Source organism: Styela clava, chromosome 2 (assembly GCF_964204865.1).
Source record: "Styela clava chromosome 2, kaStyClav1.hap1.2, whole genome shotgun sequence".
NCBI classification, from domain to species: domain Eukaryota; kingdom Metazoa; phylum Chordata; class Ascidiacea; order Stolidobranchia; family Styelidae; genus Styela; species Styela clava.
Genome location: NC_135251.1, coordinates 19,703,522 through 19,922,752, shown reverse-complemented (window position 1 = coordinate 19,922,752; position 219,231 = coordinate 19,703,522). Strand labels below are relative to the sequence as shown.

The 219,231-nt window shown below is 33.9% G+C and overlaps 19 protein-coding genes across 28 annotated transcripts; 6 read left to right on the top strand and 13 right to left on the bottom strand.

The window, feature by feature from the left end:
• Nucleotides 1–1,477: 1,477 nt before the first annotated feature.
• Nucleotides 1,478–7,643, top strand: LOC120335863 (uncharacterized). Its single transcript, XM_078109924.1, has 8 exons — nt 1,478–1,668; nt 2,967–3,155; nt 3,339–3,501; nt 4,575–4,759; nt 5,463–5,645; nt 5,964–6,126; nt 6,254–6,353; nt 6,876–7,643. Exons 1-8 carry the CDS (start codon nt 1,507–1,509, stop codon nt 6,925–6,927), a joined length of 1,197 nt encoding a protein of 398 aa, XP_077966050.1. The 5' UTR covers nt 1,478–1,506; the 3' UTR covers nt 6,928–7,643.
• A 231-nt stretch (nt 7,644–7,874) lies between these two features.
• On the bottom strand, nt 7,875–11,476 carry LOC120335878 (left-right determination factor 2-like). Its single transcript, XM_039403499.2, has 4 exons — nt 10,912–11,476; nt 9,184–9,493; nt 8,682–8,924; nt 7,875–8,409 (listed from the first exon to the last, which is right to left on the bottom strand). The coding sequence occupies exons 1-4, from the start codon at nt 11,381–11,383 to the stop codon at nt 8,079–8,081; spliced, it is 1,356 nt and encodes a 451-aa protein (XP_039259433.2). The 5' UTR covers nt 11,384–11,476; the 3' UTR covers nt 7,875–8,078.
• Nucleotides 11,477–18,994: 7,518 nt separating this feature from the next.
• On the bottom strand, nt 18,995–27,260 carry LOC120335877 (uncharacterized). Its single transcript, XM_039403498.2, has 3 exons — nt 27,067–27,260; nt 23,263–23,770; nt 18,995–20,324 (listed from the first exon to the last, which is right to left on the bottom strand). The coding sequence occupies exons 2-3, from the start codon at nt 23,562–23,564 to the stop codon at nt 19,265–19,267; spliced, it is 1,362 nt and encodes a 453-aa protein (XP_039259432.2). The 5' UTR covers nt 23,565–23,770; nt 27,067–27,260; the 3' UTR covers nt 18,995–19,264.
• A 5,796-nt stretch (nt 27,261–33,056) lies between these two features.
• Nucleotides 33,057–34,956, top strand: LOC120335930 (uncharacterized). The gene is made up of 2 exons (XM_039403558.2): nt 33,057–33,340; nt 34,036–34,956. Exons 1-2 carry the CDS (start codon nt 33,173–33,175, stop codon nt 34,429–34,431), a joined length of 564 nt encoding a protein of 187 aa, XP_039259492.2. The 5' UTR covers nt 33,057–33,172; the 3' UTR covers nt 34,432–34,956.
• A 392-nt stretch (nt 34,957–35,348) lies between these two features.
• On the bottom strand, nt 35,349–36,980 carry LOC120335871 (prolyl 4-hydroxylase subunit alpha-2-like). Its single transcript, XM_039403492.2, has one exon. The coding sequence runs from the start codon at nt 36,814–36,816 to the stop codon at nt 35,356–35,358; it is 1,461 nt and encodes a 486-aa protein (XP_039259426.2). The 5' UTR covers nt 36,817–36,980; the 3' UTR covers nt 35,349–35,355.
• A 2,083-nt stretch (nt 36,981–39,063) lies between these two features.
• LOC120335853 (basement membrane-specific heparan sulfate proteoglycan core protein-like) lies at nt 39,064–103,776 on the bottom strand. 2 transcript variants are annotated; one of them, XM_039403469.2, is made up of 66 exons: nt 103,510–103,776; nt 95,854–96,046; nt 94,600–94,665; nt 85,857–85,966; nt 83,290–83,351; nt 82,860–83,044; nt 82,695–82,762; nt 82,255–82,456; nt 81,768–81,890; nt 81,523–81,654; nt 81,116–81,305; nt 80,843–80,940; nt 80,567–80,697; nt 79,989–80,207; nt 79,250–79,438; nt 78,812–78,930; nt 78,167–78,293; nt 77,556–77,927; nt 76,872–77,234; nt 76,381–76,499; nt 75,862–75,973; nt 75,026–75,139; nt 74,720–74,931; nt 74,236–74,359; nt 73,538–73,681; nt 72,793–72,969; nt 71,933–72,109; nt 71,086–71,319; nt 70,703–70,816; nt 70,118–70,242; nt 68,315–68,469; nt 67,892–67,982; nt 67,226–67,437; nt 66,705–66,802; nt 65,996–66,176; nt 61,903–62,028; nt 61,030–61,179; nt 60,767–60,918; nt 60,093–60,222; nt 59,457–59,611; nt 58,731–58,865; nt 57,767–57,893; nt 57,193–57,324; nt 56,330–56,458; nt 55,917–56,057; nt 55,165–55,320; nt 54,594–54,719; nt 54,217–54,338; nt 53,848–53,998; nt 53,220–53,356; nt 52,794–52,917; nt 51,494–51,612; nt 51,197–51,335; nt 49,278–49,396; nt 48,792–48,936; nt 48,130–48,308; nt 47,424–47,694; nt 46,600–46,845; nt 46,160–46,318; nt 45,585–45,649; nt 45,011–45,221; nt 44,080–44,327; nt 43,549–43,747; nt 42,953–43,095; nt 42,097–42,340; nt 39,064–41,165 (listed from the first exon to the last, which is right to left on the bottom strand). In XM_039403469.2, the coding sequence occupies exons 1-66, from the start codon at nt 103,582–103,584 to the stop codon at nt 40,927–40,929; spliced, it is 10,332 nt and encodes a 3,443-aa protein (XP_039259403.2). In that variant the 5' UTR covers nt 103,585–103,776; the 3' UTR covers nt 39,064–40,926. The 2 variants fall into 2 exon arrangements, with proteins under 2 accessions (XP_039259403.2, XP_039259404.2); XM_039403470.2 differs by having other exon boundaries at nt 95,881–96,046.
• A 5,832-nt stretch (nt 103,777–109,608) lies between these two features.
• Nucleotides 109,609–116,597, bottom strand: LOC120335856 (uncharacterized). Of its 2 annotated transcripts, none has more exons than XM_039403473.2 (9): nt 116,153–116,597; nt 115,468–115,531; nt 115,214–115,330; nt 114,337–114,522; nt 113,986–114,042; nt 113,436–113,537; nt 113,147–113,266; nt 112,366–112,414; nt 109,609–112,279 (listed from the first exon to the last, which is right to left on the bottom strand). In XM_039403473.2, the coding sequence occupies exons 1-9, from the start codon at nt 116,275–116,277 to the stop codon at nt 110,820–110,822; spliced, it is 2,280 nt and encodes a 759-aa protein (XP_039259407.2). In that variant the 5' UTR covers nt 116,278–116,597; the 3' UTR covers nt 109,609–110,819. The 2 variants fall into 2 exon arrangements, with proteins under 2 accessions (XP_039259407.2, XP_039259406.2); XM_039403472.2 differs by having other exon boundaries at nt 114,337–114,531; nt 116,153–116,596.
• Nucleotides 116,598–119,884: 3,287 nt separating this feature from the next.
• LOC120335882 (putative MFS-type transporter C09D4.1) lies at nt 119,885–120,940 on the top strand. The gene is made up of 2 exons (XM_039403502.2): nt 119,885–120,163; nt 120,336–120,940. Exons 1-2 carry the CDS (start codon nt 119,902–119,904, stop codon nt 120,752–120,754), a joined length of 681 nt encoding a protein of 226 aa, XP_039259436.2. The 5' UTR covers nt 119,885–119,901; the 3' UTR covers nt 120,755–120,940.
• Nucleotides 120,941–121,771: 831 nt separating this feature from the next.
• Nucleotides 121,772–124,277, top strand: LOC120335875 (choline/ethanolamine transporter FLVCR2-like). Its single transcript, XM_039403496.2, has 3 exons — nt 121,772–122,190; nt 122,407–123,068; nt 123,455–124,277. Exons 1-3 carry the CDS (start codon nt 121,871–121,873, stop codon nt 123,856–123,858), a joined length of 1,386 nt encoding a protein of 461 aa, XP_039259430.2. The 5' UTR covers nt 121,772–121,870; the 3' UTR covers nt 123,859–124,277.
• Nucleotides 124,278–134,328: 10,051 nt separating this feature from the next.
• Nucleotides 134,329–149,381, top strand: LOC120335858 (ATP-binding cassette subfamily G member 4-like). Its single transcript, XM_039403476.2, has 15 exons — nt 134,329–134,612; nt 135,158–135,278; nt 138,844–138,961; nt 139,202–139,334; nt 139,807–140,009; nt 140,559–140,682; nt 141,330–141,444; nt 142,227–142,330; nt 143,162–143,314; nt 143,553–143,657; nt 143,914–144,082; nt 144,602–144,702; nt 145,206–145,364; nt 145,684–145,876; nt 147,575–149,381. Exons 1-15 carry the CDS (start codon nt 134,388–134,390, stop codon nt 147,733–147,735), a joined length of 2,184 nt encoding a protein of 727 aa, XP_039259410.2. The 5' UTR covers nt 134,329–134,387; the 3' UTR covers nt 147,736–149,381.
• A 9,502-nt stretch (nt 149,382–158,883) lies between these two features.
• LOC144414802 (uncharacterized) lies at nt 158,884–161,478 on the bottom strand. 2 transcript variants are annotated; one of them, XM_078109703.1, is made up of 6 exons: nt 161,200–161,472; nt 160,525–160,612; nt 160,261–160,309; nt 160,079–160,192; nt 159,829–160,003; nt 158,884–159,369 (listed from the first exon to the last, which is right to left on the bottom strand). In XM_078109703.1, exons 1-6 carry the CDS (start codon nt 161,415–161,417, stop codon nt 159,126–159,128), a joined length of 888 nt encoding a protein of 295 aa, XP_077965829.1. In that variant the 5' UTR covers nt 161,418–161,472; the 3' UTR covers nt 158,884–159,125. The 2 variants fall into 2 exon arrangements, with proteins under 2 accessions (XP_077965829.1, XP_077965830.1); XM_078109704.1 differs by having other exon boundaries at nt 159,233–159,369; nt 159,801–160,003; nt 161,200–161,478.
• A 2,628-nt stretch (nt 161,479–164,106) lies between these two features.
• Nucleotides 164,107–166,551, bottom strand: LOC120335912 (uncharacterized). The gene is made up of 7 exons (XM_039403532.2): nt 166,445–166,551; nt 166,109–166,268; nt 165,945–166,033; nt 165,801–165,861; nt 165,165–165,287; nt 164,893–165,054; nt 164,107–164,449 (listed from the first exon to the last, which is right to left on the bottom strand). Exons 1-7 carry the CDS (start codon nt 166,472–166,474, stop codon nt 164,205–164,207), a joined length of 870 nt encoding a protein of 289 aa, XP_039259466.2. The 5' UTR covers nt 166,475–166,551; the 3' UTR covers nt 164,107–164,204.
• Nucleotides 166,549–173,849, bottom strand: LOC120335953 (uncharacterized). Its single transcript, XM_078109708.1, has 7 exons — nt 173,719–173,849; nt 169,746–169,965; nt 169,057–169,133; nt 168,767–168,827; nt 168,535–168,651; nt 168,271–168,435; nt 166,549–168,090 (listed from the first exon to the last, which is right to left on the bottom strand). Exons 2-7 carry the CDS (start codon nt 169,867–169,869, stop codon nt 167,849–167,851), a joined length of 786 nt encoding a protein of 261 aa, XP_077965834.1. The 5' UTR covers nt 169,870–169,965; nt 173,719–173,849; the 3' UTR covers nt 166,549–167,848.
• A 246-nt stretch (nt 173,850–174,095) lies between these two features.
• Nucleotides 174,096–176,573, bottom strand: LOC120335934 (uncharacterized). 5 transcript variants are annotated; one of them, XR_013470819.1, is made up of 6 exons: nt 176,301–176,572; nt 175,590–175,677; nt 175,326–175,374; nt 175,144–175,257; nt 174,867–175,070; nt 174,103–174,238 (listed from the first exon to the last, which is right to left on the bottom strand). XR_013470819.1 is itself a non-coding variant. In XM_078109709.1 (6 exons), the coding sequence occupies exons 1-5, from the start codon at nt 176,516–176,518 to the stop codon at nt 174,882–174,884; spliced, it is 618 nt and encodes a 205-aa protein (XP_077965835.1). In that variant the 5' UTR covers nt 176,519–176,573; the 3' UTR covers nt 174,103–174,238; nt 174,867–174,881. The 5 variants fall into 5 exon arrangements, 4 of the variants coding, with proteins under 4 accessions (XP_077965836.1, XP_077965837.1, XP_039259496.2 ...); XM_078109709.1 differs by having other exon boundaries at nt 174,867–175,030; nt 176,301–176,573; XM_078109710.1 differs by having other exon boundaries at nt 174,096–175,070.
• Nucleotides 176,574–178,345: 1,772 nt separating this feature from the next.
• Nucleotides 178,346–181,420, bottom strand: LOC120335913 (uncharacterized). The gene is made up of 6 exons (XM_078109702.1): nt 181,192–181,420; nt 181,028–181,116; nt 180,884–180,944; nt 180,254–180,376; nt 179,981–180,142; nt 178,346–179,537 (listed from the first exon to the last, which is right to left on the bottom strand). The coding sequence occupies exons 1-6, from the start codon at nt 181,403–181,405 to the stop codon at nt 179,293–179,295; spliced, it is 894 nt and encodes a 297-aa protein (XP_077965828.1). The 5' UTR covers nt 181,406–181,420; the 3' UTR covers nt 178,346–179,292.
• Nucleotides 181,421–181,501: 81 nt separating this feature from the next.
• Nucleotides 181,502–188,906, bottom strand: LOC120335914 (uncharacterized). 3 transcript variants are annotated; one of them, XM_078109706.1, is made up of 8 exons: nt 188,662–188,906; nt 188,303–188,433; nt 184,330–184,549; nt 183,641–183,717; nt 183,359–183,419; nt 183,105–183,242; nt 182,862–183,026; nt 181,502–182,680 (listed from the first exon to the last, which is right to left on the bottom strand). In XM_078109706.1, the coding sequence occupies exons 3-8, from the start codon at nt 184,451–184,453 to the stop codon at nt 182,439–182,441; spliced, it is 807 nt and encodes a 268-aa protein (XP_077965832.1). In that variant the 5' UTR covers nt 184,454–184,549; nt 188,303–188,433; nt 188,662–188,906; the 3' UTR covers nt 181,502–182,438. The 3 variants fall into 3 exon arrangements, with proteins under 3 accessions (XP_077965832.1, XP_077965831.1, XP_077965833.1); XM_078109705.1 differs by having other exon boundaries at nt 188,685–188,906; XM_078109707.1 differs by having other exon boundaries at nt 181,503–182,680; nt 183,126–183,242; nt 188,685–188,899.
• A 3,174-nt stretch (nt 188,907–192,080) lies between these two features.
• LOC120335901 (soluble calcium-activated nucleotidase 1-like) lies at nt 192,081–196,988 on the bottom strand. Its single transcript, XM_078120043.1, has 8 exons — nt 196,798–196,988; nt 195,670–195,808; nt 194,996–195,144; nt 194,814–194,925; nt 194,609–194,654; nt 193,796–193,868; nt 192,647–192,817; nt 192,081–192,377 (listed from the first exon to the last, which is right to left on the bottom strand). Exons 1-8 carry the CDS (start codon nt 196,892–196,894, stop codon nt 192,178–192,180), a joined length of 987 nt encoding a protein of 328 aa, XP_077976169.1. The 5' UTR covers nt 196,895–196,988; the 3' UTR covers nt 192,081–192,177.
• Nucleotides 196,989–206,249: 9,261 nt separating this feature from the next.
• Nucleotides 206,250–209,214, top strand: LOC120335954 (uncharacterized). Its single transcript, XM_078110175.1, has 5 exons — nt 206,250–206,395; nt 206,816–206,964; nt 207,867–207,897; nt 208,251–208,379; nt 208,593–209,214. Exons 1-5 carry the CDS (start codon nt 206,308–206,310, stop codon nt 208,625–208,627), a joined length of 432 nt encoding a protein of 143 aa, XP_077966301.1. The 5' UTR covers nt 206,250–206,307; the 3' UTR covers nt 208,628–209,214.
• A 1,585-nt stretch (nt 209,215–210,799) lies between these two features.
• Nucleotides 210,800–216,491, bottom strand: LOC120335897 (soluble calcium-activated nucleotidase 1-like). Its single transcript, XM_039403518.2, has 8 exons — nt 216,344–216,491; nt 216,066–216,204; nt 215,473–215,621; nt 215,179–215,312; nt 214,555–214,627; nt 214,019–214,189; nt 213,390–213,709; nt 210,800–211,919 (listed from the first exon to the last, which is right to left on the bottom strand). The coding sequence occupies exons 1-7, from the start codon at nt 216,444–216,446 to the stop codon at nt 213,504–213,506; spliced, it is 975 nt and encodes a 324-aa protein (XP_039259452.2). The 5' UTR covers nt 216,447–216,491; the 3' UTR covers nt 210,800–211,919; nt 213,390–213,503.
• Between the last annotated feature and the right edge of the window lie 2,740 nt (nt 216,492–219,231).

Here is a 219,231-nt window from a genome sequence, read left to right as displayed (position 1 = left end):
ATTTCGGTCTTTGTCTATTCAATCATTCAAATGTGGCTGATCCCACCATCGTTAAAACAAGTTTACATCAAAAAGAAAGAGACAGTTTTGTAAATTTGTGCGTAGTAAATCCCATCATTAGTATTATATTGTTTGCATACGAAACTTAAAAATGATTCGAAACTGTCTTTTTTAAAAATTTGACTACCCCTTTTACTGTGTCATGAATGAAAGGAAGAATCAAAGGACTGAGTGTCGACTGGTAAAATAATCTTGTCTCGTTCATGAAGGTCATGTTTTCTGTTACTTATTAATATAGTCTGATAAATTAAATTGAGCAACATGCATATTAACAACGAATTTGTGTCATAACGTGCTCATATTTTTATCTTCGCGCTTGACAGGTATATGTTTTTGCTATAACTGCCTGGTACATACTAATAATATTTGTATAACCGTGAATCAAGCGTAAAAATGTAATATCGACAAACATCTTGGTAGAAATAGAGATATTACAAGGTTTAGAAATCGGACTGATAGGTGGTAAATTATATATATTTTATTTATAAATTTTAAAGAAAGCGTAGTTATATATGTATATTTATGTTTGGTTACATGTATAATAATTGAACCTATCATATTGATAATATATTTATTCGGAGTTAGAAGCACCTCTTTGAACGAACCTGTTTGTAGATTGAAATTGAATTGTCCCTATCTCCCAGAAACGTCATACGCAATAGCAACTTGCGTACAGTATAGTCACTAGTGTTTCGTTCCAATAAATTCCTAATTTTGAGATAATTTTGCGCTGAAAGATAAAACAAAAAAAATTAGGGTCATTGGTGTAGGAAAAATCGAAATAGACATTAAAAAAAGGAACAATTAATCAAATTTCTAAAAAATCATCTCGATGCGCATTATTCACCCTTTGTGATATTTCTGAAACACATCGAGTTGAACGCAGTTATTAGGTATAACGCTCAACAGTGCGCGAAAAACAGGTTTGTAATGCTTCACTTGCCTTGTCCAACTTAGTTTTTTTTTTTCTATACAAACGATGGGAAACGGATCTTAGCGAAACGCGACTAAAGATAGCAGGGTCAACGATTTGCGGGTAGGCAGTCATTACGCCCATAGTATGTTAATTATAGAAACTAAAAAAGATATATCTTGTATACGGCTTGCAACTCTACAGATTGTACCTAGATATTCTTTACTGTTTTTCTAACACTAAAATTTTTACAAATATTTAGGTATTCCAGCAGAGAATTTATTAGTTCAAAACCAACAAATGGAGATACATTTAAAAACAAAACATCACCTTGTTTAGCATATTTCGAAAATCAAATACCGGTATTCACAAGTTGACTCTAGCTTTTATATAGTATCAGAAAATATCAGGAAGCTTCTTTTCCATCCGCCCACAGATTCGTGAACGATATTTACTTACATTAAAAAGGAATGCATTTAATTTTTTACTCAAACTTACAGCTAGATTTCGGAACTTAAGATAAAATTAGAAGCATGTTAGCTAAATTTTTACTGGCGATGCTGTTGTACTGCAACATTGAAATATGTTTGGGTCAAATTACTTCTGATGGATGTGGCACCACGAAAACTTGTTTCCAAAATCCATCAGGATGTCAACCATCCGAAACTACATGTCACTTCTATTCATGGAAAAAGGTATTACTAAATGTTTACACAATTTTTTCAATCTAAATATAATATTATTACTTTATAAACCCTCGAATTGACCGAAAATTTAGGCTAGAATTTTAATTTTTTATTAAAATTTGTTTGAATAATCAATAATTCATAGGAACAGAAGTTTAGAATAGTGACAATTCTGTTGCAAAGTTCCCACTAGATGAGGTATATCAGGCCTTCAAATAGGTAGTTCAGGGTTGCGAGTTTGCGAAAAGCGCGTTCAAAATTTTTTCTGTTATATCACCTTGCTTTCAACTCGGCTACTGTGTGTGTGAGTGTCCATTTTCATATTACTTTGCATAGGGAAAAAGCGTAAAACCTAACATAAAAATTCTCACTTTTTTATTGTCGTCAGTGATTGTCAGGCCATCGGATACATGGTTACGACATGTCGTAATTTAGTATGTTTTCATTTTATTCGATCATGGCATTTTATTATTCTCTATTGTTCAATCGCCCTCGTTCTTTAACTATAGTAACATTATTATCGTATTACAGTATATGCTAATTCCAAAAAACACCCTTTTCCAATTTCAAAGATCCTAAAATCAATTGGGCAGTCTATTATGAAAACGCACCCACCGTGGCGCGAGAGCTATAATTGGCAGATGGGAGTCCATCGTCCGCGACAATATTTTACCGAAAAATTGGCACAGATAATTTGATATATGTTGCTTCATTTACTGCGTACAAATTTGATGATTATGGGAATAGCTGAAATATAAATTTCGGAATTTTTTTTCATAATGTATATAAATGATAAAAATCTTTGAAACGAAATAATTATCGATGACGCTCCTTTTCACACAAAAAATATTCTAGGGGCAAAATGATTCTTACACGAAGTCAAAACAAAAATATATGAACCAACGAAATATGCCGAATTTGAATAAACGCTACAATGGAACTAACAATTGAATTATAGTTTTGCTTTTATACAAAATACCTAAAAATGATATTGTATCTGGAAAATCCTAAAGAATAGGCCTACATTAATATATCAAAAATGCCTGGGCAGAGATAGCCTTGTAACTTTACCTCCATAATAATCCACATATAACATTGCAGTATACCCTTTCTTATTGAATTTATCTTCACGATACTATATTTTAAAACATTTGCATAAAATTTCATAAACCTGATATAGCGCACCAATAAATAGGTTTACTCCAATATATTTTGAAGTATTTCAAGGTTAATCTGTTCGTGCCTTCAAAAAGACCCTAATGCATATTTGAAAATAAATTTAAAATATATATGGTTTATATTCTTAGTCTGATACGGGCGACACTTACCAATTTGAAATGAGTGGAGGCACTGGTGGTGGACTACAATACATTGCTCTGGCTTTGGGCACTATCCCAAAAATGCAGGATGCTGATCTTTATTACTGTGATGGTACTGCTGTAAGATCCGGAGTTCTACAAGAGCGGCACAACCCTCCTGCGTATTTGGAAATGACGGTAAGAGGATATCATCAGACAGTTTAGTTCTTCTGTTTATCATCCCGAAAATAATTATATCATTTCAGATTCGGCTGCATCAAAATTTTTATTTTTTAATTTTGCTTCCTGAAACAGACCAAGTCTAGTAATCTTTTATAAATGAAAGAGCTTTGTGTCATACTGATCACAACTATTATTTAGGGAGGGCTGGTATCTGACAAAGCTTCCACAACAAATGGGGTGGCGCAATGTGTTTTCACGAGACCTGCATCTGTGACTAAGACAATAAGCAATGGAGTCTCTAAAGACTTTGATATCACCAAAGAGGAATATTACCTGCTAGGAGCAATTGGACCCATGAATGGTATGTATGTGACTGAGGGAGTCAGTTAGGCTCCATAGAAAACTAAACGTGGCTTTCTAAGTTTTCTTACAAAAATACAGAATGAACATTCAATTTTCCTGCAATCCAAGGAATAGTAGGTAGTACATCCTTTACAATGTCATACCACGGACTTGTGTAGAGGGATGCTTCCACATATGAAACTTAAGACCACACGCTAAACTCGAGAATCTAATTTTTTTTTGTATATTTGTCAAAGATTTCATTCTACTCACGATGCAAAGATATCACACATAGCAAATGCGAAAAACCTGGTTTTGAAGCAATGCTTCCAAATCATGCGAAACACCTCCTTGCTCTTATTAATCTGGTTTTGGGTCTGGTTACAAGTTTTTTAAAACTGTTGTGGGCATAATTACCTCAGTATATTTTGGGTGTTCTAAAACCAGTTCATTTTACATTTTTCATATATCCTGGCAGGAAGAATGAATCTACGTCATAATAGACTTTAGGAAAGGAATCATCAAACTAAATTTTGTTTGTGGGTAATGAAAGACATGTTCGAACACCGGTTTTTAAGATATTTTCCCCAATTATTTTACGCCCCTAGTCTACTACCTCTGGCCTGTATCATTCGTGATCAGTCTCTCAGTATTACACTAACGGTATAATATTCAATGACGCCATCGATCAAATTTTCGGTTTCTATGTTATTATGTTATAGTATAACTATAGAACATCTGTCGATCATGACACCATGAGAGGTTTATTTCTGTTATAGTTTGTAAAGGGAAAATGTAGCGGGTCTTGCAAATTCAGAATATTCTAGGTCATATTGTACTGGAAGCGACGATCAATGACATCGCGAAAGTAATGCGATATGTAGCGTGCTTCAACGTCATCAAAGTGGTTTGATCTTCTAGCAAGGCAGCAACCACACCTATGCGAGTTATAAAACCCGCGTATAATTACGTACATGGGATCAGCAGTAATTCCATTGTTTACAAGTCCAGTCGGCTCTTCTGTATGGTTTAAAGTTTACTTTCAGATAAAGGTAAATGTGTCAATAAATGCTGTTTTGTTTCTAACTACAGGAACAGAAATCAAAAGACATGATACGTGGAAGACTGTTACTGCTCAAACGTATCAATTTGGAACTGCCTCTTCCTCCCCCATTACTGACACAGATTGTGATAGTGATACTGCAAAAACATGTTTCAAAGATCCAAAAGACTGTACTGCAGGCAATTCGGGGTGTCATTACTATTCGTGGAAGAAGGTATCCAATTCACACTCACGGTTATCAAATATAAATGACCAATATTATAAACGAGAATATCGGTCAGAGACCGAACACTTATCGATCGAAAGTTAGGGATCCCAAAACAGCGCTCTTATTCCATAGTGACACCTTGTGTCACATTACTAATTAATTAATAACTCGCTAGTTATACGACATAATTCTTCCAAAATCAATAGGCTTCTGGTCCGACATATGATGAATGCACATGCAAACACACATGCACATACACATCTGGAGCAGATTCAATCTCGTTTTCGTGAGATATCGCGTACATCAGATAGACAGACAGACATACAGACAGACAAATACCTATCAACATACTTACCGATTAAAATCGATAAGTAATAATACAATAATACATACATAAAATTATTCACATGGCTGTATACTGAATGAAAGTAAACTAAATGAATGTCACTACACAAAACTTCAAAGTTAAAGACAAATCCCAGGAAGGCCACTGGAATGTTTAAAATAAATAAAAGTAGTAGCTTTTTAGCAACAACAACACTCTTCAACCACTGGAAAGTTCAAAGCAATTGGTCTAAGAAGAAGAAGATGAATACTAGCAACAACGTACTAACAAAATGATCCATATGTACACTTAGTTTCCGAGGATGACCTCTTGTGTACTCGTCATTACTTTTTTGATGTAAACCTATATCACTGTATATTCTAGTTGAGCGACGGTACTTGGGACATTGAAATGAGTGGCGGAACTACAACCGGTCAGTATGTGGCATTTGCACTCGGAACAACTAATGCAATGCAGGACGCAGATCTTTACTATTGTGATGGTATGCAGATCAGATCAGGTGCAATTCAACAACTCCATAAACCCCCAGCATATTTGGAAATGAATGTATGTACTTTATAATTAAAAAATTATCATATTTAAATAAATTGATCTTAGGATACTCGCACTCGTTTACACATACACACCCAAACGTACTCATAAGAATGATTAATTTTCAAGTCAGAAGTTTGTAAAGAGCAACAGCTCTTTTCGATGAATGTTTCATGAACAATGACATAGACTCAAAAATCTCCAAATCATATTACAATTACATTTTATGCTAAAAAGGATTTTTTTTATCCCAATAAAAACTATTTATTTTTTTATCAATAATATCTAAAAAAGCGTATTCACTTAAATACGCTTGATTCATTTTCATTTTAGAACGGCCTCACAACCAAGTTCGCTACTACGATCAATGGAGTGACGCAATGCGTTTTGAACCGACCCGCTTCTGTTACCAAAGAAATTAGCAACGGAGTCCAGAAGAACTTCAACCTTGCGGCAGAAAACTATTATCTTCTCGCTGCAGTTGGGAAAATGAATGGTACGTTTTGAAAGAGTATAAATTAAAATTATATATATTGTTAAACTAAATGAAAGTCGTGGATTGTGAGTTGGAATAACTTAAAACACAACGAAAAAATGATTGTACAATTTTGTTTTCTACACAGGAGCTCAAATACAAAAGCACACTTGGAGAGCAATTTCTGATAGTAAAATTGTACCTTCTTCTGGAAAACCGTTGTCAGCAATACAACCAACAATACTCGGGTATGAATTTTCTTTTTCTCATAAGCTTAGGATAATTCTCAATTTGACAACAGAGCTCAGATATGTGATCGCTAAGGTTCAATTAGTAACCACAGTAGTCTATGTGACCTAACCAGAAGTTCGCTATCTCGTCATTCAAAAGCATTAAACCAAAATTGCAACTCAAGTCCCACAGCAGTAGAAATTCACATACGTAATTCGGAGTTGGGCAGTTAGCATCAGCTTTGTCAGTAAGATGTCGCATTGGTCTACTCAAACTTAATGTCACGTGATGGCGAAATATGACCTTTGCTCCAAATACTTGATTATAGGGTACAATTTTGTATTAAAAATAATATTTGTTTAATTTAAACTCAGAAAATATCATGACCTGAAAGATTTCCCGCAACTTGATGGAAAATAGTTATATACATACTGTGTATGAATTGAAATATGAACTGTTTAAAGAATTAGTTATTTAAATCACACAAGGAAATATGTACGACTTTGGTGGTTATTTAACTTATTTTTACTTTCATTTAGATTGATTGCGCTTCTGGTCATGAAATCATCTACCGTTTTTGTCGACAATTGAGGACGTTCACGAATTGACATTTTTATTTTATCTAAAAAGTATTATTTAAATCATAGGAATTTATACAAAACGCATTTGTGATTAATAATATAGCAGACAGACTATTTCCTTTACTAATGTTCGAATTGTATTGTTTGAATTGGTGTTTACACATTTGACAGAACCCAGGAATTTACTTGTAAATACCAGTAAATATCAAGATTTACGTACGGCTTGTTGATATATTATCCTTTTCAAATACCCCTGACTAATTTGTCGTTGACTGAAAAGCCTTTTTAGACGCAATTATTTTTTATTTTTAATATCTTCCACTCCATTTTCTCGAAAGTTCATTCACCAATGTATTCAACATTATCAGCTGTATCTTGTAACTCATTCAGTTTGGGTTTCAAAAGCATCAATTATTTAACTATACGTACAATATGCCTAAAATGTACAGTATTGTATTTTAGATTGCTGAACTTGACGCATTTTGTTTTGTACACGTTGGCTTGCTATGAAATTGAAAAAAATGTTTTCAATGAGCATCCATCAACATAGAATAGTTTTCCACAAACAGGTTTTTATGGTGTAATTTAATATAACAGCATTTCCATGTGAGCTAATCAATATTTGTTCTTGTTTATTTTAGTTATTCTCCTTTCGAATAATTGACTGCTTTTCGAAAGGAATTTAATTCACTAAATAAAAAAATGTTTTGTTTAATTTGTGATTCGTATTTCTGAGATCCCATTCGTGAAACTAATTCAAATCTCAAAGTAAATTTAAGGATCAAAGTCGATAACCATAGGAGCATACTTGACTATCCGTTCTGCAAAGTATAGATGATCCAGAATGTAGAAAAATATTGCTAATTTGACATTTAGAAATGAATATTCCGCGGCATATATATTTCAGTCTAGCTTTGTTACTCTACAAAAAGTATTTTGAAAGCAAAAAATAGACAATTCATCTGTAGCATTTTTTATTACGAAATAAAAAGAACATGATCCGGAATGCAAAAATATAGTTATGATAAACAAATATATAAAGTAAACGAAAAATATCAAAAAAAATCATAAAACATAATATATACGAGAGACGACAAATGAAAGGCTTAGTTTGACACATTAAAACAGGTGCAAACAATTTAGTTCATTTTGCAAGAAATTTTAGGCAAAGAAAACACTGTCTAGGGAACATCCACAACGTTTAACAATCATATTTGGAAATTCAGACACTTCTACTTGTGTAATATCACCACGTTTTACCATATACATAACGGGCAAAGGCGCACTTTCTTGTACCGAGCAAGACCTTGGCACACCCTTTCTGTCTCTTCGCAAACTAGATCCACATCTTCCATCACATTTAAATGCTTCGTAACCAGATGGTTCCAAGATCCAATATTGAGTCCAGTCCATTTCTCTGAAGTTGATGTAATAGTCGTCGCGACAACATTTACGTTTCTTAGGATTGGAGTTTTGTTTGCATATTCTTGACCTGTATATAGGAAATACAATCATTTTACATTATTTGTCGACAAAAGACGGCAACGGCAAAATTATCTCAAAGTGGCCGGACATCTCATTATATATATAATGTACTTTTCTCTCCACTAATGTAACATTAATTGTTTCAGATATACGGAAACATATTCATTCACAGATATATAAAAGTATCAAACAAAACTAATATGCTAATTTCATATTTTGTGTCATCCATTCATTATTATTATTCGCTATAGGTTTTTGTTATACGTTACTTCAACGTACCCTCCAGTTTCTGCTTCCTCTGTGAAGACGACTAATTCAGGTCTGTATGAAGACGATCGATCAACTTTTTGTCCAGTGAATCTGACTAAACTAGCTATATTTGCTGCATGTCTGCCTGGTTTTGTTCCTTCAATCCACATTTCCAGAGTCATAGACATGATTTTAGTAGGATGCAATTGCCACTCATGCACCGCATCTGTTACGTCAAAGGCTTGCCATCCAGAACCGTTCACATGAATTTTTCTGAAAGTAAGTAAGATGACAAATGTTTAAAATATAGGCAAAAGAAAACAAAATGTTATGCAACATTGTGAGCTACGTTTACATGAGTATATGTTCTGTTCATGTTAAAAAAAAACTATATATGTTGAATTATGGAACTCTTCTCGAATATTCATCATGACCAGTAACTATTAATACTATTATCAAATAAATTCAATCATGAATTTATCTATACTACCCAGATGCTGTTTCAAATTTATTTAATTTCTTTTCAAATTACCTCGAATCCACTAAAGTGCTTGTTTGTGTTCCGTCTGGATGTTTGAGGCTATGATAAATTGATACTCTTGCGTGTCTCACAGGTTTCTGGTATCGTCCGGGGTGATTTCGAAGAAACGTTGATGGATGAGCGTTTCTATAAAGACGGTCTGCAGACGAATCAGTGGGTAAATTTCCGCTCAAATTTGGAAGTTTTTTGAATAGTCTCAATTCAGCCATAGTAACAACAGTGCCGGTAGGAATTCGACCTTCCATTTCAAATTCGAGTTTTTCTCTGTATGGATCAGTGTAAACAATGTCGCCTTGGATTCCTGTGATGGCAAAAAAATATACAAAAATTAAATTGAAAGAAACAATATCAAAATGAAATGTAAATGAAATTTCTATAATATTGAACGAAGAATGTTTTTCGAGATATCGAAAGAAAGTTTATATACTCCTATAGTAGCCGTTGAAAAGTAGGGCTATGAAACTCTTCATTTCCTTGTTCAGAAGACAAAAAATTTATAATCCATACTTCTAATTAAATGTATATATATATATATCATTATTTTTATATCATTGTTTTATCATCTGTTGTTAACATTGTAAATGATTTATATTGATAATTAAAAACGCATTTCATCATGGTTTATGATTTTTTGTTATAGTTAGAGAGTATAATAACAATAAAGTCCGTACAATATGCATAAAGAAATCTTTGTTCTATTGTTATTTGCTAATTGTTTCTTTTTGTTCGAGAACAGGAGACATTTCCGACTACTGTTTTCTAATTGTAACAAATAATAAAGCGCATTGTTTCTTAGTCATTAGTAACAATACACGGTATCGTGACAACTACTCATTCGTAAATTATGACAAATACATAATTGCTGCGATGTTATGGGATGCAACCATGCACAGAAATATGATTATTACTTTCGTTTTTTTAGGGCAGCAGTTATGGCTAATTATTTTATATGCATGCGCCAATTAAATGTATGTAGATTCGACAAATGCGTCTGGAATATTCAAAACGTAATACTGTAAAACATGGTACTTGGTGAAATGTTCACTTTGATAAGGACGAAGAAGGAAGAATACTGAAGATTTCATTTAGGAGAGACGAAATACACACTTTAGTCTAGACAGCGTTTCAAATGTTTACAAACATATCAAATCACTCTTTTATGTCAAACGGCTAAAAAGTCGACCGCCCTCGATATATTGATCCTACTTAAACCTACAACTGTGTACTGCGGTATTTTCGCTTTTAAATAGTTTGTCCTAACAGTTAGTTGATCTAAGTGGCCCTCCCAATTTCTTCAAGTCAATAAACATCGCTGTCTGCGTCCTATTAAACACGTTGTCAATACACAAAAAACATGAAAAGCTACTTTTGAATTCGTATTTTTTGTTATTATCAACAACTACTTTCTGAGAAATAGGTTTTTATACAAGTTACTACCATGACCACAATTATATTTGGGCCTTACACTAATTAATTCAACATATTTTTTTAATAATTATCCTGATGTAAATTTCGGACCGAAAGTATATAGTCATACGTATTTAACATCAGTAGTGAAGTCTATCGTATATAATTTCACTTTCTATATTCGCAATAAAATAATGAACAAAATGAAATTAAAAATATTCCAGATATATTTCATCAAATAGGTTGTAAATGCCAATTTTCTTATTAAATGAAAAACATAAATGAAATGCAGAACATTTTTAGCATCCTTACCTGGATTTTGATGTACTGAGTGAAATACTCCAGCCAATGACGGCCCAGTTGATCTTTTCCTTCTTGCATGCTGGATATCATGCCTTAATCTCAATTTCTCATATTTCGAACGAATGTGATGAGGAACTTCTATATTCTCCAAATCTTTAGATGAAAATATAGGAAGGCTGTCAAGCCCCATATGTTGTAACATTGCTGATTTCAAATCTTTCATATTTTCTTCAAACAGCTCGCTGTCGTGATTCATAACTTGCGCCTTTTTTACCATAGCCATTCCTTCTATTCTAACTAACAGCAAAGTTTGGAAAATTGACAAAATGAAGGCGATTTTACACATCTGGAATCTTCCACTCGGCACGTGCAACATTAGCAAGTTCGATCTCTGTGACAGTCTTTTGCAAACGTAATTTTCTGGTGCAGTTGACCAAAAATGCTTGAAATCAAAATGTTTTCTTGCTACGCAAATGTTCATTGTTGGAATTCAACAAAAGGGATCCTTCCAATCTTTTTAGTATATCACAAAATAATATCATTCTAGGAATGCGGAGAGTTTTATATCTCTCCCGTCGCCATTTTTTCTTTATTGCGAACCCAGTGATTAGCAGGCGTAGAAAAAAAACAATTATCATTTCCAGACGAATATGTTTTCCAAAAGCAATCGAAAAAACAGTTATGTCTGACGTTATTCGGTCACACTTTCTCTCCTTATCAAATTAGCTTGTATCTGTAGATGTTATGTCTGCGTTACATGCTACAGACAAGTAAAGATAACGACGATTGTTTGGTGCGATTATTGTCATTGATGTGAGGCTATACGTATATTGGCAAAAATATAAAGCTTTAGTAGGCCCATCTAAAGTTAACAATAACGTTGCATTGATAAGAAATGACAGATAATTCGGACACGCCTTCATGACTCCTATCGCACTTGCTTGTTTTGAAAACTATTTATTTTATGACGCACAAGCAGAATTCGACATCTATTACGTCAAAGGCTTGCCACCTAGAACCGTTCACATGGACAGCAACTAGAAAGCTATTGACTTGCCCCAATAGGTGCTACAACAAAAAACTCACATTTAGCAAAGATTTGAGTGCCAAGCCAGGTAACAAATACAACTTATATGGCCAGAATGACGGCAGGGTATACGTGATCAACAACTTCACAGGAAAGATATATATATAATTCATGTGGGATATCTATCGTAAACTTAAGTATCATAGTGAGGAAGCCTATGAAATGTAGACCCAGTCGGTGTAAACACTAGGCCTGAACCCAGGGCAATCCGACACAAGCTAAGGCTAATCTAACACGTAGGTGAAACAAATACAATGAAAAAAGATTCAAAGTAAGTGGTCCAGTAATCCAAGAGAAAAGCGATTTTTTCATAACGACGGGAGGAAGAACATACTAACAACATAATAACAAAACGTTCTATGGGTGTCCAATTTACAGTCTACGTCTACGCCTCCAGAACGACAATACAGTTACCAGTTTCAGAGCTCTAGTCTAGTGCATTGGGTATAATAACCATTTTGTCATGTCGACGTTGATTGTTGATTAAGTCAGATTATCACGTAAAAATATTTTCAGTATTCCGCAATTAGGATTTGCAGAAATTTTTTTTTATAAACGCAGATTTTTTTTTGAATTATAAACATTGAATCATACATAATTTTGTCAACCTTGTTTAGATGCTACATGGCATGACAAGACCGCGGTTGTTAGAGCGGTGAGTTTCCTGCTAGTAGATTGAGCGCTAACGTTCGCCGTACAACTATACGGACTATATTTGAGCATGCGATTTTTTTTTATACCTGTTTATGTTAAGCAATACTGAAGCAAACGTATTTGCAAATCCGTTTCACTTTAATCGAGATAAAGGAAGTCGTTCACGATGTCTTGTCTGAAAGTTCAGGCTATATTTTTCCGACAGCCTGAGTTTTTGACAGCATTTTTACGCCCGTGAAGCTGTGTACTGTAATGTATGTTAAATAGGAGCCGGAAATTGATATTTGTCTGTAAACATAGGTATCGAAAGGCCCTGGATAGATATAATATCCCCATAATTCACCAACGGCCATATTCATGGTAGACACAGATGTAACTCGGGCACATATCCTGTGGCTGTGGCAATACCTGTCTACCCAATCAGTGACTGTAATTATTCATTTCACCTTCAATTCTCACTGAATCAAAATGTCATTGATCGACAGAATAAAACAAAATATTCGGGCCAAACTACTCAAATAAAAATGAGAAAACTCAAACAATATCGGAAATATTTTTTTTAGTCTACTCGAACATTCCACATGTATAAATCTAAGCAATATAGTTGGGGTCAATGTTTATCGATTTGAGCAATTTATCAGATGTTGTCAGTTCACTTCGGCCATTGACTAATTTCCAAATTGGAAGGAGCAGTAGTTCAGAGTCGAAGAATTGATTGTTGTAAACTGCTTGTCTGAGGAAGTCTGACTCTGGTCGGACGAAACGTTACAGAAATACATTTGTGTTAGTGTGCAGCTGGACTCTTTAATTGAATAGAATAGTCATGTTTATTCCAGCTACAGTATCCTTGCAGTATACGCATACGGATCCACTAGCATAAAGGCATAGAGAAAAGATAGGAAGTTAGTCCCGCGCAACCCAAATTTATGTTATTGTATTCGTGGGACTTCTGTATCCATAATGGATCCTTCTAACTCTGGACTCGACAACGATTGCAAGAAAGAAATATACAAATACCACAAGAAAGAATTCAACAACTTGAGAAAAATTACACTGAAAGAAGCCCGACTCCATCACCACAAGCTAAACCTAGAGCAATTTGTTGTAACTGGAAAATGTCCGAAAGGACTCGAATTCACTCCGAAAACTTGTGCCACCCCACTGAAAAACTTGACCAAATGGCAAAATTTACATAAAGAATTTTCAAAACAATTGACGAAGCAAGCTCTTAAGGAATGTCGTTCAAGTTTAAATGAGATAACTAATACCAGGTTAGAAATAGAAAATAAACTAAGAGCAAAAATGAAAGCAGATATCTGGAATGCCATCCGACTTATGATAGATATTTCTAGAACAAATCTAACGGCAAAACTTAAAAGAACAAGAATGAGAAAAATGAGGAATACAGTCATAACAAACGGAAAACCAACTAAATCAATCGCTTGAGAAAATACTTTTTTGATCCATTCTCCAGTCAAACCATCAGCGAAGTAGCTGAAACATATCCGAAATCCTTACGTGTTCCAAGTAAGGATGCCAAGTATGAGTACTTACAAGTATTCGATTCTTATCCGATTCCTAAATTTTCGATTCCGATTCTCGATTCCGAATCTCGATTCCTCGACATATTACCGAAAAAATATACCCACCCAAGCAATACCATATGAAATCAAGCAAGACAGCGATGTTCAAATTCTGGACGGACAAGAAGGCCGAAACTAAGTAGTATGGGTATCCAATCTGCCACATGAGACAAAACCGCACAAAAAAAACGAATCCCTCAGATCCCACAGAGATTTTTAAAATAAATAAACGTTAAAGCCTACTAGCGATATTTATAATATATATATTATATATAGTGAAATTTGCGGTGTCGTAGCAACTCAACATAGCAGTGAAGCAGTTTATACATATATATATATGTGAAGAAATTGCCACAAAACGTTACACATTGTTTGCAATCCAAGTTTCAAACTCGAGAATCGATTCCGGTGCATCGGAATCGATTCTAGTCGATTCCGCGAAGAATCGAATCCGGACTCGATTCCGCCATCCCTAGTTCCAAGTAGATGGACACCGCCTACTGGGAGAAATTCTGACTTAGATCACTTAACTAACACTCTAAAACGGGAAATCCAGAAAACGACATCAAAGAAACGTACATTTTCCAATCTCAAAAAAGACGAAGTCGAGGCCTTGAGGGAACTAGAACAAAGAGCAGCAAGGGATATCATCATAGTACCTGCGGACAAAGGCGGGGGAACTTGCATACTCTCCCGAACTGACTACATCACAGAAGGTATGCGGCATCTATCGGATAACTTGGTATACAAGTGCATTCCAAAAACATATCTATACAAATTGGAAACAAAGTAACTAAATTATGTCATAATATGAGGGAAGCCGACATTATTGATGACATACTATTCAAAGGGATAACTCCAAAAAGACCTAAACCAGGTCGTTTAATCACCCCAGTCGGCCAATCATATCAACAAACGGAACTGCAACGGAAAAATTGTCAGCTTTCATAGATTACAAATTAACTAACCTCATGTGCAAAGAGGTAATACCATCATATGTCAGAGAAAGTATGGATTTTCTGAATATTCTGAAAAAAATTGACAATATTCCGCCAGGATCTTATTTAGTAACCATGGACGTGACTTCCTTGTATACAAATATTCCACATAAAGATGGCATCTTAGCGGTGGAGAAGTATCTCAGTAAATATACCACAGAAAAACGGGAAAATTCCATATATTAAAGAAGCAGTTAATATGGTTCTTGATAATAATAATTTTGTATTTGACGGAAAGCATTATCTCCAAATCAATGGGACAGCGATGGGAACTAAGATGGCTCCCAAATATGCAAACATATTCATGGCAGACTTAGAGTCTGAGATTCTAGAAACAGCCAAGATTAGGCCACAATACTACTATAGATACATCGATGACTGTTTTCTGATCTGGACACACGGCGAAACCGAGCTTATATCTTTTATAAACCATGCGAATTCAATACACCCTTCTATCAAGTTCACATTCGAATACTCAACGGAAAACATTACATTTTTAGACGTAAAAGTCCATATCATGGACAACAAATTGGAAACGGAAATTTACACTAAAGACACGGACTCTCACCAATATCTTTTACCCTTCTCATGCCACCCCAAACATATTACTGCAAACATTCCAAAGGGACTTTTCATAAGAATAAGAAGATCGTGCTCAAATGTCGAATTTTTTGACAAGCACGCAGGAATTATGAAACGCTATCTCATGCAACGAAATTACGAAGAGACTTCTATTGACAAAACAATAAAATTGTTAAAAGAAATGAACAGAGATTACCTTTTAACACCGAAAAGTATAAAACAAGGTCAGCAACTATTGCCATTTATTACAAACTACCACCCAAACAACCGCACTTTAGAAAAATATTTTCGGACTACCAATATATTTTTGACAACAATGCACGGCTAAAAGAGATTTTCCCTCAACCTCCGAAAATTGCATATAGAAAGTGCCCTACATTACGCGATAGACGGGTTAGAGCTAAACTACAACCAGTAATATCACAGAAAGTACAATCTGGTTTTTATAAATGTAATAGAAAAGCATGCACCACCTGTAAATATTCCGAAGAAACAAAAATAAGTACCGGGAACGTGACGGGAGTCCATATAAACATTAACGAAAGAATAAGTTGTAAATCAAAAAATGTTATTTATCTAATAAACTGTAAGAAATGTGGGATGCAGTATATCGGTGAGACCGGAAGGTCGTTAAAATATCGTATAACAGAACATCTGAGAAGTATTACGAAAAGGAAATATGATTTAGTAGTGGGAGAACACTTCAACAAACTGGGACATTCAATAAGTGACTTTTCAGTAACTGGAATAAAAAAACTATTCAGAGGCCAGGGCTATCGCCAAACAGTAGAAGCATACTACATCAACAAATTCGGAACATTGGAACCACGAGGACTCAATTCACGGGAGAAATAGACTGTAGACTCATCTAAGAATTATTATTTAATAATAATTTTCATTTCAACGTCATATAATATTTAAATTTAACAATCACTCTTTTTCTTAAGTTTATATTATTACTCGCCCCTTGATTGGCGTTTTATTTTACTATTATTTTCAAGTGTCCCAGGTTTAATTTTAATTATAATTCAAAACCTTGGAGTTATGTGCTTGCGATAGTTTTTTAATTTTTATTTGTATTTTGTCCTACTCGAAATATGCTAGATGGTTAATTCATTCATTTATTATCATGAATTATTATTATATTTCAACGCTATTTAAGATCAAAATTCAGCAATAACTTTTAGCCTTTTTTAATTTTGAAATTGGTCCTCACCAGACTAAGCCTTGATTTATGTTTAAATGTTGGTTTACTTCCTCGTGGTTCTCTAAGTGCCCATAATTTCAATTACATTTAGTTACCCATCATTTTCGTAAATGCAATAATAAATTTTTTTTTTTTTTCAATCACATCTGAAATGAGCTCCACTGATATTTGTGGTTCTAATCTTCCCATCATTACTTCTACGGTTAAATGCAAATTAAATGTTTATGCATTGTTACGTCATACTTGATTTGATATTTCAAATTCATTTACCAAATTTATTTCTTGCCATTGTTGTAAACTGCTTGTCTGAGGAAGTCTGACTCTGGTCGGACGAAACGTTACAGAAATACATTTAAGTTAGTGTGCAGCTGGACTCTTTAATTGAATAGAATAGTCATGTTTATTCCAGCTACAGTATCCTTGCAGTATACGCATACGGATCCACTATCATAAAGGCATAGAGAAAAGATAGGAAGTTAGTCTCGCGCAACCCAACTCAAATTTAACAGCTCGATTGTTTGAAAATCAAATGATTTATTTAACCTCCTGAAGTATGCGCACCAAGATGGCGCACAACCTGAACTCAGGTTGTGTACCAGGTTAGGGTTCAGGTTGTGCGACATCTTGGTGCGCATACTTCAGGAGTGGTGACCGTACATTTGAACCCATGTGTCTATCCGCCGGTTCAAATTATATGCAGGTGCTAAAACCCATGGGTTAGGGTTAGTATGGGTTCAAATATCCGTAAAACGAAAAAAAATTCCACAGGTGCAATAGTATCCAGGTGCAATTGTCATGGGTTCAAATGTACGTGGGTTCAAATGTAATGGAACCTTCAGGAGTACCGATTTATTTCTATAGGTAGGTTATGCGTTCGCCCAACTTCTTCTTTCAAGATATATCTGTTAGACGAACAAGAATTACGTATTAACCGACATATTCCAGGCATAAGCATCTTTGCTATTTTGTATTTTCCAAGGTTCATATTGTTGTTTTGGTATCTCTGCAGACGGTTATTAAGATGGGTGATTTCGTGATGTCTTTGGACGCGTTCAGACAGGCCATGCAGAGACCATGGGTTCACACTCATGTTAGATCAGTGAAATATACACCAGTCTGGCACCATTACTTAGCGTGTATGAGAAGTGCCATCATTTGTAATTAATAAAACAACAACACAAGGTCAAATTGAACTGAAATTTCAATAATCGGCAAATATCTTTCCATAATGCTGGTATTTTGATACTTTAACTGGTTGCAGGGTTATACGTGTTAGTCTACAAAAATGTACAGAATTTATGTGCTCATTGCTAAAAATAACCGTAAGTACTTACAGAAGCAGATTTGTTTTGAATTCAGAATACCGAACTTACGTGTTCATTCCTGAAATAACCAAAAGTGCCTGCAAATAGCAGATTTTGGTGCGATTCTGTATGTTCCATCCATAGCTTTATGCCAAAGCCAATACGGAGAGGCCAAGGTCTCAGCTTACGCTTAAATTTACAGATTAGATTTATGCGAAACTTATTGTATATCTATCTAGATTCTAGATAATCGGACAAAAAATTCTTGTGTTGGTTTTCGACGTCAATTCTGTAACAGCCTGCGGTATTCAATTTGTCTGTCGTCTTATAGGTTTACTGACAACAAATTATTTGCAGCCAGATGTGAACAATTCTAAGATATAACTTAGGTCGAAGTATAGTCTGAACACTTACAAATTAAATACATCACTACGGCAAACGAGCTGCCTCAGAATAACCCACCAATGATTTATTGTTAATTGGCAAAATTGCACGCTCGTTATGAATCGGAATCATGTGAGTTGTAAATCATTTGCTCGGGAAACCGAATGCTCGGGAAGTTCAAATGTTACGTGGCCGACTAAAACCATTTCATATCACGGCGATTGTACCAGTACAATCAGTACGAAGGAAATTGAGGGACTGGGATCCACCGCCTTGATTTTTATAGTAAGTCAAACGTTGGCTTAATATATTTTCGTTGCTGTCCAGCTTTGTCAATATTATGATAATGAACATAAAAACATGATTCGTAGCATATATATAAATGATTGAAAATAGGTAGCACAGTTCTTACAAATACACACACTGTTTAACAGTAAGTAAAAAATTAGGTATTGTTAAAATACGTTCAGTTACAGAACGAGAGTTTTCTAGGACTGTAGCGCTAGTAGCGAAATAAAATATTTAATTTATATATTTATCGAATATATCAACAATGTTCAGTATTACACAATTGAGTCAAATTGTCTGGATGGTCTTTGGGACGTGATATCGTTTCTGTTCGAAGTAGTAAAAGAACCTCTGGGCCTCCTTTTCTTTTTATGTTTGCAGAAAGGACATAAAGTATGGCACCAATTATGGAAGCATCCAGTACAACATATCATGTTGATAAGCATATTACTTCCGTACAAAAACGTTGCCAACAAGCCACCTCGGTAAAATACTGCAGTTATGATTGTAACACTAATACTTGTAACGACACATGTTATTGCCAGTAAAAGACAACGCTTTATCAAAGCTCTCAGGCGATCGTGAACATACTTTGCTCGCTTTTTACTTTGAGAATCAGAACGTCCAATTTTTCTTCCATTTAATGGCGTGTTTGGATTACTGCCGTTCGCACTCAAGCTCGTACTAGGTGATCGAATAACGATGCCTCCACTTTCATTTGAAAACGTTTTCCGCAAGCTGTTGCGCAAGAGCGAATTCTTTTTCATCTGCGGGTCGTCTCCCGAATTAGAATTCGGCAAAGGTACGCTAGAACGGCTCACAAAACTTCCGTTATGTCCTCTCACAAATAATGAAGAAGTTTGGAGTTTATGCCTCCACATGGGATAAATAAACAAACCCATAAGGCTTATGTGAACAATTGAGCTTGTGATAGAAGCAAGAGTTATTTGGATCGTCCACAATCTTTTTTGTGGATTTACACATAACAAGTTTTCCTCATTAGAAATCGAAGAATTTGATTCTTCTTCGGAATACAGTACTCCTATTACTGTCATAGTGCATTGGGCAGCAAAGCAAATAATGATAACGGCAAATACGCTCCAGCTACAGAAACGCAAGGCTTTGTTGTATAGATACTTCAACGACGGGTTTGAATAAAACAGTTTTTGTCGAAGCCACAAGAATGCATAGACCGCAAACATTCCAAAACAGTATGTGACCTTCTGTACTGCCAATCGAAGGATGCATGATTTATGAGATGCCGGTGCCAACAGGGCAATCACGTTAACAATCAAATGTGTTGTTCCCACTGATGTTGCAAACAAACAAACTTGTCTGGAAAATGAAATTTAAATTAGAGTTTTGAATTTAACATACACAAAACTGAAAACTCCATGAGCACGTTTGTAGTTCTTCCGCCCAGAAGTTACTAAACAATGAATGAATGTTTTTTGTCAGCGGTATTACAAGATCCATAAAAATTATATTAAATGTGGGAGTCTAGATGTTGTAGTATAGTTTGGGAAAACAGACAAATCTATTTTTTTTTCGGGTAAACGAGAGGCGTCATTAAATGGGCCTTGCAATGATTGGTGTATTTCCATCTATTAAATACCGTTTAAAAAGTGGGAAATCTCTTTGAGATATTTACGTTTAGTCATTCAGAGAGTTTCTCAAAAACAACTTAATCTCAATTTTAGTTTAGAAAGATTGTTCTAAACCTTCAATTCATCTAAATTGAACCTTGTCTGTTGACAAAATGTTTCAATTTACGGAGCAGATGGTAAATGGTAGCGGTAATTAATTTGATGTATAATCATGATTTAATTTTAACTGACAGAAAAATTTACGGTTGGTTGATAATTTTTTTATTCTACGATAGAACCTACGATGCAACGCTCGGAACAGGCGCGATCTACACACGCTCCAATCACAGTGATATGCTGTATCTCTTTCTCAAATCTAATCACTCGCGGACCCATCAAGCGCCATGTTTGCTTATGAATTATAGGTAACCTGCTTGAGTGCTCAGTATGATACACTATTGGCACTATCTGCACTGTTTTGTATATATTTTGTCTAGTAGGGCATAATATATAATGCCATACTTGTTATCAATGGGTCCCACTTTTTAATTCTAAAATGGAAATTAATTTGGTACATATATATCAGTTCTCCCCAGCTATATATAATTAATACGCATTATTAATTTTAAACAACGGTGTACGCCTGATTTAAGGAGAAAGTAATACCTTTGATAGAGATGTATAATGTTATAATGCCATACTTGAAATATCTTTGGGTCCCGCTTTTTAATTCTAAAATGAAAATGAATTTGGTACACAAATATACCAGTTCTCCCCAGTTATAATTAATACACATTATTAATTTAAAACCACCGTGTATACCTGATTTAAAGAGAAAGTAAATACTTTTGATAGAGATGTATGTGAAATGAATTTAACCACTACACTTTGTTGATATACCATCTTAAAACCAAGTTTTCTCAGAATATTTAATTATTTCACGTTTCATAGTAGAAGCGATGAAATCCTGCACACTAAAATACGACATTTTGATTATCACCACCTATGAGATTATCACACGGATAACAAGTCCCGCGTTAACATTTTACCTACCGACACCTTAGTCGTAGGAATAGATCTAAGTACAGCTGCTAGAGAGTCAGTGGACGTTAGCATTGTTTTAATCAGCATTTTTTTCGATTGGCATATTCATATGAATAAACTTGGGAAAAAAACTTTTATTTCTTTTTTATATACGTCTATGTCGAATTCCGGGGAAGATTTGTTCTCAATTCCTCAAAAATGCAAGACAAATTTTTGAGCTGAATAGGAAAATGTCCACATGTATTTCAAAACAGGGGCTTACGGTAAATATCAATTTCTCGTCGTCTTGTTATAAGCTCATCGCCAAGTAATCACTTACTTTTTATTCGCTTGTGATTTATATTTATTTCTGAATAAATCTTTTGTATTTATAGATTACTTTAGAGATTTGGGTATTAATATCAAACCAAGCTTCACATATAAATTTTAGAATTTACATGGAATTGACAATAATATGATATGTTTGATTTTCAGAAAAAATTATTTTATATCCTTGGAAATTGTTTTAGGCATGATTGACTATGATAAGACAGTGTCTTAGCTATTATACAGGGTGTTTGAATATCCCGGTTAAGAGTTGTCTATATATATATCCCATTTGTTTTCGACTCGCGTTCAAGTACTCTCTTTTTGAGGACTCTTGAAATTTCCAATCTTACATTTGGTTTAAGATACAGATTGACATCCGGAAAAAAATGAAAAATAAAGTATGAAACGGACCTATAGATTTATGGATTACTTATACGAAAATGAAGAAAATGATTTAACAATTGAGCTTTTGTTTGTGTATAATTGTCCCCAATAGTTAGGTCACTTCGCCCAAAAATTATGTTCTCGAGAATATGTTAAATATGACCTAGGCTCTGTTTTCACACTCACACACACACTGTCAACACTTTGGATTTTAGGATTTAAGATGGGTCATTTCATGACAATGTTTCTGGTTTACAATTCATGGTGATTTTACAGTTTTCAAAGTAATGACAAATTAATGTCATTGTGAACTTTGAGTTTAGACAAAATCCAATAAAATATTTATGATTTATTCAATAAAAATTTGCCGACAGACGCATTAAAATCAGCGGAATTTATTTTGGTGATATAATCCTTTTATCTGGAGAACCACAGCAATCGATCTGCTTTTTTCATATCTCAGAATCAAATTTAATATGATAATATCATGAAAATTTGGCCTTCTGTGTAGTCAAGATAGTAATCGTATTCTATAGATTTTTAAACCACGAACCAATAAATACCTTTTTTATAGATTGAAATAATTTTTATTTGTATATTCAGTGTGTTTATACTTTTTAGTCATACAAGAATTATTGAAATTGTTATGATTGTATTATGTGTTTATTTAAATGTATTTGGCTGATTTAAATGATCTTATCTCATTTATATCGGTCTAGGTAAATATTTGGTAAATATAGTACAGTCAGTCTACTGTGTTATTTCATTCCATATTTTTGTGTATACACTATACAGATTCAAATCTGGAATACATTTCTGTTGCTCGATCAACCAGATAAGGTAAAGAGAAAGCGAGTGATTATCAATGTTGGAATATTCAATTTTCATACTTGGTAGGAATTAATATTATTTACTTATCTATAATTTTGTATAAATATTGACATACAAACCTCAGCCTTTTGGCGTGCATTTGCGATGTTGATGAAGATGCATCTCTAAGCTTCCATTCTGAGTAAAGCATGGCAACAAGTAAATACATTCCAATTGTAGCCTGTACTGTTACAAGTGCCCCAAATACAGGCTGCTTGTTGAGTTCCGTCGTTGTCCGTGATATAGCATTAGTCTGTATCATTATTGTGCTCAGATCCGTATTTCGGACATTGTTTGTTGAAACGGTCGGATATGCACTGAAACCACTCATCTGGTTTGAAATTGCAACTCGTCTGATTCCAGGTTCCGATTGGGACATCATTTAACTCATCCCCCAAATTAGATTAATCTTGAGAGACGGAGGAATTTCTCAAATCATCTTTGCCTTGCAAAATCAAAGTTTATCTTGATCGTGTAAAGGTCACGTTATCTTGTTATCAAATATGAAATATCGATTTCAACCCCGATGATTAATGGTGCAACATTTCTTTCGAGTTAATGGCACTTGTTGTTTGTTCTAATACTCAACTTGAGATCAAAATGAAATAGGCGGTTAGGAGTATGAATATAACAATATATTTCAGCCATTCGTATGAACGGATCCTAGTTTAAAGGCAAAGTTTGAGCAAAAATTACTCAATGGTTCATATCCATATGTATCGAATACGTTATTCGAGGCTTTGACAAAGCTTATGTTACCAATAATAAGTAGTAATAATATTTCAAACAGGTAAACCAGACAGAAAAATAGAACCAATAAAAATTGATGATACCGTTACTAACACTTAATCAGCCCCGTCTTGTAGCATGTTTTACAATTTGAATGCATTCACAGCATTGTACTTTTGGAAATAGTAGTACCAGAACATATGTTATTTAACAAAAAAAAAAACCTAACTTCTAAACATTTATTTCATAGAAAAGTTTTTTATAAACGCTGCTGTGGCAGATGAAAGTTGTTTGCAAAATCGGCTTATTCGGGCTCATATTTTTGTTTGCGATGGGTATAACTGTTCTATGGTAACCTGGTCGATGTGCCCTTTATTCTCCAAGCTTGACATAGTACTTTGCGCCCAATCGCTAGGTTTACCACAAGCTATTCACTATTATTTGAAGTTGATCAAATACAAAGTTATAATGAACGTTTGTTCACGTTTAGACTACATGTAATATAATCTTTCGAATTTCAGTATTAAAAAGATTAGTCAATATTTTACTACAATCCCGGTGAAAAAAAAAAGAAATCAACGCAACCTATTTACTACAAAATGAACTGCGTTATAGTGAACTTCGTTTATAAAGCATGTGCAATACAAAGAAATCAAAATTGAAAGTCGTTGAAAAAGTCTCATTTATGATGGCACGATGTTTAGTCAGACTTGGTGAAATTATTCATCTCTGTAACTCATTTCAATTTCATTATTTATTTCATTGTGAATTCTACCACTTCAATTTTATATTCCGCATCGAATATCACAGGGGTCATAGAGTCACACACATAGATTTCAAGAAACATGTCGAATTCAAATTATCCTACATATTAGTTGTTATATCATACTTATGTCAACAAACGAAGCACCTATCTGCGGTTAATGTGCAAGCTGTACACTTCCTCCGTTCTATTTAATTTCAATGAGTGAAATCATTGAAACCAAACTCTTTCAAGCTCATTATTTTGTCGAAACAAGAGCAAGTTCAGCGTTATACAGATATGAGGACAAGACATCTGCTGACTGAGCCTAATTTCACTTCGAAAGTCATGTTTTAAAGACCTAAATTACATGAAATGACGTGCGTTTGGGTGAAGAGATTATCACCCTCTCGTACATGAATTGGTTCATTTACCAAATTCAGACTGCAGAGTGGATTTAGACCGATATAGATTACAATTTGATCGTTGACATTACCAGGCGACAGTTTGATTCGCCACTCTATGACTATAATTTTATCATTGAAAAGGAATCTGATTTTAAAAAGTAGGGGCTATTTCGATTCTGATTTCTCTTGTAATCACATCATTACTTGACAGACATAAAAGACAGCCAAGTAAATGACAGCTGACTTTTCTAACCTTATTCAATGATTGTACACTTATATGATGTTGTGGGATGTATTCTTGTGTCTGAATACAGCGAACCAAACCAAAACTATGACCATCCATACAATTATAATTAACTTAATTTAGTTGATAACATTTTAGCTAGTAAATATTTGCATTAATTGTTCTATATAATCCATGGTCCACACAGCCTATTGAAACACGCACCTTCTCTATACACATCTATACAAACAAATTCAGTTTAGATTGTAATTCGAATATATCTCAACAGTATAACTTTTTTAGAATGAGGCAGGTTATTATCAAGTCTAAATATTGCATAACATAACTAAATCTAGAATCAATACACAACGTCTAAAAATCTAGGTTTCACTATATTTTAAAACAAACTAACAAACATAATTTCCGGTAAATCTACTATTTAATATGCATTCACCATCATGGGAAGAAGTTGGAACATTTCTTGTCACTTTCCCAGATTGTGGGGTCGTCCTAAAACCTAGCTTAACTCATGGGTATGGTATTGTTACAATTTTGACATGCCCCCCCCCCCCTCTCTCTCTCTCTGTCAAGCACTTTATACTAAACTACAAGACTCTTTGAACTTTGTGTTATACTTAGCTACCCGCCGCCTGCCTACACATCCATGAGGCTGATAAGGGTAATCCCGACGTCTGGACGTCAATGATTTATTATATCACTTTAGTACCTAAATCAAATGTCAGATCATGCTTGGTGTATCTATCGCCCATAGTCAAACTAGTATGTTCGGCGATCGATGACAACGTCTTCACCAACAGAACTAAAAGAGCTACTGTTTGCATTGAGTTAATTAAAAAAAATAGTGAAAGTCACTTGCCTTCGCTATGTTATTTAATTTCGCGTCTAGATAATGATCAGGATTTAAACAACGTATCATATTTATTCGACGAACGTATAATAAAATAAATTTTACGATTTACCAATATTACACAAAAAATTATATCACCGATTTATCTACAATCAAGCTATCGGTTTTGATTATCGAAATTGTGTGCGAAAAAACAGCAAACACGTTTAACATCGTTCAATCAGCCAGGTTGCGGAAGCAGATAATGCGGTCTTGAGTGTACAAATATCATCCCTGTTATCAGTCTGTGTATCCAATCGATGCTGTATTGTGTAAAGGTTTTGATAAAATAATATCGAACTGATTTCAGTTGAAATTAATTGATATTAATGCTTCATTGACCGAATTTGACGAATGGGGTCCCTGGACCATATGCTCAATCATCGGATTGTGGCTAGGTCGGTACGGCATGTACAATTTTCAATATTTTAGCAAAGCATATGGATCGTGTTATTCAGTTGCAAGATTCTAAAGAATATTGGTAATACTACAGCAAATACAATGTAAATTTTCAACTCAGCAACGATAAAGTTCCTGTCTGGGGAGGTATTCCGCCGTCGGTTGGAAAAGTGGCTTTAGGGGATTAAACACCGTTTAGAATTCAATTCTAATTCTTTCAAAGTTCACCATATAGAGATTTCTACAGTGACGTTTTCTCCGCGGCCCCTCCAATTTTAATAATTGCGTTAACGAGTCCAGTGATACAGAATCTGAGATTTTGGATATTTTTTAGCACCTAATATATTAATTATCATAAAATTAAAAAATATAATCGTGCTCAAAGAAATACGCCTATACGAAAAAGCAGGCATCGGCGGAACGTGACAATAAACACAATCACTCACATATATACAAAACAATAAAATAGCATAATACCTAAATGGGTATGGGTTTTACTTCTTAGAACTTTTCTAATCCTTAATTGTTTGCTTGAAGAATCAGCCACCCAGAGAGATCATCACTATGCTTCACCTGTTCAAAGTCAAAGTCAATCCTGAGAATGATTACATACCACAATATTTGTTCTATTTGCCAAGGAACCTGTAATTAATTGATTGAGACGTATATTTTTTTTTGTTTTTAGCTTTTGGGAACTAATAAAAATGGGTTAGCAAATTATGAAATCGCATTGTAGCTCTTATAACATATTATGACTCAGCAGACATTGTCTTATGCTTGTGCCTAGTTCTATAAATTTGACGCCATTTTACATTCATTTATTCTTACAGATCTGCTGTAACAAGAAGCAAATTCTGAGAGACTGGAATTACCATAATGTAATCGCGTGGTGACGAGCCAGCGTTATACTTCTCGTTCAAAAATACATCGTTGTATTCGTTGTTTTGATTCCTAATTTTGAGAAACTAGGCCCCAATCGGCCCTCATATTAAACCCGATCTCAGTTAAACTATGGGTCTAATGATCTGACCGTACTAATGGCGTGTGGTATGTTTGCAACTATCTTAAATATGCAATTTATCCCCAGAAAATATGGTGTGAGCTACACTGAAAAAAGTATCAAATACTCTGCCGATGATATAAAATCATGTGTCAATGAAATGGCGGACATAGACATACACATAATTCAATAACACGATCAAGCTTCCATTAAGATCGTGCTGTTTTCAAAAACCTTGCAAGGTATGTAGGAAATGACTTCTTCCATATGCTTTCTATCGTCATATTTATTGAACAATTTCCTGTAATGATGCTGTTTAAACTGGTCTTTCAATCACATAAAATCACTTAGCGTTTTAAATCCTGATTTATATAGTATCTACGATCCTTAAGATAAAAATATCAACTACCTTTTATCCCCGAATATGCTGCATAATAAATATCGGAACAGTTTTCCTTTATTTTTCTGTTGTGCTTACAATTAGATGCTTTTCATATGTTACAAGAACACGCTTCGACTATATCTTTTTTTAGATAAACCTTCATAATAGTATGGAAAATATCAAGACTGGCATGACACAGGTTCAAACTGAATCGTGTTGCAACAATAGCACAGCAATTGACCTTTTTGGTGCCTGATACAACTGTCAACTACAATGGCGGGTATATACAAAACGTGAGAATCATCAGCCGAAATCTAATTCAAACCTTGGGGAAAAAATTCGTGATACCCTAAACAGCGCTTATTCCAAACATCGCCTTTGAACATTTTTGAAACCAATTGAATAGTCCTGGTTTTCCGCTCAATAATTTAGACTAGATACCAATTTTCCTCATTTAGAAGGACATCGTCAATGTACATGCACGCACAATAGTTACTAATTGTGATTGAAAGATCCTGAACATGCGTCTCTCGGAGCCCTGCCAAATTATAGCCATTTGCGCTAATCTTCGGCAACTTAAGCAGGCTTAATGTTTCCATCCCCCTACGCATTTTCACGTCACACGAATGCTGCATCGGTGACATGAAAGCAACGTTGTTTATTTCGAATGGTTTGAGAAGTCTGCTTGTAATTTACTTGGATGTGTTTCTGTCCTAAAGCAATCACATTGTGCAAGTCTTAATTTAGTGATTTAGGATAAAAAGGATGCAGTCTCAATCGAATTAAAATATTCAAATTGAAATTCGGGTTGCTATTTCGGTAATTGATGGAATTCGGATACACACACTTGGGGTTTTAAAAACTTGTCGCTGGAGATATCAAAACGGATTGAGGCTGTGAATAAGGTGTTACAACTGCAATAGGAATATCCGGTGTGAGCGTGTGTTGTGAGCTTTCACAATGATTATAAAACTGAACATTGTAGAGAACCATCAGCAGCGGCACATAGCGTTCATCTAATTCTTTCCATGCTGTGTCATTGAAATAAAAACATTTTGTGGAACGCCCTTATAATCTTCTACAAACTATACCATTGTACGAAATAAGTGCCCGCATTCCATTTTTTTACGTTCACGTATCATACAAAAGTGGAAAATTTATCCGACTATATCATATAGCACGTCATTAATCCGTTTCCCATTGGGAATTCAACCTTCAGTAGCATTGAACAGGCGTGAAGAGTTAAATTTATCATATAGGTCACGAAAGGTTCAGCTTTACATACTTACATATACAGGAGAATATAGACACTCGATATTTTTTTTCAACAAACGATTTTTGCCGAGTTTTGTATTATTTCATATTACTTTCACGGCAGACAGTGCGTGGTCGGTAAATACATTTGGATATATTCCCGAGAAAAGATCGCTTTTTATCTTCAAATCCAACAATTTGATCGAATTTATCCAAATACATTTTCAAATCTCGATATTACGTATTACTCTGCGATGCGATCCCCTATCCTTTTATGCTAGAGTGTGAATATAATGTTCCATCAATACTCCATACTCAATACTTGTTGTACTAATATTCAGATAGTTTTAATTCAACCAAATCGAAAGTTTTTTATTGGATGTAAACGCTTGAAGATATTTTCAAAAATCAGATTCACGAAATTTATTTTAATCGAGGCTTATCTGAAGATTGAGAGATATTTGTTGGCGTCTGCTAGGTCACAGTTTTAATGCTGTAATTAGTTTAGTATATACATACCGTATACATTAATTTTCTATGTCGGAACTTTTCAAGCAACCAAATCAATATAAATCAGTTGTTTTATTAGTAAAATTGTTATGTATCCTAGTTTCGTAATTAAGCAGATGAGCTGCATCGTGTGTGGATTCACTGTCATATAGACAAGAGGATTTCGAAAATTTGCGCATAAATCCCAGATCGACTAGAATGGTGCTGTATCGCCACCAAACGTGCGTTTTATGAAGCAAATCTTTTATGCCATATGCTTGGGCGAATATGGATGCATAAAGTCGCTTCTTCTAAATGCGTGATTCTCAATACAACACTTTCAGACATAATTCCGCAAATCATATCCATGTTCGTTGATATATTACTCAGAATAAGATTCACTCGTAACTGGCCATCCCTTGTGTATATATATTATATATATACATATTTATTCGTCGTGCTTAGGATTATTAAGTTAAGAATTTAGAGGGGAAACTTACCGCGACATATCATTTAGGATAATAATTGGGCATATTGCAATTAATTAACCCGTATGACCAAAAGCAAGTTGAAATGCAGATATCCATTGATCATGTGGAGAATGTCTACCAAGAAAGTATTCATTTACATAACATTTGCGTTCTAGATAGGATCAGTTTGTCAAAGACTTCGATTTAGGAATTCATTTATATAGTATGTTCAGGTAATGTAAAAATATAAATATATAATTTCAACTCAATAGTAAGAAAATATTCTGAGCTAAGCCACACGTACTCGTTTATAATGGAAAGAAAATAAGTCGAGAGCGAATTCGGGAGAGATTACTGAAATGTTATAAAGCTCTCAGAAATGTAACTACCACCAGACATGATTCAAATCGAATATATATATGTTAAATATAGTCTTCTGAATCAAAGTTCAACTTATTTATCTGTCTTTGATTCCCGTAAGGGTTGTCACAATAGTGATACCACTGTCGCGTTCTTTGAAAGGTTTCTAAAATAAGTCTATGTTATTCTTTCGAATAAAAGTAGCTCTACCTCAGCCAAAGATAACAAATGTTATTTTGAAACACAAAAAAGAGACAATGTTTTGTCGTAGTTCAGTGACGACATATTTAAGTCACCTATCTGAATAAACGGGTCTTCGTAATATGAATGTTGTTTGACGAAAAAGGAGGTTAGTTGAATGTAACGTTGTTGTCATGGCAGAGTTATTACGGTCAAGTTAGCGATTGGTGTCTGATTTTAATCTTTGTATATTTCTATCAGGTAAATGCACGAGATGGAATAATTCTCTTGCCGCGTATTTCAGTGAAGTTTTATGTGAGGTTGCGAATATTTAATTTAGAAATCACAGAAATCAGAAATTCATATTGGTCCCCACTTCAATGGTGCGATTGTTCGAACATCTATGAATATGATTGGTTTAGTGGATTTCCTAAAAATTGAGAAAATAATATTGGGATAATCACATTTTTTTTTCTACATATATATATATATATAAATACAGAGTGTTCCAAAAGTAAGTATACGCTTTCAATTTTGATTTGCTTTTCAGGTAATCATCATAGATCGTTCATTTCCTCAAAAAACATAGTGTGGATAAGTAGTAAAATTCAGGTATTGTTTGCATTTTTCATCAACCCACAGAATGACAAGGAGATTAACCCACGAAATGAGGTGCAAAATTGCTGTTTGGTAAGAAGCATATATATCAGTAAGGCCAACTCAGTGCCTCTTTAACAGGAAATTTGGAATTAATCCAACTGTTTTCTTCAGAGCGTCAGCTCCTTGGTCTTCCTGATTTTTGTGCTTAAACTACAGATCCAGTTTTCATAAATTTACGATGAATTGCTTAAATTATTCGTCGTGTAGGAGCTGAATTAATTCCAAACTCTCTGTTGAAGCGGCGCTGAGTTTGTCTTACTGATATGTATGCTTCTTGTCAGCAATTTTGCATATCGTTCTTTGGGTTAATCTCCTTGTCATTCTGTGGGTTGATGAAAAATGCAAACAATAGTTAAATTTTCTACTTATCCATACTACGTTTTCTGAAGAAATGAACGCTCTATGATGAGTACCTTGAAAGCAAATAAAAATTAAAAAGTGTATACTTACTTTTGAGACACCCTGTATATATATATATATGTACTTATCTTCAATATGCTTTGGGTAAATCAATTTATAATGTAACCCAGAAACGCGGTTTCGACGCGGGAGATGTGATATCAATATAATATGACAACATAGTATATCAATATGGATTTCTGAACAAAGATAGCAATTGATAAATCCTTGAAGTTGAGAAGTTAGTTGTAATGATTACGTTCCTGGGCAAATGAAATTCGCGAACGGTCACAACTAATCAATTCCAGATAATCTGCAAAACTGCAATGTCTGCAGAATCACTAGAAAGTAAATTTGTGCACGTTTTTGAAGATAACTAAAATGAATCAAAGCATAACGAAGTTTTCTAGTCGCGATGCCATATGCAATCAGAACTGCAAAATGCTTGTAGCAAGTAATATAGAAGATAGAATTGAAATAATAAGGCATACATACAAGAATCTCAAATACATATTTATGTGGATTAGTCTTCAAAACAAAAAGATCATCGTTCGGCGAGATCAAATCGTCCGTGTATTTCCTTGTCACGTTGCAACAGTCGGATCGAGAAATGTCTTTTATTCTTCAGCACGTAAGCACACATAAACAAGAATCAAACCATGCCCTAAACCACAATTCGGGTAGTATATAAATCTTTTTAGTTTGTCGACAAGATCAGACTTTTAATATTATTGTAGGTTATGTACTATTGAAATCATTGTATCGAATTTTCATTGTTCCTTTAGTTTTGTTTAACAAAGACCTAAGCGACGACCTAAACGTGGTTGTTCGCCGTCGTCCGTTCGTAGTTACACAAAAGCTTGAAGAAAAGTGCGTTATTTCTCTGAAGTGGTTTGGATTGGCCTTATTAATCGAGTGTCATCCGTCTTTATCCATTTTAAACTGATGTCAGTCGGAACCACCATCGGATAATATCTTTTCAGTCAAAGATTGTAAAACAGGCAGGGTCCGTGTTAGTTAAATATTTGAGTTCGTTTCGGTACAAACAAACCATGATCCGACTAAGTAAGCGCCGAGGAGTCCGAGTACTCAAAAAAACAGTAAGTTTAATTGTATTTCAGAGAAATTCATAGCATAAAATGGCAATGGACAAATACCACCTGACATGGACAGGAATAGTGTAGAAATAGTTTCAGTGAGGTTCAAAATTTTTAGTGATACTATATCAATAGGGCAACAACGCTTCACATTCGTATGGACAATCGATTTACTTTACAGTGTTAACAGTGTACTTAAAAGTGCTGGGAAGCGAAAACCGAAAACCTGAACCAAATTAGATTACACACAAGTTATTTTTCAATAATTCAGTTGCCCTAAATCTGTGGAGCAATGTACGCTTCTAACAAAGTTGTTAAGCCTTCGACTAGCGTTTTAGAAAGAACTAAACGATTCGAAAGTTTGTCGCATCCGGCGCAGCAGTCCGATGATCAAAAATCGGAGGGTGACCCTGAAGAAGATAGTGACGGGGAAGGCTTAGATTTTGCCGAACTTGTTAGGGTGAGTACTCTTATATAGAATAAAACAGGGTTTCTCGAGCGTTTTGTGCCGCGAACCCTTGTTTGTGAATCTTTTTTCTGAAGGACCCCCACCCTATTTCTTATCAATTTCTGTGTCTCTAACCAAAAAGAAAGAATAATGTTTTCTTTGACTAAAAAAACTCATGGAAATCTGAATCAATACACAGGCTAACGGAAATTCCATACGATTATGATCTATTTGTATATGTTTCAGACTCTTTTCATATCGTTGCGAACCCCATGTGCAGTCATCACGGACCCACAGGGATCCGCGCACCCCAGTTTGGGAGACCCTGGAATAGACAATATAGCAGAATACAAATATAAAAAGTGTATGTTTAATAAATCTTTGACAAATCAAGTCAACCGCATCCTGATTCTTTTGTCAGTTACGCAAACGTTCGTTTCACAAAACATTTCCAAAAATGTTTTTAAGTATAAATTATGCGATTCATTGAATTTTTACATAATTTTCTGTCCTTAATCAATTGTATAAACTCATAAATACGTTTTAAAAAGGTCCCCTCCGTCTTTTTTGGCACATTTATCAGCTTATAGATAATCGTGGTCGTCTTTCATATTATTGTTAATAAAAATTTATTATTGTATTTCATTTATATTTCTTCCTGCACTGACAATTTGTTATATTATAATATTCTGTAACTCTATTTATAGAACATAACGTCTGAGAGTCAAGCCACAACTGGAGTTAGCGATTCAGATGCTTTACAAGAAGCTTTTAAAATATTAGACTGTGATGAAGATGGTTTTATATCAGTGGCAGATTTAAGAACGGCACTTAAGATGTTCAAAGAAGACGAAGATGAAGATGTTGCAGGAAAGGATTCTGAAAATGAAGAAGAAGAGGAAGATGATGAAGCCGAATTGAAAGAAATGATTGCTGAAGCAGATTTTGATGACGATGGTCAAATAAGTTTTGATGACTTTTTGAAAGTTTTGACAAAACCGGAAGTGCCGGAAGAACCAGAACCAATACCAGAAAATGATGAACAATTTAAAGAAAAAGACAGAAAGAAACGAAAAAAGGGTCACAGAAAGAACGCCAAATAAAATAGCTTAACAATTTTTACGACTTTACTTACTGATAAACTTTCAATGGGAGAACTTATAGATTTTCCTAACCTTCCTGAATAGGGTGCTTTATTGTTTCTAGTTTTAAGGTCCTACAAAAATCTGGACATCAGTTCAATATTAAAAAATGACATTTGGCTACAAAACAACGATGAAATTCTGGTGCGAAATATTGTTGAAAAGATTGAGTACAAGTTTTATATAATTTGTATGCCGTAAATTTAACTTAGTAGCAAATCATTAACAAATTATTAAAAAAAATAATTTAGTCCGGGGAACAAGAACAGCAATCATTACAGCAGGCAGAAATATGCATAATGATATCTAGGTGAATGATATCTTTCTATGGTATTCCATAAAATCCGAAAACATAGAATTTGACAGCGATTACAAGCTTCAAATGCGACTCTTTTAAATCGTTATCAACACATTTTGCCCTGTGTGTGATATGATATTTAAAGTATTAGGCAACATAATGTACAACGACTATGGTATATCAGAAATATTTCATTCTATGGTATTATAAATAAATTTGAGAAAGAGTGAGACTATATTTTAATAATATAATAGAAATGCTTTTAAAATCACGTGTTGTAGGATATTATGAGGAATGAGCTGATCACAGTGGTATTTCTTCAGCGTGCAGTCTGAAAGTACACAGCAAGAAAAAACTATAAAATCTATAATAAGTAGATTTGAATCGGTTTTCAATTGAAATATTATCTATATATTTATATTATACAAATTACAAGGTGGCGTAACAGGATTTCCTAACAACTCGTTAGTAGGTCGAAAAGTTCGTGATAAATTTGAACAAGCTGCAAACAAATAACATAAAAAATCTACACATTATCGTACACTTTATCATTCTACAAAAAATAGCAGGATTATTTTGATTTTTCATCAGTCTCCTCTCCAATCATCATAATATTTAGGATTTCTGGACATGCCATTTTCTTTTTCATGAAACCATTTAACTGCGATCCATTTTGATCCTATTAATGTCGGGCATCCCGCATGAAGGCCGTATATATTTGCTTCACCGTCGGGAAGAAGATTATACCAAAAAATTGCGCTTCCTTTTATCGGTTTTGCATATACTTTAGGGTACTTGAAAGCAGTATATCCACCTTCCGGAATGTCTGAAAGATACAAAAGAAATGAGGCGATTCTATTTCCGTCATATTTTTCACCCTCTGAACCCCGCACAAAATTGTCATAGTGAAAAAGAAATTGACCCCCTACGCCATAATGAGATACTTGGAAGACATCAGCTTTTGTCCCGCCAAGTCCAATGATAGTTCGAACTCTTTTAGACAGAGACTTGACTATCGCATCGTCCTTAGTGCCGTTGTCTGTCTTGTATGTTTCATTTTCCAACAACCACGCTACATGCCCCACTCTTGGTGAAGTAATATTAATATTTTTATCCTCTGGTATGTTTTCACGACCGGCGTATCCCCACTGGAGTATAGATTTACTAATTTTGATGACTGAGTCAATTTCGAAATCCCTTGCAACGTCGTAGAAACGTATTATTCTTGGGCTGTAATTTAGTATTTCGGTCTTCACCGGCTGGAAAACAAACCAATAGTTCTTATTTTGAGTCCACAAATAGCATTTCTTCGGTTTCTGAACAATTTCTTCGTTGCACAGTTCTCTGTACAATAGAGATGTACCATCTGTTAAACTTGGTTTGTCGGAGTTAGATGAACAATTCACGTATTTTCGTGGAAATAACGACGAAAATTTTTTGGTGTTCACCCCAATCGCGTATAGCCTTGACAAAGACTCTGCATTCCATTTTTTACACTGTTCGTCGCGACCTACAGCATGCGCAGCTTCCGCAATGTTGGCACAGTCAGTGGCAGAAAGGGTCTTGCCAGCAAGTTTACCGCGAATGTTCCCGTCAGCAAGATCACGAGTATCAAGTTTGTAAGTGTGCTCCAGTCGAAGGAGTGCTTGTCGTGCAGCTACCCTGTCCTGGTGCTTGGGAAATACTTTCATGGCTTTGGTGACATTGCCGTATAGTTTTGTCGCCAAAAACATAGGTACTTTTGACATATTTTCGAGTTCTCTCCAGTCGTATTTATAACGATTCATCAGTTGCAACTGCCTGACAGGGTGCTCGAAATAATGTTCAAAATTTTCGTATATTTCTTTTGCCTCTAGCTGTATTTGTTCTATGTTTTGCTTAAGTTCTACCAGAGCCTTTTGAGCTGAAATCGTTTGGCCGTGTAGTCTTTCTAGCATCAAATTCTCATATTTCAGCATTGCTTTATAAGTCGAAATAGAACTCGACCATTTTACACCTAGAGTCAAGTTAACAAATCCAAGTATAATGAAAATGCGAATCCTTGACATAGCAACTTCTATCGCAGTTTGACACAAAATTCTACACTTCCTTAGCTGATATCGGTTAGTGGTCTACGAGTTACTGCCTCAGGGCAGCCTATTATATAGATATATATTGCATTTATCTATGAGATATAATTTCGTCGGATCAATGCAATCTGAAATATTGAAAATATAATTATATGATTTACAGGTTGATAACAAATATTGATTATGTTTATGAATTTTAGAAATCCTAGGAATGACGTTTTTGTACCGCATTTTCCACTTAAGCACAAGTATTTAAAAAGACAAATGTTGAGTGTAATAATTTAAACGGCTTAGCCGAAAATCAATACATAATACGCCTTCTGATTGGAAAACGTATGGAAAATATGCTACCAGTATTGACCACGCAATTACCTCCTAATTACACAACATAAGTGTTAAAGGTTTTGTTGTGCATAAATATTGACTTCTTCCTTGCGGAGAAGATGATCGAAAATCGTCTGTGTTTGTATACATCAAAATTAGGGTCGCTTGGCGATCAACAAATAAAGAAATATTACCACGCTTTCAACAATTCGCATTACGAATGCTCGCGGTTTCCAGTATTGGTGAAGCTGATGCTTAAATATGTTTAATACTTGGGGTTTCTGCAGAGAATTTGTCATTTCATATGCAAAAAGGGAAATTTGTTATTTGTAACAGTAACAATATATAATATCACCTGTATTTACTTTTTATAACTAATAAGAAGAACAAGCCCGCCTGAAGACTAAACTTTTTAATCGTACTGTGCTCAGCTCAAAAACGCATATATATATATATAAAATAATAATATCTTTAGATAATATCTTTTTTGGTGGTTTATTGCACTGTGTCCTTCAAAACTTTTGATATCCAATTAAATTTTACCATATCCTTCGACATGCGATCAAATTCACGTCGCAAAAAACGCTTCCTCCAATCTGCGCAGCTGGCCAAGAATCCCCACGCAGTAATTTCGTTCTGCCGCGCACTGCATAAGTATTGACAATTATGTGTTCGTTCAAAATGTTGTGTTCTTTTCTATTTTTTCTAATTTTCCGCGCAGACCGTATTTTTTGGAGCTCAGATGGCTTTCTATTCCGCGCTACTAAACAAGCTCTCAGAGTTAACGTTGGTCGCAAAGTGAATTGATCTGTGATTGATCATCCTATCTTGACTTCACTTCCTGCAATGTACCTATCGATAAGCTACACTACTTACGTGCACCTTGCCACTCACGTGAATTTATGGACGCTTATCTTTCTGTATTTAAATATGAAGTATATATATAGCGTATGGAATTTCAGCGTACCGGAATGTACGGTAACAAGTATTTAAATTCCTCAAACGGTGAAGTCTAGCAGAGCAGTAGTCAATACAAACAATTTGATAATCACACAGCTGATAAAAACTTGCAGTTTGCGGCTTTTAACGATCAGAAGAACTGGTGTGAGACGATGTTACCGATTCTAATGTGTTCGGCAGTTCTCCATTCACATCTTTGACTTGCAACGAATTGAACACTCGACTCGAATACGTGTCGAAATAAATTAAAGTGTACTTCAGTATTGTTTTCCGTTTAGTTATAAACCCAAAGCAAAACTCGGCGGTTTGTCGCATCGTGGGTTCGCATCCCGTGGGATACAATTATATGCGAGAGAATTGCCGGACGCAGGGTTGTTCTCGTTACCGCTGATCTCTACCACCAAGGACATGCATCTAAAACAAACAACTAGCTAACTAATTCCATTCCCGACATAAACAGGTAACCGGACGAGAGACCGTGGTCCACCATACAATTGAGCAGTCTTATCGGCTTCATCTCTCCAGGGACAAATATGTAAATATTATCTCATCCCATCTTTCGTTTACGATGCTACGGCGACCGGTATTACCGCGGCGTTTAGGCTGGCAAATAAAACTTAAATAATCCACTACCGAGCAAAGATAGCATAATAATGTAGGAATTCAGTGATAGATAATATCGTCCAATTTGTTAGTCATGTATGCGGCTTTTCAATCTAATCGACATGAGTTTACACAGACAGCAATTCTATGCTAAACATAGATAGTGACAAAATACGAACAACGATGTAAATTGAGAAACAGTAATATCCCGACATTTTTGACCTTGGCGAAGCTCCTGGCAATTTTTAAGTGACCGGTAAGCTACGGATGCTTTTGCTTGGGAAATTGAACATACTATGAACTTTAAGGCGTAATTTAAAGTATAAAACAGCGTACAACCCCTTTTTCAAATATTTTAATTTAGAGATTACTTGAAACATTATCAAAGAACAAAACTGACAAAGCAAAAATGGCAAAAACTTGATCATTGATTTAGATATTCCAATGGAATAAATTTGAGAAGGTATACAGATTTTCAATATGCATTAACAACGCGTGTACATGCATATTTTAAAAATATGTTTCATGCATACATGCCCTACAATTGTTTTGTATGTATGTTTTGTTTTGTTCACGATCGATATAACATTTGAATGGGAATATATAGAGGCAATGAGATAATTTTATGCTGATTAAAGGCTAAAAATTAGAATCTAAAAATTATCATCGAGTTATGTTCGATAATCGGATAATAATAAATCGAAGATAATTTTTAATTGGGAGTAAAAAGAGCACACGACAAAATAAAAGAATTCATACAATGTTGGAAATATTGATATTTTCTGAAAATATAAAAAATATTTGCAAGTGTGGGATCGTGGATTATGAATTGGATAGCCAATTCCCACAAATCAAATTTAAAAATTCTACTAGCATCAATCAGAAAATCAATTGGATTGGATTACTCAATTGGATTTGTAAAGAAGTAAAATATAGAGGGGTGTCAGAGTGAATGAGATGACTAAACTACTAGATAATAAGTCTGTCGCAACGAGTGTATCAAACCAGAATCGAAAAAACACAACATTAGCATTGTTACAGCCAGTTACAACGAGGACTGCATACCAAAAAGAAAAGTAAAATGGGAATAAAGAAAGGACATTATTCATGATCAAACGAAAAGACACATTTGGCTATCATTATTACTAGTTATTTAATACTCATATTTTGCGATGACAAAATTAACTCATTAGGTATAACTTTCAAATATTTCATAGGAATAAGCGGTACTCCTGAAGTATGAGCACCAAGATGTCGCATAACCTGAACCCTAACTTGGTACACAACCTGAGTTCAGGATGTGCGCCATTTTGGTGCGCATACTTCAGGAGGTCCTAGTAGGCTTTGTTTGATTTAATAAAAGTAGTTTCAACACAATCAAGCATTCTATTATGAGATCAAGAACTGTGCAAATATGATAACAAAATTAAGAAAGCATGCTGTAAAATAGGATATATATTTACCTAAAATATATGTAATCGAAAGAACTTATTAAAACAAACAAACAAATAGTTATAAAAATAAGGATGGGTCTGGCAATAATAGCTCATGCGCAATGATTGAAATCGCTGCATTAGTTACAACTATGTAGGATGATAAAAGGATGTCATATAATGATGATATTGTGATGTCACAAAACACTATAAGGCCAATCTATCTATATCTTTAACTTTGAGGTATTGTTATACTACAGCTTAGGCAAAATAGTTACAATGTACAAAAAGGCACTTGAGGAACCAAAGACCAATTTGAAGTTACCCCAAAACTATATTAATTGAGATTCCATAATGTAGACATGATTAATATATTGTTAAGGCATATATTTTGGATGTTATCTGGTAAAAAAACTTTTGTTACAACCCAGGCAAAAAATTAAAGCTCATGGAAACATGGTAAAAAAGAGTAAATTTACATGGAAATCAATGTTTCTAGATAGTTGTGGGCAATTACAATCGGGCAAGAATTAATGGAGAAAAACTAAATTGAAAGCCTGAGTACAATTGTTTTTTTATATATCAATGTAGCATAAGTGAGACAATGATGCTAACATCAGATATGGTTGGCCCTTACGAGGCCACATTTAAATTAGCGATACAAAATGTACATTTTTTATGTGTTGTAATATTCAATGCTTAAACAGTTGATAAAAATCATATCGATCAAAATCAGTGTTCTCTTTTACAGATGTCAAATTCAATTACTTCAGTGTAAGCCAGCAGTCCTGTGTTTATCTGGACGACACTTCGAAATTCCCTTTACAGCTTTTCTACCCTCACCAGGCCCAAATTGCAAAGGTAACACTTCAGAATTGTCGAAATATGCCTCACCCAGTCGGTTTGATTTTTCTGCATCAAGTGATATGATCTTTACATCTTTTATGCAGCCTTTGAATCCTTGTCTGTATCGATCTCCAGTAGACATTGGAACGTCATCCGTACCACCTGTAATTACAAAAAAGGCATATAACAATATTTACAATAAATGTGTATTTGTTGATAAATATAAAGGATTTACATATATATCCTGGGGAGATGAAAGCCGATAAGACGCCTCAGTTATATGACGATCAACAGCCTCTTGTCCGGTTACCATTGCATGTTGCATATGGGATTAGTTAGATAGTTATTTGTTTTCAGATGCATGGACTTGATGGTTGTGGAAGCCGTAACCGACCTGTAGTTACGTGCAGCACCCTAAGGTGGCCAAGAGTCCAGCAATCATCTCACACACATGTGCCCCACAATATTCCTAACACTTACCATAATGCGCCACACCGCCGAGCTGGTATGCAGACGGTAAATATGCAATATCTTGTTATAGTCGAAGATATATGCAATAACTGCGTCAGACTAATTTGGATCAGAACCGAAATAATATAAAAAAGAAATAGTGGCTTAAATATCTCACCAATAACTGTTATTGTACTGAGTGCTAATAAATATATGGCCACTCTAGAATAAGCATGTAGCATGTAATGTTTTAAACAATTATAACTAACTATATCAGATCTGCATATTTCCTAAGTAGCTTTTCACATTTATATTTAAAATTTGCAACTCCACTATGCTCTCTGATTTCACATTTGCCTTTTTCTGCGACATGGGTAGAAAATGTTTTCGAGTCATGCTTTGTACATAACATGGTTTTCTCATGAATAAATACACTGGTCCACCTCCGTGATATTCAAAATGTATACATCATAAAAAAAAGTGCATTTCTATCTATTAGTCCCATTGTTTAAATTAAAAAGGATTTTTAGTTTTCAAATCATTAACAGCAATCAATTGACAAAATAAGATATGGTAAAACATCATACTCTCAGCATATAATGCCTTTCGTCGTCACCTAAATAACATGATAAACTATATTTACCTATATACAAATCCCCAAGGTCCATATTTTCAGAAAGGTCCCCTTCTGCTTGTACTGCAACTGGCCATTGTAAGTCATCTATCCACATTAAAGCCAAGGATGCTCTTCTGGTTACTGTAACATTGTGCCACTGACCATCTGCTAGTGGAAATGAGCCTTGGGCCTTAACTTGACTAGATCCAAGTTGAAACATATATTCTATACGAGCATCTCTTATTCCAAGTTGAATGAAATCTCCACCACTCTATGACACAAAATTTTTTTTTACAAGTGTTTCAAACAGAATTATTCCCTTTGTAGTCATAAAAGAAAGGATTGTTGAAACCATAGTTATCACACTAGCGTAATTGTTTAAACCATAGAGAGCTCCTTTTTCTTACTTTGTTATATCTCTTTGGTCATGTGTGGGCGAGTGTGTATGTGGATTAATTTAATCCTTTCAGGTGAGTGAACATGTACCACTTCTTTAGGAAAAACTTTCAAACTTGATTCGCTTGGTATGCTATAATAAACCTTATTTGAGGTTTTGTTTGTTTCCTTATTCGATAATCAATTTTTATTTTCTTATTTTTATCAATTATCTTATCGTCTTTTATGCTGATTATGGGGTCAAAATAAACTTATACCCACACTAAATACTTGCAATAAAATCCTGAAATATGGGTAGTTTTTATTTGGAAATGTCATTACTTTGGTCATTTCAAAATTTTCAAACTGATCAATTGAATATTATGAAGGTAATAGGGTATGCCACATTTTACCACACAATACTAAATAAAGTATATTAGAAGAAATATTTATGACATTTCTTCGCAATATTTTGGACAACTTGATACGACTTGATATATGTACTTACCCTTCCTTGCAGCAATAATAAACCATCTGGATCTTTGGTTTTAAAATGAAGACTTATTTGTTCTGCAACTCCATCATGTGAGAATGTTTCTCCCGAGTAAGATATAAATGAATTTCCATTGAATTTTGCGGATGTACCAGAAACTACAAAAATAATTTTAACTTAATCATTGATAATCGCAGAAACGTAAAAATTTGAAAATCTTAATACTATTAGGCGGGGTTTCTTAACTAGGAATGCATGCACAGCTGAGGTGCCTGTGAACCATTCCTGGAGGTAGAGGGAAAAGCCTAATCATGAAGTTTTGTAAAAATTCATGTTGACAGAGACAGGGCATGGTGCAAGAACAACAAAAAAGTCGCAAAGTTTTACTTGTGTACTACTATAATTCAAATTTAGAATTGCGTTATTTAAGTGTCAGATACGCAGGAAGAATCAAAAATATTGCAATGGTTTTGTTATTTACATACAAAAACTTTACATACAATAAACTTACATACAAAATATTATTTTTCTGCAATGGGATGCAAGATTCATTTGATGATTACAAAAAAAGCAGATATGAGTAAGAAATTCTTATGAACTTATCAACATACATCCTGTTGGAATTCCAGAGTCAATGAATAAAGGGCCTAAGACATCTTCTTCTTCCTCAACGTGTGTAGTGGAAGTAGATATTGCAGTGGTCGGAGATTCTGTAACCTCTTCTGTAGTAGTAGCAGGTTCTTCACAACTTTCTACATTCTTAGAACTGACGGCAGCATGAAGGCTGGTATGTTTCCCATCTATTATGACCTGTTAGTAAGCAGATACTAAAATTGTTGACACATAGTCAAATATTAATTATGCTAAAGATTAAAGACATAATAAAAATATTTTACATAATTTTATGATTTACCAAAAATGAATTAAAATTAAACAGAAATTTCATTGTCATCGCATAGGGATTGCTGGTTTATAGTTCATCATTAGCCCAGCCAGGGTTGGACAATTGAAAGCCATGCCATATTATATATGATTGTTTCCAGTCCTTCAAACATGATAGCTTAATGGAGACTTTTTTCAGAATTTTTGGAGAAAAAAAGGTGAAGTACGTCATGTGGACCCCGAATGAAAAATACACTCACCCGTTCAATGCATCCTTCAAGACCCTCAGTGACTCCAACTTGTTCTGGAATTCGGTCCCAAAAATTAACTCCTCCGATGAATAGCGGACCAGTTAGTTCAGCTCTGCGTCCCCCTTTGGGTGATTGACCTTCTGCTACTACAACATCATCTACTTTCAAAATACCTTTGCGATTTGCTCGATTAGCATGTATTTTATGCCATTTGCCAACACTAAGCCCTGTTCCAGGAGAGCTTAATGTTGCAAGACCTACATTTTGAAATTGAAAATAAACATTTCACATTATATAATTTAGTCATTTGAAATATTTGATAAGAATGCAATGTTGTTCAAAATTCAATTTTATTAAAATATTATGGCTAAACATTTAGACAATTAAAATTACTGTTGGGTGGTGATTTACAGAAACTGATTTTCTGTTACAACAATTTATAAACATTTCCTCATAAAAATAATATAATGTATTTAACAGAATATTTCGAAAAACTGAGCTAATTATTAAATTCAGATTCAGATATTTTATTTCTATCATGCAAGAATCACTTTAAAAATTAAAGCACGAAAAACTGTCAAAAGTTTATAATGGCAATAAAAAATGTAATATAATATACTAGTGAGATTTTCATAGCAATCGATAAGGGGACGCAAAAAACTGTGACAGCCATTGGGCCAGCGACACCTGTTGGCTGATTTTTAGAGGGAATGAGGTAAAAATTATAGAATTAAATCACTAAAAATTAACAGAAAAACAAAAAAATAAAAAATAAATCATCAAAGATGCATGTCTTGTACATCAGAAACACCAAAGACTAAATCTATGCAACATTCACATGGCATGACTTTAAGATTTTGAAACTAATAAACTAATAATATTTATATAACCAATTAAATTGAATAAAAGACAGTAACAACAGTAAACATACAAAACAAACCTGAACCACAATTATATCTGAATTCGAGAGATCCATTTCTCATTGCCAGAGAAACAAAAATATCGCTGTCTGAAATGTCCCTTTTTTTGTCATTCAATGCTCCACCATTGTACAAAATAAGCCCATCATCAAGAGTTCGAACTTTGACCCTGAGCATGACGTCAAACTGTTTTAGGTTATCATGGGTAGCACCAAGTTCCATGTATGATCCCTGGTAAATAATAAGATGATAAGAGAGGTAAAAAGAAGATCATGGAAGATTCAATGATATTAGGCATTTTTTCAGTAAGGCAATTATCGCATGAACTTGGTTTCTAAGGTACGCTACATATAAAGGCAAGTATATTGCACTTAATATTATTCTGTTTACTAAAACACACATTTTCTAATATAAAATTTTCTTTATGATCAAAATGAAGAAAAAAAAGTTTTGAAAAAAAATTTGACTTCAGTCACACATGACAATAAGAGTTTATGATACAAGTTATCTTGAAGCTAGCTCAAATAAATATCATTTCAGAATGGTTTTATTTGATAGTAACTGTTATTGTAAAATAGTCATCATAATGTTTACCTTGGAAAATGAAGTAGCTTCGGGGATGACATTTCCACCATTCAATGTATCATCTGGCAAGTCATCTAAAATGTAATATACATAGAAATATGGTCATGAACGATAAGCGTAATATTATTAGAACATAAACATAGCATATAATCACTGAGTAAAAATGTACAGTTAAAAAGAGAGAAAAAAAAATCAGTGTACGTTATTGGTGGTACTTTTTGTGTCATAGGATAGAATTTACAGATTTATCCCAGGGTAGAAGAAAGCAAAAAAGACGACTTAATCATATGGTATTTAATCATTGCATCAAGCCTTATTTTGAAGTTTTATTTATTCTATTCTCTTTAAATAGACTGGTGTAAACTTATATGTTTTTCTCATTTTGGACTAACTGAAGCTCTATTCATATAAAATGAATTACAATTTTAAAAAAAAATACTGTGGACATCACATTTCATATACATATGTATCATATTTTAGGAAATCTTCACACAATTATATTCATATAGTGAACTATGCGATGAGGCTTTCTTTCATAATTCAAAAAGCAAGTACTTTCCCAAATGTTGAAATTATCAAAGTACCTGTCTCAGGTGCATCGCTTGGATTCTCATTTTCATTATTTAACGGTTCTAAAACTTCATTTTGGCATTTTGGTCCCCCATATCCAGGTAGGCATTCACACCTGTATCCCAGTTCTCGCTCGTAGTCAGGTGTACAAGATCCATATGCTCCACATGCATCTGTTTACAGAAAATATTATTTCGATGCAATTATGAAGACATAAACCACTGATAAAATAAGCTTGAAAAGATTTTTTGTGAATAACACAGAATTTGAAAGTTCATCTAATCCTAAATAAATATGTATTGAAATGTATAACAAACTAAACAGATCATATTTATATTCAAATAGTATGTTCAATGCTACAATTTATTCAGACTAATTGTTTGCAAAATTTCATGCAAAACACTTCGACTTTCAATGCTGAATAAAAAGAAATTTAATGCAAATATGACTATACCTATATCACCACAAATTTCTTCTTTTCTAAACTGGCATTCTGGCCCAACAAAATCTTTAGAACAAGCGCATGCATATCCTTTAATAGTAGAGTGAGTTTCTGTGCAGACAGAATCATACTGACAAGGAGATTCTTCAGGTCCAGCACCACATGTCTTACAACGTAGAATGCCAACTTGCTCTTCAATGAGTTCTGATGCTCCCATATCAACATTATTATCTCCAATAATCAATTGACTTATGCAGCCTATAATAAATAAGTTTCTGAATAAGATAGGGCTTTTAATTCCAACCTGAAAAAAATTAAAAATTAAATATCGACATGAATATAATAGGATTCTATATTTATTTTTAAGATTGGCTAATGTGGGAAATTTATTTTGGTCGGCAAGATTGCTTGGCCGTTAAGTCGTTTGATTCAACTGAGTTGGCATTGCAGATACACATTTCAGGTTGAAATCCCATGTCCCCCACGTCCCCCACGTCCCCCAGGGTGTAATAAATTGGGTAGAAAATGGCGAACTTTCGGTCTGTCAAATGAATAGTAACTCCCTACATATCATTAGATTTTAGTGTCTGCTTATATGGTGGTGAGGAGCAAAAGAGGTAAATAGGTGTTGTATGGAAATAGATAGTGAATACGTGCCATCAAACCATCTGGTAACACATATAGCGTCTACAGCTGATAGTAATAATGTTGTACATAACTTAACACATTTTGAACATCACATAACACATTTGTATTACTAACAAACATTTGAACATTACTAACAAACATTGAGTTTGAAATGTTATGACACAAGTTGAAAAAGCAAAAAAAGGTACCATAAAATCCAACATCGACTCCCAAAAATTGAAGATGATCAGGAAGAGTTTGACCATCTCTTGGATAACCTCCAACATAGAGAGGTTGATCAAGATCTAAAGCTTGGAAGCTTCCTTCAGAAGTTCCATATACAGGTTCATCCTTGTCTAAGATGAGTTGTCCTTCATTACCATGTCTAGATATAGTGACGGTGTGCCATTCTGACATTTGTACCACATCTCGACTGACAATGACAGCATCACCAGAGCCAACATTGTAACGGAATTCAACCTTTTTAAATGTATTAAAATATATCTTTTAAACATTCAATATTTTAAAATATTTAAAATAATGAACTACTACTGCTGGATGTAATACAATATGTATAGTACACACAAAATGAGAAAAAAAATTCAATATTCTTAGGATATTGGTAGCTGCTTATAAAAGTATGTTCTTGGTAGAGGAAATCAATCAAACCTTGGTTATTGATCTAGTCTAATGCTTAGATTTAAGCTAAAATGACATAGAAATAGTAAAAGTATATTTTAAATGAAAAAAAAACATGGAAGTCCACTTAAAATGCGTGTAACAGATGAAAAGTCAACTTGCACTGATGTGCAAAATAACCAATTATCCTATATGCACAATATCATACTCCTAACCATGCACTCAATTCACAAAATTAACTAAAATTAACTAACTAAAATTTAAAGTTTGATTTACCTTTCCTTTAATCAAAACTAAACTCATATAATCTCCTCCAGAACCGAATGAATAAAGAAGTAATCCATCTCCCGAGTTAGGCCGGAAAGAAATAGTTATTCTCAAAATTTGATAAAACTCTTCATTTCCAGTGAGACTCAGATATGAGGTTGGTGATTGTGTGAAGTAAGGTATGTATGCTGGAAATAGGAATATACAAAATATGCTGTAATATTCATAAATTACAACTGAATTATTTTGTAATAAATACATTGATTACTTAATTTAATTTCGTTGAAACTTTTTGTGAGGGTTACGCAAAAATCAAGTAACACAAGCGTGACATAACACCGAAGAATTGTAAACAAGGGAAAGGCGAATATTGCTATAGAAAGGGTGATAATATTTCCTGAATAGCAGTGTGTATTGTAGGAAGATAAGTACAATGAGGTGCTATCAATTTTGCATATCAGTGATTGAGAATAAAGTAAAAAAATGGGTCCAGCAAAGAGCAGTTAATCATGAAGAAGCTAGCTAATTCCACTGAGAACAAGTTGTAAAGCAAAGTTTACCAAGTTTCAAAATATTATAAACAATTTGAATATACAATGAAATCAAATAAAAAAAAATTAATTCACCAAGCAAGAATTTCCACTTCATCAACGAATAACAAAACGTCTTACCATGTACTTTTACTTCAATAGATTTTTCTAGAGTATTTCCCTCAGGATCGGATGAGCAAATGTATGTTCCACCGTCGGTTGAAGATACTTTATCAATCTGTATGACATTACCAGCCACAACAGCAGATTTAGGAAGTTCTCTACCCTGAAATTTAGTAAGTAGAATTAAAAATATAAAATTCCTTTCAAGTCCATGCTTCCGAAAACAAACAATACAGTAAATCTAATCCCAAACCCGACTTGGAATGGTAACCGGACGAGAGGCCGTGGTTCGCCATATGGATAAGCCGTCTTATCGGCTTTCCTCTCCCCCGGGATAAATATGTAAATCCTATCCTACTAAAATTGTATAACAACAAAGATTTCCAAATAATAACTAATTGATCTGGCAATGATATTAAGAGACTTCAATATTATGAGACATTGATATTTTCAGGATATGTATTGTAAGAAACGAATGGTAATGTTATTTCCTTTTTCACTTACCTGTCTCGTCCATGTTACTGGCAGATCAGTGCCGGTAACAACACATGATATAGCAAGTGCTTCACCAGACCTTGTTTCAAAAACTTCAATCTCAGGGATAATACTCAAAGACAGCGGTTCTAAAGGAGAAATAGTAAGAAGGAATTTCACAAAACAGAATATTATATGTGTAAAAAAATACGAATATATATTAAAACTACGCCTTCTTGAGTTGTACAATGGAATGAAGCAATTCTGTTACTCATCAGGAAATATTGGGGATCAGAATAGTTTACCCATTGTTCGAGATGTATGAACTTAGTGGTGGAGAAAGCTGTAACCGACCAGCTCCTATGTATGAATAGCCAAATCAAGTCAAGTATTTTTTCCAACCAGTAAGAAAGGTAAGTTTTACACAAAATACGAAAAGAAAATCACACATTTCAACTAGGGAAGGGAAGCTGTGAGAAACCAAAGCTGGTTATCAAGCAGCGACACCCAAGGATCTAATATCTAACTAAAAAGATCGAGAAGTTCAGTTACTGTTTTGTCGAGAGTATAGCTTTTATACTGTATAGAAAATTAGTTACCTAACATATTCAGGGATAGACAAATATTTGAAATTATATTAAAAAGTCATCAGACCATAAAATTGTTGAGGTATTCCCCACTTCAGCTACAATGCTTGAAATAATAATTTGGGGAAATATTTAAGGTGACCTGGGTTAGTAGATATAGCCAGTAGTGGGATTCAGCTGGTTCGCACCAGTTCTATAGAACCATCTCACAGAATTTTATGAGATCAGCGAACCGGTTAGCATTACTGAAAAAAAACATGACTTTTTGTGACAGAACCGGCTGAAAATATGACATTTGTGTGATGGAACCGGCTGACAAAAATTTTGAATCCCACCACTGGATATAGCCACATGTTTGCAATGGTGGAGTGTTGGACAAGATGATGAGAATTCCAGCAATCCCATCGCACATAATTTTCCCCTATAAAGTAGGGGTCTGCAACCTGTGGCCCAAGGAGTATATTAATCTGGCCCGCAGCGCTTCACTGAATTATAGCGACAAAACGGCGGTTTTGATGATGAATTTGTTTTATAATCCAAGCTCAAGGAGTTGATTATATTCTTTTCATAACAGTATTGATATACCCTAACAATTTAATGAAAAGCCTACAATTTGATTATAATTAGACAAATGGCAAAACACGGAAAATGCTGAGTGCAGAGCGTTCAATGGTGCAGAAAATACTCGAATAAAGCTTTTTAAGATGCAATGCAATGAGAAAATAAAATCCATATTCTATTCGAGAGATGTATCACTGCTTGATTTTTATAAAAGTATCTTCTTGGAGGTAATCTTTATTCAAATTTTAAAATCCTAAGAAAAAATTCACTTCAATGCCTGAAAGTATGTATGTGTGCAAACAGTTATTTTTAAAAATGAACATCACAAAGAACAAGCTGAGAATTCGTATTAGTGATGCCCATTGTATAAAAAATATTTCAATCCTGGCTTCATCCGGGGTGTCTCCTGGTGTCGCTATCAAGCGTGATGCAACAACAACTGTCACTCACATTAAATGTCATTTGTAATTTTTTTCTGTTGATTATGACGACTGACTTGAGTTCACGAGCGCTGTTTAAAATCTGAAATTTCAACTTCTGATTTGTGTGAGAAAATTGTGATTTATCAGCCATCCGTTCGGTTTTTAACTTTCTAAAAATATGTGCTTCTTCCCGCCAAGAAGTGCAAAAAGTTTGCCGACCCTCGCCCCAAAGGATTCAAATCTGTGAACACACGCTGGGTACAATGCCAAGCATATTTATAATGCATAATACGCTAACTGCCGTAGTTCAAAAAGTATGATGTGACACATAGGAAAAATAGTTCAACTGACAAATTCACAAAACAAAAATATTTCAAACCTTGTACAACAATATTTATATCATCTGTTGAAGTACCAGCTACATTAGATGCAATGCATGAATATTTTCCTGCATCAAACGATGTTGCGGAATCAATGGAATACATGCCATCAACAACGGTCAAAAGCTCTAACCCATCCTGTAAATTCATTATTAAAGTTTTTTTTTGATCATTGTCAAAATATGGTCAATAATTTAGATTGAATATATTCTTTTTTCCAGCAATAATGCAACAATAGTTAGGTAATGATTAATCCACTCAACCAGCAAAGTTATTTAAAAATGTAGTTATTGTACCTTTGTTATTGTGACTTCAGGCTTGGGACTACCAAGAGCATCACATGATAAATAAAAAGTATCTCCAACTCTGATTTCATCTGGATTTTTTGATACTGTTAGAATTGCTGTTGGATACTCTGAATATATACAAAACAGAATTTGTCAGAATGTTAGTGAAGCCATTTTTATCAGTGAGTATAGAAAATAAAATATACGGCTAAAAATATAAACAAGAATAAAATAATATCTATCCACAAATTACTGAGTATATTAGTTAACTTTTTGTTAGATGACAGTCTACTTCTTCAGACAAAATAAAATATAACTTGATTTAACAGCTGTTTGGAAAGAGATCACTTTTTTTTTATTCATCACTTTAAAACTATTCTGTTGATGCATCTTTGTGTCAACGGCCACATACAGATCAAAATAAGGAAGTAGACAAGGAGATAGGGTCCGCAGTCAATACACAATATTGTTATACCCCCTAGATAAATATGGCTATGAAAAATAATACTTAACAATGTAGTATAAGAAAGTATTGTTATTTGTTCCTCATAGCCAATGTTCTCTCTAATTTTTTGTAGTTTTTTTGTAGTTGTTGTAGTGCGCAGAAATTTTGAAACCAATGAAGAAATTTTGGCGTTCTAACCGGGTAATAAGTGGGCCAACAACAAACTTTCTCAACCTGCCAACCGAGCACATCGTTACATTACATCGAAATACGTCTGTGCGCAGTAAATCTATGCGTATGCGCAGCCTCTGAAAGCTGTGTGCGCGCGCACACCTTATAGGGAAAAACTGCTCATAGCTGTATTTTTTCAGAGGGTACGAGGATATTGTGTATTGAACTGCAGAACCTTCTTGTATTTTCTATCTTAGATATTTTTATAGACAGATATTTAAATATTTTTATCTAGTATTAAGACTTCCATATTCTCACTCAAATAAGTATCATTTTCTGACCATAATTTTAAGCGAATAGGATTTACATATTTATCCCAGAGAGAGGAAAGTCGATAAGACAGCTTGATCGTATAGCGGAGCACGACCTTCCAACCGGTTACCAGTCCATGTTGGGTCTGGGGTTAGCCAGTTATTTGTTTCAGATGCATGGACTTGGTGGTGCAGGAAGCCAAAACCGACCAGAGGTCATGTGAACCACCCTGCGGCGCGATGAGTCCAGCAATCCTCTCGCACATAATAATCCCCTACAGGATTCGAGTCTGCCGAGAATAATAGAACCCAAAAAATGTCTATAGGAATATACAATAAAATAGTTTTACAACTAAAACAAATAATTTATTCATCAAAATACCTTGCACAACTACAGTAACTGATTTAGTTGAAGTTCCAGCTGCGTTCGAAGCAGTACAAACATATTTTCCAGCATCTGTTACATGAGCATTAACAATTCGAAGTAAACCATTGGCTTGAGAACCCTGAAATCACATATTTAGGCATAATAAAATTGGAGATTTACATTTGTGTACTGCTATTCAACTGTTCATAACCATCACCACACCTAATTGTGAGACGAAGTCTTATAATATCAATGTTTCCTTTTAATATAATTTGGATATAAATAATAGCCTACTCCCCCACTTTTCTTCATTGAAAAGTAAAATATGTAACTAAATATTATTAATCAATTGTTTAGGATTACAATAAAACACAATTTTAGGATCTTGTATTTGCTTCTTTTATTACAACAGCTTAAAGTAAGGAAAATTTAAGTATATACCCGTGTTTTATTAACTGTTCCATCTGATTTTGACCAAGTCAAATCATCAAGCTTGTTGCCAGATGCACAATCAAGTTTAATAAGATCACCAGTGTTTACAGTTATTTTGGGTGATTCCACATCCACCATCGGAGATTCTAGTAAAGTATATAATTGTTTTAATTGTCATTTAGTAAACCAATTAATGCACAGAGGCTAGAGAGGATGATAATACCCATTTTTGTAAGAATTTGTACTTCTCATGAATTGCATACCATATGCATGGTGCATAAGTCATTCTTTGCTAAAAAAAACTGTCACAGGATCACAAAGTACACATTGTAATAATGGGTTTATGTAAGGCACAAAACAGATTATTGAAAATAATTTTGATATGCTTCGTGAGTGAATAAATATTAAACCAACTATAACCTAATATGTTGGTTTTAAAATAAAAGTCCATTTCTTTGAATAACATTATACAAAAATATACTATTCCAAATATTCCATCAAGATAGTGTAAATATAACAGGGTTTTATGACTGTTACTCAAGTGTTACTGTTACTAAACAATCTATGATTAAGTCTCTTCCATCTAAAAACCTAAAGAATTTCTGAAATATTCCTTCATTTTATCAAATCAACTCACCTAAAGGTAAAAGAGTAACTTCAGCAGTACCAGTTCCTGCAGCATTGGACCCAGTACAAGTATAAGCACCAGAATCTGTGTTTGGATCAAAAGATATAACGTGAAGAACATCTCCCGAAGCGACTATATTTTCAGATATTTGACCCGTAACCTGGAAAAAAAAAAAATTGGATAAAGAAAGTGTTTTGATGATTGTGGCACCTTTTCCTTTTAAAGAGCGACATATAAAATATTGCCCAATGCACGCACTGCCTCCAATACCATTTTTAAAGAATATTCCAAATCCACTTTTTGACCATCCCTGATACACTTTTTAAAACCATATATAATTCACATAAACAAGAATTAGCTAGCTATTCTGTTGATTACCTTGCTAAATTTATACGAGATAGGATGGCTTCCTTCACAATCAGAACATGTAATAACTTGAGATTGTCCTGTTGCCACATAAATTACAGCTCCTGGTGGTGATATCTCCAACTTAGGGGCAACTTAAGAGAAAAATCAGCCGGTTAAGTCACACAGTCTATTTATCGAATACCATTACTAAATTTAAAAATCCTATTCTATAAATACTGATAGAAGCAAATCAACAAGTATGCAGTCGATCCATCACTTTACACAAAAATTTAAACACATTGATGTATATGAATCTTATAAAATTATGAGGCAAAATTAAAATTACAAAAATGAAACTGTTTCTTGGATTTGTCATATGAAAAAAAAAATCATAAATAAACAAATACCCAGGATTTCTAAAGTCGACTCAGCGGTACTAATTCCACCATCATTTGAAGCAGTACAGACATAGAGACCAGCACTATCTTCTGTTGTTTTTGCTATAGTTAAAACTCCATTTTCTTGTGTGCTTCCTGTAAATGCAAACATTTCAGTTTGCTCTAGTAAATAGATTAAAAAAAACTCACATTTATGCCACAGTTGATAAATTAACTACAAATTCTATTTTTTGTGCTGAGAAACTATGATTAAAACTTCCAATGAACAAATGTACACAAAAAAAATCATTTTTTCTCAACATGCTATATATTGACCACACACATGTCGGAAGAAATTCAATACACAAACGCTCTAATTATTAGACAGTTTTAAAATTAACATTGACATGATAGGGCACAGATACAAGTCCATGCTTCCGAAAAACAGTCAACTGGCTAACTAATCCCATACACAACACACAACATGATCTGGTAATCAAACAAAAATGCTGTGGTTCACCATATGATTAAGCCGTCTGATCAACTTATGTAAATCATATCATATCCTATACAGTAAGAGACAAAATAAATGTCACAAAACCTGATGGAAGTTGACCATCTTTTTTAGTCCATTCCAATTGGGGTGTTGGGTGACCACTTGCTCCACATCTTAATTGTACTTTTGTTGATAATTTACCAGAAACAATTGTTTTTTCCACAGATGCAAATGGAGTGATGACAGTTTCCTTTTCGCCAACTAAAATTTGATTAAGACTCTTAGTATTCTTGTTTTTATTTATGATATTTCACTAGCATTGAAATATCTTTAGTTATATTAATACCTTTTTGATATAAAAAATTTTAACAAATAAATAATCATCAAAAAGGTTTTTAATTTGTCAGGAAACAAGATGACCAAGAAGAAACAAGGGTAATAAATTTACATGCATTTATGAAATCAACCAAATAATTATATTGGACTAAAATACAAACCCTGTGTGTTTATAAAGTCCCATTATAGTTGATATGAAGTCAGTACTCAATTATATCTCAACCAGTTTTTCGTTTTTGTTTTTTATCAGTTTATATTTACATTTTTGTTATCATACATATTTACATACTTGTTTAAATACATCTATAGAGGCCAACATACTCTACATGGGGTCAATTAATTCCTTTTGCAAAAATTCCTAGACTATATGAACAACTTGTATTACTAATTACAAAACTAAATTCAGTTTGAATAAAGAAGTTCAAAATGATGTTTCAGCCTCCTATCAACAACAACATTAATCAAAATTATGATATGTAATCAAAAGTAAAAATTGAAACATATAGATTTGAATGACTAACCTGTTACTGTTACTTTTTGTTGAGCATCTCCTGCAGCACTTGCAGCAATACACATATAAGTTGCAGAATCAGTAATATCATTTGCACGAACACGAATTTCATTTGAATGTCGCTTGTAGTGAGTGAGAATGATTTGTTGACCTGGTTGGTTACAAAAGTGTTATTGTGTTGAAAATTAAGAATTAAATTATGTGTGTGTGTGTGGTGTGTTTCAACAACCTCAAGAGGATTCATTGTATACTAAAACTTCATCGAAAAAATATTTTAGCATGTAGTAGGGATTTATACATTAGTTTAATTGACAGTGAGACAGTTGCAATGTATGCAAGGCAATGTATCATATTATATGAAATAGAAATTGATCAAAGAAATGTTCTAATAGATCAAAATTATCCTGCATAATTAAATCTTACCAAACAGATAGACTTTCTTCCATGCAACATTTGGTACTGGTATGCCATCAGCATTACATCTTAATAATACTGAACTTTCTCTCCCTAAATATACATTCGATGTTGGTTCAATAGAAATTGTTGGTTTTTCTGAATAAAATTTGAACTATAAAATGTTTTGCTGTTTCATTTACTTCAAACATGGATCAAGCCATACAGTAAGGCATAAAAAGATACTGTAGTTAAAATTATTTTTTCTTTTCTAAAAACCAGACCTAATTATTGAAAAATGTTGTTTGTGCATAAAACATAATTGTATTAATTAATTGGAAACATTGAAAGATTGTTGTTAATAATTATTTCAATAAGAAATAATTTTTAGTCCATCAATTATGTTCATTTTCAAGACTAGATCTATAACAGTGTGCTAATATAAATAGGAATTTATCTTTTTTAAATGTTAATAAAAGTTTTGTCCCTATTGTGTTATCAAAATTATGCATCTTGGAGTCATTTCTTTTCTGAACTAAATAAAACATATACATGAAGTATCTTGTCAGCATTTGTGATAAAATTGTGTTCTAATCACTAAAATTAAAATGAAAAAAAAACCTCAATCGTTTCGATGAGAAATCAGTGAATGCAAATAAAAATTTCAATGCGAATTTGAACAAAGATACTTTGAGAAACACAGCAGCAAACAAATTTGATGAGGAAAACAAAAAAAAAGTTTAATACAATATACAATCGAAAAAATTCAAAAGTGTGCCAATTGTAATAGAGGCTTCTTGACTATTTCACATTTAATTGGAGCCATGTTAATAAAACCAATAAACATCTTTAACAAATTTGCTAATGAATTTCTGTTATAATGTAGTACTCACGAATAACACTAAGTAAAGTTGCAACTTCTCTAAATCCGACAACATTTCTAGCAATACAGACATAACTTCCTCCATCTTCTTGAGTAACATTAGTGAATGTTATGACTCCACCATCACCCAGACTGGTGCGTTCTATAAACAAAAGAGTATATAAACTGAATAATCTCAAAGGTATAAGAGATAAAATTACCTACACAAAGTCATAGTATTTTATATTCTAATTTAAGTACAAGTATATTAGGTGTATTTATTTGTTTGGTTGCTTTATTTTTATCAGCTTTATGTATATTCCAAATATACAAATGCCAATGAGAAAACCAAAGCAACAACATAAAATTATTCAGTCTGGGGCATGCCTTGCTGAACAGCAAATCTTATAAGATGTTTTGTGTAGTTCCAGCTCTCATTTAATATCAGCATCTTTTTTTATCGTGCGGGTGTTTTCTTGGTTTGCACATAAGTTTGAAAGAATAAGAAATTACATGGTTGAAAAAGAATAAAATAAAAATCAGCAACGGGGATTTCACAGACTAATTCGTAGAAAAAATAATTCTGTGAATTATTTGAAATTTACTTGTAAATGGTTTTCTGTCAGTTCTACTCCAGGTCACTTCCACTGGATGTCCAGCCGTGGGTCTGCATGTAAAACTGGCTGACTGACCAATCTCTACTCGTTGCTGATTTCTTGGTAAAATCTCAACCTATAAAAAAATGAAAATTTTTGTTCGCACAGCTAATGATACGAATTATATAATTTGAATGTACAGGGTGTTCATGAAGTATCATTACAATTTCAATTTTGTTATGAAATCAGTTCTCAATATATCTTAAGCCGATTTTTATTCCTGGACATTTAATTTTTTCTTTATTCATAACACCTAACACCTATAGGGGGTCAACAAACTATATATGATACTGATAAATTCCCTTTGCAATTCGAAAGGACTTTATAACAGAATTCATTTCATAACCGTTTATAGTGTGTTATGTACACTTACGTACATAAAAAAACATACCGGTACATAAAAAATTACAACAATATATTTTACTTGTTCCGTCATAGATTTAGATTAGGACATTTTATTTCCATCATGCAAGAATCAATGCACGAAGAAGTGTCAAAAGTGTATGATGGCATTAAAATAAAATATGTAATTATACACATAATAAATAATGTAAAAAATTCATAGCAATTAATGAGGGGGCGCCCGAAGAACTGTTACAGTCATCGGGTCAGCAACACTTGTTGGCTGATTTTTGAGAGGGAAAGAACCAAAAAATTATACAAATTTAATCCTTCAAAAGTAACAGAGAAATATAATCAAAAAATATCATTTGAATAATAAATGCTCATTAATATGAAAAAGAAGAAGAAGAATATGGCTCTGTGCCAATAGCAAGCTCAAGCTGGAGATCATAACTACGGTACATTGGATGCAGATTATAAAGGACTACTTTATATGACTTCACATGATGATAAATCATATACTTGTGCTTGATAATCCACAATTACTACTTTAATGTTAAAGCTACATTACCTTTGGAAGACTTTTGTCTTCTACTGTAATCGACATCTCACTCCTTGTTGTGCCTCCAGAATTTGTCGCAATGCACATGTATTTTCCAGCATTAGAAATTGTAACATTGCGGAAATATAGTTTGTTACCAATGACCTAAATATTAAAATGATGATAATTAGACGAGAGGGATAAAATGAGCCAGTTACACACAAATAAGACATTCATCTTTTTTTATATTACAACTCATTGGAATTAACATGGGTAGTTAAGATGCATCATGTCTCAACTCATTTTGACCAATTTTAAAAATGTTGTATGATATCGTGTTCTAATTTCATGACATCAGCTCGGCGGTTGGCCGATTTCTTGCCATCGAAGAGAGATTCATGTAACTGCTGGTTGATTACAGCTTCCTCTGCCATCAAGCTCATGCATCTAATAACTGGTTAAACCCCCATTTTCCAATCATGTACTATAACAGTCGTTTGCCATATGAATAGGCTGTCTTATAGAGTTTCTTTTCCGACAGGACAAATATGAAAATCTTATTCCATATTTACTCAATTGACTTCTTAAATAGGATAGCAACTTTGAATCAGCAAAAAGTTTAAAGTTGAATTGTAGCAAGCATTATGTTCTTCCCAAAATGTGAAAACAAACACAAAAGACTAGTTAAATTAATGGTATTACATACTTTGTACTAATACAAATTGTTATAATCATCCTACACAAAATCCAACTTACTCTGGCATTAGGTGGAAGTCTTCGACCATCTGACCTGGCCCATGTTACAGTAGGTACAGGATCACCTTTTGGTACACATGTAACTGATGTATCTGCTCCAACATAGACTGTCAATGATTCTGGGTCAGTTTTGCAGATGGGTTTCTCTACAATAGCTGAACAAAATATGTAACAAGAGAATTATACATAAATCAGTACATAGTTTGAATTCGTCTTGTCATCGAAAATAGCAATCAAAATCTGTAAATGCATAAAAACAATGTCAACTTGTACTGCTTATTGCTAAAATGACAAATATAAAATACAAATACAATAATATCTATTTATTGAACAACAAGCAATGGTTAGGATTCCATTTAATTAATCTGTCAATTAAATTTTGTGCAAAATTGGTAACAAAATATTAATATGATGTAAAGTACAATTTTATGCTATTCGTATCATTGCCCCCCAGTCATGTACCGAAAGCATCTGTTTATTCGATAATCATATAGGTCTGCATATATTGTTTTCTTGGTTTGACAAAACGAAACACTCTCTATTCATGTTTCAAAATTGTCATGACCTAGCAATCTGAATTAGTTCCATATCAATGTTCTGTGTAATAATACTTTGTAACAGTGGTTCAATACTTACTGGAAGAAGTAACATTAACTGTAATTGTGCCAAAATCTTCTCCAAATACATTTCTTGCAGTACAAACATAGGTGTCACGATTGCTTACTTGAACATTGATGATCTGAAGTGTTCCTCCTCTGGGTTCAGCCTAGATTTGAAAATGTAATATTTATCAGGAAACTTGTACAAGTGCATCACAATTCAGTGTTTGTGAATCAATCATAAATTAAAAACCCAACCCAAGGTTTATGATTCAACTGATTTTTGTGAGTTAGTATATATAGTAACTTATGGGTTAGGCCATAATTTTATTCTGATTTTCCTTTTTTTAGTTCTATTACGAATTCGGGGACTGTCTGTGTTAGCCGAGTGAATAAGCTTCCATCTTTTCTACACAAATTGATGTAAAGTAGGCATACAAAATTAGTTACCCATATATTGGTGCACATACTTCTGGAGGCCCATTAAAATTTTCCATACTTTAAGATGGCTGAAGCCTCTATTTTGTTTGGCAAGACCCAATTTTTTTACTAAAAACTTTTACTTTTTTATTAAATATGGCAGCATTTCATTGCGTCATGCTTGTCTGCTGATTTATTTTGCAAGACTGTTGCTCAGCTAAGACCTTGTCATACAAATGAACATTTATTTAAGCATTGCATGGGAAATTCTTTAATTTTTACAGTACTCACATTTCCTGGTAGTCCAGGCCTACCCAATCTTCTCCAAGAAAACAATGGTCTAGGACGACCAGTAGCTGTGCATCTCATGTCAATGTTTTCTCCTTCTTTTGCATACACTTGTTCAGGTGTAATCACTGTGACCACTGGTGGCCCTCCAACAGCTATAAGAGAGTTAAAAAAATTACCCACATTTCCCAAATTCAGAATTTATTATGGTCAAATAAAATTTGGTTTTATCCTACAATATTGCATCTACTATCTGGAATCAGTACCTGTAACATCCAATAATGCTGTTGCTTCAGCAAATCCTTGTGGGTTTGATGCTCTGCAATAGAATACTGCTGAATTGTCCATAGATACAGATGGTATGTATAATTCTCCATTGACCACTTCAGCCTTTTCAGGCATTTTCTCGCCAGCAGCTGAATTGATAATGTAAAAATGGTAGAATATTCAATTCTGTGATAAGGAATGTTTAGTTACTTCTCTATTACATGAATTTTCCTTATTTCAGTTAAATATATTCTGTTACCTAAGTAATGTACCAGGAAAAATATCTATAAACAAACAGGCCACAAAAAATATCTACATAAAATTGCAGCTGTTGAACCAATTTATTTTGAATAAATATATTGCATTTTAGAGGAGTATAATATGGTCATATGCATTTTGACAGATAAATATTATTAAAAAAGAATACCTAAGTAATGCATCAGAAAAAGTATCTATAAACAAACAGACCACAACAAATATCTTTATAAAATTGCAGCTGTTGAACCAATTTATATTAAATAAAAAATATAGCATTTTAAAGGAGTATATATATGGTCATAAGCATTTTAACAGAGAAATATTAATAAAAAAGGATACCTAAGTAATGTACCAAAAAAAAGTATCTTTAAAAAACAGGCCACAACAAATACATATATAAATTGCATCTGTTAAACCAATTTATAATAAATAAAAATATAGCATTTTAGAGGAGCATATATATGGTCATATGCATTTTGACAGAAATATATCAAAATAAAAAACTATTCTTTGCACAACAACACCTTTATACAGTAATAAAAATATAAAATTAAAATATTACACTACTATGGCAATATACTGAAAAAGGAAAGCCTAAAAATAAAATTACTCACATGGCCTCCATTCAATGCTAATTGGTGGCGTTCCATCAGCAGTGCATCTAAAGTGAGCTTCATCTCCTTCTCGTATAACTTGTCTTGCTGGCTCAATTGTAACAGAGGGCCGGACTGCACTTGAATCTAATTTAATATCATGGAACGATATTGATTTGGTTCATTAATAAGTTGGTTTAATTATATAAATAAAAGATTGAAACATGATGTCATCTGAACACACATGCAATTGAAGAGTCATGCACTACCATTTTCCAGAAATAGTTTATTCTGTTTGGTTTCTAATCACCAATGGAAAATCTTATCTATTCCAGCATAATCTGAATAAAGTTTATAAGGTGATTCTCAAACACCTATCCCTCTTGTTAAATTTTACATTAAACTGTTGTTTTGTAATTCCGATCACTTCTGTACTAAAATATATAGATTGCAAAAACCCAATGTTGTTTCAAATTCAGGTAACTATAAATAATATTTCTTTAAATCTCAGCAATAGATCTAAAATATCTATCCCTTACACTGCCAACTCACATCTACCTACATCTGTATATTTTTTTTGCACTTTTTCAAAATTCTGACTGAATTCTCTGAATGCCATCATATCCTAGTATCTAGGTTGTGTTGCTGTGAACAATTTGTCAGAAATAATAAAACTGGTGGATGTTCATTAATAGTCTAATTACTTCAAATTTTCTAAAATCATAAAAAACACTCAAGGTATTCCAAATATTCAATCAACATATAGCTAAACTGTAATACAAATATTATCTGGTGTAAGCTCGGTGTATTGCAACCCACTAAGCAAAAGAAAAAACAAGTTAAGTTTTGTCAAACTTTATTTCTTGAATAATACATAAAGTGAGTTGCATATGCAACAGTTGAATAATCATTTATCATTTGTAATCGAAAAATTGTTACATATAATAGTGTGTTATGAATATCTATATTTACCGGTAATAAAAACATCAACTTCAATCTAAGTATTGCAAAAATCTCAAAGTTAAATGCTTGTTTAATAATTCCGCGACATTACATTCAATTACAAATGAGCAACTTATTTATGAACTAAAATACTTTTTTTAATTCTAACTTTTGTAATGTTTTTACGCCTCTAATGAAGTTGCACTTAAATTATTATGTTTTGTATACATGAATGTGTAAATAAAATAAAAAGCCAAAAAAAAATTCAAAACTATAAAGCGAAATGAGGATAAGCGAAAATAAGGAAATAAAATACAATTGGTATTGCATGGCAGTGATTAATTAGCAATAATTGAAGCGCTATTATTATATAAAAAATATTGAATTAATCCGCAGTAGCATTCCTTTCATAATGTGAGCGCAGACAAATTAATTTTTATAAGCGAGCAAGCATAAGCTGATTTTATTGCTATGAAATTATAATTTTCTTTCACCATTTTGTTTCACTAAATCTTGCCCACAATTTAGTGAATCTATTTTTATTATAATGAATCATTTATATTGTTTCAAATTGAAAAAATCATAAAATGAATCAAGGTACATCAATCCAGCAACAAAACAAAGAAAATATCTGAGTTTTTGAATCATATTCTCTTACACAAAATAAGAATCAAACAAAGAAAAATGAATATTTTTTCTGGAATTTCAAATTCAGATTTGAAGGAATTTTTTTAATAATTGATTCTCTAAAACTTTCAGCCAGATTTATTTATAAATATTTTATAGCATTTACAATCAAAAAGGGACATTAATTTGAATAAGTGTTCTTGTTTGTCTTATTTGACCTATAAAATGAATATACAACTATAGATTTGAAATTAATTTATCTTGGTTTCGTATTCGTTTCACAAAAATTGATCGCAGTAAGTGATTGCTTAGGATGAAAATCAAGTATGTAAATTGAATATTAAGCTACTGTGCTAATACGTTTGAGGCAATTTTGTAGTGAACTAATTATGTGTTCATATAAATGTTCTGTGTGCAGAATATCATAAATGTAAACAAATGTGTAAATGAACTGTAGCGCATTTTAGTTTTACAAGTGTGACACAGAATTTGTAACTTTTGCTGTTATTTTTTTAGCAATTTAGAACAAAATCAAAATTATTTTGTATAATGTTCATAACATTTGTAAATTAGGACACCGAGCAAAACACCAGATGAAGGCCAACACAGCATATTCAGAACTATATCTGATTTATTTTATCATTATAGATTGCCTAAAGCTTGTTTAAATCACAACTTGTTACCACCATTAATTCGTAAAACAAAGCACTGATCTTATACCAGAGTCAACTAATCAATAACCTGATCTCTCAAATGAAAAGCCAAATTGAAAGTAAAATTTACATAATGATCTGGAAACTCTAATCTCAAATACTCGAGCAATATGCACATGCATTCATGCAAATATCAAAATGTTATGAATGTAACATGCGTATCACTATCATTAACAAAAAAACTGGAAAATTATTTTTTGAACTGGTGTAGATATTTGATAGATACAGATTTGTAGATAAATGTGTGAATGATCTATTCACAGATTTATGCTGTTATTATTTAATATTATCGTATATATAAAATATGGTTCCTGAAAATGCTAACCATAAGGTTTAATTTCTTATTGAAATAAAATTGCATTTGAGTAGTCTGTGTGTTTCTACAATTCAGTGTGGCATGAATTACATATTTTAATTTAATTTTTATAAATTGCATGCAGAAAAGAGATTGGCAGAAAATAATTAGTACATGCTGCAAAGCATAATTGAAATTGTGAAAAGATTAATTAATTGTGTGGGCACCAAGCTGCGTGCAAAATTTTGTTAGTACGCAAATATTCAAAAAAAGAAAACAGGAAACGATAATATGCTGAAAATACACAAAATTAATGTCCAAAACAGCATTTAGACTGCCTATTTTGAAAGAAAATCATCCTCATGTATGTACATTCCTGGTTTTTGGAGGTTAGGATATTGAAATGCACATATTTTTTAATGAAAAATGCATTATCACAGAAAAATTTGTAAACAAACTGAAATATTCAAGCACTAGATTTTGGACTATACATTTATCATTTATCGGAGACACCTTTATACAAAATATATTTCAGTCAAGTATATTATACATAAACTTGAATAGCATTTTTGGCAATCAAGAATGTTTAGATTGAAAATCTAGTAAGATAATGACAAAAAGTATTAAAATATTCCATCCCATTTTTTTACCACTTATTCAACAGAGCATTTAATGAAATAATGTGTAATTAGCAATTTGCCATTTTATCACACATTGTTAATAAAAACATGGTGCAAATGTGACATTCCAATTATCATGTGTTATGGCACATGCAATAGGCTACATTAAAAAATTTAATGAAATGGTGTAATGCAGTTAAATATACAATCGGTTTTCATAACTAGTTCAGCAGTCTATAAAATGAGCCACTTTTGAAAGTCATTTTGTCAAAGTCAAATATTTTACAATAAACTGGAAACATAGTGCACATTGAAATTGATTTCACTGGTAACTGAAAATTTATTGGTAGTGCAGAACTTGAATAATTTTATTATTAAAGTAGATATTGAAATCAAGGTGAACCATTCATAAAGTTTCTTCACCGATGCAAAACTATCTAAAGTGAATGTAGCATAAAAAATGAGGACATGATATTGGATAACACCAAAGGTCCTAAAACATACAAAAGACAAGAAGAACTTGGCACAAGAAGTGAACAGATTGTGTAAGCAAACGAATATGCATTTGAGTCTTTCGTCCTACATACTTTGGTTACAGATAAAAAACAATTCTTTAGAGCTTATCAAGGATTACCATAAAAGAAAATAGATGAAAAAACAAAAACTTCCAGGACATAAAATTGAGCTTCGAGACTCGACATACAATTTTCAAATAAAAAAGGAAAATTAAAAAGCCTCTTAATTAAATGTTATATTTTAAAATGTTGTTATTTGTTAATCTCTGACTCAAATGTATAAACATTTGCCAATGAAAACATAAAGAAAATTTTCTATCCAAGAAGACAAAAACAAGTTCAAGTTCAGAGATATGATGTAAACCCACACATAAGTGATCACATTCCACATTCTGAACTAACCTCGCTCTACAAACAACGTTGCTTTTTTATCATCGATCTCATACATGTTTGAACCGGTACATACATATGTACCAGTGTCTTCTTCTGTAAGATCTGTGATGTGTAATATGCCATTGAAATCAGTTGCCCTGTCTGGCAGTCTTCCACCTTGTTTTGACCAGTAAACAATATAGGCATTCATCTGAAAAAAAATTGTTCAAATCAAGCACTTGAAATGCAGACTATTTATTTAAACTTTAACTTAAAGATGGGATTCAAAATTTTAAGAAAGGGTTTTCTTTTGTATCTACCTCACTAACAACAGTTTCCCTTATTTCACAAAATTCTGACAAAGTGATGGCTTTAATAAAACAAGATTCACGGATTAGCTGATTATCATGAAATTCCATAAATCTGCTATCAGGATCACATGAAAACCTTCTAAATCTCCCCACTGGTTGTGACTAATTCTGTTTGACTCTCGATCAATATAATCTGATTTATGAGATTACAAAAGTTGAGTCTTCATGTGATATACCTTCATGGAAAAATAGGTAAGCAAATTTCGCTTTATTTTACGTTACATTGAAATTTAACAAAAATCCACATTCAAAATAACTGCCTAATTGAAATAGAATAGTCCTATAATTTGAATCTTTCAGTATAATTTTAAAAACAACAATGCAAGATGAATAGTAAAAAACGTAAAAAATGAAAGTAAAAAAAGTACCTCGCTTTGTGCTGTGCACACAAAAGTGACTTGGCTACCAGTAGGAAGGCTACGTCTTGTTGGTTCCTCAACTTTGACTTCCATCTTGGGTCGTTTCCCTGCAAAAACATACATTTCTTTTATTATAGGAAGGTATTGTTCAAAGTGATGTAGCAAAACTGGACTTCTAAATTAAAGGTCAATCCCAACCCACCCTAAGGATTCAGGGTTCACATATTCATCTTGTGGAATAGGAAAGACAGCTTAATCATATGGCGAACCACGGCCTCCCGTCTCGTTACCAGTTCATGTCAGTAAGGGATTGGTTAGCCAGTCATTTTATTTCATGCATGGAATTGATGGTGGAGGAAGTCGTACCGACCAGTTGTTATGTGAACCACCCTGCGACAGCGAGTAGTCCAGCCCTTCTCTTGCACATAATTTATCCCACATGGTATTCAAACCTGCAAATCCCCATATGGTAATCAGAGGTGTGGTGGCGAGTGACTTCCTAATGCTAAGACGATGCGTCACATACTTACTGGCAATGGTCAGAACAGCAGAGTCCACTCCAACACCGACTTGATTCTGTGCAATACATTCATAAGTACCGGCATCGTTTCTTGCAATGTTTGGTATTGTCAGAGTATAGTCTCTGTTATCAACAACTGCAGAATTAGGAATTGGACGTCCTGCAGCTGTCCCTGTACGATGCCATGTTACATTATAGATGGTGGTTGATTTCACATCACACCTGTAAAGCACATAATATTGACTCGGTTTAATTCCAATTGTGGAGTCATTTAATAACAAAATTTATTTCCAAATCATGGCTATTCTTACAAATAAAAATAATATTCCTGCAAAATTAGTTTTCATCAGATCCTTACAGAAATATTGTAGGTCAAAACCAAATGTTACTTATCAACACAGACGATATTTTAACAAATATGTTGCACAAGACTCGGTACAAGAAGTCAATAAGACTTTGAGAGCAGGGACACTTAAATAACTTTGATGGTGAAATAACAAAATATGATGATATAAAAGGAAGGAAGGGGATGACAAAATGCCCATAATTTTTTAATAAACAAATGCAGGGAAGCTGCAAGTACGATACGCAAACCACTAAACTATTACATACACTACACAAATGCATATCTATGCAGATAACATCTCCTCTTCTTAACTAATTTTTTTCAAATTACCTTAAAGTGGCAGATTTTCCTTCACCAACATTTAACGTAGATGGTGTCACAGTAACAATTGGTGGAGACTGAATGATTCCTCCAGTTGAACCTATGATGCAATACATATATAAAGTTGAAAAATTTGGAAAAAAGTTAATTCTCGTGAAATAGAGGATAAGATTGCTCTTAATCTCAATACTATTTAATAATGATTAAAATACAGCCCTTGTAAAATAAAACCGTAACACAGCATGAGAAAGAGAAGAAAATTGAAAACTTAGTTCCAAATCTTCAAATATTTAGTACCAGTCATGATTTTGTTAAGTTTTGGTGCTAGCTAGCAGTTATCCAATTACGTACTAAATAAAAATAGCATATGAATGGCAGGAAATTTTTACACATTTACAGGTATTTTAAAGTATAGAGCAAATAAGCTTGTACCTCCGGTTTTCTTTGTACATTTTCCCCCTGGATTTCTAGGGTTTCCTTCATACCCTTCAGCGCAATTTTCACACCTTGTACCCTCATAACCTTTCTCACATGCAGTACATAAGAGATTTCTGGTCTCTGGGACATATTCACAGGTCCTAGAAAAGCTGAAATTAAACAACGATTTTATAGATTGAACTTTCGAGAAAAATAATGAAAATATGCATTCTAAAATAATATAAATACTATTCTGATTTAAGAATTTTCCACTCAAATTTCAATTGCATGAAATAGGCTTTTGATTTTTCACATTGCTTGAGTGAATAGAAAATCAAGCATATCACATGAAAACATAAAAAAGAGAGCAATGATCAATCAAGATCAATCAAGATCAACATGGACAGGAAGTAGTATCAAATCTTTTACAGTACCGGTAGTCTGACCACCAGATCAATGATATGTGATCATGGAACCACGGCACACATTTTTTAATTTAATTGACGTCAACGCCTGCAACTTTGAAGTAAAAAACAAATCCCAGATACTTTTGAACAATAAGCTTCAACCACTGGAAATGTCAAAGCATTTGGTCCAGAAGTTGAAGAGAAAAGTGTTTTTTATTGCAACAATAACATACTAACAAAACGACCCATTTTGTGTCCAATTATTTTACTCAGATTGTAATCTTAATAGTGAATAACAAATAATGTGCCATATTGGAGTACATTTGGCATACATCATTTAGACCAGGGGTGGCCAACCTATGGCGCATGCGCCAAACGTGGCGCATTGCATGATTGGAGGTGGCGCATTGCATCTTTAACAGGAAAATAAATGAAGTTCAAATATTGATACTAAAGGCCTGTTGTCACAATATTACGCCTAACTTTACTTCTTAATCGTACCTTTTTCTCTTCGTTATTAAAAACAGCTTTATTGCGTAATGCTCATAAGACAGAATGCGTTTTTCTCCTACTTTCAGGAAGGCTGTAGTTTTTATTTGAAGCATGGCGTCACAATGATTCCCTGTTTCGTAATCAATCGTAATCTGTTTATCGTAAATTGCTCGAATTTTTGCGTGGATACGAGAATTTTCGTTGAGTTAACTATATATATGAGGCTGTCATTGAAATTTATTCATTCAGTGTTTAATTCAGTGATTCGGTAATTCTCTAAATGAGTGGTTTTCTGTAAACTTAATTGGTAAAGTTTCTTCTTGTGTGTGTAAAGGCGTGTATTAAAGGTTGATTTTTGTTTGTAAACATTTGCAGTTGTGTACTTTTCAAGACTTAAGCTTTGCTTTTATATATTTTGTTACCCTACACAGTGCGAAAGAAAATGAACAAAAGAAAGGCGGAAACTGATAGTAAGCGTGAATTTAATGAACAATGGGAAAATGAGTTGTTATTCATTGCAAGTCCGTCAAGAAAACCGTTGTGCATTGTTTGTGAAAAAACTCTTTCAAAAATAGAACTCCAAGAATAAAAAAACTGGCGAAAGTAAAACAGCAGCAAAAGTCTCATAAAGGCGGTACTTAAATAAAATTGATCAGTTTTATTTATTATACTTCCTTGCTTAATTTCTATTCATGTGAAGTTGTAAATTGTAAAAACTACATATATGTGTGTATATATGTGTGTGTATTATAAATTTATATAATTTCAACAAGAAGCGGACATTAGGCGTGGGAATACAAGAGATTTACGGCGCATCTGAAACATTATGTTTAAAACGTGGCGCATGGTATGTGAAAGGTTGGCCACCCCTGATTTAGACATTACTCGTGATGAAGGTAAAATAGCCAATATGACGCACCTGTTTTCTTCTGTATTAGGACATGCACAAGGTGAACAATACATATCAATTGGATTATCTGACATTGTGAAGAAACCAGGTGCGCATGAATCACAACTTGGTCCAACAGTGTTGTCTTGGCATTCCTGTACAAATGAAACAAAATGATTTAATAATAAAACTTTAAATTCAAATAAATTTTTTTCCATAGTATTGGTAATAACTCAAAAGAAAAAGACCAATAATTATTGTATTTTCCTAATCACCCAAGAAAGGTAAGCACCGCACCTCTAATTACTCTGCGTGGGTTCGCAGGTTCGAATCCCATGCAGGGATGGTTATGTGCGAGAGGATTGCTGAACTCCTCGCCGTCGTTGGGTGGTTCACGTAACCGCTGGTCGGTTACGACTTCCTCCACCACCAAGTCCATGCTTCCGAAAACAAACAATACAGTAAAACTAATCCCATACCCCACTTGGAATGGTAACCGGACGAGAGGCCGTGGTTCGTCATATGGATAAGCCGTCTTATCGGCTTTCCTCTCCCCCGGGATAAATATGTAAATCCTAAATCCTAAATCCAATGTATATCCAGAAGTATACTTACCAAACAGTCTCCTGTTTCCGAGTCACATTTATCTGAATGTCCATTGCATTGACATGGTTTGCATAAACCAAGGTAATATCCACCAGCAGATCGAGTGTACCCTTCAGAACAGTCCTGAAAATATAAGTTGAAGAATTAAATGAATTGGTCAGCCAAATGTTGCTAAGTCTACAAGATTTTAAACATTTTACAAAGCTCAAACTTGGTTCAAAGAATGTGGCTAATGCATAATCACTAGGATATTTGAAGAGATGTGTTCGGATAAGACTCAAATTATAATTATTAAAACTGGTTAACATTCGCTCTCTCAAATTAAGGACATGAGCAAAATAGAATAACATTGGCTATATAAGTTGGATTTTTATTATTCATAAAGAACTCACTTCACATGACAATCCTCCATATCCATCAGGGCAAGTACAATGTTCGACTTCATATGCAAAGTCAGTTCCATCTAATTCTTCACCAGAAGCAGTTTCCATGAAAATATAACTGATAGTGGATTCTGATATTGATGTAGAATAACTGGCTCTTATTAGTAAATATTCTAAATCAGCCAAAGCCATGAGCAAATGTTCTCTTGTTGCTGGTTGTCCATCAGCCCTTCGCCAGTTTTGCTGAACAATATTAAGATAATGTTATATAAGGAAGTGGGAGAAAACATACTAGACATCTGATAAATAACATATTCTTGTCTGGGTCAATATTGCCACACCAGTATAACAAGCTGGCTCAGTGGGCGTGGCGCATTGTGCCCAAGCGTTAGTATTACGCTTGCCACTGCACCTCTGATTGCCCTGCGTGCGTACGCAGGTTCGAATCTCATACGAGGATAGGTATGTGCGAGAGTATTGCTGGACTCCTCGACACCGTAGGGGGGTTCACATAACCACTGGTCGGTCGCGGCTTCCTCCACCATCATGCCCCATAATCCCATACCAGACATGCATTGGTAACCAGATGTGAGGCCATGGTTTGCCATATGATTGAGCCATCTATTCGTTTTTATATATATCACTAGAACATAATCAAATTGTAATATAATTGGCTAAACATGATGGAGCTCGTATCTCAATAGTAATTTGATATGTGTTTGAGTGAAATAGATTTGAAGTAAATTTTTGCATATGCGTTATTACCTTAAAATCCCATCTGCGCAGTGTTATAATGAAAATTTATAAATACAACTAACAATAAGTGAAATTTATATCTAAATATTGTTTTGCAAACCTCTCTAAATCTAACAGTTCTTCGAGTCATTTGTCGAGGTTCGACTTCACCACCAGATGTTGCAACAAGCATAATGTCGTTTCCAACAATAATGACATCAGCTTCTGATGTTGGTGCTCCGGAGGAAAGAGGAGTATATGAAACCGTGTAATTGAGTTCTCCGCCATAAGAAACAACCTGAAATGAATATATTCACTAACAGAATAAACTAATGTGGGGCAAAACTTGTAAACTAAAGGAAAGTTATGCTGTGAGTAAACGTTAGAGGCAAATTATGATATATTCCAATAGTAATATAAACATTTAATTCAATCACAAATATCTTGAAATTTTCTCAAATTTTTTTTTTTGAATAACGATACCCTATATTAGTGGTACCCAACCCTTTTGTAAGTGACCCAAACCTGAAAAAAAAATAAAGTTCTAAAATATTGTGACCCAAGGATATGCTCAAATACTACAACATGTAGTGCTTTCATGTGTGCAAAATTGAATTGCTTATATAAAACTATGATTTTTATCTAATCATCTATCTTTTATCAGTAATTAAGTGAGAAAACTGCACTTGTTTGACATCAGCGACTTTTTGAAGTCAAGGCATGGCTTTACTTGAGCAAAATAGATGCTGCCAAATTTTTACACTGTGATAGTTCCTAAGTATACAATTAATTGCATAACACTTCAATACCAATGATAAAAAAAGATTTTTTAAATTTTTAAATTTTTTTTAGTTTTCTGTTAACAAGCAAGCAACCTAAGATGACTTTCAAGTGACTTTCAACTTTGGTTCATGACGCATCAGTTGGGAAGCAATGCTCTATATCATAAATATTTTCTCGCAATTGCAAATATAAATAAACCTTATTTCCCAAGAATTGAGAAGGCAATTCCCAATAGTAAGTATCAGAAGGAAGATTGTTCATTCTTTGTCTTGTAAGAACCTCTCCTCTAGATCGGACTTGAATATTTTCTGTAAATCGTTGACTCCTTCTTGCATTAGTTAGTGCAAAATTATCAGTATTGAAGTCTGCAGTAACCTAAAACATAAAAATGTTAAATGTATTAATAATTTTTTTTAAATCAATAAAATATTTGTTTGTAAGTACTCATTATTTGTTTTGTTTTTATATGATATCATCACAGAAATTAGAAAAATCAAAAGGTACAATGAGCCCCAGTTTCTTATGGATAAATATTATAGATCTTATACTGAAGTTCATAACAAGTCTTCATCATGAATTAGTTAACATTTCTGCTAGAGCAAATGATATATGTCAAAACTTGCATATAAACTATACACAAGGATTAATGTATATAGTAGATTTTGTACTTTGTGCGTTAAGTAAAATATCCGAAATAATCCAAAAACGACATCATTCTTAATCTGTGTTAGTCAAAATTGACATTTGCATGACCCAAACATTAACAGAGCTATAGTCCACACGATAACTAAAAGAAAAAATTTCTCAAAGCAAAATGATAGTTGTACAAAGACTGATAAATTGAAATGATCAAAGTGTCACCATCTTTACACTGAATTGTATTAAAAAAATAGGAAGAGTATTTTTGAGTTAGAACTAAGAATTGACAACTTAAAACACTTACCACATCTCTGATATAACGAGCAGATTCACATTGTTTAGTGACTCCCATACAGAAACAAGGAAGGCATCCTCCGTTAGTGTTTTCAACACTGAAGTAAAAATAACTAGGCTTGCAGACATCACATTTCAGACCCGATACACTGACCTGTTGTATAATATATTAATATGATGTTTTGAAGGATTATTTAGCACAAAGCACAGGAAGCGAATACAAAAAATTAAAAGGTATAATGTACCAGTTAGTAATTTTTAACTGACCATGCATAGATTATAGATGGCAGAAATTTTAAAAATCACAATATTTTGAGCAGAAAACTATTTAATTAAAATAATAAAATACGGTAGTATGGAGTTCCAAAATTATGCTGAAAGTGAGAGAATTGTAATATAAATTCACTAGCTTCCTGATATTGGATCTACACTAATTGCAAAAGGCCTACCTACCTTATGCTAAGCACAATGGATAAGATGGACAATGAAAGAATTTGCCTATCCAGTCCCTAAACTCGAGACTGAAACCATAATCAGGCTTCAGTGATAGTTAATAATCACACATGCATAAAACAAACAGATATGACTTGAATATCCAAAAAAATACATAAAATCACATAAAAAGAAAAAGAATTTTATCATTATATTCTACAATCATCATATTATCACAAATTCATGCTAGCTGTAATGACCAACTACTTTTATTACTTTGCAATCGCATTGTCCATCAGAATCACATGTACCATCAACAGAACCATTTGGATCACATTGGCATGAAGTTCCTGTTTTCTTGCATCCTCGAAGTTCATCAATTTCAAATCCACTTGAGCATCTGAAATCAAATCACAGTATAGGATTTAGAGTATGCATGTTTATCATCAAAGAGAGGGAACCATATTATGTATAATCATATGGCAAACCACAGCCTGTCATTCTTTCAGGTATTCCTAATTCTTAGCATGACACACTGAGCCTTAACTAATCTAAATATAAACTACGGTAATCTTTTTTAAGCATGATGATTTGACTCAATATTACTAGTGAATTGATTAAGAAATATTCTTGAAGTGTTTAACTATATGAAAACATTTACCTCCCCAACTTGATACAGACATTTCTTACTGTTAAAAAATAACTTTTTCAAAGATTGCAAAGGAGAAAAGTGATCCAAAAATGACCAAATTCATCATACTTATCACAGTTTCGACCCTCATATCCTGGTGGACATTCATCACAAGTTGGCAATCCATCAATATCGAGAATGCATGATGCCACTCTGATTCTGTCTGAGCGAGAAGGCAACATGGGGCAAGGACAAGGCCTACAAGCACCAACTCTGGGATCACCATAAAATCCTTCCACACATCGATCACATTGGTCACCTGCTGTATTGTCTCTGCAATCCTAAAATAAAAATGATCAGCAAAATAAAGCATTTGATTGATCATCATCAAGTTTTTTACCTTCAAATATTGTGTATGAAAATATGTCAGCTTACAAGGCATTGTCCTGTTTTTGTATCGCATCTGTCACTATGTCCATTACATGAACATCTAACACAAGTTCCAAGGTAAGGTCCATCACTTGATCTGTAGTATCCTGGTGCGCAATCCTGAAAGTGCAATTATTGTCAGATTAATTTACTCTTTATAATAAAACAAGTTTTTGTATTTAAATGAGTGCAGCCTGATGATGATTACTCGACAACATTTGGAGCATATATATATTTGCCTGACTAATAAAAATATAAAATTACTGTGTAGAAAACTGCCTATCCAAATGTGTCTAATCATGATTATATAAAACATCATAGAAGTAATCTTGTGAAAGTGTGACTAAACAATGAAGCAGATTCTATACACTACTAAAAAGATGCAATACCCGGGATCCACATTTTCCAAACGGGCAGGAATTCTTTTCTATTTGCTGTAGTATTATGACTATTCTATAGTTCTTTATTATTAATATAAAGCAGGTGGGTGAGTTGCAGATAACACTAGCTAAGGATTCAACAGAGATTGAATGGGAAGTATCAAATAAGAAGGAATAAAGAGTTCCAAAATAGGGGAAGGGATGAGTTTAATGAAAACGGTTGGGAACCACTGACCTAGACAATAAGGTTGTATGTTGGATATAAGCTCTATCCATTATGTTGGATATAAGCTCTATCCAGTTAAATAGAACCACCATCAAACTCTTTCTTTATTGGTTTCATTTTTTGCCCATGTATGTTGGAGTATACTAATTTTGAGATTTGACTAATTTTGAGAAATAATAGTACAAAAGTAAAATATTTATTAGGAATATGTAACAAAATTTCAGTAAATTTATTACCTCACAGGATAAACCTTCATACCCAGGAGGACAAGAACAATATTCAACTTCAACTGCTCTGCGACCTCCTGTGTTTCTGTCGGCTGAGGCTTCGAGTGAAATGTCATAAACACTAAATAAACCAATTAAATAAATGAAAATTAAATACATTATTAAGTATTTTAATTTGGTTAACTTTATTTTGAGAAATTTCTCCATTTCGTCAAATGTCATTTTAGGTTTAAAGGCACATTTTAATCATTAAAAATATGAAAAATTAATTGAAAATTTAAAATTCATGTCATAACGTTTTTTAGTATAACCAATTCCATGTCTTAAATATGATCATATATTGGGTTTATCAAAATTAAAATTAGTTTTACAAAAGAATTATATTTGTCGAAGTACAATAATTACCTTCACACATCTTCTTGATTTTAACACTCAATTAACCAGTAATATTGTATATATGTCAAACACAACCAAAATTTATCAATAGTCAAAAAAATCATAAGTTTCCCATTTCATATCCAAACTTACGATGTATATAGCATATCTGTAGAATATGTTGCACGAACAAGAATGCTCTCAATATCAGCTAATGCCATCATTAAATGTTCACGAGTAGCAGGAGTGTTGTCAGTATTCACCCAATAATCCTTGGAAACGGAATTTGTTTTATAAAATAAATACTGCTAAATATTGAAAGTGTTTTAAATAATGAACCAATGCTTAACAGCTTACATATTACAACCGTCAAATAAGATATTATTTTGAAAATTTTTATTAATCTTATACGGGCCTGATACTGAACCAATAAAACTCGATGAAAATAAAATGGCAGCGTCCATTTATATGCATAAAAAATAATCAAAACACCATTCATTATACAAATACGATTTTTGTTTAAAACAATTTTTCTATACAAAGGAGACAGCCTGAAATATTCTAAAGTACCAATGGAAAGATTCTAACGCAATAGTACATTCATTTATGTATTTAATAAACTAATATAATATCCCAGTAAATACCTCTGTTAGCTTGACATCATATGAAGCCGGTCGTCCTGGTGATGGATGTACATTGCTTCTATATTCTAAAGTCAAGTCGTTCCCGATAATTTTCACATCTCCAATTCTAGTAATAGGTCTTGCACCCTCATTTTGATCATACTCAATTGTGTACCGAAAGTGGCCTCCATAGGCTGAAATTTTGTTACCGGAAAACACTGCAGGAAGTACCCAGTAGTAAACATCTCGTGGTTGTAGACTTAAATTTGCCCGAACAGAACCTCTGCCTAAAGATCGTGTCATTTCCACTATATCTTGAAGTCTACGTGTGGAACCAGCATTGGTCAAAAGAAAGCGGTCATTCTCCCCATACTCGGGTACGACCTAAAAAAATGGAATTTAATCAAATATTTCATCATTTCATAAATTTGGATAGGCCAAACTTGTATGATTTCCAAAGCCATTTTCTTTCAAGCCATATCTGTATGGCTGCCTTGCTAAGTAGCCATTTCAGAGCAGAAGTATGAGGAAAAGAGGGAAAAGGCCAAATATCATTTATATTTTCTGATAAATCTGAATAAAGACCATGTTTCGCTAAAATCTGTATGTGTACTGTATAGCATTTCTCTATACTATATTCAAATATAGTATAAAATAATACCACTTTCTACATTGTTGAAACTAGTTTAAAAAGAGAAAAATTACCTTATATCTGGACCAGTTTGAACCAGTACATTGTCGAGTGATGCCCATACAAAAGCATTCTGTACATCCATATGGATTACTCTGTTCAAGATGAAAAGTTCCTGGTTTACATGTACCGCATCTTTCCCCCTCAACATTTCTTTTGCACTCACACTCTGTGCCTAATGTGAGTCCAGCTGTTCCTGCTGAATCACATCTTAAAGAGCCAATTAGAAGACAAACGCCATCGTAAGCCTCATAACCAGGTGCACACTCGGAACAATCATCCCCTGTGTATCCTACATCACATGGCACTTTTTCATCAGTTATAATTTTTTCACATTTTCCAACAAATGGACCGACGGTGATTCTCTCATATCCGGGGGCACAATACTGCAAGGTAAAGAAATTGGAAACATGATTAAAAAATGGTATTATTGAAATTTATCTAAGCACAGTTAAATGAACACACTCAGGTTCATAAACAGTAACAACAACATAAAAAAAATAGATTTTAAGTGTTGTTATGCAAAGTAGAATGCAATGAATAAATCTGATTTGGCGTAAACAATCCATTCTTAGTGACCATACTAGTGGCTTCAAAGAAAATGAAATAAAAAAATACAACCAACCTGGCAAGATAATCCCTCATAACCTTCTGGGCAAATGCATTTTTCAACATCATAAGCCATCACGCCTGTAGAACTCCCACCTGGTGTTGCGGACTGTTGAGCAACACTCAGGCGGACATCACCGATCCTGTGATAAGAGTGAGAAATAACAATATTATAATTGCACTGCTAGTTACCATGGACTTGTAGGTTTATTTCCCATAGGTGGTTCGAATTCCAAGGATGTCACGGGCTCAGGTTCTTTAGCGAAATTGCTATAGCTATTGACTTTGAAAGTCATTTTCTGAAAGAGTATAATGTAATTGCCTATTTTGCCTTTCTTGATGTTAAAAGTAAAACAATATCAACATTCACATTACCTTATTAAATTTGTGTTATAGCCAGTATTGAATGTTTATTTTTTGGTTTGTATGTGTATGTTTTTTTATTATGAAATATGAAAAACCATCAATTTTACTATGAAGAGTAGGGGCCCAGCCATCAGATTTCTAATTGGGCCCGCCATTCCCTCCACAGGCCCTGTAACCTGTAGTTACCTATTACTTTTAACAAGATAAGTTCATGTGACTAAATTCAGTCTCCTTGATCTCAATGAAAATAAAATAAATCTTACCAAAGAGTTACCAAAAAGCCAAATTAACATACCCTGTGCTAAGCATACTGTTGTCATAAACAGTTCTTAACAAAAGTTTATCAACATTGTTCAAAACTCCTAACATGTCTTCACGATTTGCAACATCACCACCTGGTGTTGTCCAACCATCCTGAAATGCAAAAACATTGAGTAACATTATAATATTGTAAAGTAAGGAATAGTTATTGCCATTTCGGACTCAAACAGTGAAATGGAAGATATGCCAAATGATGAAACTGCCATATAAGGATGGGATTTACATATTTATCTCGGGGGAGAGGAAATCCGATAAGACGGCTTAATCATATGGCGAACCACGGCCTCTCGTCCGGTTACCAGTCCAGGTCGGGTATGGGATCAGTTAGCCAGGTGTTTGTTTTCGGAAACATGGACTTGATAAAAGCTCGGAAATTCCTCATAATTAGATTCTTGCATTTTTTTAAACATACCTCCGTTAGGCTGACATTCCTTGTATGCTTGGATTTTGGTTCTGGGTGTTTTCCTTTGTCGTGATAGACAAGAGTTTTACCATTGGCACCCTCAATGATAACATCACTATAATTTGTTGGCTTAGGTTCAAAGTTATAACTGTTATTGTAGCTGAATGAAAATGTCAGTGTTCCACCATAACTGTTGATCTGTTAGAAAGTTGATACCCAATTTTACATGAAAGAAAAACATTAACAAGAGTGGTGTTGGTCTCAATAGGTACATGGGTTAACATATCCAAAAAGAATATCATTAAAACATATTAAAACTATATATAGTGATCTATATATATCTGAAAAATAAATATACAGGTATAATAAATTTCCAATATCTCAACTATACAATTTTCAACCTATTAATTGTGGCTGTATTATCTACATTTAATTTATTTTTTCAACCAATTAGATCTCTCAGATTCGATCCCCATGAACACCACCTTCAGATGTTATGAAATTTCTTTCAAAACTCTTTCAAAAAATAGTGTCCCTTCTTTTATAAGTGGTTGATTGTTGGGTCTTGTTCAGAGAGACCTTTATGCACCAAAATATGTCTCAAACGCATTAAAATATAGTAAAATTAGAATAAAATATCCATTCTGAGAGAATCTACATTAATAGCATGATAACTTAGTCAGACAAATTTGCATACAGCTGAACAGAAAAGCTGTTTGCATCATCTAAACTAAATAAACTGATTTACCTTTGCTCCCAAAAATTGAGCTGGTAAGCTCCAATAATGAGCTGCAGCAAGAAATCTTTTTGACAGGTCGATAAGTTGAAGCTCTCTAGCAGCTGGTTTGACAACAATTTGATTTCTATTAATTGGTTCGGAAGCTGGTGTTGGATCAGCCCCCTCCGACTCAGCAGGTTTGATTTCAATGTATCCGACGTCTTCTGGAGATTCGAATGTTATACCGATCTAAGTAAAAAATAAAAATTATTTGATTTTGACGCAAAAATTTAATTTTTCATGATTCATTGTCAAGGAAAATGTGTTGAAATTAAGCAACCTAGCTGTAGTTCAAAAATGCTTGCTCTTTAATGAAGCCCATATTAGTGATATTTGTCACATGAAAAATGTTCATCTTATTTTCTTGAAAAACTTGTGACATTTAATACTGCAGATCTAAACGCAAAAACTATACTTTTGTTTGGCTTGCCACGAAACTTGCCATCAATTCTGAATCCACAAGTTTACAAATAGTATCTCCAATTACGCAACCATCTCATACTCGCTTTTTATTTTGTGTTAGTAAAAACGTTTTTCACTACCAGTACCTCGTCATATTCCCTTTTCAGTGGTTCACATTCATTGGTAACTCCGAAACAATAACAAGGTCTGCATGAATCTTCTTCCATTCCATATTGTCCAGGTGGACAAGGTGGTTGGTCATCAGGTTCTCCAGCATCTTGATATGAGAAAAATGAACTCAACATTTTGCATAGCATTTTTACATGGCAGAAAACAGATTGATTCGAATTTTCATATGTTTGATAAGAGAATTTTGTCTATCCATAAATATATATTGCATGTATATTACATTTGTTACTCACCAATAACTGTTAACACAGCATCTGGTACAGCAAATATACTTCCTTTTGAATTTATGGCTTCACAAGTGTAAGCACCCTGATCAATTCGCCAAGCTTGCCTAAAAACAAGTCAAACAATAAGTCAGACTAAAAATAAAAAGCTGAAAAATCAAAAGCAAACTGATTTTTATATTTCAAATAGAAAGCAAATAAAAAAAATCATTTTCATTGCAATTATAACAATTCTATATAAAAACAATATTAGAATAGTCAAATCATTTAAGGCTTCCTCACTTGATAGTTAATTCACCCTTTCCATTCACTGAAGTCATGCTGATCCGGGGTGGAGTCCCCACATTACCCCAGTTTAACCTCCAAGACACAATAGGGGTTGGTATCCCATAGGCTTCACATTCCAGAATAACCAAATCGCCCTCTTTAACAGTAACGTTTTTTCGTGGACCAGTAATAATAATAGGAGCCGCTGGAAAAGAAAAATAGAAAATATTTATAACTTCTATTTTTTCTATATGCCAAATCAGTTGCAAAGTTGCTTGTTTCAAAAGAAGTGCTTCTATTTATATTTAGTCCTTCGCGCGATACGACAACCATACCAATTCCGAATTCGAATGCCATTCATTTACTGACTAATTAAAACAATATGTATTACTTCATTCTATCATCAATTATAAGTGCCTTACCGCATCCATCTTCGTCGGAACCGTCTCGGCAATCGGTTTCTCCATCGCATTGATAACTTGCCGGAACGCACATAGAATCAGAAGAACATTCGAATTCAATTCCACGGCAGTTCGAACCAGGTGCAGCAGTGGCTAAAAATGTATGCATTTAATTTAGGTATATATGTGATCGCACAGCAGAAAATCTTTTTAATTCAAGACTTTATTATAATGTATTCCAAAAATAAGTTGTTAAATCAACTTACGACAACCCAATTCGTCATACCCGTCACCGCAATCATCGTCACCGTCACATCTCCACATCTTTTGGGCACATATGCCGGTGCCGACACAGAGAAATTCAGTTGGATCGCATTTGCCTGAATCGGCTGTAAAAATAGTGATTTATTATAAATATTTATGAACGAAGTATTTACATGTATAATTTTTATAAAAAGTTACTGCCAATTGCTGAATTTAACAATGAAGAATGATTCATATTTTAATTGAAAAGGTACTAACATTCCAAGGTTACATGTTATTTTCGAAATCAGTTATAAAATGGCTTGCAACTCTTCAGAAGAAAACAAGAATGTATTTCAAGAATGTACGATAGAGCTAATCTTAGAGATCCATCTTTCTGCCTTCGCATAGCTTATTTGTCACTCGTTACAATGGTTACCTATGTGCTACTTTTGGTTTGAGATAAAATCTCTAATTCTGTTCCTAACAGTCAGGTTATCAAAGTATTACCGTTGCCGCAACTAGGTGGTTCGTCGCTTCCATCTGTGCAATCATTTGTGCCATCGCAAATTCGTCTTCGATCGATACACTGGCCGTTACGGCAAGTTGCTTCTGTGCCGCGACAATTGAATGGGCGACTGGTCGGACGAACAACAACAGTACCGTCTCCATCTATCCCGTCGCCATGGTCAGGGGGCGTAGGTTCCGTTCTCTGTATTTAAAAAAGATTTCAATATTTTTGAGCAATTGCCACTAACTCCCCGCACACAATCATATGTCTAATTGCCTCCTCCAGATACACGGTATAAAATACCAAGCAGGTATCAATTTGAAAATATGTATTCCGTTTTTTAATTTAATAAGTCATTTACATTTGCTAAGGTGCATTAGACAAAGTTTGAAATCGAATAAAAGTGAGCAGATTGAACGATAATTATAACATGCATTACCGATTGTTGTGTCGTTGTTGGGGCCTTAGACGTTGTTGTTGCCGTGGTTTCAACTTGACTAGCGGGTCCTGTAAAAATTGAAAGTTTGGCGTCACGTATATTTTACACAACTGCATTAACTTGGATGTTCGAAATCTGAAAAAATCTAATGTAAAAATAACATACTGCATTCCGCTCTTGTCCGATCTCTTCCAACTTCCCTGATTGTAAAATCCTCTTCAGTGACAGCTAAGTCTCCAATTTGTCCGGATTTTAGTAAGTCCCGCATTGCCTTTTCTAAGCTTTCAGGTGAATTGGAAGAGCAAGCTCCAACGTCAATTAAGACATCGACGAAGCCGTTTGGACGTTGCCTAGACAAAGTAACATGTTCAAGAATTTCTTCAATTATGACCTAATCACAATATTCAACAGTATTTGATGGATATTATACCAATAGACAATCACAACAACCTCTTTCTGCGCATGTGCAATCGACTGACATAAGCCCAATTGTGTCACAGGTAATGACGAGTAAATAAATAAGCCGAAAACTGTTCAAATTAGAACAAGCTGATGTGACTATGCATGGAAATGTGTATGAAATGTTTTCACTCACGTGAACATAAGCGGAGTAGCTTCATGGTATCCTGGTAATACACTGGATAGATATTCTTCAACCTGAAAAAAAAATAAACAAAGTTATTTTGTGTTATTACCACCTTTATTTTTCATTCCAAGCTTCCTATCGGTTTTAATTTGACCACGGCACAAATTTAATGACTTTGTCGATTACGAGAACAACAGGTGAAGCGGATGTCTAAACTCTGTTGACTATTTGCTCAAGTCTCGAAAACAATGGAAGAGGAGGGATCATCTTTCGCGATTAGGGGGCTTAATTCAGTGGAAAATTGTTGCCATCGTTAATAATGTGGGTCGGTCATCAGACGGATAGAGGGTAAATCAGAAGCTTTCCTCAGTAGGGAGAAATATTGCTAAGAAAACAAAAAAATAATCTTGCAATTGCAAATATATTGTTTCGAGTTTTATTATGATGGGTTGTAGGATGGCCTACATACCGCGTAGGTCGAATATCATAAGTGTACAAAATTAAAATAACAGAGTAATACATTAATAGTATTATATAGAAGTATATACCAGCATGCATGGTGGTGACAGGATCAAACAGGAACGCTTTTACAAGAAAGCAATATATTTGTTAAACACTTGAACCATGTAACCGGTAAATATTGTTTTATTATTTAAGTGATGGTGTGTGTTCTAGCTTTTTACTCAGGAAAGGGGAACATTTGACTCTGATTACGATGGGAGTGACAGTTCCTAAAAGCATGTTAATTTGTCGCTCATCTTTGAGATTTGGTATGTCGTCTAGCAATGAAAAAATTTCAGTCATATAATTATCATAAACCAAAAATAAGGGTTGAAATCACAACTTCTTTTAACAGTGTTCGTGGGTGTTGAGGGTTTTCTGTTTTTTATTTGTTGTCATCCACGCGCGGTTATTCATGTAAAGATAGTTTGATCGGATGTATTGGTAAAATATCTCTTTAATCTGAAAACCCAAACAAACATTGTCTTTTCACTAAAAAACAAATCTTGGATTACCGAAGGCTATTTTCTCAACCACGTCAACTATTTGCTATTGTCTGTAAGAATCTTCTGTGAACAAACTCGCAATGTCTGATACATTCTTTAGATTCAATTATCGAATGATAATTTTCAGAGACTCAAATTTTATGTGGAATACAAAAACCAAAAATTACTATGCTGCAACACCATGCTGGGCTTATTTTATCTTTTAAACGCTTATTCTTTCAAGTTGTTTCATTAGTTGGCATTCTACACCCTGCCCTCAATCAGGGGGAGTGGAAAAACAATACATAAAATGCCTTTCAAATATTTATCTATAATGCGGGAAAATTGAATAATTTTTGTAGTTGATAATATACCGTAACAAGTAGGTTTTATCGGGTGTATTGACCTAACTTATCTATAAATATTGATAAAAATGAGTAGAAAATAATATGCCTGAAATAGATATCCTGCACTCAGCATGATGATAAAAAAATCTGAAAATGATTGCCTAACAAATGGCAAACGCGAGTAATATTTACCGGCGACAGCTGACCAAACATTTGAGACACTATAAAGTTGATAATCTGGAAATAAAGGGGTTTGGCTTGGCTCGCTACCCCAAATAAAGTGTTTACCAAGTACCGTAATTATAGAGATTAGTAAGGCACACTTAAATATTTTTTGCAATATATTTAACTTTGACGACGTGTTCACCTAAACCATTGTGTGGCTTCAAATATGGACTTAGAGCCAAGTTTTTAGTGAAACACGGTGACTTGACTTTAATAATTGTATATCACAAAGCATTTACCGACTTTTCCACAAATTAGTGAAAAGGCTCTTTATATTTGCATAAAGCTATAAATCGTCTGCGACAAAATGTGAAAACAGACACTATATATTTAGGCATCAATGAAGATATGCTTAATCATCTTAGCAATAACAAGTAAAAGTATATTCAGCAAAAAACAAATAGCATTTTTGCTATTTGTAACTTAAAACCTCATAGCAATTACGAATCCAACGCAAAACTAAATTACTTTAGCCCGGGGCGAGTATACGGAAAAATATGAGATTTTACAATTTGATAGGCTACTACTACTATGCTACTCCGTTATTAAACCGTAAATTCAGTTCATTTGCTGGGTAATTCATGATTTGTTAGGTAAACATGCCTTTCAGGCCGAAGCTTGATCATACTTGATTCACCCTTCAAAATCTATCACATGTGTGGCCCATGGTTAAGACCAGTTTTATTTAATATTTTAACGCTGAGATTTCACAATCGCTAGCATTCAGTATGCTACTAGCCACAGCGGTCAGTTACCGTTGAAAAATTTAAACTTTAGAAAATTTCGAAGTATTTTAACCTTCGCTACAATTTCGGCGGAATGTCGGCTCAAGGGAAAATTGATTCTCATTGAGTGATCGTGCAGCTTTTATCGCGGTTAAAACGCAAATCCGATCCCAGTTTGCGCAAAATTCTCTCTCGAAATACTCTCGATATTTACCTTTTAACAATTTGAGTTTGCTTCATCGCATATTTTCACAGTGCTAAATATTTTTCGTAAAATGAAAAATTACACTTACCCCGAACATAATTTTGTCGGATAAGGAATGAAAAGTCTCTGTTGTGTAGTCTTGAAGTTCAATGGTGTACTCAATGGAATCGAGAAAATTTACCTTCGATCTGTACCACACTGTAAAAGAAAATGCAAATAGTAAAAAAACTTTTCAATATAATAGTATTTATTCAACGGAATCCTCCGGCGCGTGACAAAGTAAAAGGCATTAATCACAAATTTTGGGCAAATTATAAAATTTCTCCTATATTTGCGAATTTACCATATATCAACGAGGCACGCGAATTACACCGGTATTTTGATAGGCATTCTGATGGATTAGAATAAATGCGATCTGTGGGATTATAAGTATTTTCTGCGGCTGAACATTGCACAAGACAATACAGCATTGAGGAAAGTGAGAATAATACTTTGTAAAAACAAAGTCTGTACTCTCATAATACACCATAAAGAACGTTCCAGTATAACCAACGCCTATATAATTGTTACTTTTATGGCCCCAAGTTAAACACATGTGTGGGCGGATTTTATATGCTCGAAAAAGACCCAATTCCTAAATACTTTGCACGAAACGAGAAACCCAGAATAAAGCTTAACAGCCGTAAGCGGGCCACTCAATTAATCGAATATGGGTAATGTTATTGGACGTTGTCGCTTTTTAGACAGTGAGACAATAAAACCCCAAACCAGACGAATTCAACCGGAAGACATACAACACGGAAATGAGGAGTTACAAAATTATATTATTCCCTGTTTCCTCCTAAATTAAACAAGGCCTAACGGTATGTCGAAATACAAATAAAACTTTACAAATCGTTCGTTTAAAATCAACATTCAAAAATGCTGAAATTTCTAACGCTTCTAATTATACTTAATAATCGATTACTCAAATATTAGTCTTTGTAGTTGTTGAAAATGCCTTCACTCAAGCATACTCACTCACTCACGCACGTATTTATTTATATTCAATGATTAAGAATTTCAGTGGTTATCAATGTTTCACTGGGTGAGTATCTTTCACTTCTGATTGAGTGGACCTTGCTTTGATCAACATTCATTCACAAAAAATGATTCTTCGTAGCGCTCGTGGTAGCGCTCCTTCCCAAATCAGATCAGTCTTTACTTCCCGTCTCGTGAGACAGTCGACTGAATAACTCATGACTTTTGAACTTCTTGCTTGAAGACAATGGTCGCTCTTATGTCAACAGCCAATAGGACAAATCCATTAATGACTCAAATTTTTTTTCGCTAGGACAAGTATGATACAATCTTTTATATACGTTTTGTATTTGTTTCGTGTCTATCTTGAACAAAGTATAAACTATCTTAAACAAAGTGTATAAAATAGTGTGTCATGGCGTCTTGAGTTTTTAAGGACTTGGTCACAAAACGCTTCTACTCTCATTAAAAATCTTGAGCGAACATTGAGATTTATTATGATTACATCATCGTTTGAAAATTTAGTTTGCCTACACGACACAGATAGAAAATTATTAGTCTATTTATCATAACGAATAAATACAAGCAGGCGCGATTACAGAGTATGGAAGAGACCATTTTCAAACAAATTCTATATCTTAAATATGGCCCATGGATGAAACACACTTATGGATCTTGATTAATGGACTAGGTTTGTAGGTCGAAAGGTTTTGATATAGTTTGATAACAAAAATTTCATAATAACGAGCAGCAATTCGTAACGTTTATCAACAATTTCGAGTAAATGTTTCACAGATTGTGTCGTTGTTTCGGAGTGGCAATGCGTGCAAAATTTGAATCACATTCCCAATTTCACTGTCGATATTGTGTAATAGAACATTTGGTTTTAAAAATCTGAAACAAGGAGTTTCCTATAGACTGTATTGAGGGTGACTTTTCCACGACGGGACTTGTTCGATTGACATGGTTTTCAAGATAGTTATATATTGATTTAGTTTTTTTCTTGTGCTCTGTGATATCTAGACAGCAAAAGTATCAATAACATGTTTATTGAAATACTTCTTTGGTGACTTCTATACAGTAATCTGGCCTATTTATAGTTTTAAATACTGGACCAATAACAATTAAATGATCTCAAAATAAGACCTAATAAATTTATCCTCCCTTGGGAATGACCTCGTATTAATTTCGTCGCCTGAAGACGCGACAGATTTTTGTTCCCATGGTCAATCATGCGTGAGACAATGACAAATAAGACTGCGTGATTACGTTCATGATTTTAATGCTAGTCCGAGCGTAAATGACACTGTAGAGTAGCTTATTTATGACGTCATGAGTTCACATGATATCAAAGAAGTACGCCTTAAAAAAGCGTCAAGCCGAAGGATAGACGTAACATTCGGTTAGTTGTGAAGGAAACCAAAGTACAAGAGATTTCTAGAAATACCACCTCAATGTAAAAAACGTAAAATAAAATTCCATTCTTTGTAATTGTACTTGATCTGACTATTGACTTACTGAGTATGGACACAAGATGGATAGCATGGTGAAGTAACTTCCATATTTGCCCATAATAAGTCGATGGTTCAAATAAAATTCTATTAGCACAATCTTTCAAAACGCCAGTAAACACGTCGGTAACATCCTGTAGCCCTATAAAATTTATGGCAGCTCTCAATTTATATTTAGATGATGTTCAATTAATGATGAGTCTGAATATGCCTTTTGAAATGTACTATAAAATGTAATCACCAGAATTAAAATGCGAAAAATGAGTTGTTGCGCAAATAGACTCATCATAAGGAAAGAAGGCTTTAACCGCAGATTTTTCTCTTTATGTGAAGATATAAGATGTTAGGACAACCACCTATTGATGATTAAGAACCCAAAGGTAATATAAAACCGTCTCCATTGTATAAATGGTGAAGTTTATTCCCAATTAGTAATTAAAATTAAATTAATTTGGTATAATTAATTCCTCCTAATACTCAAACCTAAGCAAATCTGTAGGAAAGTGAAAACTTACGAAGGCAACAAGGTTGGAATAATAAGAACCTTCCAGTCCATGGTTTGAGTTAGGTGGTTGAAAAATTTGGCCTTGCAAAGAGTGCAATCAATATAGTCATATCAAAAAGATCATAAAACTCAATTTTACTGCAACCAACAACACGATCTAATAGCCAACAGGCTCTCCTTAAAACCCAAATGTTAAATAGTACGGATCCATCGTATTCTGCCCAGAATCAAACAAACATGAAATTCGTCATTACAAATTAAAGATAACTAATCCCTACATAACTTCCCAATTAGACGCGGGGATTACACGGTTTAATATTAGTCTTGTTTTCTTCGACTTACGTTGTGGCGGCTTTTGTCATATTAAATTATAAAAAATTGTAAGTTGTATTTCCAAAACAGCCGAAGCGCAAGATTTGGGCGCTTATCTTATCTGTGATCAAATATCATGGTTGATAATCAGGATAATAATACTATTGAATGCGATTTCAGAGACATTATAATTAAATGGCTAAACTCTGAATAAAACCTATTGCCGCAAGCAGAATGAGAATATACTAAATGAAGCCAAAAGTTACAGGTGACAAGTAAGGACGAGTTTCTCAATCAAATGTGCTTCCAACTGTATTTGTGTATTTGTAAATTGAAAATAAAATCTTATTGTTGGAAATTACACCAATCTTATCCATGTATTTCTGTATCTAATTTCAAAGTCTTTTTGGCACTTATTTGAATGAATCCAATTCTGAATTTCCATATTTCGTGAAATAAAACAGTGGAGGTAGCTCTAACGATTTTCTTGAATAATATAAAGCACTTCAATGACAATATCCATGTTCCCAATATCCGATCATTTCCAGAAAACTTTTCTCAATTATGTCGTCATCGGTTATAAAACAACATTAACCAGGTGCAAAAATAAATTGGTAGGATGTGCTTCTTTGAATACGAAAAGTGTACACTTCACCCCTACAACCCCAAAAGATTATTGTAACGATACGATGTAATTTGGGGGCTAAATACTTTTGTGGTTCAATTGAATTGAAAAGTTAAATGAAATAGATACTTTATATATAAACTTGTGTGTGTATAATCCCCAACCAGTACTACTGAAACCGTATTACACTGGAAATTGGCGTCGGAATATACCAGCCTTGATTATTTACTGTGAATCACTCGGAAGCGAATTGAGTACTAGGTTGCGACCTCTTTACAAGTCCTTACTTGGACATATTTTTCAAATTGGGTCGGTTTTTCATCTCTAGATCAAAACATAACCCGTATTGTACGCGATTGCAGGTATTTGAATGAGAGATCTTCCAAATACCGAAACATTCGATCAGACTAAAAATTTATCGTGGAAATGTGAAACAGCCCAGTCAGCAAACTCAAACAAATCTTGAATATAAACGCAAACCCCAAATATGACATAAACACAATGGTCTGTGTTGTATAACTTTAACCGTCCAAAGTTCTAAAGTGTCGTCTTCGTAAGTCGACGATTGACACATCCTCAAATCTTCAAATAAGGAAATCGGCGATTTGTAAGCTACTGTGATAAAATGAGGTATACTTGAGCCACTATTGACTGGCGTAATATGGGTAGCGGTTCATGTGAGATCGCGACAATGGCAAAATTTGGGGGAGGAAATGATAGCGTGTTTATAGAACCTATTACAACAATGGATTTGGTCACACGGTGTCGCAGATTCAAGATTTGAAATTTTGAAAACTAGGCGAAAAGTACAACAGTTATGTCACATTGACTCATTGAAAATGCAACATTTGTACACATTACGTCACATTAATTGATAGCGACGTTTCTTTTAAAATTGCGAGTTAAATATTTCTTCTATTTTAAACATACATTACAGCTACTGGTGAAGAAATTGGCCGGGTTTGTGTATTTGCGGACATTTTCGGTGTCAAGTAATCCCACTTCGTGGGTTGACACAAAATTTAAATTTGTATCCTAGTTTTCTGAAGAACCGTGCTTCAGATCAGTATGTAGTACAAATTGGTTTTCGTACAGTGATTTTTTAACAGAACGTATTATCCTCGTTGAATCTTTAAGTGGGAAATAATCTATGTTTATCAGAATCATTGTATGTCCATTTCAACTTGTCAAGATTCAGAATACGGGCTGGTTACTACGGTGGAAGTTTGAGTTCACTAAGTACCGTTTCTTGTGTAGTAATATCTTATGATATGCCTCAGTAAATATTGTTTGAGTATATACCGAAATCCTTTTTGTGTCATGTTTACATAAAACAAGTTGATTTGTTCAGTTACAAGTGATGTCATTAGTGCGTTTATTTAGTTTATAAAATTATTCATATCAATGTTTATCCTTTCCGTCGCGGTTGAAACATCATCTCACAAGGACTCACGTTGTTTTAGCGGATCCAATTTTGTAAGACTTTTTTACCCTACATGTTCAATAACGACGGCCTTATGCGGAAGTCTGCTTCACTATTTACTGTCCCAGAATTTACTAATGACACGAAACACTTTTGAGTACGAGAAACCTGCTGAGGTTTCATTGGCTTACTTAATACCACCAATGCGTATGTGTATGCATGGGATATTATTTGGGATCCATGTAATGATTGTAATTTATAATTGTGTATACTACCTTCATTGATGTAAAATGCATTAGGCATTCCAAACTAAGCTTGGATTGCGGATGAAATTTGGTTGAGAGACAGATTAGAATTCACAGCTGGAAAGTGGGTAAATGCAAGTTCTTTCTGTTTTCATTTAATTCAACAAGATACGATAGTATTTCAATAATAATAATATTCTCGTATTCGTATAATGTGATAAATTACGCCCCAAAATAACTGAAGAATACAGTTAATTTTTTGGTTACCAATTGTATTTTTCTGTCGCTCAAGAATTAAAATAAATACAGAAATAAAAAACCAAGAAGGAATGTAACATCCCTTTGGAAGGGATGCATTTGTTAATGTTTCCGTCATTTAAAAGCAATTTCAAAATCGCAATATCTCCCAGTTTCGAAGAGGTAATCAGGTTTATGGGATTTAATTTTAGCACAAAGCGCAGGCCTATTTAACATATAATTTTGAACAATTAAGTTCTCGTGGTAAATTGATTTTAGTGGCTTTCTCAGATGTCGCGAAAATTATCCGATTATTCATCCTACTTATGAACAAGTAATTATAGAGTTGATCTTTAATATATCCTGTATTTTTTATTTTCAAGTATGAAGACTATTCTCCCAAATCAGCATATAGATTGGAGTTGTCAAGTTACAGGTTCAACTAATACGTGATCGATGTACTACTATGGTTTTTATTTTGTTTAATTTAGTTATGTATGCCCATTCCGCTGAATTTGTGATGACAGGGAGAGAAGACAGGGCGGCCTCTTTATTTTAGAGTTGTCACAATAATCATTTAATGCTATTATGAACACTTAATATTGAAGAAATAGCAGAAATCCCAAAATTGACCAGCTTGAATTCCATTTTTGTAATAGTTTCACGTGCTTTGGAATTTTCAATCTTTTCTGAAAGCGTCTATCAAGATGTAAGTAATCCTACAACAAAAGTCTACGATTTTGCATATATATGTAAGCTAAACTTCACTTCTGTGTTCTCCTATTTTCATTATAACTACGAAATTTATACTATGTTTGTTCAAGTGTGCGGTAATGTAGTACTTTGCATGCACAGAGGAGCACGAAATACGAATCAGAGCTTTACTGAAATTTTATATTTATTCAGTATCATTTCGAAAGTTACAGGATTGTACTGTAAGCAAGCTCACAAGACTGTAGGGCGTAGGCTATTATGGCAAAGTCCAAATCATTGTCCTTTTTAGTTGGCGGTGTGGTTTGTCTTTCATTTTTATATAAGCACATTTTAGGATTCTATTTTTAAATTCTTTCTGCTTTATATTTAGGACTAAACTTTTTCCACTGTTGATTGACATTTGGTTATGGGTGAGAAAACTGCAATTTGTAAACATTTGCGAAACATCAATAGTCTTTTATAAAAGCTTAGTAATTTGGCACCAATCAGACAAAGTACATATTTCGACCCTAAGTACATAAATGAAAACACAAAAGCAAGAAGTAATTATAGAGTTGTAGCTGCAAAGAGTGTAGGTGTAGGTAACAATGATTTCGTTGTACTTTGTATGTTGTATTGATAAAATTGTTTGCGCTTGAACATTGTTGAATCTTAAATAAATTTCTTCCAAGTTCGTTTTGAAAATTAAATTATGGGAATTTTTTTTAAAATGGGTTTATATGATGCAAGATCTACGAAAACGTTAACGGATTGCATATAGATTATCAGTTGACATAATGGAAAACTGGCATCGAATAAATAAAGAAAACACACACACACAAATGTTGAAAACATAGAAATCACGAAACAATTATACAAATATTTTTAATACGCAATATTTGTAAGCGGTATCGCTATATTGAGAAGAAAAAGATAACTCCAAAAACGATATAAATTCTCAATAGTTGCTAATTAATTTAGGCTAACTCACTTTCAAACTCATATTCAGTTTTATGTTTGCCTACATCAAATCGTGAAACCGTATAGCCTACCAACTAAGGTAAATTTACACCATATTTTTGAAGATGTTATTCCCGCATTTCAATTGAATAATCAGGGTAATAAATCAGTTAAATAATTGTTTGATAACTCAAATGTTTGATTTAGGAATCCACACTACCTTTTACCCACAAAGGCATATAGAGAAAACGTATCTTGAATTTATTCTCAAATTCTACCGCTGCATTCCTACGACGGATTTCCGAGAAGGGAGTTGAAGTTACAGAAATCATGTCGGCGTAAAATGGGTGTGGCGGAATGCAGACGGACATGGGAAAATGGAAGCATGCGCATATCAATTTTTTATAACGCTAACTGCCTTTGGTACCGGTAGATTTACAGCTTAATGAGAATTATCGGCATTTACAAATACCTAAGCAAAACAGTGCCGCATCAAGTATGTGCCCTCGTAGGGCCACCCAGAGACCGTGTGTTTCTTTTATGGCACATGCTTGATTTTGTGTAAGTATACGATATTTTTCGACTGAGTGAAAGTTGTAACCATAATACGCTCAATTAAACATTTTGATCTTTACAACGCTCTCCGGTAAATCTTCAATTGAGCGTAAAGTTTTGCATAAATCAATTATTTCTACCAATGTGAAAAGTCTTGGGCATATGTGATAATACCAAATATTTACTACGGTTTTCTATATATTGAACAGGGTAAAATTCAGGTAAAACTACAAAATTTTGTTCAAGTCACATGCAACACTCATTTTTCCAAATAGCAACAAAATTTCATATATGGTACACGCTTGATCGGTAATTATGACTAATAAACTCATATTTAGGTTAAACTAACCATAAAAAACAATCTCTTTTGTCAGACAATATCATTAGCGTTCGTAGTTAGCAATAAAATCTAGAATGAATAAAATCCTATTCAAAGCTTAGCTTTCATCTTGCGATTTATTATTGTACAATCTTACTGTGAATTTAAGTTTGCACCAAAATAGTGTGATATTAACGTAATTTCAACCATTCATTTTGTTCAACAATAGAATTAGCGGAAACGGTCAAAAATACAAGACAAAACTTATGAAATGGCAAAGTTATTTCACTTTACAACTTCAAAGTAACTACAAAAATATTCCGGAAATATTCTTACCGGTATTTAAAAACCCTAAAATCTTCAGTCTTGCAACGTAGTTAGTTACTTTTATCTATTTTTTAATTTGACAATATGTAACTGACTCACCCCATTCAATTATTTTCACAATGGCAACATCTGGCCCAGTTTCATCAGGTGGTGTAGGTTCTATACCTAAAATACATATTATATTTGTAAAATTCCATAAAATATACGTGTAGCCCTCCTACGCGAACTGGCGATGGGAGGAAAGTTTATTTTATTAAAAAATATGGCGAAAAGTGTTCGAAACATTGCCAGGAATGTCATTGCCATTTTGCAGCAAGGTTAGTTTTAAATAGTCTATTCCCATTTGACCTCATACAATAGGATTTGTAATAAAATCACATCTGCTAGACGTTGCAAGTTTCCTGTAAAGCTATTTATATATGCAATCTAAATACTCAATTTGCAACCACGTGTTGATGGACTTCAATGCAGTTGAATTATAAATGTGAACTAAAACTAGTTAGGCAATGGTGTGTGAATGCATATGGAGCTACAAAAGAAAATACTACAATGCTACCAATTAACATTAGCACTACGCTTTCTGATCCATATGGAAGCAGGGCAAGCAAGCAGCAAGCATTAACATAAAACATTATTGAAATTGCAATGGTTCCTCCAGGCTGGGCCTAGACCAAAATCTACATTTAGATGTGACAAGATTATTGAAATAAAAAATAAAGCTGAATTATATGAGTGACGTGTTAAAAACTAATCACAAATTAAATTACATGCATGTAGTGCTTTGTGCATATTGTCTGAAAGAGCTTATTTGCAAAATTTACAGCACCTGACTCTTCGTTGATCAAGCATGTTCATCCTCTTTATATAGGATACCACTCATACGCGGGAAAAACTTGTAACAGACGACATACCTTTTGTATAACCTTCGCTATCCAAATGATTAATATTGGGAGAATATAAGGCCAACCGCCATTCAATAAGGAAATTGGGAAGTGTGTGTGTTGGGGTCAGTTGAGTACCTACAGCCAAGTCTTATAAGGCATTTATCGGTGGAAAATTGAACATTAGAACCATTTACTGCCTAAGGAGGAGTGCTGTCGTGATAAAAATACAAATACATACGTCTAGTTGATACCTTTGTAGAACATTTGGTTTTGTAATAATAACGTTATACTGGGGTTGAGAAGACTTGGCCACGGCCAGTTGAGGTTTTCTCGTCTTCTTTCCGACGGAAAGAATTCGATATAATATCGTTCATTGTCTTCGTAATTTCAACATCTAATGGTCGCTAACACATCGAAGTTTTCAAATTGATTATAAATTAAAAGCCATGCACATGAGCATGCGTGCTACCTTCGCCATTCCCGCTTGCCATCTCACCGTCAAAAACGTCTTCCCCACTGCCATCAAAATCTTCGTCGTCGGTAGGAAAATTCAATTGCCTACGAACTCTTTTCATTCTTGGAGAAAAGTCGAGATCGTACAGATTCCAAATACTTCTTTTTGAACGATATGATAAAATTGATTGCCTGATCACTTCCCGATCCTAAAAATGAATATCATGCATTATGTCTACAATATTATATATAGATGGCACAAACACAATCTCCTAATAGAAGAATATTTATTTGTAACAAATAACTTTATATCGCATTAATTAACATTTTTTATTTTAAATTCTGCGATTCGTACATTATATTTAGAGCATAACAACTTCCAAAACATTTGACGATTGCCAGTGGTCAACCACATGTGCCGTCCGTTTATCGACATCTCATATCATGGCACCAGTTTGGTGATTGGGGTTCTTGAATAGGCATATTTATGAGAACGGTTGCCAAACTGTACCGTAAGCAAATTCCCTAAAATTAGCTTTTATTAAGGAAATTTCCTTCTCGTTAGGTCACATGCACTCACTACTTGGTGACTTTGTTATTGGCATAAATGAACCCTAATATCCAGAATCATCGAGTAAAGGCACAAGTTTAAATATAAAATATGATTAAATAATATCTGTCATTGGAGGCAATAGGCCAACCAAGCTGCCAAAGTAGCGACCTTAGTTTTATTTATACCCATTTGAACCTAATTGCAAACAGATCAAAATGCAGTTCACCCTACATATCACAATAAACAAAAACGAAAATTTTATTGCTTCCATCGTGTAAATCTTACGAGAAATTATCAAGGGATGTGTTGAAATGGCATGGCATCTAAGGTTATGAATCATGAGATTTGCATTATGTGATGGCCAGGGATATCAAATAGAAGAACGTAAAATAATTGTTAAATATCATACAATTTTATTTGTTTTTCGAAAAGGGTTACTTGTACGACTTTTAGTAAATGACTCATTGTCTAGCCACAAACAGATTGGTAAGTCTTGATCTCAACTGGGCTTTTAATCGTCTGAATGAATCACAATCTGTCCTTTCAACATAACTTCATTACCATGCCGAACAAAACTATATGGCAGGAATTGATAAAGCTCATGGATAATACAGCAAAGAGCTCAAAACACTGGAAATATTATTAATATACTTCCAAAAAAATAACTTTTATGTAGCGAAGGAACAAAATATTTACGAACGATATATATTAACACAATCTCGTTTAGTAAGTCGTTCCTTTACAAAGTGTAAACCAGGATCGAATTTCTGGAGAAATTTATGACTAAAAATTGGAAATAAAATGTCCCATTTGGAACGCCAGACATGAAAATTCAGTATATTGGAGAGATTTGGATACAACCCAGCGATGGAACCCAAAATAGGGGAATATCAGCAGATTTTGGACAGCAAAGCAACTTTCCCCATCTAATAAACTATGAATTGCGGAAATAATACTGTTTCGAAAGTATAATATTATTGGGAAATATAAACATAGGTTATCTGGGATCAATTATACGTGTTGATGATATCAATTTACAATTTTATTTGAAGTAGAAGTAAAAGTAATCCAAATGAGAGAGAGAACGAGCATTGCGACAGTTATCGACCTAATATGTCTATTTTCCTATATAGGTACATTTTAGATTTGTAATATCTCTGTGGACTAATGTACTTCCAAATGATGTCCCAACTACGAATTTTATTTAACCCAAAACCGGACAAAAGTCTAAGTTCACTGTTTTGGGTCACAAACTTGACCAACAAATGCGGATTTTTCAATTAAAAGATAAAAATGATAGCCTTGATCCAATGTATTCAATACAGACATACAAATACGAAGTGAACACACCATAGATCCGCAGAAACCTACATCCGAAATTAATGTTGTTCCCGAAAACATATCCCATTACACAAATTAGAACGAAGGGACAATTGAGTGTCATCCTCAACCTAATATAATTTGAGTCTTTATATTTGAGTTTTCGATCCATTGGTATTGAAACAAGAAAATGATTAACAAAACAAATTGAAAATATTATAAAACGTACCCTAGGAGTATCAAATGTGCAAATAAACGTAAATGAAATATAGAGATTATTTGAAGAAAGATGGATCAAAGTTTAAAAATGTTTTGCAATGAGAAGATTGTTTAACCTCTTTCTGTTACGCAATTTTTATGATGATTGTTAGGCAATTTTTGCATTTACTTTCACCTCTTAGAATAAAAATCGCCATTAATTTTAATCACTGTTAATCTAGAGTCTAGACTTTACCGAGGTGTGGGTACCACAAAGAAATTGAGAATTTCTCGTTCCACCTGCTGGCTATTTAGTGAAAACTTCGGCGAATCTTTCAAATTGTGAATTCTTCTTACGGGTCCAAGCGTCAAGATTGTCATTGTTATGGGCGAACTACGATTCCGCGACAACATTTTATCTACCAATTTTAAATTTCACAATTTCGTTGGGTCAAGGTTGTGATATTCATCATTTAGCTTATATCTTAGATATATCTACTCATTATACTTGATGGTTCGGTGTTTCAACCAAACTTAACAAGACTATTATCACACCCAATCTCCGCTATTTTTTGATAAAAATCTAACATTAGTCTCGCTGTTTGTCCGTACAATGCATAAGCTGAACCGAACAAGATGAAAATATTGATTTTTTTTCTGATACAAATCGCTAGTCAAATCCTAATTCTTAAGGAGAAACATGTTAATCGACGCCCAAACAGAATTTTGCAAGTCGTTTGTACGACTCTGCGAACATATCTAAACAATACTAAAATGATTCATGACATTTCACTATGATAATGTAATATTGGTTTTGGAAAATTGGTCATAAAAATTTACTTGGCTGTGCTAATATGCCAGGGATTGTAATAATGTAAAGTCGCAAAAGAATTTAAAATGTTATTCAGGTCCTTAACTCCCATCAAAATATCAAAACCGTCGACATAACGCGAAACATTCTCCATATCAGAAAATCACAAATATCCACATAGAGTGTAGACAAGGGGTGTGCAACATTTTTGTCGGTGTGCCAAATAATCAATTTCAGATATCCAGCGGGGCCACATAAAAAAATTGGACCTCCAGAAGTATGTGCACCAAGATGGCGCACAACCTGAACATAGTATGTGTAGCAGGTTAGGGTTCAGGTTGTGCGCCATCTTGGTGCGCATACTTCGGGAGCGCAAAAACTTTAGTTTTTCCATGTACACACCGATCTATAGTAAAAAAGGCACCGGGCAAAACGGCAAAAGATTAAACGCAGCGATAAGAGCGAAAGCAAAAAAAAACTTGTATTTTTACCCATTTCACCCATTTTTTGCCTTTTTAAACATAAACCGTCTGATTATGATTTTATGCTTGATGGGGAAAATACGAGTGTCGACAAGGGCCACAATAAATGGCTTGGTAGCCCGCGGGCCGCCTATTGCCCACCCCCAGTGTAAACAAATGTTAAGAATTTTCCACGGTCGGAAAATTAATAATCAGTATCATTATCTCCGATTGTCGATATAACAAGTTCAATTTAACAAATTAATAATGAGCTAACCTCATCTGAGTATAGAGATCAACTGCGGAGTTAAATAATTACCTGGAAATTAATTAAAGTATCTAATTATTAGCTGACGACATCTATATTAACCACCGATTATAGGATTGTTTGTACCTCGATGACACAGCCGTGATCCATTAGACAGAGCCTAATGATAATAGGTAAATGGAAATGAACCGTCCATTACCGACAGATCTCGTTCGTATTGGTAAGGATGGTTCGAAAATTCATAATCTCTTTATGATTGAGGCGCATTATCAGATGGAAACCGACGATGTCCGCGTCGACTGAAGTGCATGCATTTAAGAAATAATAAGTCGAATTCTACAATTATAAATCTTAACCAGATGTACGACGGAAACGAATATACCACAGCCAGTGGAATATTCAGAATTAAATTCATTGAGTATAGTATCAACCTTTGGTGATGATCTTTTTCATAATGAAATTTCAATTTGTGCTTCATTCTAAAAAGATCTATTTAAAATAACATTCGTATACCACGAGGAGAGCCTATTACGCTATATTCTGCACTCGTATTCAGCCATAAAAAATACGAGGCCGACGACGGATATGCTCGTTGTAATCGTTCAAATAAAGATCAATAGGCGTAATTAATTGAATACTACTTTACTAGGTCAGTGCGAATAAATTAGCATTACTGAAGGCAATAAATCCATAATACGTGGTGAGTGATCGAAACTGTAAACGATATACTCAGTATAATGCAAAATTATGTAACCTTGTATCCCATTTTTAACAAAGTTATTCAAATCATAATTTGGTGTCAATCTATATCAAGTCTGCAATAATATGATTTTTGTTAAGATATTTCGGTACCCAAATGGTATCACACCCTATTTTAGATAAATATCCTACGCGTCGCGATGTTAGCCTCATAAATATAACAATAGAGTCGCGGCATAGTTGAAACAAAATTACACACCAGGCCGATTCTAAAAGACGTCACACTTGTGGACGACGTTTCCGATTATATTTGAAGAGGTAAACCTTTGATTATATGGTTCGCCAATGACAAGATGTTCATTTTGCTAACTGTCTGGAGACACGGGAGATAGATTCTTATTTTCACAAAGTTGGCTTCCAAATTAGTACCAACAATTTTGCGATTATTTGAGGCAGTTTGTTCAAGTTATACAGTATATCCATCGTGATTAGGAATACGTTGAAAGCAGTTTGTATTGTTTATTGCCCTTCCAGAAACTTCCGAAAGCGGCGTGTTCGGGAATGTGGGAAAACGGCAACATATCTGACCAGCCTCCGAACCTCCAAAATAAACATGCAAACCTGCAAGCCAAATATTGAGTTTCTGACAAAAAGTTTTGATTCTTTAATCTTTATCATGTTTAATTATAATGAATGTACTCATTTCATCATGTATTTTATATATCTACATCGAATGCTCGTATTTTAGTTATCTTTTGTGGAGTACTGCATGATATTTTGTTTCGGAGTTTTTTGAATTTGGGGATGGTCATTGCTCTGCTGAGACTCTTATCAGCAGCGAGTGGAAGCTGGTGATAATTGTTCAACAAATGTTCTCAATACATAATTATATTAGAACGAATGAATCACTAATTTTAAGCAATATTTCGAAGCAAAACTTAGTGTTCTGTTGGTAACGCGTTGGCATTGCAATCAACTTTTTTTAATAAAATAAAATTTCACCTGTATTTATTGGTACTTGAAAAAGAGTTTTTCATTTTTATTTATTAACATATGCAGCAGAAAATGCAACCTCTTGTGTTTCTGTATTACGGTGTATTACAAAATCTGATTCAAGAATCATGATTAAATGAATAAATATATAAAATTTTATTGAATATAAAAGTAGCGGATGGTTTGCATCAATAAATCGACAGAGTTGCAAGATGTAAATGTAAGCATTCCTATGCGCAACGTTGCATGGATTAGACTCAGATAAGCATGTTGATAAGGGATATAAGCCTATTAGTTACAGCAAGATGGGTTCAAAAAGTTAGTATATTTTAAACTGTGAACTCATGCAGGCTAATTAAAGAATTTCTGCTTCGTGAAATACGCCCAAAGTGAGCTGTGAATGGAAGAGGCATACACGAACTGATCATTCGAAAAATGTCTTTTGTCGACTTGTGTGGTCAAATATATCCGGTAGTGCAAGCGTTCCTAGCATCCTACATTGATACCGTTTCCAATTTAGACTCATCGTTTTAATGGCTGTAATGAACAATTTGAAAGCGCAATTTTGCGGGAATATTCGCACGAAATGTGACATGGTTATTTTATATTGTAAGTAAACCACATTGGTTTCGCACATTCTTTGTACATAAGCAGATCAATAAAAATAATCAAAATTAGAGCCTAGAAAGGAAAAGTACTAGATTATATATCATACAATAATAGCATGCTTCTGCTTCAGCTCTTCAATGACCTACATATAAAATCCCACAGGACCCGGCATTTAAACGCGCAAATACAGTTGCTGATGGTGATTTAAAACCAGAGGCGTTGTGAGATGGCATTATAATTATCACTAACTGCATCATGCAATATTGTATTTTTATATTGCAATTCCATATTTTGCATTACGTAGATACAAAATATCTGAAACTAACAGTGGATAATTAATTTCATAGTTGGTCAATTTAAATTACCTTGCGCCATCCATAACGACGCATGAAACCAAGTAGACAAACTATGAAATATTTGAATAGAACGGAGCGTAATCACGAAAAGAGATCTAAATAACGATTTTGTTCAAATCAAAACATAACTGAATCCTATTTCCCAACACACCCAATGGTGCCATACTGTCGGTGATCATTTTTTGTAAATCCAATCGAAAGCGCAAGCTGATTTTCACATTTATGGAGAACGTTACAGAATGATTTCAGTATACCCTGTGTGATGGTTTTCATTTGCCAAGTGTGAGTTAGTGGGTGGCCGATCAAATTATTTTTTGTTCGGCAGTTCCGGTTCATGTCCTGGTCGGTTTGCATTGTTACATATGCTAGAGCAAGACTATAGAAATGAAATTCTAACATTTTCTATTTCAATCATCAAATTGTCACCGTATTTGTGTTATGCGAAGCGGGAGTCGGGTTTGAAGTATATAATCGAAATTATTTGCCGTATCGACAGGGAAGTCAAAGATATACTCCTGAAAGAAAACTCCTTCCACGAATCTAAAACCGTGAGAAAATGCCATTACGTCCATTTGTTGTGAAAATTGCATTTACCTCCTGGAATTTATTACTGCAATCGCTAATGATTTAGAAACTAAGATTGAAAATTTTAAAGAATCCACCGACAATAGAATAGATGGCTCTTTTACAAGACAAACCGTATAAATTAAATTAAAAAATACCAATCATATTTCAACATATGTGACTATTTTGATACAACTTTGATGCAGATAGGCGTTCAAAAATAGAAAAAATCATAAAACACAAGAGCCAAATATTTACATGACGTTTGTTTTTTACTTAAGACTTCAAGCGTTACCGAAACACGAATCTCAATCCCGCACAAAGTTCGGGTGGTCGGTCACTCGCACAAAATATAACCCCGTGACCGATCATAGGTTACATTTTATAACTGTTTGAACAACAGCTTTGATCATATACACACATTAAACAAGGTCGTCGTCCGAGACTGAAGACTTTATGTCCAGGGTCATGTCATGTATGTTGTTATATCATTTGTTTGTTTATATACGTAATGCTAGAAATCGTCAAAGTTTAAAAATAAAACATACGAGCGAAGAAATTCTTGGTTGCACTGTTCAATGAACGGACACATAGGTAAAGCTGAAATCCAACATGATTTGATTTGTAATCCTTTATAGACACAATACATCAGAGGCCATTGCCCATAGAGTACGAGATCCAAAGGCACTTGAAATCGGCTAACATTTGTTATCGCAAATGCAATTTAGGAACCTGAATCCAAATGTGTTGAAAGGGTTCTTATATGGGAAGTCAAAGTCCAGTCTTTTGTAATAGAGATTGCAGCCGATTAAATTAAATTACTCAGAACAGTCTACTCACCAAATTCAAGTCTTGTGTGGCGAGGCATGTGGCAATTGCCAATGTGGCAAAAACGCCAAGCCATAACATATCCATTTCGGATAAATCCTCTTGGTAATTGCTTCTTAGATTTCTCTTATATCCTTATTGTTGATTATAAAAAGGTCTATCGTAAGCAGATTTCTCTTAATCACAAAACATACAAGCGAACTTTATATTTTGAGTCCCTCTTGGCGATACTCCTAACTTAATTACGTTATCTGGTTATTTAAAACTAAATATATAATATAAAATTCAAGCTGACAAAATTGAGTCTTCGACTAGCGTTTATATCGTGTTTTACTCCCGAGAACGCCCGGAGAATTATCTTCCATTCGCCGGGATTTATGGTAGTGTGCTTGCTGCGATGTAACCAACACAGGACTGTGTAAATCAAATTAAAGATAACATCGTTAAGCGATCTTAATTAAGCCTTAACCGTTGAGGAACTCGCCAATTAATTTCGGAAAATGTCTGGGAATTAGTGCCGATGGATTTATAAAACACTACGCTACTTTTAGCCTCAAACTACGAAACCTATCCCAACTGAAAATTCACTAAAGCAGAACTCTAGCTTATTTGTAGTGAAATGAATAGCTTGGAAGAAGAATATTTTTGTACGGCGTTACAACGGGAATTGTACTTTGCAACTTGGTCGACTATGCTAAAGTTACAGCTGATGAGATAATAGCGAAGGCTATTTTGGAGCGCTGACTCATACTCTACGAATTTAGTCTGTCGTGTTGCACAAGAGCTACATTTCTACTGAACTGGCTTCGAGAATTGCCACAAAAGCACCATGTTGGCGACCGTATTACTAGCTTTATACAATAGAGGTCAACAACGTACTAATCCTGCTTTAACAATGTCGTAAACTGCCACCGTCGACGACAACTCACGAAGTGTGACCAAATATACGGTGCCAAGCATTTTCTTCGTCGCGTCGCCGTTTTTTCTTCTTCGAGGCGCGGCTACGTTAACCTGGTTTATTTAGTCGCGTTTGCCCCGTCGTTTATATTTGCAATGTAAACGTCCGATGAGAACGTACTTTATCGTCCGCCGGTAACAGATCAGACGGTACGTTTCCGTTCCGCAACTCCGTCGCCGCCGTCTTATGAATAGGCTGAGATTTAGCTCCCTGATGGGCGACGGCGTGTACTGGGTCAATATAAATCCCATTTCGTCCGACCTTGAAATATCTAGTATATTGCGATTATACTACTGTTATTTAAAGAAGAATTTATGAGAAATTCTATACTTTTCCGGGATGAACCACAAATAAGTAAGAGTTTTCAAACAAAATTTGAAAATATTTGAATGTGATAACTGTCAAAATTGCTTCGTTAATTATTTTTAAAAAAAAATGTCCATTCGTAGAGTCTTTACCCACATCTGGACAAAGATAGTTCAAGACTGATTATTCTTAAATTAGCTGGTAAATATCAGAGGTAGTTACCAATTCTCCACGCAGATCAAAATACAAATAATTGATTCTTTTCAGGCGATAAGCTATATTCATTCACCACATTATTCGAATGCAATAATTTTCATGAAATTAACCAAAAACGAGATTTTACAAACCATGACACTTGGTATTTTTGCTAGCTTAATCAGTACATCGAGTTTGATAGAAAATCCACATAATTTGGCACTGATGTACGATTGAGGCAGCCAATTGTCGGTAAAAATGAATGGAAAGTTTCAGTATATATATATATATATATATATATATACTTGAAGCAGATCTATAAGGAAGCGTAAAGTGACCTAAAACGAAATATAGTTAGGACAATCGCTTGTATTACTGCTTTAGTTATAACAATTGTTGTAGAGTCTAATGCAATTATTTGTGTAAAAGTTCGTCTCAAATGTATCTGAATCTGAACTTTGAAACCGAAATTAATCATCGCAGTATCCCATCATATCTTGCTCGCCTATTTTATGCTCAGTTGTCTCGAATGTAAGTGTATCTTTGCTCTAAATGAATCATCATAGTTTACCATCATATATAAAACCTTGTGTGTATAAGATGATATGGCTAACAAGCGGGTCTTTCTATGACATTTGGCTGACGTTAGGCTGTCGTATTGAAGCTCTGAGGATAAAAAATAAAATCGAAAATGTTTAATTATTTCAACTTCAATATTGTACACCAGTGGTTCCCAAACTTCTTTGTACTGTGACGCCCTCCGAAAAATATACTTATGTTGCGACTCCCCATGAAAACGTCATATGACCTTTCAATAAAAGAACTTTTTTGCAATGAGTTTCATTTAAACCAGGGGTGGCCAACCTATGGCGCATGCGCCAAACGTGGCGCATTGCATGATTAGAGGTGGCGCATTGCATCTTTAACCCTTTTCATGCCAAAATTGTTAATTGCACTTGGCTTCTCCACGCCAAGCCGTTTTTTGCGATTTACATGGTGACTTTTGATTGTACCTAAAATCTATTCTCCTTACTCCACGCCGCCCACTTACGGCTTGTTGGAATTAGAAACAACAGGCGATTATCGACGTTAGCTTTTGGACGGACTTTATGACATTCATTCTAGACTTTCAGCAAAAGTTAGTAAAATTTACTATTTTTTCCCTACTGAAGTAAAAAGTTCAGAACTTCTGGAAAAATAGAAAATCGTCATTTATCAGCTTGAAACATAGATTTTCCATTGCCCAGACTCCCCAAATATCTCCCAATAACCATTGAACAACCAGTTGAATTGCCCAAGCCAAAAAAATTTATTATAAATCAACCCACAACATGCTGAAAATGACCCCTAAATACCACCTTTTTCATCCAAACTTCAAATGACCGTTGTCAACAAAAGCGAAGCGTAAAATCGCTTGCTGTGACGCAAGTACTAATCTCGAAGAAGCCTGGAGTAAAATCACGCGACGCTAGGCCAAAAAGCTTCTTAATCGTATCTTTTTCTCTTCGTCGTTAAAAACAGATTTATTGCGTAATGCTCATAAGACAGAATGCGTTTTTCTCCTACTTTCAAAAAGGCTGTAGTTTTTACTTGAAGCATGGCGTCACAATGGTTCCTTGTTTCGTAATCAATCGTAATCTGTTTATCGTAAATTGCTCGAATTTTTGCGTTTGCGTTTTATTATACTTCCTTGCTTAATTTCTATTCATGTGAAGTTGTAAAAACTACATATATGTGTGTATATATGTATGTGTATTATAAATTAATATAATTTCAACAAGAAGTGGACATTAGGCGTGGGAATACAAGAGAATGAAGAGATTTACGGCGCATCTGAAACATTATGTTTAAAACGTGGCGCATGGTATGTGAAAGGTTGACCACCCCTGATTTAAACGGACAAGAAAAACTTGACGAAAGTCAGTAAAATCTCATTTAATGTGCATGTACTTGCGTCTTTTTACAATTGTTATATGTTATTGAACCTTGGGGTGAATTGTGACAGCTGCACACATTTTTCCAAAATTTACTCAAAATCGATATTTTTTCTTTATTACGCCATGGTAGAAAAGCTTGTTTCACATAAATACGAAGAAGGGGTGAGAGTACGCAACCAAGGAAAGATAATCTTTATCCAAAAAATTCCAAAAACTCGGTAAATTTTAGGAAATATAATTATTTTTTATATCGATTCCGTTTAACAAAATGGCAACGAAAAGCCGGAATGTGTTGTTTGTAGCAAGGATTTGGCCAGTGAAACCATGTTACCTAACAAAAACGAAGGAGCCTTTTTACTCGGAACTTCAACGATACTAAGTACAAGTAGCTTCCATCATACTTGCGAAAATTCTCGACTTTTCTCGTGCAGTATCATTTTTACGCTTGTACATTTATTTCTGCAGTGCAATTTTATAATTAGACTTTTGCTACGCACCGCAAAACAGGTATAATTCCGCAAGAGAAGAAAGTTTTACGACCGCCGAGCAAAATTGTAACGACGCACTTTGAAAACCACGGTTGTACACGAACCTATGTCAGAAGTAGTATCGTTCGAAATGATATCACAGCGGGATCTTTCGCTACTGGATCGTGTTATCGTGACTTATTTGCATTCTCACGCGATCGGAGTTTATTTTTTATCTTTGCATGTGTATGATACTGAGCGTACATGAAATACAAACATGAATATTTGCCAGTTAGTACTCCAGCTGAGTCAATCATCAATATTTTAGGTTTTCCAAACAGAAGACTTTAACTAGGCCTTCGACACTAAATTGTGATGCACAACTACAAATTATAAATCTTACGAAATCAAACTAATAGAAATATATATTTTGTAACCCGAAAATGATTCATTGGATTACTAAAGATGCCGAGTTCTTTCTCACAACACAAATACGAACAATCTAGCTACGCTTGCTGCTTTATGGCAATATTGGGAACGGAAATACTGTAATCGGAAGGTCTGCACTCAACATACTTAATATATATAGATGATTACAAATTTACCCCTATCCTAAAAAATACAGTAGTTTTTCTTTGATCAACAATGGCGATAATACTAACACCACCTAATGCATATTCACATTAGACTTTATGGTGCTATACGGTAGCTCAGCATTCCAGCCTAAAATCTGTACGCCGAAGCATTGGTATTAACTATTAAGTCCCTACGAAGTGTGTGACTAGTCCTTAGATGATTTGGCTCATTGACTATAGATGCAAGCATTTCAGATTTTCTGCAGACTAGTCAAAAGTACGGGGATTACAAAAGAAATAGGAGGCATTTAGTTTTGCCTAACCTCAACTAATAGACTTATCTTCATTTATGCAGTGATCCACCTTATCCAAGAGGGATGGGCATTTCGAATCGAATAGTGAATTATTCGAATCGGTTCAGAGCAAAATTCCGAATCGCCGTCATCTTATTTTTTCCTTACCGCCAATGGTCGACGTGAATTCCTTAATTTTTTCTTATTGTAGCCATATTTTTTCAATGTAATTCTGACATACGACTATTTTTTGTAGTGAGTAATTGATAAAACGTGTTTCTTATTGTGTGTGAACGCTCAGCAATCTGTCTGAGTGGTGTATTCTACGTTTCCAGTAATTCATTCGTTGAAAGGGCCAATTACAACAATAAAAAAAACGCATACAATTCTATATCTCTCAAGTATTCGAGATTCGATTCGAAAAAACTATTCGATTCTGAAATCATCAGGTATTCGAAAATGCCAGCCCTATTGATTACACACTAGAAACCGAACGTTACTCCAAACCAGCAGATACTCAACCGCCACTTGCATTCATCTTTTTCTGGATCCATAATTCCCGGTACATCGGGCTCGCGGAACTAGCAAAAAGAGTTATGCGAATATGCTCAACTGCGGACTTGTTCAGCCGGCAGCAAAAAAATGAAAAGATGAAACACCTAGCCAATGATATCCAAGTACCACTCACTTCTACTGTTGATTATCCCTGTATCTCGTATATCCCGCAACGAGACATCAGACAGGGAAAATTTTCCGATTCGCTGTTCATAGGTTATATAATACGTCCATGTCTTAGAAAAGTGCTACTAAGAGCAAAACTGAAACCGAAATTAAAAGCAACCAACCAAATGATATTTGAAAAATGTAACATAAAAACAAGTGGGACAAGAAATTCCTGAGACATCGCATAAAAATCTGCAAGCCTACTGGGATCTCTGAAAGTCAAAAGTGCATCAACCGGTAAACTATTTTCTTTCAAACTTTTCGAGGGCATCATATGAAACGCGACAAATATATATATATATATATCTGATAACCTGCAAAAATATTAATCGCAGTAGGCTACTTTGAAGAAAGATAATTGAGGTTCCTTAGACCATGCATGTCCAACCTTTTTGATGTCGCGGGCCACTTTGTCATGGGGAAATTTATTGCGGGCCGCAAACGTTTTCACCAACCTAAATACCAACTCAATTCCGATTTACGTTAGAATTTGAGCGCCGCTAAATCAAACGCCTGGATTGCACAACAATTTTGCGGATTTCTGAACACAAGATGCACACAAAAACCATGGAATTCAACTCAACTTTCGTGCAAAATGCACATACATTGGCGTACATTTTTTTTCAACTAATGCGAAACTTGTTTTTGATTGTCCTTGCTCAACTGTTTAATATCAACGGGTAGTTTTGATACCGCACAATGTAACTAACTGGCTTGTCAAATTTTCGTTCGTCGGCGTAGGCTACTGCTATGCTTCGATTTCACAAGTTTCAAATTATAAGACCTCATGCTCGAAAAGTTTCTTCTGCATATTATGCATACATCGTTGTCTTACCACTCTTCCCGATCCTTTTAATATTTCCGATTTTCATCCTCAAGCTTCATTTTTTTTTTGTTCCAGACGTACCGTTGGATTTGATATTGTGGTTCAACAACAATCGATAAAACACAGTACCGGTATCTGACTTGAACTGTTGATGACTTCGCAATGGCTAGAAAACTCATTGTGTCGCCACAGATGTTGCACGCTTGAGTGGCCCTTCGTAAAGTCATGTTCTGTGGTGCTTAACAACGCTTTTCTTATGGCGAAGTCGCGTGAAATTATAGCCTAAATTCTAATCCGTATCCATATGAAAACTCCAAGTGGGCCGCACAAATTATTCCTGTGAGCCGCATGACCCGCGGGCTGGACATCCCTGCCTGTGCCTTAGACCAATTTAATTGACGGCACAGACTTTCTTCGATAAATCCAACAAAAATATTTACTATTTCTGGTATATGTTATATGAAATATACTAACTGTATTGCAATTCAAAAACACGAGAACCAAAGGTACAGTAACGTCTATGCAATTTGTTTGGCGAACTTGGCAGCTTAATCATTGGACATATATATATTCAAATTGAATTTCTTCTAAATCATGGTAGATTTTAGAGAAGAAACGAAATATCTATAAGACGATTGCAACAACACACCTTCTTAACATATCATTCTCCGAAGCATCTCGACTTTAGAATATGAAGAATTAGAATTATGAATCTCCTGACACGACTTGATAATAAATGAAAAAAATAATATATTTTGTGCCTTCTGATTATTGTCAAAGCGGGTTCCTAATGTTTCGACGTAATGAACCGGGTGAGGCATAACGCAAGAAAAGTATGACAAATGACAACTAGCCAAGCATTTTTTAGTCTTTTTGTTAACCTGGCATTTTGTTTAGGTATATACAAGGAAAGTTCATCTAGTGTTGCTTAATTCGTTGTGTGAGGTACATACTTATTTTCATTAGTAGGCTACAATACTGCTCTCGGGAAGTTGATATCATAATTTTGCTTTGTAGTACGATAGTTTTTATATCCACTTTTTCAATCATCGTCGCGATCTTCACTGTTTGACCTACTCGCATAAGTGTTGAAGATGAATGCATCTCTATCAGTCATTCTCGCAGACTGTACGTTCTCATAACTTGGAGTTGCTGGAGAAACCGGGGAGAGTGAACTTTGAGCGCCGTGCGATGAAATATCTTTCAACTCCAGGCTCATACGAGGATCAAATGTTAAGGGAACATTGTAGTAATGCCGTTTCTGACGTTTACTTCTCAAAGATTTTGCAGCTTCGTTTATCCCGCTGTCACTAGATACAGAGGTGTAACAAGCTCTATCAAAAACGGGCGTTGCTGATGACTCTGTGCTTATTGTCGAGAAGTCACCATCACTTGAAGTATTATATAATCGAGTTTGTGATGTTGACACACCGATCCCAACGTCATTTCCGAGTCCACAAGTCTGTTTTGAAGTTGACGACTCTTGACCCGTTAATCCAGAATCATTTGCACACCAGTCAGGTGCATTCGAGTCGTGAAAGACAGCATCATCCATGGTGCTGGCTACATGGCTCAATTTGTGCGCCATAATGGAGGAATGATGTGGGTGAGAGTTAGTGTAGCTTTTTGGTTCAAACAATTCAGACGACGACTGTGTTTCCAACTGTCTTTCAGATTTTCTCTTGATTCCTTCTTTAGATCGCCGTACTACTGAATATCCAGATAGGCTCCTTTCAGTTTGTTTTGGCCTACAAGAAGCTACAATCATTTTGTTTGTTGTTTTGTCAGCAGATGACTGGTCGTCAATGGCATACATTGGTTCATTACTGTTGTTAACATTACTTTCTGGACCTAGTCTGTGTCCACCTGATTGAAGACTAGATAATGACATGCTGATGGAACTTGTGTCAGACTGTTTCGATATATCACAGCCTTCCTGCAGTGATTCTTTTGCTTTTGTAGTGCCATCTTGAATATCCACATGGGTTGATGGTAATACATCACTGGGGACACTTCCTCTGTTTGGTTCCATTTCTAATGTTTCCATAGATCTGTTGAGAGCTTGAACATACCGATCGTGATTTGCAATAACAAATGTTGGCATTTCAATTCTATTTCTTCTCTCCAAGGTATGGGTTCTCCCAACTCTAGACGTAACTCTAGATCTACCATAAGCCGTGGGAATCAAAACATAGTGATTCTGAGCCCTCAACATCGGTCGCCTACGCATCCTATTCCTACTTTGTTGGTGATATCCGGGATACAAAAAGTTTCTATCTCGCGTCGCCTGTCCGCTTCTTCGAGTGCGAGAATTGTTTCTAGTTGGTAGATTAGTCCTAGTTGAAATATTCCCTGTTGTCGCGGTTCTCTGGTCAGTTCCTTGGCTTATAAACGTGGTTTCAGCTGTTCTAGTTTGTTGCCCATTTCTTTGCGTCCCCGACGGGATAGTTTCACCGCGACGTGATTGTCTTCTGTTCGATTCACGATGCCCTCGACCACTTTCTAGAAAAATTAGCAAAAAAATCGACATTTTATGTAGTTTCCAACTCCGATTTGTTCTGCTTCAAAATAAAGGATTCATAACTCACCAATTAAAGTCGAGTTATCGCCATGTCCAGATGTTGCTCTCTGATGCCACTGGTGGAAAGAAATGGACAAGAATTTTTAAAGCTTTTGCGTGCTGCGTGTCTGAGTTTCAATGATCGAGACTAAGGAGAATTTAATGATGGAGACTATTGTATTGAAAGTGGTGCAGCATGTCATAATGTAATATACAGGTGACCGTACATTTGAACCCATGTACATTTGAACCCATGCGTATATCCACGGGTTCAATCTATATGCGGGTGCTAAAACCCATGGGTTAGGGTTAGTATGGGTTTAAAACAAAAGTATCCGTGAAACAAAAAAAAGTCCATAGGTGCAACAGCATACAGGTGAAATTGTCATGGGTTCAAATGTACGTGAGTTCAAATGTAATGGAACCTAATATACAACGTCTTATAATAGATATAAGGCACGGACCAACTCTAAATGTCCGTCAAGTAAATAAGAAATAAAAAGATATATTATAAACGTTAGTAAAATATATTGACCTCACCAATGAGCATATATACATATATATGCTCATTGATCTAACTAATCAAATATTATCAATTCATAATTATGCTTACAATTACCGGCGTATGTGAATGTAGTTGCAACTCTTAGGTATTTTTGCCATACCCCTTATTACCAGCGACAGTTGTTAACTCTCGCATTTTTAGAGGGCATAGTAAGACATGTAATATAATTGAAACATACGTTCATTAGTAATATTGTCGAAAGATCCAATAAACATATCAAACAAAAGTGGGAAACGTCTCTTACGCGACTGAATCTTGAATTGGATGAATAGAATTTACTGCTAACAACGTAAAGATCCATGATGCAAAAAATAATCTCCAAAATGGTCGCTGTGAGTAGTGCACAAACACAAATGAATAGATTCTAGAAAACAACGACAAATATTGTGAGTAAATTAACAGGGAATTATACGCTTATTATGTATTCAAAATTCGGCCATTTATTACAATATTTATAGATCAAGCTTTTCAGTTATCGACCAATGCATTTTTTTCTGATAGTTATTATAATGTAAATAAAGTTGAACTCTTACTATGTTCAAACTATATACCGTTTTCATTCCCATAATACAACCAGCCGAGAGAGTAATGGAGCACAATACTGATAGCGATACCCATACTAGATGGCAACACACCTGAAAATTTTGTGAATGAATAGGATTAAGTAAAAATGAATACAGCCTTTTTATATAACCAATTTGCTGTATGTACATTGGTGTATATCTTTTACTTCATGTTTTATCGATAGCAAAACGCAATATGTTATAGCTAAGTGAATCTTTGTCGTAGTTCGTAAATTATTTACTTGTCATATTTGGTTGATTTATTTTAGTTGACTTAATAACAGGCGTAAAAGTATATTTTTTTTCAAATGGAAATATGGCTAAATGTTTCTGTAAACTGAATTTTCAAACAAAACTAAACGATAGCACGAAATACACAAAATAAGATTTTTTTCATCCGGCATCTCATATCAAATGATAATATGTAACTGTGAATATGATCACAAATCTTCAGCAATCCTGATATAAATCAAGATGTCCATGATTGTTTTATAATATTGAGGGGTGGCAATATGCTTACGTATTCTTTCATTCTGTGTAACATCATAAATCCTCCAGAAAATCCACAGATCAAAAACTAAAAATAACATGACATGGTAAAAAAAATTTACATATCTCGCTCTTGAACCACGACTCTAAGTAATCATGTAAAGTGAGAACATTTCGAATATTCAAAATTGTTGAGATTGGTGAAATTGTTGAGATTGCATACGAAAATTGAGCTTAGTTATGTTGATATATGCAACATTATCAAGCGAGAATAGAACATACGTCTGAATACTACAGAGAAAGAGTTTGAAAGTCTGTTTTCTGTCAAAATAGAATTTTTCTAGAAAATTTCTAGACACACAACTTCTAAGAATATAAATACCACGCATCCGATGGAAATGCATATGAGAGGTAGATATGGATGGCAAGTCAAAACGTGACAAGAATCTTCCAATGAAGCAGGGTAATTAACGAATGCAGATGGAGATTGAAGCGGACCTCTTCCTTTCCATATCATTTGGTTATCTTTTACCGACGGAAATGTCACTTGAGGTACACTTTCTAAAACCTGGAATAACTGAACACAGATATTGTTACTAGTACTCCAGTCACAATATTTGAAGCGTCTCCCAAGATAAACGTTCAACGACGGGAGCTTTTCGACAGTATTGAAGTTACAGTAGAATGTTACTTAAAACATTTAACAACTGACGCATTTTAACTGTAATGAGGTACTGTTATAAATCGCTGACCAGTCGTTGAACAGCATTTTACCGCAACTTCAATACTGTTAAAAAGCGTCAGTCGTTAAACGTTTAAATAAAATTTATTTGTAGCTTCAATACTGTTGATATACGACTTTACTGAAGGTATTAGTTTGGTTACAACACAAGTTTAATTCCATTTAGTCTTGCTCTATTTTACTGCAAATATTAATGCAATGTTTCTGTAGTCAGGAAATTTAGTCACGAAATCTTCCTAGCCGAGTTGCCAATAGTGCCTCAGTATTTAATAAAATGATTGGTCAAATGATTCAGACCTTAAATATTGGCCTGATTAAAATAATTTTTCTCCCGTATCATGACAACTATTTTCAAAAAAGATGTTAATTTATATATTTTGGCCTTTGGTCCGTAATGGATACTGAAACCTATTTATTCAATTTCAGATTACATGGGTTACATTCAAGCACCAAAGCTAGAACGCAGATACGTTCTGTTGTAAACATATAAGTCAATGTTTTTTTTGTAATAACGAACCTTGTCTTCTGCTCTGAATACGGATGGCAAATATTGCGCCTTCGGCTTTAAAACAACGAACGTTTTTACAACGCATGCTATTGCAATGATAACCACTCCCATTGCTAAATGAACAAACTGAAAAACAAATTCAATTTTGTTTTTGTAATCTTTGTTAGTATGTAGCTTAGTGTAACCAAATTGTACAATTCCATACACTTTACATAAAAGCGTACATCCCACATATACAATATATACATTTAGGTATTTCTCACCGATACTGAAACTCCTCGACTTGTAAGTACCGGCGAAAGCCATTTTGATCTTCTTCTACGCTGTCTAAAATGAAAATATTTTTTAAGATGGGATATTGCATACTTTGTCAGCGATTCATTAAAAAATATTAAACTTGATTCGTCTTCTTGATTAATATTTTAGTCAGTGTTAAAACATAATTTTTTGGAAAGATATAATAACATAATAAATGTGTGATCAATTTATAATCGTAATTACCTTCATGAAAAGCTGTTGCTCTACTAAAGTATACTATAAGAACAGATGGATAAATATTTAGTCAATTCCAGTTAAATTGGAGTTCGCCGGGTTTCTAATGTAGAACTATATTTTACCAGATGCTCAAACGATCGTAGTATACACAAGATGAATCTCGGAATAAAGAATACCAACTGAGGCAAAAAGTCGTCTTTGATTTCTCATGAAATAAAATTATAATTGTTATTTTTAGGCCATTTTAAAATTGAAAATAATGCATATCCCGAGTTGACTTAGCCCACTATCGTATACAAATAAGTACTGTGCGAAAGTACGCCCTTAGTGTGCGAAGCTATTTATAGTTCCTTACGTAATTTAGTAGTTATTTCAATAAAGACACAAATAAAGTATTATCAGTTATTCGAAATGTAACAAAAATTATTTTAAAAATAATACTGATTTACTTACCGATCGGTAGAAACTGGCTCTTCAACGTTTTCCAGTATTTCATCATTATCAGGAGTTATCTCAATACTAGGAGGCTCAATATGCTGATTCGGAAGCCTTTGTTCAGCGTTCACGGAGGTATTCATAACACGAATTTGTACAAAACATTAACAAAAAATCTAGAAAGTTAGTCGGATTTTTTTTATCCCTTCTGTAGTACCTTTGCATTGAGTCAAAGAAGAAGGGTTGACTACACAGTACCCTGCCGGCAAGAACACTCAAAGGAATGGAACGAGGTTACACAGTGCGACCATAAAACTATAAATTTATGTTTCTGTATTGCTCATCAACAGATTATTTTAAGAATTCTCAACATCTAGTTCAAATTCTAATTTAAAATACCTGCTTTCTTATTTAATGATATGGATCATTGGCCACTCAAATTATCCTATTCGGCCAAGCAGCACAATTGAAATCACCATTTAACTTGCGAATCTCTCATCGGGCAATTTTCTCCAATGGGACAGGAAGTAATTTGACGTCATTGACTGCAAGAATTTTCCGTCAATCTCTAATAAAGTGTAATTGTAGAAACGTTGATGAAGTACTTCGGTATGTTTGCGATTCAACAAATCACAATACACACACAGTGCTAAGGCGTTTCATGATATTATTATATCAACATATCGATCTTTAAGAACTTGTCTCTATTACCAAAGTCCTTATTCATGTTTTTATTGATCAAATTCTGTTCATTTTGATTTTGGATTTAAGAAGTAAGATCGCCTATATATACATATGTTGCGATAGCATAGTTTTTGTGATTCATATTTAACGATGTTTACAGCACAGCAGCCAACATATGCCAAATAACAATACGCGACTTCCAATACAGTATTGTAACCATCTTTCGCAGCTTCAAATCTTGTGATAATCTTAAGATACAGATGAACAGCGACTGACCTTTCATGGTTCTGTCCAAATGGGACAAAAAACCACTTGAAAACGTAGTTCTCGAGGCGTAGAGACCATACTGAGAAGATGGTGGCTGGAAGAATTAGAAATTGGCAAAATCATTACTCAATATGCAATCATGCTCTCCAAGCAGCAAACGCAGTTCAATTTTGCATTACACCTAGATATTTGGAGTAAGGAGTTTTAAAACAGTCAAATAGAGATTTACCAACCCGGAAAATGTGGGTTTTCATGGGTCCTGAGGGTGTGAAAAGCGTTTTCAGCTAGAATGATCTGAATTCAGCTAAAAATGATCTTTTCCACATTTTAAAAAGGGGGATTCCGACCTGCAAAACCCCACCTCTGGGTACGCCCCTGGGTATATGTAACCCACCTATTGGTTTACGTGAATGTTCTTGGCCGTGATCCGTCACATATCATATCATCATAAATGACCTAAAATGCTATTATACCGAATTATGGTCGATCAATGTCTGATATCCAGATACTGTTAAACACATGTTTCATAATTTGGAAAAAGGTAATAATATACACCAAGAACAGGAAATTGCCTCAAATCATTCAAGATAACTAACTGGTAGACTAATTAACAAAAGCATCTCGTATGGTGTTCGGTAGTATTGAGAGGTGATTATCAAAACGGAGTACGCCTGAATAGGTTTGTTTAACCTTAAGAGAAGAATTTCTAACTTTGCGATGAGTCTAATTAACTTACAAGAGATTGAGCTTTTATCAAACGTTTTTTTTTCGATAGGATTATTTGTCATATTTCATCCTTAAAACGCTCGGCAACAAAATAGAATTGTTTTAACATTACTATGGCTTGATATAGAAATATCCAGACTCCATGGCCAACCTATATAGTTCTATGACGATCCACAAGACTGGTTTGGTCTGGTCTTTAAACAATGTCTTGTTTTTCTAGTACAAAATCTGCTTTATCAGCCCTAACAATACTAATGATTGATGGCATCAGAGAACCAACAATATCAGCATTTTAAAACGTACAAAATTCGATGGATGTTTCTCGTGGTTTATTCTTTGTGTTTGTTTGCCAACCTTTTTGATATCTTTTCGTTCACATCCGTAAATGATGTATTCGTTGATTTTTTTCAAGTGGAACCATACAAGATTGACACGTTGACATTTGGAACGTTTTTAACGGGAGGAATATGTCTGTTGATAATGTCGTTAGGTAATGAATGTATCGATGTCCGTTGTCAGTGCATTACAATGAGCACAACATCTGCTATCGGAATTGGATTAGTGGGATTGGCATTCGTCGATAGGTAAATTTTTTATTTTTCTACATTTCATGTCCGATATGGCATAACTAGAGCTGGGAAATTTGAATCAAATATTCGAATCGAATCGAATGGTAAATCATTCAAATCGGTTCAGACAAAAATTTCGAATCGCCGCCATCATGTTTTTTTGGTCCTCCAAAGTTCGAGGTGAATCCCCCAATTATTTTTATTGGAGCCTTATTTTTGGAATGAAATTTTGACATAAGACTTCTTCCTTCCTAGTGAGTTGTTGATGAAATATGTTTCTCATTATGCGTGAACACACACGAACTGTTTAAGTAACTTATGTGCCTGAAGGATACATTACAATAAAGAAATTGCATACAATTACATATCTCCCAAGTATTCGATTAGTTTCCGGAATGATCAAGTATTCGAAAATGCCAAGCAAGCCCTATTGCAGGGGTCGGCAACCTTTTATCGCTCGCGGGCCACAATTAAAGGTAGCAAGTCATTGGCGGGCGCACATATTGTCAGAAAAGGAAAAACAGAACGGATGGCCGGTGAATCACACTTTTTCACACAGATCAGAAGTTAAATTTTGAGCAGCACGCGAAGACTGACAATTATAATATTTTCTGCACCATTGAACCATTTGCACTTAGCATCAACTCTTCTGCGTTTTGTTGCCATTTGTCTGATTATATTTAGATTATAGGCTCATTAAACGCTTAATTGTGAATTATATACTTGTCAGGGTATAATATAATTTTGTCTGCACGTGTCCAAAAATAAATGTTGTTACGTAAAAAATATAATTGTCAAAACAGCTGTTTTGTTACTATAATTCAGTGAAGCGTCGCGGGCCGGATTTTATTGCTCCGCGGGCCTTGGGTTGGCGACCCTTGCGGCCTATTGGTATAACATTATGTTGACAACGAGGGCTCGTATTATTAAAATGTACTGTAGTTTAAATACTTGTTTGCATTTGAGCAAATACATTTACAACTTTGAAATGCCGAACTCCTAATACTGCTTTAATCCAAGCTTATAATTCTTTTTTGTAGCGTACCTATGTTATATTTACCCATGCCTTCAAGGTATTATGTAGCTATCTACATTTGGTACAAACACTACTTTTTATTTTACAGAAGTTTCTACTTCCTTGCTTTATTTGGACAAATTATTTGCGGTATTGCATCGGCTTTAAACTTTATTCTTCCTCCTATGCTCGCCGCGAATTGGTTTTCTACCGATGAAACCGCAACAGTGATTGGAATATCCTGGGGTGCGATGGCATTTGGAGAAGCAATAGCAGCCATTTTGTATCCGTTAACTTTGCAAAAATCTAATATTACTCACATAAACACAACCTTCACCCAAGTTCATTTTATTCCACTTACCACATATTGCTCAATATCGGTACTGCTATTTGGTTTCTCTTTGTTGTTTTGTATTTATTTGAGAGAGAGACCACCATCTCCACCAAGCGCTGAACAGGACAATATTCTTACAGTCAATGAAAAAGAAACCACTGGAAAGAACTGTATGTTGACCTTAACTACAATAATGAAATTATTCACTTCTCGTGAATTTATTATACTGACCGGAGCAAATGCTTTGAGTGGTTGCACGTTAGTATATGCTAAAGCAACTACTCCATCTCTGATTTTAAACACGTTTCCAATGACGAAAAAACCAGATATAGGATGGATACGACTGGCGGGTACATTTTTGACAATTTGTGCTGGGATAATTGCGGGATATTGCGTAGATAAATTCAAGAAATTCAAAGAAATTTCAAATTTAGGTAATAGATGAGCTGTAAAATTTCAAATTTTTATTATTACATCTATATATCATCTTTACGTTCTAGGACTCACATTTTCAGGCGCTAACCAGATTCGGTGATAAAAACCATGAATCAGCGCTCGTTTGAAAATTATACTTTATTTATTTATAATTTATTCAATTTTTTACAGCAAGCGTTGGCATGATTTCAAGTGCGGTTGCTATATACTTGGGACACAGTTTCAAAAGTTTTGCAACATTGATCGTATTCTATCCAATGGCATCTTCATTTCGAGTTTGTTCTGTAATCGTACTTATTGAATTTCTATCCGAAGTGACATATCCATGCGACAAAGTTGTTCTAATATCGTCCTACAGTTTCATAGAGGAAGTTTCAACGTTTGGATTTTCTTGTGCTATAAGAGCAACATTAGAAAAGAGCAACGCAACGACAGCTATTTTGTGGCCAATTGGTGCAAGTCTTCTGCAGCTTTGCTTGGTATCCATTACGAAGCCAGATTATAAACGTATGTCCGTTCAAGAAATGAAAGTTAATAAAAATATATATGACGAAAACATTAATCTACTTGATAGTTTAGTCAAACATTAACCAAAAACTAATTGAAGAGTGAATAGTGCCGATAGAAAAAGTGTTAGCAATTTGAAATAACGGTTTTAGAATCAAGGAATGTTCTCTTGATTGCTTGTCTAGATCTCTGAGTTTGAACAAACTTTATTTGAAATTGTTTGTCGTTAATTAAAGTAAGTTTCACAATGACAGAAAATATAAAAGTAATTAAATTCATAACATAAGAACATTTGATTTGGTGAGCTTGTTGATAGGGTGCGAGGAGCCTACAGTCAGGCATCGCCCATTCGTTGGGAGTTTAGGGAAGCATATTTAATGACACCTTTTGAATCTACGAAGATAAAAAAAAAAACGTCCGTTTCAAAACTTACATTTATATCTAGCTAAATTATGTTTGTAGTATACAATTGCATAGGTTTAATCAACCAACTAAAATCGAATGAACTCAGCATCTGTATTATATTTGGCAGATAAAATCATTAATAATTCTAAGTTGACACATGATATAACGACATGTATCCGGAATTTGAGTTTCCGCTCCAAACGACGACAATTATAAACGCATGTTGAATATATGATGAAATTGAAGCTGCTGAAGATATTACGCACATCATATACACACATATAATTTGGTGGTTGTTCCAAACTCGCTGCCAAAATAAAGCGGAGATGTGTATGCATTATATTTGTAGAGGCGTGTTAATCAATGCTCATGGAATTTCGGTAATTAAAAATTAGGAGTGTTCTTAAAGTTCTTAGAACAACTATCATATATAATATATAATGCAGGTATTCAGCTTAAAACTTTATACAGCTGCCGTATTTAAATGATACTTTTGATAATTTTGTGTATTCATTTCTACCAACAGGATATAGAGTTGTTTTCAATTGCTGGCGTGTCTCGTTTAAACAAGGAGTACCTGAGGTATAAGACGTCTTCAATCTAATTAGTTCGTTGTATTTGATTCCCTGAATTTGTGAAACCTTCGGCGAAGTGGTAGTCTTGGATGGGTTTTAACCGGCGTACTACCTAGTTAACCAAATTAGATAGACGCCCTAAACACCAAGTGCAATTTACTATACCTGAATGTCTAAAACTGATGTTATTTATTACAGGATATAACATACACAATATAAATGATTTCAGAAGACTCGCAGATGCATTATGAAACATATAAAATTAGATGGATATTTCTCTGCATTTACTGTTCATGTTTGTTTATCAATCAATTACAGTTGCATTCGTTCAGCTCGAATACTGAAATATTTGCGGAGATTTTCGATCTTGATTTAGATTTTGCCAATGCGCTGGTATTTGGTCCATTTCTCACAAGTTCGGTTTGCCTTCTAGTAGTGTCGTCTTTGAATGGAGTAATTGGGGTTCGTGTTCTTTCTATAACTATGAGTTTTTTTTCAGCAGTGATATTTGTAATCGCGGCATTCGGCTTTATAAAGAGGTAAGATGGTAATTTGTTGATTTCCTTTTAAGGGTTTTTATTTATTCTCTGAAGTTTGTGCATTTACCTCAACACGGTCTGTTTATTATATATTAAATTGCATTGGAATAAATTACTTTGACAAAATAAAACATACAGGCATAAGATGACACAGATATTCCACCAATTAGCAATTTAAAAATATATTTTCCGTATTTAAATTTTTATCTATTTCAGAATTTTGTATCCGGTGGTATTGTTTGGTCATCTTTTGTGTGGTATTGCATTGGGTGTTAATTTTGTTTTTCCAACCGTATTTGCTGCAAGTTGGTTTTCATCAAATGAAGCAGCAACTGTTATCGGAACATCCTGGAGTATGAAGTCTCTCGGCAAAGCAGCGGCCGCAGCGTTTCATCCCTTAATTGAACAATTATCGAACGTGACTGAAGATAGCTCTAAACTACAGCAAACTCAGTCCATATTTTGCATTACAGGCAGCGTGTTGGCACTGTTGCTACTTACATTTTCTTTATGTTTTTTTGTGTTCATGAAAGACAATCCTCCTTCACCACCTAGTGCTGCACAAGCAATCGTCATCGCACTTCGAAATAGTAAAGTAAGGGAAAAGGAAGGCTACACGCTGTCTATTACAAACATACTAATGTTGTTCAAAAATTTTGACTTTCTGCTACTGGCAGGGGCGAATACGTTGAATGGATGCGTGATGATATTAGTGGAAACTCTCGCATCGTCAATGATATTAAATACTTTTCCGAACAAGAATGATACTGATGTCGTACTAATAACAGCATTAAGCAGTATTTTTTCTATGATTGCTGCATTGCTCACAGGATTATTTTTAGACAAATATAAACAATTCAAAGGAATGACACAGAAAGGTAAATACGAAGGTGACTGTTCGAACATCTTCCCATCGTATTAATTCCACAGTCTACTCGATACTACATATTATCTATCGTTAGTTAGTGCCTCATGTTGAAATATATATTGACGACCACCTAAAAGTAGGGTATAAGTAATTGAATTTTTTACGAGAATGGCTTATAAATTTCCACCTTCAATTCGTAGTAATTGGCCATTTTGTAATTCAAAAATAATTTTGCTTACGTATAGATTATACAGAACATAACTGTCTCTAAGTACAGAAATGGCTTATACGACTTTTCAATCAGCATTAGTTCCTCATACAACGTTACAACAGTCGCCAAAAATATACGGTAATAATCAATATAAATCATCAAGTTTCTTTACTTTTATATTTCAGCGAGCCTCCTCGCAACGCTGAGTGCAGGCGGAATCGGTTTGGGACATTTGTTCAGAAGCTACACAACACTGACGATATTCTACCCAGTCGCATCTGCTTTTCACATGGGATCTTGCGTCTCTCTTGTAGAAATATTAACTGAGATAACATATCCTTGCAATAAAATTGCACTGATTTCAACATACTACTTTGTCAGTGAGATTGTTACGTTCGGATTTTCATTTGCAATAAGAAGAACGATGAAAACTCACGGCCCCAACGTCGCCATTTTGTGGGCAATTTTCTCAGGGATTGTACAATACTGTTTAATAGGTTGCGTGAAGCCAAACTACAGACGACTTTCTGCGGATGAGAATGATGAAATAAAAAAAAATTTAGATGATGAGAAAAAGTCTCTAAAATAAGAAGAAATACAACGATTATTATCGATTATAAAAATAGTTAATGTAGCAACACATTGATTTAAAACTCAATTTACCACATTGAATTTTACTCGCTGAATTATTGGATATATGTCGGCCTTATAAAACACGATTATTTTCTGCGTTTACTACCTTTTATTACGTTTCAAATTTTATTTCCAACTCTGGTGTACTCTAGTTATGGCAATAAAATTCAAACGCATGACTCTTGACTGATTTCAAACGTCTAGAACTACTCCCTCGCAGGACCATCTTACGATCGTGCTCTTTCAGCTAAATCTTTCTCTGATCAAGAATCTGCCTAATTCACAGACAGTGTTTTAGTGCCTTATGTATATAGAAGCACTGTAATGATGTTTCATTAAAATGTACAAAGTGTGTTTTTACATTTACATCATAGATCATTTGTTATTTCGCCAAAATTAGGGCAAAATAGTATTTACGAGTTGATCAATGACTAACTAACTATACTGGAGATATGTAACTCAAATACAATATATTAGAATATCGAAGAAACTGAAATCTTGGTGAATGTAATCTGCAATTTGCAATGTACGCAATTTATATTTATAATTGCAATTTTAGAATAAATGAAAAGATTTCCCTTAATTTTGGTAATTGGAAGCAAATTCAAATCTTTTCACAATTCCGAAAATTGGCTACAGCACATTTAAACCTGTAAATTGCACACAGAACATTTGTACCGGCATACTTTTGCACCCACCAACATTTTCACTCATACATTTTCGACCGCAGATATTATCTCCCATATATAATTTACACTCATGTACATTTGCACCCAACACCCACGTAATGTGCGACTACGTACATTTGTACCCAAAGAAATTTTCCTCGCGGACATTTGCAACCACGTAGAATTAAATCCACGGACATTTACACCCATTGCATTTGCTTCCATTACCCTTCGCAACAATGAACATTTGCACTCATTGACATTTGTACCCACGGGCATTTGCATCCACGGATGGATATTTTCATGAATTGAAGTTTGCACACATGTATATTTGCACCTGCGTGTATTTGCACTTATGGACGTTTGCACCCCCGGACATTCGAACCCACGTATAATTTCACTCACATACGGACAGTTGCACTCACGGACTCTTTCTCCCAAAAGCATTCTAAGCATTTGCAACCATGGAAATTTGCACCCACAAACTTTTTTACCCAGGGACAGTTGCTTCCATGGGCATTTAAACCCACGAATGAATATTTTGACGAATAGAAGGTAGCACGCATGTATATTCACGCCTGCGTACATTTCATCCATGAACATTTGCATCCACTGTCATTTTTACTCGTGACGTATTGTGTAATTGGTTCATTTATTTATCAATAGAATATATATTAGAAATCAAGATATTGGTATTACAAACTGTAAGTGTAGTCTTTTTAGATTTAAGAAGAGTAATAATTCTATCCTACTTTTGCACTCTGTCGGTAAAGTAGTACAATCATAAATTAAATTTACGGTGGCGTTTGGTTAGTTGGAACACTGGAATTTACATCGTATAGAAACAGAGTTAGCAATGTGCACAAGAGAATCTTGCTTCAATAAGAGATAATGATTCAAGGATAAAACAGACATGGCAAAAGCAAGATATACATCGAAATAGTTGTTTTCGGCACTTGGCCTTACTTGGTACTGTAACGTCATAATGCTAGTTTTCACCTGGTTCGAGATTTTCGTAACCTTAGTTGAAATCTTGAACAGGAAAATGGAAATAAAACCTCGTTTACTTCAAGGACTGGTGTCTATAGATGTAAATGTTTACGGGTGCAAATGGTTATGAGTGCAAATGTGGCCTACGTAGGTGAAAATATCTATCGGCGCAAACGTCATTGCGTGAAAATGTCCATGGGTGCAATTGTATGTTGATGCAAATGTCCATGGGTGTGAATGTACGTAGGTGCAAATGTAAGTGGGTATGTGGGTGCAAATGTCATTTGGTGCATATGTCCGTGGGTTCATATGTACATGGGTTCAAATGTCAGTGGGTCCAAATGACTGTGGTTGCAATTGCACACGAGTCAAAATATACGTTGGTGCAATTGTATGTAGGTGTAAAGGTACGTGGGTGCAAATGTCCATGGGTGCAAAAGTATACAGACGAAAATGTCCTTGATGCAAATGTACATGGTTGCAAACGTTAATGGGCGAAAATGTACATAGGTGACTGGATAATGGAACCTGAAAATTTAAAACTTTATTTGTTGATTTCACTTGAGTTCAATAATTCGGTTTATACATTGTAAATGTGTGTAGTGGATATATATCATTCCGTATCCAGAAACGAGCGATCATTTATTGTTAACTTGGTATGGGAAATCGACTGGAGTCATGTTGTTTTCTTGTTGTTGTGTTAGCTCCGAATAAGTGGTGGTTTTGCCTTTGTGAGTCTTCTCTTTGCTCCATTTACTCCACAATAAGATACAATTAACGGTATATTTGTTCACATGATGTTATAATTCAATACGTGAGGTAGCCTACTTACAACAAACAATCTGCTTCCGTAATTTCTGTTTAAATTTTTAGCTCACTTGTCCACTGAATCTGAAAGTGTAAATCACAAGCGATGTATGTCTCTAGTTCAAACTAGTTTTTTCAATACTGCAGTTAAAACATTAGAAACGTTGCAACATTACAACAGTCCGTGTGATACAGATAGTAAGAAAGTACTTGAAAATTGAATAGCTAAGTAGTGTGCGGGGAATAGGTTCTTTGAAACCTTTTTGATAACATCTTTTCAAACGATGTTTTATATAATGTCGCTCTGTTGTAGTTAAAAAGAATGACAACTGATAACATTGTATAAGTTGCATTGCAAACATAACTTAGATTACCTTCACAGTCCATGTCGTGTATAAGTAGAACAATGAGGTGTAGCAGGATTGGACTAGTAGTATTTTAAATTTGAATCAATTTTACCTTTTTAACTCACGTGCTGCGTTCTCCAATCTCATATCTCTGTGATATATATCTACCGAAAACGAGGATGTATTTTTTTAATTTTTCTTTTACGGATGATGCCTTCATATCTTTTCATGCATCATTTTATTATTTTGTATAGTTTGATCTAGTATGTTCGTTTTCTTGACATTGACTCATTTTTATTCTTGCAGTCCAATACACTATTCATATCGAATACGATGGCTATTTTTCATCATTTATTTAATGTGTATTTCTATCAATCTTTTTGACATCTATTCTTACACATGTTTTCGCGAAATATTTTGATGTTACTCTCCACCTGATCGATACCTTGACATTTGGAACGTTTCTGGCAGATGCAATATGTCTTCTGTTTCATTCACTTATACATGAAAAAGTGGGGGTTGTCAATTTATCGTTATGAGTGCCTCATCGGCCTTGAGCAACGAAATCGTGGCAATAGTTCTTAAAAATTATTTAACTATTTTCTCTTGTAGTTGCAGAACACTAAATTTGAGGATAGTGAATTTATTAGGGTGAGTTTTGCATAAACAATCGCTTACATCCCTCAATTTCTGAGTTATTTACAGAATTTGTTGATGTATTATTGCAGAATTTGTTTATGTCACGCAAATTTTCCTACAACAAAACTAGCAATGCGTTGAGTCGAGAGGTTGAAGCCTTGAAAAAAAAAAAAAAATTATCCGCTACATTCATCCAATTGTTATAGCGTGTACAAGCGAATCCTTAAGAAACATCTAACCTTGTGTCGAATGAACAGGATAATCGCAAATCAATCGTATATGAGCTATTGAGGACGTATTTAAATGCTTAAATTAATTACGCGTTGTTATATTATGACATTTGAATTGCGTCAACGGAATGTTTCCGCTGTTTCCTTGTGCGTTATATTCTCATGTTTCCATTATAACGCTTTAATTTCAATCAGGATTGTACTGTTTCACCCGTTGAAGGTATTTCTCCCAATTTTTCATTGTCTAATAGGGCCTAATAATGTACATAGTCAAGTTTATTCAGTGAACTATGCATTTTACTTAAAGTTCAAAATGGTCTTCAATCAAAAATGAAAAAAATTACTATATATTTCTTGACGTTGAAATTGTGTTTGGTTATTTTCAGAAATTTATATCCGGTGGTATTGTTTGGCCAACTTTTAAGTGTAACAGCGTCAGAAATAAATTATGTGCTTCCATCCGCTCTTGCGGCTAGTTGGTTTGCTTCACATGACAATGCGACAATCATTAGGACCACTTGAAGTGCGATGTCACTCGTTGAATCAGCTGCTGCAATATTTTATCCTCTATTCATTCAAGCAACAAATGCAACACAAGGTGATATGTTTAAACAGACACACGTGTTATTAATAGTAACTAGTAGCTTGTTGTCGTTAATATTGCTCATATTTGCCATATTTTTCTGCGTCTATTTAAAAGACGATCCACGCACACCGCAAAGTGGTGCACGAGAGCATTTTCTTACATCGGAAGTCAACTCTGATGGAATAATGTTGCGTCGTCTGTTGAAAACTTGCTGGTGTTTTTTAATCGCCGTGAATTTTTGTTGCTTACTGTTGCAAATGCACTAGGTAATTGTACATTGGTTTACGCTTCGACGAAAAAGATGATGCTGACATTGTTCACATCAGATTAATGAGCATCTTCGCTTGTATGTCTGCTGGATTCATTGCTGAGAAATGGTTAAACAAATACAAAAAACTTAAAGAAATGTCATTTTCAGGTGAGTTCGTGATTTGGATGCACAAAAATTATCTTTTTTATCAAGGACAAGACTCGAGTTGGAATGTTGCAAAAGAAGGACTCATAGGTATATAACTAACTCTAAATCGGGGCTCCCGAAGTATGCGAACCAAGATGCCGGACATCGGAATGTAATATGTGTACTAGGTTAGGGTTAGGCCATAATTTTAGGTATAAATACTACGGGAGGCTCTTGGCTAGTCTTCGAACTGATAATAGGACTAAAATAAGGAAAATTAGAAAAAAATTATTGCCTAACCCTAACCTGTTACCCCTGTTACGGTCCGATGTCCGCCATCTTGGTTTGCATACTTCGGGAGCACCTTCAAATCAATTAATAATGAATCATATATAAAGAAAAAATAGACATTGCAAAGTTTTACATTGCTAAATTAAAATGATTCATATATTTCAGCAAGTGCTATTATGACTCTAATTGCTGAAGGAATCGCAATGGGACATCTATTGAGAAACTTCATTACATTGACAATATTGTACCATTTGGCATCGAGCTGTTTTGTTGCTCCCAACGTCATTCTGCTAGAATTTATGTTAGAGGTAACTTACCTCTGCAACAAAGTGGCGCTAGTTGCGACTCACTATTTTCTAGGAGATGTGGCAACATTTGGATTTTCTCGTGCAATAAGAATAACAATAGAATACTACAATATACAAGTAGTTGCAATATTGTGGCCCATTTTCTCCGGAATTATTCAGTGCTGTTTGATATTGTGCGGTAAACCCGACTACAGACAACTAACTAGCTTAAGATAAAAAAAAGAAGAAGTTGGAAGCACAGCAAAGTGTAGCACAAATACCTCTAGATGTGAAAAACAGAATCTATTAACTACTCCGTATCGAAATTTGGAACCGATATGAAGTTGATATAGCCAACGACTTATAAGTAAATAATAGATAGGACTGAATATGGGAAAGCCTTCATGTTTGAAATCGTTTATCTCTTAAAATGTATCACTAGATATAGATTGCTAATGAATATTATCACTAAATCTATAGCTATAATTGTGTTTTGAATTGTGCATGAATTATTTTAAAAGGCGAGCTTGCTATGAATATGATGTTATGTTTTATGCTCTCTAAAATTCCACTAAGCTATGTCACTCTTGCATAATTCAAACGTCGATGTGAAATCACTGCTTTTAAAACATGTATCACTTGTGGACCAGATATTCCAGAAAGTTTAGCGATAAAACGATACCCTGATCTAACTTCATATCGTAACACAGCGCCTCAAGTCATCACGAAGTATCATTTCCCATAATTCTTTCAAGGAATCAACCAGTGAACCGCAAATATTCATCTCTTTAACTGGAATAAGAAATCCAGTCTAGTCGATGCATGGGCGCGGCTTGAGAATTTTTGAGCATACGAATAGTGATGTTTTCCTACCCCATAAGTAACATCACCATGAGATTCATGCGTGCCTTTTTCGATCCCGCTATAATTATCCATCTGATGACAAACAGTTGGAAAAAGGAAATTGTAGTGTTTATTTGTTATTCATAAGCAACACAAGCATACAAACTACACAAGGTCATTGAAACGTCTATCAGAGTATATCCAGCGAGAAACATGCTAGCGTGACCAGCTTCACCATGCGAATGTCCATCAAGAATGTTCGCAACGCAACGTGGTTAATAATGACGTCATGGATCTTGATCAACATCTAGCGGTATTTCATCAAAACAATAGAGGTTTCACCGGTAATTCACTTTGAGTAGAGTTTTATCCATATGGTATTATTCTCCCGGTGACCTACTTCAAGCGTCGCTTTATACTCCAAAAGTTTCAATGGAGTGGTAACGGAGGTAAAAGTACGCAGTCTACAATAAGGTATTCCGCGTTCAACCATGGTAACAGTTCACATCGGTACCGTTGAGGCTCTACTCAATGACAATATATACATTGCTTTACCTAAGCACGCATTTTCCGAAATCATCGACCCATCAACTTATTCGGCGCGATGAGGCGGGGTTGCGATTTAGCCTACGGAAGCAATGTAATATTGACATAAAATATTTGGTCCCTTCGGATACGCAGGAAATTTTTAGAAAAACAAAAGAGCAATGCTCAAATATAAACCCACGAAGGCCAAAAAATGTTTTTTCCCCAAATTCTCTCCAAAATCATTTTCTGTACGAAGCTGAAACTGTGGAATGCAGCTATACGGTAACTCACCAATACCAGTACCCGAGCTGTTCTAACTTTCCCAGGTCCTGTGACGATGATGATTCATGCATCCAATCCCACTTCGCTGAGCACTAGATCGCTTAATGCAATCTCGAAACTGGCTCACCATTACATTTTGATGACGTCATCATAAAAAACTTAAAAGTTAAAAACGAATTCCAAAAAACCCACAAAAACTTCTAGCGACAACAAATCTTTAGTCACTGATTATTTCAGAGCAATTGATACAGTAATTAAAGAGAAGGGCGATTGTTTCACAACATCAACAACGACAAACTTACTAACAACAACAACAACAACAACTTAATAATAATAATAATAATGCGATCCAAATGTCCATTTCATGCTCAATAATCTCCGAGTACTTATAATTTTAAATTAACTGGTCCGATAGTCACGATGGGGAAAAAAATTTTGCAAACAATTCATAGAACCACTTCATGTCAAATAATAACTACATATTTTTAGAAAGGAAATAGTTAACAAGCTTATTTTTGCGTATCTCTCTTTAACATAAAATATTATCTCATTTGAAGTCATCATTGAATTCACTACTTCAGCATATTGCATGACGGCGATGGGAATTAGATTTTTTCACAATTATCATATACCAATATCATATGTGATTCCATGTCCTACCTGATATTAGTTTTCACGAAAATCAATGTAACTCTGTATCAGGAAATATGCAATCGCAGTCGGAAATCAATGACCTCGAGTTACCTCCATGAAATAAATTTGTCCGGTTGTAACCTTTGGTATCGACCTTTGTTCCGAAGAGAGAGATGCCGGCGCGACCACTACACGCACTTCAATTGCGTCGTGTTTCCTCCTTATCTGGTTAAATAGAAATAATGTAATATTTTAGGGTTGTTCTATGGACTAGCAATAGAAATACTTCAGGTTATGTGTGCCCGTTTCTGCTTTGACAATTAAGCTTATTCACCTAATTTTGTCGTTACCTGAAAAAAAATTACCATTCAAATATTTGAATTGCTCCAATATTAATATTCTTATATGTTCAACGTTTTCAAATTTGCAGGCATAACGAGTTGACGATATCGCGATGGAACAGCATCTCGACTTTTTCAAGGGTGTCGAAATTTAGTTTTGCAGAAACAGAAATTCTGTGATTATTCTAAAAGCACAGTCCCAGATCACTCGTATTGGCGTATTGGTTGTTTAAAGACTTTTTAGGAGTGAAGGTTTAGAACATCTCACCAAAAAGAAAATGTGTTGCTAAATTTGAATATACTTTTAAGGATTTTAGTACTGTTTTTATGATACGTCTTTCTAATCGGTTTAGTGAATGTAACAGCGTACGAATGAATTTTTCTTGTGAAGATCGTACAGAGAAATATGCTGCAGTTCGTATAACTAAAGCGATTGCATTATTCATGAAGAAGACGTCGTTCGGGCACGACGGATTGAAGTAGGTTTGAACTAGAGTATAACAACATAACAAATGCATATTGAAACAGAAATTTATTGGAAGAGATCACTTACTGTCAAGCTTTGGGGAAGACACCATGTGTATGCAATTTGTATTTGCAGTATTGTCTTGAATTCCGAATGGCGGTCAGATTTCATTGTGTTTGTGCCGTAACTTAGTCGCAGGCAAGCGTGCGTGTTCTTTAATTAGATTTAGATTAATGTTCAGTCTGAGTCGTAATTTTGGTATTTTACTGCAAGATTTTATCATGCATGTCGTATATCAGATAGATTTAACTAATACAGAGATCAACTTTAAAATTATTAAGTTCTCACGTAACAAACGCATAGACAAGAAAATAAAGTTTCCTCCCCTACGCCGGAAGATCTAGACAGGCTAACCGCCAAACCATTGCATTGATTAACTACGCGGCATTCCAGAAGTAAAACAAAAGCGTTTATTTAAAACCCATTGCAATATCAATAACGCAAACCTGATCATTGTTTGCGTTGATATGGGTTTTACAACCATCAATTTTGAAGTCCGAATTGTATCATTCGTTATTCTTTTGTAGATATTCTTTTTAAATGCCCAATCATAGATATCAAGCAAAAATATTGAATTATTTTAGACTTTTGACATTAATCACGAATATAGTATACCGCTACAGCATGTATAATTGTTTGGAAATAATATTGCTAGTTGGTATTTAATGATTATTGAATGATATCACTACAGAGCACATCAAGTGTCGATGTGCTGAAAATCTATCAATTATTTATTTTTGCTTTAATAGAATAATGTTTCATAGGAATTCCATTTGCTTTTCCTAAACTCGAAGAGTTCAACAGTGAATTTTTTGCCATCTTATGTTTTTTGAAGCAGTAGTTGAAGCTTCACCAATTAGTGTCTTGCCTATTTCTGGATAGAAATGGAAAATTAAGTAAGACGACCTATTGGCGTTACTTGCATTTTTTAGTAACTCTTTCAACTTATTTCCAATTACATTGTATCAAGTTCATTGAATATAAAATGTGTTTTATAAATGTAACGGAGGGTTGATATTTTGAAATCTATTAAAAAATATTTAGCCTCAGGCTTGAAGTGGTGAAATCAATAAGCTAACAAACAAAATGAAATTGTTTGTATCGCAATAAATAGCTGTAGCGATAACTAGAATCTACCTAAAATTACATTTTGAAAATGATGCTTTTAATATTATGTCAGAATGTTCGATATTATACACTAAAATCGCATTCAAAATAATACCGAGTTGCTGTTAAAAATGCAAGGGTTTCTGCTTTACGCAACTCAACTAATGGTCTATGGATGATGTGTCAATTTATTTACAATATATATTCAAATTGTCGTTTAAAGTTTGTTTAAAACAGTTAGTACCAATACCTCATTATTAATGTGTTATTTTATTTTATCAGATTTCCAGATAAAATTAGATACTGTATTATTTTGTTAACGGATATTATACGTGTGTTTTACCGACAAAATATATAATTTCCTGTTCCATTAAAAAACACGGTTAACGAAAAATAAACAAGATTGCATTTTCCGGTCCAAAATTATTGTAAGATCTCTCGCTTTGTCCGAAATCGACCCGCGGTTTCATTATTTTCAGATCTACACGAATGTTATGTTAGAGGGAGCTTTCTTGCTTAAATTCACGTCGGGATTTGTAAATCAGACACTGCAAACAGAGATCATAAAAATTAACTTCAATTTTGAAGATACTCCAAAGAGCCTAACATCAAAACTGTTATTAAAATCAAAATTATTGTATAATTTGGTACTGATACGAACACTTCACATAGTAGATTTGTCATATATTATGATTTTTCTGTCTAATATTGATCAATATTCAGAAGATTTGAAAAAAAAATGAAATTTCGTTGTAGGTGTAACAAAGCAAAAGAGGACCTAAACATATCTATATTTGCAATACCATTTTTGGTAAGAATAGTGCTTTGATTGCGTATTCATATTGGGAGACTGGTGATTTCTATATGTTGACTCCTAACAACGCAGTTAATTTAAAACAACTTTTTTGTGTCATTTCTAGGTGCAAAAATACAGGTATGTTATGCAATTAGATAGTATAAAGATTTCCAAGTAATAAGAAGTGATGTCACACGTATTACAGTCAAATGAAAAGATTGCCAGCGAAGGTCATGAAAGTCCGAAACATGAGCTGAGTCTAGGCTCTGGCGTTGTTTCTCTGTCTTCTCTCAACGACGTTACTGGCGTCACATTCCATGTGCAAAGAAATACGTCCGAAAATTATGGACGACCACTTTTGGAACCAAGACAAACTAATCCTGCTAAACTAAACAGACATCTGATTAAAAAGGTATAAATGACAAGCAGATAATGTCAATTGTATAGATACTAGATTGTTTCGTTGTTTGGGATTTTATTTAGAATTACTTTTTTAAAATTCAAACCAGAAAACATTTTTTTTATTTAATCAGTTGAAGTCCAAAATATCAAAGTTGGTAATTAACAGAAATGGCGTTGTTAGCAGAGTATACTTCCTGGCATACTTTTTTAAACTAGATTCGAGTGTTCTGTTTTTAAACTACATGCCCTGTGTCCTTCCGCATTCCAATTTTGATCTCATCATCTTTCTATTTCAAATGTTGAGCATAAATATTGAAATAAAACGACCTATTTATCGTCAATAATTTGTCACAGAGTATGTAAATTTGTTCAATTTTAAAATTTCACGCGTGGGATGACGTTTATGAAGTAATATCTGGCAAGTCTTCGAGTAAAATTCCTCAAATTCTCCACAGTAGAAAATTATGATATAATGCTGATAGAAGTTACGATTGTATGTTATAAAAATTTATAAAAACGGGAGAAAAAGTTTTTGTACAATGCATATTATTTCAGATTGAAAACAAGATATCAGATACACAAAAATTTTGCAATCTACCCAAACTGAAACCAGTTGAGATCAAATTTTCCAATCTTAGCTATTCCGTCAGAGAAGGATCCATTTTCAGAAATAGAGGTTGGTAAACATATAATATTGTTTTTATATCCTGCATATTAGAGTAATCAAAATGTCAATATTTAGGAGCTCATTAAACAACTTATTGGATATCATAGTGGTTATCGTTGTATAGGTCGCAGCACATCCTTCATCTTATTTATGAAGTACTAGAAATCCAACTGATTGAATTTTTAATATCAAACTTCAGAAGAACCATTTAAAAACTCAAACATTAGTAGGCTAAGATGTTGTTCAAATTTTATTTATTGTGCGAGGTTACGGTGGGGATATTTCCAGCATTACCTGATCTAGATTCTAGATTACGACTTTCAGTACGACGGTGCAGTTAAATCGATTTCTTATTATCACCCTCTACTGTCATTGCCGGTGTCATTCTGAAATTCCCCCATCGCTTACCGCAGAATCTTTCCTGAAAAATATCGCTGTTTTTGTAGCTTCAGTGGGTGTGTTTTTCCAACCCCTGCTGGCAAAATCAGGAGCCGCAAGTCATAATTATCGAATCATCTAATTGTATATGAAGGGAAATGACAAAATAATGCGAGTCAATTCCATTAATTCGGAAGAAATCGATTAAAAGGTTGCAAACACGTAATAACAAGACTATAGGGAATGTATTTTATATTATAGACAGAAAGATTGAGCGCCAAACGTAAATTTATTTAGCCTGTTAAGAATTTGTAAATGCCACTAATACACACTATAATGTCAAATAAATTGTGTCTATAACATCAATATTTGACAAACACCAGATCACATAATTGTGTAAAAGTTTATAGAATTAACAGCAGTTTCTGTACAAAAGAATGTAGAAAATAAAATCAGGAAACGTGGCACAAAACATATACTGTGGGCGTTTTATATTTACTTCGTGGCTCACGGAAACTTGAATATGAATTATTCCATTATTACTTTGTGCCCAGTTGGATATCTTGCGTGTGGTCTTAGACGAAGATGACACAGAAATAGCACGCTTCTATCAAAACATGTAAAAATTGTCAGTAAGTATATTGAAGCATCTTCCAAGGTACCCAACAGTGGCAATGGTTGTGCTTTCCTAATAACTTATCACAGATGCAATTAGTATGTTACCGAGGATTATAAATCACTATTTGTCGTACCGTTATTAATATTATAATAATTAATAATATAACAAAAGCTTTGGAATGTCAGCAAAATTGCAACATAGCATATGTACAGATTGGGAACTTTTTATAAAAATGAAGAATCACATGTTATATCAATCGAAATAAATATTTGAATCGTAGTTTTATTTCATAAATTAAAGTCTGTTTTGTGACAAATTCTAACATTGAAGCAATTTCATATCGATCTACAAGTGAACCTTGGCGCCCTGTAAACTACCTACATTATTCATTTCGGTGTGGCTATCAACGCCACGGAAGGTTTTAGGATGAGTAGAGCAAAGACTAAGAAACTTATCCACATGAACCCGAAGTGAATGCCGGACGATAAGCAGAAAATAATTCGGGTTTGTGAGGCACAAAGGGGATTGTTTCGCTACATCATTGTTATTGTTAGTGTGAAAAATAGGCTGTGCTAAGAAAGTCGTCGTTAGAAGGCTATTACTTTTAGGTATTTCAATTTTATCCTACCGGCCCGATATCCCCCCCCCCCCCCCCCAAAAAAAAATTACTGCTTTTTTTAATTAATAGTCTCATTATGACCTTTAACCTTGGTATCATTATAGTTGGACATTATTGTCTCGTTCGTACTTCTGACGGTGACAAAGTAAATGTCATGTCTAACGTTAGATTAGTTTTCTACAAATTCCATCATTTTTGTTTTACTGCAACTATAATTTTAAGGTTTAGTGAATTTTGAGTGATTGTCATACCGATATAGCAAGTGTCGTACGCCTTTTGTATATATACACTTTCCTTGATGGTATTCGAGTCACTAAAATAAAAGTATTCTTGTTGAAAAATTAGAATAATAGATGAGAAAGACTTCATCTCAGACGGTGGGGTACTCTCGTTCACTGTATGAAAGTAACCTTTCTACTCTATGGCATTCCCACATTGCCTTATTACAAATATTTTTATTAATTAAATCGATAATGCAAGTCAATTAACTGTGCCGGATAAATTTAATGAGTTTTTTTATCGATTTTGATATGAGTTTTAATTTTGATATCTGATTCGAATACACTCTCACACTGTTGAATTTATATATCCTATTTCAATATAAGTAATATATTTTTGGTATCAATTTGTTAAAGCGTTTCCATGTTACCCTTCAGATTTTTTCAAATTATTGTAGTAAATTGATGAAATGCGTATATTTTGTGTTTAAGTGGTTCAAGCAAATTGAGTTTTGCATGGTCCCATTCATCTAATTCCTTCAAAAGGTTTTATACATATTTAAAAGATTTTTGTGAATTTCTATTCTATCGGAATTTAAAGCACCATTCAAGAATATTTTAAAACGCTGTTATCTCTCATGGGTAATTTCAAAATTGCTGTTATTTTCCCATGTGACTCGAGGTTACTACGAGGCAACGAACGTTAGTAACCTCTGATAGTCAAAATCAATATCGTAATCTTGTATATTTATATCCCATTTCAACAAAGACGCCGTTTTCAGGTATAATAATAAACAAAGTACAAAAATTACTGAAAAATTTCATTTAGAGAATGAGGCATATCTAATTTGACGTATAATTTATTGTCGATTTTTCAGGTATATATTTGTGGATCATCATCATACCATCGCCATAAATATGAGCGTCCGCTGATTATGAATATACGATTTCAGTTGACTCATACAAATGTACATAAATCAAAAAATGATATGATATAAATCAAAATAATAGTGCAAATGATGTTCCAATTTTTCACTACTGCTGATATTTTCAACGATGGCATAAACCAAAGTTTCTTACGTGATGTTGGGGTATACATGGCCTTCAGCTCATTCGAACCTACGATCGCATTTAATATTTCATTACTATTATATGATTATTCATGGCCACAAAACAAGAAAGATAATTTCTAAATTTAATCAGCACTTTGTATAGTTTGCCTATTTTTGCACAAAGGCAATTTTAGAATCATTGTGTTTGAGTAACTATTAATCTTAAATAAATTCCTTATGTCATAATTTGTTTATCGCTGGTTTGTGTGCAATTAATCTATAAAACAAGTTCGTTTGATTTGATGGAAATCAGTACACGGTAGAATGAAAGAATAACTTTCAAAATGTTTCCTGATTGTGATGAGTAACTTCCGATATTGTTGTACATATGCAGAAATGTATTTCCACCGCGAGTATTTGCTTCACTATGAGTCCAATAATAGCTTGATTCGAAATTTACAAAAGCTGGCATATTATGCGCAAGTAATAATCTTACCATGCGGCTCTGTACGTATTGCTATTCGTAATTGCTTATAGCGGTAAGCTGCAACTTCTGCAACCAAAATTTTACTAATGGTGCTTAACTATTGAACTTAATGCTGACTACATTTTCCACATTTCATCTGATAAGTTAAACAACACAGAATGTGTACTTATTTCTATGCTAACAACTTTAAGCTCCTTTCAGGCAACAAGACAATACTAAAATGTCTACATGGTAACTTCAAGTCAAAAGAATTCATTGGTATTTTGGGACCTTCTGGGGCTGGAAAATCATCTCTGATGCATATATTGGCCGGATACAGGTAGGCTACGATTTGTCATGATTTAGTTCTATATATAACTTCACTCATTTGCAATGAAAATGTATTTCATTTACTTATATATAGACATTTTAATGGCATTATGACCAATAAATTTAGGTTTTGTTTTTCCATGAAACGTAAAATAATTTTTTGGATCACACAACAATTTTTCATGACTTTTAAAGCCATTTTTTACTTCCTCAAAATTATTTTCTCAAACACACTATTTTATCATCCCAGAGAACGAGGTATGAAGGGTGAAGTATCGGTTAATGGGAAACCACGCGACTCCAGATCGTTTCGCAAGATGTCGTGCTACATCATGCAAGACGATAAGTTGCTGCCTCACCTCACGGTTATAGAAGCAATGATGGTGAGCTCTAAGATTGCTAGCAGAAAACGCAGTATAATAAAATATAATGCATGCATGGGATTATCTTGGTAGACTGATGCACTTGATAGAGCGACCAGCTGCTAAAATGTGAACGGCTGCTTTATATTGAAAGGTGTAATCACCCAAGCAATTGTCACTTGGGTGTAGCAGTATCTATGAAGCATGTGCTAGAGATTTATTACCTGGCACGGTTTACATGGTTACAAAATATTTTTATTTATCACAATAACAAATTTGATAATTCAATAAAAATTACATTGCAGTATGCCTCTATACATTTCGTGTTAAGATCGCTTGTAGATTTTTTTAATAAGCATTGTTTGCCATTCTTGCTGACATGTATAAAATATGAATTTAGAGTTGGTTATTCATAGTATCACACAAAAGTTATCGTTTCATTAATATACTCCCTATTTCATCTTATTTATTTCCAAGTATTATTTTATTCAAGGTGTCAGCAAATTTAAAACTTGATCGTTCAGCGAGTGCTGAAACAAGGAAAAGTTTGGTTATCGAAATACTGACCACGCTCGGTCTAATGCTGTGCAAAAAAACAAGAACTTCAGATTTATCAGGAGGACAAAGAAAAAGATTGGCAATCGCTCTTGAACTTGTCAACAACCCACCGATTATGTTCTTTGATGAACCAACGAGGTACTTTTACTTAATATTTTATAGTATAGCAAAGTTCCACTGATATCTTAGGAAATATATTTTATTATGTGCTGTTAGGTTGTTGGTAGGTCCATTAAATTTTCTCAAAAACCAATTTCTCAATCGGTTAATATATTTTACTTTCTCAATACCGATAAATGGGAGCATTTAGAAAATAACCCAATTGAATTCAAATAAATTTTAGTTGAAATTTATAATGGGTAGAATTTTTTTTATTCATTTAATAAGTGCTTGTTGCCTTACCAAAAATGTTTTTAAATATTGGGTAAAATTCATTAAGCCAAGTTCGGTTCAAAATAATAAATTTATTCTCAATATAAAAATTATCTAATATATATCACATGATTTGTTTTTTTGTCATTCGGAAAAAAAATTTGTGATTTTTATATAGCTTCATAACTGCAAATAGTGCGATTTTTATATTATTAAAATATTTATTTTTTTTTGTATTTTTTCATTCAAATCACATTTTGGTCATAATTACCGTTTATATTGAATAATTCTATTCAATTTGAATTGATTTTTTAGCGGACTTGATAGCGTTTCCAGCTACCAGGTGCTGTCACTTTTGAAATCACTTGCCATGGGTGGAAGAACTGTCTTATGCACAATTCACCAACCTAGTGCAAAATTATTCGAAATGTTTGACAAGGTAGGTGTTTATCAATTTTTCATTGAATCATCCTTTTAAGTCATTTATGAACAGTACACACAGGGGGGGGGGGGGGGGGGGGGTAGAATGCAGAAATCGTCCGTCTACTTCGTTACGATTAAGTATAGTGTAGGCGGGGTGAAAGAGTTGAAGCCTGAAATTTCCTCGTTAATTGGTAATTTAATATAATATATCTCATTCGAAATTGCAACGTACTTATGCGGCAATGCGATGATCAAATTTTCCACCTACATATACCTCTCAGCCAAATTACTTACCAAAATGTAGTAAAAATAATTAAATTAATTTTTATTTCTAACTGGAGTATATGAAGGCACGAATAGACAATACTCGTTACGTGAATCATATTTCATGTTTATCCGGGCGTATATTCTATCTTTTCAAATACCTCATTTCAATGTTAGTTGTATTACCTCAGCGCTTAATAACCGTGAAACAACATGTGAAAAATCAAAGAAATAGATTTATACCTTTATTTCCTAATCCTACTTTGTCGAACAAACAAGAAGACTTTATGGCTAGTGCCAAACAATTTACTGGTATATTGCTTGAATACAGATAAATGAAGAAAAAAAATTCAAACTTGAAGAAAAATGAATCTAAACTATAATTATTTTTATTTTTAGCTTTACATTCTTGGAGCAGGTCAATGTATTTATCAAGGAACTGTTCCCGGACTCCTACCCTTTCTACGCGATCACGGTCTGAAGTGTCCTAAATACCACAACCCAGCTGATTATGGTAATAAATAATTCAACAATAAGATTGCCAAACTCGAATATTATTATTTCCGTCTGTCTGAGCCAGCGCTCTCAATTTCTTAAAACATGAACAAAAGTGCATAATGGTACATTGTGACATCAGTTAAATTGTATGTTCTTTCCAAAATAAAAATTGATGAATAAAATCAATTATTCAATTGGAAGGTAATATTAGGTTTTAAGTTTCTTTGTTTAGAGTACGCTAAGTTCAAAATTGTCCACAAAATAAAATTAGAACGTTTTGGGCTGGTCCCCGAATACTTAACCTTTTGAAATTCTAATTCATATTTCTTGAACCTATAAGCCGGCGACATTTTGTCACGCAGGGAGAATTTATTATTTTTTAACAAATTTTGGTATTCATGTACACGCTCGATTATAAAATAAATAAACAAATTCACTGACTTAATAAAGGAGAGAAGGTGACAAGTCAATTCGACATGAACACAATGTTAGTTAGATTTATTATCTAATTCTCGAGTTGTGTAGATCCCAAATATTCGTTTATATACTCATAGATATGAACTATTTCAATGTCTATACTTTAGATGAGTATAGAATGCATTTGTTATACTAAATAGAGAACGAAAGATGATCATTTTTTCGCATCTTTATAATAGATAAAACACATACTGCAAGCCATAATACAATGTGAATACACTATACATATAAATATATATCTAATTATTATTGTTGGTGATAAACTCATGTTGTTGCTTTCACGAGAATAAAATATATAATTGTTTCTGTTAAACTAAACAGTGATTGAAGTCGCATCAGGAGAATATGGCGAAGTTAACCCACTTCTTGTAAAATCGGTAGCAGCTGGAAAATGCGATTGTTACAGCGACGTTTGTTATGATGAGGTGAGTATAGCATTTTTCTCGCAAGCTGGGTTGAAAATCGGGCTAGGGCAGACATGGGCAAAGTACGGCCCGCGGGCCAAATCCAGCCCGCTTAGTAATTCAATCTGGCCCGCCTGGTGCTGTCACAACCAACCTGAATTTTTTTAGTGTTTTAGTTCAAAATAGCTCAGGGAATTTGTTGAAATTGCGGTTAAATTTAGTTTTGGCACGAGGTTCATTGTTTTCCACGGTTGATTTTGTAACACTGGTGTAAACACTGTTCATAAAATGTAACTCTTTACGTCATACTTACATGGTCAGCCAGTCTAGGTGGGAAAATTTTTTGACCCCTCATCCAAAAATCGTGCCCATCCCTGCATGGTCTAGGCAAATTAAACAGTCCATTTCGTTTTTATACAAAAATATTTGACCCATTTTTACGAGCGGCATCGGAAAACATGAAAATTGACACTGATGCTATATCGAAACCAAGACACACACAGGGAACGTAGTCACTCAATAACGCTGTAAAACCAAGTGTGTGTATTTAACCGGAATTCAACCAATGTATTCAACCCGTTGCTATATTCTGAATACTGGCCATAACTTTATTAGATAAATATTTTAGGTGTGGAAAATCAGTTTCAGCTAAATTTTGGTTTTTTAACTGTATAGGCACATAGCTATCCCCGTTCTTAGTAGCCTGTACAGTTTTTATAAGTTTTGTTCCGTGATGCTGTTGTTTTTATGACCTGGTCCGGGATAGTGCAAACGAATGTACTTTTTTCATTTCATATTCAAAGATATTTTCTTGTGTCACACGTATGATTTTATACAACCGTCTTACCTTAGAAATCAACAAAAGACAATCTCAGTGTATCACTTTCAAAAGATGATGACGAAGACGTCTGGGTAAAAAGAAACAGTTCTACATCATACACTGAGAAAGCCCGGGAATCTCCTCAGTTTCTATTAGATGCAGCAAGACAAATGAACAATAATACAGTATGTTGTAACGCATAGTTTGTTTTAGAAAGATTGGAGCACGCACTAATAAATTTTGATTAATCACCACGTGTAAAATTGTTTTTTATTATCCTAAAGCAGTTAATGAGTGGGTGTTTAGTCATATGGTATGCCTCACCTATCATAGTATATGATACGCTTGATTATAACAGATTGATATGCAGTTCTCATCGAATATTTCTCAAAATAGCTATCTAAAACTGCATTACTTTTGCAGGAAATTGATATTGACTTGAATCGATGTCAATTATTCTATACTACTTGTTGGACTCAGTTTTCTGTTTTATTCAAGAGAACATTTCTGTCTATAATTCGGGACCAGGTAAGGTTAATTTTCTATTAAATTCGATAGAAAATCTGCTGACGCAAGTTTTTAATTGAGTATTTAGTTTCACTGCATCTTCACTCTAATATTTATTATATATACACGAAGTTGATCTATGGTTCGTTTTGTTATTGTGTTGTTGATATGTGAAAAACACTTTAATAAACTCTTCAATCGCCGTTTTTTTTTGTATTACTTATTTCTTGATAAATAAAATAAAACAAATCAATTTCAAACTAAATTTGTGTATTAGGTGTTAACTCATCTGAGATTGATGAGCCATGTTGTCATCGGAGTGATGATTGGACTTCTGTACTTGGATATCGGAGAAGATGCCGGCAAAGTTCTTAATAATTCTGGATTCTTGTTCTTTTCTGTACTTTTTGTCATGTTTGCTTCTCTCATGCCTACTGTGTTAACTTGTAAGTAAACTTTATATAAAAATATATTAAAATTAAATCGTTGCTCCATCAGGTATTACCACACCTATACAAGTCTGTACCTGTACCTTACCAATTAAACCTAACTCCCTTACGCCATCGTCTGGTTAAAGTTGAAACTAAATTATTACTTGAGCATTTTGTATCGGTCAATTTAATTCTTCGTCATTCATTAGTGTATTTGTTCAATGTTCTGGCCGTTTTGTTATTTAAAACTCTTTTAAATCTACAGCACGTATAATGTAAAAATAGTATTTTTTATCGGTCGTTTGCGTTATTTGGTAAACCAAAATATTTTAATTTTTAATGTATGGTGGTTTTTTGATTTGAAGATGCTAAAAGCTTTTATTTCGCTTAGTATTCAATATCAGATCATTTAAACTACATTAAACACTTTTTCAATCTATAGTTTGTCGCCATAAATATAGACAAATAATATTCTACCGTTATATACACAACTGAATCGTTTTTTCTAATTGTCTCATCTAATTTTTTTTGCAGTCCCGTTAGAGATGTCTGTATTTATACGAGAACACATGAATTACTGGTATAGTTTGAAATCGTACTATATTGCAAAAACTCTTGCCGATGTTCCATTTCAGGTCAGCTATCGTATTTTTTTATTCAAAATTTATTATTATTATTTTCGAATTGATTTCACCAGCGGCGTATTTACGTAAAATGGCGCCCATGACGAAGCTTGAATATGCGCCCCTTGATCGTTGGTTGACTGAGTGAGATTTTTTTACGTTATTATTTGAGTAAAAATATGAGTTTTATTTATTTTCAAATTTAAATTAGTTTGTTAAGATTTTTAACGATTGTAACTTTTAGCTCGTTTTCGCCCCTTTTCGGGCACGAGCCATGGCTGCCATACCCTAGATATGTCCTAGCAGAATTGAATGTTTTTTAACGAATCTAACACGAGTCATGTCATTATCAAGATCAGAAATCAAAGTTCTTTTCGATCATAGTATGACGAGAGGAAATGTACATGGTTAGACTAACCCAAAGTCAAGTCAAGTCTGGGCGGCGCACAAATATATATATATATTACTCTAACTAATCCAATTGTAATTAGTACTTTTCAATGCCTTTTATATAGATGCTTTTTCCTATTGCCTACTGTACTATCGTTTATTGGATGACGTCACAACCTAAGGAAGCCGACAGATTTCTTTTATTTGTGGCTCTATTTATAATGACGTCAATTGTTGCACAGTCTTGTGGACTTCTCATTGGTGCTGCTTCAACCTCTCTTCAGGTATAAGCATTTTATATTGTTATATCAATACCTATATATATATATTAAATATATGTTATTGATAGATGCGCTTTTGTTTGAAATTTCAAAGCAAATTACACATCTTAAGGCTTAAATTATAACAAAGTTCGGCGCAAGCATGCACGGAGGCGTAATGACAAAATTTGTTATGAACAGAATCTCCAATTTGGCGTGGTGAATTCGGTTAAGCAAAAGATTCGGAAAGTTTGGTTTGGAGCAACTACCAACCAATTATTATAATACGATAAAAACTAGAATTAGAAAACTAGTTTTTTCAAGAATTCAATCATATATTTAGGTTGCGACTTTTGTTGGACCAATTACTACCATTCCGGTGTTACTGTTTTCTGGATTTTTTGTTCGATTTGAAACCATTCCTTGGTACTTAAAATGGCTCTCCTACAGTTCGTACGTTCGATATAGCTTCGAAGGAATTTTGATTTCTATATATGGATTAAATCGTACTCAATTACAGTGCAATGATGAATCAGGTAGGATACCAGCATATTGATTTTGTCAGACTTATGACAACCACAATCCCCTGATTGTACGATTTAGAATTTTGTTGCGTCCTCAATATGAACGAGGACGAACGTTCCGCTCAGTTGTCCTCGTATATTAAAATCTTTTACTAACTTCTATCGAGTTAGGTTTGTACTTGCACGAAGATACAAATGCATATCAAACAAAGTTACAGTCAATATAACATTTTTACTCGGAAGGAATTCAAAACTGTGGTCGCTGTTCATGCGTGTCGCACGCAAAGTTTCCACTCGAAATACTTTATCTCGCCTCATAACCAAATTTGGGAATTACATCACAGAAAACATTGCAACACTGTGTTGTTAAGTCGTATACAAATTTGGAATTGAAACTAAACAAATCTTACAACCATAGCAGGAAATTTGATATTTCTTTGAATTTGTTTTTTGCTTGTCTGTTTGTGGAACGTTTCAAAGTCAAATATAACGTAACTCATTTTTTGCATTTTCCTCATATATATATATAACATATATAACGTTTTATCCAATTACCAAACACAATAGCGCAATACATTTTACTGTGTAGTACTGATCACTAGACGGGCTGTTTAATCAAAACTATTTCGATATTATTCTATTCGTACAAAATATTCACCATGTTCTGGTTCGTTACACTCGCATGGCACCCTGTAGTTTGTGTATGGCGCGCATCCAAGTCGACCGTTAAAAAACAAAGTCCGACTAAAGTTAAACCAACAGGAGAACAGATAGATTAGATTACAGATCACAAAAATGAAGTACAATGCTTGAAAACTTCTATTTTACACGATTTCGTAACTATAGCAAATACAATAGCGCAACATTCGAGTAGGGCTTTTCCCATTTTGTTTGTTCACTATGTTTACTTCCTTAAAATTTTTGAAAAGGTGGTATTCAGCGTACCACTGCGTATAGGTCAAAACGACCGAGATCAGCTATTGCTTGTATATTTTACACCGGGCCTAACTTAGTCAAGGGACTCACAGTTTGGGTACGATGGTATATTGAACCTAGAAAGCTATTTCATTTTGCATATAACTCTTAAATTTCATTATAATATGCAAATCGTCGAATAGGGTAAACATTACAATGATGTAATTTTATGTAACAAAAAATTGGAACTTCTGTATGTGTAAAACTAATTTAATATTTTTACAGAGCTGATCATAGAGTCATAATATATCAAAATACCATGCTCGACAGTTCCTTAATAGTCGATGTTTTGCTTCCTCTTTCGTGACATTTAATTTTAACTACTGATCATTGCACGTACAATATAGGTATTAAAATTTTACCGTTGTAATTTACACTCAAGAATTTCATATTAAGTTTGACAAGATGGCCCAAAGAAAATTTTCAAATTAAACAAACACTTTTATGCGTAAGTCCCAGTTATCAATGCGCAATACAAAAAAAAAGTTGCAGTTCAAATATATTCCGGATTTTCCAAACCCACCTGACGCAGATTTGTTTTTGAGCTCAAAAGGTGGTTAAGACGTTGAAATTATTAAATAATAAATTTTATGACATGTCATTTTCCGTTCAAGTTGTATCTGAGAAAACTTAATTATACAACTTGAGCACAATCAGAAAATCCAGTACCAATTTTACTTTGGTGGAATCCAGCTGTATTTAAATATAAATTGTACACTTTAATATCTTTTCTAGGAGTTGGATGTCAATTCCAGGATCCAACTCGTGTACTTCAAGAGATGGATGTGGACGAAGATGATCTCTGGCTGGATTTTGTGATTCTAGCAATCTTTTTTGTTGTGCTGAGACTCGCAGCATATTTTGTTTTAAGATTACGAGTACGTATGGAAAAGTGAAGTAATATTATTGTTTATTATGTTCATTAAAGTTAATGCTTTCCGTCATTCTGAATCTTTTAGCATTAGATTTGAACAATATTGGTTATCTGGATAATGTCAATGTTATTTCTATGATTGTGAAGTAATTTTTGTCCATTTTTTCAACAGTTTTAGAGTTTAGATTAGTGCTCATTCATGAAGAAGCTCTTGTTCTAGCAACCTTGAATTAGTATCGAACTTCAATGACGTTTTTCTTATTTTCACTCCAAACTACACTCTTTACAAATAGTCACAAATAGTCTTCTAGTGGAAAATGTCTTATGGAGGTTCGAAGAATAAGTTGTGTCTTGAACATATTCTAGAGTAGAGAATTGTAAGCTGTCATGCCAAAATAGTCAGACCAACTTGCACTAAGCCCTCGTGCCCATAAACAAATTATCTGGCAATATCTCAATGAATATTCATATTTTTAATAGCATCCTCAAAACCAAAATACTATTCAGGTATTTCATCTCTAACATTCAAAAAACAAAAACAATTGGTCCTAGGTAAAATATTGAATTATGGAATAAACGGTGAAGTAACCAATGTCTGTTTAGAAAGGAAGGAATTTAAAGGGGAGAGGTCAAAATGAAATTTCATTCCCTCCTTAATCTTTTAAATTATACAAAATTTGAAATTCTAAATTTTAGCAAAAATCCTTATTGGCAACATATATTGGGCATATATGGGTTTTTATAAAAATGCATTCTTATTATTTATCTGTCGAATTTCAAATAGTTTTTGCTATTTTAATATATATGTCTTGCAGTTTATTATATATATATGTTATATTGCATCATTTTTCTGCAATTCAATGCATTATGTAAAACCCATTCGTAATATATTATTTAGCGCACGATGTTGTTGTTATCAAATATGAATTAATTCGGGTAAAGGATACCAGTGCTGTTTTGGAGCTAACTATGAGTACTCCCGAAGTATGTGAACCAAAATGGCGGACACCGGAACGTAGTATGTGTACCAGGTTGGGGTTGGGCCATAATTTTATTCTAATTTCCCCTATTTTAGTTCTATTACGAGTTCGGGGACTAGCCAAGTGACTCCCGTAGTTTTTGCACATAAAATTATGGCCTAACCCTAACCTGGTACACATACTACGTCCTGGTGTCCGCCATCGTGGTTTACATACCTCTTAATATTATACTCATGTTTTATTATAAATTTTATTGACATTAGATCGGCTTGAAAAAAAGTTAAAAATTAACCTAATACTTTATATATTAAAAATCGGAAATACAACTACGTGACCGAAACCAATATCAAGCACATTTACAGAAGTCAACAGACGAGTGAAACTACGGGGCACTAAATAAGCGGAAATAACCGCCTGACGGGATTTCGTAACCGCTAAAAATGATTTAAACAATTCCTTTAATTCCAGCTTCTCGAGAATCAATATTTAATAATTTCATAGTTTTAATTTCTCCGATTTAGGGTGTTTTAAAGCAGGGGTGCACAACTCAAATGAGGACGCGTGCCAAAGTTGTCAAAATAATCTTGTCGCGTGCCACGCACAGTCGTTGGTATTGTAAATTAACTACCGTACAACACACATCAAACAAATTTCAATAATAATACATAATAACGAATATCTATCTATTCATTGAAACAATTCAATGTTCTGAAAAACTGCTGATTTGAATTCGTTTTTGATGGACCAATTCGAAATGTTGGGCTTCAAGGGAGAATTAGCCATGGGCATCACTGAATCTAGTAAACGGGATTTGTTTATTTTCATGATTGAGAAAGCCTGTTTACAACTGTATGTGCTTGCAAATTGACAAATCCAGATTTTTGCATTTTTCAACCAAAACTGAATATTTCTCTTCTTCGAGGCGACAGTAGAACTCAAGTTATTTTGTCGGAAAACTTGGTTTGACTCTTTTTTCAGAAACTACCTTCTGAAAACATGGCCACAAGCTAGCAATGTGTAAACAAACATGATCGTTCAGGTTTCTTTTGATATAAACATGATATTATATTGTATGACATGAATAAAAATTTTTTTTACAAAACCGTTCGCGTGTCGCGTCTGGTGTGCCAAATTTGGCACGCGTGCCCCGTGTTGTGCACCCCTGTTTTAAAGTGCATTTTTGGTTGTCGTTTCAGATAAGATATGCAACCGTAATTTTGACACCTTATCTAATCTAGTAGTACTTTTGTCTGCTAGAACAATAAATTGGTATTCTAATCTGTCAAATCAAAGATAAAACAAAGTAGTATAAGTTTAAATATCTGTGACAGTAGGCTAGCGGCACTGACTGATCACTAGATCGCGACGGCGGAACCACCACAAGGTGTGCAATTTTCAATTTTGATGACGTCATCGCACACAAAAAAACGAATCCCTTGGGGTCCACAGATGTTTGTTTTTTTGAATGAATAAAGGTAATACCCTCCGAGCGAAAAATCAATCAAAATTTCAAAGCAATTTGGCCAGCAGACATTCTTTCACGACGTGTTCTAACAACAGCAATTACACAAATAAACAAATTCAAAACCTAATAGACCGAATTATCAAGTTTACTACTATTTAGGTATTTTTTTTTCATTTTCTGCATCGTTAAACCCGAAATAAATGGCTGCAAAGCGAACTTAGTTTGAAAACGCGTGGGTGTGTTAAGGGAGTGTGAATTTTGAGGAACAATACTTCGAAAAATATTTACATTGACAACACATACCGAAATGGGGCTTTTTAACAGTGCGTCACGCTAATAACCGAATTGCGTAAGACATTTTTAGCAGAAAAACGAGAAAAACGTAAAAAACTTCCTAATGATATTGCTATGCCATTTAGAGTCAATAATTTGCCATAGTTCAATTTTTTGATCGTAGCCGGACGCAGTCATGTGACGTCATAATGGCGAAATGTGGTATGACTTGGGGGACGTACGCAATTTTGCAACTTGACTATATGCACCAATTCTGAAAACCAAACAATCCGAAAACGAATGTAATTCTTAGTATCTACGATGTCTAATCCCTAAAATAGCTAATCTGTTTTAATTACAATATTTTTTATGTTCAAAAATATATATTTCATCAATATAACACGCTCTGCACACTCACCGAAATAAGACTAAGATTAAATATAAAGAATAAAACAGCCATGTACCCCTATGTAGTAGCCAACCAAGGTGAATTGGACTCAGACAGTGAATATCACAAGTGCGCGCCTTCCTATAATATAGCATAAATTCAAATTTATAAGCGCTAAGCTAGAATCTGAGATGCAAAAACTCGAAAATCCTTCGCCGAGGTTACTTTGCCTATGTGACGTCACAATAGTCTGCGTTGACAATGATAATTCATTATGACGAAACAATTGAACAAATTTGCATGTCATACAAAATCTCCATTTTTATGGGTTTCGGAATTCTTAAAATAAAATCTGAGTTAACAGACAGGTGCGCAGCATTACATAAATACCTATTTTATAAAAAAAACTCAAAACCGCCAAAAATGACTTACGCAATTCGGTTATTAGCCTGACGCAGTGTGTGCTGTGCACTTGCCTTGTTGGCACGCAAAGTTGGTTGGTCTCTAATACATGTTTCAACGAGTAAGCGAAATTACTAAACATTAACTACTTTCCATCTTTCCCTACTAAAAATTACGCAGCAATTGGTCCAAACGATCTGCATGTCCACTTTGTGTCAAAAAACAACAACAAATAATTCGATTACAGTAACTCAATTTAGCATTTACATGTTGGTGGTACCAGCATTTCTATAAATATACATATTTTGTTTCTAACAAAGATATAGAAAACATCAACCAAAATAATTCGTTTATTAAGTGTGAGTAAAATACACACGATGAACGTGGAAAAATTTCATGTTGATATAACTTCACTTAAAACTTTTGTTCTAGCTACATTGTCGAGCGAATTTGGATATGTACCCCAACAATTACATCAGCCGTCATAAATAAACAAAATTAATTCTCAAGATCTAATTTAAAGTTCCCTACGATTTGGATAATTTATTTCATATTTAACTGCATCGCTGACACGGTACAAAGTCTGCATTGTCGCAAGTTTATGGCAAACAAGAGAGCAAACTTTGATCGATATCATAATGGTGTGTTAGGGGCGTGAATTTTTTTTACAAAACCGTTCGCGTGCCGCGTCTGGTGAGCCAAATTTGGCACGCGTGCCCCGTGTTGTGCACCCCTGTTTTAAAGTGCATTTTTGGTTGTCGTTTCAGATAAGATATGCAACCGTAATTTTGACACCTCATCTAATCTAGTAGTACATTTGTCTGCTAAATCAAGAAATCGGTATTCAAATCTGTCAAATCGAAGATGAAACAAAGTAGTATAAGTATAAGTATCTGTGACAGTAGGCTAGCGGCACTGACTGATCACTAGATCGCGACGGCGGAACCACCCCAAGGTGTGCAATTTTCAATTTTGATGACGTCATCGCACACAAAAAAACGAATTCCTTGGGATCCACAGATGTTTTTTTTGAATGAATAAAGGTAATACCCTCCGAGCGAAAAATTAATCAAAAATTCAAAGCAATTTGGCCAGTAGACATTCTTTCACGACGTGTTCTAACAACAGCAATTACACAAATAAACAAATTCAAAACCTAATAGACCGAATTATCAAGTTTACTACTATTTAGGTATTTTTTTTTCATTTTCTGCATCGGTAAACCCGAAAAATATGGCTGCAAAGCGAACTTAGTTTGAAAACGCGTGGGTGTGTTAAGGGAGTGTGAATTTTGAGGAACAATACTTCGAAAAATATTTACATTGACAACACATACCGAAATGGGGCTTTTTAACAGTGCGTCACGCTAATAACCGAATTGCGTAAGTCATTTTTAGCAGAAAAACGAGAAAAACGTAAAAAACTTCCTAATGATATTGCTATGCCATTTAGAGTCAATAGTTTGCCATAGTTCAATTTTTTGATCGTAGCCGGACGCAGTCATGTGACGTCATAATGGCGCACTGTGACTTAGGCAGAAATGTGGTATGACTTGGGGGACGTACGCAATTTTGCAACTTGACTATATGCACCAATTCTGAAAACCAAACAATCCGAAAACGAATGTAATTCTTAGTATCTTAGTCCTATTTCGATCGATAACATAATGGTGTGTTAGGGGCGTGAATAAAAAAGGGGAAGTGAGCTTTATTGAAAAATATTTACATTGATATCAATTACTGAGAAATGACAGCTGTGCACTGAAAGAGTGTTAACAGTGTTCGCGTTGCACTTCGCTCGTCGACACGATATTGGGTACATGCTGCAAAAATTATTTAAGTTACTTAACACTACCTTATTTAATTTGAACCGATCAACTTTTGTATCACATATTCTCATTTGACAAACATAAAAATATCTAATTATTCGAATATTTTATAGCAATACCCGCAGGAATGTTGTTCCTTGCAGACTGCTTTTCATATTTTCAGAGAAAAAACGAAACTTGTAATCATATTTTTCGACTGGTGAATGATTTGTAAATATACAAAATAAATAATGCCTCACATGCAGCTATTGATCCTGATTGACAGCTTTGCTGGGGTTTTTGGCAGAAATATTATATGATTTTTGTTTTAAAAACATTCAAATGTGATTATTTTTAAAAATTGCTCATCGTCTGTTGCTTTGTTTATATCGAAATCAGAAATAGATATAGAGTATTGTAAATTGAAATATCGTCACGCTAATAACCGAAGTAAGTCATTTTTAGCAGTTTTGAGAAAAACGTAAAAAACTTTCTAATGATATTGTTATGCCATTGAGAGTCAATAATTTGCCATGGTTCAATTTTTTGATCGTAGCCGGATTTAAGTTAATTTGTATGACGCAGTTAAGTGACGTCATAATGGCGCACTGTGACTTAAGGCAGAAATGTGTCTATGACTTGGGGACATACGCAATTTTGCTACTTCACTATATGAACCAGTCCTGAAAACTAAACATTCCGAAAACGAATGTAATTCTCAGCATCTACAATGTCTAATCCCCAAAATAACTAATCAGTTTCAATTATAATATTTTTTATGTTTAAAAATACATATTTCATCAATATAACACGTTCTGCACACCCACCGAAATAAGACTAAGATTAAATATAAAGAATAAAACAGCAATGCACCCAATATAAAAGCCAACCAAGGTGAATTGGACTCGGACAGTGACTATCACAAGTGCACGACTTCCCATAATGTAATATAAATTCAAATTTATACGCGCTAAGCTAGAATCCGAGATGCAAAAACTCGAAAATACTTAGCAGAGGTTATTTTGCCCCTGTGACGTCACAATAGTCCTGCGGTAACAATGATAATTCATTATGACGAAACAATTTCACAAATGGGCATGTCATACTAAATCTCCATTTTTATGGGTTTCGGAATTCTTAAATTAAAATCTGAGTTAACAGACAGGTGCGCAGCATTACATAAATACCTATTTTATGAAAAACTCAAAATCGCCAAAAAAGACTTACGACTCTTTGTTTCGACATAAATATTTATACGGTACCGAAATTTAGCTCGCGTTGTATCGGCCGTGACCACAATTGCAGAAATTATATCTGATTATCGTATAATAAATCACATTAATCGCAACCAACAAACACATATCTCTTTGTATATCGTATTATTCGTTCCTCATTACCCGCTATCATTCGAAATACTGACGTATTCGACCATTTCGTTTACTCTCACATTTATCCTTTGTTGTTCGACGTATATATTTCATTCAGATATTTGTCATAAGGATGTATTTAAATCAACAATGGCATCAAATTTGCACCCTACACCCTACTGAATAACGGAGGGGTTAAATCGACTGTTCTAACTTGCGACAAAATGTTGAAATTGAAAGTAAGGCAAAAATAAAATTTATTCATACATTTTCAAGTATTTTAAATTATTCTTGAGCGTTCACAGCAGAAGCAATATTGACTCCGAATACTTAGGCCATGGTGACTGAGCTTCAATATGACTTATATTTCATTTCTATCGCGCTCAAACAATGTTAGGCTTCCGTAATTAATTTAGTGATGAATGAAATCCTCGAACCAATCATGTTCCGCTTTGCTTCATAATTAAAAACTATTCGGAAGCAAAACATGTTGGGTATGTAATAAAGGGCATTGCTTTCAGGCAGGATTTGGAACTGAAATGAATATGGGAAACAAATACAACATAATAATAATAATGAAGATGTGGATGTTGAAATGAATATGGGAAACAAATACAACATAATAATAATAATGAAGATGTGGCTGTTGTTCGTATAACTACAAAATACGATAGTCCATTATTCGAATAGGGGTTTCCCATTCTGTTTGTTCATTCCTATATTTACTTTTTTAATGTTAGAAAAGGTGTACAGACCAACGGAGTCAACGGACTCACATCCTGAGTACGGTGGTATATTGAACTTAGGAAGCACTTTCATTTTGCATATACCTCAGGAATTCCCATAACTCTTTATTTGTCCCATGACATCTGTTTACTGAATAAATTTCATTATATTATGCAAATCGTCGAATAGGGTAAACATTACAATGATGTAATTTTATGTAACAAAAAACGGAACTTCTGTATGTGTAAAGCAAATTTAATCTTTTCACAGAGCTGATCATAGAGTCATAAAATATCAAAATACCATGCTCGACAGTTCCTTAATAGTCGATGTTTTGCTTCCTTTTTCGTTACATCGAATCTTAACTACTGATCATTGCACGTACAATATACGTATCAATATTTTACCGTTGTAAACTTGTAATTTACACTCACGAATTTCATATTAAGTTTGACGAGGTGGCCCAAAAATCCAGCTTTATTTAAATATAAATATTACATTTTAATATCTTTTCAAGGAGTCGGATGTCAATTCCAGGATCCAACTCGTGTACTTCAAGAGATGGATGTGGACGAAGATGATCTCTGGCTGGATTTTGTGATTCTAGCAATCTTTTTTGTTGTGCTGAGACTCGCAGCATATTTTGTTTTAAGATTACGAGTACGTATGGAAAAGTAAAGTAATATTATCGTTTATTGTGTTCATTAAAATTAATGCTTCCGTCATTCTGAATCTCTCATCACTAGATTTGAACAATATTGGTTATCTGGATAATGTCAATGGTATTTCTATGATTGTGAAGTAATTTTTGTTCATTTGTTCAACAATTTTCGAGTTTAGATTAGTGCCCATTCATGAAGAAGCTCTTGTTCTGGCAACTATGAATTAGTATCGAACTTCAATGACGTTTTTTGGACACATTTAGTGGCCATAACGATCGTTTCAATATTATGTTGTTGTTGTTGTTGTTCTTGTTCTTGTTCTTTGACACGTTTTCAAAAAATCGCTTTTCTCTTCGAATACTGGACCAATTGCTTTGAAATTTTCAGTGGTTAAAGATTAATTTCTTCGCTAGAAGGCTATTACTTTTATTTATTTCAAAATTTTGCGTGAATTCTATGAAATTTGATATTTCGTCCAAAATTTTGCTGTATTATTTTCTATCCATGGGAAGACGGATTTTAGTCAGTGTCATGACTGGCTGTACGTTTTGATTCTGCCAAATTCTTGCTACTGGAAATTCAGAACTTTTTTGAGGGTACCGGTAGCGTCAAAGGTACCGGTGAAGACTGATTCGCTCTGGTCTAACGTGTCCATATATTTGTGCGTAGCTCTCTTGTTATATTTTTACTTTAAACTACACTCTTTACAAATATTCACAAATAGTCTTCTAATGGAAAATGTCTTACGAAGGTCCGTAGAATAGGTTGCGTCTTGAACATGTTCTAGAGTAAAGAACTGTAAGCTGTCATGCCAAAATCGTCAGACCAAATTTGCACTAAGTCATCGTGCCCGTAAACAAATTATCTGGCAATATCACAATGAATATTCCTATTTTTTCCCTTAATATAGGGGAATTAATAAATAACATTCTCAAAACTAAAATACTATTCATTTATTTGACCTCTGACATCAACTTATTTCCTGATTTTATTTTAAAAAACAAAAACAATGGGTCCTAAGTAATATATTGAATTAGGGAATAAACGATGAAGTGACCAAGTGAAAATGTTGTTTAAAAAGTACGGGTTCAAAGGTCTGAGAACAAAATGAAAATTTTATTTATTTTTTAAATATTTCAAAAAATGAAATTTTATATTCCAAATTTCAGCAAAAATGCTTATAGGCAACATGAATCGGGCATATATAGATTATTACAAATGTATAATTATTTATTATCTGTCGAATTCAAAAAGTTCTTGCTATTTTAATATATACGTCTTGCAGCTTGCATACGTCAGTACCTACATTTTTCTGCGATTTATTGCATTATGTAAAATCTATTCGTAATATATTGTATAGCGCACGATGTTTGTTGTTGGAAAATATGAGTTAATTAGGGTAAAGGTAGGTAGTACGGGTATGCAGTATGCAACTGGGTAATTAAACGATCTGCATGTCCACTTCGTGTCAAAAAATAACTACAAACAATTCGATTAGACAGAGTAACTCAATTTAGCATTTACATGTTGGTTATACCAGCATTTCTATTAATATTTTTTAGGAAAAGATATAGGAAAAATTAACCAAAATAATCCGTTTTTTTATTGAGTGAATAAAAGACACGGGTGATGAACGTGGAAGCATTTCATGTTGATCTAACTTCACTTAGAACTTTCGTTCTAAATTGTCAATAGAATTTGGGAAGAACTCTAACAATTACATCAACCGTCGTGAAAAACAAAATCTATTTGAATAGATCTAATTTACCAGAATTCGTATATTTTATTTCATATTTTCTCACCACATAACCCTTATGCCAAATATCTAACCGCATCGCTGAACAAGAGAGCAACCTTTGTGTTGGGGGTGTGTTAGGGGTGTGAATAAAGATAAATAAAGCTTGGTTGAAAAATATTTACATAGCCATCAGATACTGGGAAAGGGAACCTGCGCAATGAAACAGTTTTTGATAGTGTTTGCATTGCGCTTGACTTGTCCTCAAATTGGTTACAGGCTTCAAGAGTAAGCGAAATTACTAAACAGTAACTATTTTAATTTCAACCGATCAACATTTGAATCATTTATTCTCAATTACAAAAACTAAAATATCCACCTATTGCTTTTCATATTTTCAGAGAAAAAACAAAACTTGTAACGAATTTCTTAACTGGTAAATGGTTTGTAACTGACAAAATAATGCATCACCTGCTGTTGATCGTGATCCCAATTGGTAACTGCGCTCGGGTTTTTGGCGGAAATAGAATTTTAGTTAGAATTCGTTTAGAATACATTTAAATCTGATTATTTTTGAAATTGTACGTCGTCTGTTGCTTTGTTTATACGAAAATCAGAAATAGATACCGAGTATATATTGTAAATTGAAAAGGTATTAAAATGATGTATGTAATCTTGGTTTCGATATAAATATTTTCTACAGGCGACACCGATATTAGGCCCGTGTTGTATCGACTGTAATCAAAATTGCCTCAATTATAACAAATTTTCGTATAATAAATTACATCACTCGCCATCATCACTTCCTTGTATATCGTATTCCTCGTCACCAGATGTTTTTCGAAATACAAGCTTACTCAACCATTTCGTTTACTCTCACATTTATCCGTGTTATTCAGCGTATATATTCAGTCTGAATAATTGTCGTAAATACGACATAAATAGAATCATGAAGATGTTGATTTTGGACTGTAACTTTCAAATACCTTCAATCAGACAAAGCCTACATGTTTTTGTTATCCCGATATAGCTGTTGGAAGTTACAGAATATTCCAGGTAACAATATCTTCTGATACACCCCCTAAAAAGGATGGCGTTGTTTTTTATTCTGTCTGACACTAATAAACTATATGGACGCTAGGGCACAAAGCAGTGCGAACAATCGCTCGTTCGAAGTTGTAACTTGACACAAAAGAATGCATTTCACAAAGAATTATTTGGAAAATCCCTTCAGTTCAACGGAGGTATCGGTAAAAACGACTGGAATTTATATTCTGAATACTTCAATAACGTAAATATAGGTAGATCTTATTTTATAAAAATATTACAACCACGACTGAAGAGAAAAAAGAAAATTACAATCAATTCGAAACGATTTCATTATCCTGTTTATTTTTAGATCTTGCAATGAAAGAGGGGTCATATTTAAACACAAAAGATTTATTTTTACAAAATAAATTAATTAAAAGCATAGTTCATTATTATTTACATCTCAATCAAAATTTATTATCAATCCAATCAAAATTTGGATGAGATGTAAATTGGGAGTTAGTTTTAGTGAACCATAATGTAAAAAGTTCAACTTCGAAACCATAATGTAACAAAATTCAACTTCGGCCAACCCACGAAACTCCAATATTGTTTTTGAACCAAGAGTCTTCATCCGATAATTTGACATTCTCTGGGAATTTGACTCTGATGTAGATAAGATTTCCCTTTGCCAGTCTCAACAAGCCTTGCTGAAAGATTGTTAGAAGATCACCGGGAATCCTACAAACTCCTGTTCGTGTTTCACTCAGAAGGGTTTTCTCGCTGTTGTCGTATATCCTCATTCGAATTTCAAAATGAATCCTGTCAGTGGATTGTAAAAAGCTTATACATCTGTGGTTATACCTGTTTCCAGTGTATTTGCCAGAACCGCTCATTGTCAAATATATAAAATATCTAGATTCTTCATGTGGAAATGTGAATATTCAATACGATTGTGCATCTATAATATATAATCTATCTATATGCTAGGTTAGATATCAAAATCCTGAGATTGAAATTGGCAAAAATGTTTGTCAATGTTCAAAATACCGATAAGCTAAACCACGTGAATATTCAGGGTCAAATCAATCTCCTGACCTCTTGATAATATACACGCCCGGTGTTCCGTAATCCGCATATGCAAAGAATACCGATAATAAAATATTTAAAAAAGCAATTTACATTTTCCACGTAATTTATTTTTATTTTGAGTGGCTGCCGAATAAGCTAGAAGTAAAGAATGAACAAATTACCTGGTTGAATAATATTTAAAATTTTGACCTTTTTAGTTTTTCATCTGAATCTTCACATTTTGCGGTTATTTTACCATAAATCATATAAAGACCGTTTTTTGGTATTTTCACAGCTCCATTGACAAATGAATCTTCGTATCCGGGAGATACAGTGTATATTGATCTGTCGTTTGATAATTCCGTTACTGGGAACCAAGTATGAGCTAAACAAATAAATTCATTTAAATATGCACTGATGTTTAATTCCATATTAAGCAAACTAAAATTTAATACTATACCTTTCATTCCGACACTTGCATTGTCACGTGCAATCCAGTGAACAACGAATCTTTTGTCATCACCATAGCAACGTTCAACTATTTTATCGAGCTTTTTCTTCCCAATTTCCCCAACTATAAAATTATCAAGATGGTAAAAAGAAATATAAAATTGACTGAAAGTTGATGTTATTGACGCTTACCCTCATTTTCTAGGTGTTGCTTTTCGCTCTCAAGACTTTTGTCTATCTTCTGCAAAAGGAAAATCGATTTATTTTTCATTTAAATAAAGTGGTTTCTTTACATGTTTTACTTTTATCGTATGCTCCATAAATTTACCGTTATAAAATAACAAAATATATCTGTGTTCGCAATGATTTTGTTTACAACCTATTATCATATATATTCCGTAAATGCAATATGTCATGGAAATTAAAAAGGTATATATATATATATTGGCGACTAACCTTGTTAATAAAACTTCTTATTTTTTCATCCTGTAAGCACTCAGATGTCAAGTTATTTTGTTTTTGAACCGATGACTTTATTTGATATCTACAAAAATTTCAAACAAATATACAAAGACAGCTGAAAACATTGCATCTCTCGTTTATAGTAATGGTTCTAGCACGGGGTTGGCTGTGCACACATCGTGCAGTTCGCTTCCATCAATAATCTAGTGAAGATTCTCATTTCTGACTTTTGCAGTAGGACACAAAGTGGCCATATGAATCTTTTGTTGGGCGACTTTTTGGTGAAAGAAAAGTCGTAACTCGATTTCGATTTTTTTGATGGTCAATCGATTTCAAGTTTTTAGTGGACCGTTTGGAAGTAGTTACTACGGAGCTAAAGATTTTTTTAATTCTTTAATGAGATTCAATACTGTAGCCAAATTTTGTTGTTGTATTTTGAATCGTGTGAACACTATGTTTATTCCGACATGCCTGGCTGCCCAAGCCACGGTTAACCTTTACCTCTCGAACTCGACAAAATCAGTGTATAGACCGATTAGTTATCGGACCTCGTGATCATTTCTCTCTTAAAAAGAAAACGAAATAGAAAGTAAACATTGGTCAATTTATTTAAAATATCCTAATTAATGATCTTACTAGAACTTCCGTTGCGTAACGCATATAACTCACTTTTTCCAACAGCCATGTCTCGTTTCAGGCTCAGGTCCTTTCAAGCATTCCATTTGAAAGCGTAAACTTTTGGACTGTTGCAGTAGGTGATTCATATATTCGGAGCGAATGAAGTATTGACATATTAAAACAGACGATGCACAAATTGACACCGAAATCACAACTGCAACACGTCGAATGATTACAGTTGACGAGCATGATGATTCTAAGTTAGCCATAACTTGCTTTTTGAGTAAGTACGACCCCTTACTCCGCGCATTCACCTATGTCCTTGTATTGCTGGGTGTAGAATATATTTACTTACTTGTGCACAACAGACCATAACGTGTGCGGCTTTTCTTACCTGTGTATCTCTCGTTTTATAGGTTTGGTGCGGGGATTTATCTGTGCGTTAAGATAGGGTTTTCTTTGTATCAAATTCGGTATCAGGTTCCGCATTTTGGAAGACCATGTCAAATTCCATATCTATATTTGTACAGTATATCCACTAGTATGTTACTACTCACGCAACATTATACGACATGCTTTACTTGACTTAATACCTAACTTATAGAGACAAATAATAAATTTGTCTAATTGCAGGATTTTCTCGGTTTGATTCCTCATAATTTTTGCTTTGTATTGGGTAATGCATAAATATGTTTTTACTATTATGTACTGCTACCTGCCTACACGTACAACCTGTAACAATTACCTTCTATTGAAACAACGTATACCAAATCTGTGCTGACCTAGATCACTGACCTTGGGCTTATCAACTTACAGTTTTACACTATCTTGTTGCAAATGTGATCTGTGAACAAGTACCACTTTGAGCCTTGATAAAACAAGTTAAGGTTGTGCCTGACAACTTATCTCAACATGTCCCACATTCAAAGAAACTGCACCAACTTGAATGCTGCTATTGTTTTTATAAAATTAAAAATCGAATGCGGATTATATTAGCCTAGATTGGCTATATATTAAAACTAAATATTAATGTTATGGCCTAACAATATATTTCAATACGGGTGTTTGTACCCACGTACATTTGCACTCGTAATTTGCATCCAGACAATTGCACTTGCACACTTATGCACCCATGGACATTTGAACCTATGAACAATTGCCCCCATACATTTGCACACGCAGATGTTTGCACCCACATTGAAATTGCACGACATTTGCACCCATGAACATTTGAACCCGTGTACATTTGCACCCACGGACATTTGTACCCATAGACATTTGAACCCACGGACATTTGCACCCGCGGACATTTTCACCCTTGAACATTGTGACCCGGGCACATTTGAACCCGTATACATTAGCTCCCGCGTATACTTGCACCCGCGTACTTTTGCATCCACCTACTTTTGCAACCGGGTACATTTACACTATTGTACAATTGCACCCGCTTACATTTGCACCCATGGACATTTGCACTCACGGATATTCGCATCTATGGACATCTGCAGCCATGGAATTTTGCACCCGTAAACATTTACCCATGGATACCACTCTTTGAATTAAAAAAGGTTTTATTGACATATTGCCAATCCTAATGTTATGAATAGATTGACATATTGCCAATCCTAATGTTATGAATAGTAATTAAGGCAAACTCAACGCAAACTCGAACGCGAATAATTTGGATTTTTATTCATTTAACACAGATCGAGGAAAACAACCCGCAACGCTTGCGTTATTTCATCAAAAGAAAATGATCGATAAAAATTACGAAGAGTTTGAAATATTGAATGAAGATATAGAAAGACTTTTGTGTGTTTTAGCTTGTTAAGTGAGATATACTTATAAATGTGTATGCACAATGAAAATCTTCATTCTGCATTGCACTGTTTAACTATTCTTTGTATTATTGTGGCCCGCGAACAGGGCAAAAATAATTTTGTGGCCCCTTGAGACGACAACTTTGGACCACCCTGATCTAAACCAACGAATCAACTCAAACTAACGTAAAAGATAAACAGCTTAAATAGCTATATGAACTAACTTTTGTCAACACATTTTGCCAGACGTATGATTTTGGTTCGCTCTTAAAAGTTACAAACAAGTACATCGTATTCATCAGATGTTTACTTCAAATTTTATCGTTACAATAAACAACATATTTATTGTTATAAAAATCGACATATACGTTGGCATCCTTTCATGTGTCTAGTCATATCTTGTTTACATGATGCTAAGTTTAAATGGTTCATATTTATTGTTGATATTGTCTAAGGAATCTTATATGTCATGTGTTCGGTACATCTTATCAATTTACTTTTTTGAAAATCTTATCAGATGTTTCATATCTAAGAATTTTATTTATCTATTCTATATCACGAAAACTCCGATAAGTCAGTTTTCCCAATGTTCTATTTATATACATAAGTACGTTTCATTTGCCTGATGTTTTTTCTTCATATTTTATTTATACGCTTTTTCATATACGTTAATGATCGAATTTTGAGAAAATGAAGTGGGAATAGTCCTCCGCAAGGAACTGTTCTTAAATAAGATGAATTTCCAATGTTTTTTTTGTTAAAAAGCAACCTCATTTTCATCTTCATATTAAGCTATGTAGATATATAAGCATCACGTATTTGACACTATATAAATATCCAGTAACAGACGCAGAGAATAGCGCAAACTAAATGCAAATTCAATATCAGTTGAGTAGTATGTCGCGAGGTCGTCTTGCGAAATATCTATAAACGTTTTTTTTTGTTTTCTGTTGCTCTGGATTTGTGATATAGGTATTCAAATGAAGTCACGTGTACATCGAGAGATAAAAGTTGAGTTAATTTTATGTTGTACAAATTGTTTTCATTCATTCATTCAACTGCTGAATAAAATATTAAGCATCTCTACAGAAGATGCTAGGACTAAATAGCCATTGTTTTGAAAATATGTACAAAACCATACGATGTGAAAATCGAAAAATTATTAAAATAATCCATAGAAATTTGTCATCAAAGCACTAATAGTGAAAATTTATAAAACATCGTTATCACAAAGTTCTAAATTAGGTATGCACCAAAAAATGCTTTGTGATCTTCATAATGATGATGTACTTTTGTTGCATCTGGTTTTCCAATTTTGACAGAAAGATAATTTCGTTTGGTCAGATGGAAGATTCCGCCCTGATAGGACACTTTCGATTTTCCCTGCTCTCCATATCCACATAGCTGATAGACACTGACCATCAATATTTGTGGCTTACGTTCCAGTAACTCTACCGTGTGAGTGTGAATTTGTGCGGCGCCTGAAAGGTCATTTGGTTTGTTTAAGTTTATGAGGACATATTCTTACTTAGAATAAAGGTCATGTTTATGTCTTTTTCGCAATTCAATTTATAACATGAAAAGTGTTCGGAAGCGATTTAATTGCGTTGAAGATCACAAAACAATTGTTTGTGTAAATCTATATTGTTTATAAATAAATCCGGCAACCCATAAAATTGCTATGCGTGAAAGACTTCCTTTTATTTGGTTTAGCGTGACGACAGTAAATATCGGTTGAAAAGATACGAGAAATTTTTAGGTAGAACTTAAAAATGCATTTTTGCTGTTTCGTGCTTGATACAAGTTTAACAACGACCTATGTTTAAAATGAGTATCATTTTTGTTGCTTAGAGTTATTGCAAGAAATTTACAATAGAGATTATTTAACTAATTCCCAAGTTTTTTACACATGTGAATACCTCACCTGAATTATGTCTGGAACATTCAAACGTGACCTGACTGTAGACGTAGTAATAACCATCTTTTTTAATTTTTATTCTTTGCTCATGTACCAGATAAGGACTGGTATTCACACATATATCTGGTTGATTTGACTCCCACCCTCGTAAATAATATGGTGAATGTTCTGGCAGAGAAAAATAAAAAATAAAAAATAAAATACAAGAATTAATAAAATTTTCATTTTCATTTATAAAATTTATAAAATCAAATACGCAGTATATTTTTCATATTTACGCTTTTTGTCCATTTTTCCTGCAGGAGAGTGATTTCCACCCAATTCGAGTTGTATAAATGGTCTTTGAATCGAATTCCAAATATCAAAAGTCTCTTCTTTCTCTTGTGTGATGCTTTTCATGACTGTAAAGTTTCATAGATGCCACTTTAACATTCGATCTCAGCGTCATACACTACTTCGGTACATGCCCTCACTTGCTTTAACGTAATCTCGATCGTGGACCAAAGCAACACCAATTACTTGTATGCGCTTAATCTCATAAAGACATTCTCACAGAATTCAGTTTCTATTCGTAACTCTGTAATATTTGGTTTGATACTGAACACCTGAGATCACACAAACGCAAATGAGATCGCATACCAAAGTAACACCGTATATATAGTTTTTTATGACAAAAAAAAATTGGGCATAATTGGAATGTTTTTTTTACCCGTATCCTTAATGAGATATTGTCTCAAGAAAGCTGAGAGAGTTATTAAGACCACTGGTATTGGCGTAATATAAATCTGTTTATTGTACTCCAATTATATAAAATCAGCACCTGTCGAAAGACTTATGTATTTTAAATATATTAGTGATTTTGATTTAGGAATTTATATTCTGCGACAAAATATGCGTTAGTTGCTTTAGTTTACCTTTCAGCGAAGACAGCTTCTCATCACAAGTTTCGAATCTTTTCTTTGCGTTTATAATTTGCTACAATAGAAATAAATTCGTAAAATTCATATAAATATATATTGATATAAATAAATTAGATAATTCTGACACTTCTGACATACCCGATTTAAAGAACACAAGCTTCCTTCTTCATTACATGTCTGATAATTATGTGGAAATTTCAAATTAGGCAGCATTCGTCGAATGGCACCTACGGGAGATTAGTAAAGTAATTAAAATTTATTATGTTCTGAATATATTTTGTTGGTGACATGCAATTTTATACTTATTTCATTATCGAGTTTTTTCTGCTCCCACTGATGATCCACCGTAAAGTATACCACTAGTAAAATATTTGCCAAAGTAAACATGCAGAATGCCTTGAAAAGTAGCGATACATTTGCACGTCTTTCACCGTTGCACAAGTCTCGAAATTGCAGCAAATTCTGTAAAGTTAAAACAAAAGTAAATTGGTTGATATGGTCACGATCATTGCACATTTAACAGTCAGTGATAACGTGCTGGCCTAAAACATTTATTTAACTGCGAGAAATTACTAACCAGTAATCACTGAGAATCTTTAAAGATTCAAAAATCAAATGAATTTATGAAATATACTAACCGTTTCAGTTTGAAGATGACTTGATTCCATTTTGTTCTCTTTTCATGTTAAGGCAATCATATAATATTAAAATTCATTAACAACTATTAATTCATTTACCTGAAAAAAAAATTGTATCAATGTTAATGTATCAACATATTTGCCAAAAAGTTTTAACTTTTGTAAAAGATCAAGCAGATAAATTATCGGACAAACATTCAAAAACAATTGTTGTAGAATTGTATTATAATGCAGAAGCAAGTTCACATCTCAATCCTAGAAAATTCCTTCACCAAAAAGTCAATCAAAACTACATAAACAATATAGTTCAAATTTGCGCCTGTTTAAAGCTACAGTCATTTGCGATGAGAAGTTCTGCAAATCAATGTAGCAGAACTGTTGATAGGATTTCTTTACTCTATTTCAATCGCTTACGTATTTGACTCTGAAGCGGAACACAATATGTTATATGTAAGCAATCTCATTTTGAGATAAGAATATAAAATTGTAATACTTCCTCCAAATAAAATTTGTTTATCATCCAAATATAAAAGAAACATAGTGGAAAATTTCAGAAATTGAAGTAAATGATACATGGATGACGCGCTTGTCGGCTTTGAATTTGCACACACTGAATAATGAGTGATACGTGGTTAATGTTGTTGCAAAAGCAAAATGTTCGAATCCTAATCAAAATCACATTTTTAGCAAAAATAATTGAATATTATCAACGCAACGAGCTATTGGCATAAAACTGCTCAAATATGCAAATATAAATTCTAAACAAAAATAAAAAGTAAAAACACTTGATACCAAAAATGGACATTGGCGTTTATGACAAAATCAGTTCAGTTCTAAACGCTCTGATGCATCAAATATCTACTATAAAACAAGTAAGAAAATTACGTAAAACAAAATTGCGAGATTATTCAAGAAATTTTTGTTACATCAAACGGCATAAGCAAAAGTATAGTTGCAATGAAACAATAAAACAAATAGGAGCTGTATGCAGTAAATGTTACCATATAAGTAAGTTAATATATATATATATTTATGGAGATACACCAAACCAACGTATTCTATGGAAAATAAATTCAGATAATGATGATTAAAAAGTTGCAACTAAGGAATAAACAGAATATCGTCCTCCTTTTTGCTTGGTTTCAGTAAAGTAGTCGAAAACAGGACAACCTATTCATAAAGACATTCTCGATCAAAATGTCGTCCGACAATACTTAACCGCCAAGCACTTGTTTCATAACAACACTCATAGCACAGTAACATAAGAGTTTTTCATATTTCCTCAGTCTTGTTTTACTCAATTTATGGCCTGTTTATTCGTTGCCATTTGTTTAATATTCTTGCTCTTTATGTATTACGCATTCTATAATATAATCAGTTCTATTGATAGAAACATAGCTTCATTCAAAGTAGATATAGTCCAAACTCCATCCTGTCACGGACTCCAAGTTTCTCAATATGTTGGTTGAGTGAAGGACTGGTCATAGATACTTGTAGAATACTACCCGCATCCAAATAAAACACGCCTGCTTGATAGGATACTTCTACAGGTTTGCTCGAAAATTGGAATGAGTTAATCATAAGTTGAAAAACTTCTGAGTCTCCGTACTCTTTCATTTCCACAACGTGTCGATAAACTTCGGAATCTGAATGCAAATTACACGTCCGCAAAATTATCACATGATTTTTTTAATTCGTTTTAGTATAATAATTCCAAATTGTTTACAAAAGTTACACAGTAATAAATAAAAATATTAAATAGATTATCTCAAAAAAACTTGTAATATAATTATATTCATTTAAATGGAAATAGAAATACGTATTACTTTTAATTCCATCATGACGAAACAATGGCAATTGGCTGAAAACGTAGTAGTTTCCTGACATCATTATTTCGACCCTACTTCTGTTACGAAAGACTGGATGTATTCCTGAACAACATTGCTCTATTACAGGTCTCCACCCAGTGATTCTGCGACTCTCTTTTGATTCTAACAAAAGTAAGGCACACTTATTAAACATAAAAAATGAACAAGAAAATGTGAGAATTATAGCATACGAATAATGACCAGGATCATTTATATTTCCACCTGAATTTTCATCCGAAGCTTCCATTTTCTCTGCATGCAACAATATGGATGGACGAGCAACTTCTTCCCAAATTTTTAACGGGTTTTTGATTTTCTTTTTCCGAATAGCTTGCCCCACTACGTACAAAGTGTGAGATTAAAAAACATAAAAATACAGTTAAATATTCCAATTATGACAGAAAAGATAAATTGATTCTTCTCTTGATGTAAATAAAAAAATCATTGTGCTCACATCTCAATGAAGCTCTTTGCAAATCGCATCTTTTTGCCTCGTGAACTTGCTGTCCAAGTATCTGAGATTATAGGCAATAAATAATACTTGTGCAATTAGTTTTGACAAACAGAAGGCGTGGAATTTTGTAAAATGATTTTCGTACATTTATAATGGGTGTTTCAAATACACTTACTTTAATCAAGTAATATATTTTAGTACAGTATTAGATTTGAAGTTTAGAATAAAAACAAATCATAATTTGAATTTCTAAAATGCGTGAAGATGTAAATGTTATTCAGAAAACCTACTTTATAAATGTCTTTATCATAATTAAAGCTGGCATCTCGTCTACGTGATAGTTTTTGTAGATGTAATCGCAACTCATCTGAAAGAATATAGTATGATTCAATTAATGATCCGATGGTCAAACTATAGATGAAAAGTTATATGTTTCAAAAAAAATTGAACTTGTTCACAAAAACCCCACCCTCGAAATAAGTTTTCTTATAAGTCAACTTTCATTAGAAAAAGATCAAAATTGCCATATAAAAAAATTCCAAAGGCTTTCCAAACTTAAAACTGTGAGTCCCAAGCCTGATTCAAAATCACCATTTGACTTTAAACATGCAAGAATTTATTAATTTCAATTTCATCTAGTCATTTATGATTGATATTTTTCAAGTCTTCCAGAATATTGAGCAACAAAAAAGTAACAACTTCAAATTTATTGAATAAGTATTATAATTTAGCGACGTGACATGTTAATCAAAAGCACGAAGAAAAACTCAATATACGACATTATTCTGAACTTGGGTTTGGTGACTAGAACAGTTTTATTTCCTATCATTGCCACGAAACAACAAAGATATACGATTAATAGTCGCTCAGACATAAGATTTATTCTGAAAGTATTGGTGGAAAGATTGTCCAACTGCAATTTTTTCTAGTAGCAACATTTTTTATTTAAAAATAGTTATAAAAAATATTTGAGTCTTACCGATAGTTTTCTCAATGGACTCCAATTCCCATTGGTAATCGAGTACAGCATACATAATCAATAAAGCAAGAGCCACACTGTACAGAAAAAATGCTTTTTTCATAAGGCCCTGCCGTATATCCATCGTATCTTATGACATCAAATAATATGATTAACACAAATAGTCGAGAATTTACACAAATACATTTTAATGCTACTGCTGGACCACTTCATGTGCAATCTGTTAAAACAAAAAGGCGATGACATTAGACAAAAAAAATTTCCAAAGTGACATATGATCATCGCAGACAGTCGCACACAAACAAAGTTGATGAACACTATTTTTATAACTGGTATATTAAAATTTCAAATATATTGAGACATTCAAATAAAGTCCAAGTTTTGCATATAAATTATGTAATTGCCCAAAAAGTTGAACTTACAACAATATTGGTATTATCTAGCCCGATGGGCCAAAAATGCGGTCCACAGGAAAAAATTGTGCAGTCCGCGAAGAAGTGGCAATTTTAATTAGTGTGCAAAACATATTTTTTAATTTAGTTTAATATGATACTTGCGAGTAATTACACAACCCCTTTGCGATGCGATTATCTATACCCGAGTACAATTTATGTTCTTGCCTATGAAAGTCTGTGTTAAATAAAAGAACGGCCTACGGTTGTTTGTATCTGACCCTTCTGTATTGAAGGTTGTACACCCGTATGTCTGGCCTATCTGTAGAACGAGATATATCCAGTTGGTGTTAGGAGATGTTTCACGTTATCTATGTTAATTGCAAGGCAGACTCTCTACTTTAAGAGTTCTACTTCAAGCTTGTCAAATACGAATTGGATTCCTACGATAACCTACCGCTATGCCACAAATATATATTGAATCGATTGAATTTTATATCGTTACGCCGGTTCTTTTAAGAACTTCAAATATATCGTTTACCGATGTTCTTACTTCCATTTATATAAAACTGATTCAAGCGCTGAGGCTACATCTTCGTAAAAGTAATCCTGAAAATCAGTTCAAGCCCCCTAATACACTTATTGTTTTGAGTAAGCTTAAGTTCCGTTATTGCGTATTCATAATCTACTAGAGTTCCGCATTTTTCTTCGTGAATGGCAGGGGCCTTTATTTGTTCGCATCGTAGTAACAGGAACCTTTATTTGAACAACGCGTACGAAACTAATTGTACGAGAGATATTTTAGTATAAAATACAATACACTTATTATATATAGTTGATGCTTAAAAAGCTTAAGATGTACGATTACCAGATCTGATCTTCCGTGACTACCTGTTAATTGCAATGAAATCTAGTTTCTAAATATGTAATGATTAATGTATTTATGATATTTCTCATGGCGAGATAGGGTTATTTATTGTGTACTGTAAGCAAACACCAGTCTTTGTTATTTGATCAGATAGTCAAGTGAAAAACAATATTAGTTCCTTAAATTTAACTACGCAATACGCACATATATACGTTAACAAATCGAGTGCTAGTACCTAATTTCCATCACCATAGGTAAAAACAATTGACCGTTTGTAAATGTACGAAAACCAGCCTTTCTAAGATGACAATCTGTCAAGTAAAGAAAATATCGAATTTTCGTAAAAACAGAAGAGACGACATTGCAGTTTGTAATGATATCAATTGACAAAGATATGTATATGACAACAACTGTAAACGCAGCAGACCGAGGCACATACGATTAGCCTACTTCACTTAGACATATATATCGAATTTTAAATATCTCCAATATCTCTCGTTTGAAAATTCTTGTTCATTGGGAACAATTTCTGTAGTGGAGGCAGAAATAAACGATCTTTAGATTTTTTAATTTCCTCTGATTTGGGGTTGTATGAGTTTTGGGGGTTCTTTAGGGTTTGGTGAGAGTTTCTACTTGATTGGACTGTGTCAATTGTGTTCCATTTTCCCAGTACCCTCATTGAATTTCTTGCATTTCATAATTACTCTTCTTTTATTTTTTTTTTCGCCGAACTGAACAATTTTGGGTACTCCCGTAGTATGTGAAAAAAAGATGGCGGACACCGGTTAGGGTTAGGCTATAATTTCAGGTACAAATATTACGTGAGTCACTTGGCTAGTTCCCGAACTCGTAATAGAACTAAAATAAGGAAAATTGGAATAAAATTATGGCCTAACCCTAACCGGGTACACATACTGTGTTCAGGTGTTTGCCATCCTGGTGCACATCCCACGGGAGCGCCCAATTTTGGGTATGAAGAACCAAAAAATGAATATGGTGTAGATTATAGCAACATCACATGAAATTGAAAACACAAAAATGAATGTTTCGAGGATTCTTTGGCGTATGTACGAGCTGAGGAGAGTCCACTAAGAACGTAGACGCGGGGTCATTCGTATGCCTATAGACAAGATGCCACTTTTCGAATTTTTGGCAAATATGCATCGACCGCCAATCAGGAGGTTTGTCTGAAGTGCTATGTACATAAATGAGATGTTTTCTGCTGTGCAGAGGTGATATGATTACAATGTCTTTATAATGCGGCACCAATCGTGATTGGCAACTAACGTTCCTTAACGACAGTAAATAGTCATTTTATTTAACATATCAAATGCCAGGATGAAGTCGTAACCTCTGGAAAACAATTATTACAATTTTTTAACTGTCTATTTGTTAAATGTTTTATAGATTCTGTAATTGTCGAATTAATTCAGTACCATCAACTTCTTATCATATTCCTATCGTATTGCAGTTCTCATTATTCAACTCAATATTTTACTGTACTTTCACCTGTATTTGAAGGTGAGAGAGTAAAATCCTCGTGACATAAAGATCCTTGCTCTTTTATTAATCATGACCAAAACCAAATAATCCGAACTTAGGAATGTTTAAACTTTCATAGTCGGATATGTGGTGGTATATCAGATTAAATCTGGGGACTATGACTGTTATTCTCCTGATTTCATTAATGTAAAGTTCAAGTTCATAAATTAATCCAATAGTTAAAAGTTAATAGTTCTAAATTATTTAGCTTAACGAAGCATATTGTCACGCTAATAACCGAATTGCGTAAGTCATTTTTAGCAGTTTTGAGAAAAACGTAAAAAACTTCCTATTGATATTGTTATGCCATGGAGAGTCAATAATTTGCCATGGTTCAATTTTTTGATCGTAGCCGGATTTAAGTTAATTTGTATAACGCAGTTAAGTGACGTCATGATGGCGCACTGTGACTTAGGCAGAAATGTGTCTATGACTTGGTAACATGCGCAATTTTGCAACTTTACTATATGCACCAGTCCTGAAAACTAAACATTCCAAAACCGAATGTAATTCTCATTATCTACAATGTCTAATCCGCAAAATATTACTTTATTTTTTATGTTTAAAAATATATATTTCATCAATATAACACGTTCTGCACACCGACCGAAATAAGACTAAGATTAAATATAAAGAATTAAACAGCAAAGCACTCAATATAAAAGCCAACCAAGGTGAATTTGACTCGGACGGTGAATATCGCAAGTGCACGTACTGTAGTAAAAATTCAAATTAATACGCGCTAAGCTAGAATCCGAGATGCAAAAACTCGAAAATACTTCGCCGAAGCTATTTTGCTTTTGTGACGACACAATAGTCCTGCTGTAACAATGATAATTCATTATGACGAAACAATTGCACAAATGGGCATGTCATACTAAATCTCCATTTTTATGGGTTTTGGAATTCTTAAAATAAAATCTGAGTTACCAGACAGGTGCGCAACGCAATCCGGTTATTAGCGTGACGATATATAAACAACTAAATCATATACGAAAATTCTGAAATAGATGTGAATCTGGAAAAAAAGTTTCACATACAAGTTGGCAACTCTGAAAGAGTTGACAGTATTCGATAACTTGAAAAATGGAATACGGAAGCGTGATCGTGGTTATCAGTAATGAGCTATTGTTACACTTCAGTTTGTGATGGATGTTTAGTAGTTACTTACGTTTTCATTGATAATTTTGACCCACATATAATTTTTATCTCGTATGGTTCCATCTTGTCCGGCAACCTCACGACCATGACCATCTACGTACATCTTTCCGTTTTTAACCGTAATTCATTCGCCTTTGAATCCTATAAACGAATTCATCTGATGAATATGTTGATGATGATGACAATCAACGAGAAAATAAAATAAAAAAGATAAAAAAATTTCAAATATATATTAATATGAAATGAAAGAATATGAAAGAAATTTTGAGATACTTAAAAAGTGCAAAATTGATTAATAGAGGCGGAATGCTTGGAATGCAATATTAAATTACCTAAAACAATGAATCCATGCCCACACCTATCGATAAAGTGTTATGTTACCATTAACTTGATTCCCATCGCCATCTTATAAAATAGATCTGGGAATAGCTTTGCCTTCCTTTATTCCGAACGCTATTCCAGTTTTATCGTCAACAGAAAACATTTTATTATTGTAGTAGAGCAAAGTTGACAATTCCATTTCTCTGCATCTGTGTGCATGGATATATACAAATGAATGCTATTTTTTCGCTTTCAGCGGTGTTACTTTATCTTTTTATTTTTTTTCAAAATTTTAATCCTACAAACTCCTGTTCGTGTTTCACTCAGAAGAGTTTTCTCGCTGTTGTGGTATATCCTCATTTGAATTTCAAAATAAATCCTGTCAGTGGATTTTAAAAAGCTTATACCTCTGTGGTTATACCTGTTCCCTGTGTATTTGACAGGACCGCTCATTGTCAAATATTAAATATCTAGATTCTTCATATGGAAATGTGAATGTTCAAAACGTTTGTGCTTCTACAATATAGAATTTATATCTATATGCTAGGTTAGGTATCAAAATCCTGAGATTGAAATTGACGAAAATGTTTGTCCATTGTTCGAAATACCGATAAGCCAAACCACGTGAATATTCAGAGTCAAATCAATGAAATCATAACTTGCAATATTCCCCAAACGTAACGTAACCTCTTGATAATATAATCACGCCCCGGTGTCCGTAAGCCGCATATGCAAAGAATACCGATAATAAAATATTTAAAAAGCAATTTACATCTTCTACGTCATTTTTTGTGAGTGGCTGCCAAATAAGCTAGAAGTAAAGAATGAACAAATTACCTGGTTGAATAATATTTAAAATTTTGACCTTTCTAGTTTTTCATCTGAATCTTCACATTTTGCGGTTATTTTACCATAAATCATATAAAGACCGTTTTTTTGGTATTTCCACAGCTCCGTTGACGAATGAATCTTCGTATCCGGGAGGTACAGTGCATATTGATCTGTCGTTTGATAATTCCGTTACTGGGAACCAAGTAGGAGTTAAACAATTAAATTTATTTAAATATGCACTGAAGTTTAATTCCATATTAAGCAAACTAAAATTCAATACTACCTTTCATTCCGACACTTGCATTGTCACGTGCAATCCAGTGAACAACGAATCTTTTGTCATCACCATAGCAACGTTCAACTATTTTATCGAGCTTTTTCTTCCCAATTTCCCCAACTATAAAATTATCAAGATGGTAAAAAGAAATATAAAATTGACTGAAAGTTGATGTTATTGACGCTTACCCTCATTTTCTAGGTGTTGCTTTTCGCTCTCAAGACTTTTGTCTATCTTCTGCAAAAGGAAAATCGATTTATTTTTCATTTAAATAAAGTGGTTTCTGTACATGTTTTACTTTTATCGTATGCTCCATAAATTTACTGTTATAAAATAACAAAATATATCTGTGTTCGCAATGATTTTGTTTACAACCTATTATCATATATATTCCGTAAATGCAATATGTCATGGAAATTAAAAAGGTATATATATATATATTGGCGACTAACCTTGTTAATAAAACTTCTTATTTTTTCATCCTGTAAGCACTCAGATGTCAAGTTATTTTGTTTTTGAACCGATGACTTTATTTGATATCTACAAAAATTTCAAACAAATATACAAAGACAGCTGAAAACATTGCATCTCTCGTTTATAGTAATGGTTCTAGCACGGGGTTGGTTGTGCACACATCGTGCAGTTCGCTTCCATCAATAATCTAGTAAAGATTCTCATTTCTGACTTTTGCAGTAGGACACAAAGTGACATATGAATCTTTTGTTGGGCGACTTTTTGGGGAAAGAAAAGTCGTAACTCGATTTCGATTTTTTCGATGGTCAATCGATTTCAAGTTTTTAGTGGACCGTTTGGAAGTAGTTACTACAAAGCTAATGATTTTTTTAATTCTTTAATGAGATTAAATACTGTAGCCAAATTTTGTTGTTGTATTTTGAATCGTGTGAACACTATTTGTATTCCGACATGCCTGGCTGCCCAAGCCACGGTTAACCTTTATTTTTCAACTCGACAAAATCAGTGTATAGACCGATTAGTTATCGGACCGCGTGATCATTTCTCTCTTAAAAAGAAAACGAAATAGAAAGTAAACATTGGTCAATTTATTTAAAATATCATAATTAATAATATTACTAGAACTTCCGTTGCGTAACGCATATTTCAGCTCTTGCTATTCTTTATACGAATAGTATAAATTAACTCACTTTTTCCAACAGCCATGTCTCGTTTCAGGCTCAGGTCCTTTCAAGCATTCCATTTGAAAGCGTAAACTTTTGGACTGTTGCAGTAGGTGATTCATGTATTCGGAGCGAATGAAGTATTGACATATTAAAACAGACGATGCACAAATTGACACCGAGATCACAACTGCTACACGTCGAATGGTTACAGTTGACGAGCATGATGATTCTAAGATAGCCATAACTTGCTTTCTGAGTAAGTACGACCATTTACTCCGCGCATTCACCTATGTGCTTGTATTGCTGGGTGTTAAATATAGTTACTTACTTGTGCACAACAGACCATAACGTGGGCGGCTTTCTTACCTGTGTATCTCTCGTTTTGAAGGTTTGGTGCGGGGATTTATCTGTTCTTTATGATAGGGTTTTTCTTTGTATCAAACTCGGTATCAGGTTCCGCATTTTGGAAGACCATGTCAAATTCCATATCTATATTTGTACAGTATATCCACTAGTATGTTACTACTCACGCTACATTATACGACATGCTTTACTTGACTTAATAGCTAACTTATAGAGACAAATAATAAATTTGTCTAATTGCATGATTTTCTCGGTTTGATTCTTCACAATTTTTGCTTTGTATTGGGTAATGCATAAATATGTTTGTACTATCATGTACTACTACCTGCCTACACGTACAACCTGTAACAATTACCTTCTATTGAAACAACATATACCAAATCTGTGTTGACCTAGATCACTGACCTTGGGCTTATCAACTTACAGTTTTACACTATCTTGTTGCAAATGTGATCTGTGAACAAGTACCACTTTGAGCCTTGATAAAACAATTTAAGGTTTTGCCTGACAACTTATCTCAACATGTCCCACATTCAAAGAAACTGCACCAACTTGAATGCTGCTATTGTTTTTATAAAATTAAAAATCGAATGCGGATTATATTAGCCTAGATTGGCTATATATTAAAACTAAATACTAATGTTATGGCCTAACAATATATTTCTATACGGGTGTTTCTTGGGTTTCATTATCTTTGTACCCACGTACATTTGCACTCGTAATTTGCATCCAGACAATTGCACTTGCACACTTATGCACCCATGGACATTTGAACCTATGAACAATTGTCCCCATACATTTGCACACGCAGATGTTTGCACCCACATTGAAATTGCACGACATTTGCACCCATGAACATTTGAACCCGTGTACATTTGCACCCACGGACATTTGTACCCATAGATATTTGAACCCACGGACATTTGCACCCGCGGACATTTTCACCCTTTAACATTGTGACCCGGGCACATTTGAACCCGTATACATTAGCTCCCGCGTATACTTGCACCCGCGTACTTTTGCACCCACCTACTTTTGCACCCGGGTACATTTACACTACTGTACAATTGCACCCGCTTACATTTGCACTCATGGACATTTGCACTCACGGATATTCGCATCTATGGACATCTGCAGCCATGGAATTTTGCACCCGTAAACATTTACACCCATGGATACCACTCTTTGAATTAAAAAAGGTTTTATTGCCATATTGCCAATCCTAATGTTATGAATAGTAATTAAGGCAAACTCAACGCAAACTCGAACGCGAATAATTTGGATTTTTATCCATTTAACACAGATCGAGGAAAACAACCCGCAACGCTTGCGTTATTTCATCAAAAGAAAATGATCGATAAAAATTACGAAGAGTTTGAAATATTGAATGAAGATATAGAAAGACTTTTGTGTGTTTTAGCTTGTTAAGTGAGATATACTTATAAATGTGTATGCACAATGAAAATCTTCATTCTGCATTGCACTGTTTAACTATTCTTTGTATTATTGTGGCCCGCGAACAGGGCAAAAATAATTTTGTGGCCCCTTGAGACGACAACTTTGGACCACCCTGATCTAAACCAACGAATCAACTCAAACTAACGTAAAAGATAAACAGCTTAAATAGCTATATGAACTAACTTTTGTCAACACATTTTGCCAGACGTATGATTTTGGTTCGCTCTTAAAAGTTACAAACAAGTACATCGTATTCATCAGATGTTTACTTCAAATTTTATCGTTACAATAAACAACATATTTATTGTTATAAAAATCGACATATACGTTGGCATCCTTTCATGTGTCTAGTCATATCTTGTTTACATGATGCTAAGTTTAAATGGTTCATATTTATTGTTGATATTGTCTAAGGAATCTTATATGTCATGTGTTCGGTACATCTTATCAATTTACTTTTTTGAAAATCTTATCAGATGTTTCATATCTAAGAATTTTATTTATCTATTCTATATCACGAAAACTCCGATAAGTCAGTTTTCCCAATGTTCTATTTATATACATAAGTACGTTTCATTTGCCTGATGTTTTTTCTTCATATTTTATTTATACGCTTTTTCATATACGTTAATGATCGAATTTTGAGAAAATGAAGTGGGAATAGTCCTCCGCAAGGAACTGTTCTTAAATAAGATGAATTTCCAATGTTTTTTTTGTTAAAAAGCAACCTCATTTTCATCTTCATATTAAGCTATGTAGATATATAAGCATCACGTATTTGACACTATATAAATATCCAGTAACAGACGCAGAGAATAGCGCAAACTAAATGCAAATTCAATATCAGTTGAGTAGTATGTCGCGAGGTCGTCTTGCGAAATATCTATAAACGTTTTTTTTTGTTTTCTGTTGCTCTGGATTTGTGATATAGGTATTCAAATGAAGTCACGTGTACATCGAGAGATAAAAGTTGAGTTAATTTTATGTTGTACAAATTGTTTTCATTCATTCATTCAACTGCTGAATAAAATATTAAGCATCTCTACAGAAGATGCTAGGACTAAATAGCCATTGTTTTGAAAATATGTACAAAACCATACGATGTGAAAATCGAAAAATTATTAAAATAATCCATAGAAATTTGTCATCAAAGCACTAATAGTGAAAATTTATAAAACATCGTTATCACAAAGTTCTAAATTAGGTATGCACCAAAAAATGCTTTGTGATCTTCATAATGATGATGTACTTTTGTTGCATCTGGTTTTCCAATTTTGACAGAAAGATAATTTCGTTTGGTCAGATGGAAGATTCCGCCCTGATAGGACACTTTCGATTTTCCCTGCTCTCCATATCCACATAGCTGATAGACACTGACCATCAATATTTGTGGCTTACGTTCCAGTAACTCTACCGTGTGAGTGTGAATTTGTGCGGCGCCTGAAAGGTCATTTGGTTTGTTTAAGTTTATGAGGACATATTCTTACTTAGAATAAAGGTCATGTTTATGTCTTTTTCGCAATTCAATTTATAACATGAAAAGTGTTCGGAAGCGATTTAATTGCGTTGAAGATCACAAAACAATTGTTTGTGTAAATCTATATTGTTTATAAATAAATCCGGCAACCCATAAAATTGCTATGCGTGAAAGACTTCCTTTTATTTGGTTTAGCGTGACGACAGTAAATATCGGTTGAAAAGATACGAGAAATTTTTAGGTAGAACTTAAAAATGCATTTTTGCTGTTTCGTGCTTGATACAAGTTTAACAACGACCTATGTTTAAAATGAGTATCATTTTTGTTGCTTAGAGTTATTGCAAGAAATTTACAATAGAGATTATTTAACTAATTCCCAAGTTCTTTACACATGTGAATACCTCACCTGAATTATGTCTGGAACATTCAAACGTGACCTGACTGTAGACGTAGTAATAACCATCTTTTTTAATTTTTATTCTTTGCTCATGTACCAGATAAGGACTGGTATTCACACATATATCTGGTTGATTTGACTCCCACCCTCGTAAATAATATGGTGAATGTTCTGGCACAGAAAAATAAAACAATAAAAAATAAAATACAAGAATTAATAAAATTTTCATTTTCATTCATGAAATTTATAAAATCAAATACGCAGTATATTTTTCATATTTACGCTTTTTGTCCATTTTTCTTGCAGGAGAGTGATTTCCACCCAATTCGAGTTGTATAAATGGTCTTTGAATCGAATTCCAAATATCAAAAGTCTCTTCTTTCTCTTGTGTGATGCTTTTCATGACTGTAAAGTTTCATAGATGCCACTTTGACATTCGATCTCGCGTCATACACTACTTAGGTACATGCCCTCATTTGCTTTAACGTAATATCGATCGTGGACCAAAGCAGCAGCAGATGTATGCGCTCAATCTCATAAAGACATTCTCAGAGAATTCAGTTTCTATTCCTAACTCTGTAATATTTGGTTTGATACTGAACCACCTGAGATCACACTAACGCAAATGAGATCGCATACCAAAGTAACACCGTATATATAGTTTTTTATGCCAAAAAAAATGGGCATAATTGGAATGTTTTTTTTACTTGTATCCTTAATGAGATATTGTCTCAAGAAAGCTGAGAGAGTTATTAAGACCACTGGTATTGGCGTAATATAGATTTGTTTATCGTACTCCAATCATATTAAATCAGCACCTGTCGAAAGACTTATGTATTTTAAATATATTAGTGATTTTGATTTAGGAATTTATATTCTGCGATGAAATATGCGTTAATTGCTTTAGTTTACCTTTGAGCGAAGACAGCTTCTCATTACAAGTTTCGAATCTTTTCTTTGCGTTTATAATTTGCTACAAAAAAAATAAATTCGTAAAATTCATATAAATATATATTGATATAAATAAATTAGATAATTCTGACACTTCTGACATACCCGATTTAAAGAACACAAGCTTCCTTCTTCATTACATGTCTGATAATTATGTGGAAATTTCAAATTAGGCAGCATTCGTCGAATGGCACCTACGGGGGATTAGTAAAGTAATTAAAATTTATTATGCTCTGAATATATTTTGTTGGTGACTTGCAATTTTATACCTATTTCATTATCGAGTTTTTTCTGCTCCCACTGGTGATCCACCGTAAAGTATACCACTAGTAAAATATTTGCCAAAGTAAACATGCAGAATGCCTTGAAAAGTAGCGATACATTTGCACGTCTTTCACCGTTGCACAAGGCTCGAAATTGCAGCAAATTCTGTAAAGTTAAAACAAAAGTAAATTGGTTGATATGGTCACGATCATTGAACATTTAACAGTCAGTGATAACGTGCTGGCCTAAAACATTTATTAAACTGCGAGAAATTACTAATCAGTAATCACTGAGAATCTTCAAAGATTCAAAAATCAAATGAATTTATGAAATATACTTCCTCCAAATAAAATTTGTTTATCATCCAAATATAAAAGAAACATAGTGGAAATTTCAGAAATTGAAGTAAATGATACATGGATGACGCGCTTGTCTGCTTTGAATTTGCACACACTGAATAATGAGTGATACGTGGTAAATGTTGTTGCAAAAGCAAGATGTTCGAATCCTAATCAAAATCACATTTTTAGCAAAAATACTTGAATATTATCAACGCAACGAGCTATTGGCATAAAACTGCTCAAATATGCAAATATAAATTCTAAGCAAAAATAAAAAGTAAAAACACTTGATACCAAAAATGGACATTGGCGTTTATGACAAAATCAGCTCAGTTCTAAACGCTCTGATGCATCAAATATCTACTATAAAACAAGTAATAAAATTACGTAAAACAAAATTGCGAGATTATTCAAGAAGATTTTATTACATTCAAACGGCATAAGTAAAAGTTGTTGTAGTTGTAATGAAAAAATAAAACAAATAAGAGCTGTATGCAGTAAATGTTACCATATAAGTAAATTAATATATATATATAATTATGGAGATACACCAAACCAACGTATTCTATGGAAAATAAATTTAGATAATGATGATTAAAAAGTTGCAACTAAGAGATAAATAGAATATTGTCCTCCTTTTTGCTTGGTTTCAGTAAAGTAGTCGAAAACAGGACAACCTATTCATAAAGACAATCTCGATCAAAATGTCGTCCGACAATACTTAACCGTCAAGCACTTGTTTCATAACAACACTCATATCACAGTAACATAAGAGTTTTTCATATTTCCTCAGTCTTGTTTTACTCAATTTATGGCCTGTTTATTCGTTGTCATTCATTTAATATTCTTGCTCATTATGTATTACGCATTCTATAATATAATCATTTCTATTGATAGAAACATAGTTTCACTCAAAGTAGATATAGTCCAAACTCCATCCTGTCACGGACTCCAAATTTCTCAATATGTTGGTTGAGTAAAGGACTGGTCATAGATACTTGTAGAATACTACCCGCATCCAAATAAAACACGCCTGCTTGATAAGATACTTCTGCAGGTTTGCTCGAAAATTGGAATGAGTTAATCATAAGTTGAAAAACTTCTGAGTCTCCGTACTCTTTCATTTCCACAACGTGTCGATAAACTTCGGAATCTGAATGCAAATTACACGTCCGCAAAATTATCACATGATTTTTTTAATTCGTTTTTAGTATAATAATTCCAAATTGTTTACAAAAGTTACACAGTAATAAATAAAATTATTAAATAGATTATCTCAAAAAAACTTGTAAAGTAATTATGTTCATTTAAATGGAAATAGAAATACGTATTACTTTTAATTCCATCATGACGAAATAATGGCAATTGGCTGAAAACGTAGTAGTTTCCTGACATCATTATTTCGACCCTACTTCTGTTACGAAGGACTGGATGTATTCCTGAACAACATTGCTCTATTACAGGTCTCCACCCAGTGATTCTGCGACTCTCTTTTGATTCTAGCATAAGAAAGGCACATTTATTAAACATAAAAGATGAACAAGAAAATGTGAGAATTATAGCATACGAATAATGACCAGGATCATTTATATTTCCACCTGAATTTTCATCCGAAGCTTCCATTTTCTCTGCATGCAACAATATGGATGGACGAGCAACTTCTTCCCAAATTTTTAACGGGTTTTTGATTTTCTTTTTCCGAATAGCTTGCCCCACTACGTACAAAGTGTGAGATTAAAAAATATAAAAATACAGTTAAATATTCCAATTATGACAGAAAAAGATAAATTGATTCTTCTCTTGATGTAAATAAAAAAATCATTGTGCTCACATCTCATTGAAGCTCTTTGCAAATCGCATCTTTTTGCCTCGTGAACTTGCTGTCCAAGTATCTGAGATTATAGGCAATAAATAATACTTGTGCAATTAGTTTTGACAAACAGAAGGCGTGGAATTTTGTAAAATGATTTTCGTACATTTATAATGGGTATTTCAAATACACTTACTTTAATCAAGTAATATATTTTAGTACAGTATTAGATTTGAAGTTTAGAATAAAAACAAATCATAATTTGAATTGCGTGAAGATGTAAATGTTATTCAGAAAACCTACTTTATAAATGTCTTTATCATAATTAAAGCTGGCATCTCGTCTACGTGATAGTTTTTGTAGATGTAATCGCAACTCATCTGAAAGAATATAGTATGATTCAATTAATGATCCGATGGTCAAACTATAGATGAAAAGTTATATGTTTCAAAAAAAATTGAACTTGTTCACAAAAACCCCACCCTCGAAATAAGTTTTCTTATAAGTTAACTTTCATTAGAAAAAAATCAAAATTGCCATATAAAAAAATTCCAAAGGCTTTCCAAACTTAAAACTGTGAGTCCCAAGCCTGATTCAAAATCACCATTTGACTTTAAACATGCAAGAATTTATTAATTTCAATTTTATCTAGTCATTTATGATTGATATTTTTCAAGTCTTCCAGAATATTGAGCAACAAAAAAGTAACAACTTCAAATTTATTGAATAAGTATTATAATTTAGCGACGTGACATGTTAATCAAAAGCACGAAGAAAAACTCAATATACGACATTATTCTGAACTTGGGTTTGGTGACTAGAACAGTTTTATTTCCTATCATTGCCACGAAACAACAAAGATATACGATTAATAGTCGCTCAGACATAAGATTTATTCTGAAAGTATTGGTGGAAAGATTGTCCAACTGCAATTTTTTCTAGTAGCAACATTTTTTATTTAAAAATAGTTATAAAAAATATTTGAGTCTTACCGATAGTTTTCTCAATGGACTCCAATTCCCATTGGTAATCGAGTACAGCATACATAATCAATAAAGCAAGAGCCACACTGTACAGAAAAAATGCTTTTTTCATAAGGCCCTGCCGTATATCCATCGTATCTTATGACATCAAATAATATGATTAACACGAATAGTCGAGAATTTACACAAATACATTTTAATGCTACTGCTGGACCACTTCATGTGCAATCTGTTAAAACAAAAAGGCGATGACATTAGACAAAAAAAATTTCCAAAGTGACATATGATCATCGCAGACAGTCGCACACAAACAAAGTTGATGAACACTATTTTTATAACTGGTATATTAAAATTTCAAATATATTGAGACATTCAAATAAAGTCCAAGTTTTGCATATAAATTATGTAATTGCCCAAAAAGTTGAACTTACAACAATATTGGTATTATCTAGCCCGATGGGCCAAAAATGCGGTCCACAGGAAAAAATTGTGCAGTCCGCGAAGAAGTGGCAATTTTAATTAGTGTGCAAAACATATTTTTTAATTTAGTTTAATATGATACTTGCGAGTAATTACACAACCCCTTTGCGATGCGATTATCTATACCCGAGTACAATTTATGTTCTTGCCTATGAAAGTCTGTGTTAAATAAAAGAACGGCCTACGGTTGTTTGTATCTGACCCTTCTGTATTGAAGGTTGTACACCCGTATGTCTGGCCTATCTGTAGAACGAGATATATCCAGTTGGTGTTAGGAGATGTTTCACGTTATCTATGTTAATTGCAAGGCAGACTCTCTACTTTAAGAGTTCTACTTCAAGCTTGTCAAATACGAATTGGATTCCTACGATAACCTACCGCTATGCCACAAATATATATTGAATCGATTGAATTTTATATCGTTACGCCGGTTCTTTTAAGAACTTCAAATATATCGTTTACCGATGTTCTTACTTCCATTTATATAAAACTGATTCAAGCGCTGAGGCTACATCTTCGTAAAAGTAATCCTGGAAATCAGTTCAAGCCCCCTAATACACTTATTGTTTTGAGTAAGCTTAAGTTCCGTTATTGCGTATTCATAATCTACTAGAGTTCCGCATTTTTCTTCGTGAATGGCAGGGGCCTTTATTTGTTCGCATCGTAGTAACAGGAACCTTTATTTGAACAACGCGTACGAAACTAATTGTACGAGAGATATTTTAGTATAAAATACAATACACTTATTATATATAGTTGATGCTTAAAAAGCTTAAGATGTACGATTACCAGATCTGATCTTCCGTGACTACCTGTTAATTGCAATGAAATCTAGTTTCTAAATATGTAATGATTAATGTATTTATGATATTTCTCATGGCGAGATAGGGTTATTTATTGTGTACTGTAAGCAAACACCAGTCTTTGTTATTTGATCAGATAGTCAAGTGAAAAACAATATTAGTTCCTTAAATTTAACTACGCAATACGCACATATATACGTTAACAAATCGAGTGCTAGTACCTAATTTCCATCACCATAGGTAAAAACAATTGACCGTTTGTAAATGTACGAAAACCAGCCTTTCTAAGATGACAATCTGTCAAGTAAAGAAAATATCGAATTTTCGTAAAAACAGAAGAGACGACATTGCAGTTTGTAATGATATCAATTGACAAAGATATGTATATGACAACAACTGTAAACGCAGCAGACCGAGGCACATACGATTAGCCTACTTCACTTAGACATATATATCGAATTTTAAATATCTCCAATATCTCTCGTTTGAAAATTCTTGTTCATTGGGAACAATTTCTGTAGTGGAGGCAGAAATAAACGATCTTTAGATTTTTTAATTTCCTCTGATTTGGGGTTGTATGAGTTTTGGGGGTTCTTTAGGGTTTGGTGAGAGTTTCTACTTGATTGGACTGTGTCAATTGTGTTCCATTTTCCCAGTACCCTCATTGAATTTCTTGCATTTCATAATTACTCTTCTTTTATTTTTTTTTTCGCCGAACTGAACAATTTTGGGTACTCCCGTAGTATGTGAAAAAAAGATGGCGGACACCGGTTAGGGTTAGGCTATAATTTCAGGTACAAATATTACGTGAGTCACTTGGCTAGTTCCCGAACTCGTAATAGAACTAAAATAAGGAAAATTGGAATAAAATTATGGCCTAACCCTAACCGGGTACACATACTGTGTTCAGGTGTTTGCCATCCTGGTGCACATCCCACGGGAGCGCCCAATTTTGGGTATGAAGAACCAAAAAATGAATATGGTGTAGATTATAGCAACATCACATGAAATTGAAAACACAAAAATGAATGTTTCGAGGATTCTTTGGCGTATGTACGAGCTGAGGAGAGTCCACTAAGAACGTAGACGCGGGGTCATTCGTATGCCTATAGACAAGATGCCACTTTTCGAATTTTTGGCAAATATGCATCGACCGCCAATCAGGAGGTTTGTCTGAAGTGCTATGTACATAAATGAGATGTTTTCTGCTGTGCAGAGGTGATATGATTACAATGTCTTTATAATGCGGCACCAATCGTGATTGGCAACTAACGTTCCTTAACGACAGTAAATAGTCATTTTATTTAACATATCAAATGCCAGGATGAAGTCGTAACCTCTGGAAAACAATTATTACAATTTTTTAACTGTCTATCTGTTAAATGTTTTATAGATTCTGTAATTGTCGAATTAATTCAGTACCATCAACTTCTTATCATATTCCTATCGTATTGCAGTTCTTATTATTCAACTCAATATTTTACTGTACTTTCACCTGTATTTGAAGGTGAGAGAGTAAAATCCTCGTGACATAAAGATCCTTGCTCTTTTATTAATCATGACCAAAACCAAATAATCCGAACTTAGGAATGTTTAAACTTTCATAGTCGGATATGTGGTGGTATATCAGATTAAATCTGGGGACTATGACTGTTATTCTCCTGATTTCATTAATGTAAAGTTCAAGTTCATAAATTAATCCAATAGTTAAAAGTTAATAGTTCTAAATTATTGAGCATAACGAAGCATATTGTCACGCTAATAATCGAATTGCGTAAGTCATTTTTAGCAGTTTTGAGAAAAACGTAAAAAACTTCCTAATGATATTGTTATGCCATGGAGAGTCAATAATTTGCCATGGTTCAATTTTTTGATTGTAGCCGGATTTAAGTTAATTTGAGTAACGCAGTTAAGTGACGTCATAATGGCGCACTGTGACTTAGGCAGAAATGTGTCTATGACTTGGGAACATGCGCAATTTTGCAACTTTACTATATGCACCAGTCCTGAAAACTAAACATTCCAAAACCGAATGTAATTCTCATTATCTACAATGTCTAATCCGCAAAATATTACTTTATTTTTTATGTTTAAATATATATATTTCATCAATATAACACGTTCTGCACACCCACCGAAATAAGAATAAGATTAAATAAAAAGAATTAAACAGCAATGCACTCAATATAAAAGCCAACCAAGGTGAATTTGACTCGGACGGTGAATATCGCAAGTGCACGTACTGTAGTAAAAATTCAAATTAATACGCGCTAAGGTAGAATCCGAGATGCAAAAACTCGAAAATACTTCGTCGAAGCTATTTTGCTTTTGTGACGACACAATAGTCCTGCTGTAACAATGATAATTCATTATGACGAAACAATTGCACAAATGTGCATGTCATACTAAATCTCCATTTTTATGGGTTTTGGAATTCTTAAAATAAAATCTGAGTTACCAGACAGGTGCGCAACGCAATTCGGTTATTAGCGTGACGATATATAAACAACTAAATCATATACGAAAATTCTGAAATAGATGTGAATCTGGAAAAAAAGTTTCACATACAAGTTGGCAACTCTGAAAGAGTTGACAGTATTCGATAACTTGAAAAATGGAATACGGAAGCGTGATCGTGGTTATCAGTAATGAGCTATTGTTACACTTCAGTTTGTGATGGATGTTTAGTAGTTACTTACGTCTTCATTGATAATTTTGACCCACATATAATTTTTATCTCGTATGGTTCCATCTTGTCCGGCAACCTCACGACCATGACCACCTACGTACATCTTTCCGTTTTTAACCGTCATTCATTCGCCTTTGAATACTATAAACGAATTCCTCTGATGAATATGTTGATGATGATGACAATCAACGAGAAAATAAAATAAAAAAATTTCAAATATATATTAATATGAAAAAAGAAAGGCAAAAGGATGAAAAAAGAATAGAAAAGAAATTTTGAGGTACCTAAAAAGTGCAAAATTGATTAATAGAGGCGGAATGCTTGGAATGCAATATTAAATTACCCAAAACAATGAATCCATGCACACACCTATCGATAAAGTGTTATGTTACCATTAACTTGATTCCCATCGCCATCTTATAAAATAGATCTGGGAATAGCTTTGCCTTCCTTTGTTCCGAACGCTATTCCAGTTTTATCGTCAACAGAAAACATTTTATTATTGTAGTAGAGCAAAGCTGACAATTCCATTTCTCTGCCTCTGTGTGCATGGATATATACAAATGAATGCTTTTTTTTTGCTTTCAGCGGTGTTACTTAATCTTTTTATTTTTTTTCAAAATTTTAATATTACAAAATTATATCTATCTATGATAAAACAAGAGAGGGACGCTCAAATATATGTACACGATGGACAAAACGAAGTCGTTTTCTGGACTTCGAGTGATCACCAGCACGCAACGATGGTGGACGCTAACGCGAAACCGCCACAAGGTGCACAATTTTTAATTCTAATGAGGTCATCGCACACTAAAAACGAATACCATAAAGCCCACAGAAATCTTTAAATTAAATAAAAGTAATAGCCATCGAGCGAAAAATACAATCTTTAACCACTGATAATTTCAAAGCAATGGTAATGAGCAATTTTTCATAACAACAAGAAAAAGAACAAGAACATGAAAAATAAATATAATATCCACTACCCCATGTGCATTTCGTGTCCAATAGTACAATCCAAGTTAAAAAAAATAACTACAAATCGTGTTCAACTATATCTATGTAATAAAATTCTATTCCCTGTCATGATTTCTAGATTTTCCGGTATAATAAAAATATTGTTGTAGCATATTTATATTTTTTCTATAACATTTAGCATTCCAATAAAAAATCTTACCTGATAATATACCCGATGTCAACGTTATGCCAGAATTTTTATGCATATCAACTGAGACTTTTATGTTAATTTCGTCGTATACCAATGATCCTGTAGCCAAGAAACTCTTCCAAACAATTTCACCTAGGTCGTTTTCACTCGACACAATCAGCCTTTGCAAACATTATAATCGCAAAGGAATCATATTTGCATCGGACATTTTTTATCTAATCGGAAGGATTTGCCCAAATAAGCCATTTGAATCGATACTTTGTGAAAATATTCGACGCTGCTCCTCTTGCTTGAGTTGAACGGTATCACCAGGTATTGCTTGACTTACATGACAACATTGCATGAGCTAATATTTGACTATTACCCTGTCCGCTTGTGAATTTTCTTGGTACTCGCTTTTCATTCTTTAAAAAATATTCTAAAATTCTGAGTGAATGCAGATGACCCCGCAATAAAACAATTTCCTCATTTATGATCAAATGTGTTGCACTATCATTTTTTTCGTTCGTCGCTGATTGATCACATTAGAGAATTAATAATGATGCACTTGATGCATTATTTTTCCTGCCCAATTAATTTTTAGGTGTCATACTCAATCTCACTTGTCGCAAATTTGTCCAGATCGGCAGTTGTTCCAATCTTGATTTCTCTCAATACTTCTCCTTTTTTAATCGGTTCCGTTGCTGGATCCTTCTCCATCTTTTATCTGGATTTATGATCAATACACTATACTGCTATGAACACATTCAAGATATTCGATAGGCTACCCTTGGCAATTAAACAAAGCAAGCAATTCCGGGCATCTCTATTGATGGGTACCCCCAATTAATTAAACTGTTTACTACTATTCACTACTAAAACTATTCAAATTGTTTTTTGTACAGTCTGTACCGTTTATTTTTATCGGTCCTATATTTTATTAGCACCACTACTTTGCTAAACTTTAGGCGAGATTAGGGCATAAATAAAAATATTCAAATATTATAATTCACTTGACTGACTTACTTATTTTGGTCATGTATCAAAATATATACGATCTGTATTTCCGAGGGCTACGTTGGCATTTTAGTACGACATAATTGAACACAAAGTTCCAAAAGTCCATAGTGCGTACACAAAAACAGGATATATATAATAATAAAACTTGCAATCAAGCCACTGTCCCTTTCATAACATATAACAGACACGTGAATTCACTGCAAAGTTACTACGATGTTGATAATTTCAGGACAAATGGAATACGCGAATTGCTCCATTGTTTTTGATATTCGATACATTGAATCTTATCAATCTTACAAAGAAATGGAATCTTACACTAAACTCAAAAACAACCATTCAAAAAATTACGACGTTTCCATATTTTTTGGCAGAAACCACAACGATCACTGATTGTAAATAACTCCATTGCAGAAACGAAACAAATTGGTACTCCTGAAGTATGCGTACCAAGATGGCGGACACCGGAACGTAGTATGTGTACCAGGTTAGGGTTAGGCTATAATTGTATTCCAATTTTCCTTATTTTAGTTCTAATATAAGTTCGAAGACTAGCCAAGTGACTCCTGTAGTATTTGTACCTAAAATTATGGCCTAACCCCAACCTGGTACAAATACTAAGTTCCGGTGTCCGCAATCTTGGTACGCATACTTCAGGAGCGCCAACGGATCAATGACGAATGAAGTCTTATTGGCTCAATTCCTTCAGATATGGCCAGGTTCGACCCTATTCCAAACACGATTTATTGCAAAGGTATATATGAAAGCCCAATAAGTCCTCAATGCAAGGATGGTAAGCAAACGACTATTGGAACTATATATAGGCTATATCCTGAATATCCTACTTCAAACTATCTTTCTTTGGTGTTCAGTGTGTATTTTATTCGATTCGTCAAGTTCCAGTCAATTGAATAATATTTGGGCGTCATCCCTAACGTTATGTAATATTGGTGCTTAAGTTCCGTGTACTCATTTTCATCCAATTCGGAGCCTGAAAATCGGAGCACAATGAACTGCTGAGGTAGAATTCAATGATTCTTAAATGTTTTAACGATGAACTTAAATTGATTTATAAACTCACATTTAATACAAAATAAAGTTTTTAGATTATTATTTCCAAATTAAGTTGCTGCGGACTAGATTTTGATCGTGTTTTACGACATCATGTGTTTATTAGGTTAGGGCCGTATAAGTTTTATAAAAAAGTATAATTTAACGTCTGGACATGTTACTTACTGTTTTACTTATATTCTATACGTATGACAGTCCATTTATCACTAAAACGAACAATAACTCTAGGCTAATAGAACTAGTTGTATTTAAGCTACACTTTGTAGCTATTTTTAAATTGAACTACACCTTGTGAGCTGCGTACGGAATAAAGTTTTTTCCAACACAAGTTCACGGTCCTTTAATATAAAAGCGTGCTGGGCTTATTTGATCATCAGTGGGACGATAAGTAAATCACATCTAGCGCGCACTGATCCTGCACAAATATCATCATCATCATTTCTCTAACTCATTTTATTGTTTTTGTTTGATCGATGTTAATATTTATTCATTTTTGATGAATTCAATACAACATAACTAACTCTTCAACTTTCAGTATGCACATAGCAATAAATGTTGTAGAAATTTGTATTCATTAGATCCATTGATGGCTTATTAGATCACTGATTTATAGGTGTAACTGACAGGCACACAAATATCACAAAAGGATATCATATAAACTCAATTCCCTCGTATTTCTTATCAGCAAATTCTTGATCTTCGAGCAGAATTTCTCCTTCAATAGTAAACGCAGAAATAAACGATTTTTGCTTGTTTCCAACTTCTTCTGACTTAACAGCAACAATCACTTTATCATCTGTTCCAGGTATGAACTTGAATGAAGAATATCCTCGAGTGCAGTTAACTTGTCCTACACATGCAAAAATGAAACGTACACCTGAATTAATGAAAATCTTCCAATTTAGATTTAGTGAATTTTATTTTCTGATAGAAACATTGTATATTGTATTTTTACACATGTTTTGATATGAATAACCATGTGATATGTGATAATCTTTTACGAACCATCGAAATTTGATTACAAAAAACGAAAAATCAAAATCTTTTAACATTGAATATGTATGTCATGCGACAATGACACTGGGAAAGAATTTGCGCAATGTCAAACCCAAATCTTACCAATCTGTACGACCTTAATATCATCAAATCTGTCTGTACAACTCAGAAGAATATTTCCGGCTCTTTTTTCGTCTAATTGATAATCGTAAGGATCCTTGCTAACCTTCCGAGGCAAGAAAAACCACCTCTTATGTATCCAACTCCATACTGCAGCTTCATGAATCAGATAGCCTAGAGAAAAGGGTCGATTTATATTTAAGCTGCCAATATATTTATAATTGTTGGAGTTATTGACTGTACGTAATACTTGAATGAAGGGCGTGGCCTTCACGAAACAAAAATTGCACAATAATGGAATTATTGAATCGGCAATTAAACAATATTTGCTCAAATTTTTAATTTTTCTCATTTACTCACTATTGCGTAATTATATTAAAATTAAAAGAAAAACGAGCAAGTATGTCGAGGCATTTTCTGTATGGATTTCACATAATGTTTTAATTAAATATTTGACGTAAAAATATTTCAAAGAACAATCCTAGTCTCAATTGGTTGCCTAAATTTATTTAAGTAATGATATTGGATTTGGAATGAGGAAATGGGACAACCGCATGTGGAAACGAGTCTCCCCCTCAAACATTAATTTACTAAAACGCAAAGTCTTAGAAAAACAGTAAATCATGATGCCACAATCCATATTACATAAGAGATTTTTTTTGATGGTACGAACGAATGGTTTTCAACCAGGTTCCGCGGCAATCTAGGGTTGCGCCAGTGCAGTCCAGACGTTCAGTCCAGTTACCATTCAAATACGAGAGTCTATATTATTATATGTATATTGTTGAAATATAGCGAAGTATCTATTTGGTTCGCCACTGTTGTTAAACTTGCTACACTTTAAATATCATTTTATTTTGGCAGTATTAGATTAGCTCTTGTATGTTTTTTTATACTGTATACAATTATCTCACAGCCTCGAAAGTTTCGACCAGTCTCTGGAATGTTCCATTGGGTTTCCGTTCCACCAATAAGGTTGAAAACTAATGGTATTGACGATTCTTTGTTTTGGATACATGATAATATTCTATTATAGCTTATGCGCTCAAATTTTTCGGTCAGTGTAATGATCAACCCCAAATCAAACTTGATTTCTATTACTTCTATGTTAGAGTATATTATACATACATAAAAATTTCTAGTAATACTCACCGGGGAACGGGCATCCAGCTGCTTGACGAAGAGCATTATAATTGTCACACCAGTTCACATGTTGAACTGCACCCTGAAACGTAACGCAAAACATGGTATTGCTCTCATTTGCAAATAAATGGATACATGGGTTTAGTTGTTACTCATTCATAATTTTTTTTAGAAAAAAGGCATTAACACGTAAATGGAGAGTTAACCGGGAGTTGACATATTTTCAAATACAGACAATAAAGCATGATATGGAATATTATCGAATTGGGACTGCGGAGGACACGACATTACAATGAATTGAAGTGTGACCCAACTACAATCTCTTGTCGAATGATTCAGTTTACCTTTTTTTATATATAATGTAGATATATATTATAAGCACTTCGCAATGAATGCATTTCGTGCAGTACAAATATTGATCACACTTTATATAAATAAAAGGTATAAGATAGTACATTTAATATCCGGCATGTAGTACGAATAATGATTGCAAAAAAATGAACCGCACAAGGGTTCCTCGTGCACTAGTGCAAGTGGTTACTATGGAGGCGACAAACGTCACAGAGGATAACTTTGGTCGGAAGGTAAGTAAGGCGGAGTGAGAGTAGTCTGGTACGTATTCTGAATTACCGGTACCATACAGATTAATATTTGTAAGTTGTAGTTAGTGTATCCATTAAATATGTACTCAATTGGAAAAAATACATATATATATATATACCGTACCTAGATAGGCTGTGTATACCTATTGGAATAGGGACACAAAGACTGGACTAATTCAAAAAGTCTGCCCGGCAGGTGAGGCTCGTAACAAAATCAAACAGCATTGACATAGTACAATAAAACTGTTAATTTTCTTTCTAATTTACTTGAATAATGAATGAATGAAGTCTACTAATGTGGGCGACACATCAATAATGAGAGCAAGCGAACATGGAACAATCTACAGTTCAAGATGTTGAAAAGGAGTACAGTGAAAATAAAACAAAATATGCAATAAACATGTTCAACTTACTTTGTCGTCAACTATCTTAATCCACATATAATAAGTATAGATCCATCATTACGGACAAATTCTCGACCATGACCGCCGACATAAAGCATCCCATCTTTAATTGTCAACCATTCGCCTTTAAAACCTTAGAAATACATTAAAACACAAATGAACGAATGATAAAAAAGAATTTGAACTATTTAGTCATATGTTACCCTTGGCCTGATTTCCATCTCCATCAGAAAGAATGACTCTCGGAATCGCTTTTCCTTCTCCAATTTCAAATACAATTCCAGTTTTGTCGTCAACAGAGTACAATTTATCTTTGTAATAAATCAACGCCGATAATTCCATTCCTCTTCCACTGTGGAAATAAAGTGAGGAAAATAAAATAAGTGCTTTCTGGATTTATTTCTAATCAGTTTTGTTAAGAATGTATATGTGTTTAGAATTAAAATTTAGGTATTTAACTGATTCAAGCGTGAAGTTTTAGGAGCAGTTGTGTCTAACTTTGTCGTAGTTTTAAATACTTGTAGTTGTGATGGACAATTTGCAATAAATTGCCTATTTGTTAAGAAAACGATAATTAAATACTTATTTAATTCAATAGTAATTAAAATTATTTATGTAGTATTGCTTACTTCTGGATTAAATGTCCCCAAGCATTATTTTCATGGAAAATCCTCTAACTAATACACTCGTCTTCTTGATCGTATTCAATCATCAATTTGCTTGTATCAGATTGATATAATCTATTCAGTACAAAACTGCAACTCAAAACTTCCTGTTTTACATGAAATTTTGTCAGTCAGGATAGACTGTAGTCATCACTTAGTTTTGACGATAAAACGCCGATATATACAAACAAAATTACTGATAAAAATCTCACCCTCTTGAAAACTCTGATGTCACCGTAATGCCGGAATTTTCGGGCAGATCTACCGATACTTTCCTGTTAATTTCATCGTAAATCAAGGATCCTTTCGCGAGAAAACTTTTCCACACAGTTTCACCTTCTTCATCCTTATCTAAAAATATGTACAGAGTTTATTTATTATTGAACAAAATATACATATATATATATATGTATTTAATATGTTTCTTTTTGTTGTGTTGAAATTTTCTTCGTCGGATCCCACGATTTTGGATTGAACATAAAATTCCTTTCATCAAATCTCTATTTTAGACAAATGAAACATGGAAACTTTATTGTTCAAACAATTCCACTTGGTGCTACAAATTAATGTCTGTACAAATATGTATTTCACAAATGTGCGATGAGCATTTTTATAACTTTAAAGTTAGAGACTTAATTGACGTGAACGTAACTATATTGAGTGATGTCCCCGTACGTATTGTCGTAAAGAGATTAAGAATCGCTGAAATAGACGGAGGTTTACACTGGTCATCATCTCCAAACACTGTTATTTGGACTTTTCGTTTTTACTTCGTATATGTAATTAGATGTTACACATGACTGAATATGAATAAGCAGTGAACGTATTGTCATCGAGTCGAGCGTAGAGTCATAAAGTGGAACTGACACAAAGAAAAGTTTTTGTGAGATCGAATAAAAACATTGACTAAATGAAACGCCTCTGCTGTCGATATTTTCTCAAAGCAAGTCGAATGAATATACACAATCTAGATGCCATTCTGATAAGCAGAATATACGCATAGATGATGAGCATATTTACAACCATGATATTCAGACATTTCATTTTTTTTTTTCTAAAAAAAATCAAATCAAATGAGCATAATATTAACTCAACAATAATATATAATATATAGACTATCGTGAAAAGAGCAATCTTGATCAGCAATGGGTACATGCTCAAAACCGACTTGGTAATATTTGAGCGATTCTAACACTCAATGTCACGGATGATTTTGTGACTGTTTAGACCAGTATACATAAGTATACATAGTATACATGAATGTCTATAAGGCTGCTTATGTGTATATATATAAACTTGCCTTTAGTAGCAAGAAATATTGCCCAAATCTAAAACCGCACCTGTTGCGAACTTGTCCAAATCGGCAACTGTTGCAATCTTGAATTCAGTCACCACTCTTCCTCTTTTGATTGGTTCAGTTGCTGGATACTTCTCCATTTTAAGTCGTATAAATATTCGCTACACTAACCGGTAATGACTTCAAAAGGTCCTCTGCACTATGCACACTCTGAATAGTAATAAAATGATCAGAATTCGCTTGAGACCTATTGTTGACCCACCTATTCAGCTGTTGTTGACGATAGAGAGGTAAAAAGCGCAGTCGCGATACGAGCGATTTCAGTCAATGCGACATTTAAAAATTTCATTGTCACATAAATCTATGGGATAACATAACAGCATGGTCATACCTTGAATTTCGTTTAACAAATCCATGAGAATGACAAGCGTGAGGTTTTGTTGTACCACACCAATAATTGAAAAATTGCATTATTCCAAATTTCGCCCCCATAAGTCGTAAACGGCTATTCAGAGTAACTGGCTTCTTTTCTTACTGGTACATTCGTGGACATGCACTCAATAACCTCTGTTCAATAGGACTTGATCCAGCTATGCTAATCCTTTCTGGTAGTTATGGATTACAACTGCAGCAAAGTCAGCATGATTTCATATTAGAAATGTGCGACTGATGGATTTTGAAATATAGTGGGGCACAATTGATGGCAAAAACGGTCAGTAGCAATCGTACGTATAGTCTCAAAACTCTAATTTAAACGACTTTTGGCAATATATTAAGCAGGTTCTGCTATTGTTTTTTATTGGAGGCTTCTGGAAACACACAAGTTCTCGAATTATAAAGACCCGGACCCAACGTTCTCTCTAAGAGCTTGCTTAGTTGCGCGGAATAGAAGGCCATGTGAGCTCCAAAAAAAAAAAAAATTACGCGGAAAATTAGAAAAAATAGAAAAGACCACAACATTTTAAACAAATACAGAATTTATTTATAAACTCAATATTTATGCAGTGCGCGGCAGAACGAAAGTACTGCGCGGGGATTCTCGACCACCTGCGCGGCCGCGCATCTTAGAGAGAACGTTGACCGGACCCACAATATTCTGTATATGTTTTTCGAAATCTTTCATACCAGCTCAAGTGTATACTTTATCTTTTTGTCCGAGAGATACCGAGACCGAAATGATCTTTCACACAAAAGAGTGACTTGTCGAGTGAACCTGGTAACAGTTGATTCTGACTTGTTCCTATAGGTCAGGGATGACGAACCTTTTTCAATGAATGGGTCAAAAATTATATTTTTATCGCGGAACAGAAGAGAGTGGGTCACAGATATATGATCAATGTTTGTATCTATAAGAAACTTCTGAAACAAATCTTTTAAGCTTCTGTTGGTGTAGTTTCAGGCTTTACTTATGCATCACTTCTATCAGGGACTTTTTATGACTCTCGATTTTATGAAATTAGAGTACGAAAACACACATATGAATTACCAAAAACGTTTAGGATGATGCGGTAAATTATTTTACGGTTTCAAAGAGTTTGGAGAGAATCCCACCCTGACAGTGTTCTATTTTTCAATCAACTTTCAACCTCATTAAGGCACTTTTACACTGCCCCATTGTTATTTCAGATTTCTAGGCTTTTATTTCAAGTCTAAAAGATTTTGTTCTCTTAACGCTATTGTGGGCGAGGAACTAATAAAATACAAAGTAGCATCTAGTTCTCGCATAACCCCTAAAACAGTCTGCAGATAAACTTCCGAAAGAGACCAGACGTAGCGACAAATGAACATATCAGTTGCATTGTTATGTCATAAACGATGTCAGAGCCAATAGCTGAATAATGGTTTACAGCGGTGCAGACATGCGTCCAAGATTATGGGGTTTTGAAAATTACCATACCGGCCCGAAATTAACAATTTGAATATATATGAGCTCTCGCGGCCCTGACTGCCCAACTGACGGTAGATTATAATAGTTTAGGTATTGTTAAATTAATTTAGGGCCGGTTTTATCAATTTTTATCACTGATATGTTAGCATTTTTATTTTTTATACGCGGTGGGTCAGTGGTTCGCCATCCCTGCTATAGGTAATAGAATTCAGCAGCATTGTCATTAACCCTCTATATCTCATCCGTTATATACACACTGCGCTTTGATAGTTTATTTAACGCAGAGCGCTATTATGGCTAATATCGTAATAAAAAGATATCATGAGATATTTGATGTTAGTAAATTGTTTGAAGTGCTGGAAATGTAACAGGAAATCAATAGTGATTCATCATCATTTACACAGATAACTTTATCCCCAAACCTAAGCACCATAACTCGAGCGCTACACCCCATGATTTTTAATAGGAACGAAGGATAAAAACTTGACCAACGGATGGGTATATAACTTTGGTAGAATTACGGACATTTCATACAACATTATTAAATAGGCACTATTTAAGAATATAATATTGATGTTTAATATTTCAGTTTTTTATTATGATGGAATTGTGTAAATTGAAATCGCACACAATATTCACATGGCGCACCGCGAGAATTTTGTTTTAGCTATAAAATGAATGCGCATTTCGCATATATGCCCAGACGCTGAACATATCTTAGCAAAAAAAACTTACACGAAGAAGCTATATATGGGGTATCGTTACATTCTTTTCTGAACTTGGGAGACTGAGAAATAAAACTTCAACATCAATAAATACTTTGTGCTCTGCATCTCATCTGATATCCGGTCACTCAATACTAAAGAGATATTCACCCGTGAATACTATACGCAACAACGTGAAAATGTCCAAATGTTTATATTGCAGCTACAAGTGTTAAAAGCAAAGCGTGAAAACCGATAACAAAACTTTGTAGTATAGTTCTCTATTGACTGAACTCAAAACAATTCATTTTACATAGACTGTAATCTTATTGTATTTTTGATGAGTATATATGCCTGGTTTTCATCTCAGAACTTAACATAAATGGTGCGAAAACAAAAAGCAACATTACATTGGCAGGCACAGTGTGAACAGTACCATGACTGACCATTAACCAATTCAAGTTTTCAAGTTATTCAAGTTGAACCAGATGTAGAATTTCACGTACTTCAAGCCGAATTTCAAATTAAAATTTGATTCTGCTGAGCCCCTAATATATATATACAGGAAAAAATTTGCATACTGTAATAAATTTCAAATCTAAAATATGAAGCAATATGAGACAAAAAAGGAGATAATTAGTTCACGAGGTGGATATTCGTGAATAAAAAGCTTAGTTTAACGTATACTTGACAACAAGTTGATTTCAAACCAAACACCACGTTAAACTACAAAAACACAAGTAAGTAGAAATAGGTTTACTTTCCTTACATGCTGAATGCACGGCTAATAATCAACGATAACCATCACTTCTAATATACGATCTTTATCTGAAACTTAGGGAAAATACGCTTATTTTATGAATTAGAAACAGTTATGCACACACGATTACGCCGATGAATGTTATGACATACGTCCATCGTATCCTCATAATTCTTTGCATATAATCATCGTAGAAAAAAAAACAGTTTTAAGTGTCTAGAGTGAACGTACACATGATAAACTCTGTTGATTGTTGATCCTGTTTCCAAGTTCTACTATCATGACTTCGTGTTTTTGATCAGCTTTACCATTTCTTAAAATATTGAAATAAAGATAAAATCAGCGCTAAATTTGCAGTTCACGTTCTTCAGCTTCTGAGAAGATGGTAACTTGTGCTCGATTGACCCAAATTTAATATTGTTCACTATTGCAAATGCCAAAAATTCAAATACGTGTTTAATTTTCATTGACACCAGAACATACTTGCAAAAAATGGAACTATAAATTTGGAAATGGCGAGACTGTAATTCGATTTTTGCTCAGCAAGATTTGTATATAAGGGTTGCAGAACCGCATGATGATAATCACATCAATATCGTAGAAAATATTTTCCCGAAAACCATACAAAAATTGGCTTCACAAGTATGTTAACTAGACCTAAAAACTTGCGAAATTTGCGTTTTAAGGTTGATAAGATGCAAGTTTACAGTGGTATTGATAGTATTTCCTTTTCTCCATCCATTCTCTTTTTCGCTGACCATATAGTCTGACAAAATAATATGTTTTAAGCTAATAATTAGGTGGTAATACCTTCCACTCCATCAGCAGAAGATAGATATTTGGCGTTTTCATTTTATGATTACAAAGCGTCAGTTGATGCGTGCTATCATATAGTTGAAAAGAAAATTTGAGCTCACTTTTTATTAATGCAGTAGACCAGATACCCATTCGTCATTGCCTGACGTAGTTTCCGCCTTATGATTACAACTTTACCAATGATACAAAGAATTGGATGAACTTATTCGCTTTATAATTTTAGTCACACATGTTTCAAAATTTATTAATATTGCTAAAATTCGTTTTTTTTGTCGTCCAGTATCCGATATCTATTGTCACAAGTTTGGCGTTCTTGGTAACAAATTTGATTCAGTTTTCTATGTCAACCCAAGTTAAACTAAGATTAAACCGTGACTGTTTTAGTTGAGCGAGAACAATGAAAAGCATCAAAATATCTACCTAGTTTCATGACAACATTACCAATGATACAGATAATTGGATTAACTTATGTGAAATATAAAACAACAAAGAAATATAGGAATGTTTGAGGACTCGTCCCCATAAAATCTTATTTCGAAAGATATTCACTACTTACTACATACTCACTTAATATTAAACTGTTCACATTTTCATTCATTTGTGTAAAATAAAACAGCGTTATAGATGTATTTCAAAAAATCTGTATAAATCTTTAAAAATGCTAAACAATATAATTGATAAATATTTCTAAAATAAACATAGTAATAATTCAAATGGAGTAGTTTGTATATGAACCTACGATTATTTCATATAGTAGGCCTAATTAAGATAATTGGGCTGGATGCTTTACTATAATTCAAATTGCAGTGCTTAATCAAGTATTTTTGAAATTATTAAATAAAAATTTGGCATTGATCTCATTAATTGAACTATATATACCTGAAATACAATGGAGCCGAAATACGAGATTGCAGCTACACGTAGTAACAAAAGTACGATTAGAAAGACAAGCAGGCATATTGCTCCTTTTTCGATTGCTGTATTGAATATTTTGTTAGTATTTCTGCTGGTTCTTTTTGCTGTGTCAGTGGCAATAAAGATAAATTTATGATTTAGCATTAAAGATGTGCATAGCTATCGATAATATTGATATTTTTTTATTTATTTTTTTATTCACTGTTACATAAGATGTGCAGATTTCGCGTTTTCTTAGACTGTGGTACATCATCACGAAATTATGACGAGAACAGATATATATGCATTACAAGTGCACCCAAGCCATTCTACTTACAGCATAATAAGATCTTTCCGCTGCTATTGTCAATATTAGTCAAAACCAGTGGTTTCCAAATTTTTATTTCGCGACCCTAATTTTCATAAAATCAAAGCTCACATAAACTCGCGACCCCACAATTAAAAAACGTTGAGCAACCTCAGTAATCAGTTCTGTATATAGGTTGAATTACCTCAATGGGAACAATGTACCTGTATGTCGACTGCAAGTGAAGGGTGAACATTGGACCAAAAATATACGAACGAGTCCGGCAATGCGCTGGAAAACGGGAAACTTCGGAAGATTTGATAACTCATGTCATCGTATGAAAACCACAATGTAAAAATCTCTTAGATCAGAATTATAACGTTTTTTTTGGCAAATCATAGACGAACTTGATGAAATGCGGTAGATTGTAAGGGAAGGTATATGATACTTCGGCAATAGTGAGGTTTTGGAGATACAAAGATGCTTCTAAATATACATAAATTTTAAATCTTATTTAGTATATTCTAACAGTGTCTTTATTATTTTCAGTACAATGTTAACATATTACAGATTGCTCTATTATTAATTCTAAAGTAAAACAGGGCATGAAAGTAAAATAGGTAAAACGTGTACGGAAGCACATCTTTCAGGCGCTTTTTATTATGCTAGAACTCGTTGTGTTTTGTGTTTGACTACTCGGAACGCTTCAAAATTATGCAATGCGAATACGACAATATTGCAATACGAAACACGCAGCCGACTCGTAGATTTTTGGACACGTGCGCAAATTAACAAAGCGTTTTCGCAACTGATCGAAACTCAAAGTGTAAATACTTCGCCTGGTAATCAATACCAAACTTGTCAAACACCTAGTTAGGGGCCGATCGCCAAATAAACCATTTTGCTCTGTATATTCCATAACTAAGCGGCTACACTGATACAGAATAACAAACCAATATAATTTCACGCAGCCTGGAAAAGATATCTAATTCGCATAGCAGCGGGTCGGTCAACAACTTATTCGGATGTAACATGATCGAAAAAGCTATAGAAATAATCGATCAATTTTGATGCCGTTTGGACAATAAAGGGCGAGGTATTGCTGAAAAATCCGAAGTTGGGTAATTTTACGGTACTTGCCGACCAGTACAAATTTCACTTTCCAATTTCCAAGTCCTATTCACTTGTGTGAGCATGTTTGACAGAAATTAGGCGACCCCGGAAAATCTTTACGCGACCCCATCCGGGGTCGCGACACACAGTATGGAAACCACTGAGTTGAACTATTGATAGAAAACGTTGTACATTTATACCTTATTCTTACAGAAGAACAAATTGAAACAAACAAATTAAATCAATAAATATAAATCCTCACGCCGAAAATGATATTGCGCAATGTCTTCTTCTTCTTATATTATGAGCGTTAATACCTGTTGCAATATTATAACTACTTGCATCGGCATTATTGTCCTTCATTTCCATCTCCAAGTTCGGAGGTAGATCATATTAAAGAGGTTCCATTTTCAAATTCTCTGGGCATCGACGAGAAGCCTTTAAATAATCTATATTTGAAGTTCCATTAATACCTAGGAATTATCAAAAGGAATTGGTGAATAACATCATTCTATATGTTTCAAAAATTATTCATAAAGCTAAAAAACTTGTCTTTCAGTATCCGATATCTAGTGTCACAAGTTTGGTTTTCTTGGTAAGAAATTTGATTCACTTTTTCATGACAACCCGAGTTAAACTATTATTAAACCGTGACCGTTTTTAGTTAAGTGAGAACAATGAAAAGCATAAAAATGACTACCTCGTTTCATGACGCAGATTCAACACGGAGTACTTACTAAAACTAACTGTCGATATAACTCACATTACCTAGGTTTCATCATACAAAATATTTTTATATTCAGATGTGCGCCAGTAAATGCAATTTCCGAGAATAGTTAGACGTATTGTTTTGTTCCTAAGACGAAGAGAAACATTATATCAATGTTTTTCATGCATTGTATGTCAAGACCAAACCAATCACGAATTGGAGGTTGCTTCAATTTTAACTTCCTCTCAAATTGAAATTTAAGCGTCAGTTTGTCACGTCTGCCTAATAGGATTTGGCAGAAGATATGTTTTTCACATAAAAAAAAAACAAGTTTAAAATTTTTGTTTGCTCACATTTCTGACTTTGTTTTTTAGCCTGATGAAATTCTAATGTGCGGGTTCTATAAAGCTAATGTCCACAACTGAAGCATAACATATTTAATCTTACCTACCTCTAGCTGTTGGAAAATATCTTCTCCAATCAGTTAAGTGGCAAATGCTTAAAATAGGATAAGAAAAATGGTATAACCCAATGCAGCTTATATCTATGTTTTGTTGTGAAAAACCTACTTTCCACGGCCAGTAATCTTACTCCTAGAAGAACATGATGACAATTGCATTGAAGGTAAACGCACGACTTCGTTAATTAATGACGCTTTTATCCACAATTCGGAAGAATATAATTCATTCAATGAAAAGAGAAAAAAATTATTGAAGATACATTAGATTCATGAAACCCACAGTGTATAAAAGTTCACATATAGCGCACGAAATTGTGTTTTTTATCTTCAATTTGAATAAATATAGAGCAATAATAGACATATTACACATACACATATTAGGAAATGGAAACCATAATCAAAACATTGTGTGGTAATATTTCCGTTCGTAAATAACCACAACGCAAATTTTTTACGATTTCGACACAAAATTGCCCAAGCCAGAAATACAACAATTACTACTTGAGATTGAGCACTCGTTAAAATACCGCCTTGATAATATACGCTACCCATTCTGCAATACCTTCGCCGATTGCCTAGCTATAAATTACAAAATACCGTTACCGTTCAGAAGATTGGAGTTATCTCTTAGATATGAAGCACGAACTGTTTTATTAAACATTCGATAATAATTTTACTTTGTAGAAAACTTGAATAGAAAAAGCTTAACATAACATAGCATAACACTGGTTCAATTAAGAGCGTAAGCGTGGCAATTTTCTCAGATAATATATTGCAATTATCACCTTCTGTGGAAAGAATGCATAGACGCTCTAATACCACATAAAACATGCATCGGTCATTTTTTGTATCTATTACAAAGATCGATTCACAAATATTTCTGAATAAAGCATCTCTATCATATCGTTTCGCATGACCTTTATTTTATCGATGTATGATGGTGGAGGTGAGTTTTATTTGGCGCTCACAATTTTTCTTTTATGAAGATTATCAAATTATAAAAATGACTGATATTTTTGTTGATATGATCTTGATATGAAATCTTGTGAAAAAATAAACAGAAAATGTCTACTCGTCATTTTCGAGAAAAACATATGTTCTGCCAAGTCATATGTATAAGCAAACGTGACAAACTGCCGCTTGAATTTCAATTTGAGAGGAAGTTGGAATTTCAGCAACCTCCAATTCGTTATAAGTTTGATCATGAAAAACATTGATATAATGATTGCCGACACCAGGAACTAGGAACTATACAATACGTCAAATAATTCTCGGAAATTGCGTTCACTGGCACAAATCTAAATACAAAAATATTTTGTATGGTTAAACATAGATGGTACTTTACTACGAACTTTACTCACAAATTATTACGACAGTTATCCTTACTGAGTACACCGTATTGAATCACCGTCATTAAACGAGAGGAATAGGCATTCCTATATGCTATGCATTTTTTTCACTTGACTAAAACAGTCACGGTTTAAAATTACTGCAACTCAAATTTAACACTCTTTTGACGGATTACCATATAAATACGATGTAGCTGCAATATTCTACTTTAGGGAAAATAGCGAGAGCGAGCATTTGTATATATATTATATTGTGTAGAATGAATACGCAGCACAAGCTGAGATGGAGAAATGTAATAGCGATGTCATTTTGAATTACCAGGAAGCATGATATTTGCCAGAAAATAATGTTTTTTGTGAGGTAGATTGATGGCCAAAACAGCCTTTTCAACAATTTATTAAAATTTTGTGATAGCCATTGGTTGACATCTTATTTAAATTTCATGTGCGAATAATGTTATTTGCCATTTTTTCTTGGTAATTCCCCGTTATTAAGGGAACTTCAAATATAGATTATTCAAAGTCTTCTCCTCGACAACCAGAAAATTTGAAAATGGAAAATTTTTATGATCTACCTCCGAACTCAGACATGGAAATGAAGGACAATAACGACGATGGAAATATATATAATATTGCAGCAGGTATTGCCGTTCATACTATTAGAAAATAAACATTTTACAAATCATTTGCAAAACCAGAAATGATTCAAATTTTTTGGTAAATATTGTTTTTCAGTTAGAATAGACGACTTCAAAACGTTACTCAGCAATCGTGTAACTAATAATAAGTGCAACTGATACATCCTACTGCGGTGTTAGTAGAAGGGCTTGGATGCACTTGTAATGCATATCAATCCGTTCTTGAGATAATTTTGTGATATCATACTACAAGCTAGCTAAACACGAAATTTTGTTTTTCATCTGCATATCCTATAAAATGATGAATTAAAAATAAAACAATAAACTCTGTCAAAGATGAGAAAAACATCGGTATCACAGATAGCTATGTCTCGTTGACAACGCATCTTCGATGCTAAATCAATAAATTCACTCTCATTGAAGCTGACACTGCAAGAAGAACCAGCATCAATACGAACAAAGTATCCAATACAGCAACAGATAAAAGAGTAATATGCCTGCTCGTCTTTCTATCCGTACTCGTGTTATTATGTACAGGTGTACTCTCGTATTTCGGATTCATTGTATTTCAGGTATATATAACTCAATTATTAATATAAATGCCTAATCTTTATTTAATAATTTTATAAATACTAGAATGCAAATCACATATATATGATTTGAAATATATCCTATGCTGAAATGCTGAAATTACGTCTTTAGTTTTTATGGATATGAATTTCCGTTGAAAATATCGATAAATATAACAAATATTTGACAAAAAAATACCATAAATCCCCTCATGAATATTATGTGCAAAACGAGCCAAATATATCTCGAATTCACCCACCCGAATTATTTATGTCATTCTAAAACTCCAGTGTCTCTGCCTAGATCAGCGCCTGATATAATCGCGTTTAGACCAGCAAATGGCTGTTTTCCCGTGCACCGAATTTCTTGTTTATTTTTTCCCTAACCATGACCAATCAGCAGTAATCCAACAATAACGTAACAATTGCAGTTTGTGTTGGTGTTCAAATACTTCTTTTGCACAGACAGACATTAAATCATGAGTATAAACATTGCCTGATTTTCCATGTTATTTGTCAGTTTTCAGTTGCGTTTCCAAAATCTAGTTAATCCTTGTGATACTTGGTTGGTACACTAGGTATTTGTTTACATTAGCTGTGACGCTAGGTATTTGTAAATAACTGCTTTTTATTCATATTGAATGTTGAGCCTCCGACCCATGCAGTAACCAAGTCTATTACCTGTTCCGGCCAAATCAGGAAACTAATTGCCCACCCGTGTCGTAACCAGCAGTTTTTTTTAATTACTGTAGGAATAGTTATAGGTTAATATACAAACTGCTCCATTTGCATTATTGATATGTTTATTTTTGAAATATTCATCACTATTTTTCATTGTTCATCAATTTTAGAATATACACCTATTTTTCTAAAATACTTCTCCAACGCTGTTTTATTTCTCACAGATGAATAAAGATGTAAACAGTTTATTATCAGGTGAGTATGAAGTAAAAAGTAAATATTTCTAGAAATAAGACTCTACAGAGACAACTTCTAAAACATTCAAATTGTATTTCAGTTTTCAAATAAGTTTATCCAATTATTTGTATCATTGGTAAAGTTGCAATCATAAGCAGAGGACACAAAAATTTCCGTCTTGCAATGGCTGCGGCGCAACTGCATTTATCAAGTGCGAACACATATTCATATATTCACTGTATGAAATACCATGCATCAAATGATGCTTCACAGCCATGAAATGATGACGCCAAATGTCTATCTATCTTCTGCTGATACGGTGGAAGTTATTAAATTATTATTTATTTGTTCAAAACATATTCTTCTGTCAGACTACCTGACCAATGGAAAAAATGAATGGAGATCAGGGAACACTTACAATGAAACTTTAAACTCTCATCTCATCAACCTTAAAACTCATATTTCTTCGTTGAATGAAACGGTCAACACCATATTCGCACGTAAATAAATTTTTGGTTTTCAATTAAATTTAATTAAACATGTGAATCTACTTCTTTTATGGTCTATGACGTATATACTTAAAATGTGGGTATTTGCAATAGTGAACAAAATTGTATTTGAGTCAATCAACCAAAAGTTGTCATCTCCACAAAAACTAAACGACGTAGACTGCAAATTTGTCGCTGATTTTGGCTTTATTTCATTATTTTAAGAAATTGTAAAGCTGATCAATGACACGAGGTCGTGATACTAAAAGTCGGAAGCAAGATTAACAATCGACAGAGTTTATCATGCGTTCGTTCACTCTAGCCACTTAGAACTGTTTTTTTACGATAATTATATACACAGAATTATGAGGATACAATGAACGTATGTCATAACATTCATACGAAGATGAACAAAGGTCGTAATCTTGTGTGGCATAACTGTTTCTATTCCCTGAAAAAGCGTATTTTCCCTTAATTTCTGAGTTTTAGATCAAATTCTGTATATTAATAGTGATAATTATCGTTGAATATTATCAGCGCAATAATTAAGAAAGACTGTAAACCTATTTCTACTTATTTGTGTTTTTAGTTCAACATATTTTTTAGTTTGAAATCAACATGTTATCAAGTTCATACTGACTTAAGCTTTTAGTTACGAATACCCACTTCGTGAACCATTTACTTGCTTTTTTGATTTGCTTGAATTGCTCACATACGCGTGTTACATACGCACAAAAATTATTGATCTCTACATTTTAGAATATTGTGCGAATTTATCATTTAATACAGCTCAATAGAATCAAACTTAAATTTCAAATCCGCTCGTAAAATTCTACATCTGGGATAAAGCCCCCCCCCCCCCCCCCCCCAAAAAAAAAGTAATATTGAATCAAGTAATAGGAAGGCCGCTGCAAAGTTCAGTTTTGGTACTGTGCGGCAATATCACACTAGCTAGTGCCGGTCAAGGTAATGTTGCTTTTTGTTTACATAATCATCAAAACTACAACGAGATTGCAGACTTAGAAGAATTAATTGTTTTGGGTTCAGTCAATACAGAAGCATAATACAACGTTTTGTTAGCGGTTTGCACGTTTTGCGGGTAACACTTAGAGCTGCAATAAAAACAAATCGACATTTTCACGTTGTTTTGTATTCTATTCGCGTGACATGATATCGAATGAGATTTGAGCCACAAAGTATATATTGATACTGAAATTTTATTTCTTAGTACCCCTATAGCTTCTTTATGTTGGTAAATGTTTTTGCTAAGATAGGTTCAGTGTCTAGAAATATATATGAAATGCGCATTTATTTGTATGGCTAAAACGAGATTCTCGCAATGCGCCACGTGAATATTGTGTGTGATTTAAATTTACACAATTCTATCATATTCAAAAACTGTCATATTAAACACCAATATTATATCCTTCTACAGTGTCTTTTTAATAATATGGTATGAAGTGTCCGTAAATCTACCATAGTTATATATCTATCCATTGGTCAAGTTTTTATTCTTTGTTCTTATAATATAATCATATCAAGATTTCAAGAATAAAGAAAGTGGATATTTAATATTAGTGCGTGAGGGTACTGGGCTGTAGCGCTCGAGTCATGGTGCTTAGGCTTGCGGATAAAATGTATCCGTGTAAATGGCGATGAATCACTGCCAATTTCCTGTTACCATTCCAGCACTTTAAATAATTTACTAAAATCAAAATATCTCGTGATATCTTTTTATTACTCTAGCAAAATAGCGCATTGCGTTGAATAGACCTCTAAAGGTTGTAGCCTGTTTGTGATAAATGATTTGTAGAGACCTAACGTTCGTTCGATTGGTATAACCAATTTTATTCATCTTTTGATGTGTTAATACGTACCATTTATATGTCACCACGATATGAAATTAACTGTGCAACTGTCGAACATTTTTTAATTTGTCGACTTTAGCTCAGGGCGCCTCATGATAAGCTTATCTAAAAGATTTTGAGTTATGACAAAATTATTATATTTATTCCCAATACCCCGCCAATTTCCAGATTGAACAATGAACTGAGAATTGATGATTTTCATTGTTGTCTCAAAAATGAAAAAATAAAATCAGAACTGGAGTATTATTCACGAATATCTGAACAAAAGGAGGCAATCGCACATAGTTCGGGAGCGTCATCTCAAGCGTTGCATCCCCGGGCTAGTGTTTGGTGACATATTCCTACGAACTACGACTACGAACATTTTCACGTCCTAACTGAAGAATAGTGGACGAAATACCTTTCAACAGCATTTTGGTGAACGACCCTGCATTAATCTGCCAAGACATAATCTATCAAAACCGCCTTAGACGAGAACGAGAAGAAGTATTATTATACTAATTTGTCCAGTTCATTATCAACAAATGAAAATGCCTGGCATACACGCATTCAGATACACATTCACTAATTCAGTCGCATTTTATTGCCGGAAGAATATGGGAGATGAACATCATTAAAATATTATTATTGCATCCGCACATAAAACAACGGAAAGAATAGTCAATTAATACGGGGAAAACATTCACAAAAAATCACAAAATTACACTCATACTGTAAGTCATGCTGTGCAACCTTTTTCGTAGGCGGGCCAAATATCCATAACTGGGTAAAACCGCGGGCCGCACCTTCATTTAACATAGGCTTTTTGTAGGCACATAATAGTGTCTATATGTTATTGATGTCAAGTCGTCATCATTGGTGGTCTCCTTGCAGAAATGATAAGGTAAACTGTAGTTCAAATATATTGTTACATTCATTTTATACGAATTCGGTAAGAAATTTGCTGCTAGATTCTTTTCCCGACTACTTTTATCCAAATTTGCTTAAATGAAAGTGCTAGCAATTCGATATGGAGTCCCTTTTTGAAAAAAAGATGTAATCGAAAAGTGCCATATTTGAAGCCATGACCTTTTTCAAATGTGGGAAGTTATTTTGGTTGAAATGTTTTCGGTAAAATACGCCAAGATTAATTTCCGAATAATTTGCTGTCAAATCTTATTCTACATTAGATTTGGACAAAATCAACTGATAGACTGAAACCAAAACTCAATTTAGTTTTTGTATCTCTTAATATTAAAATTTTAAACTGCTCTCCAGTTGCGTGATCTTCAATTGCCCGTTCTTACAAGTTCATTAGCGTCTGCTCAGCATTTCCCTTTAAATTTTTTCGCAGTTCAGCAAGTGGCAGCTTTGTGAATCGCGTTGTTCGCTTTGCTGTTAAGACGTTGTAACGTCATAGGTACAGATAACAAATTGGACTCGGATATTAGCCTTGAAGCGCAAGGAGAATCAGATCAAAATAAATTAAAAACTAATTTAGTTAGTTTAGCGCACACCATTCAAAATTGGAAATTCGCTCCGGGCCGCATAATATTCCCTTGCGGGCCGAATTTGGCCCGCGGGCCGCACTTTGCACATCTCTGCTGTAAGTAATTAGTATAGTTAGGTATAATACCATGTTGATGTCACCTACCAATAAGTTACAACAAAATTTTACCCAAAAGTATTATTAGTCCAACATAACCAGAATTTTGCTGTGCAAGTGACATGAGAAGGTAATAGTACTGGTGCCGGTTGAAAATTTTTTAAGAATTTATTCCATATTATCTTTACATATAAGTACTGAGAATAAAAAAAAGTGGATATTTAATATTAGTGTCTGTGGGCACTGTGATGTAGTGCTCGAGTCATGGTGCTTAGGCTTACGGATAAAATAATCCGTGTGAATGGCGATGAGTCACTGATAATTTCCAGTTACATTTCCAAAACTTCAAATAATTTACTAAAATCAAAATATCTCATGATATCTTTTTATTACTCTAGCAAAATTGCACTCTGCGTTGAATGGACCTCTAAAGGATATAGCTCGTTCGTGATAGATGAGGTATAGAGAACTAACGTTTGTTCGATTGGTATAACCAATTTTATTCATCTTTTGATGTGTTATTGAGCATCACTTATATGTCACCACGATATGTAATTGTCTGTGCAACTGTCGCACATTTTTTGATTTGTCGACTTTAGCTCAGAGCGCCTCAAGATAAGCTCATCTAGAGGATATTGAGTTATGCTAAAATTATAATATTTATTATTAATATACCGTCAATTTCAAGATTGAACCATGAATTGAAAATTGGTGATTTTCAATGTTATCTTCAAAAATGAAGAAATAAAATCACAACTAAAGTATTAATATTCACGATCAAATATCTAAACAAAAGGAGGCAATCGCTGTAATCTCAAGCGTTGCATGACAGGGTTAGTGTTTTGTGACATATTCCCAGGACTCCAAACATTTTCAGGTTCAAACTGAAGAATAGTGACCGGAATACCTTTCAACAGCATTCTGGTGAACGAACCTGCACTAATCTACGTAGACATAATCAATCAAAACCGCCTTAGACGAGAACGGGAAAAAGTATTATTATTGGTCAACACCAAGCTCATTTATGTTAATTTATTATTTTCAACAAATGAAAATGCCAGGCATACACGCGTTCAGTTACACATTCACTAGTTCAGTAGCATTTTATTGCCGGAAGAATATGGGAGATGAACATCATTAAAATATTATTACTGCATCCGCACATAAAACAACGGAGTGAATAGTCAAAAAATTACGGGGAAAACATTCACAAAAATTCACAAAATTACACTCATACTGTAAGTAACTAGTATAGTTATGTTGTTGTAACCTACCAATAAATCACAGTTTTTTTTTAACCAAAAGTATTATTAGTCCAACATACCAAAAATTTGGGGCTCCCGAAGTATGCGAACCAAGATGGCGGACATCGGAATGTAATATGTGTACTAGGTTAGGGTTAGGCCATAATTTTAGGTATAAATACTACGGGAGGCTCTTGGCTAGTCTTCGAAATGATAATAGGACTAAAATAAGGAAAATTGGAAAAAAATTATCGCCTAACCCTAACCTGTTACCCATGTTACGTTCCGATGTCCGCCATCTTGGTTCGCATACTTCGGGAGCACCAAAAATTTTGCTGTACAGGTGCTATGGAAAGGTAATAGAACTAGGACTGGTTGAAAAAGTTTTAAGAATTCATCCCATTATATCTTTGCAAAAGTGCTCCCGTTGTTCAAAATTTTATATAAATTCGATTCCTTCGTATTTCATTGTAGTAGAAAATTCTTTGTCATCCATGAGTATTTCTCCGTCTACAGTGAACACAAAAAGAAAAGATCTTTGGGCATCGTCAACTTCTTCTGATTTGATCGCCAATATCACGGAATCTTCTGTTCCAGGGATGAACTTGAAGGTTGAAAATCCACGTGTGTTGTGTTTCAACTCTCCTAAATAAATTGTATAATTTGCTACGAACGGAGTTGAATAGTACGGCTGTTTACATTTTCACTATTGATCGTTGAATTATAATATAGAAGTTATAATTTTTGACTTCAAATAGTAAGTATATTTTTCGTGTTTTACTCAAAGATGTAAATTCAATTCATTCATTTTGGGCTTATCTTAAAACAGTGTTCACATACCTTGTTCAGATTTTCCACTATTCGAACGGAGCAGTAAATACATATAGATGTTACGTTGGGGAAGGAGTAACAGAGACATCGCTCCCAATGTTAGTCGTTTATACTTGTACTTACCTATTTTTACTACTTGAATATCTGAAAAATCCGCAGAGCATCTCAGCATAATGTTGCCAGCTCTCTTTTCATCAAGTTTATAATGGTATGGTTCTTTACTGACTTTACGAGGCAGGAAAAACCATTGCTTGTGTTTCTCGCTCCAGACACCAGACTCGTGAACTAAATATCCTAGGAACATCAAAATAAAACATTTTAAGAACAAAACGAAAAACAAAATGAAAATGGTAAATTGAGTACCGTTTGGCGCGATGACGTCTAACAGCAAACCAAGTTTTTTACTATTAATTTGTATAGATCCAAGCACATCCCATTGTATAGTTCCTAAGTCGAGTAAACACATATTCTACACGTATATTTGTTCGGGCACTATATCATGTTATTAAAAATACTGAACCTTCTTCCATACAACTATTCTTGATATATAAATGGCACAAATTTTTCTCATAAAGATGAAACGAATTTCATCCGCACTTTCATCCGCACTTGATGATATGTTCTGGTTTATAAATACAAAATCCTAGAATCAGGCATACCTGGATATTCACAGCCTGCAGCGGCTCTCATTGCATCGTAATGTGAAGCCCAGTTTTCATGGACAACAGCACCCTGGGAAAAATTATGTATGTGTAAACAATTATATACAATAAAAAAATATTCACAAAAGTCAAAAAATTTCAATCACACCAATTTACAGATATAGTTGGTGATGTCCATTGTTCACAAATATCACAATTCTTTTTAATTTTTTTTTTACCATTTTAAAATCAAATATTTACGAAGCTACTTGTTCTTAAATTTTAAAACGACACAAACTTTTTGGTAGCGTAGTTAATTATTAATTGATGTGTACTTTTTAATATATATATATATTTAAGTCCAACAATCAAGAGCCATTTCGGACATGATAAATATTTGCTTACGTTGGAACACAAATATACGACAAATAATTTGAGGTGTACGTGACAATCAACATAGAAATAATACTGACTTTACTGGCTAAATGGTTTTCTTTTAACTGAATTATTTTGCTCAAATTCGCATATTACCCAAAAGCGTTGCAAACCACTTCAGAGATACGGAAAAAAAAATCAAGCACAATCATCAGTACTCAAATACTGTTCCCAATCTAACTAAAGCTAGTTCTAATTTGTTCAAACCTCTTGATTCAAAATTTTAACCCATTGGTAGTTTTTATTAACAATCGATTTTCCGTCTCGGCTCATAAGTTCTCTTCCATGGCCACCAACGTACAATTTTTCATCTTTCATTGACATCCATTCTCCTTTGAATCCTGAACAATGAATGTTATTCATTTTGAAAACTGAACAATTTTATACACTGGCAATAACTTGAAATAGGTCGAAAACATACATTTAAAAGGCAATTTGACAACAGTTATTACCCAATCTAAGTAAATCTGTAATAAAAACATTAAACACATCTTCTTATACCTCCTCGCTCTTTTCCATTTCCATCTGACAATATCGCCCAAGGTACTGCCTTCCCATCTACAATATGGAACACGATGCCAGTCCGATCATCAACCGTGTAAAGTTCTCCGTTGTAGACAACCAGTTCCGAAAGTTCCATACCACGTCCACTAGAAGAGATTGAATTTTTTCAAAAAACTATTTTTCACAGTGACGGCTCACTTGTTAAATTTTGATAAAAACTAGCTTTCACAAAAACCTTTAGTTTGCTATTTCCTGGGTGTGTTCTATTTCATTAGTGCTAAAGTGCCCCAATCATTTAAGTTTTATTCATACTTTATTTTCGACCGGCGCCACATTTTATATTTTTATTGGAGTTTGGTTTGATGTATGCATTCATTAAAAGGTGAGTCTAACTAGCGATTCCACTTTTACATTGGAGGGATCGATGGGCTGCTTTGAGCAAGTGAAGATAAAACATATCACATACGTTTACTATTATTAATTAATTAACCCACTAAATAAATAGTAATATAAATTTTTCGAAAGCTCAGAATCTCGTAAAATTTTTCATCATTAAGATATGTCTTACATAAAAATATAACGATATCTACCCTATAGAATATTCTGAAATTAAAGTAGTTGCTGCTTCAACATTCTGCAACGTAATGTCCACTTTTCTTGTCGCGTAATCATACACCAAAGTTCCTTTCCTTAATAAACTTTTCCAAACTGTATTTCCGTCTTGTACCACTGCAAACAACATTAACGCAATGTATTTCTACAGCAGCAAGTTATAGAACGATTCCATGGATTACATTTGTTTTTTGGTCAAAATTTTCAGTGAATGAAAAAGATTATGAAATGTAAATGTAAATTTCAAACATACTACCTTTTGCGTCTTTATCTAAATCTGTGATCAATCCAATTTCAAATATAGTTGAAGTTTTGCTTTCGGTTGGGTTGGTAAGTGGGTATTTCTTATTGTATTCCATTTTACTATGTACTTTCCTAAGTACTTATGGTTTAAAATTAAATATCTGAAAAAATAAATGCTTTGTTACGTTAGACACAGAATCTAGTTACATAATATAGTTACTACTAAAAAGTATTAAAATAAAAAAGAAGAAGAATCATAATAATTTCACAAGTAGGAGAAATAAGTAATTCCATATGTTTTGCTTACATGGGCTGTCAAAAGATTATAGATGACATTTTGCAATCAAAGCCTAATTATTCATTTTTTCCTCCTCAATTTTTTTCAAATTTACAACGGATAGTGCATATTGAAATGATTTTTCTTGCTGTAGCCTGTAAGGGCTTTATTGAGATAATACTCCAACACTAATTTATATGATGATGCTTCTACAATATTGACATTAACACATGCAAAAAGTTGTAAGCATTAACAATATATATTCTTTTCTATTAGGATTCTTATACTAAAAATAATTATTTGCCGAGTATACATTTCAGTCCGAAACCCGTTTTATATGGATACTATAGCAAAATGAATGTGATAAGCAATGTTGGTAAATACGGCCCAGTTTTGTCGCAGCGTGGGTGTAGAAAACGGTAGAGTAAATATCAATATGTATAAAGTAATAAAAGTATCGTCATCCAGACAACTGTATAAACATATTGTAATATATTTACAGATTGGTATACTTACGACCAAACATTTTGCAAAATTAACTAGAATAGTACGATTGATATTTCTCTTACATTCTGATTAGTCATTGGAACTACAGACAGAACGCATCTCGGCGAGAGGTTCTGCGATTCGTTTATTTTATTCCTGGATGATGCTATTTTGACACAAGTATCGAAGGGAATTACCATGATATAATTGTAAATTCAATGCACTTTTTAGCAGAGTATGGAAAACAAATGAAGCAGTGTCAGATAACCTTTAAAATTCTTTTCCCTTTGAAGATGATTACAACATTCCAGCTAAAATTTCACTTTGAAAACGAGCGTCTTACCAAAATAATGTTACATATACCTTTAACGTGTTATTTGAAATCTGAGGTAAATAATAAAATCTGCCAACGATATCAGCATAAATGAGTTTTACTGGAGAGTGAATGAAATGAGAATTGAAATTAACGTCGCAGCAAAGTTTTTTGGCAAATGCAATTCTTTCTAATTTAATAACTAAAACAGTAGCAATTACTCTCCATCTAAGTGGTTTCTAGAAAAACAATTTTATTTTTATTTTTTTTGCCATCAAAGATATTTGATACCTTTCGGATCACTCGTACACTCGAACTGAAAGTTTTGTCGCAAACCCAAACGCACTTCGGTTTTATAGGAGATTATTGTTTTCTACGTTTCTTTTTTCCCAATCTACGTAATTTGCGAAAATACATTTTGTTGAAATTTGATTTATCTTCGTCTATGGTCGCACACAATTTAGTGTCGGGTTACTTTTATATTATTTGTTCGGTATCGAGACGTTGCACAATATAGCCGTTGCCGCTACATAGGAATGTTAAAGATTAACCTGATTTTTTGTGACAGTCCCCGTAAGGGAGCCGTTGATATTGGAAATGTAATGTGCGATATATTGAAGTCTAATACAACAAGTCCGTTAACAACAAGTCCGCTACTTCAAGCAATTTTAACCTCATTAGCAAATAATTTATTAAGAGATTAAATGATCGCTTCACATGTAAAAACAATGGAGAAACTCGGCATGTTCCCACGTTTTTCGTAAGCATCTTTTTCAACAGTCTATCTATAACAAGATTCAAGTATGGGACTTACCCAATGAAGGAATATAATCTATTAAAGTAAATATTGAGGTGCTTTATCGGTTTAGGGCCTTGCGAAGCATACTCCGTTTCATTACTTAAAAATGTAAAAATTGTTGGCAAAATTTATGTAAACAGTTGCAGTTCAAACTCATATTTCGTGTTTACGTGTTTTCCATGAGGGGGAATCAGCATTAATCACCCTGGAAGAAAATTCACGTTTTATAAAATTGTAAATTCTGTCTTGTTATTGTTCTAGCCCCCATGCACATACATTGTTTTTCGACTGGCCTGAATACTTCTTCCTTGCTTTCTTTCTCGATATTGAAATCAGGTGTCACAGTATGACATCACAGTATGATTTATGCGAATAAAGGGGAACATTGTGCCATAGTGAAAAATTCTGTAAAATAACCCATTTTCATTGTAAATTTAGTGTAACTCACACTCTGGAATACAAATCGGTACTTGCTAATGTAGTTTGTAAAATTTCGAATTTCTGGTTCGTTATTGCTCTAAAATCTCGCGACCCAAGGATATGCTCAACTACTTAACGGCATGTAGTGTTTCTATGCAGACTCGACTATGAGACATATTTTCGTCTCATTCCATCTCATAGCAATTAATGCCTGTCCCATCCAATCCTATTCTATGGTAAATTCATTGGAAAACAACTCAATATTATTAATTTATGAGAATTTAGGTTTATTGTCTTCTGAATAGGACTACGTATGCAAAGAAACATGCGAAACGACAAAATTTATTATCTTTTTCAACTTCATTCAGACGTATTGTCTAACTACAACAATTCAATATCACTAACTACCTGAAAATATTTTCAGTGATTGGACAAACGCTTCCTCATCCCGGAAACGACACCAAACAGCCTCTGAACCACAAAATCATTTGAGTGTGACTTGATTGACAGGTAGCCGCCTCCAAATCACGAAACCCCCTTGGCCTTGGCCCGATAGTAATGAAAAGTTTCCCAGGTGACCATTCCTTACATACATGCCAAGTTTTG

Excerpts from the sequence above, each read along its gene's own strand:
- LOC120335882 (XM_039403502.2), top strand. The coding sequence starts at position 119,902 with ATGTTGACCTTAACTACAATAATGAAATTATTCACTTCTCGTGAATTT. Across the intron at positions 120,164-120,335 it reads CAAAGAAATTTCAAATTTAG|CAAGCGTTGGCATGATTTCA; the intron begins GTAATAGATGAG and ends AATTTTTTACAG.
- LOC120335878 (XM_039403499.2), bottom strand. The coding sequence starts at position 11,383 with ATGAACATTTGCGTAGCAAGAAAACATTTTGATTTCAAGCATTTTTGG. Across the intron at positions 8,925-9,183 it reads AGCACTTTAGTGGATTCGAG|AAAAATTCATGTGAACGGTT; the intron begins GTAATTTGAAAA and ends ACTTACTTTCAG. Across the intron at positions 8,410-8,681 it reads GAGGAAGCAGAAACTGGAGG|GTCAAGAATATGCAAACAAA; the intron begins GTACGTTGAAGT and ends TCCTATATACAG.
- LOC120335877 (XM_039403498.2), bottom strand. The coding sequence starts at position 23,564 with ATGATGTCCCAATCGGAACCTGGAATCAGACGAGTTGCAATTTCAAAC. Across the intron at positions 20,325-23,262 it reads ATGCACGCCAAAAGGCTGAG|ACAAGTTTGTTTGTTTGCAA; the intron begins GTTTGTATGTCA and ends TTCATTTTCCAG.
- LOC120335934 (XM_078109709.1), bottom strand. The coding sequence starts at position 176,518 with ATGGCTATCTTAGAATCATCATGCTCGTCAACTGTAACCATTCGACGT. Across the intron at positions 175,678-176,300 it reads AGACATGGCTGTTGGAAAAA|ATATCAAATAAAGTCATCGG; the intron begins GTGAGTTAATTT and ends AAATTTTTGTAG. Across the intron at positions 175,375-175,589 it reads TAAGAAGTTTTATTAACAAG|AAGATAGACAAAAGTCTTGA; the intron begins GTTAGTCGCCAA and ends TTCCTTTTGCAG.
- LOC144414802 (XM_078109703.1), bottom strand. The coding sequence starts at position 161,417 with ATGGCTAACTTAGAATCATCATGCTCGTCAACTGTAATCATTCGACGT. Across the intron at positions 160,613-161,199 it reads AGACATGGCTGTTGGAAAAA|ATATCAAATAAAGTCATCGG; the intron begins GTGAGTTATATG and ends AAATTTTTGTAG. Across the intron at positions 160,193-160,260 it reads GCAACACCTAGAAAATGAGG|TTGGGGAAATTGGGAAGAAA; the intron begins GTAAGCGTCAAT and ends ATAATTTTATAG.
- LOC120335954 (XM_078110175.1), top strand. The coding sequence starts at position 206,308 with ATGGAAAATTTTTATGATCTACCTCCGAACTCAGACATGGAAATGAAG. Across the intron at positions 206,965-207,866 it reads TCGGATTCATTGTATTTCAG|ATGAATAAAGATGTAAACAG; the intron begins GTATATATAACT and ends TATTTCTCACAG. Across the intron at positions 208,380-208,592 it reads GGTCAACACCATATTCGCAC|AAATTGTAAAGCTGATCAAT; the intron begins GTAAATAAATTT and ends CATTATTTTAAG.
- LOC120335858 (XM_039403476.2), top strand. The coding sequence starts at position 134,388 with ATGTCACACGTATTACAGTCAAATGAAAAGATTGCCAGCGAAGGTCAT. Across the intron at positions 138,962-139,201 it reads CATATATTGGCCGGATACAG|AGAACGAGGTATGAAGGGTG; the intron begins GTAGGCTACGAT and ends TTATCATCCCAG. Across the intron at positions 144,703-145,205 it reads TTGCCGATGTTCCATTTCAG|ATGCTTTTTCCTATTGCCTA; the intron begins GTCAGCTATCGT and ends CCTTTTATATAG.
- LOC120335914 (XM_078109706.1), bottom strand. The coding sequence starts at position 184,453 with ATGGATATACGGCAGGGCCTTATGAAAAAAGCATTTTTTCTGTACAGT. Across the intron at positions 183,243-183,358 it reads GCAAAGAGCTTCAATGAGAT|TGGGGCAAGCTATTCGGAAA; the intron begins GTGAGCACAATG and ends CTTTGTACGTAG. Across the intron at positions 183,027-183,104 it reads TGGAAATATAAATGATCCTG|AATCAAAAGAGAGTCGCAGA; the intron begins GTCATTATTCGT and ends TTCTTATGCTAG.
- LOC120335913 (XM_078109702.1), bottom strand. The coding sequence starts at position 181,405 with ATGTTCAATGATCGTGACCATATCAACCAATTTACTTTTGTTTTAACT. Across the intron at positions 180,377-180,883 it reads GAAGCTGTCTTCGCTCAAAG|TCATGAAAAGCATCACACAA; the intron begins GTAAACTAAAGC and ends GAAACTTTACAG. Across the intron at positions 180,143-180,253 it reads AAGAAAAATGGACAAAAAGC|AACATTCACCATATTATTTA; the intron begins GTAAATATGAAA and ends TTTCTGTGCCAG.
- LOC120335953 (XM_078109708.1), bottom strand. The coding sequence starts at position 169,869 with ATGGATATACGGCAGGGCCTTATGAAAAAAGCATTTTTTCTGTACAGT. Across the intron at positions 168,652-168,766 it reads GCAAAGAGCTTCATTGAGAT|TGGGGCAAGCTATTCGGAAA; the intron begins GTGAGCACAATG and ends CTTTGTACGTAG. Across the intron at positions 168,436-168,534 it reads AGCTTCGGATGAAAATTCAG|AATCAAAAGAGAGTCGCAGA; the intron begins GTGGAAATATAA and ends TACTTTTGTTAG.
- LOC120335856 (XM_039403472.2), bottom strand. The coding sequence starts at position 116,277 with ATGAATACCTCCGTGAACGCTGAACAAAGGCTTCCGAATCAGCATATT. Across the intron at positions 113,538-113,985 it reads TACACAGAATGAAAGAATAC|GTGTGTTGCCATCTAGTATG; the intron begins GTAAGCATATTG and ends CAAAATTTTCAG. Across the intron at positions 112,280-112,365 it reads CGATAACTCGACTTTAATTG|AAAGTGGTCGAGGGCATCGT; the intron begins GTGAGTTATGAA and ends TAATTTTTCTAG.
- LOC120335901 (XM_078120043.1), bottom strand. The coding sequence starts at position 196,894 with ATGGAGAAGTATCCAGCAACTGAACCAATCAAAAGAGGAAGAGTGGTG. Across the intron at positions 194,926-194,995 it reads AGATGGAAATCAGGCCAAGG|GTTTTAAAGGCGAATGGTTG; the intron begins GTAACATATGAC and ends TGTATTTCTAAG. Across the intron at positions 193,869-194,608 it reads TATTGTACTATGTCAATGCT|GGTGCAGTTCAACATGTGAA; the intron begins GTTTGATTTTGT and ends GTTACGTTTCAG.
- LOC120335912 (XM_039403532.2), bottom strand. The coding sequence starts at position 166,474 with ATGGAATCAAGTCATCTTCAAACTGAAACG. Across the intron at positions 166,034-166,108 it reads AAAACTCGATAATGAAATAA|GTGCCATTCGACGAATGCTG; the intron begins GTATAAAATTGC and ends AATCTCCCGTAG. Across the intron at positions 165,288-165,800 it reads GAAGCTGTCTTCGCTGAAAG|TCATGAAAAGCATCACACAA; the intron begins GTAAACTAAAGC and ends GAAACTTTACAG.
- LOC120335897 (XM_039403518.2), bottom strand. The coding sequence starts at position 216,446 with ATGGAATACAATAAGAAATACCCACTTACCAACCCAACCGAAAGCAAA. Across the intron at positions 214,628-215,178 it reads TTAAAATTTTGAATCAAGAG|GGTGCTGTTGTCCATGAAAA; the intron begins GTTTGAACAAAT and ends AATTTTTCCCAG. Across the intron at positions 214,190-214,554 it reads TGCAGGCTGTGAATATCCAG|GATATTTAGTTCACGAGTCT; the intron begins GTATGCCTGATT and ends TGATGTTCCTAG.
- LOC120335875 (XM_039403496.2), top strand. The coding sequence starts at position 121,871 with ATGATTTCAGAAGACTCGCAGATGCATTATGAAACATATAAAATTAGA. Across the intron at positions 122,191-122,406 it reads GCATTCGGCTTTATAAAGAG|AATTTTGTATCCGGTGGTAT; the intron begins GTAAGATGGTAA and ends TATCTATTTCAG. Across the intron at positions 123,069-123,454 it reads CAAAGGAATGACACAGAAAG|CGAGCCTCCTCGCAACGCTG; the intron begins GTAAATACGAAG and ends TTTATATTTCAG.
- LOC120335930 (XM_039403558.2), top strand. The coding sequence starts at position 33,173 with ATGTACGCTTCTAACAAAGTTGTTAAGCCTTCGACTAGCGTTTTAGAA. Across the intron at positions 33,341-34,035 it reads ATTTTGCCGAACTTGTTAGG|AACATAACGTCTGAGAGTCA; the intron begins GTGAGTACTCTT and ends CTCTATTTATAG.
- LOC120335853 (XM_039403469.2), bottom strand. The coding sequence starts at position 103,584 with ATGGATATGTTATGGCTTGGCGTTTTTGCCACATTGGCAATTGCCACA. Across the intron at positions 96,047-103,509 it reads CCACACAAGACTTGAATTTG|GATCGGGAAGTGATCAGGCA; the intron begins GTGAGTAGACTG and ends ATTCATTTTTAG. Across the intron at positions 83,045-83,289 it reads GCTACTCCGCTTATGTTCAC|GCAACGTCCAAACGGCTTCG; the intron begins GTGAGTGAAAAC and ends TACTTTGTCTAG.
- LOC120335871 (XM_039403492.2), bottom strand. The coding sequence starts at position 36,816 with ATGTCAAGGATTCGCATTTTCATTATACTTGGATTTGTTAACTTGACT.
- LOC120335863 (XM_078109924.1), top strand. The coding sequence starts at position 1,507 with ATGTTAGCTAAATTTTTACTGGCGATGCTGTTGTACTGCAACATTGAA. Across the intron at positions 3,502-4,574 it reads AGCAATTGGACCCATGAATG|GAACAGAAATCAAAAGACAT; the intron begins GTATGTATGTGA and ends TTCTAACTACAG. Across the intron at positions 6,354-6,875 it reads ATACAACCAACAATACTCGG|ATTGATTGCGCTTCTGGTCA; the intron begins GTATGAATTTTC and ends ACTTTCATTTAG.